Source organism: Myotis daubentonii, chromosome 13 (genome assembly GCF_963259705.1).
Source record: "Myotis daubentonii chromosome 13, mMyoDau2.1, whole genome shotgun sequence".
Taxonomy (NCBI): Eukaryota; Metazoa; Chordata; class Mammalia; order Chiroptera; family Vespertilionidae; genus Myotis; species Myotis daubentonii.
In genome coordinates, this window is record NC_081852.1 from 21,880,820 (window position 1) to 22,130,284 (window position 249,465).

Genomic DNA, 249,465 nt, shown 5'->3' on the forward strand with positions numbered 1-249,465 from the left:
GGCCTGGCCTGTGTTATCGGGAAGAAGAGGGGGTGGGTGGGGGAGGTGAAGGGAAGGGAGACTCGGGGAGAGGGGATAGCCCGGCGCAGCCCGAGATGGGAGGAGTGGCCCAGAGGTGGGGGTGTGGTGGGAGCCGAGACTGGAAGTGAGGCAGAGATGGACCCTCTGGCCTCAAGGCCTCAGGAGGTGGTCAGGGTTTTATCCCAAGGGCCACAGGAGTCCCTCTTCTGGACAGTGGGTGGGGGTACACCAGGCCTTCATCCTTCAGGACCCTGGAACCCTCCATACTGACTTGTCCCCCAATTAATTCTGGACAAACAGGGGCAATGAGGGGTGAGTGAGACACCAAGCACAAACAGTAGGTCAGGCTGGTGACTTTAGTGTGGAAACCCTAAAGCCCACCTTAAATCCGAGGCTCGGAGTCCCCAAGCGCCACCCGTCCGGTATCCTGGTGGGTATAGAGACCCCTGTGCCAGCCCCAGCCCGCCCAGACAACACAGGAGAGGGTCCCTCGATGGCAGTGCTGGCCTTCCCAGAGGCAGTGGTGAACCGAAGGCCCACCACGAGGGAGTGCGCCCATTTTTCGCAGAAACTGGAGTGTTCCCAGGCCCACCCATCCCAGGGAGCGGCCTGGGGCTGCCACAGGGACACCCAGGGAGTGAGGGAGCAGCCTTCCAGGGGCCTGGGATTGTGCTGAGGGCTGCAGGGAACGAGGGGAGGCTCCCTGGAGGAGGGGGGGAGAGGGTCTTGCACGTGGAGGGGGTGGCAGGAGGAACATTTGTCCAGGTTCCAGAACAGCAAGGTGCAGGAGGACAGGGCTGCATCTGCCTGCCCTGCCCAGCACCCACCTCAGCAGGGCCTCCGGAGCTAGGGAGGATGATGGAGTGAGTCAGGTTTCATCGTTGGGGGTGGACATGGTGGGAAGGACAGATGTGGCCAGATGGGGAAGGGGGCTGGGGAGTGTCCCTAACTGAGGCTGGGATGGCACCTTGCGGTCAGCGCCGGCTGTCTCAGTGGGAACCGGGCAGTGATGCCACGGTCGCTGCATCTGTCTGGCTCAGTGTGGCTGCTCCCCAGCAGGCGGAGCAGATCCCCAAGAAATCAGACCCTCCGTCTGGGGAGAGGGGAGGTCACCAGGGGCCAGGAGCAGTGCCCCCTGAGGAGGCAGCAGATGGTAGGCCAAGGGCAGAGGGAGGGCACCTGGCTGGGCACTCAGAGGTGACATGGAGTCTAGGGAGCACTGGCCTCAGAGCTGGGGCAGGGCTTCTGTCCCTGCTCTTCACCTCTCAGCGCCTCAGTTGCCTCATCTGCCAACTGAGTAGGTGATCCTCCATCTCCCAAACACATGGGTGGATGGGGGTGATGTGGGTGGGCACAGGGCTGTGCATGAATGCCAGGCCTCCCTGAGGGGTGACCTGAGGCTGGGGGTGGAGCCAAGCCTTACACAAGGTCCCTGCCTTCCTTCCGCAGAAGGAATCAGGAAGCGCAGGGAGCCCTCCTACTGTCTGGCCTCCTCCCGAGAATTCACAACGGCCCATTGTCCCTCCCCCGCCCAAGCCAGCCCGGCCTGACCCAAGCAAGAGCTGGTTGGGTCCCTCCTCCCCCCTGAGCTCCTGGGACCGTCCGTGGTGCTTGCTCCTAAGGAGCTCCAAGCTCTCTGGTAGCTTCTGCTGTTCTCCGTAATCAGAAGGAACATGGAGGGCCTCCTTCCCCCACTGAGCCACCAAGAGGGCACTGGGACCAGAGCTCTGCTCCGCGTCCCTTCTCCCGGGGAGCGGCAGGGAGCGCCCCAGGCCCTGCCGATTATCTGGAACAGGTGCCTAGGGGAGCCCAGAACTACAGGCCATCTCAGGACATTAGATTAATTAGCTCAGGCTACACACACGGTAGCCACAGATACAAGGCATCCTAGAATACTTGGTTAGCTCAGAATACCTGTCAGCTCAGATAACCCAGAACTCAAAGGTCAGTTCAGAACATACAAGTTAAAGCAGGTTAATTCATAATTGTTTACTTGGTACACCCAGGATAAATGGGAACAAATGTATTGGTCCAAAACAATAATTTTTCAAAACATTTTTAAATCCTCACCCAAGGATATTTTTTCCATTGATTTTCAGACGGGGGGGGGGGCGGGGCGGGTGGAGAGAGAGAGAGAGAGAGAGAGAGAGAGAGAGAGATTGGTTGCCTCCCACACAAACCCCAACCAGGCCAGGGATCGGACCTACAACCCTCAGTCCACAGGCCAACGCTCTAACCACTGAGTGAACTGGCCAGGGCTCAAATTTGTTTAAAGCAGTAGAATCCTCTTCAAATATTATTGCATCCAATGGGCTAGCCTAGCTAGTACTCTGATGCGTAGTCTTGCTAAGACCGCAACACATACAGCAGATAAGGCGGAGCTGCTGTGGTGGGAGGGGGAGGGGGGGCCCAGGCAGGGTGTGCTGATAAAGGCCCAGCACTCAGCATCCAGGAAAAGCTCATCTTTGTGGCATTTGCTGATTTCTGTGGTGTAAATACTCCGGCTGATCTCAGGCTGCCCGCCTCCAGTCACTGAACTCGGAGCTGGGAAGAGATGTGCCTAATTGACTGACTACACGAGCCAGGTGAGCCAGCTCGGCACAGAGCGGCCCGTTGGGCATCTGGGTGCTTCTGGGGAAGGCCTGGGACTCTGAGGCTCTCGTGCTGGGCGCCCAGGTCGAAGACACAGAGGTCGGCCCAAACCTGGGGCTGACTGGGCGCTTCCGGCTTCTGAAACCAGAGGGGGGCCAGGACAAGGCTTCCCATCACCGGCAGGCGGGAGGCCAGGGGAGGTCTGACCCCAAGACTTTGCCACGTGACCTGACCAAGTCCTCTCTGCCCTGGGTCTCAGCCTCCTCATCCGTATAACAGAGACCTGAGGGCTGTGACCTCCGGAAGCCAGCAAGCTCCCAGCTGTCATTTCCCACTTCCGCCCCCCCAGGCTGGGCACCTCCCCCCTGGCAAGCCCAGCACGGAGTCACTCTTCCTCAGCCGCACACCTGCCCTGGGCCAGCTGGCCTCGAGGGAGGGTGGGAGCTAGTCCCACAGGCCGCCGGCAGCTTCGTCAGAGCTGAGCGCTACATGCAGCGCAGGGCCGCCCTGCACCGGCCCCGCGGGTCATGCCGGTGCTGGAGGGAGCGACAGGAAGTGACTCCCGCAACCAAAAGCCCAGCCTGTGCTTTTATTTTTATTTTTTTATTTAAACAATTTAAATTATAAAAGACTTCGGACATTCAGAAAAGGACATTTAGCTGCCACCTGGATTTTGCAGATGCTCCTATTCAGCGGGTTTCCCCGCTGGGACATGCCACTCCCTCCTCTCCTCCGGCTCCATGCCCTCTCCCGGACCCCTCCTGCTCTCCCACTGGCCCCAGGGGCGGGTGTGACATCGCCCCTCCCAGCGGAGACTCCCGGGGGACAGGAATGGCTTCTCTGCACATCCACATTGTGCTCCTGTCACATGCTCACCTGATGTCTCACTTCCCCTATAGCCGCCTGGTAAGACACAGGCGAAGGAAGAACTATTCTCCCCATTTCACAGAAGGGGAAACTGAGGCCTAGAGGGTGAGAGCACAGCACACTGGAGACAGGTCAGCACTAGACCCAGGTCTGTCCCTGAAGTGAATGTGCTCTTCCCAGTAGTCTCGTGGCGCCCTCTCCCGCTCCCCTCCCCTTGGGGCCTGGGGGGGGGGGCGATTATTAACCACGAGGCTGTGTCCATGGGGGTAACTGGGGCTCTCCGAGGCAATCGGGCCACGCCTCAACCCCACCTTCGAGAGCTGGTTGAGAACAGCATCAGGTAAGGTACAGGGCCACTGCGAGACAGAGATGACAGAGAGTCGTCCCCAGAGGCTCAGAAAGAAGCCAAGATGTCCCCTCCGCACGCAAATGGCTAAGATAAAAAGGAAATAATAAATCCCAGTGTGGATGAGAATGTGGAGCGACCAGACTCACACATGGCTGGTGGGAGTGTAATTGGTTAGGCCCCGTGGGAGACTGTTTGGCAGTATTTGCTGAAATTAAACTCGTACCTGTGTTATGATGTAGAAATGCCACTCACAGGCCTTACCCCAAGAGAAATAAAAGCAAATGATCATTGAAGGTCATGTTCAAAAATGGTCATCGCAGCTTTATTCATAATAGTCAAACACCGAAAGCAACTCTAATGCCCATCTACTATAGAGAGGAAAAATAAGTGACTCGTCCATTCGATGAAATACTACACAGCAATGAAAAAGGAGAAATTGCTGATCTGTGCAACTCAGGGGTGCATCTCACAGGCGTGATGCTGAATGAAAAAAGGCGGCAGGAATGAGTAGATGCTGAGTGCTGCCATGTAAACGAAGCTCAGGGGCAGATGAAATTAACTTTGGGGATTAAAGTCTGACTAGCAATCACCTTGGGTGAGACTATTGACCAGAAAGGGCACAAGAGAGCCCCTGGGCTGTGGGAATTGTTCTGTGTCTGGCTTGATGAGGCACTTACACAGGTGGATACACATGCAGAAATCCATTGAGCGACACACCTAAGATCTCCGCACTTCATGCTAAGAAATCCTCTAATAAAATGGGTTTTAATCCCTCCAGACGGAGTAGGAAGGGGCAGGACAACCTCTTGGAGGCGTTTGCAACAGCTCAGGTGAGAGAGAATGAGTAAATCAGCAGAAAGCAGGTGCCAGGCGTGGGCTCCGCCAGTCACGCGGCAGGAGGCCAGGGGAAGATGTCAGCGGCGTGGGCAGGCAGGGCCGGCTTCTGGGAGGAGAAAGAGGGGCGCGGCCGGAGCAGGCAGAGACCCTGAGGCATTCCAAGGTGTCGTACCCCTGCCACCCCGTCCCAAAGCTCCAAGCAGCCTCAGGGGGTGAGCTTCTCACTGGCAGGATTCGACCAGAACCGTCAGCCCCGTGGTGGAGCCCTCCCGTGGTGGAGCCCTCCCGTGGTGGAGCCCTCTGACGGCGGGGGAAGGCCCTGCCAGGGGCTCTACAGGAGCTCTCGCCTAGAGCTATTCTGAAGGAAGCCCATTCTTCCAGTTTAACAGATGTGCAAACTGAGGCTCAAGGAGGCCCATCTGTTGCTCGGCCTGTTAACAGCCATGATCCACCAGAGGCGGATGACCATGTGTGGCAGGGACAGAGCACGGGTGGAGCTGAGGGGCAGGGTGTGCTGGGAGGAGGGGGCTTGGCAATCTGCTCCTCTCGAGGCCGCCCGGAGTCTTGGGCACACCCACATTTGGGAACGAGCAGGTTGGATGACAGTGGCAATAACTCTGAACCTGGGTGCAGGGCAGAGGGGCCTTGGGAGGTACCCAGCTTTGTCCTCAGCCCTCACTCCCCCCACCATGGCCCTCTGAGGGGAGGACTGCTGCCCAGTGCACAGATGTGGAGACGGATGCTCACGGTGGTCAGCCAGGGAATGGCAAAGGCCTCAGAGAGCAGTCCCCAAGCCCAGCCTGTCACACTCAACTCACACACCCCACAGGGGTCCTGGGCACTGGAGGGTTGGCACTGCCAGTGGATGGGCAGAGATGACCAAATACAAGTGTCTCAGAGAATGGGAGAGAGAAGAGAGGAAAGAGACTGGGCGGGGAGGGGGTAGAGGAGGGAGAGAGAGGGGAGGCAGGTGGTGCTGAAGTGGGAGACAAGCAGATGTTCCCGGCAGCTGTGAACTCACACAACAGACAACAGACGCTGCGGACAAACTTGTGGGGCAGGTCCCCACTCCCACCTGCCCCCTGCATTCCTGTGGTGCCACCTGGGTCCAGGCAGCTAGGGGTGTAAGGGGCCGGGGGGGGCGGTTGTCAGCAGAAGGCACTCCCACTCAAACTGTGTGACCTTGGGCCCCTGTTCCATCTGAGCCACCGAGGTATGTCTCCTGCACCCCCCACTCTGCAGTGCCTCCACCCCTTCCCCCAGCCTCCTGGCTCCCTGTGGGGAGTGGCCAACTCCAAGTGGGCACCTGCAACTTGGAGGCTTCGATTTCCTCCCCAAAGGACAGGGTCCAAGGCTGCCTGTGACATCTTTGTCCTCCGTTCCCGGTCCTCCCCATGGTCCTGGAGGCAAGCTTTGAGCTCTGGGGAAGAGGGGGTGACTGTGACCGACAAGGGGCTGACGTGGTGGTAGGGTGGTGGGGGCGGGGGGAAGTCAAGGAAATCCACCAACATTATCTATGGCTGGGCTCAAGCCAAGCTTTGCCACTGAAGAGCTGTGTGACCTGCGGCAGGTCACTCGGCCTCTATGAGCTGCTCATCCCTGAGGTGGGGACGAGGTGGGGGCTCTGCAGAGCTGGTGTAAGGACTGGCTGACCCTACAGGTGTGGGAATCACCCCTCCTCCCACCCCCACCCCCACCCCCAGCTCAGTGCCTAGACTCCAGGGCGTGAGAACAGCACCTCGGGCAGGAGAGGAGCCGGTGACCAACGGTGGAGCTAGAAGGGACCTTGGGCAATGCCGAGTCCCACCCTCACTCACACCCGGAAAGACCAAGGCGCAGAGGCAGCCACGCAGCCCTCAGGCCCAGGCCGGCTGCAGCCCAGGCCTCCGTGTGCCAGGGCAGTGCTCCTTGTCAAGGAGGGGGCAGGAAGGGCAGAGGTCGCCTAAAGTCACTCCGCCGCTCATGCAGACACAGCAAATGCCCGGTCCATGATGGCATCTGGAGATGCCAAGCAAGAGTGGGCAAGCCGCAAGCCCCGGAACTCTGATCCATCATTAGGGACAGACCAATAGCCTTCCCTGACCCCCAGGCGGGGCACCTGCAGGAGGAGGTGGCCCAGGTGGGATCCAGGCTGGTGGCGCCGGGCTCCCTCTGCCCGCTGTCCTCTGAGGTCCCCTCTCCCTGGCACAGGCTCCGGGCTTAATTAAGCTGACACTGCCACTTGCAATGTCACCTCCGATAGAGTCCCAGAGGGACGAGGGACGAAAGTCACGGGGACCACACGTCCTGAAGCCGGCTGCCCTGAGGTCAGGGCCTCCTGGGACTTTAATGCTGGCCAGCTGCCCTCCGAGTGCCCGCCCGGCCCTGCGGCCTCACGCTGAGGAGGGGGCACTGTTTACAGCCCCTGCTTAATTAAATCAATAAACCACCATGCAAACCTGGCTGAGGGCCCGCTGTTTGTGACGCCCCATGCGAAGGGGCCTGAATTAGCAGCTGCAGCAGGACAGGAGGAGGAGGGAGGACAGGAAAGCCAAGCTGGGAGGGCTCAGGGGCAGGGTGAGTGTCCGGCCCCGACCCTCCTCTCAGCCGCATCACGGCCACCTCTGTCGCAGCCGCTGTCGTCCTGCTCACTCCCAGGCTCCCCTTCCCATCTTCCTGCCCATGTGCCTTGAAACTGAACAAGGCGGCAGCGACGCCTGCTCCCACCTCATTAAAGCGGTGCTTACCGCTCCATCTCGGTCACTCACAGAGTCCCCCAGGCAAGGACTGGGGACTTCTAAGGCCCCAGAGCATCGGTGGCCTGGCTGGAAACTTCTGAGCCCCAGGCCAGTCCAGCCTCCATGCGGCACAGCCTCCCACACCTAGGCCTGGCTTTCCTTCCTCACAAAGTGTCCCCCTGGGGGAGGGAAAGGCACGGACTGGTCAGTGCCATGCTGGCAGGGCAGGCTCCCCGAGCAGGAGCCCTGCAGAGTCCCCTTCTTCAGGAAGGGCGGGGTCCCAAGGGCGCAGACGAGCAACCCAGCTCACCCTCTCTTCTGCACCCCCGGGGACCTGGGGACCAGGAGGCCTGTCCATTAAGGGGGCTGTGTGGTCTGGGCCAGCCCCTGGCTCTTTCGGGGCCCCGTTCTCTCCACCTGGATCACGGCGGGCTCAGAACTGAGCATCTGTAAGTGACCTACTAGCTCCGACTCTGGACCAGGGTCCATGAGGGAGAACTGCCTCCTCGTCACGCCTGGGGCCTGAGCGGAGACACCCCGCGTTCAGAGCCAGAACCCCTCCAGCCACCACCAACCCGCGGGGTGAGCCCTGAGGTCCGGCTGGGAACCCCCGTTCCTCCGTTTCCCATCTGTAAAAGGGAGATAATGACAGGAGTGGAAGCCACGTGTGGGAGGATGGTGCACTGATGAGCGCTCTCGGATCCTCAGATGAGAAAAGGGGGAGTCGCTGTGGGGGTCGGGGGGTAGAGGGCGGCAGCCCAGGGACTCCTGGGGCCAGGCTGGATGCTGGCCGGCCCCACGAGTCTAAGAGGGGCCTCAGCCACCTCAGCCCCAGGGGGGCCTTCCCAGCACTCTCTCCCTCGGACCTGAGGCAGCGCCTCCCACTGCGGGACCCCCAGCTCCCTCCCCGGTAAAGGACTCTGAGGCCGGTGGGTTCCGAGCTCCAGGGGAAGTGACAGCATTTACTCCCGGCCCCTCCATGTGACTAGGGCTCGCTGAGCCTCCTCAGGTGCCTGGTGCTGTGAGGGACGCAGAGGGAGCCCGGGCAGGAGGCTACGCTGCCAAGAGGCTCTGTCTCCCCTGGGGAGAGAAATTAGTAAAGGTTAGTGCACAGACACTAAGATAAATGGCCACATGGCCAGACGCCTCGGCAGGAAAAGCAAACATAAGCGCTTCCGTCCTCCATGCCCCAACCCTGGCAGACATCACTAATCAATCACGCAACTCCTTCCAGCTGCGCGGGATGCAGCCTCGCTGATCCTTCAATCAGGGGCTCCAGGCAGCCCCCTGCCTGACCTCAGGACTTAGCAAGCAAAATGGGGCTCCCCTGCCCCCAGAGGTCTCAGGGTCACAGCGGGCCCAGCCAAGGAGGCTTCCTGGAGGCAGAACGCTTCTCTCTGTTCTTGAAAGAAGAAAGTGGGTGGTTAGAGGGAGAGGAGAAGGTGTCCAGGTGGCAGGAACAGTGTGAGGAGAGATCGGGAGAGGAACGTCCGCGCAGCACACTCAAGGACAGCTGGGTCAGCTGCCAGGGGGGGAGACACGCGCAGGGGAGGAGGAGAAGGCAGAGAGGGTGGTGGGAGGTGGAAGGAGGAGAAGGCAGAGTGGGAGGTGGGAGGTGGGAGGAGGAGAAGGCAGGGTGGGAGGTGGGAGGTGGGAGGAGGAGAAGGCAGAGTGGGAGGTGGGAGGTGGGAGGAGGAGAAGGCAGAGTGGGAGGTGGGAGGTGGGAGGTGGGAGGGGTGCCCAAAGTCAGAGGCAAGCCCACTCCCCCCTCAGGCTGGTTGATTGGCCGGAAGCCCCTGTGCCTTCTGCACTCACTCCGCAGCCTCGGGAGGCTATGGAGGGGCCAGGGGTGAGTGAGGTGGTGCTGGCCATGCCCATCAACCTCCCAAGTGGCGAGGACATTTGCAACCTCATTAAAATGCCATGTTGCTGCCCATTCTGAGTTGCAGGGTAGTGCCTGGGATGCACCAACCATCCCTATCAGCCTGGCTTCGTGGGTTGTTTATAGCCATGTCCAGCCACTGGCCCCGGGGCAGCCCATGCCACAGAGGTGTCCTCCGTCTCTGCACCCCAGGGACCAAGTACAGGACAGTCAGCTCAGACACCAGACCTTGCCCAGGCTTCCAGAACCCAGGATGCAGGGGCACACAGGCCACGGACAGTTGCACAACCCAACTCCTTTCCTTTCCCCTGGGTTTCCTCCCTGGAAAGCATCTCTCTACTCATGTTTTCTTTCAGAGCCTATTTTAGCTCTCAGCTCTACCAGGGAGCCTACCAGGATTTACCCCCAAAACTAATCAATTGTACAGAGTGAGGGGAGACCTGTTTATAGTTCCGACCTCATGCTGACATGCTGAGGGACTCCGGGAAGCCATCCCTCTACCCAGGCCCTGGTTTCTCCACTAAGGGAGCTGGACAAGAGCGCCTCCAGGCCTCCAGCACAGAGCTCTCCCATGATTTCCTGGTGACAGAGTCTGGCTGCCTGGCTGGCCTGTGGCCACCGGTCATCTGGTGTCCATTCACCTTGTCCTGCTGCCCTCAGAGCTTAGCCCAGGTGCTGACCAGCAACCTGAGGAGGGTCAAAGTCCCAGAACCTTCGATCGCCACAGCTGGAGGAGCCTTCAAAGACCACCTGGTCCAAACCTCGCCCAGTGGAGGCCCAGAGAGGGCAGTGACTTGCCCAAAGCTGCACAGCGAGCCACCCCCGGCAGGACGCGTTCCTTAGTTGGGTCTCGCTTGGCTCCTGAGTACAAAGCTGTGCTTACTGCTCCATCTCTGTGGCTCACAGAGTCCGCGAGGCAAGGCGGGGAGGAGTGTCGCTGAACCTGACTGGGGCTAGGACAGAAGAAACGGCCCCCATCTGCCCAGAGCCTCCAATTAAGACAAAAGGAAGAGAGTTTAGTGGGAATGAGAGAGCCACAGAGAGACCTCCCCTCCAAGTCTCTCCCCACCAGCTCCACTGCCTGTCATTCCATCACAGTGATTTGGGTTAAAACTGCTCTCTTTAGAGGAAATTCCAAATTAATTTCCTAGCATCTCCTTCTTGGGGAAAGTAGGAGCGGAAATCAAGTAAGAGACTCAGAGAAACACCCTGACTTCCTTTCGGGGTGCAGAGAAAACCTCTTAAAATTCTCCCCCCACGGGCAGCCCTGTGGCCTCAGATGCCGAAAGCATCAGCCAGGCGACGACCTTCTTGGCATCGCAGCAGCGTTCTCAGGGGGGGAGCGGCCTGACCCTGGAGGCCCCCAAGCCAAAGCGGTGAAATGATGAGGGGGCATCCCAGAGAGACTCGGACACCTGGTCACTCACCCTCCTCCTCCTCCATTAGCCCCAGGCCTCTGGCCGGACGCAAATGGCCCTGCCTGCCGCCAGGGTCCCAGCATTCAGAGACGTCCTCTGGGTGCCAGCGGACATAGGCGACAGCAGCGCTGGCTCCTCACAGGGGCTGACAGCCCTGCTTGTCACGAAGCTCAAGGGTCCTCAGCGCCCCCATGGATCAGGCCACGGCCCACCCCTCAGCTGCTGGCTCTGGGCTGCAGTCCCTCAATCGGGGCCCAGGGAACCTGGCCTCCCTCCCACCCACATTTCCTCAACTCGCTCTCTGCCTCTCCCACTCTCTCTTTTCGTTGTTGTCTCATTCTCGGCAATCTCTCCCTCACGTCTCTTTCTGTGTCTCTCCTCTCCTCTCCTTCAGTCTCTAGCGGTGTGTGTGTGTGTGTGTGTGTGCTGTGCTCTTCCCCTCCTTCCCCCCACTGCCTCCTGCTCCTCTCCCCCTCTCTGCACCCCCAGCCTCCCAGCCCTGCAGAGCTTCCCACGGGGAAGTGAGCGCTGAATCCATTTCTCCAGCACAGTTGTGAGCTGATGGGACCTGTCACTGACCCCCCAGCAGAGCCCGCCCCATTGCCAGCCTCCTCCGGCTGCTTCCCCACAGGCATCTGCTGGGTGCCCAGCCCCGAGCCAGACTCCACAGCCGGGAGAGGAGGGGAGAGGAGCCCTGATGGTCCTGGAGCCACTGAGCTCCGTGCTGTCCCAGGCACTTTCCCTGTGTTATCCTGAGTCATCCTCAAATAGGAGGGGTTTTAATTTCCTCGTTTTACATGCCAGGAAACTGAGGCACCGAGAGACCACACCGGCCTGGCTGAAGTTCAAACCCAGGTCTGCCCGACTCCAAAACCCACGGGCTTTCTGATCGCCAGTTTACTGGGCCCAGAAAGCGGAGCCACTTGAGCTAATGGCGCAGCCAGGATTGGAAGCTCCAGGCCTTGAGGTGCATGTGGACAAGTTCTGAGGCAGGAGGTGCTCACTAGACCACCGCCGTGGGCACCGCCGTGGGCACCGCCATGGGCACCGCCGTGGGCACCGCCGTGGGCCACCCTGTGCTGGGCGCCAGACAGAAGTCGAAGGCGAGGGCTAGGGGAGGCCAGGAGGCAGGCTCACTGCGGTGGGGTCAGGGAGGCCTTTGCGGAGATGGCTGCCCCCAGGCAGGGTGAAGGGAGTGAGTCAAGGTTTGAGGTGGGCCTGTGAGAACCAGGGAGGGTTGGCAGAGCTGGACTGGCCAATCAGGACCAGGCTGGAAGGCCCGACAGAGGAGTCTAGGATGTGGGCTGGGGAGGAAATGCTGGGCCCCACAGTCTTTGTTCCCCTGCAGAGCTCAGCAGCCGGGGAGCCACAGCCCTTTGATTTGGTTTCAGGCCCCTGGGAGTCTCCCAGCCGGTTAAGAAGAGCCCAGGACAGCCATCACAGGCCATGGTCCTGGCCTAGCCTGCTCCAGACCTGCTGTGTGGCTACAGGCAAGGTGCTTAACCTCTCTGGGCCTCTCTGTGAAGTTAAGTGACGGAGCCTGCTAGTCTCCACAGGCCTCCTGCCCTGACATCTTGTCTGTCCACAAAGGACCAGGGCGCTCTGGGAGGTGGCGACCCAGGCAAACCGGGGGGCGCTTTGGCCAGCAGGACCCCCAGGCAGGGACCCAGACAAGCACACAGGTGCCATCAGGGAGGCTGCGCCAGGCCCAGGCTGAGGATGGCACCCAGGCTTTCCAGGAGCTTCCCCACGAACCTACCAAGTGCTGGGCCTGGAGGTGCTGCACCTCGCACCATGCACACCTGCCGTGCTCTCTGGAGGCGCTTGGCCCTTGGTCCTCTGAGAACAGCTCCGAAGGATGAAGAGGAAAGGGAGCAGGAGCAGAGGGGAGCACTGGTCTGACCCTGTGAGAGGATAGAAAGGGTAAGGGAAGGGGGAGGAGGGGGAGGGGGAGGAGGGGAAGAGGGAGGAGGAGGAGGAGGGGGAGGAGGAGGGGGAGAAGTGGGAGGAGAAGAAGGAGGAGGAGGAGGAGGGGAGGAGGAGGGGGAGGAGGGGGAGGAGGGGGTGGGCGAGGAGGGGGAGGAGTGGGGGAGGAGAAGGAAGGCTCTTCTGAGGAGGATCCCCAGACTCAGTGCAGCTCTGGGACAGTCTCGGCCAGGCTGAGGGGGAAGCCCGACAAAGGCTGCCCGTGGAAGAGTCCCACTTTGGGCAAACGAGCCTGGCTCCAGTACCCGCCCTGTGCTCAGCCATCGCCAGGGGCAGCCCGGGAAGAGGAAGGACTGGGAGCGAATGCCACGGCACGTCCTGAGGTGCAGCGGCTGGAAGCTGTCATCCAACTGTGTCCCGTGGGGCAGCTTCTCTTGATGGGAGATCTGAGGTATGGACACCATGTAACCTCTTGGTGCCAGAGTCCTTCAGGATATTGGTAGACCCGCCCCGTACACACACCCTCACACTCACACTCACACACACACACACACACACACACTCACACACACGCACGCACACACTCACGCACACACACTCACACACACACGCACACACGCACACATGCATGCACACACACACTCGCGCACACACATGCACGCACACACACACACTCACACACACACTCACACACATACACACTCACACACTCACACACACACGCACACGCACGCACGCACACACATGCACGCACACACACTCACACACACACTCACACACGCACACACACTCACACACACACACTCACATACACACACTCACATACACACACACTCACACACACACTCATACACATACACACACACACACTCACACACACTCACATACACACACACACACACACGCACGCACGCACGCACTCACACACACACCGGAACAGGCCCTCCCGCTCAGCCCCAGAATGCAGCACCCTCATCTCCCCAGGATGGGACGGCGATGCTGGCTCAGAGGCAGGTTTGCTGGAGCAGCCTGGCCTCAGAGCAGCACCCGGGCCTCCTGGGCCTGCCCTGCCTCAGGTGCCTGCTCCCACAGGTCCCAGCAGGGTCTCTGGTCACCCCAAATCACCTCCAGCTGCGGTGCACCTGCAGACGGCTTCCTACCTGAGTGGAGATGGGGGTGGGGCAGAGTTGGAGACAGGAGATGAGAGTCTGGTGCCATCACCTCAGAAAGAGGTGCAGGTGCCTGAGTTAGGGCAGGTGAGAGAAGCGGGCCAGTTTGAGAGCAACTCTGGAGGCAGAGTCAACAGGGTGTGGCGACTGCCTGACCAGGAAGAGTGGGGATGTGCAGGACAACTCCCAGGACTCTGGCCTGAGCGACAGGAATCCTGGCTCTCCACTTCCTCCCTGGACATTACTTAACCCCTCGTACCTCAGTTTCCTCATCTCTAAGACAGTGATAATACTACCCGTGTCACAGATCTGTTCTGAGGATTCAACGAGCAAGTATGTGTACACTGATTAGAAAGGTGCCTGACACCAAGTGAGCCCTCAATAAACACAAACTATTATTATCATCATTGTTGTTATGAGGAGGAAATGGACGATGAACAGATGGATAGGTAGGTGGATGAGTGGGTAGACGGCTGTTTGAATGGATAGGTGGGTGAATGGAGGAATGGATGGATGGACAAGTGGATGAATGGATGGGTGGGTGATATGTGGGTGTGTGGATTGATTGATGGACTGGTGGATGGGTGGGTGGGTGAATGATTGGGTGGGTAGGTGGATGAGTGGGTGGGTAGGTGGATGAGTGGGTGAATGAGTGGGTGGGTGGATGGATGGATGGGTGATGGGTGGGTGAATGAGTGGGTGGGTAAGTGGATGGGAGGGTGAATGAGTGGGTGGGTAGGTGGATGGGTAGGTGAATGAGTGAGTGAGTGGATGGATGGATGGATGGATGAATGGGTGGATGGAGGGATGGGTGGGTGATATGTGAGTGTGTGAAGGGTTGATAGACTGTTGAATGGATGGGTGGGTGGATGGATAAATAGAACATCAGAAATAGTTGGATCCATGGGCTCAGTGGAGAGCTTGGAATCTCCCTTCTCCTTCCATCACATGGTCTGCTTTCCTCGCTGTGACCTCTTCCTCGGCAGGCTCTCCCTGCTGAGGCCAAGACACCATGGCAGCTTCATGTTGATCCCACCACAGGAAAGACCGCCCCCCTCCTAATCCTTCACAAGCCCAGGATGGGCTTCCACTGGCCAGGCCTGGGCACACATCTCTGAAGCCAGAGGGCAGATTGGCCCCACTTAAAAATCAGGACTGAGACAAGGTGGTAGGTGGGGAGGTCGGGAGGGGGTTCAAGGAAAATGCACATATTAGTAGCTAAAGAAGGTGAAAGGGCATGGGCAGGCACCCCCACTGCTGCCTGCTTCACAGGCTCACACTAGTCGTTAGTGGGAGGCGTGGAGGGGCACCCACAAGCCTTGTCTAGAAACGGGCAGGGGACCCAGAAGACAAGAAAAGTCACTGCCAGCTGCGGCCACAGAGAGTTCACTAGATTAGCCACCAGCAGCCGAGAGACACTGCTCCTGATCTGCCACCTGGAGGAGAGGCCATTCAGACAGGAGTGGGGGGGAGGGGGGTCTATGAGAGGGCAGCAGCTAGAGAGGGAGATGGGGGCAGGGACAGAGGAGCCGGAGGCAGGGAAGGAAAGATGCCAGGACAGAAGGGTTGTGAGGAGCTGCCACACGAGCAGAACAGACTAGTGGGCCGGGCAGAAAAAAAAATGAGACTAAGGAAAAGGAGAGAAGAAAAGACGCCACTGGGCCACTTGCCCTTCCTCACCTCCCCCAATGCCAAGGTTAAAAATAGGTTGTGGGTCGCCCTGACTGGTTGGCTCAATGGGTAGAGCATCAGCCTGTGGACTGAAGGGTCCGGGTTCAATTCCGGCCAAGGGCATGTACCTTGGTTTCGGGCACATCCCCAGTAGGGAGTGTGCAGGAGGCAGCTGATCAATGTTTCTCTCGCATCGATGTTTCTAACTATCCCTCTCCCTTCCTCTCTGTGAAAATCAATAAAATATGTTTAAAAAAAATAGGTTGTGGGTGCGGGGGAGACAGAATGAGGACAGTCCTGTTGTAAAGAGAGGGGGTTAGGGAGCTGGGGTCTGGGAGGAAAGTCCCCGATGAGAATGCAGCAACAGCCCCCAGGCAGTAACCCTGGAGCTCAGGACCACCCTTCAACCCAGCCCAGGCCTCGAAGCACAATAACCCCCTGTGAGTGCTCAGCTGGCTCACGGAGCCCAGGGTCTGGGCCCCCAGACCTGTCAGGGTGGGAATCACAACCCCAGTGTACAGGTGAGGCCCAGAATCTGCAACAGGCCTACTGAGCCCTGGGTCCCACCAAGGGACCGTGAGCACGGGGAGGATGCCGAGGTATTCCAGGCTCACTATTAAAGACACAGGGCACACGGAGTGCCAGCACCCAGCATTGGAGGGCAGGAGGAAAGGGGGTGAGCAAATCAGAGGTGATCCGGCCCACATCTCATGATGCTGCACTACCTCCTGCCCGGGCAGCTCTGGTGGGGAAACTGAGGCCCGGAGAGAGCACGCTATCTGCCCACCTGTCCACGTCAGCAACGCCAAGTACGAGTAGGTGCTGAGAACCCGGAGCGCTTTCTGTTCCCAGCCCAGCCCCGCCCCGAACCGGCTGGGTGGCCAGGTAGGCCCCCCCTGGGAGCTTCAGCTCTCTCATCACCCGGTGCCCGTCCTGCCCACCTCCTGGGCACACCCGTGGAGGAACTAATTAGTGGTTGGTTTGCAGAGGCAAAGGCCCGCATTAACACACACAGGGTTATTAGCCCTCGGCGCCCGAGAGGAGGACCGGTGAGGCGCTGTGCCGGTGCTGACAGGGCCGGATTCCCTGCCCGACTTTAGGGCGTCATTCCTTTTGTGAGCAGACAGCCTGATTATTGGATGTTGTTAATAATCTCTTATGTTTATAGATGGCCTTGCTTCCAAGGATCTCAAAGCTCTTTTACATGTAGCTTCCCCCTATTGCCAGAAGTTCAATCCCACAGTGTGGAGGCGCATGGATCTCCATGCTGTTATGAGGCACAGAGAGGTAAGGCTACTTGCCCAGGGCCACACAGCAAATGGGCAATAGAGCCGGAGTCAGTATTCACAGTCTTCTTCTTTACCCACTCATGTTCTGGACACTCACTGATCTCTCGGCCTCTCTCTGGGCATCGCAGGATGCTCCTGCCTCTTACACTTGCCTGGTGTTTTCTTTCTGTCTTGACACCATTTGGTCAAGGCAGGGCGGGTTGAATTATTTCCATTGTGCCTGTGAGGACACGGAGGCTCAGAGAAATGATGGGACTGAAACCCACGCAGCAATGGGCAGGGAGAGGACTCGAACCCAGGGCTCTGTACTCCCCATCCAGTGCTCTAACTCGGGCAGCCGCTGCCCCCATCCACCCCAAGCGGAGCTGCAGAGGCTCTGGAGGAGCCCTGGGGTGGGCCTACACCTATGGGAGGAGGAAGACCCTGTCCTGTTAGTCCTTCCTGCAGGCGGTGGTCTGGGGACTGAGCGGGGAGGACTGGCTGGGGTGGCTGTCGCCCTCCCTCAGCCCATGAGTGGTACTGAAGGACAGGTGGCCAGACTGAGTGGAGAGGCCTGATTGGCAGGGCAGATAGCTCCCCTCTCGTGTCTCTATTTCCACAATTGCCATCTGAGGACGGGGTGGGCTAGGTGAGGCCTGGGCCGCCTCTGATTCTGAGGTTGCCGGGGTGTCTAAGAGCCTGAGGTCTGCCGGCAGAGTGCAGCCCACCAGAGCCCCTCTGGGATTTGGGGTGAGGGGTCGGGGGTGGGGCCTGCCTGCCCCGCCCCTTCCATGTCCAGTGGCGTACTGCAGAGGGAAGACCCAGTGGTAAGGCAGGAGACCAGGGCCCTGGCACTCTGTGCCACAGCTGGCAGCGACCCTGGGTAAGTCCCTCCCCTGTGGTCATCTGTCTCCTCGTTGACTGAATAAAGGACTGTCCTCCTGTCCTACCCTAATGTCCCTTCTGGCCCCGGGGCAGCCACAGCCGGAGCTCCGGGGGCGCAGTCCTCACAGTACAAGCTGGTGTGGGGTGTGCAGGAGTCCCATCCAGATACTGACAGACATTGATCGCCCAGCCTCCCCCACCACTGGCTACAGAGACAGCCAATGGGCCATATGCATCTTCCTTCAAAGCCCCTGGTCTCAGGCTCCAGGCCCGGGTGCCCCTGGGGAGGTTCGGATGGGGAGGGCTAGCTCCGCCCAGGCCTTAGCCCTAGACCGTGCTGGCAGCCAAATCCCTGGTTAATGAAGATGGATGGGCTGGCCTGGGAGGCAGGGGAGGCAGGGCGGGGCGGAGGGAACTGTTAAACGGGCGGGGCTGGAGGGAGAGAGTGATTAATTATTGAGAAAGATGAGGAGAGGAACCAATGCAAGGATGATTCACGGCCTCCTCTGAGAGAGCTGCCTGGGGTACACAGGGCTGCAGCCCCAGAGGGCAGCTGTATAGGGTTTGGGGTGGGCTTAGGAGGTGGGGAGCGGAAGTGGGGGGGGGGGGTAGAAGGAACAGCAGATCTGATCTCAGCCAGAAAGTCCAGAGCAGTGAGGGAATAAAGTGAGCCCATCACCAGGCCCAGCGCCCAGAGTCTGCCACTGAGTGTGCCCGTCGCGTCTCCCTGGAGCCTCGCAGCCACTCCATGAGGCAGGTGCTGCCCCTCATTCTACAGCTGGAGAAACCCCTGGGCCTGAGCCTGACTGTGGGCTCCCTGACTCCCAGGCCAGAAGCCCCCACTGCCACCCCCAGCTATAACCTGAGCCAACAGGACATCTGTGTGCTCACTCCCAGCAACGGGACCCTCCCCATGGCTGCTGCAGGAAAGGGATGCCGGGTGGGGGTGTGGTGACCAAGAGAACTGCAGCCCTCTGTCACCCATCCTGATAACAGACAGGGGGTTCTGGGGGCGGGAGGGGAGGGGAGTGAAGGATATGAGGAGTGAGATATTTTCCTAGGGGCATATTACAAGGTCAGCCAAAAGTGACTGTGTCAGCCGCAGGGTTGACTCGGTCAGCCCAGTCACAGCTGGATTCTGCATCCAACCTGAGAGATGCCCACAGTGAGGTGCTCTCTGCCTCTAAGGCCGGAACCTGCGAGTTGGGCACCCGCCTTGCTTGCTCCCACATTCATACAGAGAACGGATGGCCAGCCCACTGGAACCTGGAGGGGCCCTGCTTGCACTGGGAGGGAGGGCCGGGCCTCGAATGGTGGGGTCTGAGTTGGCGACCAGGAGAGGAAAAGTGGAGAAGGAGGAGACTTGGTTGGAATCCTTGGTGTGTTGCTGGCACAGGTTAGGAAAGGGGGCGCTGCCTACCAACACCGCCCCCACTCCCCACTCGGGGTCTACCAGGCAGCAAAGCAGGGATTGGGACAGCAGACAGCTCCCCCACCCCCACCCTCCACCCCTCACATCCGAGAGGCTCCTGTAACAAAACACCTCCTCCCCATTCTGTGGCCCAGGCTGCCCGGTGAGGAGCCAGGACTTCGGGAAGGCGCAGGCCTGAGTTTGAATCCCCGCTCTGTGATCTGTAGCTGTATCTCTCCCAGCAATTCAACCTCTGAGCCGTAGTCTCCTCGTCTGTGAACCAGAGATAAACGCCTCCTCCCAGGGCGCTTGTGAGGATGAATGAGGACAAGGTGTGTCCTGCCTGGCGCCTGGAACGCGCTGCACGCTCCTGCCCCCACAGCTTCGCCTTAGCCAAGTTCAAGTCCTGGTTGCTTTTCTCCCAGATCCTCATAAAAGTCTCCCAACTGATGCCCCTACTCCAGCCCCCGGCCCCTCCATTTCCTCCTCTATCCTCTGCCAGGGTGGCCTTCTCAAATGCCCACCTGATCCTGGGCATTCCTGGGCTTAAGAACCCGTCCGTCCCAGGGATGACATTAAAGAATGACTGAACTTTGTTCAGGTGCGATCATGGAAATGCCATTGTGTGGTTTTTTTTGTGTTTTTTTAAATATATTTTATTGATTTTAGAGATAGAGAGTTAGAAACATCAACCAGCCGCCTCCTGCACACCTCCCACTGGGGATGTGTCCACAACCAAGGTACATGCCCTTGACCGGAATCGAACCTGGGACCTTTCAGTCCGCAGGCCGACGCTCCATCCACTGAGCCAAACCGGTTTGGCCATTGTGTGTTTTTTAAAGAGTCTCTACCTTTTAGAGATACATCTTAAAATATTTATATATGAACTGATATGTGGTTTGCTTCCAAACAATCTGAGGGTGGGGGGAGGGGTCCGGCTGGTGCTGACACAGGCTTGGCAAATTGTTCACGCTGAGCTGGGTGGTGGGTCTGTGAGGGTCATTATAGAGCTCCGTGTGTGTGTGTGTGTGTGTGTGAAGTTTTCTATAGTGCTTTAAATGTGGAGGGAGCCTGGCTGACATGGCTCAGTAGTTGAGCATCAACCTATGAACCAGGAGTTCACGGTTAGATTCCCGGTCAGGGCATATGCCCGGGTTGTGGGCTCGATCTCCCGTGTGGGGCATGCAGGAGGCAGCCGGTCAATGACTCTCTCTCATCATTGATGTTTTTCTCTCTCCCCCCTCCCTCACTTCCTCTCCGAAATCAATAAAAATATATATTTTTTAAAACCTCTAAAAAATAATAAAAAATAAAATGTGAAGGGAGAATGGATGAAAAAGTGAAAAATGGGATCATTGTTGGTGGGCACGTAGGAATTCATTATCCTACATGCTTTAGTGTATATTTGAAATTTTTCTTCATAAGAAGATTTTTTATTTTCTTTTTAGAGAAATTCTGTCTGCTCTCGAGGTTTGCCAGGATGGAGCTCCGTAGCAGGACTCCGGGGCCCTCAGTGAGCTGTGCCCACAGCACCACTGCACCTCCCTGGGTCCCAGCACCTATGGCCCTGGGATCCAGGACTGCCTGACACTCCAGTAGGTGTCACCCCCATGCACCCTGTTCTGTCCCCTCGGGCTGACACGTCTCACAGCCCTACCAGCCGAGAAGACAACGTCTCATCTCGCTTTAGCTCAAGAATCACCTCCTCTGGGAAGCTGCTCTTACTTCTCCTCTGGCCTCCACCCTGACAGAACCAACCACTGCTCCTTGCAGTCCCCTCCATCCGTGTGGCCCAGGACACGGGCTGCAAGAGGCGTGGTTCATTTTAGTGCACCGAGAGCCCAGCACGAAGCCCGAAGCCCGAAGCCAGGAAATATCCACTGAGCATCACAAGGGCTCCCCTATGCAGGACTTCATCCAGCAACCTGTCCCCAAAAATGGGTTTCATTTCCTGAGTTCACTCTGCCCCCTGTTGGTAGAAAGAAGCATTGCAGGCTTGTCGGAAAGCAAAACTGGAACCCCTTCTCCACCTCAGTCCAAGTCACCCTATCTTCTCCCTCCACCCGTCAGGAAGCAGAGCTCCGAACGAGGCTCCATGAGGGACACTCGCCAAAGAAACATGCAGATCCTCCCCCGAGGATCGATGCCCCACACTGGAGATCGAGCTCACCATCAGCCTCTCCCAACCCCTCCAGGCCCCGCTCTGACAAGGCCCCCCAGCCAGCCCCCCAGGACTCACCTGAGAAACAGGCCACACCCTCACTCAGGCCACTTGACCTTTGCCCGGGCCCCCTCTCTGCAGGGAGTGCTCACAGGCCCCCACGCGCACACCCTGTCTCTGCCTGGCCCACGACCCCTAGTGAATCTTCAACGCGCACGCCAACCATCCCCTCCACGTGCACCCACCGTCATCTGAGCATCACTCGGTGTCACTGCCGCAGCCTGACCAGGAGCCTCTGCGATAGCACGTGTCGCCCTCACGACGGCATGACAATTACAATAAAAACAGACGGAGCCACGTTTAAACGGAGCCAGAGCTGCCATCCCAGAGGAGCTGCCTTGCACAGCTCCAGCCTTTCTAATGCGAACGCAGGGCAGCATGGGGCTGGGCCCAAGCCAACACTGTGTCCCAAACTGTCTGCAGGGATGACAAGAAAACAGATATCATGATAACCAGGTGACTACCAAACGCAACCCAAAAAACCTCCTTTCTAATTAGCGTCACTCTGTTAGCTGTTCTGCACCAACTGCTACTGGTGTGGTCGCTCCCCTCCCCTTGCTCGTACATGCCGCTTGCCTTTAGCTCCTAATCGGACCACTGTGTGGGCTTCTGCCTGGATCCGTGGTTCCCAAATAGCTTTTTAAAATAAAATCTCCACTAAGTGCTTGTTGCCTCTTACTGTGAGTGCCTTTCATGTCCAGGTTCACAGTCTCCTCCCCCAGATTAGAGGGTCCCTGAGAGAAGACGCTGATCTCGGGGTGGCAGAGCCCCAGGAAGAACTGAACTTGTGTGTTTGGTTTCTACCTCTGTTGCCAAAAGCTCCCTTCTGTGCCCCTCTAGGAAGAAACTAGGACTTTCTATTTCTAATGGTTAGACCAGTGATGGTGAATCTTTTGAGCTCGGCATGTCAGCATTTTGAAAAACCCTAACTTAACTCTGGTGCCGTGTCACATATAGAAATTTTTTGATCTTTGCAACCATAGTAAAACAAAGACTTATACTTTTGATATTTATTTGATATATTTAAATGCCATTTAACAAAGAAAAATCAACCCAAAAAATGAGTTCACGTGTCACCTCTGACACGCGTGTCACAGGTTCACCATCACTGGTGTAGGCCTTTGCTGTCCAATAGGGCAGCCACTAGTCACCTGTGGCCCTCAGACAGTTGACCGTGTCTCACCTGGCCCTCACCCATCAGCAGGGACTTCTGTGCAGCCCAGCCGGCGTGCCTCCGTGATTAAGCATCGACCTATGAACCAGGAGGTCAGAGTTCAATTCCCAGTCAGGGCACATGCCTGGTTTCGGGCTCCATCCCGAGTGTGCGAAGGAGGCAGCCAATCAGTGATTCTCTCTCATCACTGATGTTTCCCTCTCTCTCTCCTCTCTTCCTCTCTGAACATCAATTAAAAATATTTTTTTAACAAGAACTTCTGTGCAGAAGGAGTGAGCGCCCTGTGACTGGAGGCATTCAGCGTAGCCCAGGGGACACCTCGTCCTGAAAACCAGCGGCCCCTCCTCGTGTGCCCGGGACCCTAGGTGGCTCCTACACTGCCTTCCAGGCTTCACTTCACTCAGCGGCATCTAGGAAGTGACTGTCTGAGCCAGGCGCCGCGCTGAGGCCCAGGGGTGTGACGGTGACAGCTGTCCATGGGGGACAAAATCACTGCCACTGTCACCACCCCCTCCCCCCATTGAAAACCACTTCTCTCGCTGTTCTAATAGGTGGTCTGGATCCCTTGTGGGTGGGGTTTGTGTTGGGGGTGGAGGAGGGGAGCAGCCACCTTGGAGTAGGGTCTGTGGCAGGGGTCCTCAAACTTTTTAAATGGGGGGCCAGTTCACTGTCCCTCAGACCGTTGGAGGGCCGGACTATAGTTTAAAAAAAAACTATGAACAACTTCCTATGCACACTGCACATATCTTATTTTGAAGTAAAAAACCAAAACGGGAACAAATACAGTATTTGTCTTTGCATGTGGCCCGCGGGCCGTAGTCTGAGGACCCCTGGTCTGTGGCCTTGGAAGGGGCTGGAGGTAGCTGGTTTCAGGGTTTCACCGCTGGCTCTGCGGCTTCGAGCCCCTGGAGAACAGCTGAGGGGGCCCCGGAGGAGCAGCCTCGGTTGCCAGGGGCAGGGGTTCTGCTTCGGGGCCCCTCAGAGAGGGCTGGTGGCTGGAGCATAAGCATCGGCCGCAGAACGCAGCCCAGGACCCAACAAGGTAACATAAGGACAGCAGCCGAATGGGAGCAGGCTCCTGGCGCACCCAGAGGGGAGGCCGGTGCCAGCCCCCGGGGTTCGGAACTGCTAGGGAGGGGGCTGGAGCAGGAACCCCTGAGGATATATTGCCCTTCCAGCCACTGGGGGGAGGGCCTCTACCACATTCTTATTCAGGTGGAGACTATTTTAAATGACTACTTGATCCCAAAGGTGTGAAGCAGTCATACCTGTAACTGTCCTCTCACTATCTCCTTCCTGCCTCCTGGCACGTGGCCTGTAGAAACCCAACTGGAGGGAGGGCGGGGAGGGAAGTTGCCCTTGATTATCACTCCCTGGAGGAGACAGCCTGTGAGAACAGACACAGGACCCAGAACTAAGAACCCGCAGAGCCTTAGAACTGGAAGGGATCTAAGAACTTTCAGTCAAAAGCTCTGCCCCACGCAGCAGTCCCCGCGGCAGCCCTAGCCGGGTCGGGGCATTCAATTCGTGCCACGCGGGTGTGTGGGGCTCTCTGTGCTTGAGGGGGCCTGTCCCCCGTGGCACAGGCACGGCTGGTTCAAAGCTCTGCTCATCCACGGAAAACATTAGACCTAAACAGAGAGTTCACCAGCATGACTGGAGACAAGATAGCACCAGAATCCACACCCCTCCCATACACCCCGAAATAGCCCATTAGAAATGTGATGGGGGAAACATTCCATGCACAATGGCCACGCCGGACGATAAAATACCCAAGAATCAACTTAATGAGAAATGTCCAGACCGTACAGAGGAACACAATAAAACTGTACTGAAGGACATAAAGAAGGCCCGAGTAAATGGGGTGATACATCATGCTTGAGGCTGGGAAGGCTCCATAATATGAAGATGTCAATTCTCCCCAAATTAAATCTATAAATTCAATGCATTCCCAATCAGAATCCCAAAGAGATTTTTATAGAACTTGACAAGCTGATTTCGAAGCTCATCTGAAAGAGTAAACAAGCAAGAATGGCCGAGAACATTTTGAAAAAGAAGAAAAATGAGATGAGACTTGACCTACCAGATATCAAAACACACTGTAAAGCCAGAGTAATTAAAACAGGGTGGGATTGACTGATCAAAGGGACAGAACAAAGCACCCAGGAACCAAGCCACGAGGATTATGGGAACTTGGCCTCATACAGAAGCAGCTCAAATCGGTGGGGGACAGAAGGACCAGCCAAGGTAATAAAACAGTAGTATGAGATGACCGTCTACTAGCCACTTGGAAAACAAGTCATTGCTGTTATAGCGCATATGCTGTCCAAAAGTAAATTCCAGAGAGATTGGTAATCTGAACACTTTTTACCAACTGTCAACATATTAGAAGGCAATCGAGACCAATATTTGTTCCTCTTCGGGTGAGGAAGTCCTTTCTAAGCAAGACATAAAATCCAGAAACCATAAAGGAAAAGTGCCGGGGTCCAACCCCAGCAGGTCCAGGGGTTCCCAAAGGTGTGGACGGAGTCGGCGAAGAAGGAATGACACAGAGGCAGCGTTCAGTTGATCATCATAGCCGGGTTCTCTTGTCAGGGTCTCCAGCCAGGTTCAGTCACCAGGTTCTAGTCAGGTTCTCTTGCCAATTTCTGTAGTCAGGTTCAGTCCAGGATCTTTTGCCATGTTCTCTCCAGCGAAGTTCTTCTGTCTCTAGAGAACGTTCTGTGTAGGTTCTGTGCCTAGGCTCTGTCTCTCTTGGTCCTGTCTTCCAAGCCCTGTGTTCTAAGTTCTGTGTCTTTCTGTCTCCTGAGTTCTGTCTCTTTCTGTCTTGTTACAACTGTATTTATACCAGTTGATTCAATCCTGTCAATCTCTATTCCAAAGGTTAGGGCGTTTCTTATCTCCATTCCAGGGAGTAAAGATTATGTAGCTTAAGCATGATTGTTCATAGTTAAAGTGATTAATTACCCGCCTGGCACTTAGTTGAGGGGTTTTATTCCCTCCCTAACTTCAGGGGGAAATCCCTACCTGGGGAAACAACCTTTCTCGGAGAGGTGACCTTGGTTAAAACACAGCGCCAAGAAGGTGAGCAAACATATTAAGAACCGTATGCCATATATGCCAGGTCCCTTGAAACAGCAAGCATGGACTGGCTCCCGGCAGAAAAGGCAGGCAGATCTACCTGAAAATTTCAATATTTCTCTATGTCACTCAGCTAAAAAGCAAATGAGCTTCGAAGAAAATATCCACAACATATATAGTAAGTGAAGGGCTATTGTCTTACAAATCAACAAGAAAAAGACCACCTTGAGTTAAGAAAAATAAGACAGCAGGCAGGTTAGTGGGGGAAGAGGAAAGCCAGAACGTGTGCAGTAAGCAGGCTGTCGCTGAGGGCAACGCGCTGATCCCACGGGGACCCCGAGACACTGCCCGACACTCCAGAATCACTCTGTCGGGGGCGAGGAAGCAGACCTTTACCTCTGAGCTGGCCTCACTGGTGGAGTGTGAGCTACTGGCCCCCTTTCACCTCCAGTGTCTGGAACAGAGCGTGTTCTCTGGGCAGACAATCCTCAGGCAGAGGGAGGCCCCTGTGGGACATGAGACTGTGTGCGGGTGACCTGCAGCGTGGGGTTGAGAGGACACCGGTGGCAATGCAGACACTCGACATGGGACATCTCATCTAGTCGTTACGAAAACCCTTCAAGGCAGCTATTATCCCATTTTACAGATGAGAACACAGAGGCTCAAAAAGAATAAGTAAGTTGCTCAAGATTCCACAATTAGGCAAGTGGAGGAGCCAGACTTCAGAGCAGCTGACACCACCCCCCTTCCTATGGTGGCCTCTGTGTGGTGACTTTGGTGGGTGCAGAGTAAGGTACAGAAGGTGGTTTTTACCTTAATCGCCCAGTCATTTTATCCCTGCTCTTATTGTTGTTGTTATTATTATTAGTATTTATTCTTTTGGTAATTTTTTAAAGGTGGGGATTTTGTTTGTTTTGTTTTTTATTTTTTAGATCCTTAACTTAGGATCTGGCAAAAAAAAAAAAAAAGTACTACATAAATGTCGGAGTCTCAGAGCTGTCAGTGCAGACAGTACTTGAACACAGTTTATATGTTGTGCAGAAGCCAGCTCAGCTTCCAAACACCAGCACGCAAACACAGATTTAGGAAACCTCTGCTGAGGGAGTATTAGGTGCAGAGGAGAGTACCAGCCACATGGGGGCTCAGAGGTGCCACTTTTCATCCTTCAGAATCAAGGGAAAGAGGGGAGATGACGTGCTGAGGAAGGAGACACACAAAGGGTGGTCAGGACCCGGGTGGGGTTGGCCGGAAAGGCTCCTGGCCAAGCAGTAGGTTAAGCCCCTGTCTTCACTCCAACTTCCCCTCTGCCACACCCTCATGTAGGTTGTGCTCCAGTAAATTGTTGGGCGTGTTTGGGGATCAGGCTATGGGCGAATTGAGGTGGGAGACACTTAATTTGGATTTAGAGGGATACATGCACGGGATTCTCAGTCACATCCATGTCTAGGTTAGTCATTACTAGCCATTCTGGTGCTAGACATGCATTCCAGAAACACTCCCGCCTCCGCTGTGCCCACCCACCCAGCATGTGACATAGAGGCGCCGGCCAGAAGCTGTAAGTGGCATCGCGGGCCAGAAGCGTGTGGGTAACGGACGAGACACAGGCTCACTGTGCACAGAGCCAGCGTCTCTCTGGGCAATTCTTCCCATCATCAGTGTGTAATTTTTGTAAGCACACAATTTCATTTTTTAACAGTTTTCTGAGAAGCGTGTGAGTGTGGCTTCTGTCGTGCAGCATCACGTGTCTGAGGTTTGCCGTGCTGCTGCTGGGTCAGCCGGCTGCTCCTTTGCATTGCTGACTGGTACTCCAGTGTCTGAATGGACCGCCTTTGTTCATTCATTCAGCTGCGGGGGGGCATTTAGGTTCTTTCCAGATTCGCTGCCATGCACATTTGCATAGAGGTTTCTGATCTTTCTCCTGGACTGGGATTGCTGGATCACACGCTAAGTGTACGCGTAACTGCATTGGAAATTGCCCGATTGTTTTCCGAAGGCGCTGAACCATTTTGTTTTCCACCAGCGATGAGGGGAGTTCCAGTGACCCCACATGCTCGTCAGCACGGCTCTGTCAGGTGGCCTTTTCCAGTCCTTCCAGGCTCTCCCCTTCTCCTGTGGTAGACGGGCTGCTACTGTTGCAGCTGAGAGCTCAGTTGGAGCTGGTGCAGGGGTGGGCTCTCTGTGGTCCCCAGTGCGGGAGCTTTTGCAGTGTTCCCGCCCATCCTATGCCCATCCCCACCCCTTGGTAGCCAGACTGCCTGCCTGTGATCTGTGGCAGCCCTTAGCGGGAGCTCCTGCTCCTCCCCGCGATAGCGACCTCTAAAGGTATTGGTATAGGATCCCGACCTGAACTGCTCTCTGCACCTCCCCCAGGCAGAGGGATTCTTTCCCTCCTACCGAAAAGAAGCCACAATGAGCCTTTACCTAGCCCGGAAGTGACAGGGTTGCTGGCCCGCTCCTAGTGGCTCAAGGCTTCTGCGCCTTTTGGGCAGGGGTCTGGAGAGGAGGACGGGGTCTGGCACTTTCCCCACAGCAGCAGCTGACCCATCCCCTCCTGCCCCTACTGGGCTGAGGGCGTCTCACTCCCACCTCCTGCCCTTCCCCACTCTCCCCTGAGCACCATAAATACAAGCTCTTAGTGTGTGCACACTCTCCCAGCCACTCCACTGGCAGGAGGCACAGGCCTGGCTTGCAACAATGTGTTAAGGTTATAGCTGACTTGCTGACTTCTTACCCTCTCTTCACGAGGCCTCGGCCACGGGTCCTCCCCCTCCCTCCCCAGCCCTGGCACAGGTGAGCCAGTCCGCATCCTCTCCTCCTTCCAATGCAGGCTACTCCGTTGCCAAGTGACCTCCGTGCCTTGGCAAGCTGAAGAAAAGCGATGACTCTGGAGTATATCCAGGCTTTTCTCCTTGTTAGTGTGGGAGCGACACTCCGCAGCTTTCTGCATCCTGGGCGGCGGTAGAACCCTCTCACTGCGTTTCAAAATTGCCTCCTGCCTCATACTCCACACCGGTCGCCAGCTGATGCTGCGTTTTAGGTTGCTCACTTCCAGGTGCCAATTTTTGTTCGGGAATCTATTTGTCCTGTCAGCTATGGCTGCATAACACACTGTGGCATCCTGATAAGAACGAACCACTGTTTCTCATGGTCCCATGCGCTGCCAGTCTCTGCTGGGCAGCGTTGCCTGGGAAGCCCCCGTCCCTCCACAGGCAGACGCTTAGCAGAAGCCGTGAGGTGACGTCCACTTTTACTGGAGCCGAACACTGCATTCTAACGGGGACCTTTCACATCGGGTCCTAAATTTATCTAACTACAAGGTTAGAAGAAACGCAAGAACATTTTGTTGTAAAAGGGGTGGGAGGAGACTTATCAGATAAGTCTTTAAAAGCACTAAGTTATAGAGGGAACGGAGAAATCTCCTTACACCGACATGTAAGATTTCTGCCCACAGAGGCCCACATAGAAGAAGTTAGTACACGGATGGCTGAATGGAAGGAGATAGCTGCAATATCTAAAACGGACAAGCAGTTAATGTCTAGCTATAAACTCCTGCAAATCAACTAAAAAAAAAAAAGGAGCACTATAAATTCTAAAAATTTTGCAAAGGATATTAACAAGCAATGTATAAACATTATGTCCCAAATGTTAAGAAGCAATATGAAGAGGTGCTCAGAATCATTAGTAATTAGAAAAATGCAAAGTAAAACAGTGAGCTATCGTTTTATACCTATGAACTTGGCAAAGATGAAAGAGCTAGATAACGCCAAGGGTGAGTAGGTATGTGTGAGGAACGCAGGGGAAAAGGAACCCTCACACACTGCAGTGGGATGAGGACTGGTGCAGCCATCTGGACTGCATCTGGAACTGGCTATGGGTACATACATACCCCTGGGGGAATTGCTGGGTTTACAGGATATGCATGTACACACATTGTCTAAGAAACTTCCCACAGGCCTGAGAGCTGTCAAGTTGAGAGAGATGTTCCCTGCAGGATCACTTTGTTGTTTGGCTGTGCGTGTGTGTGTGTGTGTGTGTGTGTGTGTGTGTGTGTGGCGGCATAGAGGCAGGGAGCTGGAAGCAATCTGAGTGTCCATCACTGGTAGAACGATAAATCATGGTGGATTCTCACCACAGAAACCCAAGTAGCAGTTAGAAACTACAGATTAACTATGCATATAGCAACATAGATGAAGAGTAATTGCTCACTAACTATTCTGCTTTGAATTATCCACTATTCTATTCTGTCCACTAACTATTCTGGAATGAGATATGGCATAACAGTACAATTTACAAAAAAAATACAGAGAGGTGAAACAACAAGATGCTTTTTTTGGGAAGAACATGTACAAACAAAAATATATATTACCCCATTAGAAAGGTCACTATTGTGAGGACATAAGTAAAAGTGGAGTATAGGGATGAAGGTTAATTTAGAAAAATGTTTTTCATATTAAAGGATGTATGTTACCTGACTTCCAGCTTTATAAAGCTACAGTCGTCAAGACAGTGTGGTGTTGGCATCCAGATGGACATATAGATCAATGGGACCGAAGAGAAACTCCCCAAACAAACTCACACATACACGGCCCATTGATTTTTAAAAACAAGTGTACAAAGGTGTGCCGTGCCAGCACGGCCATGGATGAACCTGGGGGGAACCTGGGGGGGGGCGGTGGTGAAGGATTAGAAAAGACAGACAAGAGAATAAAGCTGTGGCTAGTGGACGCTGCCCTCTCTGATGGAGAAACAGCACCACAACCTGCAAGCCAAGTCTTTATTTTCTAGCCAGATTCCACGAGGCAAAGTAAGGGTGTGGTCAAGATGTTTACAACGTTCTCACGGGCTTTGAATCTGCTCAATTACATGCACCTGATCAAGCTTTGTTTACCTGCTGCACCTCCCGCAGCCCATATCACTCAGCCACGTGGGACCACAGGTTCGGACCATAAGGTCAAGCTTACAGCGATAGCCTTTGGCTGTAATTGTGCTGGGAGGCCTTTGCCCTTTAAGCTGGGACTTGCACGTGGCTTTGCCACGAGAGGATTGTGCCCTCTCATTAGTCTAAGGCTCGAACCTGTCCAAACGCTGTAGCCGCTCTCCACACAAAGGCAATTCAGTGGAGAAGGGAACAATTCAATACCCATATGCATAAAGTTAATTTGGATCCATAACTCAGAGCATATGAAAAATTAACTAAAAACGGATCACAGGCCTAAATGTAAAACAAACAAACAAAAAACTATAAAACATAAGAGAAAACATAAAAGAAAATCTTTTGTGACCGTGGGTCAGGCAAAGATTTCTTAGTTGCAACACTAAAATATCAGTCTATAAAAGAAACATTTGACATATTGAGTTTCATCAAAATTAAGAGCATCTGCTCTTTGAAAGACACTGTGAGAATGAAGAGAAAATACTTGCAAATGATATACCTGCTAAAGTGCTTGTATCCAAAATAACTCTCAAAACCCAGTAAGAAAACAAACACTAAATTTTTTAAATGGTCAGAAAACTTGAATAGGTAAAGAAGCACATGAAAAGACGTTGGATATCATCAGTCATTACGGAAACTCAAATTAAAACTATAATGAGCCCTAACCGGTTTGGCTCAGTGGATAGAGCGTCAGCCTGTGGACTAAAAGGTCCCAGGTTCGATTCTGGTACCTTGGTTGCGGGCACATCCCCAGTAGGAGGTGTGCAGGAAGCAGCTGATCGATGCTTCTCTCTCATCGATGTTTCTAACTCTCTATCCCTCTCCCTCCCTCTCTGTAAAAAAATCAATAAAATATATATATTTAAAAAACTACAATGAGATACCACTACACACCAGTGAGAATGGCTAGAATTAAAACGACTGACCATGTCAAGCGCTGGTGCATCTGCGGGGCCAGGGACCCGGAGCTCTCACCAATCCACGGTGGGCGTGTGTGATGGTGCCACCACTGCGGCAGTTTCCTAAGAAGTTATAAACATCCATCTACCATGTGGCCTAGCCATTCACTCCTCGGTACTGACCCAAGAAAAATGAAGGCACCTATCTATGCAAGGACTTGTAATCTGAAGTTCACAGCAGCTCAACAACTGGAAACAACCCAAATGTCCATCCACGAGTGAATGGATAACCACGTGGTGACATATCCAAGACAATGTAACACTATAAAATAAACGTTACTTAGCCATCAGAGACAGGAACTGTGGACACCCCTGCACGGGTGAACCTCAAACAGTCTTTGTACTGAGTGAGAGAAACCAGGCACAAAGGGGTAATACTGTATGATTTCCACTGACACCGAATTCTAGAAAATGGGGTGTAATCCACAGGGAGGGGAAGCAGATCAGTGGTTCTCTGAAGAGGGAAGAGGAAGGACACTTTTAGGGACGATGGATATGTTCATGATCTTCATCGTGATGATGGTTGCATGGAAGCGAACATACGTCAAAACGCATCCAATTTTACACTTTAAATGTGTGCAATTTACTGTAGATCAAAACCTACATAAGGAGTGTTTACAAAGGCAATCTCCCGCCCAGCGTAAGGGGCACAGCTGGCTGAGGGGCAGCGCAGGATTCGAACGCGTCAGCCTGCCGTGGAGCCCGCTTACGTAACCCCTGAGCTCCAGTCCACAGCACCGGTGCACCCAGGAAAATGCTGGAAGCGGCAGAGACCGCTCGCGCCGGTTGCGGCCGGACAGAGTTAATGATTACGGGTGGCGGCCCCGCCCCGTCTGCACTCCCCGCCCCGGGGCGGCCCCAGCCCGGCCCCGCCCGCCCGACGGCCGCCGGTGCACCCCGTGCGGCGCTCGCCCTCTCCGCCGCCACCTGCTGCTCGCCCGCGCCCCCGCTGCGCCCCGACATGGTGAGGGGGGAGTCGCGCGCCGCCGCGATGGGGGCAGCCCCGTTAGGAACGGGCGTGCGTTAGGGTCCGAGAAGAGGAAGGGGGCCTTAGGGTCCGCCCCCCCCCCCCCCCCGCTCCCCCGCAGCCGACTGCGCTGGCTGGGCGGGGGAGGGTGGGTGGGAAAGGTGGGGAGGTTTCCTCTGAGCCCCTCGCAGGTTAGCACGCGCCTGGTTCGGAGAGGGGGGGGGAGGTCTGTCGCGCTCCCCGTCGCGCTCCCACCCCTGGTGGTGCCCCTGTGGAGGCTGAGGCCACGAGAGGGCGGTGGTAGGTCCAGGGAACAGGCAGGCTGGCCCGGGGCTCCCAGGCCTGTGCCCCCTGGGCACCACAATAGTTCGGGCGGGGCTTAGCGACCTCCCTGGGTACAGGTGGGGCGGTGGGACCAGGGCCTGGGTGGGGACGGACAGCATACGCAGCCGCCGTTATGGTCCCCGAGGGTGGTATTGGAGGTGGGGATGGGCTGTGTCTGTATGTGGGAGTGTGGAGAGGGAGATTGGATTCGTGAGTTCCTCTGCGCCCTGTTTACTGCCCTTCTGGCTTGCACTTCTGGCCACCGGGGCTGGCGAAGCCCGCTGGGCGCCCTGTGCTGCCCTGGCCTCGGAGCCAGCCCCTGGTGCCTAGTTTGAGGCCTGCCCCGCAGTGCACACACCATGGCTCAGGATCATCTGTCCTCCGGGCTGAGCTTGCCCCCAGGAGGGTCTCGGGTGTGCTTCAGCACCGCCTCCCGGCTCCCACCTCAGCTGGAGAGGAGCCTCTAGACCCCGGAAGCTGTATAAACAGCCCATTTCTGGCCCCAAAGCATTAGGAGCAGTCCAGACCCCAGTGACACCTGAGAGGCACTGTGAAGGCTATGGCTGGAGGGGGAGCTGGTGAGTGAGCCACACGGAGGCCCCAGGAGCGGGCATGGGTAATCCAGTAACCCCTGGGCACACTCCCCCAGAGGCCTGGCCAGGACTGGCCTGATTTGGGATTTACTAAGTAAACACCGCCCCTTCCCCCCTCTGACCCCAGATTAGAGGGGCTTGTCAGCTCAGCCTCGGCTGTGAGTCCTGGGGGTTCCAGAGGACTCTAAAGAGAAGGGGGGCCCTCCGGGGACTCACTAGTACCCACCGCTCCTTTCAGAGCCAAAGAACCAAACAGTGAGCTCTGATGCCCTGGGTGACGTCTGGTCATCCGGTTGCCTGGAAACGTGGAGCAGGCTTCTCAGCCAGAGAAAGGCCAGCTCCGGAACGGAGCTCTGTGATGCCAATCTCTGCTGCCTTCCCTGGCTCTGCGGCCCAGAGGGGAGACAGACCCCGGCTGAGCATCCAGAGAGAGCACGTGATTTCAGGAGGGGGAAAAAGATGGACTTAGCCGGAGCGCTTTTCCAATTCTGCCCAAACCCAAGGCCCATCATGAGCCTACTTCTCCCAGGAAGTTTCCTTTTAAAAATGCAGATGGCACTCCTTTAATTAACAGTGGTTCTCAACCTTCTGGCCCTTTAAATACAGTTCCTCATGTTGTGACCCAACCCTAAAATTATTTTCGTTGCTACTTCATAACTGTAATGTTGCTACTGTTATGAATCGTCATGTCAATATCTGATATGCAGGATGGTCTTAGGCGACCCCTGTGAAAGGGTCGTTCAACCGCCAAAGGGGTCGCGACCCACAGGTTGAGAACCGCTGCTTTAATAACAACGGTGCGTACTGAAGTGTCCCATTGGCCCTTGCTGATGTGACGTGGACGTGCTTGTCCCCTTTCACCCGTGAAGCCCAGGGAGATGAGTGCCACGGGCCACCTGGCTGGAGAAAGGAACTGGGCTGGAACCACCCCTGCACGCTCCCTCCACCCATGTGGCCTGCGGGCTGCCTCACGAACACTGCTTTCCCCTCCCTCACGTTGTCTCCCCAGACCTTGGTGCGTTTTCTACTTAGCGCTGCATGGTTGCGGTCCTTGGGGGATCGATTTCAGGAGCCTCATTCTGGGACCCCCCTAAGCTCCTAGACCTGGATCCTCCACAGGATAGAACTGACTTGCTTCCTTCCGTTCTCGGAAGGTTCCGCTCATGGCCTGAATTGTGCCAATCCGGGCTGCCCAGAGGGCCCTTTGCACAATATACAGATGGGGCACTAGGTTTGCCAATTGCCTTTGGCCAAGTTATTTCAACTTTTAACCGAGCTCTGTGGCTCAGGCTTCCCAGCCTGACAGGAAAGAAGGTCGGGGAAGGAAGTCTGAGAACCTGTGGCCTGGCCGCTGGGAACCAGAGGCGGCTGGGAGCGCCATGGAGGACGCACTGGGTGGTGGTCAGTGCTCGTCTACTGCACTGTGGCTCAGAGCCGCCTGAAATGTCTTTAGTGCTGGGCCCTTTGCCGGCCGCAGGGACAGAGGCACCGACCCACTTGAGAAGGATGCCTAGGCTCTCACCGACTCGGGGAAGTGCCGTGGTCTTCCCCTTCCAGGCCTCAGTCTCCTCTTCACTGCACCTGGCAGCGGGTGCCCGTAGGGGCATGGAGGCAGGTCCGTAATTGGAAAAGGAAGGTTGTATGGTTGGGTGCTCATTTTCTGTAAGGTTATGTGGTAATACACACACGTCTAGGCTAGGTTTTGCTCTTACTCCCTCATTAGTGTAAGAGACTTACTTTGGGGGGGTGGGGAACATTACTTAGTTTGATGTGATTGACCTCATACTTTAGGATTTTCTCTCTTTTTTTTTTTTTTTTGTAATCCTCATTCAAGGATATTTTTCCATTGATTTTTAGAGAGTGGAGGGGGACGGAGAGAGAGGGAGAAACATTGATGTGAGAGAGACATATTGACTGGCTGCCTGCACGTACCTCAACTAGGACCTGGGATCAAGCCTGCAACCCAGGACATGCCCTTGACCGGGAATTGAACCCACAACACTTGGGTGTGCTGGCCAGGACAGGGTTTTCTGTCCTTTTTCGTGGAGTGTAAATCTAAGAACCTATCAGTGCCTGCACCAGGGCCCCACCCCCAGGGCAGGGTGCCACCCTCCCCACTCCATGTCTATTGCTTTAGACCAGCTGCCCTTTGTCACCTGGGTCCAGAGCTGCCAGTGGAAGCTGGCTCAGTTCCCTCAAAGGTCTGGGCCCTCTCCTTTGTCTTGTACAAAGACATGCCCTTGGGCCTCTGGGTTTTCCTCTCCTAGGCTGGCAAAGCACACAGGCTCAGTGCTGAGGAGAGGGACCAGCTGCTGCCAAACCTGAGGGCCGTGGGGTGGAACGAGGTGGAAGGCCGAGATGCCATCTTCAAGCAGTTCCATTTCAAAGACTTCAACCGGGTATGGCCCAGCGGGGGGACAGTTTTCTGAGTCTGGGGCTCATGGGGTCACACTTGTTCTCTTCCTTGAAGTCTTAGACCAGTGGTTCTCAACCTTCTGGCCCTTTAAATACAGCTCCTCATGTTGTGACCCAACCATAAAGTTATTTTCGTTGCTACTTCATAACTGTAATGTTGCTCCTGTTATGAATCGTCATGTAAATATCTGATATGCAGGATGGTCTTAGGCCACCCCTGTGAAAGGGTCATTCGACCGCCAAAGGGGTTGCAACCCACAGGTTGAGAACCGCTGTCCTAGACGCTCAGACACTACACTAATGCAGGTTACTCAGACAGTGTCACCCTTGGGGATGGGAGAGGGCAGACCTGGCTTTGGACTCTCCACACCTCGAACTCACATCTGAAGATATTTTAGACAAAAGATTGGCCAAGACTCACCACCTCTGCCGTGTTTCCACCTTGGTGGTGGTCTTCCTTCCTACTGCAGGGAGACCCCCTCGAGCTCCTGCCTCAGAACCAGTGGCAAGATGCTGGGGATGGTGAAAGCGCGAGGGGGTCTCCTCCTAGGAAGCCTGTCAGCCCTCCTGCATCGAGGCCTAACACTGGCCACGGAAGGGTGCCCAGCAGCCTCTCGCGCAAAACACTAACCTGGGTCTCACTCCACTAACAGGCCTTTGGCTTCATGACAAGGGTGGCCCTGCAGGCTGAGAAGCTGGACCACCATCCTGAATGGTTTAACGTGTACAACAAGGTGAGTGATGTGTGCCTGTTGTGCTTGGCGAGTTCAAGTTCTGAGAACTCCACCTCCCTTGGACTTCCCTATGGGCCTCCTCACCCAGACTGTCCACTCCTCCTGCTCCATTCATCTCTACAAATGTTTAAAATGCACGTTAAAACACTGTTCAAGTAGACACCAAGAAGATAAAACCCAAGGAAGGAAAGGCTGTGGGAGTCCGACATAGCCACTGTTCGTAGCTCTACGTGGCCTAAATCTTTCTGAAGGAATGGAAGAATGAAGTAATAAAATTGAACTAATAGCCATGCACAGCAAACAGATCAGATATTCTGCTGAATGAACTGAAACAGTCATTAAATGCCTGCCATGGGCCAGGCGCTATCCTGGATTCTGAAAACATTAAGGCTAGAAGACATGGATAGCGTTTAGTGGGAATTGGAGTCCTTTAGTTTTTTTGTTTTGTCTTTAATCCTCACCCAAGGACATGCTCATTGATTTTACAGAGAGGGGATGGGAGAGAGAAACATCTGTGTGGGAGATAAACATAGATCAGTTGCCTTCCTGTATGCGCCGGGCAGGGGAGTGAACCTGAAACCTAGGTATGTGCCCTGACCGGGAATCAAACCCGTAACCTTTTGGTGATGCTGCTCCAACCAACTGAGCCACACTGGGCAGGGCTCATCTTTAGTTTTTAGGTAACTCTCAATGTGTGGAGATTCCATTTTTAACCTAAAGCTGAAGTTGCCATTTTTTTTGGAGGTGGAATAGAAGACAGTCCTGCACTGCTGTTACAGAAACCAGTGCTGTCGGGACAGCAGCCCCCAGGGGAAACCCCGTAGTGACTGGCTGCCACAGGCAGACCTCAGAGATGTGGGTTCCGGTCCAGACCACCACCACAAAGCGAGTCACAGATTTGTTTCAGTGTGTGTAAGAGTTATGTTTACACTCTATTGTCCTCTATTAAGTGTGCAATGGCATTATGTCTAAAAAAGCCAATGTTCATACCTTAATTTAAAAATACTTTATTGTTAACAAGTGCTATCACCTGAGCCTTTAGCGCAGTGGTTCTCAACCTTCCTCATGCCGCGACCCTTTAATACAGTTCTTCATGTTGTGGTGACCCCCAACCATAAAATTATTTTCGTTGCTACTTCATAACTGTAATTTTGCTACTGTTATGAATCGTAATGTAAATATCTGATTGGCAGGATGGTCTTAGGCGACCCCTGTGAAAGGGTCATTCAACCCCCCCAAAGGGGTCGTGACCCGCAGGTTGAGAACCACTGCTTTAGCGAGTCGTGGCCTCTTTGCTGGAGGGACAAACTCTCTCAACTTGTAGAAACGCAGCCCAGGGAAGCGCAGTGAAGCGGGTATGCCTGTATTCCGGAGCTCGGTGTGGCTGAGCCAGCAGCTAGTGACTCCTGCTCTTCGGTGAAGTCCGTGGAATCAGCTGGTCCCAATCTCTGGCTCTGTTTCAGGTCCACATCACCCTGAGCACCCATGAGTGTGCAGGCCTGTCGGAACGGGACATAAACCTGGCCAGCTTCATCGAACAAGTAGCCGCGTCCATGACCTAGACCCTGCCTTGCCTCGTTGAATTCTTCAGGGAAAGGGGTGACTGATCTGGAAATCCAGAGAGAACAGGGGAGCCCCCCAAGTGCTGCTGTAGTCAAAATTGCTATGTCCACCTTGCTGCCTCCATTTCGGGGCGAGTCCTTGCTGTGGGGAGAGATGCCAGTGTCACTGCCAACACCAGGAACTTGGACTGTTTTCCCCCACACTGTGCTCTTCATCTTGGGGCCCTATAGACGGTGCCCTCGTTTGAATAAGATCTTCCCATTCCTTACAACTCTCCAGCAACAGAAATGATTTTCTTTCCAGTCCGTATCTTGCTCCCTTTCTAATTCATTTCCCAAGAAGCTGTGGTAGGAGCTGTGTCTAAGACAGACAGAATCTTAGAAACCAGAACCTTAATGCCAGCCCCCTCCTATGTGATAGAAACGCATGCTTTTATGCCTCAAATAAAACTTGTTTCACTTGGCCGCAGGCTAGAACCTTCTCTTCGACAGGTCAATCCAGATTGCAGTCAAAAGGCATTTAAAGCACTTCCTGGGTACCACCCTGCCTTCAAGGAGTTCAGTATCCTCCAGGGGAAGCAAACAGGGACACAGGTAACTGCTACTGCGCAGATAAATGAAGGCAGCACTGGTGCAGGGGTAGGAACTGCACGGAGAACAGGACAGGACTAACAAGGTGACTCTGGAGCTTCATGAGTTGTGCCTCAGACCTGAATCCGACTCCTGAGGCAGAGGTGGCATCGTGAACGAAGATGAAGGTGAGCAGGACACTGTACACACGCACGCTGAGGCCTACGCCTAAAAAGGCAGCCTGGGCCACGCTGTCTTGGCCTACAACCTCAGGTGAGGTTTCTAATCCTGACGGCTTTCACACTTTCCTAGAAACTCAGCCACAGTCTCAAGGCTTGTCTGCTTTTTACTCTAAGGGCGACGACAAAAGCCACGACTTAGAAGATGGCAAGCTGTTTGCCACCTGAGAGTTAAGAAGCCGATTCGCGGATTGGTCCCCCAACCCAGTAAGCAACGCTAGGGCAAAACACTCACTGACGTGCTGGACAGAAGGGGGTGCTGAGCGGTGTCGTCCACGGGGTGTGCATGCCACCCGGCTGTCATTTCATGTTTGCCATTATGCAAGAGTTCTCACCTATGACATCTAACCTGAGGCGGCCTGGGTGCTAAGCTGACTTACAGATACCAGGGTCACTTGGAGCAGGCATCTAGCAATGTCACAACCCAGTCACCCTGGAGGAGTTGGCCCTGCAACAGGCCAGAAGAGGCAGAGACTGGTGGTCGAGAAATCAGCATATTGTTGGCAAGAGGGACAAGCAGGCCCCCCTTCCCAGCCTATGCTAATAAGGATTATCATTGCCTACATTAATAACAAATTCTCAGCAAAGCCTAGTGTCAAAACCAACAAGGTACAGACAGTGGTCCCTCATCTGCTCTTCTGACGTAAATTTTTCTAAGTGCACTTTGACCTGATGACTATGGGTTAGGGGACCGCAGCCACGTCACACTGTGTTATGCCAGCTTCTTGCCTCTGCTTACGGCATGAATCAAGGGCTGAAAACACCAAATCAGAGGACACTACAGTTGTATGAAGCACTTTTATGTGGGACAATGACACAACACTTTTTTAAAAAAATGTTTATTCTAAAATTATTCAAGCAATTGAAATTATAGGGAATGGAGTTAAAGAGAAGTGATAATAAAGAAAGCACAAGAAAAACTAAAGCAATTAAAACTCCAAATCAAGAAAAGGCCCTCAAACATCTGACTTTTACCACACCCAGGCTATCAATTTAGGCCTCCGCCATTACTTTTGTCACTACTGGGTTGAGCTATAAGTGGCTCATTGCTACCAAGAGCCCATACAGAAGGCAGAGAGGCTCACAGCTGCAAGGAGCAGGTGTACGCACCCGACACCATTTCTTAGATGGGCCACATCTCCTATCAAAGCATATGCTGGCCCCTCTTTCTCTAGGGTTTACCCCAAAGCAAGCAGGTGCTCAGAGAACTGAGTCATCTGGCATAAAACTACAGCAAAGACCACATTGCTCGACTTGATTCTGGCAAAGTCTGAATGGGCTGAAAGCCAGGTGAAAAGTGTGGTTACCTGAACGAGTCTTTGGAACCTGAATAGCCCTTCAAAAAGGCTTCTCGCTTCTTAGTCATAATGGAACAAGACACTCAGCAGTTGTGGGTGCAACGATAATTGGAGAGGTTGCATCAGTTCCCAAACCAAATGCAAGGTGTGAAGTCCGCGTCCATTGGTTAGATGGAGCTCACTGCCCAGCCGGCTGGACACTAGCCCAGATGCTTCAATCTATCGTTAAGGTATACGTAAGAAGTGGATGACAAAGATGACGGCATAAAGCAGGACCCTAACCCGGGGAACTAAAGACCTGAGTTCCAGACCTCCTTAAAGCAGGTGTGGCCATCACTCCCGGTGGAGCCATGGAAGTGCTGGGAACTAGGCTGACGTGCTGCTCACCCACTCATGTCTATTTGCCCTAATATCAGTGTCACAGACAACCACTTCACCACAAGGGGGCGATCTCTCACCAGCTGCGGGTTCAAGAGCTGCCAGCATCCCATCTGGGATGATGTGCAGACACCTAATAAATGAATGCAACCATCCACAACAATCAAGATTTGGAACATTTAATTATTTAATTGCTTTTTAAGAGATTATTGCTGCAATTAGGAAGAGGACGTTGAGGGAACGAGGAGGTTAAAGACAAAAGATTTAAAGGAGGCAAGTACCATTTTCCAAGTATAAAACTGGCAATATGAAGTGACACGGCAGTATAGTCACATGTCTACTGACTTCTAATGCAGAAACAAGACAGTACGGTTTTTGCAGAGGCCAGTGGACATTTGCTAACAACATGATATTGTTAAGACATTCTGCCCACCTCTGCCAGACGGGGTGCTACTACAAGCAGATACACACAGAATGGAAAGCCCACAAATGTTAACTCAAACTAAGGCTCGTAAACATAAATTAAAGTGGCTACAGTAGGTCCCTTTGAAAAATAGTCCCACGACCTTCACCCCAGCCCCACCCCTGCAGCAATGTTATCACAGCACAGGGGGCGGTGCTGGGGGGACAGTGGAGGAGGAGAACACTCTGTAGGGCGCATGCTTCTCCATTTTAGCAGCCGACAAACCACAGTGGTGCCTGCTGGGTGGGGCTGGGTCCCTGGACTTCCTCCAACATAATGAATGCACTGGAGACACAAAAGACAATTCACCACAGCTCCGACCACTTCTCCTCTCTCAGGAGATGCCCACCAGTTCAGCAACTGTAACACACGCGTGCACACACACACACCCCAACCACTCTTGGAACCCACAATGCACAGGATGACTGACACACACACACACCCTGCAGCGACATGGCCAGTCACAGTTTTGTGTAGAAAGTACAGTGCAGAAGAACATTTTAGACAAAAGTGGTGAGGAGCTGGGGGAAATGGTCATGTTGGCTCCTGGCCAGCATACCCAGCAAGGGGGGCGAGAGGATACCAGCCTGAAGTGGCTGAATCTTCAGGAGTCCCTGAGAAGGGGAACGGACAGAGGAGTTTCTCCCAACCCAAACAAAACCTCAAAGACTGATCCCACCCCTGGGCCTGGGTCAGGAATAGCCACCACTGCTCCCCGCTGAGGAAAAGGCACACATACAGTATGTCGTCACTAGGGTAGGACAGTGGCTCAGGTGAGATCCAGGCAGGCCCCATGCAGGGCAGAAAAGGTAGAAAGTGGGCACAGAGTTTGGCCCTGTCCCTGCACCATTCTGAGCAACTAGTCTTAAGAAATCACAAGCCCTAGGCTACAACCGACACCATCTTGTTTCCCTATTCCAAAACGTTCTCTCATCCTCGCCAGGGCTGAGAAGTGTCCAGTACCTGAGGCTGATCTGCCATAGTACCTTTGGGAGCTGAATGAGAGGAAGGAGGCTGGAAGAACACACCAATGAACGAAACATTTTCCCTTGCCTTGGGGACTCACTCATACCCTCCTTGTACCAACTAGGATAAATCAAGGCAACTTGTGAAGGTGCTGTGAGCAAACATATTCTCATACATGATGGCTTAAAGCAGTGAGGGAGGGGAGGACTACAATGAACTTTGGTGACATATTTGAATTTGCGTGCTCATCCTACCCTGATACTCAGAGAGGCAGCAATAGGCCAGGAGGTCCTAGATTCTCTGGGAATTACAGTCCCTTCCTAGTTCCAGAATAAACCAGTGGGGGCACAATTTCAAATACGAATCTCCAAAGAGGGTGGAAACCAAATATCAAAGGGGACTACACACTAGCAGAGGACCATGTACCACTCGACACGCCGCCTTGGCAGACTGACCACTGCTGCAGAGTAACAAGGGCCTGGTCAGCCTGTGTCTTGGGAGAAGAAAACAGGCTGCAGTAAAAGTAACTCTGAGAGACAAGTGACCCACTCAGAGAGCAGGGCTGAAGAGCCTCCTGCTCAGAGTTACCGAACACCCACCCGGGAAAACTGTCACACGAATGCTTCCTATTTGACTAAAACAATCTGCTTGAGATGACAAAGAAAACCTTTTTCTACCTCAAACTGCCCCAGCTTCCCTAAGGAATCAGGACAGGCCAGAGCTGCCACCCCATGATTAAGTGAAGGTAAAAGCTAGAAAGATTAGAGAAGGAAATGGTTAAAACAATTCCTGGGGTGATGTTTAGAACAAGGGCAAAATAATTACGTCATGGAATCCTTCGGGGCTTTCACATTAAAAACCACAAAAGGATGATGAAAGGAGGAACTCGAATCCTGAGGATCAAGCTGTCTTGTGTCTGTCTCGTTGTGCTCTATGGAGCAAGACCAGATGTTGAATCTCCGTGGGGCCTGTTCCACACCCCAGAACCTTCTGAAGGCCAGAAGCCCTCGGGCTCAGCGGGGCTTTGGAGAGCCATTCATCTGGCTGCCCTGAGGTACAGTGTCTGTGCTGAAAAGGCTGTCCAGGAACATCGAGGACAATTCTGCTACCTGGTTCCTGTCGACAGTGGTCTGGGCCATGCCATAGATCGCACCCTGCAAATCCAGTCACAGAATTGTTAATGATGAGGGATCCAGAATGGCTGTGCTCCTCCCCCCCATACTTGCCTTGCATGTGTCCTCCTCTCCCCAACTCCATCCCCACCCCAGGCTCCATTCTATCAGAGGGACAGCCAGCTCGCTAAGTTTTCCCAGCTACTTGCCAGTCATCTGCCTTTCTGCCCAAAGGAACTATCCTGTGGGATTTTATGTAGAAAATTCAAGAGATAATTGGTTTATTGCCTCTCCTGTGTCAAATTTTTCTTTTCAAATGGACACTGCCACCACCTGCCTTTGCATATAGCACTTACAAATTTACAGGATGCTTTATACTCAGTCTGTCCATTTCCTGGGAATGGACAAGGCAGAAATCATCAGCCACAATGAAATAAGGAAACAGGTTTGTGGATAAGAGGCAGAGGCAGGTACAGACTCGAGGTCACCTGGTTCTTTCAACCCCCTCCCCGTAACACCTAAACTTCAACAGAGAAGATAAAACCCCAAGTGCTCCTACCATTCCTGTGGCCTTTCCTTTAGGGTTCTTCATGATTTGAGTGACAGACTCTCGGACGTCCTTTAGGAACTGTACGGCTACTCGCTTCCGGGTGTGTACTAACGTGACGCAGAAATGAATACTATGAGAGAAGAGAGACAAAGAGAGATGCACCTTAGAAAAAAAAATTTTGAAGTTGTAAAATAAAGCAGCCCCCAGTACAGGCATTTATTGGTTGCTCCTTCACGTTACTTGTGACAAGTGTAGTCGTCCACACTGTCCCCAGGGCTGGGAATCAGGGCTCCCAAGTCCATGGCTTGTCAAGCACGGGCTGGCAGGAGGGCGTCTCGGCCTCATCAAGAACCTTCCTGACAGAATGGATACAGCGGCTGTGCTACCCCACCCCTCTCCTCAAAATCTATCCATCACTAGTCCTTCAGCCATGTGGCCTTTATCTTAGATGATAAGCCCTCCTGGGGACAGGGCCATCGGCTGGGTCTTGAAGGATGTCAGGGCAGAGAAGCAGCTCTAACGCCCCTGGAGGGCGTCTGTGGGGCAGAGGGATTGTGAAGAGGAAAAGGCAGTCAAATGGGGCTGGCAATGGTGCGAACGTGATCGGATCAGGGTACGTGGGGGACACCGAAGAGCCCTATTCTGCTGGGGGGGAGTGCTGACTTAAAGACAGCGTGGACGGTGAGGCTAGGAAAGCAGCAGGCCTGAAGGATCAGGAGCTCTGGGAGGTTGTGAGCTAAGGATTACTCAGGTACAAGTCGGTTTATAAGAGCAACATGAAGACCGTGTACAAGACGGATCTGAGAGTACAGAGAGAGTGGGGGTGGGAATCTTATGACAGACCCCTGATCTCAAGAGGCTGCCACCTAACTTTGCCAGCGTTTAAAGATAATGGTCCTGTTTTGATACTGAGATACTCCAGGTGTCTGGACAGAAATCCTAGATCCTACTGTTGCCACTAGTGCTGGGCCCTAGCAGCCCATCTCTGTATTTTCAGATCACCCTGCTACCCAAGTTCTTCAAAAGTCACAAAGCAAAGGAAGAAAAAGGGGCTTCTTTAAGTTTACCTGGACGGGAACTGCAGCTGGTTCAAGTTCCACCCCTTAGCAGTCATCAGATTAAACAGTCGGTAGATGTCAAAATCATGGGAGCCCAGAGCAATGACCGACAACTGAGGATCCCCAAAAACAAAGATGCCTTTGATATTTTCCAGTCTTAAAGCAAACAAGAAAAGGAACAGAAAGAAAATTCAGCCACATACGGTCATCTGGTCATCTTTCATCACCCAATGTTTCCCTTACAGCCTAACCTTTTGGGCTTTAGTTTTCTCATCCTGTAAAATAAGGTATCTAGACTGAGATCAGTAATTCCTAAGCATTACAAATAGTCAAAGGCCCAAACCATATCTAGACCCAATGAATCAGAATCATTGGCTCCTGTCTGCCCAACTCCCAAATTATGATATCACCCCCAGGGACAGCTGAGGAATAAGACATTTTTTCAAAACACTGAAAAAACAATTTCTCCATCCCTCAATTTTAAAAACATATGTAGTCGCTAAAGCAAGAACTAGTACAGTTCTCAACAGATAGGGATTATCAGAATCATATGTGGGCCTTTTTTCAAATGAAACATGTCCACTGGCCGCTTTTATTCACCCTCAAGATTCTGAAAAAAACCTCCCCAATCCTGGTGACACAGAGAGACAGGCAGTATGTGAACAGATATGCTCAACAGAGCACACAGCTTAGTTCTAGCCTTAGCTTAACCCAAGATGCCATCGCCGCCCCCTTCCCCATTCCTTCTCCAGTTCTTTTTTATTCCAGTGATTCTCCAAGTGGGATTCCTAGACCAGCAGCATCAGCATCCACTGGGAACTTCCTAGAAATGCAAATGCTCAGGCCATTCCAGATCTAGTGAGTTAGAACTCTAGGAGCAGGGCCCAGGAATCTGCACTTTAATAAGCCCTCCAGGTGATTAGGATGCATCCTCAAATTTCAGAACCACTGTCTTGTCTCAGTCATTAAACTGTCCCTCAGTACTTGGTAAGAGCTGCCAGTGGTTAAGACATCCTTGGAAACAAGATGGCCTAGATCAGTGTTTCTCAACCTTCTGGCCCTTTAAATACAGTTCCTCATGTTGTGACCCCCAACCATCAAATTATTTTCGTTGCTACTTCATAACTGTAATTTTTCTACTGTTATGAATCGTAATGTAAATATCTGATATGCAGGATGGTCTTAGGCGACCCCTGTGAAAGGGTCGTTCGACCACCAAAGGGGTCGCGACCCACAGGTTGAGAACCGCTGGCCTAGATGAAGCGCTAACCTGACATTCCAAGTCACAGCAGAGCAAGGGAGCCCTATCCTCCCAGGCCAACACCACACTCCTAAGCTGCTGTCCTAAGCCCTTGGTCTCTCAGGAGACAACGAATGGGCTGGGGCTACAGGTGCTTGGCCGGGCAGATGCCTTGAGCACACTAGCAGACAAAGCAAGAGACAAGGAGAATCCCAATCTTCCACATACTCTGACTTGAGGAAGCGAGACGTTTTGATGATCTGTTTGGTAGCTTCAACATAGCCGCTCTCACCGAAGTGCATCAAGGCAGCCCAGCAGGCTGCACTAATGCCACCAGGCCGTGAGCCCGCGACGGTTGGGGAAGCGTAGATGCCACCCTGCCAGTCTGGATCAACGAAGAACTGATAGCTCCTGTACTTCTTGTCACTGTATAACACCACGGAAGAGCCTTTGGGGGCATAGCCATACTGGGGGGAGAAGCAGACAGGTGATTGTACAGTTCTATTCAGCAGACCTGCCCTGGCACGCTGATCATGGAAAATTTTCCCTCACATTCTCTATGATGCTTCTCACTCACATTAAAAACTCAAACTTACAATGTTAACAGGTAGAGAGAACTGAAGGGATGGAGCTGAAACTCTATTTTAGGGATGAAGAATCCAAGGCCCAGGAGGAACAGTGCCTTGTCCTGCTAATCAGTTTAATTCCCCTTTCCCACCCAGCACGTGGTTTTCCTTATTTAAAACATTATTCCAGCCCTAGCCGGTTTGGCTCAGTGGATAGAGCATCGGCCTGCAAGCTGAAAGGTCCCAGATTCAACTCCGGTCAAGGGCACATGCTCAGGTTGTGGGCTCAATCCCCAGTGTGGGGCTTGCAGGAGGCAGCCAACCAATGATTCTCTCTCATCATTGATGTTTCTCTCTCTCTCTCTCCCTCTTCCTTCCTCTCTGAAATCAATAAAAATATATTTTAAAAAAAATAAATAAATCATTATTCCAGGGCAGTATGTCAGGATGAAAGCAAAGATAAAGAGCCACTGGAAGCCAGGAATCCAAGTCACTCAGGTCAACTACAATCACGACCTCACTCCCTTCTCATCCTTGTTCACTTACTAGTACACTTCCTTTCTACTAAGAGCTTCAGAATCTAGAAGCTATTTCATCCAGTTTTACAATAAACTGATCTAGATTTTGTCTCAGTCCATGAGGGGGGGGAGGAATGGACATTTCAAACATTCCTGAGCACGTTAAGTTCTTCCCTTTTTCCAAAGGACTTTCCATCAGCATACTCCTGTCACAGGTGCAGGAACCCAGCAGCATGGGAGCTGCAGCATTTACATACCTCCCTCAGGAAGCCCAATTAAACCTCCCTCCATCCTCCCCTCAGATCGCCTCAAGGCTCAGGGAACTCTTTTTTTTTTTTAAATATATTTTTATTGATTTCAGAGAGGAAGGGAGAGGAAGAGAGAGATAGAAACAAATGATGAGAGGGAATCATTGATTGGCTGCCACAGGTACGTTGGACCAAGCCTGCAACCCAGGCATGTGCCCTTGACCAGAATTGAACCTGGGACCCTTCAGTTCGTAAGCCGATGCTCTATCCACTGAGCCACACCAGCTAGGGTGGGAACTAACTCTTAAGAGGGCCACTACACTAACATGTCCCAGTTATAGAAATTCTCTCAGCCATAAGACCCAAAGATAATGGGTTCCTTTCCACTATTGCTTGTCATCTCTATCACTGTACCTTGTCACCTGAATCAGCTGCCCTGGTGAAAGCAAAGAGCCAGATTTCATTTTACATTTTGGGAAAAGATAATGCTTTAACCAATTTATTTTGTTGATAACAGTCAAAATAATCAGCTGTCTCCTCTGACTGACATTTGGTCCCTTCCGTAGCTCACCTTATGGGTATCCGCTGAAATGCTGGTCACACCTTTCACCCGGAAATCAAATGGTTGCTCCAGTGGGTATCCTGCTTTCTCCATAAAGACGATGAGAAAGCCGCCCAGACAAGCGTCTACATGAAGAGGTATTTTGTATTTGACAGCCAGCTAGTTCCAAAAAACAAAGACCATAAGAGAATTTCATTTACAGCCCTGTAACAAAAACTTTGCAAGACATGGGTGGAAAAGTGGGCTGTAACTATAAGGCCATTATGTACTACTAGAGGCCTGGTGCATGAAATTCATGCACTTGGGAGAGGGGGGATCCCCCTCAGCTTGTGCCCTCTCGCAGTCCAGGAGCCATCAGTCGGACATCCTTAGCACTGCTGTGGAGGTGGGAGAGGCTCCTGCCACCGCCGCTGTGCTTGCCAGCCATGAGACCAGCTTCTGGCTGAGCGGTGCTCCCCCTGTGGGAGTGCACTGGCCACCAGGGGGCAGCTCCTCCATTGAGCATCTGCTCCCTGGTGGCCAGTGCGCATCACAGCGACCGGTTATTCTGCTGTTTGGTCGATTTGCATATTAGCCTTTTATTATATAGGATATCTTCCATGTTTTAAAAAGCTGGCTACTTTTTGACATTCCCAATAAAAAGAGTTCATCTTTCAAATGTATTTAGCCTTCAAAATAATTCATCTGAAATGTGGTGTTTATTTTATATTTAAATATGCAGGGCCTCAAATTCACTGCAAAATCATGCAGAAAATGAGCACCACTCTGATTCTGGGTGCCTCTGGAGTGGGTCCGAGGTCCTGCTTGCTGACTTCCCAGCAGGGAAGGAGGGAGGGTGTGCTATGGAGCAGCAGATCGAATACCACCCTTTGGTAGGCATGCTCCTAAATGCAGATCATTTCCTGATCTGAATTGAAATGTTAGTCCTACCTCCAAATATCCCATTTAAACAAAGGCTTCTTCCTTCTATTCTCCTCCCCCACAGCAGAAGCCAGTAACCTTCAGAGGCTCCAAACAGAGCTGCAGAGTTTACCACAGAGCTGATGAGAGCTACTCACCACCCATGTGCTAAAATCTAAATTCAAAATCGCTTCTATTTGCCAAATACTGTACCATGAGATTCTATTTTAAAATCTCAGTTTCACTGCCTAGTGGTCCCTTTTTCTCACATACCTTGGCCACTTCAGGAACAGGATCGATCACACCATGAGGGAACTGTGGGGTAGAACAGACGAGCATGGCAGTGTTCCTGGAGATGGCTCTTCTCATTGCCTAGGAGTTACACGTGGGAAGGAAAATGAGCATCCACATCTCAGTTACTCTCCTATTGCCCTAACAAGATTAATCTAGTCTATGAACTTCAGTTCCACTACTGGCCCCTCCTTCACCTCTCCAACCTGGGAGAAGCCTGCTGCCCACCATGGCAGCAGAATACAAACAAGGCTAGATGGGTCCACTGGGAGAAGAGAGCACAATACAAAAACAGCAAAATCCTTGTGAGGGAAAAAGAATATTGGGCTAAGCGGTAAAAGCCAACTAGCACTGAAACCTGGTGTAAACTACTTCACTCCACCCACTCCGTTTCCTCATCTATGCACTGCAATAATACTAACAGCTTCTACGACCTCCCTGGGCTGCCCCAGGCTCCAATGAAATTCCGATAGCACTCTGAATACTGGAAAGTTCTATACAAATGCAAGGCATAAAATTAATCAAGAAAGGAATATTATTCAGCCTTAAAAAGAAAAGAAATCCTGCCATTTTTGACCACATGGGTGAACCTGGAGGACACTACGCTAGAGTAGAAAGGTGGTTGCCAGGGGTTGGGAGTGGAGGAATGGGGAGATGCTGGTCAAGGGGTACCAAGTTTCATGCACCCCTATCTTCATAGCAGCACAATTCACCAGAGCTAAGATCTGGAAACAGCCTTAGTGCCCATCTGTAGATGAATGGATTAGAAAACTGTGGTACATCTACACGATGGAATACTATGCTGCTGTAAAAAAAAAAAAAAAAAAGGAACTCTTACCATTTGCAATGGCATGGATGGAACTGGAGAGCATTATGCTAAGTGAAATAAGCCAGTCAATGAAGGAAAAATACCACATGATCTCACTCATTCATGGATAATAGAGACCATTATAAACTTTTGAACAAAAATAGATACAGAGGCAGAGCTGCCTCAAACAGATTGTCAAACTGCAGCGGGAAGGCCGGGGAGGGTTGGGGGGCAGGAGGGAGAGGGGTAAGAGATCAACCGAAGGACTTGTATGCATGCATATAAGCATAACCAATGGACATAAGACACTGGGGGGTAGGGGAGGCCAGGGGATTGTCAAGGGCGGGGGGAAAAAAAAAAAGGACACATATGTAATACCCTTTGTAATACTTTAAGCAATAAAATAAAATAAAAAGGGGGTACCAAGTTTCAATTACGCAAATACATTCTGGAGATAAAATGTATTGCCATGTGACTACTAAACAAGTTTTGTTAATACTGCATTGTATATTTAAAATTTAATTAGAGATCTACAGGGCAGTCTTAAGTATTTCAACCATGGGAAAAAAAAAGAAAAGAAAAATGTTAACTGTGTGAGGTGATGAAAATGTTAAACGCTTGATTGTGTTGACTACTTCACAATGTATACTGACATCAAAACATTAAGTTGCACTCCTTAAATATATACAATTTTTAATTTGTCAATTAATTATACATTAATGCCTCAATAAAGATGAGGGAAATAATGCTAATGCTAATAAACTGGAATAGTTTACTTATGGAAAAAATCATTACTTTATACTGGCAATGGTGCTCACTCAGGCCAATCAAAACCACAGTGACACCCTGACTGGTTTTGTACATCCTGTACACCAAAAGGTTCGATTCCCAGTCAGGGCATATCTCTCTCTTTCTCTTTCTCTCTCCTCTCTCTCCCCCCTCTCTTAGGGCATCTCTCTCTCTCTCAGGGCATCTCTCTCTCTCTCTCTCCCCCTCCCTCCCTCCCTCAAGTCAATAAAAACATATCCTCCAGTTAGGATCTTTTTAAAAATTATAAAAAAACCATACAAACCACAGTGAGAGTCTTAGAGCAAGTTAGGACATGCTTATTTCACAAACAGAAGAGAAGGTGGCGGTGCTGAAGCAAACCCGGGTCTTTAAAGTTAGGAACAAACGGATGAATCTGTGCAAAGACTGACGCTGCACTCAGTCAGCACTGCCAGTGGAAGATTTTGCAACTCTGGCCACTACAATCAAAGACATTTTGAGCCTGTCTGCATGTGACACTGGAAAAAAACAGTCAACTGGGTACACTTCCTGCTTCTCACAGCCCAGGGCAGACAATGGCCCTTCAGAGGAACTCACCCGAACATCCACCTCCATCATTTTGTTCAGTGGAACCCGTATAATCTTCATCCCAAAATAATGGGCTGCCTTGTCAAACGCAGCATGGGCACTCTGGGGGGCCACACTAAGAGACAGGGAAGAAGAGAATAAGGAAATGAGGTTCAAAAGAACATAGCTGCAGCTAATCTAAAACATCAGGAATAAACTTCTGATTACTTTTCCTCAAAAATTTTAAAGTGTTTGTATTTACTTTTTAAGCACAAAAAGAGATATTCTAAGGAACCTTCTCCCTACTATTTAGGAAATCATTTTGGCAACAGGAAAAACTTGGAAGTAATCCTACATCGAAGGATCCAAAATATATACTAGGGCTGACAGGTAAGAGAACGGGAAATTTGGATCAAATTAACATAAAGTGGTTGCCTATCCAAAGACAGGCACATCAGAGGAGAGCAAGCTTCCTGACACGGTACAGGTTGAGGCAGGAAATGTAAGCTTGTTTGGCAGGGCTGTTAAAGCAGCAGCCAAGCATCAGATCAAAGGTCCCCTCCATCTTAGAAAGACCACGATTCCTATACGAAACTATAATCCCCATCTGCACTGCACACTTGGAAGTAGCATTTCAAATAGTATTAAAAAAGGAAACTGAGTCATAGTTAAGTATTTGCTTTCAGACTTCCCTCAATGGTTCCACGCTTACAATTAACCTGTTCCCTTTAATGGAGAAAAAGCTCTCTTACTAAGTACCAAGCACCAAAGATTTAGCTTGAAGAAAGATGGTAGCCTGATTTATTCTCTTAGGCTAAGTAGGAAAAGTAGGAATTGCAGCATGAGATCATGCGCAACCAAGTCCTAGTCACTGACACTTGTGGGAAAAACATTAACCCAAATAATGTATAAACACACTGTACAAGGAGAGGGTCTACAGAAAAAAAAATGCAACCAAATAGCGAAACTATGGGGTGGGCCCTAGCCAGTTTGTCTCGGTGGATAGAGTGTCGGCCTGCGGACTAAAGGGCCCCAAGTTTGATTCTGGTCAGGGGCACGTGCACAGGTTGCAGGCTCAATCCACGGTAGGGGGTGTGCAGGAAGCAGCTAATCAATGATTCTCTCTCATCATTGATATTTCTCTCTCTCTCTCTCCCTTGCTATCTGAAATCAATACAAATATATTGCAAAAAAAACCCCACCAAAAATCTATGGGGTGGCAATATGGGTAAACCTCAAAAAGATTAAAGAATTTTCTATCCCATAAAACTACCCTTAGCTTGAAATTTTTTTTCTTTAAATATATTTTTATTAATTTCAGAGAGGAAGGGAGAGAGATAGAAACATCAATGATGAGAGAGACTCATCGATTGGCTGCCTCCTGCACGCCCCCTACTGGGGAATGAGCCTGCAACCCAGACATGTGCCCTGACCAGGAATCCAACAGGTGACTTCCTGGTTCCTGGGTCAATGCTCACCCATTGACCTACATCAGCCAAGCTAGCTTGAAATTTTCTTAGGGGAATCCCAAAGCAGCCTGTAATATAACTTTCATTGAACTAATATAAACAGAGAGCGTTCCTCAGGCTCCAAATAATTTATAATAAATATCACAGAATTCATAGATGTAGTCTTGTCACTTAGAAAAAGGATCTCATTTTTGCTTGCAGTATATGTACCATTTATAAAAGAGAGGTGGGGGTCAGGGTGTGGGGGGGGGGGTGATTTTGAAAATTAACTGGCTAATCCACTTAGGATTTTGGTGAATGTGAAGAGAGGAGAGTCAAGGACACAGGACAGGAGGAAAGAGGACTAGAATTGCCAAAGGAAGAGAAGACGCCGAAAGCAGTCATGGTGCTTCAGGCAGCAGCATTCCAGACAAATCTCAGCAGGGGGTCGGGAGAACGACACAGCCCCACATACATACATTTCTGGAGTTCTGATCCCGTTCTCTAAGGCCAGGTCCCGATAAGCTTTGCAGGCCATCAGTATGCTTTCTGTACCCCCAGAGGTCACCTGTGAAAAAGGAGAGATGTCATTTGTGGAGGGAAGTTAGGGGTAGTTATCAGCCTGCCCTGATGTTGATGCTGGTTGGTACAGAAAGAGGTAAGGTCTTGTGTGCCACAGGGCAGACACTGTTACATCTTCCAGAAGGGAAACTTGGCTTCGCTTGCTAAGCCCACGCTGGGTTCAGGAGAAGAGTAAAAACACTAACAATGAGCAGAAGCTCCATGCTGTCTGGACAACTTGCACATCTGCCCAGACCCGTGCACAATCCATTTCCACATTAATTCCTCCAACTGCAGATAGGATAATGCATTTTACACCATTCAAAAGGATCAGGATTGACTTTGATTTACATTTTCAATGCCCACTGAGAACGTGAAATTGTGAAGTTACAATTCTAGTAAACTATGCAATATATTAGAAGACAAAGAACAGATAATTAGGCATTCCAAAGTGAACTTCTGGTTTTTGACAAGTTTGGGGGGAAAAAAGAAGCCTCTACCTAGTTTGTTATCTGAAATCAAAACAAAAATCCTAATGTTTCTAAATGAAATAAAATGTTTTCCTGAAGCAAGGTCTAGCAACTCTGATACAGGCAACAAAAAGACTCAGCGGTCATTTCAGTCATCCTATTGACCCCAGGGGACTACAATCTCATAAAGGTGAGGGCCAGTCTGTTCATGACAATATTCCTAGCACCAAGCCTCGTAGCAGACACCTAACAGACCCTCAATTAACATTTCTTAATGCCTGGGCTGACTCTCAGTAAGCCATGACTAACACAGGCATATCATACCCACCTGGCTATCTTTTGATAACATCTAAGAATGAATAATTTTAAAACAAGCCGAAAAAGAAAACCATAGCACTGAGCTAGGTGGATATTTTCTTAAATTTACCATTTCCAAAGACTCATAGGATCTTATATAGCTTTTTCATTACACAGGTGAGCTGATGAGAGACTAAAGTGATGCACCCACTGTCATCCATTAGCATCTGTTGATAAGAAGTAAAACTTCCTACGTTTTTGTATTTAGTGTAGCTAAGTATGAGACAGAACGAGAGAGGGTGATTACTGAAACTTCCTAAAATAATATCCATATATAGGACAAATAGCATTGGATAACAAATCCCAGTAGTCAGGAGTTATATGGAAGGTTAGCTGAGAAAAGTTGAATCATTTTTGATTCAGGAAGTCTTCATGAAACATGTGACCATCATCCACAAAGTAATGCACTGAACGTGGGCATAGCACACTTGTGTGTAGTCTCTGCACTTCAATGCTGGAGAAGACAAAAGTGCTTACAGCTGAGGTCAGCTCTGCAAATCAGCAGCATGTCCTGTGCTCCAGCACAAAACCTCAGCATGTCACATGAGAAGTCAAACCAGCTGTGAAGCAAGTCGGAAAAGCACCAGCAAAGTCAGTCTCCAGGGAGTCCATCTCTTACTAAGGTCAAGTAATGACATAAGCAAAAATATTTCCAAACCCTAGTTACTCACTTCACATGTCCTATATTTAGTTCAACAGTTAATCAAATCAACATTGATATTTGTTAAGCAAATATCAGTGTATTTTTTACTATTAAAGCTGGGATACCTCAATTCTACTTCTAATTCTTATTTCTGATCCCCAAACTCTGTGTTTAGAGATTCTCCCATTTCCCTCCTCCCCCTGCACCCAAAGGGAAATGAAAATTTAGTTGTGAAGTAAGAGGCTTCAATCACTACTTGTTACGTTAGTCAACTTCTTTTAACATTTATAGTAATTCTCACTCTAACAAATGAAATGTGTGTCAAAAACAAGAGCAGGACATGAACTGTTTGGAAATTTTTCTTTTAGGTGATGTTTGGTCATACTGACATTTGCATAAGCCAGTTTCCTTGGCAACCTAATTTCTTTTGGTATATAGTCCCCTCTCATCCATTTTGAGGCGAATGAAGTTAATAAAAGGGAAAAGTTGAAGGCTAAAGAACAAGAAGTGTAATACCTTAAATGGGAATAGTCTAAAGACAGCCCAACCCTTAGGCTTTGTCTTCATGTTCCCCACCTCTGAACTTTCTTCACTGAAAGCAGCTCCCCAAGAGAGAGACAGGGACATGTACAGAGATAGAGACAGACTGAGAAGCTGAATGATCCCAGAGATTTCAGTCTAAAGTCTAAGCTTTAGGAGAGATTGGAGACCTTAGACTCCATCCTTCTCCTGAGCCCTGACACATCCACTAAAGGAGACTGTAACAGGAGAGACATGGCCTAGTTGTACCTATGCAAAAACAAAGTACAAATACCCTAGTGCTGGACTTTCGGAAGACTTAAACTACTTCACGGACTTCCTCCCAATACCTGGAAGACTAAAGAAAAACAGTAGTAACAACGTGTAGTAAGAACCAAAGGAGGAACGAGATATATCTGATGCAATAAACTTCAAATACTGGCAATGAAAGGAAGAAACAAGTTTCCAATCCATAGCAGAGAGCAAAACACAATACATATTCCCTCTTCTAAGCCCTGGAAGTTATCCAGGCAACTCAGCAAAATCCTGACCATTCTCATTAATACTCCCAAATCTTCGGAGAAGCAACTGGAAGGGGTTTCCTTATCTTCTCTCCTGCTCTTCAGATCAGAGTGGTAGACACGGCAGCTAGGGAGAAAGAGCAAAATGCGGAGAGAACATCTGGACTGATTCCTTAAAGTGGAGACTGCAGAAATACAAGATGGGTTAAAGAAATAATCAAAGCCCAACGGGTATTATTCCCTTCCAACCAGGCAGAGTGAACTCCGGTATAGTTAACTTTTAACAAACTATCAGAAGATGAGACCTAGATATATTGAAATACAGGTGTAACAAAGCTTTAGCTGAATCCTGCCTCAACCAAATGCTCTCAGACAAGAAATCACCCACCACGCATCAGAACAAATAGAATGTCCAGAGAGAGTCACCTAAGCATGAGCCAAGATGAAAGAAAATGGCATGGCAATGATGCAAACATACCAGGAAAAAAATAGCGCGCAAAATAAAGCCAACTCCGACGGTAACCACCTAAGGAGCAGAAGGACATTCCTCATAACCGTCGCTCACTACAAGACAACATCATCAGACCATGAATTCCAGAAAAAAGTTGCAAAGCTGGACACTGAAACAACAAAGTGAGACTGCAAACTTTAAAAAAACACAGTACCAACCAGCACCGATACAGAACTAGGAGCAGAAAGGAACAGAATAAACACGGCTGAGAATAACAAGTCTGACTTAGAGGAAAGGCTTAAGATAGGGTTAGTGAACCCAGATAAGTACGACAGAGACTGAAAGATCAATGTCCCTCCACACTTGGAGAACTATGTCCATGTGGCAGCCGCAACCAAAAAGCGTCCAGAGAAGAATGACAAGGCTGGGTGGCATCTGTTTGGAAATCGTATTCCCTAAGGAACAGCTGAGTAACCTAGGAAAAACAGGGAAGAGACTCAGGGGTAGAGAGGCTTTCAAGTACACAAAGGTCTCTCACGTGGAAAAAAACACACAAAACAGTCATGGAACTTCTATCTCCAGCAATACAGATCATATACCTTGGGCAACGCTCCTACCTGAAACTAAAAAACCTGGTAAGCCCTAACCAGTTTGACTCAGTGGTTAGGCCCCTGGACTAAAGGGTCAGGGGTTTGATTCTGGTCAAGGTCAGATACCTCGTTTGCAGGCTCAATCCCCCAGCCTGCTCAGGGCGCATGCGGGAGGCAATCAATCGATGTGTCTCACATCAATGTTTCCCTCTTTGTCTCTCCCCCTCCCTCCCACTCTCTCTAAAAAAATCAATGGAAAAAATATCCCCAGGTGAGGATTCATTTTTTTAAAAACCTGATAAAACATTACTTTTTTAAAATATCTGCCACTGAGCTAACGTAAAGGAGTATCTGAAACTGCAAATAAAACAAAATCAAGAATCCTACAAAATAAGTAAGTACCAAAGCTGGCTTTAACTCTGAGGGTGGCTGCCAATCCCAAGAGTCCTTAAACTCCCACGCCCATTCAAGAACAGAAGATAAATTTAGGACCTGCCCAAAGTAAGGAGGCTAATGGGAGATGGCTGAAAAAAAATGGAATTACACCTACAATCTGAGGGTACAAGAAAAAAATCCCACTGGTACAGAAGAGGACATCAAGAAAAATTGCTGTTGCTCAGGTAAAGAAAAATAAGGATTTCTAAACCATGTATGAAAAGGCAGCTTTTATGTGAGTTTGTGGTCTGAACTCAACTACCTCTGTAGTGCAAAACTATAAGCTATGCACTGGACTAAAATTGGTTCCAATGTGGTAGTACTTCCCAGCAACTGACAGAAGTAATTACAAACCTTTTCTGGAAGAACTTAACTTAAATCTAGGCCTTAAAGTTAAGTTCCCAGGAAAATGAGTGGTTTATAGTAAAAAAAAATAAATAAAAAACACAACTATAAGGATGCAAGACAACACGAGTGAAACCAGCAGAAACAGAAAGATAAGGCCATGAACAATGGAATTGTCAGAAAAGAATCCTATATAATAAAAGGGTAATATGCAAATTGACAGAATGGTGGAACGACCAGTCGCTATGACACACACTGACCACCAGGGGACAGGCGTTCACAGGTGTTGCCCCCTGGTAGTCAGTGCACTCCCACAGAGGGGGGGCCACTCAGCCACAAGCTGGGCTGATGGCTGGCGAACACAGTGGCAATGGTGTCAGCCGAACTGGGCTGAGAAGACCCTCTACCCCTAAGTGCATGAGTGTCATGCACCAGGCTTCTAGTATAAAATAATTACGTGCAACATATTTAAATAAACTATAAGCCAAGGGACAATAAAGAACCACCAAACAGATTTAAAAAACAAAAGAAGAGCTCAGCCCACGTGGCTCAGCTGGTTGAACGCTGTCCTGTGCACCAAAGGGTTGCTGGTTCAATTCCTGGTTAGGGCATCATCCCTGGTCGGGGCATGTACTAAAGGCAACAGATCAAAATCAATCTCTCTCCCCCCCCCCACCTCCTGCCCCCTTCCTCCTCTGGTGAGGATTGAATGAATGAATGAACAAACCAAATAGAATTCTCAAGAATGAAAAATACAGTAAACAAAATTTAAAAACCCAATATAAGACTAAAATGTAATTATACACAACTAATAAGGGAATTAATAAAATCCCTGTACTGATCATACAGCTCCAACAATTATCAGCTCATTGCCAGTCTTTTCATCTACCCCAACTGCCCCAGGTATTGTTGCTATTGAGAGTATCAGTTGTTCTAATAGTTACACCTTTACAGGTAGTTTTGTGTTTTTTTTTTCCTGGCTGCTTTAAACCCTTCATGTTTCTTAACTTAGCTTTTGTACTTTCTATTTATTTGTCTCTCTGGATTCTTTTTCCAATTGTTTTAAAATCTTTCTTGTTCCACAAATTTTACTTAGAAACCATGTAAGTATTTTACAGAGTTATAAATGAACCAGGGTTCCTTGCACAAATGGCTGACCCCGGGTCTAGAGCAGAAATGTACAAGATGAACATGGAATAATAAAAATATTTGTCAAAAAAAGGGGGGAAGAATGGAAGCTTTACTTGTAAAAGACTACGTGAGTCATGCAAAAGGACCCAGGAGCCGAAATTAGAAAGCTCCCACTGGCCAAAAATGGAGCGATTTGGGCATCAATTTGAGTAGCAACTAGAATGGACTGAAACATAATTTCCTTATCCACCCTACTGTTGACAGACATCTGATTTATTTCCAGTTTTTAGCTACCATGAGCAATGCTTTTATGAATATACATCTATCCTAATACACACACGTCTTTCTAGGATATATCCTGAGTTGGAGAATTTCAGGGTCTTAGGACTTCTATCTTCACCTTTACTGGGTAAGGTCAATCTGTTTTGTGCTTGTTTAACCTTTGGTCTCTTAAAAGACATCGTCTCATGGCACAGGAGAACACTACATACTGTAAGTATATTGTCATCTACCCTCTATGTCACACCGTTCATCAAAATGCCATACGAGAACCCGTTATTGGTCCAGTTTGTAACTATTTTGGAATTATTTTTGGGAAATGAATGCCATGAATACCAGTTCTGTTACCTACTGAATATCTGAACATGTTGATTTACCATGGTGCCAACATAATAGTAAAACAATACAGCTTACTGGAAAAACACAAAAAGTAACTATTAAAAGTTATTGTTTTTGGATGGGCCCTTCGATAATTACATTTGCAGACTTTATAATGATTACAAAAGTATCTGATAGGGTGAGCACCTCTAGGTTACCACTGCAGCACACTGGGTTAAATCTAACTCTATGCTGCATAAACTGAGATTTCATTTTTTCTAGGAAGACAGTATCAGTTTGTAGTAACAAATCTAAACAGAAGTTTATCTATCACAGTTTAGGAAAACTAACAAATGTTTACTGAAAAGAATAGTTGAAACATGTGTGTCTTAAATATAAATGATACCATCTTCCTGTATTCCTAAACCAACTAAATGATATTCGATTTATAGCAAAATCAGAAAGTAAACTTCCAGCTCAATTAAAATGAGAAAGTATAAAAATAAGTCACTACGACATGGTTCAACAAATTATATATGTAAATGGATAGGAAGGTGGGTGGATGGAAGAAAGGGAGGAAAGGAAAGAAGGAAGCAGAGAGCAGATAGGGCAAAATATATTTAGCGAATCCAGGGTGTTCTTTAAACTATTCTGGCAACTTTATGTAAATGTAAAGTTTTTCAAAGTAAAAAATTGAAGAGAAAGATTATCTAGAAGAATATATGCCAAAATGTTGATACTCTATGAATTACAAAACTACAAGCAGTATTTTTATTTTTATTTTTTTAATATATTTTTATTGATTTCAGAGAGGAAGGAAGAGGGAGAGAGAGATAGAAACATCAATGATGAGAGAGAATCATTGACTGGCTGCCTTCTGCACGCCCCCTACTGGGGATCAATCCCGCAACCCAAGCATGTGCCCTTGACTGGAATCAAACCGGGGACCCTTCAGTCCACAGGCCAATGCTCTATCCACTGAGCCAAACTGGCTAGGGCTACAAACAGTATTTTTAAATTGCTGTTAATCTGGATCTTTCTACAATAATCACATATCATTTATGTAATAAAAAAAGAAAAATGTTCTAATTTAAGCTAAAAAAAACACTGGATGCCACCTGCATATACTTACACATCCACAGGAATCCGGTCCCCCATTGAAAAGGGAACAAGCTATCCTCACAATCTCTGCTTCTATCTTCCGGAGGCCTGGGAAGATATCTGGATGCAGGGGATTACTCCATGCAAAATCTCCATAAGCCTGCAAAGGAAAGCAAGCAGATATGAAGCAAGACAATTAAACTGTACAGAACAATCATACACTAAACCAAAATTTCTAGGTATTAGGCACAACATTAGACACTGGAAAATGGTAGACTATGTCCCCCAACCTAAAGAAGATCAAAATACAGTGGAGGAGACACACATGCAAATAAATTATTTTACAATGTGGTAGGAGAGGAAGTATAAATGTGGTTAAAAGCACAGACTACAACACCAAGCAGCCTCAGTTTGAAGGTTAAGCTTTGCCTGTCACTTCTAGCTGTGTAATCTCGGGACAAATAACCTCTGAGGCTCAGTTTTCTCATATGCTAAAAGGGTAATTAAGGTGCTGATCTGATAGGGTTCTGGCGATAAGCAAATAACATAACACATTGCAAAGCACTTAGTCGAGTGTCTGGCACAAAGCAGCCATTGTTCTAAGTGCAATGCCAGATGTGCTTGCACGGGAAGGCAAGGGGCCTTAAAGAGGGAATAATGACCATCCTGAGTGGTCTGGAGGTGTCTGCTGAGTGGAACCTTGAGAGAAATAGGAATTCACATTTACAACAGGTGGAGTGAAGGAGAGAAAAGCAAACAACCTAAGAGCAAGGTGTACTCTGTAAAAAGAAAAGGCACCAGGTAGTGTTTACATGGGAAAGTAGTAGGAGTGTTTGCCAAAAGTAGGTGGGAGCTGGCTCATGAAGGGACTTGGTATTTTCTGCCTCATAAGCAGCTTGTATTTTATCCTGTAGATGACAGGAAGCCACGGAAGGATTTTTAAACATGGAAATAAGGTTGGAGCATTATGTCAAGATACAGCTGAGCAAAACCTATACTTAGTACGGTATAAGCCGTCTGATCATAATAATCAAACACAAAGATCTCAGAGACCATCAGTCAATGCCGATTTTATATGGCAAAGTGGGATTTCAAAATTAAATCTGACTAGAAATGGAAGACGCTAAAGACAATTCTAAAGTCAATAAAAAATGAGAAGTATTTTCATTATAAGTGAAGCCACACTCATCCTCAGATCATCTGATTTGAGAGTCAGGTAGTATCGGAAATTATAACCAAGTTTCTCTCCCATGTCTCTTCTTATCAAACAAAATGTGTCTTAATATTAATCTCAAACTCTGGGAATACCTTTCCTGTTAATCTGCCTTCTACACAGGGTGTCAATAAAGCCTGCAAACATAAACAATATTTTACTTTATTACAGACTGAAGATGTCTTTGACAATATTATATGTGTTCACCTGTTTGGGTGAAGAGAAACTTTCTACACTTTAATTACAAAGTAGACAGCAATGAGGTACTATAAACTGGCACAGACCACCGCACTCCCCTCGAGTCCCGGGCATCACCTTCACGAGGAGCTCGGTGAGCTTCTCCTCCCCACTGTACACCGCTCCGGAGGCTCGCCCTTCCTGCCACATGACGTCTGCAGAGAAAGTTAACATCACTGGGTCAGTAAGCAGAAACTTTTAGGACAGGTAGGGTCTAAAAAGAAGAAATGCAAAGAAAGTCCTTTGAGTACAAAAGAAAAAAAAATTTTGGGTGGAAATCCAAAGGTGTCTTTATATTACATCAAGAAAGAAAAAATCCATTACAGCTACCACAGCAAAATAAAGGTCATCAATAAGTATCAACATATGAAAAAGATACCCACAGCACCTAGTACAGCCGTGGGCAAACTACGGCCCGCGGGTCGGATCCAGCCGGTTTGAAATGAATAAAACTAAAAAAAAAAGACCGTACCCTTTTATGTAATGATGTTTACTTTGAATTTATATTAGTTCACACAAACACTCCATCCATGCTTTTGTTCCGGCCCTCCGGTCCAGTTTAAGAACCCATTGTGGCCCTCGAGTCAAAAAGTTTGCCCACCCCTGAGTACAATAAAGTCCAATAAATATGCTGTCCTCTTCCCCAACTGCCTTCTCGCAGCAGAAACTTTTCCCTCCATCTATATATCATTCTATGTTCTCTGCAGGGCTCAGCTTGACCTTGTCAGCAATGCTTCCTTCTTCCTTCCCGCCCTTCCGATCTAGTCCTAGGAAGTGTGGGGACTGTTATGAGCAGAGGTGGCAGAGAAAAAGTGAAACTGCAGTACACAGTCAGGAGGGTTGGAGTCAGGGAATTGAATCCATGGCCACACAAGCCACAATGAGACAGCTTAGCCTCAGGGCCCCTCCTTCAGACAGAGTCTGGAAACCCACCCAGAATTAGCCACCTGCTTCCAGCAACATCTGCTGCTCCATCCAGGATCAGAACAGTCAACACGGGTAAAGCTCACCGGAAAGATTCCTGACCAGAATACAAGGCCCACCTTTCCATCTCCTGCCTGAGGTTCCACATCACACACTCTACATTATACCAACAAATGTGTGAATGTGGGTGTCTGGGTCCTTTTGCTACAATATGGCTGTGCCTGTTGAAAGTGAGTAGTGAGAAAGCTATTACAAAAACACACTACTTAAATACTGCAGTCATGGGCTTCACAAAACAAAGATCTTCAGCTCCAACAAGAGGGCAGAGGACTGAGTAGTGAATATCCAGACTAACCCCTCAATCTCACCAACCTGCCAAACTCGGCTTTGCTGCCAGCTTGACTTCCCTCTTTCCATAGAGGACCCTGCTCTGTACCAGGTGTATGTTCAGGCCAGAGGCCACCAGACTTTCAAAATTAGGATACCTGGTTTCATTTCCTGTTCATTTACTGCTGCTACAGAGTATACTAGTGGATGGTGACTTAAAAATGGAAGGGAAGGCAGCAGCCAGACCTTATCATCACAGAAACCCTTAATATACAGGTCTCAGAGTGCTAATTCCTACTTTATATCATCTATAAATCCTGGACTGTACCTAATTTTGTACCAGCCAATGTCAAAAGCTCAACATATTGCATTTAACATTTTTAAATGTATTTTTTATTTTTAAAATAGATTTTTATTGATTTCGGAGAGGAAGGGAGAGGGAGAGAGAGATAGAAACATTAATGATGAGAGAGAATCATTGATCGGCTGCCTTCTGCATGCCCCTTACTGGGGATCAAGCCCGTAAAGCTTGTGCCCTTGACTAGAATCAAACCCGGGACCTTTCAGTCCACAGGCCAACACACTCTATCCACTGAGCCATACCAGCTAGGCCTAAAATGTATTTTTTAAATGCAACATGGTATCCTGGGCTGGGTCCTAGAACATAAAAAAGGACATTAGTGGGAAAACTGGTGAAATCAGAAGAGAATTTGTAGTTCAGTTAATAGAACTGTACCAATGTTAATTTTTAGTTTTGACGAATGTTATTTTAAATGTTAAAATCAGGAAAAGCTGGATAAGGGATAGATGGGAAATCTCTGTATTATCTTTGCAAATTTTCTATAAATTATCCCAAACTAAAAAGCCTACTTTAAAAAAGTATTCATAATATGACTTTAATGTGTAACAAACATGCATTTGTGTTAATAATTAACATTTATTGAGCACTTACTATATACCAGGTATTATCCATTTACATGTATAATCTTATTCAATATCTATAATCATCCTTTCAAATAAGTATTCCCATTCCCATTGCAGAGAGACAGAAGTTGAAGCATAGAGAAATTAAGTAAGTCACTCATTTTTATTACACATATTATATTTTCAAAGAACAAATGTATCTGTTTTTCTCAGGCTTACAAAAGGAAACGGAACCAAGTTCCACTGTCTGAGATTTGTTTGTTTTATGGATGAAGATGAATCTAAATATAAATTTTAAAATATGAAAGTCAACGTTTGAGACAGGCCCTTCTGAGCATTTACATATCTGGATGAACCTTTCTTTTCTTCTCTTGCACACGTGAGAAAGAGGGTGAGACGGAGTGTGTGTCTGAGAGAGAGGGTGAGGCTGGATGTGTGTGTCTGAGAGAGAGGGGGTGAGGCCGAGTGTGTGTCTGAGAGAGAGAGAGGGTGAGGCTGGATGTGTGTGTGTGTGTGTGTGTGTGTGTGTGTGTGTGTGTGTGTGTGAGAGAGAGAGAGAGAGAGAGAGAGAGAGAGAGAGAGAGAGAGATAGAGAGATAGCAGGATGAATTGTTCTTAACTTCACAAACATTAACTGAAGTAGGTGGCATGCATGTGCAGAGAGTCATACCCATAGAGCTGTACTCCTTGAGCTTCTCCAGAACTTCAGACGAGCTCAGACCTTGAGAGGGCAGAACCTTCACATACTCCTTGTCCACTTTCAGAAATGACATGTTCTTGATAATATCATCCTTGACCTTGTTCAACTCATCTTGGATCTCCAAAGGTAAGAAAGACAAAGTTAACAAGGAGGTGGAAGAATACAGTATAGAGAAGAACCAGTTGTGACACTAAGTCAACTGCCAAAGGCTGGGCACCACACAAATACTACAGAAAAAGGAGGGTATTTTTTTCTTAAAGAGAGATGATGACAGTTTGTGCAACTACTTTCTCGCATGTGAAACAGTTTCTTAGAAATCTGAAAAGTTGACTTTTTCTCTGAAGGTCAAAGATGCACTCGCGCCCCCCCCCCCCCCCATGTCAACATCACCACTGCTTTACTTGGTTTGCATTTGCTAATGTCAGCACTTCTTTGAGGGCAACATGTGGACCTTGTTCCTGCCCTGACAGCAGCTAGTGTGTCCGCTAAAGAAACAAAGGTAGAGCCACGAACAGTCACCAGAAAACGGGCCAAGCAGCAGTAAAATGGACTCTGGTGCTTGTCCAAGTGATGAACTCCTTCAAAAGACAGGTACAGAGCACAGGAGGCTTCTGGAGGCCCTGCACACCTCCCCCCACGTAAGCTCAAGCCACCCTGGGAAGTGCCAGGAAGACAGCATTCTATCCCCTCAGGCTGGCCACAGCTTGTAACCAAAGTGCTCACTCAAAATGAATAACTTGTCTCTGAGCCTCAAAATCTGCTTCTAAAATATGAAAGGTGATTCATTATATAGTTTCTAAGCCCCTTCCAATTCTGTTAGTTCATAAATCTAAGAATAGGTTCTGAAACCCTAGCACTGTCTCAAAATCTGAAATTGAAAGAGAAAAAACATGAAGAAAAATAAGGGCAGGAAAAATATAGGGACTGAAAAGGGGAAATGCTATTATCCTTAATGAGCCAGTCCATCCATTATATCTTCCCTTTTCCCTGACCCCTTATTCTATAAGGACCAAAGCAGATTTAATTTGGGGGCTTAATGTAATTTGAAGTAAAATAAAAGCCTATGTATCTACTCTCATGCCCCATCTCCACCCCAGTTATTACTTCTACTTCCCCACAGGAAATGAACTTGATAATACATAGTTGGGAGTGTTTATATAGTGCTCTGAATGGATTTCAGTTAAAGGCTAAAGATAACTGACATCATTGCTGGTCTGGCCAGAAAAGGGAATTGAAAGCCAAAAATAAAAGAAAGATTGATGAGAAGCTGAGGTGAAGGGCAGGATACTGGAGGAGATGAAGACATCAAGAACTCATTTGCTTCCTTAAAGCTGGCAATGGGGCCTGCCCTGTTTATCTTCATCTGTGATAAAAAGGAAGGGTACAGAGGTGACTGTTTTATCCTCAGTAAGGGTGAGGGCAGAGAAAATACAGTAAAGGGAACATACTAGACTATGGATAGGTACAAAGAGCAAGAGAATAGCTCTGTTATCAAAGTTTCTAAACCTGGGATCAGCAAACTACAACCCAAATCTGGCCTACGCCTATTTTTGTAAAGAAAGCTCCCTGGAATACGGCCAGGTTCATTCCTCTACCTATGATCCTGTTGCTGCATTCCCTCTGCAAGGGCAGAGTTGAGGAGCTGTGACACAGTATGGCCTACAAAGCCTAAAATGTTTCATATCCAGCCTTTACAGAGTTTGCCAATCTTGATCTCAACCACATAAGCACTCAGCCCCCACATAAATAACTACAATCAGCCCAGCAAATATTGCTCCAGAGCATCATGTCACTTCTGTCACATTTTCTACTTTCAAATTCTTGACAGACATCTCCTTTCTCCTTTAGTCACATATGTTGCAGAAAAGGTTAAGGTTTCTCGATCTTGGAGATTCTGACATGTTGAGCCATAATCCTCTGCTGCGTGCAGGGGTGGTCCTGTGCATTGTATGTAGGAATTTTAAGCAGCATCCCTGGCCACTACCCACTAAATGCCAGCAGCATTCCTCTCCAGCTGTGATAACCAGAAATGTCTCCGAACATTATCAAATGTTCCTTGGAGGTGGAGGACACAAACACACCGCCCCCTTGAGAATACCAGGTTCAGTCAATAAAAGGAAAGAGGGATGGCGATGGGGGTGGGTAGGGGAGGAAGATTTATACAAATCCCACTTACCTTGCGACCAATAATAGGCATCTTCCTGATGAGCTTAAAGCATTTCTTTTTAAACCTTGACCATAAACCTAAAAGAAACAAATGGTTCTATTATCCATGGATACAACATGCTAGTCATAGTGCACGAACTATTCGGGTATGTCCTCTGCAACCCCATTTGCCCTCAGGTCACAAAGGTAGAGTTTCTTTCCATAAAAAAAAAACAAACAACTTTTAATTTAAGTAAGTTATATTACATGGTTTAAAAAGTAAAAAATAAATAAATCTATGCACACAGAGTTAAAAGTTAAAAGTTTCTCATCTACCCCCAGACCTCATCCTACCCCCACGAAAACACTGCTACTAGTTTCTAAAATACCCTTCTAGAATTTCTTTATGCATATACAAGCAAGAATATAGATCTATTATTATTTGTCTCTATTTTTACACAAAAGGTAGCAAGCATATTCTAGCACTGTACCAGAACTTCTTCTACTTAGAAATATTTTCTTCTAGCCTGTGTTGCTCAGTGGTTGAGCATCAACCTATGAATCAGGAGGTCAGGACACATCTCCAGTCAGGGCACATCCATAGTAGGGGGCGTGTAGGAGGCAGTCAATCAATGATTTTCTCTTTCATCATTGATGTTTCTCTCTTTCCCTCTACCTTCCTCTCTGAAATCAATAAAAATATTTTTTCTTAAAAGATTGGTGCTACCTCACCCATTTTTTATAGCTGTAGAGTATTTCATTATATGTATTGCCATAATTTACTTAACCTGCCCCTTCCTGATGGACACTTAGGTTGTTTTTAGTATTTGCTATTACAAACCATGCTAAAATAAACTTTATAACACATACCGTACTCCATACATACAAGAATACCTAGAGGATAAATTCCCAGAAACAGGACTGCTTGGTCAAATGACATATGTATTCCAGAATTTTCTACCTTCTCAAGGTTTACAGAGGTCCAACATTTCTCTTCCCTCTCTGAAAACAAATGACCAATGCTTGCTTTTTTTCAGGATCTAGACTCGTCTCTCATTCAACATATATCCTAACAACATTTTCTGGACCTAAAAAGACCTTCAATATCATTATATCACTCAGACTCCATTATGTTGGCCAGTACATAAGGCAAATACAGAATTCTGATCCTGTTAATGACAATAATTATAAATACATGGCATTGAAACAGACTATTCTACCTTTAATGAATTCACATTCACTATATCTAATTGACTCTGACAACAAGATTTTGAGGTTGGCACAGGAGGTACTACATACTATCCAAAGGCAACAATGGGTGAAGGCATTAATAACTTGCTCAAGGCCACAGATCAAATCGGTGATGGAGCAGGGATTTAAGTGAAGTCTTTGTTTTTCTAGTCCGAGACTCCCAGGACTCTATGCTGCTTCAAATGCACAACAGAAATGTTCAGTTACCCCAAATGTGTATAAGGAATCTATACTGAGCTTTCGTACAGGGCATGAACTGAACATGAACTTTTACTGCACTGCTAGGAGATCTGGGCATTCCAACTTCTCTGGCCACAAGGAGTGTGCTCTCAACAACAGAATGTGTGTGTTCCTTCTTTCAGTCATTATATAAAGTCTTGCATCTTGCTGTTTTTGCTTAGGTTGCATCCCTGTCTTTCCACCTCACTCTATGGTTAACTATAAATGACTGGGACAAAAGCCAGTAGTTAAGACACAGACTGAATAAGAAGACAAAAGGACTAAAACCTCTTACCTGTAGTTACTTTTTTGTTTACATTTTGAAGTATTTCCTTTCAGTCCCATGTTCTACACATTGCAATATGTAACTGAGATCTTATTGTATATACAATATTGTACACTCTTCTCACTTAAAGCATTTTCTACATTAATAAAAATAGTCCATCAAATGAGTATAACTTAGAATTGGACATTTAAACTGACTATAGTTGACCCTTGAACAACATAGGTTTGAACTGAATGGGTCCGCTTATATGCAGATATTTTAAAATAAATATACAGCACTCTGAATCCCCAGATTTCCAATCTGCTGTGAATCACAAACAGTACTTTTGATCGCAGTTGGGAAATCTGCAGCTAAGGAGGACTAACTACATGCATTGTTCTAGGCCAGTGATGGCGAACCTTTTGAGCTCAGCGTGTCAGCATTTCAAAAAACCCTAACTTAACTCTGGTGCCGTATCACATATAGAAATTTTTTGATATTTGCAACCATAGTAAAACAAAGATTTATATTTTTGATATTTATTTTATATACTTAAATGCCATTTAACTAAGAAAAATCAACCAAAAAAATGAGTTCACGTGTCACCTCTGACACGCGTGACATAGGTTCGCCATCACCGTTCTAGGCCATCTATAATAATGAAAGCGTAATATGCAAATTGGCCAAACGGCCAAACAGTGGAACGACCGTCCGGACGACCTTCCAGACAAAGCTGGGGCTGCAAAGGCCAAGGCAGCGGGGCTGTGAGGGCCAAGACCCTTGCACGAATTTTGTGCATCGGGCCTCTAGTTTTATATAAGGGACCTGAGCATCCACTAATTCTGGTATCCGTGGGGAGTCCTGGGACCAATTGCCTGAAGATAGCGAGGGACTGTAGTTAAGTTTTGGGGGAATCAAAAGTTATACATGGGCCCTAGCTGGTGTGCTCAATGGTTAGAGTGCTGGCCTGCTCATTGAAGGGTCTCAGGTTTGATTTCTGATCAAGGGCATGTATCTGGGTTGCAGATTTGATCCTAGAGGCAACTAATCTAAGTGTCTCTCTCTCTCTGTCTTTCGCCCCCTCCCACTCATCCCTCCCTCCCTTCTACTCTCTCTAAAAAGCAATGGAAATAATATCCTCAGGTGCGGATTAACAAAAAATAAATGTTACACGTGGATTTTCGACTGTGCAGGGGCCAGTTCCCCTAATCCCATGTTGTTCAAGTGTCAACTGTACCTCTAGCCATGTTAAAGCTGTAAAGATTCAGAACCACTTTCTTATTTCATAAATGAAGTAGTAATTAATGAGGTGGAAAGAGGTCCACAAATTAGCAAACTGATTCAGGTGTCCAAAAGTATAGTAATGTGACTGGATAGGGAAGAAAGAATAGACTAATTTGGTGAAAGGCGAAATAAAATGGTACAGGGTACAAAGAACAGAATACAGGATCAGAGATGGAGACATTAAAATGAGAAGACCATGTGGTCACGATCTAAAAAGATGATCTTGAAAGTAAAAGTCCCCAGAAGTACAGAAAGAAAAGTAATTAGAATACGTTAAGGTAATAAAATAGAAAATGTCAATGTAAGAAAATCAATGCATGGCTCTTCACAGTTTACAAATTCCTTCCACACAAATTATGCCACTCAATCCTCATATTATCCTATGATTAGGTAAGGCAGGTATTTTTATGCTCAATTTATTGTGAGGAAACAGGCTACGAGAACTTAAGGGTGTTGTCAGGGCTAGAAACTGGGAGAGTTGATCACACCCTCCTACCGCATAACTGATTTCTGTTGATGAACTACTGACAATCAGTTAAAGGCAGCATCAAGTGATAAGAATTTGAGAAGATAATGACACAGCATAAAGAAGGAAGAGAGAACACCTTAGAGAGCTGCTACCCCTTGCCCATCCTCACACCGGTTCCTGCTGCTGCTTGTTCTTATCTACCCTGGCATCCATTCTGTGTTCTAGAATTACCCTTTCCCTCAGAAAAGTATTCAGAGTTTCAGTATTAGCAAAGTTTATCACTAGTCCAGACTTTAGACTCCTCTAGGGCAATATACTAAAAATAACTTGATTGTTCAGTGATATGTAGAATACTTCTCTACATGAGCAAGTTTCTGAAAAAAACATGGCATTGCTATCAAAATGATCTCCAATGTCTGGAGGGAAGACAAATATTTTTATATGTCTAAAATTCAAGTTGGAAGTTACAAAACAAGAAGTGTGCTGTGTGTATATATATGCATAAAACTATGAAACTGCCAACATTCAACTATTTTTGACCTACAGAAACTACATTTCGTATGGATACGTAATATAGACACAAACAGTGGTTAGATCTAGGTAGCAAAATTTTAATTTTCTTATGATGGCTTACCTATGTCTGATTTTCTACAATGAACATATACTTCTGTAATAATAAAAAATAGGTTATTAAAAATAAAACTGAAATGGCTTGAATTGAGCTCACAAAGATCTAGGTGCACCCTGCTACTATGAATTTCCTCATGGAATGCTTCGGGGCCAGCACATTCTTTTTGGAACACTAAAGGCAGTAAGTATCAGGACCTAGGATGCTCTGCTTCTACCAGTTAAGCAAAATGTACATGAGCACTGTGGGCTGCAGAACTGGAAATAGAAGTAAACACCTAAAGCTAATACTAATTATAGCAAAGGAATACAAATCTCTAACCTTGTCTGTTTTTACAAATGCACTACCTTAAAAGGAAAAGTATATAGAATAGTGGCTATCAGGAGCTGGGGAGAGGAGGGTATAGGGAAGCAATTGTTTAATGGGGACAGAGTTTCCGTTTAGGATGATGAAAAAGCTCTAAAGAGGGATGGTAGTGATGGGTGCACAACATTGTGAATGTAATACCCCTGAAATGTACATTTTTAAAATGGGGAAAATGGGAAATGTTATCTTATGTATGTATATCTTATGATCTATATACTAGAGGCCCGGTGCACAAAATTCGTGCACGGGAGTGGGGGAGGAGGAGATCCCTCAGCCTGGCCTGTACCCTCTCCAATCCGGGATCCCTTGGGGTCAGGATCAGGCCTAAACCGGCAGTCGGACATCCCTCTCGCAATCCGGGACCACTGGCTCCTAACCGCTCACCTGCCTGCCTGCCTGATCACCCCTAACTGCTCTCCCCTGCTGGCCTGATCACCCTTAATCACCTGTGCCTTGGCCCCTGCTATCATGGCTTTGTTTGGAAGGACAATCGGAAGATCTCCATTCAACCCGGTCTAATTAGCATATTACCCTTTATTAGTATAGATATAAAAGCCTAAGCGACTGGCCAACCAGCTGACCGGCCAGTAGCTATGATGCACAATGACCACCAGGGGGCAGACACTCAACACAGGAACTGCAGAGCAACAGCAACTTTGCAGAGTGCCCTCTCGAACTCCAGGACCCCTTGGAGGATGTCGGACTGCCAGTATCGGCCCGATCCCCACAAGCCAGGCCGAGGGACCCCACTGGTGCATGAACACATGCACTGGGCCTCTAGTAATAAAATAAAAGAACCCTGGCAAATTGCTCGGTGGTTAGAGCACTAGCCCTTGGACCAAAGTGTTGCTGGTTCAATTCCAGGTCAAGGGCATGAACCTCATCGTAAGCTTGATCCTGGCCCCGGTCAGGGAATATGCAAGAGGCAACCAATTGATGTTTCTCTCACACATTGATGTTTCTTTCTCTGTCTCTCCCCCTCACTTCCACTGTCTCTGAAAATCAATGGGAAAAATATATTTGGGTGAGGATTAAAAAAAAAAGAAAGAAAGATGGGAGGGAGGGAGGGAGGGAGGGAGGGAGGGAGGGAGGAAGGAAGGAAGGAAGGAAGGAAGGAAGGAAGGAAGGAAGGAAGGAAGGAAGGATTTATTGCTACTCCTGAAAGTCCTATGGAATAGGCCACTTCACCTGGAAGGACAAGCTGGTGGGTACCACTGAATCAAAGGCTTCCTGGGTTCATGGATTAGTAGGATTAATATCATTAAAATGTACATACGACCCAAAGCAATCTATACTTTGATGCAATCCTTACCAAAATACCAATGACATATTTCACAGATCTAGAACAATACTCCAAAAATGTATATGGAACCAAAAAAGACCCCAAATAGCTGCAGCAATCTTGAGAAACAAGAACAAAGTTGGAGGAATCATAATACCAGATTTGAAGTTATACTACAAAGCCACCATAATCAAAACAGCCTAGTACTAGCACAAGAATAGGCACAAAGATCAATGAAACAGAACAGAGAACCCAGAAATTGACTTAAGCCATATGCTCAATTAATATTTGACAGAGGAGGCAAGAGCATACAATGGAGTAAAGGCAGTCTCTTCAATAAATGGTGCTGGGATAATTGGACAGGTACTTGCAAAAAAAATGAAACTAGACCACCAACTTACACCATACACAATAATAAACTCAAAATGGATAAAAAACTAAATGGAAGTCATAAAACCATAAAACTCGTAGAAGAAACCGTAGACAGCAAAATATCAGACATCTCAAGGAGAATTTTCACCAATATATCACCTAGGACAAGAAAAACAAAGGGGAAAAAAACAAATGGGATTATATCAAACTAAAAAGCTTCTGCACAGCAAAAGAAACCAGCATCAAAATGAAAAGGGAACCCATTGTATGGGAGAACATATTTGCCAATAATACATCTGATAAGGGTTTAATTTCCAAAATATATAAAGTACTCATACAACTCCACAAAAGGAAGACAACCCAATTAAAAAATGGGCAGAAGACCTGAATAGACGTTTCTCTAAAGAGGACAGACATGCAGATGGCCAAGAGACATATGAAAAAATGCTCAGTCACTAATCATTAGAGAGATGCAAATTAAAACAACAATGAGGTGCCACCTCACACCTGCCAGAATGACTATCATCAGTAAATCAACAAACAACAAGTACTGGCTAGGATGCGAAGAAAAAGGAACCCTAGCACACTGTTGGTGGGAATGCAGGCTGGTACAACCACAATGGAAAACAGTGTGGAGTTTCCTCAAAAAATTAAAAATGGAACTGCCATTTGACCCAGTGATACCACTGCTAGGAATATATCCCAAGAAACCAGAAACACTAATCAGAAATAATATATGCACCCCTATGTTCACAGCAGCGTTATTTACAATAGCTAAGATTTGGAAACAGCCCAAGTGCCCATCAGTAGATGATTTAAAAACTGTGGTACATTCACACCATGGAATATTATGCAACTGTAAAAAATAAGGATCTCTTACCTTTTGAGACAGCACAGAGGGACCTGGAGAGTATTATACTTAAGCAAAATAAGCCAGTCAGAGAAAGACAAGTATCACATGATCTCAGTTATATGTGAAATCTAATGAACAAAATAAACTGATGAACAGAAAAGATCCAGACATTGAAACATACAACAGACTGACATATTTCAAAGGGTGTAGGGGAGGCAGGGGGAAAGCAGGAAGAGATGAACCAATGAACTTATATGCATATATACATAGCCCAGGGACAGACAACAGTGTGGGGAAGGCCTGGGTGGAGGGGGCTCATGGGGGTAAAAAGGGGAACGTCTGTAACACTTTCAACAATAAAGATAAACTTTAAAAAAAAACAAAAGGTTCCCAGAAAGGAATGAGCCTGAGCAAAAAGACAAGGACTGTGTCCATTTCCAAACCACAGAGCAGACACAGCCTGGGACTAGCACAAGTACAGGCACTAACAGGGTTAGTCTATCTACGTTTTCAGAGTTTGAGAAAAGCCTGCAGACTCGGAACAGAAACTGAGGACTGGGTGTTTAAAGCTGGAGTGAACTAATTTTACTATGCAATGTTACAGAATGGCTCAATGGCTATTTGCATGATAGAAATAAAACAGAATCTAGCTTCTAATTTGATTTTCCTGGGGGGAGAGAAAGAAAAGCAGAAAAAATAATTAAAGAGCTCCTTCAAACAAATGTGATCAGGGAAAAAGACAGTTGTTGAAATTTTAGACATATGAGAAATGACAAGCAAATTCCTTCAATGTTAATGGTTTCTTATCCCAAGGAAGTAAACTGGGATACCCTAATAAGGTAGGAAAGGGATTCAGGAGTGCTACAGAACACCCACCACCACTCCTACCATCTACTTCCCAAGCACAAAGTTCAGGGGAAAATAATTAACAAGGAGGAAATATGTAATCAGGTTGGGGATTTTTTTTGGGGGGGGGGGGTGGGTGGGGAGGGTAAGCAGGACCTTAGGAAGGATGTAGGATTTACAAACTGATGGCTAAAAGACCTCTCATCTTCTACACTCTAGAGAAGTTGCTTCCTCTTCCCCATATCAATTAGCTCCCTGAGGCACTACCCAGGAAGCTCAAAGTGCACTGTCTCCTGATATCAGAAGGTCAAGTCCAAGAGACAGGGCCCTCTATCACTTATTTAGATATCCCCAGAGCCTAGCACAGTGCCTGGTACACAGCAGACACTGAAATGATCATTGTATGGGTGCTGTTTCAATTTCACCTAATCTTGAACGGATGGCCTAAAATTAAAGCAATGATTCCTACTTTGGGAGGTCCAGGTGGCACAATTACGTTCTAGACTAGAAACTAAAACTGACGAAGATTTAAGCCGCACTCAGATATCTGTGATCCTTACAATGACTAATTTCTTACGAGTTTTTATGTAAGTTGCAAATCCAGAAAAATCAACATACTAGTAAGCAGTAATAGTTACACAAGATTCCTATTATAATAAGACTTTGCCAATCAGAAGACAATGTCCCACTTCCCATTAAATTTTAAAAACCGGAACAAAACTAAAGGCAAGGAATCAGTCATCATCACTATGAGTTTCAAAGCTAGTGAACCTCCACTGTTTCTTTACAGAGAGGACAGTATACTTACTCTCCGGTTGGAAGACAAACTCATATACCCAGACTATCAGCAGGGTCCACACGACACTCCATGCAATTAGCTGCCAGGGCTCATATTTGGTGCAATGACCATTTACGTAATTCTTGGCCTTTGTGGAATATACTTCCAAAATCTCGAAGTAGGGCTCAAAGGCCTTCTAGAAATACAAGAGAAAAAAAGAAATATTACATTCAGAGAGAGAAAGGAAAAGTCTGTTCCGAGTTTTTCTTCAACACTCATCTTTCAAGGGCAAGGACATTCATAATCTGGCCCTACCCCAGCAATAATCTTATCACCCCAAGCTCCTGCTCCTTTCACTCCAGTGAACACTGCCCCTCTCTAAGTCCTGTGGACTTTGACAAGATTTCTGATCTTCTATCTATTCTGTAAAATAAAAGGATAAGCTAGATCATCATTTCAGCTCTAAAGCTTCAGCATGACTACAGTATTCACTGTCCCACTCAACTCAAACATTCATTCTCAATATGGATGTCTTTCTCCTCTTCTCGACTTTATCTGAATTTCTCCCACCTTCTGTCCAGGATTTGGCAGACTGTTGCTGTAAAAGGCCAGAATAAGTACTGTGGGCATCGCAGGCCAAGAAGTGTCTGTTACAGCAATGCAGCTCTGCTGTTGTAGCACAAATGCAGTCAGACAGTGGGTACACAAAAGAACGTGGCTGTGTTCCAACAATATTTAATTACAGATGCTAAACTCTGAATTTCATACCATTACACACAGCACCAGATATTCTCTTTATAAAAACAATTTTTGAAATGTAAAATATCATTCTTAGCTCATAGGCTGTACAAAAATGGATAGCAGTTCTGATTTGGCCCACAGACCATAGACTACAATCTCTGCTCTAAGGCCCTATTTGACTAAAAACTCTGGGGGCCAGGGACATATCTTAACACTATGTGCATCACTCACAAATAAGAAAAAAGTCCTCTCATCTGAAATTTACCAGAATATCCTATTCATGAGAATACACCTCTCTCTTTAAATTTTCAAGTACCCATTTGTGCCTCTACACCAGGAGTGGGAACGTCAATTATTTAGTCTGGCCCTGCCAAGGCATTAGGGGTGAGTTAATTAAATGTTTGACCAAGTATAGCAGGGTAATTTTTAAGTTGATAATTTGTATGGCCTGCAAATGATGTTATAAATATCCAAGTGGCCCTTGGCAGAATAAAGGTTCCCCATCCCAGCTCTACACAGAGCTTATCACAAATCACCTTGCAGTCTACTCATCTGTTTCTTATCTCCCTGACTACATGGTTAGTCCTTGAAGACAGGTCTTAGTCATATTTACAAGCCCCTGTGTGCCCTATACAAAGCAAGTTAATCTGATAGTTTGTTATTCATTCACTTACTCAACATTTATTAAGCATCTCCAATGTTTAAGGCATTAAGCTGGGGGAGCATTTAGATAAGTATCACAGGTGCCTGCCCTTACTGAGCTTATACTCTAATGGGAGAGGTATGTGTGTGTGAGTGTGCATGCCTACACATCCACGCATACACAAGTGCACACATATATAAACAAATAATTAAAACTCTTCAGCATAGCCCAGCTGGTGTGGCTCAGTGGTTGAGCATCAACTGATTCCCATTCAGGGCATATGCCCAGGTTGTGAGCTCGATCCCCAAGTGTGGCAGCCAATCTATGATTCTCTGTCATCACTGATGTCTCTATCTCTCTCTCCCTCTCTCTCTCCTCCTCCCCCTCTCCCTTCCTCTCTGAAATCAATAAAAAATAAATTTAAAAAAAAACTCTTCACCATAAACACTATAAAAAGAATGCAAGTGAGGTGCTAAGAGAGACCATTGAGGAAGGCCTATTTAACTCTACCTAAGAGGAGATAAGGAAGATATGACAGAAGATAAAATCTAACCAGGTTAAAAAGGTAAAAGAATGATCCAAGAAAATTACCCAGGCAAAAAACATAAAAAAAAATTAAAAAAAATAAAGCCATAGGAGGAAGAGAGAAAAGTAGCTGCAAATGCATAAAAGAAATCTGGGAATAGCAAAAAGTTTATGTGTTAGGAGGGTAAACTAGATGAGGGCAGGGATCCTATCTGTCTTACCAGGTACTAAATCCCCAGCATATAGAGACTGCCCAGCACACAATTTGTACTGAATAAAAACTAGGACAGTGGATGACAGTAAATGAGTAAATATGTCAATTAGAGCACTGAGGCAGAAACACACTAAGTCCAGATTACCAATGATCCTTTAAAAAAAAAAAGGGCATGGAAAGTGGGAGTATAAATCGATAGGCACTTTCTGTAACGTGAGTTGCCAGTGTCAACTGTCAACATTCATTCATTTTGACCCAGAAATCCCACTTTTTGGCATCATGCACGTGTTTATGGACACTCACTTCAGTATTCTCTGTAACAAAGGGGAAAATGTAAATAACAAAAATGTTCATTCACAAAGGAATGGCTAAATAAACTATAATAAACACTTTTTTTAATCCTCACCTGAGGCTGTATTTTTTACTGAGTTTAGAGAGAGAGGAAGAGGGCGAGAGACAGGAGAGACAGAGAGAAAGAGAAAAAAAAAATCAATGTAAGAGAAACATTGATCAGTTGCCTCCCGTATGCATCCCAATGGGGGATCAAACCCACAACCTAGGTATACACCCTGACCAGGAATCAAACCCGCAACCTCTGGTGTAGGGATGATGCTCCAACCAACTAAGCCACCTGACCAGGACTGTACACATTTTAACGCAGCATTAAAAAGAAGATAGATCTGAATGAACTACATGGAAAAATTTCCAGAATATAATGTTGAGTAAAAATAAAGCAAACTGTAAAACAACAAAAACAAAAATAAATGTCATGTGTTGTTAATCAGAAAAGTAATTTTTAAAAAAAGATAAGTGACTGAGAGCTAAAAAGAAGGAGGACAGAGATTAGAAATGAAAATTTTAGTTTAAAGGGATTATTGAAACAGTCCAGGAGAAAAATAAACTGGGCTTGACCTTAAACAGTAAAACACTGGGGACAAAAAGCAGTTTGGATTTGAAAAACATTTTTGGTAGTGAAGCAAACAGGGTTTTATAACTTATTAGACATAGAAAGTATGGAGTGGAAAGGGTACAAATAACTCCAAGTTCAAGTTTGAGAAACTGAGTAAAAGAACAAGAGGGGAAGTAGAAGAAGGTAGCAGTGATTTTGAGAAAAAGATAATGATATTTCCTGTTGAACATCTACCAATGTTCTATCTAATAGGTGCATGAAAGCTTAGAAGGAGACAGTGCTCAACAAATGTTTGTTGAAAACATTTATACCCTTAGCAATTAGGCTGCGGCATAAGGTCATTAACTTTAGGCAAGTACTGGGTTCCCTAGAGGGCTATCCATGGAAACATGGCTTATCTACAACCTCCTCTTAAGTTCTTGGTGACCATTCCCCAGAGCCCATTGTTGCTATCAACAACCTCAAATCTGCACACCAGTGGCAGTGGCAGTCAAGACCTGAGGAAAGACCAGAGGAGTCCATCATCATCAAACATGTCATAATTTCCATCATTATAAAGAATCTTGTGGTGAAAGCTGTGATCAAACCAAACGGTTTAATAGTGTGGATGAATGGGATGATGGAACAACAATCATTCAGATCAGATTTTCCTCTGGTGATATAGTTCCTAATTTACCCAGAAAACAGAGGTTATTGCCAATGTCAAAAGATGACTGTAGATATTATCACTCTTCACAGCACTGAACAATAAAGCAATATAACTAATATTAGGGAGAGGTCAAAGAATCAGCAAATGCAAACTAATTTAATTTTTAAGCCTATTAAGATATGAAGGCATTCCTTGGTAAAATCTATAAAATTATACTTGGCAAGAATATATATATATATATATATATATATATATATATATATATATATATATATATATATATATATGTAATTGCTACAAGAATATAATGGGAGTCCTTGAATTCAAAGTCTTTAACAGGAGATATAGTTCTAATTTATCTTACTCCAAAGACAGAATGATATTGTACTTAGATGGATCCTAGCAAGCTTTTTGAGCATGAACTAGTTGGTCACAGAAATTACATCTCCTGGCCTCATTCCAAGATCCTTCTTGGTTACTACAAACAACCTAGGCTCAGTCCCCAATGAATTGAAGCACATAGCGCTGACATGTCATTGCATTATGGGGCTCTGTGGGGTAATGTATGCTCTCTCCTTGGAGAAAAAGAATGAGGCAGTTCCTTGGGGCCTTGCAAACAGCACAAACCCCAGGATGGGTCCTGATGCAATACTCCAGCCATTTGGGAGGCAACAACCTAAATGCTGAAGGGACCTTTGGAGATTGAACAGAGACCCCAACCTGAAACAACATGCCTAACCTTATATAAACAGGCTCTATCAGAGCACAGACTAGGAACCCAGGCCTGCTGACTTACTACTCAGTACTCTTCCAAGTCTTTATTTTCAGTGTTCATAGGCAAAGAACACATTATGATCCAGTGCCACTCTAAGAGTTTTCTTTGCACAATGTATGTTCTCGTGTAACTCCTAGCAAATCATTTCACCAATCTGTGTCTCCAATTCTTTATCTAGAAGGAACACAAAATAATCATCTCAAAATAAATTGTATCTGTGTATGTATCTGTGAGTGTGTATGGATGTGTTATCTCCAGCCCTTGCTTAACAGGACAGTAGTTTGGGTAAAATTTCCCCACATAAGGCATTCCTTCCTTTCATACTTTGTTATAAAATTGGAAATATATTCCTCTAGAGAGAAAAAAATACTTTGCTCAATGGAAATATATAAAATGACAGTAAAAAATACCATCAATCTTTTGAAAGTATATTATTAAAGTATATCAATTAAAGGAAATAAATTGATAAACCTTAGTAGTATGAAGATTCAAAATGTTAACTACTTTTAAGAAGCTATTGTCAAATAATGAAGACTAAACTACCAGCCTTTCTCTTCTTGTTCTAATGATTTAGGTGGTGCCTTAAAATACATCAAAATAGTATTCAATAATCCTAATCATTATTAGACAGCTGCTAGAATTTATGGGAGTTTAATATCCTGCTATTCCCAAACATAATGAACCCCTTAAGCGCTCAAATCACTTCAAAGCAGCAAGACACTTTCATGAATGTAACACAATAGTGGAAGTCTGCAAATCTGGGGTGTGTTACTTGTGAGACCCATGAGTTTCAAACTTTTCCAACACGGTCCCACAGAAACACATTTTACAACACAATCTAGTACACATAGCAACAAAAAGATATAAAACCAAACCAATAATTTCCAAACACCTAATACCTAACACCTTATTACTTGTGATGCACTCACATCTCTATTTCTTCCTTCTTTTTTTAAATGCTTGACCCCACTAAATTGATTTTATATTCCTCTAAATAAATCATGACCTTCAGGTTTGAAATTAGTGCCCTAGAGTAATTTTACTCCTGGCTTCCTTAAATTTGGAATGTGGTTGCATAAGGCAGTGAAGAGAATGAACACTAACATGATTCTCAATACTTTTTATACTTGTAATTTATTCTCTTAACATTTTTGTGAGGCCAGGATTATGATGTGATGAAGTAACTAAGTCAATGGGGATTCAGAATTCTTCAGTCATGAGTTAATTTCCTATCGATAGTCACCATTATCCCCAATAATGTTAATTAATCTCTTTCAGACCCTAAATCACCCCAAGAGAACAAGATTCTATATGCAAACTTCCCATACTGGCACTACCCGCACCCCTTTTCTCCCAAGAAAACTTCTTTGAGAACTAGTACTATACTTGACCAACTGCCAGTTAGATGGTGATTTTTCCCCATTCAATTTCTTAATTACCAATTTATACCAGAAGAAACATTCTACAAATGAGAATCATTAAAATATATCTCCTAGTCGACACTGATGGTGCTTCTTTCCTGGGAGCTAATACAAATCGTAGCAATCCTTACTCAAGAGGAGCTAACCATCTGCATTTGTCTTATTTAAGGACAATGGCATCTCCACTCAGGCAGCCCCTAGAACTGCCTACCACACCATCCTATGAGACCAGCCCCACAATGATGCCACTGCTACAGAGATGCCTACTGCGTAAGGGTTTCCATTTATTCAACAATTATTCCTGAGTGCCCACCACCTACATGGCACTATTTTACAGGGATGAGAGTTCACCAGTTTGTTTCACTTAAAATTTTCTCTTCCCTTTAAAACTCAAAGATTAGGTGGCCACCTGATTACAGAGGGAAAAGAACTAATTAAGAAAGAGAAGGCCTTGCCCTAGCCAGTTTGGTTCAGTGGATAGAGTGTCGGCCTGAGGACTGGAGGGTCCCAGGTTCGATTCTAGCCAAGGGCACATGCCTGGATTGTGGGCTCGATCCCCAGTAGGGGGCATGCAGGAGGTAGCCGATCAATGATTCTCTCTCATCATTGATGTTTCTATCTCTCTCTCCCTCTTCCTTCCTCTCTGAAATCAATAAATATATTTTTTAAAAAAGAAAAGAAAAAGAAGGCCAAAGGTCCGAGACAAACATATAGGAAAGGGTGAAGCACTTAAAAGCATTACTTATTAATAGAGGATACATGGTAATATTTATACAACTTAAAATTTTTAAACATCTTTTATATTATCTTATTTGTACTTTATAACCTCATGAGGTTCTTAGGTTAAGAATGAAAAATTTCACTTTATGGGTGGGGAAAGAAGTTAAGAAAGGTTAAGTGACTTGCTCTATGGCAAACCGAGTAGTAAATAGCAGAGTCAGAGCTAAAACCCAGGACTTCACACTTCTGGAACCATTGCTCAGGACTTTAAAACATTATAAACACCAAAACCTAACTGGAGGAATACAGCCTAAAAGAAGAGTACCAAAGAGCTGTAAAGCCAAGCAGAGGAACCAACAAGACATTTCAATGTACTTTCTCCTTCTTGTTCCTCTCACATTAAAAAATCAAGCTAACGCCCTGGCTGGTTTGGCTCACTGGATGGAGCCTGGGGACTGAAGGGTCCCAGGTTCAATTCCGGTCAGGGGCATGTACCTTGGTTGCGGGCACATCCCCAGTGGGGGGTGTGCAGGAAGCAGCTGATCGATGCTTCTCTCGCATTGATGTCTCTAACTCTCTATCCCTCTCCCTTCCTCACTGTAAAAAATCAATAAAATATATTTTTTAAAAAAATCAAGCTAAACTTTAAAGAAAAACATTTCCGCTGTCATGATCTACTCTACTGATAATTCCCGAACTGCCACAGAGACCCAGATTGCTTGCCAAAGAAAAGGCAGTAATTTTCTCAGCTGAGTATTACACAGAACAAAGTCTTCTAATGATGTCTGGTCAAAACTAAAGTGCACACAAATTAGTTTCCTTTGGCTCTAATAACAACTTGTACCTTTCAAACTTCCTGCTTTGTCCAAATACAGACTGCTGACCACAACACAGACCAGGCTTCCAAGTGTCACTCACTAGAGGAAAAATTCAAAACAGTAATGCCTAATAATACCACTGTAGTATCATTGTAAATCAGGATTCAGGGAACGCTACTTCCTTACAAAAGGTTCGTCTTCTTACATAGCACAACATCTTCTCTGCATTTGTAAGATGCCAAATATCCGTATGCCACAATTCAGGTTATTTCTCAGGAGTCACTCAGGGCCAAACTGCATGAGCCAAATGAGTTAGTCTGTCCTAGAAGGAACGCACTCTACCCTGGTGTGGGAGAATAACCAAATGATTATTTTAATATCTGAACTCTCTTATGGTACCAGGTCTGATAAGAATATAAACAAGAAGGAGGACCTAATTTTTTTATCTCCTACACCATCTAGAATAGCATCTTCAACATGGTAGGAACTCAACATTTATTCAACTAAAGTGAAATATTGCATAAACTTATGACAATTTGTTTCCTAAGATCTAGGAAGATCCTGCCACCTCCTCTCCCACATTTCTCCCAGTGGTGGTGGCTTGACCAAGAAAAGAATGGCTGGTTATTTGTAACCACACTCTGCACACACTGGCACCCTTCTAATGAGCACACAAGACACATCATGTCATAGGCCATCAGAGTTAAATTAAAAGGGAGGTTAAAGATCTGTTCATGACCCACTCTCCATCCTTCACAGATGAAGACACAGAGGCCCAAAGGTGTCTCACAGCCAGGACTCAAACCTTCTGGCTCAAAATACATTGTTTTTTCCCACTACATTTTTCCACAGCCCAGGTTTCCAGAGCCAAACTATCAGTGGCACAAACTATCAGAAAACCAACAGGTTCAAAATAGACAGTTCTCATAGTTACATCATCTAGTTTATTCCAGGAACTAAATTAAGAGCCACAGCTTTACTACTCTCCCAGCTAAGACAGACAACACTGCCAAGTGATCTGAACACTGTCCTACAAACAGTGAGTGCTTTTGGCGTGTGGACAGCTATCAATGATTTTCTCAAAACTCCTCTTCTCTCAGCTAGAGACTTACACTATTACCTACTTCCAAAAAAAAAAAAAAAAAAAAAAGACTGAAAAGAGTCAGTTTGAAAAGTACTTCAGGAGAGTTGTCTTCAAAATCATAAAATGTTGCTGTTTGAAGGCCGCTTAGAGACCACCTAACCCAATCCTTTTCAAGGGTGAAGAAATTGAGGCTCAAAGACTAATACTAAAGTGTGCCTTCCCTCGGGTCAAACTACATGCAGAGGCCCCATCAGAATCTAACTTCCTGGTCAATACTCTTTCCACTAGTGAAGAACATCAAAACCAGTGAAGTGCATCAAAATCATCCAACGAGCTTTTCTGAGAATACCCCACCCGATGGTTCAGTAAGTACCGAGTGGAGCCCAGAAAAAAATGTATTTTGTAAAACCTCCCCCATATGATTCTGATAGGCACTCTTGGTTAAAAACAGTTTCTCTACATTATAACTTGTCCCTTCTCTTCCCATCCCCTTCTTTTACAAAATAATTACCCAATAGTTAACATATTACTGAGACCCAATCACCAAACTTAGACAGGGGGTACAAAGACATCACCATGCTTTCCTGGAACTGTTAAAGCCAGGTCCCAGCCTCATGAATCAACGAGATCAACTCATTCATTGTTCCTGGCTAATATTTATTCTTTGGCCAGATACTAATGAAAATCAAAATCTTCCACCCTGCAATGCTGCAGAGAAGAAAGGATTTGTTTTCCTCCTTCCTCCACTTTCTTAACCTCTAACACACTGCACAATTCAACCCTCAACAGCTTTTCCAGAAGAGCCAGAAATCCAAACTTTAAAGCAGGAGTGGGCTGTTGAGAAAAAGAAAAACCTGTCTTACCCAGTTCATCCACTACCTAATGTCTTAAGATCAAACGCTAATTTAAAGACTGGGACTGGGTGAGGGAGTGAAGTGAAAATACAGAAGATATCCAAAGAGTTAATTATTTATTCTTTACTTCTGCCCTAAAACCACAGATTTCATATCACATCCTAAAGAACTTCAAAGTACAAAGTAAACAGGTAAGAAAATACTACCGTCTTTAGAGCCCCAAAAGGCATTAAAGTTCATCAGCAAAAATAGATCACAAGCCCAAATGGAAAACTCCCCTGAGTCACTGAAGAAGTTAAGAATTGAGAAGCAAAACCAGACAGCCTTCCAACCAACCACTAGTGACTGTGACAGAAATGTCCCAATCAGCATGTCTTAGGAGGTAAAGAGTAAACCATAAACTTCCCCCAAAATTCCACAACGTAAGTCAAGAGACCTAGTATCATGCTGCGGTAAAAAAAAAGGAACTCTTGCCTTTTGCAACAGCATGGATGGAACTGGAGAGCATTATGCTAAGTGAAATAAGCCAGTCAGAGAAAGATAAATACCACATGATCTCACTCATTTGTGGATTACAGAGAACAACATAGACTGATGAAAAGGGACAGACCCAAAGACTGAGAAACAGCGATCAGGCTATCAATCCCCAGAAGGAAAGTAGGGGAGGGCGGGGGTAAGGGGAAGAGATCAACCGAAGGACTTGTATACATGTATATAAGCCAAACCAATGGACATGGACAACAGGGGGATGGGAGCATGAGTTTGTGTGTGGGGGGGAGGTTGGGGGTTAATGGGGGGGATGAGGACACATTTGTAATACCTTAACTAAAAAAAAAAAAAAAAAAAAAAAAAGATCTAGTATCTGAGAAGTTCCTCTCAAAAAGCTTAACGGCCCATGTGCTCCCCTTAAGTCATGTCTCAAGCCAAAGACAGACATGCTCAGCACTATTCCACAAGCGTGTGTAAGTCTAATTGCTCCGTACTTGGCCCTGGAGTGCTCAGGCAAAGCTCAATACCGTCACTGAGATACAATCTTGTCTTCCGAAAGGAAACAGACATGCAATATGGTCTAGTCATTAGGGTGCACTCATGGAAAATCAAAGCTTCTGAGCTCATAAAAGCTGATAGCCCTAAACACTGCCAAATGGTCATTTAAAATGTTGTATTTATTTACTTGTGGTGAGGACAGGGGACCAACTGAAGACAGATGCTGACTTTTTCAACTAATGATTTTGAGCACCTTCTCAAATACATCAAGACAGACACTACAGGGAGCTTCAACTAGTAGAGAAGACTGAAATGTATAAAACTAAGTTCAGTAAGGAGAGGAGCAGGCTAGTGGTTGTAGAGGTAAGAGCAATTATGGGTTTTCTTGGTAAATACTTTCTCAGCATAAGGCAAGTAGGTAAGATGTGGGGGGAGAGTACATGAAAACCTGAACATACAATGCTGCTATGAATTTGCCATGAATTCCCCATCTCTTCCAATAAGTAGCTAAATGACTTATCACAAATATGCACAGAAGTTACCTTTCAAAGTACAAAAGGAGCCCATTATCCTCTGAGGACTAGAAATGAGAACTCCTTGGATAATAAGCAAGGTCTAGTGGAAATAATCCCATATTCTTCACACATAAAGGAAGTCTTGTCTTCCCTAAGCTATCACAATGGGAGAAGTAGTCATGAGCTTTTCCCTTCCCAAATTTATCTCAATAGGATTATCTACTTTTGTCACTGAGTTAGGATACCTAGACTTCCCAAATGATAAGTATTTATAGAAATCTATTCAATAGTCATACTGCTGAGATGAGAAATACTGAATATATGCTGAAAAGTGTAATTGGAGATTTCTAACATGTAATCCTGTTCAAAAGAATAAACTTCAGACCTATCCCTGGGTCTCTGACTCTTTGGGAAGACTGCTTTCAAAATCTAGTCAAAAAAGGAGCTACTTTTTAAAACTGAAGTAAGACTAAATTTAAAATTATCATTTGGAAGAGTTTCCGACTTTCTGATAACCTATTGAAAGTGCAGGAGAAAATGTGTACTTCCAATAGAAAATTAGTCATTGGCCAGGACATCCCTCTAGGTTATCTGATTATGATTACAATGGAAGTTACTTTATAATGTAGATAAATCGATAATGTAGATAAATATAATGTAAATGATTGAAAGCAATGCAAACTAGCCCTGGCCAGTTTGGTTCAGTGGATAGAACATCGGCCTGCGGACCAAAGGGTCCCAGGTTCGATTCCAGTCAAGGGCACGTACCTTGGTTGCAGGATCCTCCCCGGCCAGAGCCCTGGTCGGGACCCATGCAGGAGGCAACCAATAGATGTGTTTCTCTCACATAGATGTTTCTCTCTGTCTTTCCCTCTCTCTTCTACTCTCCCTAAAATTCAATGGAAATATATCCACGGGTGAGGATTAACAACAAAAAATAAGAAAGCAATGCAAACAAATCTTCAGCTATAAACAGGCAATCTGCCATGTCTGGTAAAGGTTCAAATGACTTCTCTCTCCACTATGGAAGAAACTAATTTTGCCTCCATTTCATATTCATTTTAATATTCTTGATCTATAAATATGTCTGTTTTCCTTTGAACCAATTATAACATCTGCCTGAATTCTTCATTCTAAGTAAAATATTTAATGTGTATTCATTTTCTATCTGTATGAGTGTAATGATTTTATCATTTTTTTTAAATTCTCAGTCCCCTAGACTCCCCCACCCCCCCCCAAAAAATGCTAGGGAACATAAAATCTTGCAAATAATTATAAAGGGTTCAAGACATCCTGAAGGCCAGTCATTTGGGTTCATATTTCCCATAATAACCCCTTCTTTAAAATGAATCTTAGAAGTAGCCTTAAGATGACAAACTATCCTATTATATTAAGATGAGACCCCCTATGTTCCCTGTGAGAACAAAACAGAAACATGACTGGATATAGCCAGTATTTAAAATTCTCCAGGAAAAGCCTTATCCTATCTAATAAAAGAGAAAAATGGTAATTGGCGTACGACGATACCCTTTTCATTGGCTAATCAGGGCTATATGCAAATTAACTGCCAACTATGATTGGCAGTTAACTGCCAACTATGATTGGCAGTTAACTGCCAACTATGATTGGCAGTTAACTGCCAACAAGATGGTGGCTAATTTGCATATGTAGGCACAATGCAGGGAGGCGAAAGGGAAAGCAGGAAGAAGCCCCCTGCCACTGACAGTGATCAGAAACCCAGGGGGCAGCTAAGAGCTGGGGGGCAGGGCAAAGGCGGCCCTGGGGCCACCTTTGCCCTGCCCCCCAGCCATGATCAGAGAATCAGGCGCCTTTGCCGCCCTGGCCAGTGATAGCAGGAAGTAGGGGTGGAGCCAGCGATGGGAGCTGGGCACGGTCGAAGCTGGCAGTCCCGGGAGCTAGGGGTCCCTTGCCTGGGCCTAAAGCGAAGCCCACGATCGCGGGGCCGCTGCAGCTGCGGGTCCCCGCTGCCCGGGCCGGACGCCTCAGCCAGACGCGTTAGGCCTGGGCAGGGGCGGAGCCTGCAACCACGGGGAGCTGGGGGTCCCCTGCCCAGGCCTGACACCTCTGCCGGAGGCCTCAGGCATGGTCAAGGGGCCGATCCGGTGATTGGTGATCGGAGGGTGATGAGGGTCAACTCCTCTGGCCGAGGCATCAGGCCTGGGCGGGGGGCTGAGCCGGGGATTGGGGGGATATGATGGTCCCCTTGCCCAGGCCTGAAGCCTGGGTCAGAGGCGTCAGGCTTGGGCGGGGGGTGGAGCAACGATCAGAGGGAGATTGGGGTCCCCTGCCCAGGCATGATTCCTGGGCCAGAGGCCTCAGGCCTGAGCGGGGGCCAGAGCCAGTGATCAGGGGGAGATGGGGGTCCCCTGTCCAAGCCTGACACCTCTGGCGGAGGCGTCAGGCCTGGGCAAGGGGCCAATCAGGCGATCGGAGGGTGATGGGGGTCTACGCCTCTGGCCGAGGCATCAGGCCTGGACAAGGGGCCAATCCTTCGATTGGAGGGTGATGGGGGTCAACGCCTGAGGGCTCCCAGTATGTGAGAGGGGGCAGGCTGGGCTGAGGGACACTCCCCCCGCCCCCCCCCCCCCACACACACACACACCCAGTGCACGAATTTCGTGCACCGGGCCCCTAGTAACTACAATAAAAAGAAATGAAGTTATGATCATGCTACAACATGGATGAACCTTGAAAACATTATTAATTGGAAAAAGCCAATCACAAAAATGACATATTCTATGACTCCACATATATGAAACATTCTGAATAAGGAAATCTATAGACAAAAAAAAATCATTTGATGTGTGCCTAGGGCTAAGGGATTAGAAGGACATAAGTGACTGCTAATAAGTACAGCATATCTTCTGAAAACTTTTTAAATTTGATTGTGGTGACAGTTGTACAACTCCGTGGATATACTAAAAACCACTGAATTTTATATTTTTAAAAAGAAAGCATTATGATGCAGCAATTCGATTATGGTCACCAAATACCAACTAAGACCAACCACCTAGGATTTTGTATGGATTCACAGGCTTAAAAAAAGGGGGGAGAGAGGGCTCCTTTCTGAAAAAAGTTTCCAAATGGGCCAACGACAGCAGAAACTGCAAGTCCAGAAACAGAAAGTAACGTTTTGGACTTCAAATAAAAGCAACCAAAAGTATCTGATAATAGTTTAGAAATGTATAGAGCAATTATATATAACCTAGACAAAGAGAATCATTACTGTTAAAAGTATGTATTTTAAAGATTCTATATACTGAATTACTAAGCGCAAAAATTGTGAAACTTTTAAAAAACACGATTTTTCCTTTGGCAATTCATAAACACATACTCCAGCTACTACCCATACTCCAGCTATATGAAAACGACAGCCATCTGAATACTGTCCTGAGTCAACACCCCATCACTACTCATGTGGACTCTTTGAGCCGTGTTAATGGTGTTCTACAGGCATTTGGGGTGTCCTAGGAAGTCTGGACTAGTAATCTAAGTCTTCAGCTCTAATTTTACCTCTCACTTAGAAGCTGTGTGACCTTTGGTACATTAATAAATGTCTATGCAACTAGATTTTGCTCATCTGCAAAAATAGATGCTGTTGCTATAACTCAATGAAAAGTTCACAAGAAAGAAAAAAAGGTACCACAATCAACTGATAGGGTCGTTGTGAATATTAAATGAGGTAAAGGTAATAATAACTGCAGATAAGAAACACTAAATATTTAATGAATCTGAATTCTCTGATGAGCATTTCCTTTCCTCTTCAGTAAGCAGTAAGGGAAATAACCTTCACAGTGTCCCAAAGTCACAAAGGTAGGGCTGGTAGACGTTTTCAACAGTTTGATTTATGCCTATGTTGTATTTTCTTACATATGATGGTAATGAAATGCACGTTAATAGTGAACTACTCCTGAGTTTTGTAAGACAGATGTTAAGCCAACTCTTTGCCTTCACCAATGTAACTCAGTCATAAGGTTGCAAGTGACCCTTTGCCTATCTACAAAACAGGATTATATACTTACCTACTTACGTTTACAGATCAGAAACCTGATTTCAGTCATCCAGTAGATTGCTGTTCACTGCTATAGCCATGACTCTTGGGAAAGATTTTAAAATCCTAAGATTGGCAACAAGAGCTGGAGATTTCTAACATGTAATCCTAGGTTTTCTTCCATCCTTGCTACAACACAGCTAGACAAGGAGGTCTACCATGGCATTCTCGTATTTGTCTGAGATTCCTTCCTAGTACAGAGTCCTTCCTAAACAGAATTTTGTATTTGTCCTAAAGACTTGGTACCGTTAAAACTGAAAGTCAAGATAGGACTGATGTATTCCTTTGGGGAAAAGCCTCCAGAAAACAAGGTCTCCCCGATACTGAGTGCAGAATATAAACACACCAGAATAGCTACTTAGGTTCCAAAGAGCTCCAGAGGACTATGATTTTGGTCTCGGAATTAACTGCTATAAATGGTGTTTTACAAATCTAAACTCTGCCCTTAACAGAGCCCTTTTAATACTCAAAAAGAACCAGGGCTGCTTTGTTTCCATCAAATGTTTATTAATACTTATAGACTACATTAACGAGAATGCAGAAGGCTTTTACTCTCTAAGAAAATTACAGGGGGGGAAAGGGCATTTCACCTTTTAAAAGTGCCTATACTACTTCAGGAAAGAATTCTCAATGCTCTCTCTAATGTTTAGTGTGCAGAAATTTAAGATTTGTTGCCCAAATCTCAATCCAAAATGTATATATTAAGAAAATCACGTAAGAATGTAAACTGGCACAACCACTGTGGAAACCTACTGGGCAGTATACCTATGACCCAGAAATCTATTTATGTTTACCAAAAGACATGTTCAAGAATGCATCAGCATGGCCCTGGCCAGTGTTGCTCAGTGGTAAGAGTATCGGCCTGCACAGTGAAGGGTCACAGTTTGTTTCCTGGTCAAGGGCATGTACTTGGGTTGCAGATTCTTTCCCTGGCCCCTTTGGGACAGCTGTGGGAAACAACCAATGTCTCTCTCACATCAATGTTTCTCTCTCTCTCTCTGTCTGTCTCTCTCTCGCCCCCTTCCACTCTCTCTAAAAAAATCAATAAGAAAAATATCCTTGGGTGAGGATTAACATACATACATACATACATACATACATATGCATCAGTGTCACTCATAATAGTCAAACACTAGAAACATCAATGTTCATGAACTATAGAAAAAAATTAAGATATTTTATATACTGTTAAACTACATTGCAATAATTTTTAAAACTATTGCTACATAAGAGCATGGCTGAATCTCACACACAAAATGTTAAGCAAAAAGGACATTCACAAAAATATACCTATTGTACGTTTCCACTTATGAAAAGTTCACAAATCAGCAAAACTAACCATAGTGAGGATGATAACCTTTGGTGGGTTATCAACTGAGCGGGCTATGAGGAGCTTGCTGGGATGCTGGATATTTTTCAGTCTTGATCTGGGCAGTGAGAACAGTGTATCCATGTGCAAAAATTGACTGATCTGTACAATTAAGATTTGTGCCCTTTACTATATGAAAGTTATGCCTCAAAAAAGAAAATGCTACACTCTTTTTTAAATTAAAAATGATTTATTCAATTCATGGGATAGTAAGACACATACATAACAGTTCATCTGAATAGGCTAGAACTGTCCTGCAGTTTCTGCCTGTACAAAAAGGCAAGTCATTCATTCATCAACATTTACAGTTTGCCTATTTCAGGACAAAAAGCTCATGAAGTTATATTACATTAAGTCAAAAAGCATCAAAAAACACTTGGTAGGTAAGATGTAGCAATTTCAAACCTGTATGAAGCTAGTAACAAAATCACAAAATATATACAATAAAATTTCGTAGAACTACAAGAAGTAGATAAATAATTGATAAGGCATAAGACTTGAAGAGGACCCACAAACCCAGAAATCCAAATAGTTAATAAATATTTAAAAGGACACATTAATAATCAGGGAAATGCATATGGGAATCAATCAGATTTCATTCCTACCAAATTGGCAAATATGCAAAGTCCTATAAATATCAGGTTTGTCAAGCTGTATAGGAATAAGAACTCCAATATGCTATTGCTAGGACTATAAGTTGTATCAAACTCTTTAGAAAAGTTTGGCATTATCTAGTGAAGTTAAGGATATACATTTCTTACAATCCAATAATTCCACTCCTAGGATTAATCCCAGAAAAGCTCTGTGATCACTTGCCATATACAAAAAAGCTCATAATGGCAATGTTCAAAAAAGCCCCAAATTGGAACAATCGCGATATCTATCATCAGTGAAATGGAGAAATAAACTGTAGTAGTCATACAGTAAAATATTGTACAGCAATGAAAATGAATGAACTAAACTACATGCAACAACATATCTGTATCTCACAAATACTGAACACAGGAAAATCAAGCATACATACAAGTACATTTATATCAAGTTGAAAAATAAAACTAAACTTAAGATTGCATACATAGGCAGTAACACATGTAAAGAAGAAAAAAGGAAAACAAACAAACAAAAAACAGCAAGGGAGTAATTATCCCCAAAATCAGGAAAGTAGTTATCCCTAGAGGGGAAGGAAGGATAGAGCATGTGGGATTGGGGGTAAATATTCTAGTTTTTAACTTGGGTGGTAGAGAGATTATTATTTCCTTTATTATTCTTTAAAATGTAGATATGTGCTTCATACACTTTCTGTATGTATAATGAATTTCACATGAAAACGTTTTAGTTAAAAGTGGGACAAGGCCTTCTTTCCTCTTCCTGCTGAATGAAGCAGAAACCTGATAGCCTGAGCTTAAAGCAGCTAGCCTGGCCAGGAGGGGATGCATTATAAGTGACAGAATTTCCTCAAAGACCTAGGAACGGCCATATCCACCAGGAACTGACTACTCTGGATTTCTCTTACTTCAGAGAAAAATATTTCTACTTTTTAAAGATCTCTATTACTTTAGATTTTTCTTTTCTATACAGCCAAACTAAGACATTCAGTGATCTGCATAAATAAAAACTTTCCAACAATTAAAGCTGTCCCACAATGGAGAACTCCCTGAGAAAGTATTCTGCACCCACTCCTGGCAGGGCCCTGGGGAGGGGAGTCCGACACAGTAAGAGAAGCCGGACTGCAGGATTCCTAAAGGTCTGTCAAGCAATTACGATTCTAAGGCTACTGCTGGAACAAGCAGCTCTGGGCTTGCCAAAGCTGTGGCAACACTTTGCCTCCGAATCTGCCTTCTGTTATCAGTGAGAGCATTCCTTTTCTATAATATTCCAGACTCTGCTCAGACACTGCCTTCTAGCTGTGCCTTTCGGAGCTAATGTGGCCTTGTTTCTAGCATGCGGGGCAGCCTCCCTTCTCTGCCAGATGCTCCGCCCAACCTGCTCCAGCTCCGCTATGCATGTGCCTTACAGGGCTGCCCTGTGTGAATTCAATCACCCAGGTTCCCTTATTCTCTGGTTTCCAGTGAGTTTGACCAATGAGAGTCTCTGGCAGGAGTTCAGAGGGTGGGAAATGAAAGAGTTTGAGGTATTTATTCCTCTTAATTCCCTCCTGCTGGGCCATTGGTTGGCAGTGGCTACATTCCTACAGGTTCCCTTCTCCTTCAGCTAAGCTCTCTCAAGGTTTCAGAAACTACTCCCCTTCCTGGCTCCTTCAGCCCTAAGAGTAATAATGGCTCTTACCCTGAGTTGTTTCATCATCCCTGTTGGGCTTCTTTAACCCTGCCCAGCTCTGTAAATAGTCCCTTCATCTCCTCAATCACACTGTGGGAGTGTGCCAAGAGATAACTGATATACCCAACGAACTACTTTCCGCCTTCCCAGAGGGCTCCTATTGCCCCTTAACAAATAGCATGGTTTCTCTCTCAGTAATTGGGCTCTGTATGTTTCCATACATGAACTGATTCACTACAAATCAATTCCCTATGGAAATTTCTTAATCCCAGGCTGACTCTCAATTCTGCCACCAATGTGTACAAACTTTATGTAATATTAGATTGGACAAAGACTAATTAAGAAGGTAAATGTTACTAAAAATTCCTGACACACAGACTGCAAAGCTAAGCCAAATACTGGGATTTCAGGGTTTCTCTATTTATAACTCCCCTTTCCTTTAGACTAAAGGCTGCAGAAATTATTATACTTGTTATTATAATTTTGCTTTATTTTAAACATTCAAACAATGTCAAATACAGTGCTCATCCTACTGGCCACTCAAATTATCAACAAAATTTTAAATCTCATACCAGTCCCAATGGATCTCCCCTTTCTTCTAGACAATCCTACAAATAAGACACTGGATTAAAATGAGCTTTTTGTGTCGATCTTTCAATTTATTGCTTAAATCCCAATTGAGATTCAGAAAGAAAGCATCCCTGAAAAAGATCCAAGGGTTAAAGATAAAGCTCTAAGATCTGGAAAGATTCTATTTTTGAACCTGAAAAACAAAACTAAGACAGGCTTACAGTTTTGTAAAAAAGTGCTGCTGCCCTGGCCAGGTTGCTCAGTTGGTTGGAAGGCTGTCCCATATACCAGAGGGTTGTGGGTTCAATTCCCCATTGGATGTTTCTCTCTCATGTCAATGCTTCTCTCTCTCCTCTCTCGCCCTCTCTCTCCCCCCTCCCTCCCTCCCTCCCTCCCTCCCTCCTCCCCTCTTTTCTCCCTCCCTTCCTCTCTCTCTAAAAAAATCAATAAACATATCCTCAGATGAGGATAAAATAAATAAATACTTTCTTTTAAGAAAGTGCTGCAGAAATAGTGCAAAAGAAAGCATTTCTTAAGAATGTGCCTCTGGCCATGGCTCAATGGATAGAGCAGGGGTGGGCAAACTTTTTGACTCCAGGGCCACAATGGGTTCTTAAACTGGACCAGAGGGCCGGAACAAAAGCATGGATGGAGTGTTTGTGTGAACTAATATAAATTCAAAGTAAACATCATTACATAAAAGGGTACAGTCTCTTTTTTTGTTTTGTTTTATTCATTTCAAACGGGCCGGCCTGCCTGCGGGCCATAGTTTGCCCATGGCTGGGATAGAGCGTCAGCCCTCCCACAGAAGGGTCTCAGGTTCAATACCCAAAGGCACGTACCTGGGTTACAAGTTCAATCCCTGCCCCAGTCAGGGCACATGGAGGCAACCAATTGATATGTCTCTCTCACATCAATGTTTCGCTCTCCCCCCACCCCCCCCCCACACACACACACTTCCATAGCCTCTAAAAATCAATAGGGGCGGGGGGAGAACAAAGAATATTCCTCCGCTGCAGAAGACCATGCTGTACACTCTATATATTCCAAAGCAGCAGGGCTTGATCCATGGGCAAAATAACCCCAAGTAACACTATAACAGACCCATTACACACACACACACACACACACACACACACACACACACACACACACACACACAAAACCACAAAAAAACCCACTTCATTCTGCCTGGAATGACCAACATTAATGCCTAGGCTGCAAATACTGTTAAGAACCCTAGACCAGAGTTTCCGCAACCTGGGCACTACTGACATTTTAGGCCAGATAATTCTTGGTTGTGTGAAACTGTGTACATGGTAGGGTTTTTAATTGCAACCCTGACTCTAGCACTCCTCAAGTATGACAATCAAAAATGTTTCCAGACACTGCCAATGATCCATCCTGGAGGGCAAAATCACCCTGGGTTGGGAACCTCGGCCCCAGACAAACAATTTTCACTCAGACCCAGCACTACCATGGAGCAGATGGTAACCCTGATTTACCTATCTGGATGGGAAAAGAGAAAAGCCACCTAAGGAGTAGCCTGAGCTTCTTCTTAAAAGTATTTGGCAACTTGTAACCCTAGCTTAGGGAGAAGGAGAATAGGGATGAAAAGAATGGCTGCCAAAGTGAAGAAAGATTGCTAAAAATTGCCTGACTTGAATTCCCTCCGAAAGTATCACAATTCTCAGATGAATACTACTCACTCATTTAATTCTCTCTGAGACACAGGTGGAATGTAGTACAGCCCATGACATATCATATAGGAGCAAATGGAAAAAGGCAAGCAAACGACCGTAACCAAATGAGGGCTGACAAAATTAAGGACAGCCCAAGCTTCTTATCCTGGAATACAAGGTTTGACTTATACGACTCCAGTTGATCTTCAAGTTTTATTACCACAGCATACTGTCCACATATGTAGTTTTTAATCTTATCAATCCCAATGACCTCTTTTTATAACAAATATTTTATAATGCCTTTTATTATTCTAAAATGAAACTCAAAGATTACAACATTATACTTATAGGCATAACTTTTTAAATTTCAACATAATGCCTCAACCGCAATGTAAAAGAAAATAAACAGGAATATTTGTATAGAAAAACACATATTTTCAGACAAGACTATTCTAGAAGACAAAATCACGGCCAGACACATACACATTTCCAATGTGCCTGCTTGAGGGTGGGGCTTTCCCACCCTTTCTGCTCTACACAAACCCTCTCCCATCAGTCACAAAGTGCAACAATCTCTCTCCCTTACGGAGAGTATGACCCAGAGGCAGCCTTATAAAGTAAGTAAGAGGGGAGGATCTCAAGTCAGATCGACTGTGGTAAAAATGTAGCTCCACCACTTCACTGCTAATAGCCTAGCTAAGTCTGTGTTTCACCTGTAAAAGGAGGATGCCAGCCTATTTTCCAAAGGGATTTTGTGAACATTGAGTACGTAGAGTATCTATTTCTGCACATAACATGGAATGGAATACGTGCTCAATAAATATTAGCTGGTAGACTTACATAACTATTCCTGAATACATCCTGTATATTGTTTTAGCTTATGCCCATCTTATTCCCCCAGCAGAAAAGATGGATGATTGGCTACCCACTTATCAGAAATTCTAAAAAAGGAGGCACGCACAACATAAGAAGCTACATCATATGACTTCTATGATTGTTTCTAAGTTTCTACAAGGCACTGCCCTGCATTGAGGTTTACTTTTTATTACCTGGGATCCTTTCTTCCCAGTTAGAGGGCCAAGAATATGTCTTACACATCATACAAAGTAGCTAGAGAAACACCTTGAACTCAGATCCTGGCAGTTTAGTGCCCCCGTTGAAAACCCACCCTGGTTCTTTACATTTTAGCTTCAAATAGCACAGTTTAGACAAGGAAAAAATGACTTTTCCAGTGAAAGTTCCTCAACCGACATGTATGGTGTCTTAGGAAAACGATGAACCTCAAGGGCCTGTTGTTATCCATGTGAATTAATTCCTTACCCCGACAAGCAAAGCAACACCCCTAAACATTCTAGATTATCAACGGAGGAAGTGAAAAGTAATGGCAACAGCGACAGAAATACTTCAAAACAAGACAAATTCCAAAGTTAACATTCTGAGTAAAAGCACTCACTGCTCAGACTTTTAAAGAGACATATAAGCACAAAGGAAACACAGAAATTGCCAACTCTTAAAAACCATTCTCCACTGACCCTCCAAGGTGCTAACAGTGGCTATCCCTGAGCAGTGGAATCTGGGGGAGAGGGTGCTTCTTTTTGCATATTTATAATAGTTTCCATTGTTTCTAACATATTGCTTATATAATAAGCATTTAAAATCATACTGAGACTGTTTATTATCTACTGACAATCCATAAGACTTGAAGCAAGAAACTACTTTAGGTGAAATCTTCTGGATCTGTAGATAAACCAAGTATTTATCTCTCTAAAATCACCTTTGTTCCCAATCGCAAACCAGAACTTAGTTTCCCTCTCTATGTCCCGACCTTACAGGTTTTGCCACGATAGCAAGTCAGCACCAGGTATGAGAAAACCTCACTGTGTTTTTGCCCAGTGACAGCCACCACCTCTCTGGGATGGTGAGACAAAGAGAGGGAAAGGAATTGTTCCTAAATCCATGATTTTGCCCAGAGGCATCGGACTCAATGAAGTGACTTGTTAAACATTAAATGCAGACACTTTTCCTACGTAGCCGTTTGAAAGGTCTGGGTTCCCACAATTACCCCACTAAAGAGCCTCTATGGAATCATAACTGTCTCAAGAATAAAACGTCGTTTTGGTGAACACTCATGTGGCAATGCTAGTCTCCTTGTTTGGTGAGAAAACAGCACAGGAAGATCTCAGGAGAGGAAAATGCAGCCTCTTCCACAGCAGGTAAACACACACCTCAGCTCAACAAAACACTTACATTCAAACTGATTCAATTCAACAAGCAGTTGTTAAGCACTTACTACTGCAGAGCGCCATGGCAGGTGTTTATTCATTTCCATAAAAAGAAGACCTATCAGCCTTCTGAGGCATCCTAACTGTAGTCCGGGAGACCATTGCTTCTAGATTAATATATGACCGACCCAGACAAAATGCAATAGAAGTTTTAAACCTGCTCTAGTAATATGGGAAGGGAATGATTAAACTCAACTGCAAGAATTTTGAAAAAGACTCTTCATGTGCATTAAATACATACTCATCTATTGAATTCAGTTATTTATCCACTTTAATCATTAAGCCCAAACTAAAGGTGGCAGAAATGCTCAGCCACCAAAAGCAAGCGGCAGAGGTGAAATCTACCTACTCAGATCCCTTGGACTAAAAATAAAACTGAAGGGACAAGTGCCTCCGAACCAGGAGGATGTTCGGGCAACACTCACCAGCATGAGAACGTCCGCACTGGGCATCTTCCCGCTCTCAGCGCCGCTCCTCTGCAAGGGGAACCAGGTTTGTTTACTTCTACAGCTTGTAACTGTCACGCCGACCCGCCTCGATCTGCCGGAGCAGTCAAGAAATGGTTCTCTCCCTCCTTTGAGAGCTCGGGTTTCACCCCCAGCTATCACACTCCACCCCCGGCACCCCACACCAGCGAATCAGGACCTCGCGGACACTCGGCTCCGCTCCGACAGCCGGCCAGACTCCCGATCCAGCCTCCCACAGAGCAAATGCCCCCAGGTAGGGACCAGGGGCACCGCCCAGCCCGCCCCCACCGAGGCCCGGAACCCAGAAGCCCGGCCCATTCAACCGAGCCCCGCGGGGAATCGGACGCTGGAGGCAGCCCAGCCGCAGGGTCCAGCCTCCGCCGGACTCTCTTTAAGAGCCAGGCCGGCCTCGCTCGCTTCATCCCTCCCTCCCCAAAACTCTCTCTTCGCGTGCAGAGGCGCAAATCCTGCCTGCCCCCAGCCCTCCTACCCTCCCCGGGAGTGGAGTTTCAGATCCTCTCCCACCCACTCGCACACCTGCACCCACTCAGGGTCCAGACGCGGGGGGCGGTGTTTCCCCTTTCCGCCCGCCCCCGAGCCCGCCCCCATCGGCTAGCTAAGCCCCTCAGAGCCCACGGCCCTCCCTCCTCTTCCGACCCCTCCCACCCCAAGCCCCCCGAGTCTGACCCTACTCTCCTCCCCGGCCCGGACCCGCCTCCCACTCAGTCCCTCTCCCGCTACCCCCAGCCGAAGCCCACCTCCCCGAACTGGACTCTCCTCCTTCCTCCGCGCCGCGGCGGCCCCTCTCCCTGCGCAGCCCGGAACCAGCTTCCCCGCTGCTTCCCTCGGACGCGGGCGCCCGCCGGGGTCCTCTCCGCCGCGGGACCGACTCGTGAGAGGCGAAGCTCGGGCTCCCCCTGCCGCCGCCGACGCCGCCGAGATTAGAGGGCCTGCCGGCCGCCCCGCCCCTCCCCGCCCGGAAGTGGCTCCTCGGCCGCGCGTGCGCGGCCCCGCGCCGCCCCCCGCCCCGCGCGCGCGCCTCCCCGGGGACCCACGGCGCGTGCGCGGCGCCTGCTGACCCGGCCCCGGCCGCCTGGCCCGCGTGGGCAGGTGCGACCTCCCTCCCCAGCCCCCGGCCTCTCCCTCTGGCCACGTGTGGTCACTGGTAGCCCTCGGGAGAGTTGGCCTGTAGGGCGCTACAAACTGATCTAAGCAACGACCCGTCATGGGGCCCGAGAGGAGGCCTTGAATGTGCCCCTGTCTTTTACCTGAGGCCCCCCATCAAGGTCAGTGACAAAGGGGCGTGAAAACTCCCTCAGTGGAGTTACCGTCCTCGTCGCCCCCGCCCCCACGGAAGTGGAGCACGGAGACTACCTGTTGTGGAGGAGGGAGGAGTTTTGCTTTGCCCTCAAGGTTCTTCCTGCTCATCTTCTAATCAAATGCACATGAGACGTTGTAGCAAGAGGAAATGACCCAATGTAATTACATTCGGATGTGGGGAACCCCGCACGAGACCCCCAGGTACGCGAGAGGCTCAGGGACAGAAGGGGAAAAGGGGAACAGATGTGAGATTCTGAGCTAAGGTAAAGGAAGGCACCTGGCGGCTTCAGAAGGTCATGGCAGGGAGCACATGCTCAGTAATAAACAGGTCATAAAAAGTGGTTTCTGGTGATAACTCTTATCATGGGCCAGGCCCCCTAATTCAAATTCTTCCAAATATTAAAGGGGGGGGGGGAGAAGGGACATGTTTATCTTGAGCCTACGGGTCTGGGTTGCTTTTAGCTCAAAAGAATCCTCATACCACAAGCTTGTCTTGGGGTGACTCATTCTGAAACCCCCCCGCCAAGCTGTTGGGCAAAAATGCTACCAATACGACTTTATTTTTGTGAGCATTGTTGGGACCTATCTAATATTTAAGTGAAAGTGCCCATCGGGATCACAAAGGTCCCCCTTCATTTCCAAACAAAATTTAAGTTTTTCATGACTTGCCCATGTTGTCATGATAGTAATTCAGCAGAGGCAGAAGGCAGCATAGTTACATGTCACTGGTCAGTGATCTACATACTGTGTGTGTTTTTTTCCAAGAGATTTTTTAAATGATACCAAGAAGGAATCTTGAAATCTTAATAAAAATGACACTAACTAGGGCACCAATTCCATCCCCTTGCAAAATGTCCTGACACTAATTTAGGGCAACATCATCACTATTACCATTACCCTCATCAAGGATGAAATTCCTTGTTACCACAGTTTCCCTTCCCTGCACATCCCCTCAGTCCTTTCCAGTTTCCCAGCCAGAATGGTTAAAACCCCCAAGGAGTCAAGCAGTTTATCTCTGGGCTTCCTCCCTCCCACCCCCACACCATCAGGCATCTATCATCCAGAGCCCCCGAGTCAGGCTCTGACATTCCATGTTCTTATTCCTCTTGCTGCAGTTCCTCCATAGACACGCATTCTCCGTGTTGAAGGGTCAGAAAATGTTCTGGGGCCTCCTGCCAGTGCTTACTCATCAGGAGTTGCTTTGAGATTCCAGGCATGCCCCCCCCCCCCCAACACCATCTCTCACCCCTCTGCCTTACTCCTTTTTCAGGCCCTGGGACCTGCTCTCCCTAGTCTCCTTCCTGGCTGCTACCTCCCACCCTCTAATCTAGACTCTCGGTGCCAGCTGACTGCAGGACAGGGTCCGCCTGATTCCTCCCTGCCCCCTGCAGCGCGGCTTCCCTGCTCCTCACACTTGGTAGGCGGTCTGTTGATTCTTTCCAGATGAACAAACCAAGTCAACCATATTGACTAATCCTTGCTGTTATGGACGGAATGTTTGTTTCCCTCAAAAATTAATATGTTGAGGCCCTAAACCCCCAATGTGATAGTGGGGCCTTTGGGAAATAATTAGAGTTAGATGAGGTTATGAAGATAGTGCTCCCATAAAGGAATTATTGTCCTTACAAATAAAAGGAAGAGACAAGGGAGTTTTCTCTCTATCTCTCTATCTCACCCCTCCCCCCCCACACACACACATATGAGGTCATGTGAACACACACTGAAATGATTGCCCCTTTCAAGCTAGGAAGGGGGCCCTTACCAAAACCAAATCTTCCAGCACCTCAATCTTGGATTGATCAGCCTGCAGAATTGTGATAAATAATTGTCTGTTGTTTAAGCCACTCAGTCTATGGTATTTTATTATAGCAGCCCAAGCTGACTAAGACACTTATTTTGCCCAGAACTATGCTAGGCACCTTTACATCTAAGTCCCTATATATGTCCTAACCTGCCCAGATCAGGTGACTCTCATCATCACTCAACATGTAAACAAGGCACTAAGGCCCAGAAAAGGTAAATGATCATCCCAAAGACACACAGTAGGAAGGGCAGAATTTGGATGGAAAAATAAGAATTCATATTTCATTCAGAGGACCTAAAATGTGCTTGTTGGTTAATTAGAATCAAAGAATGTTAAAAACAGAGGGGCCTTCACCTATTTGCCAGCTCAGCCATGTAGTATAGGCATAAAGAAACTGTGGCCCAGAAGGTAACATGACTGCTGACAGCTCTTGGCAGAGGCCATGTATGTATGCATGCATACATGTGTGCACACGTGTGTGCTATCAGGGCACTCTGCTCCTCAAGCCCACACTCCCTCTGATGGCAGAATCACATCAGGGGTTATAAGAGAAGCAGCCAGAACAAGGGACTCATAAGGGCTGAGGGGGAAACCTTCAGCCTTCGCAGGGGAATCACATTGTACCAAAATGGAAGAAAGTCCCCACTGACTATGTCTTACATGTCCTAGCTGTATTGGTGAGCCCTTGGCAGAAAGCAAGAGAGAAGAGAGCAAAAGGGATATAAATAAAAGAGAATTATAATTCAGAGAGAAGAGGAATGTGAAAAAGCAAGAAGTGTTGACTAAAGAGGGGGCACATGTCAGACCTCCTTCCTCTCTCACCTCCGGCACTCACACTGGGGGGGTTTCAGGAGGCCTATGAAGAAGGGGCTTAGCTGGCTGAAGGGAGGCAGAGATGGGGCTGCCTGGGGCTTCATACAGAATGTCATTTCCCAGTGAGCAGCCTGGCATCACCTAGGAGCTTGTTAGAAATGCAGGGTCTCAGAGCCCCACTCCAGACCTACTGAGTCTGAATCGCATTTTAACAAGATCCCCAGATGCTATATATGCACGTTAAAGTCTGACAAGTACTTCCCTGGACACCCTGCTTGCAGGGAAAGCGCTGTGTTTTTATGAAGATTGCATGTTTATTTGAGATGATTTAAGTCGGCTGATGAGGAAAAAGCATGGGGGGTGAGGAGGAGAAATAATGCCCCCCAAGTTGGCCTTTGGTGTCATCATGGTGTCTTTCAGGATAAAAGATTGGGAGGGGTTGGAAATGCCTGTGGGAACCAGTGAGGGACTGAAATCCCTGTTGAAGACAGAAGGCTTAGGGGTGGAGGGGACTGTGGAAGATGGTCTGGGATTTCCCCCCACATGGTTTCTTTAATTTAGCCTGAAAGTTCTCAGAGCAGTACTTGTATCTACCAATTGGTCAAACAATTCATGTCAGCAATTCTGGTTCTGCTTAAAATGGCAGTTCTCGGGGACCTAGTTAGTGACATCTCCCCCCCCCCCATGCATGAGCACATACGCCCCCACTCTCAAAAGCCAGAACGCACTACCCATGCTTCCATTCCTGTCCCTGACATCCTGCACTCCACTGAGAACCTGTGTGGAAGTTCAGCTGAAGACAGGGCTGTGGGCAGATCTCAGTGGTTAGCAGCTTCTCAATCCCTCCTAGAAAGGAATGGCCCACGGGAACGCCCCCTTCAGGACTCACGGAGCCTAGAATGCCCTGCCCAAAGGGTCAGGAAACCAGCCGACAGAAGCAGGCTGGGTTGATCACAATAGACGGCCACCTGGGAAAAGAGAAGCTAAGGGCCAGCCAGATGTGGGAGCACCCACAGCAAGGAGCGTGTGCCCTGAGGTTGGCACTTGGGATGGAACAGAAAGGTGCAAGTGAGTCACAGAGGTGCATGTCCCAGGTGCCAACTCAGCCAAAAGTCAGAAAGCCCAAGACCTCAGGGGATCAAGGGTTATTCCCCAAGGAAGCCCCACCTTTCCCAAGGAAGCCCCCCTGTTGCTATCCAGGCTGTACAATCACTCCTAGCAAAGATCAAAAGCAGAGCCACGACTTATCAAAAACTAAATAAATACAAAGGTTTGGGGGCAGCAGGAAACTCACTAGGGCCTGCAATGCCAAAGCTGCTTTGAAGGCAGGTAAACAGGCTTCCACCCTGAGAACACCGTGTAACCTCAGGCAAGTAGTTTAATTCTCAGAGCCTGGGCTTCCTCTGTTGTGAAATAAGTGCTAACAGCATTTACCCTCGGACCTTGGCGGCAATTGCAGGATATGGATACGTGTACGCAACACAGGTCCTGACCCACAACAGGCATTCAAGAACTCCCACTCTAGCCCCTTCCTCACATGTCTACGGTGAGTTCAGATAAGACACCAAGCTGGGCTCTGTGACCTGCTCACCCAAGCCCAGCCTTCTCACCTTGTTGCTCTAGGTCTGGTTTCATTTTCTCATCGGGATCTGATTCTGACAACTTGATTCATCCTTCCAGCCCGTCCCCTTCTCCAACGAAGGCACCCTAAGGCCTTTTTGAGGCCTGAGAGCTACAGGTCTACTGGTTTTCTGCAAGGTTTGGTGTTTGTAGATCAATAAAGTCCCAAACCAATTAGACTCAACACTCCATTATGGCAGTTACAAAATATATTTCTTATAAATAGGGAATGTACTACTTACACATATAATTCTTTACAAGGTAATAGAATGTCTAACTTTAAAAGTGAAAGCCAGGATAATAAAATCATACATGAAGTTGGAAAATGTATGAAGTTACAATGGATAAGAAAACTACTTCTTGTATGTAAGCTGAAATCGAGTTTTCAGCTCATGTAACTATGAACTGACCTTTCACCTACATGCGTGTTCTGGCAGGATGTTCAGAAGACAGGCAGGATTCAGGACAATTCTTCATTGTGAGGGCCTGTCCTTGTGATGTCTGCATTACAAGGCATCTAGCCTGCATCACTGAATGCCAAAGGAGCTACCCCCTTCATTTTCACAACTAAAACTTGGTACTTTTTCAGGATGCCTCCTAGGGAGCTGAACTGCCCCACTGAGACCTGCTCTTGTGGACTGATGATAGGAATGCACTCGAGCACAAGACTCATTTACTACCCATAGCTGAATATCTCTCAAGCCAGAAGGGACGTAAACATCATCCAAGCCCATGCTTCCCATTTAGCACTGAGCATCAGAATCTCCAAGGACCTGTTCCAAGTCCACGTGTCAGGGCTCTCCTGCAGACCTAATGAATGAGGAATGGAACCCACACATCTGTATTTGGAGCACCCCAAGATAAAAGCTGCTAAATTCCATATCCATTCTCATTGAGTTCTATGCTTTAGTCCCACATAGTATAGACGGAACCAGGAATTCCTGACATTCCAGCCCCAGAAGCCCAGGCCCAGAAAATATAGTGAAACCTATGGGTTCATGTGCTCAGTGGCTTTGGATGCACTCTTTACCCTCTCTAAGTTTCAATTTCCTCACCTCAAAATTGGGTAGAGAGGGGAAGCTGCTCTCCAGCTCTATCAATTTAGAATTCTCTGTGCCCGCCTTGGGTTGTACCTCCCAGAAGCCTCTGCTTGGACACTCCACCTTTCTGTCCACAGGTTCCCAGGAAGGGCCCTCAATCATGTGATTATTTGGTTGGAGAAAGTGTCACCCCTGGTTCTGTTTGGAAGATGAGTCATGTTGCTAGAATGCCCTGGGAGGTCAGGCCCCCTGGCTCCCTCTCCCACTAGTGTTGACACAGATGGGATGCAATAAGGAGGCACAGCATAATGTAAGTCCTGAGTAAACAGAGGACCAAGGTGGTAATTATAAACATTGGCCCATGGCTACGCCTTGTCTGGCCCTGAAGAACTGGTTTCCAGGGCTGACACCCAGAGGGGCTGAGCATTGGGCAGCTGAGCACACCTGTATCCTGAGCTCAGAGGTCACGGTGGGAGGAGAAGGCATCCATCTCTACAAGGGGATGAATACCTTTTATGTCCTTAAAATGTAACTAAAGGAATTTTCTCTAGAAGGTTTTGAAAGAACCAACCCCATGCCCACAGAGCTTGACCTAGGCAGAGGAATCAAGGACAGTGGGAGAGCACAGGATGGGCTCAGGAGTTAACCAGGAAGAGAGGGGCAAGAAGAGTGTTTGGACTGAGGGAACTGTCTATGCCAGGGCCCGCAGGAAGGCCAGTGCGGCCTGGAAGATGAAAGTAAGGGGGAGGGGAGGGAGAAGCTGGTGTGCTGATCAGTAGAGACAAATGTGTAGGCCAGCTGTGCAAATGCACATGCCTTCAGGGGCCCAGGCAAGTAAAGTGACTGTTATCATTTGGGAATGTAAGCCTCAGGCTCATTCATCCATCCATCCATTCAGCTATTAAATGCTAGGTTGCAATATCCTGGGAGGGGGATGTGTCATTGTGCAAACAAGATGCCTGATCTCATACAACTTACATTCTAGTGGAAGGAGACAGACAAATAAACATGTTAAGTAAACTATATGGAAAGTTAGAAGGTACCAAGGGCAATAGAAGAAGAAGCAGCAAAGTTGAGTATGAGAAAGTGTGGGGCCTTGGGCGGAATGTCTTAGGTGCTGCAATTTTAAATAGAATTTAAATGATAGGGTAGGCTCCACATTTTCAATTTTCCAAACAAAGTCCAAAATCCAGACTATTTGGTAAAAGTCTCTCAATTTTGAAATTGTGATGGAGCCTGCCAGAGTGAGGGATTATTTTCATTCTCTTCGCTGGGACTACTTTAGCTCTTTATGTTAAACAATGGGAATAGTTTGGGCACCCCAAGAGGCAGAGCCCAGTGAAAGGGTTTGTCCTTGCCCCGTAGACAAAACCTCCAGATATTAACAACACTTACAGCCACCTGCAGAGAGCTCTCTCTTTCATATGCCCAAGCCGGTCAGAATTCCTATTTTCTGCAGGCAGACACAGAGGTACTACCCACAGTCCTGCTTGCCCAAGCTCTGTTGGGAAGACAAGGCTATTGCTTCAGAGAGGAACAAAGCTCTCCCTGGATCAGAAATGACGCAAAAGGCTGACACCCAGTCATACCTGATCTCCTCTGGGCACTGGGAATCAGAGGCAACATGCAATGATCGCTCTTTATTCTTAATTTGCAATAGGAAACAGCAAACCAGCATAATTTCTGACAAAAAGAGCCAAAAAATGTATAATCATGTTTTTCATGTGGCAGTCTGCATAATTTGCCTTGTGACTCTGATGTAACTTGCTGAATCACCCCCCTCTTTGTTAATTCCATCTTTTTTTCCATCAAGATGGGGGATGGGAATCTCTACTTGTATAATATTTGTCAAGAGATCTTAAAGGTCATAAAGGGGAATCTGACTAAGGTACTCCCAGAACTTTGGGCAACTCATTCAGTTGTTTTGAACTTTTATTTTTTCGTTGAAATGTGCCATATTTATGGACAAGTCTACCGATCAGAGTGGGCTTGATGAATATTCACAGAGTGAACATTAGTGGTCAGCACCCAAAAATCCGAATCACAGGTTCACTTGTGTGTTTTTTAATTAATTTTTTATTGGTGTTTTTTTTCCAAGAGAGATCTATTTGTTGTCCCACTTATTTACACGTTCAGTGGTTGCTTCTTGTATGTGCCCTGTCTGGGAATTGAACCCGCAACTTTGGTGTATAAGGAAGATGCTCTAACCCAACTGAACTACCGGGCCAGGGCTCAATTGCTTTTTAAATAAATGCAACTGAGAGCTGGATGCAGATGATAAGCCTCCTGTCTGAGACCTCAGGGCCTTGTAGAAATACAGTACTTTGATCTTTATCCAAAGAACAGCAAGAAGCTATTGCAGTCTTTTTTTATCCAGGAGCCACTATCACATTTGTGCTTTAAAACAATCCCTCTGTATAATGGCTTGGAGAAGATCCAAATGGGCAGAGTAGTTACAAGGCTTTTACTTTCATCTAGGCAAAGAATTAAGATAGTTCTAGGATAGAATAATGGCATAAATTTAGGAGATGAACTCTTGGAAATTGAGATAACAGGTTAAAACAAGATTCCCAGAGCCACCCTGTGCCTTGGCTCCCAGGCTCCCAGGTATGCCTTCAAACTAGGAGCCTCAGGGGAGAAGTCACATTTGTAGCTCAAGGCAAACTCACCCACATCTAGTGTGCTATACCTTTAACTTGTTACAATAGGATTGTGGTACCTCTCCCATAACCATGGGATTCTTTCTGACTTGATTTCCCCCCCCAAGTAGAGTTGGTTGCATTTCTAATCAATAGGTGGTTGCATGTGTACTGATGCTATTTCTATCTACCCTCCTGTTAGGGGTTGAATTGTGTCCCCCAGCAATTCATATGTTGAAATGCTAACCCCCAGGACCTCAGAATGTGCCCTTATTTGGAAATGGGGTCACTGAAGATATAATTAGTTAAGATGAGGTCATAGGGTAGACTCCTAACCCAATATATCTAGTGTGTTTTAAAAAGGAGAAATTTGGACACAGACACACACAGAGAGAGGGGATGCCACACAAGAGCCAAGGCAGAGATTGAGGTGATGCTTTTACAGTCAAAGAATATCAAAGATGGCCAGAACCACCAGCTAGGGGTGTGGCATGGACAGAATCTCCCTCTGAGGCCTCAAAGGATCCAGTCCTGCCAGCACCTTGATCTCAGACTTCTCGTCTCCAAAACTGTGAGACAATACATTTCTGTTGTGCAAGCCACTCAATTTATGGTACTTTGTTACAACAGCCCTAGAAAACGAATACACCTAGATCCCCAAACCAGCCCCAAACTTCAGTAGGTTATGAGGGAGGAATGGGAAGGGCAGGGTGACATGACCATTCCTGAGCAGCCTCGTGTCCCCTCTGAGCATTCAAATGTCAAAGTAGTAGTTGGGGTGGGAGCGCCTCCAGAAGTCATGGGGCCCACTGCCAACTGGCTTCCTGGTGGGCGAAAACGGCCTGAGGCTCGTCCTTGTGGATCTGTTTGAGGGGACTGCTCCATTCAGTTTTGCGGTAAAAACCAACATCTGCCACTTCGGGACAGATGTTCCAGGGGGCACTGAAGAGGAACCACTCACTCAGACGTCTTTTAAATGCTCACTCTTACTGCCCACTTTCCACGTAACTTAAGTATCTCAAATCTTTAAACCATTTCCACTGGCTGCCCATTCAAACATCTAACTCAACACTCCATCATCTTAGAGTCAATTAAACTCATTTCATTTGAATATTCCTATAAGTCCCTTCAATTCATAAGTCATTCCAGTCCTATTAAGCAAGTTGTTTATTGCTAGTATAGGCCTACACCTGACCCCAGTTATCCCCCTCCAGGGAAGCCTTACAAAATTTCTAGTTGGGAATAGAAAGTCCCAAGGGGATTGCTTGATGTTGTCTCAGGACACAATCTCACAATCATAAACATGTCAAATTAAGGCCTAGTGGCAGACAATCCTATATAATAAAGAGCTAATATGCAAATGGTCATCATGCTGTAACGGCTCAGACACTCAACACTGGGGAGAGAGGAATGGGGACCAGCCAGGCACAAATGAGCTCACTAGAGAGGAATGGGGTCCAACCAGGCTGTGGCCCCGGAAGAGGGAAAAGCTGCATGCTCCACAGTCCTGGGCACCAGCAGCTGGGGCTGCATCCTGGGAGAGGGACAAGCCGCCCACCCCACAGTCCCAGGCACCTGCGACTGTGGCCCAGGCAAAGCCACCTGCCCATTGTCCCCTGCAGCTACGGCTGGCCTGCCCAGGCAAAGCCGGCCCGGGTCCTGGGTGCCTGTGGCCGGTCAGAGGGAGGGAAGCCTGGGTCCCAGGTGCCTGCGACTGGCTGGAGGAGGGAATCCTGGGTCCCAGTTGCAGGGCAAGGCAGAGGTGGTTAGGGGCAATCAGGCCTGCAGTGGAGCAGTTAGGGGCAATCAGGCCAGTAGGCGAGCAGTTAGGGGCACTCAGGCAGGCAGGCAAGCAGTTGGGAGCCAGTAGTCCCGAATTACAAGAGGCAGTCAGACATCTCCTGAGGGGTCCCAGATTGGAAAGGGTGCAGGCGGGGCTGAGGGATACCCCCTCTCCTGTGCACAAATTTTGTGCACCGGGCCTCTAGTTAGTTATATAATATAGGGCACACATGAAAAAGGATCTGCAGATTGTCTGGGCTGTACCACAGGCTATGTGGAGAGTACTTACCTGGTAAGTCTTACATAAATGATAACCTATAGCACCAATCACCTATCAATAGAGGTACCGATCTATGAATTAGGTTATTTATGGAGAAGATGACCTCAAAAGGAAGACACCATACAAAGCCCAGTTACCTGCTCTTCTTGAACTTGGCTCACGGGCCTCTTATGATCAGTGATCATATCATTTATTATTCAACCTGGGACACTTTTTTTTTTCTCTTTCTTTTTTTTAAGAGCAAGGGAAAGGGTGAGAGAGACAGAAACATCCATGATGAGGGAGAATCATTCATGGGCTATCTCCTGCATGCCCCTTACTGGGGATAGAGCCCACAAACCGGGCATGTGCCCTGACAGGGAATCAAAAACTGTGACCTCCTGGTTCATGGGGTGACCTCCTGGTTCATGGGTTGACACTCAAACACTGAGCCACAACGGTCGGGCTGGAACACTTTTGAGACTGAGGATATAATCAGTTTTCTGGGACAAGAGGCATAAATGGAACTGTTTTGGTCTCCCTAGCCATATGGAACTATTTAAGTTCCCATAACATGCCATGGGCTGTTATGTTCCAAGACTTGTGTATATCCTTTTCCTTCTTGCACCATCCTCTCCTACCTGGTATATTTAGAACACATTATATAGCCCACTGCTTTATGGATCCTTTCCCAAGACTCCTAGATGGGCTAGGGGTCTCCTTTCCATGTGTCTCCACTGTCCCTAGCACTGATGACATTCTAGCTCCCCACAAGACCAGTAACCTCTTGAGGATGGATATTATATTTTTTTAATCTTTGTATTCATGTTATACTCAACAAGTATGTATCTAATCAATTAGTTTGTGACTAGCTTGGAGAAGAGGTGGGTGTGAGAACTAACTTCAAGTGTCTAAAGGGTTGTCATCACAAAGAGGGCCTAGGCTACCTTATGTAGAACAAGAAGACTCATTGTAAGCCTTAAGAAGCTATATTTCAGCTCCATATTAAGAAGAACTTCCTAACCAACAAGACTATACAGAAAACAGGCAGCAGAGAGCTTTGTCACTAGAGCGGTCTTATTGACTAGTATACACTTGGTAAGAATTTGAGGCAAGGATGCAGGCATGTAGTGGGGTGAGTGGCCTGGATAACAACCTAAGACTCTGTGATTCATTCATTCATTCATTCAATGAGTATTTATTAGGCATCAGACATTACACCAGGTGCTCCATGAATTAGCACAAAACAGACACGCCCATGTAACCACCATGCAGAGCAAGGCCTTATGCTTGGTAGTGAATGAGACAGATGCAGCCTCTGACCTCTGGGAGCATACAGGCTTGCAGAAGAGATTCGTGTAATTGTAGGAATTATTGGGTATTAAAGAGAACGTGAGAGGGGAACTTGGGTGGGGGTTGGAAAAGAGACATTTAAGTTGAAAAGGCCTGACTGTAGGAAGCTTGTTTGGTTCCATGACCTTAGACCTTCTGGAAAGCTCAGGCTTCTTTTCTCTTATCTGATGCCTGCTCTTCCAGTTGGACAACCTGCTTAGACCAGTCTATACCTGCCAGCTCCAGAGCTGTGAGTCTTTCTCAGGTGACAGGTAACCAGGTACCTTTGACCATCCTAGGGGTGACCACATGGGGTCTTTAGTCACACCCCTTTCTTTCTTCCCCTCTTCTCTGCAAGACCATCAGAAGACGAGTCACACAGACTTTGGGACAATAGAAGGACAAGCAATGCCATGGTAGGTGTACTCAGGAGTTTGGCAGAGACTCAAACTCTCAGAGTGCCAACCCTTATCAAAGCACCCAACAATACTGGCCACAATTCAGAACTCCAGGCATGAAGTACAAAAGACAGCAGATGAACCAAGGGGCATGTGACCACAGGATTTCTTCCTTTACACTGATGGCAAATAGCACCAGGATAATACAGAGACCATTCAAGAAATGTTTGCTCAATATTGATAAACAATATATATATATACCTTGCATTGAACCTCCACGATGGGCCAGGCACTGTGCTAGATGATTACATATGCATTATCATATTTAATCCTCGAACAGCCAGCCCCTGCCTCTCTCCACCTTCATCTGCCACAAGGAGAGCAGAATTATTATTCCTATTTTACAGATGAGAAAACTGACACTTAGAAGTTATAATAACTTACCTAGGGTCATATATCTAAAGACTGGCAGGCCTGTGTGTCTTCAGAGCCTGTGCTCTGGCCTCTATTCTGGAACCTTTCATGGGATTAAATGAAATCGCAACAAAGCCAAGTGGTAAAAATTAGCTACCCTCTCTGAACACCAAAGGTAGGTGAGGAAGCCCTCAGCATTCAGCAGGAGAGGAATGTAAAACTTGAGTTCAAAGCTTAGGCAAAGTCAAAGGAAAAACAATTGAGGAAAAAACTTTGTATTACTCATATTATAAAAGGATAACCTAGTATATAATTCATATGCCCACATAAGAAGGACTAACAAGCAAATAGAAAAATGAACAAAAGATATGGACAGAGATCATAAGAAATATATACAAACAGCCGTTAAATATATGAGAAGATGTTCAACCTCACTCACTAAAGAAATGCAAATTAAAGCTAGACAAAGGTCACATTTATCTCCTGTAGACCTTGGAGGTTGAATCAATCACCTATGGCCAATGGTTTCACCCATCATCTATGTCATGAAGCCTCCATAAAAGCCCAGCAGGACGGGGTTTGGAGCGCCCCCAGGTGTATTTAACATGACAGCTATTAGGAGACGATAGTATTGGTGAATGCTCCCACGTGCTGGGCGAGGGGTGCCCCTCGGTGCCACAGGGACCAGCTCCTGCGCTCAGGACCTTTCTGGACCTTGCCCTGTGTACCTCCTCATCTGACTGTTCATCTGCATCTTTAATGATAGCCTTGATAATAACCTGGCAAACACAAGCAACTGTCTCCCTGAACCTTGTGAGCCATTCTAGCAAATTATCAGACCCAAGGAAGTGATCATGGGAACCCAGTTTATAACTGGTCAGTGAGAAGTACAGGTCAACAACCTGAACGTACAACTGGTGTATGAAATGGGGGCCGTCTAATGGGATTGGGTCCTTCACCCGAGGGGTCTAACGCTATCTCCAGGTAGTATCAGAATAGCGTTAAACTTGAAGAACACCCAGCTGGTGTCTGCTGAGATGGAGAATTGCTGGGTGTGGGAAAAACTCCTATATATTTGGTGTCAGAAGTGTTGAGAGTGGCGGAGAAAATGAGTTTTCTCCTGACAAAGCGTTAGATATTAGGCTGTATTTAAAACGACAGTTATTAAGAGACTGTAGCTTTAGTTGGATGGTAAACAAAGAGCATTGCGAAAGCAGAGAGTCCAGAAACAGGCCCATGGTTAGAGGGATGCCTGAATTTTGATAGGGATGATACTGCAGAGAAACAGGTTATGAACCATGTTTTTAATAATGGTATTGGATCAAAAGGATATTTTTATGAAGAATAATATTACTCTTGACCGCTGTCTTACACCGTACACTAAAATAATCAAACCCAGATTGATATCTAAATGTAAGAGGTAAAACAATAAGTCTTCTAGAAAATAATACAAGAGAGAACCTTGGGTGGGCAAAGATCTTTGAAACAGGCCACAAACACCACTAATCTTTAAGGATGAGATTAATAAGTGGGGCTATGTAGAAGTTAGGAATTTCTCTCTGTGGTAGACAGCTAGATATGAGCAGAGCAAGGGCAATGGGCCAGGTATGGACCAGGGCGCCTAGAAAATGTCAAAACTGGGAAAAGAAGGGTCTCGCCCCCAGGGTAACCTTTCCTCCCTAGCATATCCCTTAGTCATGTGAGTTAGACCTCCTGACCTTTCATATGGCTGGTCATGCTGTTGGGACCCTTCCCTGACTGATTTCCTTCCTGGCTTGTTGCTAGTCATGTGGGTTAGACGCCCTAAGCTGGACGAACAAGAGGATGAGAGAATAGCCCTTAAGCATTAAGCCCCAGGACAATGACATTCTGACCAGCATCATATACATCAAGGCCTCTGTTGTGTTTCAGCTCCAGGCTCAGAAAAGCAGCAAAACCAGACAAGCAACCATGGCTGACATCAGGACCAGCTGCATTGACTAATGACCCCCTGCCCTGGTACTGACCAATCAGTAGAGACCACAACCCTAGAAGGACACACCTGGAAAGCTGATGAATATTCTAATGGATTCTGCCCTGAGACCTCCAGATGAACTCCCTCATGACTGAGGACCAGCGTGGCTCTCTCTAGGGAGCACACCAGCGCCTTTCCCCAGCCTCTTCCCCAAGGTGCATTTTCTTGGCCTCTCTCTTTCTCCTAAGCCCATTTCTTCTACCACTCACTTCTTTTTACCTGTGTGACTTTCTAAATAAACTTTATAGTTTGAGTCTTGGCTCTGAATTCTTTCTTAACCAGAACTCAAGTACTGAGGTTGCTGAACCGAGGGCCGGTCTGACCCCACCCGTCTAACATTTGGTGCTGTTCTTAGGCTCTCAACATCATCTCCATCAAAAGACTACATTTGGAGACAGAAGAGCAAGCCCCAGAGGGGAGAATACTAGTATATTAGCAACACATACCACTAAGGATTTCTCCGATCGCCAGTCCCCTCATGTGTAGGGTTAAATGAGACAATAGAGCACAGTGCCTGGCGAGCAGGGCTCCATAAAATTTTATATTGCTCCTCTTATAACCGAGGCAGCAGGCAGGAGGACTGTACTGCAAACCATTTCCAGGCAGACAGAATCTTGCTCCTGTTTTTGACACGCCACGAAGAAAGATGTCAGAAGGTTTTCCTCAACAATCCTCACAAACCAGTGTTGAGGGCAGTCCCTAAAGTATCCCCTTTGTCCTTCCAGCTGCAATCACATGCAGGTCGGGGTCCAGTTCTAAATAATACCATCGAAGGTTTAGGAGGTGCAACGGGAAGGGTGAGATTGGCTTTTACTCTCAGCTGTGTCAGCTCGCCGTGGGGGCTCCCCAAGTGAGTGCAAAGCCACAGGGAGGGGCTGGTCAGGAGGGAAGAAAGCCCTCTCTGCTTTCAGACATGTCATTCATCATAACTGTCAGCAGGAGGCCCAGAGCATAGAAGAGGGGCTTTCAGGGTGGGTTCAAAGGCTCACCTCCTTCCTGCTGAGGCAGCCCAGGTAAAGCCAGAGCTTAAATGGGGAACGTTCTGACCTGTGTGGATGGAGAAGCCTTTAGGGCAAGGCCAAGATCAGAGGCCACTCCCCGATGTGGTATGAATCCCCACCCCTCAGCAGAAGGACTTGGGTTTGCCTCTGGCTGTCCTTCCTTTTATTCCCCTCCAGCAACCAGCAGCCACTGAAGGAGGAAGACAGCGAGTCTAGAAGCATCCCGGCTGCTAACATGAGGCCAGGGGGAGTGAGGATAAAGACCCTGGAGTAGGCCCTCCCCCATCAGTTTTAAGGGCCAGAGGCTTCACCGCTAGGACAGCATCAAGCACTTTGTGCAGACCTTTCTGTGATTTACGAACCTGCTTGCACCCTCGCAGCCTCATCTCACCACAGCCCTGTGGACTGAGCACTGTCCTTACCCCCAGTTTACAGCTGTCCACGCTGAGCTCAGAGAACTGCTTACTTCCCCAAAGCAGCCTCAGGCTACACACCTATCCCCCCTTATAGTCCTGCCTCCCTCAACATACCAACCATAAAGATACCATGAATTACCATTTGTTAGCATCTCTTATGTGCCAAGCATATAGGTGCATCACTCCCATTACCTCATTTGTCCAGAAGGACCCCAGAACTAGGGGAGAGTACCCCATTTTAAAGGCCCAGAGAAGGTAATAACAATAAGAGAGCCGACGTGGTGCCAGGCACTGTTCTAAACACTCTAAGGTACAATCAATCACTCAATCTTCCCAACCATCCTGTGAGAATAAGCGGAAGTATCGCCTGCATTTCAGAGATACAGAAATTGAGGCTCAGAGATGTCAAGTCCATTGGCTGAGGCCACACAGCTAGGAAAGAACAGAACTGGGATTTGAACCAAGCATTCTTACCACTGACCCGCGTCTGGGAGTACAGGCCACTTACCCAAGTGACACATCTAGTCAGAATTTATTTGAGACCTGCCCCACTGAACACCCAGGATCTTTCACCCAGCGATTCCACCTCAGAGGGGTTAGACGCAGTGGTTCTCAACCTTCTGGCCCTTTAAATGCAGTTCCTCATGTTGTGACCCAACCCTAAAATTATGTTCGTTGCTACTTCATAACTGTAATGTTGCTCCTGTTATGAATCGTCATGTAAATATCTGATATGCAGGATGGTCTTAGGCGACCCCTGTGAAAGGGTCGTTCGACCGCCAAAGGGGTCGCGACCCACAGGCTGAGAACCGCTGGGTTAGAGGGATACTCTGGGTCAAGTCTCTCCATCTAAGGGACAGCTTTCCGCTCACCAATCCCTAGAAACGGGATGCAGAGAGGCAGAGCCCTCCACGGTGGCATCGGGCCGGTCAGACTGACAAAGCTGGGACCCAGTCTGACCGACTGTCTTTGCCAGTTCCTCCCTCTCTGCCTGCTGGGCGCTGGCTGAAACCGGCCCCTGCCTCGCACTCTCTTTTTTGGTCCCCATTGAAAGCACTGAATGGGAGGTGGAGAGGGAGCTTGGAGGGAGAATGGGTCTTCAGTGGGTAGGAGGAGCTAGCTGGGTGGGGGTGAGGAGAGGGGTCCTGGGGAGTGGTTCTGGAGTTGTGGGGAAAGGGTAACCTAGCAACCACTGGCTTATGCAGTCACAAAGCAGGCAGTCTTGTCAACAGAACCCCAAGCCTTCCCTTTGTCCTCTTGCTCCCTCCTGTTGGGGCACAGGGGCTTCTCTCCCTCATGCTATAGTGAGTGTTTGCCTTGGTGAGTCCAGGGATCTTTCCAGGGGAGGAAATGGACATGAGCGGTCTGGGGCCCAGGGGAGGGCCCAGAGGGGCTGAGATGGGGAAAGGAAGTTCTGACCTAGGTTTGAAGTGAGCGTTCAGACTCCTTGTGCCTGGCTGGCTGGGGGCCCGGCGGGGAGGGACGTGGCGGGGAAAAGACAGGTGGGACCTCTTTACAGCAGCTGGGGGGTGTGACCCTTTAGGATCTTATAAAACCAGTTTAATGGATCACGCCTAACACTTACAAGAAGCAAACAAGTAGGATGAAACTATCAGTGAGCATCCTATGTAGCAGGGTAAGGATTGCTTTGGTTTCACATACACACAAGCATGTGCACATGTATGTGAATGGAGGCATGATGTAAAAATTAAGTTTCCTTGCCATGGTCACAGTCAGGAGCATTTGAAAGTTTCTGTTTTAACGACTACCTTTGCCTGTTGGCGGGTGTGTTGGGGGTTTCCAAATGCCCTGTTCTCCAGCCTGCAGCCTCTAAGTGCTCTGGAGTGCAGCCCCCATGCCCCCCATCCCCCGCCCCCATGTCCAAATGTCCAAAACTTCCTTCAGAGGAAGCTCTGCCAACTGTCTTTCTTTTTCTGTTGTTGTTCTGGGTTATTTTGTGTTTCGTGTGTTTTTTGTTTTGTTTTTATTTGTTTTGTTTCTGTGGGGTGTGGTGGTGTTGTTGTTTAATAGTTTTGTTGATTTCAGAGAGAGGAAGGAAAAGGGAGAGAGAGATAGAAACACCAATGATGAGATTCATTGCTAGGCTGCCTCCTGCACGCCCTCTATTGGGGTGTCAGCCTGCAACCTGGGCATGTGCCCTGACCAGGAGTCAAACTGTGACCTCCCGGTTCACAGGTCGATGCTCAACCAGAATCACACTGGCCTGGCTGTTTGTTTTTCTGTAGAGAAAAGATCAGGAGTTTTTGAGTCAGGTTGTCTGGTTTCTTGCCACCTGACCTCAAAGTCTCTTCCCTTCCCTGATCTCAGGCAATACTACATCCTCCTCCATCTGAACTTGATGAAAGGCTGGCCCTTGAGGGGTCTCTGGGGTCCCTTGCAGGTTCTGTAATTATGGGGGTTAATTCTCAAAATGCACTAACTCTAATCCTGACACCTGAACCCCCCAACATTTTGGGTATATGAATATGTGTATACATTTGGGTCCATAGATTTAGATCAATTACCATTCTTGGCTTTGACACCTATCATCTTTCATCCACATCAATTAGTTTATTTAATAATATAATGGACACTCGTAAGTGTACCTCCCAAACCAATAACGAGAATATCATCACTAGCACATCTTATGTGCTCTTCTCCCAACTCTCCCCTCCCCACCTGCTCTCAGAAATAGCCACTAGCTGAATTTTGTGTTTACCATTTCCTTGCTTGTCTTTTCTTGTTTCATCACATATTTATGATACTTTTACTTGCTTCTGAATTTTATTTTTTATAAGGATCTCAGGCCATATGGTCTTTTGCCATTTGCTTTCCTCATCTTAGCGTTATAGTTGCAAGACTCATCTATGTAGCAGTGGTTCATCCATTTCAATTACAATGTAATGCTCATTGTCAGAATGTACCACAGCTTACTGATGCACTCTTCTGCCATTGGACATTTGGATTGTCCCCAGTTTTTACCAATCTGAACCATGTTAGTTTGACTATACTTACATATAGCCCCCGTTATACATCTGCAAGAGTTGCTGTTGGGTATATACCTGGAAGAGGAATTGCTGGATGATATAGCATGCAAACATTCAATTTCGCAAGATATTGCCAATGCTTTTCTCCCAAAGTGTCTGTTCCAGTTGATTTCCCACTGCCAGTCTATAAGATGTTCTGATACATATTCAACATGGATCTTTGTTCTGTTAGAACCCGTACAATGGCTGCGGAGGTGAAGACCCAACCCACTGAACCACCCCGGGCGAGGTGAGGCCCCCAATGCCTACCCTGCTGACCAAGGAGGTGGTAGGGACAAAGGGGGCCTCAGGGGAACTCAACAGACTGGGAGTCCAAGAAAGGCAGTCCTTCCTCCCCTCCCACTGCCATCAACTAGGCCCTGATTGGCTTCTCAGGCCTGAGGTACCACAGGTCGCAGGCGGGCACCCTCTCTGGATGGGGAGAGGATGTGATGGCAGGGGCCAGGGGCACTGAGCACAGAAATTCCAGGGATTTTCAGGTGGTGACTTCCTGTTAGTTGGGGTTTGGGGAGGCCAGCTAACTATGACTTTCAGAGAAGGTTTGCTTTATTTCTTTAAGTCCCAGATCTCTTAGAGGCGGCCGGAGGATGGAACGGGAAACTCAGGGGCCTGGTCAGCAAATTCCTCAGAGGGTCCAGAACAGCTTGCTTAGCATATCCAGAGTCCATCTGTACCAGAGAGGGACTCCCTCCAGCCAGGGTCACCGGGAGAAGGGAAAGCCAGGCACCAAGGACCAGCCCATCGTTGGATCCTTGCTGGACCGACTTCGACATCATCCTCCAGGGGCAAAAGCACAGCATCCTTGAGAGGGAAGGGGTGCAGGGTGGAGAACAGAGAACCTGAGACAGCTTGTCTCCAGTGAAGCGAAGCAAGAGCTTGAAGCTTCCCTGCAGCGTCGCAGCTCTGAGAGCCGCAGCGTCAGCTGGGCGTCTCCTGGGAGTGCCCCAGGGGGCAAGGACTTGCTGGTGTAATCTGGCCTTGGGGACAGCTTTGGCCCGCATGCTGTGTCTGGGCCAAAACTGCCCCGATGGCATGGGGGAGGGTGACAGCCTGTAGCTGGCTTCTCTTGGGCAGCCAACAGTTTGGCTTGGGGAGAGGCCCTTGCTGGGGCCAGCCCTCTGGCTCTGGAGGTGTATATAATGTGTCTTTGCTCCAATCCAGGCATTTGGATGGCTGGTGGGTCTATAGCTTCTCTTTCTGGCTGTAGAGATGGTCTGTGAAAGAAAGCTGGGGTCCCGGGGAATTCTACCTGAGTTTTCTCAGATGGATTCCAGCTCCCTACTAAGGCCCCTGAGGAAGACAGAAGCCTTCCCGGGACTGGATTGTCCCGATCGGGAGGAGACCCTGGGGGAGGCCCAACTTGGAGGCCGGCGGGTGGCAGAGAAACCCTGGAAACCACATTTCAGAGTATCTCAGGAATGGACTCTGAAAAGCCCCACGCTGGGGCAGGCACTGCTGCCAGGAGGCCTCATTAGCTTCTCCTTGACCTTCTTCTTCAGTCCAAAGGCTGAGCCAAAGGCTGAGAAGTCAGAGCACAAGCCAAGAAGCCACGGGGTCGAAGGGCCCCAGAAAGAACCTGTGGTCCCAGGGATCGTGGATTTCAAGGTGGTCCGAGAGGAACTGAGGAATCCCAAGCCCGAATCCCCTAACACCTACCACTTCGGCCGCCTCAGCCACAACTCCTTCTTCTCCCGGCATCACCCCCACCCCCATCGTGTGACCCACATCAAAGGTAGGGCTGGGGTCGGCCAGGGCCTGGTGGGCAGTGGAGGAGGGGTGCTCTTAAAACCTGGAAAGGGAGGACCCAGCCTCTATTTCTAGGGTGAGGCCCAGAGAGGAAGGGGACTTAGCCAGGCTACTTGCAAGCACTTGACCAAGCCAAGAGTTGCCTTGGGGGGCAGGCTCCAGGGGCAGACTACATGTCCCCACAGGGTTTCCCTTGCTGCGGGTCCTCCCGCCTCACAAACCAGAGAAAGGGATGAATGTTTTGCCTCTGAGCTGCACTCGGCTCACAAACACAGGCCATTTCATCCTCAGGTATCTACTGAGTGTGAACTGTGCCCGAGTCAGGCACTTTTTTGGACCCTGGGAATATGACAATGACCAAGACAGGGAGCTGACTCTCTGGTGGGGAAGAATAGGAAATAGATGAGGTGTCAGAGCGTGGGAAGTGCCAAGGCTACAGAGGGAAGACATGACCAAGAAACATGACTTTTAAGCAAAGAACTAAAAGAAGAGAGAGCATGAATCAATCATGTGGATGTGGGGGGATGGAGGGAGGACCAAGGGAACAGCAAGTACAAAGGCCCAGCAGCAAGGAGGCCCATGTGGCTGGAGCCAAGTAAGGAGAGAAGGGAGATGCAGCAGAGAGGCAGTGAGGGCCCAGGCCACTGCAGTCGTCACTAAGCCATCTAACTGAGTCGGCTGAGAACCACCGAGAAGCTGAGAGCAAACACGTGTCAGGCGTGATCTACCGGCCTCTGTGGGGATGGTGGCTTGGACCAGGGAGGTAGAGGTGGAGGAGTTAGTGGTCCGGCTCCAGAGATATGCAGAAGGTAAAGCCAACAGGATTTGCTGATTGATTAGAAATAGTGTGAGAGGAAGAGGGGGATCAATGTTGACTCCTGGGTTTTTGGCTTGAGGAACTGGAAAACTGGGGCGAAAAGACTTCAGAGGGGACCAGTGGAGGAGAGGAGACGAGTCAAGAGTTTGGTCTAGGACGGAGAGATGCAAAATGCGAGATCCTTTTAGACATCCAGGTGGAGGCACGGGGGGGGGGGGGGGTTGGGAATTGGGTCTGGAGTTCAGGGGAGAAACAAACAGGAGAGCAATTCAGGTACGGATGGTGTTTGAAGCGGCGCCTTGATGGCTCATCCAGGAGACTGTGTAGATACAAGCGATGAGAACCTGGGGACGGGGTCCCAGGGACCCCAAGGCTAAGAGGCTGTGAGGAGGAGTTCGCAGCAGAGGGAATGAGGAGTGGCTGGTGAGCCAGGATGAGCCAGGACGGTGAGGGGTCCAAAAGGAAATTGTTTGGGGAAGGAGGCAGTGAGCAACCATTCTTCCCCATTCAGGCTGGTTCTCAGAGCGTAACTGTCCAGTAGTAACAGTATCACACAGACCTTAGGCCGAAGGGTCCTCCTGTGTAAACCGCCTGCCACTGCCTCCAGGCTACCCGGCACTCGTCCCCGCACAAGCTGACAGATGGCGAGATGTTTCATCCAGGGAGTTTAGCTAAATCTCACTCCCCGTGGTTTGAGCCCAGGTCCCTCTCCACACCCAGGGGTCCCTCTTGAGGCTGCTTACCTCTCTCTGCTCACACCTGCAGTCATTGCTGTCATCGAAAGCCCACAGGACCTCAGGATGAGGGTGGCAGGAAGCCCAACTTGCTGCGTGACCCTGAGCGCATCCCTTCGCTGTCCATTCTAAGTGCCCCGGGGGTAACGTCTAGGTGGCTGCAGAGTCTCTCCGTGCTCTAACGATCCACGGGCTCTGGTTACTGGAAGTGCTCTACCTGCCCAGCCTCCTGGAGCTACTGGGGTCCACGCACCCACCCCTTCCCGCGGCCTCTGTCCCTTCACAGATCTCACCGGGAAGCCCGTCTGTGTCGTCAAGGACAGGTTCTCTCTGACCTCCTTGCCTCAAACTGCGCTCTTCTCCCCCTCTCTGATGGGGATGCCTGCCCTCTTTGTCCCCATTGGAGACCCACACTCCAATCGGGATCCCCGGCTTAAGCCAGGTGGGTGCTGGGGCCACAGACCTCTACCTTGGGGCTACACCCCTCCCCAAGGGCTGCCCCGCTTGGGTGGGTGCCTGAGAAGGAAGTGGGATCTGGTCAGGTACCCCGTTTTCCCCCCTCATTTCCTCCAGCTTTGGCATCTGCATTATTCGCCAACCCCAAGATCTCAGCAATGTGCCCCTGCTTGGATTTGAGGTGTTTGAGGAGTAACCACAGCAGAGGACAAGCAGATTTGGGCCAGTCGTGTGACTTCAGGCCGGAGAGGAATGATACTGGAAATTATTAGTACTTGTACTCAGGCACCAGCCATCAGAACAGGCAGCCATACACAGCACCACGGCTCGCTCTGAGGCCTCTGCTCCGCGGGCTGTGGGCTGTGCCCTTTCTGTTAGGGGTGCGGGGCAGGGGCTGGGACAGCCTGCAGGGCAGAGGTTTGTTTGGAAGGCTTGCTTGGTGCTCTATACCGCCCTCTCCAGGAGCAGTTCCATATTTTAGTAACTGGCACTGCATAGCAACTGAATCTCAATCTTGGCTTCAGTTTCCTAAAAGAGGCAAAGCTAGATTAAACCACTTGCATTTTGGCACAAATAACCAAATACGGTCCAGTGTCTCCCATAAAATCATAGGCTAGGACATTCAGGGCCCCCTCCACACCCACCCTCCCACCCACCAATGGTGTGATGCCTAATCCTTCCCGGAGGGCACCATCTCCCCTCCCCTTTAAGATGCAGATGGAAGGCTGGGAGGAAAGGAGGCTCTTCCACCCACAGCATCCCCAACACCTGGTGCCACGGGGAGGGCGAGGAGGAGGGGCCCAGACAGCAGTTGCCAGGATCTTGTCCCCTCCCCGCAGAGGCCTGGAAGAAGGAGTTGAAGGAACTGGCTTCCCAGGTGGTCGTCTTCAGCAAGGAGACTGAGCCGAAGAACAAAGAGGTGGGTGCAGAGCAAAGGAGCTACCTGGGAAGAGATGAAATGGAACCATCTCTTTGTACGAAAATCGTTCCCAAGTCTGACCGCACTGACCAGCCGGAGAGCAAGTGCTCATTGAGATGCTGCTGTCCGCACTGAGGAGGAGGAGGAGCCAACAAGTACCAACCCAAGGGCCGGCCGCAGTGAGGGCTCCACGGATCAGAGAACATACCCAAGAGGAGAAATCCAAGAAGGGTTCTCAGTCCAGAGGTGGACAGGGGAGGCATCCTAGGGGAGGCACGCAGCTCAGAAGCCAGGAACAAGGACCCCTCTAGAGAGCGAGGAGCTAAGTGCAGGGCCTAGTGGGCAGCGGCGGAGGAGAAGGTGGGAAGGGGCCGAACTTAGTGTAAGTGTCTAATCTCATAAGGAATGGAGAGTCACTGACGGTTTTCAGACAGTATTGGGGTGGCCTCGTGGGAACTATTTGCTGACCAGTAAAGACAAGTGGGGGGCAGCTTGAAGGTCGTAGGAATTGGTCCTAGGACAGGCCTGGCCCTTTGTGAATGAGTCTCATTCCGCGCTTGTGCTGGGCAGCAGAATTCTCATCCCTGCTCTGCAGCTACGTCACTGCAGCTCTTGGGGCAGCGGTCTGGGCCTCAGGTTTCTCTTCTTTAAAAGGGGAAGCAGGATGCTGCCAGTCTTAATTGAAGTTGCAGGGTCTAGAGGCCCCAGGCCTTGTGCCCATTGGCCTGGCTTAGGAGGGTTTCCCGGGGCTAAGAGAGAATGCCAAGCTGTGTGAGACAGACCTGGGGGCAACTGAGCTAGGAATTAAGGTAGGTGTGTGTGTGTTGGGGGGCGGGGGGCGGTGAGGGGCTTGGCATAGAATACTGTTTTCAAATCTCTGATGAGCTTGGGGGAGGGATAGCAAGGAGGACTTGCCCAGGACCATGGTGAGTGAAGAGGGGATGGGGGTGTAGGTAGGAGGCCAGCATTCAATGAAGTTCCAGGAGGAAGAGCTTTGGCTGTATGGAAGGGCCCCCTGCTGGGGAAAGGGGTCTAGGACAGTGTGGGGCTGGCCTGGTCCACATCCTGGGTCCCTGCAATGCTGTGATGCTGAGGTTCCAGGAGAGGAGGTGATGGGCGCCCTGGAGATGTGAGCCAGCTTCCTTCTCTTCTCTTCTCTTCTCTTCTCTTCTCTTCTCTTCTCTTCTCTTCTCTTCTCTTCTCTTCTCTTCTCTTCTCTTCTCCTCTCCTCTCCTCTCCTCTCCTCTCCTCTCCTCTCCTCTCCTCTCCTCTTCTCTTCCCTCTGTCTCCTATCTATCTATCTATCTATCTATCTATCTATCTATCTATCATCTATTCTCTCTCTCTCCCCTCCCCCCTTCACCTCCCGAGTCTCTGACCACTTTTCTTCCAGGAGGGGGTGCCTCAGCGGGAGCAGGGTGCCAAGTACTCTGCAGAGACTGGGAGGCTCATCCCTGCTTCCATCCGAGCCCTTAGCAGCCGCCACTCCCACCAGGGCCAAGGGAACCACCCTTCAAGCAGAGATGGCATCCAGGCCTTCGTCCTGCAGGATCAGGAGCTGCTGGTGAGACCCTGGGAAGGCGAGGGGCTGGGCAGGCCGTGGCCTGGGCAGGCCGGGGGATGGGGCCTCAGAGCAGCCCTATCTGAGGGCAGAGAACAGGGCGGTATACCCCCAGGCTTCCAGATCCCGGCTAGGACTCTCACAAGCTGCTGGAAAGTGGGGCCTCTCCCGGGGATACTTGCACCTGAGACCGTAAGATTCAGAAACCACAGCCCTGGGAGTCAGGGGCCTGGATTCTAATCCCTCAGGCTTCCAGGTTTCTGTGTAAGCCCTTTCCTCTTTGTTAAGTCCTTTCCCCTCAAGGGGCCTTGGTTCCATGATCCAGTCAGACTGGGAGCATAAACATGTCACCACTGAAGTCTGTTCCAGCTTTGGCACTGGCGAGTTCCTGAAGGGAGCTGCAGTGGTAGGATGAGATGCATGGAGCGGAAGGTCCCACCTAGTGTGTCCTCAGACTGCACCCCGGGGTGGGTACCCTGCAGCCTGCAAGGCCGGTGCCAGCCTCGTCTCCCCTGAGAGGATCTGCTCTGTGCTGGGACAAGGCACGAAGCCCCCACCTCCACATTCGAGTTTCCCATCAAGGTCTGAGACGAGGCCACGATGGTTCCAGGGGGTTAAGGCATTGAAAGTCTCTGTTAAGCCCTAGCTGGTTTGGTTCAGTGGATAGAGAATAGGCCTGCGGACCGAAGGGTCCCGGGTTCAGTTCCAGTCAAGGGCATGTACCTCGGTTGCAGGCTCCTCCTCAACCCAGGCCCTGGTAGGGGCTCATGCAGGAGGCAACCAATCGATGTGTTTCTCATTGATGTTTCTCTCTGTCTTTCCCTCTCTCTTCCACTCTCTCTAAAAACCAATGGAAAAAATATCCTCGGGTGAGGATTAAAAAAAGAAAGTAAGTCCCTGTTAAAATGCACACACGTTCTCCAGGAAAGGCCAGACAATGAGCCAGCTTCTTGACACCATTCCTGTGACCAGTGCTTTCAAAACAGTCCAGTGAGGTGAACAGAGCAGACAGGGCCCGGGATCCCCCATTCCACAGATGGGGAGGCTGAGGCCCTTCCAGGTGCCACTCGGTGGCCCAGGTCCCCAGAGAGCGAGCAGCGTAGCTGGGACTAGAACACAGTACTTTCTCCACCGTAGGGCGGCCTCACCTTGCCTGGAAGTAGGTTCTCGGGTTCCTTGGGGAGGGTGCAAAGGGAAGGTAAGTTGGAAGTGGTGAATTGAGAAGGACCCTGGGGCAGAGTGGGGCTGGGGTCACCGTATGGGGTGGGGGCCTGGGGGCAAGGGTGGACACCCTAGCAGGCACAGGCCTGGGGAGAGGTGAGCCCACGTTCCCCTCTGACCACCACTGGTTCAGGTGGGCTCTCCTGAAAGAGGGAACCCCACTTTCCTAGGACGCCAGGTGCTCCACCCCCCATCGCAGCCTCAACCTCCAGCCAGCCGTAGCCCCAGCGGCCACCAGCACCCCTGCCTAGAGAGCCCCCGTAGCGCATTCGAGAGAGAGCTGGATCTTTTCCACACGATCCTTGCCTGGAGAGCGCAGAGGAAGAAGGGCCCTGACGCAGCAAAGGTGGCCGCGGCTGAGGACGGGGCTGCGAGCAAAGCGGGGAAGGAGCTCCAAACGGTGCAGTTTGCAGAGCCCGCCGGCCCCAGCCCTCGGGCCGCCCACTGGGAGCAGCCCGCCTCTTTGCTAGCGTCTCCAGACTCTGAATTTGGGAACTTCAGGGTGGGGAGGCTCGTGGGGACCCTGAAATCCCCCCACCAAGGACTCGGGCATTTGGGACTCGGTGCGTCTCTGAGGAGCTGAGTGTGCAGCTCTGACTTGGCCTTCCCAGGGAGGGACTCCGGGGTACAACCCCCCACGCAGGGCTCGGAGATGAGGGCCCACAGCTCTGACTCCGAGGGTTAGTGCTGCCTCAGTCTCCCTGCTGGGTGGCCCCTCTCGCATAGCTCAGCCTCCTTACCTGCTCAGTGAGGAGGCGGAGAGCCTTCCTCCAGGGCCCTTGGGAGAGCAAGCCCTCTGTAGCCAGCGAATCCCACGCAGAGTGGGGGGGAGGGGGGGGCGGGCGGGGCCAGGACCATTGCGAGGACCAGTTCAGCCAAGCACGTGGCCCTGGGAGCCCACTTCAGGGCAGGCACCCGTGCTGCTGGCTGGAAGGTGCCGTCCACACACTGACCCAGGCCTGTCCTCCTGCCCACAGATCTTGGAGCTCCTTTGTCAGATCCTGCAAACAGATTCGTTGAGTGCTATCCAGTTCTGGCTCCTCTATGCTCCTCCCAAGGGTGAGGCACAGCCCCAGGCCCAGGGCCGCCGCTGAGTGGAGGCTGCTGAGGGCCCGGCCCTCTGCTTCTGCAGGACTCAGAGGTCGCTCGGCGCCCACCCTGCCTTCCGCCAGAGCCTTTCTCCTTTCTGGGGCCGAGCTAACTTTTCCCAGCGGGGCTCCCTCCGCCCACTCCTCAGCAGGGTTCCATGACCCTGCTCCTCACAGGGGACCCCTCCCCCACGCTGACTGCACCCAGGAGGGAGAGTCCAAAGCCCAGACTGAGCAGACAGAGCCCCCTTCACCCACCACTGTGGGAAATGCACACACACACACACACACACATGCAGATACACGCACATAAGAACACACATGGACATAAGAATGGACATGTATGTATGCACTGGGACAGGGAGGAGAGGGTATGTCTAAAAGGGAGGGTGAGGAGTGATGAGAGCCAGAGATTGGAGGCAGCTTCCTGATGGGTAGAGTAAGGGGAGGAGAGGGCCAGGTCCCCTATAGGGTTCCCAGAGTGGGCCAAGGGGTGTTGTGGGCAGGTGGGCCAAGGCCACGGTACACACGAGGGAGGTTGGAGGGGCTGGGCACGCAGCACACACAGGGTCCAGGGAGAAGCAGGACCTGCCCATGGGGCCCTGTGGGCAGAATATGAGATGGTTGAGAAGCTGCCTTGGGCCGGGGTGGGCAGAAGAGCCGGAGGCCCTGCTCCCTGCAGGTCCCATCTGGCGACAGGATGGGGGCTGGGTCATGCCCCTGAGGACCCTGCTCCCTGTGCTTACAGAAAAAGCGCTGGCGCTGGGGCTCCTGCAGACGGCAGTGGCTCAGCTCCTTCCCCAGGGTCTGGTCTCCATCCCAACCGAAAAACTTCTAAACCAGCTCCAGGATGTCCAAGAACCATCTCAGGAGAGGCAACAGCCAACCTACAGGTGGGCTTCACCCCGCACCTGTCCCTCTGTGCCCAGAACTGCTCCCTCATGGTCAGCACCTGTCCTTCCAGGTGAGGCTAGTGGGGTGCGGGGAAGGGAGCCTGGCACTGGCCGGAGCCGGCTGACAGCCTGTCCTGGAGGAAGAGGTCAGCCCCCGCCACGGGACCCTCCAGTCCCTTTGGCTGCTCAGAGGCCCACTCTGCCAGACCAGACTCAGCCGCCAGCCGTAGGGTGCCTGAGGGGGTGACCTGTGTCAGCTGCAGCCAGACAGGGCTGGCGGAGCCCAGCTAGCCCCCCAGGAGCTCTTTGGGAGGACACGGTAGAGAAGGGATGCTAACACAGGCCGGCGGCAGTGCCTTTATGTCGGTATTAAGCACCCTGGGTGGCTGGAGAGAAAGAGATTAATTCCAAGGTGGGGAAAGGGAGGGTAAAGAAAGGCCTCACAAAGCAGGTGCGTAGGACCTGACACGTCAGCACTGGAACCTGCAGGATTGAGCACCCATTCTATCTCCCCGACGTCGCTGGTGCTCTGCACAACCACCCATGGAGGCCCTGTGACCTCCAGAGGAAACTGAGGCTCAGAAAGAATTGAATGACCCATAGACACCTGGCCGGTCGGCAGAAGAGCTGGGACCAGGCTTGGGCTCGCCGACCTGATATGCCCAGCAGTGCTCAGATCCACAGAAGTGTGTGTTACAAGTGAAAATTCCTAGAGAGTCTGACACACAGGTGGGGTGGGAGGGGAGTGAGGGCACACAGGGGCTGTGTGTGTGTGTAACATCATCCAAGCACTCCTGATAGAACTTGGAGAGCACTGCTGGCTGAAGAGGATTTGAACAGGCCAAGGAGAGGGTAGGAAGTGTCCGGAATGGAAGTGATGTGCACACTTTCGGGGAGGCTGAGTTCTGGGGTGGTTGGAGCGTGGCGGGCTTGTGCTCGCTTAGGTCTGTTACAGGTGTGGGTGCTCGCTTTGGCCCTGCACGTGGTTTCTTTTCTGCTCGGGGGGCGGGGGAGGCCCAGGAGAAAGGCAGGCTTCACTGTGACCTTGGTCAAGACACCTCCCATCTCTGAACCTGTTTTACCCCTCAAAAGCCCCTCTCCCAGAGCGTAGGTGCGTAAAAAGGCTTGCTGAAGTGTAAAGTCGATACAAGATAATACGAGAGCATTATTCATGCTTGTAAACACTTCATTAGGGAAGCAGGCTCTCGTCTCCTCCATTCCCAGGGGAAGGCTTCCTGTCTGTGAGGCCAAGAAGGGGCCGGGGGGTGGGGTGGGGGGCTGTAGTGACCTTCCTCACAGCTCCCGGGGCAGGAGGGCCTTGGCTCCCTGTGGCACTGCAGGCGATGGAGTCACAGTTGTCAGGGTCTGGCTTGGGTAGTGCTTGCTGGTTCTCAGGGCGGATTGGCTGCTCCTCTTCCGGGAGCACCTTCCTCACCTCCTCGCCCACCTGCTGCTCTGCTATGGTGCGGTCCATCCTGACCGTCCCGGACCTCCTTTCCTTTGTGTTGGTTATAGCCAATCCCCAAAGAAGTCAAAGACACCGCCTCTTCCCAAAAGCGAAAAACCAGGTAAGATTCCGTGCGGCAGATCCCTGCAGGCTCACCGAGGCACACCCTCGCTGGATTCCTTGGGGGATGTAAGGCTCCTGGGAGATAGGTCTCTGCCCAAGGAAGCTGCTCATTTCATCCATCCATTCATTCAACAGAAACTCATTTAGTGCCTATGTGCCAGGCTCTAGGGATCACTGGGAATCTTGGGGGCAGGGGTGGGGGGTTGGGGGAGATGAGGGAGGAGGCTGTGACAGTCACTCTGGTGCCTGAGACCAAGGCAGGGGAGGAGAGCGGGGGTGGGAGGGGAGAAAAGGCAGGTATCTCCATGTACTATATTCTCCCCCACTAGCCTGCAAAGGGTCCTGAGTGGCTGGCAGGGGGGTGGGGGTCTGCATAGAGTAGGCACTTCATTGATATTTGTTACCTGGATGTAGTGAGGCTCTGAGCTCCTCGTCGCCGCAGAGCCCAGAGCAGAAGCTGGGTTGACTGGCCCTCTTGCATCTCCCTCTGCTCTCGCACATCTGCCCGGGGCTTGGTGGGGAGAGGGGCCCCCCAAGTTTCCTGGGCAGCTCCCAGGTAGGGCCTGGTCCCTCCCCTCCTCTCCGCCGGCTGTGTCTCCCCTTCGCTGTGTCTCCCCTTCTCGCAGAGTACATCGGAAAAGCACAGGTTCTCCAGGTGCATCCCAGCCAGAGCACAGAAGAGAAAGTGGCAGAGCCGAAGACGGAGTGCTGAGGAGCGGGCGCCGCCTCACCCACCTGGCTCCAGAGCCGCCTCACCCACCTGGCTCCAGAGCCAGCTTTGCCCACCCTGCTCCAGAGCCAGCCCTGCGCTCCAGCTCGTGCCTGCCTCAGCTGCCTCAACAGCGATACGTCCTTTCCTTTCACGTAGAGCCCATTAAAGCACCACCCTCCCTTTAAGAGGACAGTTCCACTCTCCTCTCAGCAGCACGTCTGTGCTTGGGGCGCTTATTCCTGGAGGAGTGAGCTGCAGGGAACCATCCCACTCCCTTGGAGAATGCCCGGGTGCCAGCGTGGGGCTCACCCCGTTCTTTCGCGTCCCAGGAACTGAAGGGCAGGTAGTGGCTAAGACGGCCTGAGAAAAAGGCTCTGCCTCTCCCTGAACCAAGACACACAAGGCTCTGATAGATGGGAGCGGAGGTCAGGCATCCGCAGGCCTCCTTCAAACCATCAGCGATACCAGTTATTGCATTCCTCCCAGGCACTGAGGCAGGGGCGTCAGTAAGAGTTAATGAACACTGTGAACTGAGCCAAGAGTCAGGCAGCTTTGGGTAGAGATAAATGACACAGATTTACCCCAGGGTCTTAGGGTTCGCAAACTGGAAACACAACTAGGCAATTCCCAGCGTGTTCCACAGGAGAACGAAAAGCTGGGGGTTCTTAATAGTAAAAAGCACATCCAGGTCTGCACTCTTGGCCCCCGGCTTGGTCCACCATGGTGGCTGTCTGAGGTCTGGTGGTCTGGACAATGGCACAGTTTCTTCTTGAGGTAATTCAAAGGGTTAATGGAAGGTTTGATGCCCGGCCAGGCATTAACGCACAACGCACTGGTGCCCATCCAGGTATTGACGCAGGAATGGAAAGTTCAAAACTTTAAGTTCCCAGAGTCAGTCAGAACAAGAGTAATGGTTTCCTCCCGCCTTAATTTTAATAATTTAGCAGCTTGACTGTAACAACTCCATTTTATTTCTTCACTCTACTCCTCAAACACTATGTGAATTGTTCTACATGCTTTCTATAGAGTACTATATTTATTCTCCCCAAAGCTCCATGAGGTAGTGGGTTAATATCATAACTCCCATTTGATAGATGAATAAACTGAAGCTCAGGTGAAATAAGTTGTCCACAGCCACATAGTAAGTGGCAGAGCCCAGCTCCAAACACAACGTGTCTGGTTTTAGAATCCCCACTATACTCCACTGCCTTACAAACGGAAACCCTCACCAAAAGTTGTGGTTGCATATGGGTTAGCAAAATGGTGGTTGGCAAGGTCAAGGGGGAAAGGGACATTATTATATAAAGGTGACTCAGATGCACCCAGGGTGCCCCTGTCTTTTAAGATCTAGAGAAGATGGCCTTGACTCTCTAGGAAGTCCAGTGTCATCCTTGAGATTTCTGCCAATTCCATGAAGGGTGAAGGGGAGGCGGCACTGAGGATTTACCATGTCAAGGTCATTGTGGCTGTCAGCTCCTACTTCTACTGAGTTCAGTCCATGGATTGTGGCTCCATTCCACAGCACTGCTCCACCTCACTCAATTCGGATGGATTAAGTCCCTGAGGGTTTTCCCAAATACTCCATTCACAGAAAACTTTTTTTTTTTTTTAAATAATCCTTACCTGAGGAGTGAGGTTATTTTTTCCATTGATTCTTCAGAGAGTGTGGGAGGGAAAGGGGGAGGGGGAAGTAGAGAAAGAAACATTGAAATGAGAGAGAGAGAGACATTGATTGGTTGCCTCCCACGCACACTTAACTGGGAATTAAACCCAAAACTCTTTGGTGCACGGCCAATGCTCTAACCACTTGACAACCCGGCCAGAGCAGGCTCATTGTAGGTTTTTTTTTTAAGTCCCGGTGTCCTTTTTAAAATATATTTTTACTGATTTCAGAGAGAAAGGGAAAGGGAGAGAGAGAAACATCAATGATGAGAATCACTGATCAGCTGCCTCCTGCACACCCTGCTATTGGTGATCAAGCCCACAACCTGGGCATATACCCTGACCGGGAATGGAACCATGACCTCCTGGTTTATGGGTCTATGCTCAACCACTGGGCGACACCAGCTGGGCTCATTGTGGTTTTAATGTGCCTTTCCCAGGTGGCATCTGGTATTTAACACCTTTTCATGTGCTTATTGGCCATTGGTGTATCTGCTTTAAAGAAATGTCTACTCAAATATAATTTTGCTGTAAAAACAAAATCCCTGTTTTGTACGAGGACTCTCGATCCTGTCTGGACCTTAGTTCTACAGGGAATGCCCTGCAAGAAAAGCCCGCCACCCATGCTGGTCTGAGGATCTCACATTTTTGTTTGCTTCCGTGTAGTCCAGCATTTGTTCATTCTATCCACCTAAGCCTTTGTTCGCCATCAGAGATTATTCATATAAACTGATTTTTGCCTACACACTTTGTTCCTGCCAGCTGGGAGAGGGAAAGGTGCATACTAGCAATTTGCCCATCTCCCTCTGAGATGATCTGTATCCCTAATGGGAGACAAATATCAAGTGTTACAATGCCCATTCGGGCACTGCCAAGCACACAGTCCCCTTTCCACCCAATTGGCGGGGGGGGGGGGGGGGGAGAAACCTGTGGGTTTTCTAGGCTTCTCTTTGCCCAACTGCTCTCATTGTGCTATTTTCAGGGAGCAAAGCACTTGCTCATTCCTGGAGCCTTCCTTCGGCTTGGCCTCAGGTGTGGCGTCTCTACGTGAATCTCCCAGAAGCATGTGGTTTGGTTGAGACCCTGCCTAGGTTTCTACATTAGTGCCCCATTCCTGGCTACTTTCATTTCCTCTGGGCCACTGAATTAAGCCAAAGGAAATAAAAATGACAACAACGATGCTGTAATAGTAACTGTGTTTTACTTTTGGCTGACTTGCTTGTGAAGGAGTAAAAACCTGAAGAGGATACAAGCACGAAAATCAACTCAGACTAGAAGACCCACAGCGCCCTGCCATTTCCCAGGCAGGCTGGGGGGCAGACCCCACGCCGCTGCAAGGTTACAGGAACTTGTGTTTTCCTCCAGGTGCTGCAGCCGTTGTGCAATGCCACAGTCACCCCCTATTTGAGTAACGGCCGCCTTCTTACCAAGGAGACCCCCAGAGCCCTGTGACTTTTTGGTTTATTCCTGGCCATACCCAATTGCTAAAGCACCCTGCCTCCTGACAGTACCTGCCCCCAGTTAATCCTCGTTTCCCCCAATCCTGCCTCAGAAAGTCACCAATCCAGGACTGATATCTTCAGGGGGAATCCAAACCTCAGAAAAGACACCCTCCTCCCCCTGTGCAGTGTCACTCCATGCTGCCTCGACGCCCCAAGTCAGTCAGTTTGATTTTGTTGAAACAGGCTTGTCCTCCGGGTCTCTGGCTGTTTAGCCGTTGGAGCTGGTATTATTACACTGATGCAGCCCAGCTCTGTTTTTTTCCATTTGGCTCAGCTTTTGTTTCCCATCAGAGATAATTAACCCAGGTAATGATTGCTTAGGTGTTTCCTTCCTGCCAGCAGGAAAGGGGAGGAAAAGTGCTATTAGCAGCTCTCCCAGGTCTGTCTACCTCAGTGGTTCTCAGAAATCAGTTGCCCAGAAATCAGGATTTTAAAAAGATTTCCAGGTGATTCTAATGTGCAGCCAAGGTTGAGAACCACTGGTCTACCTCCTGGTTGTTTTTTTAATCCTCATGGAGGCTATGTTTTTATTGATTTTAGAGGGGGAGGGGGGAGAGGGGGAGAGGGGGAGGAGAAGGAGAAATACTGATGTGAGAGAGGAAACATCGACTAGTTGTCTCGCGTACACTCCCCAACCAGGATCGACTGAGGATCAACCCCACAGCCTAGGTATGTGCCTTTACTGGGAATTGAACCTGCAATCCTGCGAGGCATGGGACTACAGCAACCAACTGAACCACACCGTCCAGGGCTGTCCACTTCTTCTAAAATAGGGTGGGCACCCCAACATAGCTGCCCAGGCAGGAAGGCGGGCAATTGTCCAGTCCCAATCATGGACAGCACTTGGGTGAAGGGCTAATGAGCAGGGTGCACCTCCCAGGGCCTCTCCCCAAATCCCTGTCACAGAACAGCCGTGGTGGCACTTGGCCTGCCCCCAGCGAGCTGTCTGTCCCGGGGAAGTCCCTCCTCTCTTTAGGCATCCAGTCAGCCCTCAGCTCACTTGGGCCCCTTCTTACTTGGACAGTCTGTGATTCTAAGTTCAAACTATAGAATTAAGTGGGTATCTCGGTAATAAAAGTCACTAACATTTGTTCAAGGCCTTTGGTGTCCCTGGCACTATGCTTAGCATTTAATATATATGACCCCATTTAGTTCTCATAATGAGATTAAATATTACCATTCTCCCCCCTCCCTTTTTTAGGTGAAGAAACGAGGCAAAGGGAGGTTAATTAACTTGTCATAGCTAGTAAGGGGCAACCGGGCATGTAGTCAGCATAGCATCCTGCTTTGCTAGGTATCATGAAGAGATCAAAAAGAAACTGAGGCACAGAGAAGACATGATCCCCTCAGTCACACAGCCAGACCCTCTTTGGCCCCTCTTTCTAAAGCTGCTAACAGCACTCCCTCCAAACCGGTCTAGCCAGGGCAAAGGGAAGGCTCTCCTCACAGGCTCCTAGCCCTTTAAAGTAACCTGACCTGGAGCTGCACACCCCAGAACTGAAGAGACAGGGGGAGGGGGAGGAGCCCCAAGCAAAGCTGCTGTGCTGGTGGCTCTGGGAAGTCCAGACCAGCCCACCTGGGGCCAGCTCAGCAGACCAGAGGCAGCATGTGGCTCAAGGACAAAACGGTTGACAAGTTTCATTTGAGCTTTGGAGTATTTATTCTTTGTTAACACCTAAAACTCAGGAGTTGAGATTTCTCTGAAAACATCAGAAGCTATGGAAACTCTGGATCCTGTTCCGCCTGGCATAAGCTCTCATTCACTATATTCCCCACCCTCATTTACAAGATTTGCCTGGAGTGGGGGCATCCTGCTCTGGACACACATGCCGTCCATGTGTGGCACGTCCCAGCTCATTCATGTCCACCGCGTCAGCTCTCTAGCTCTCCCTGCCCCTTAACCTCCACATCCCCATAACAATGGCCCCCTGAGACCATTTGGCCCTTGGCTGGAACAACAGCCCAATGAGCACTGCATTCAATCATCTATTTTATAGTAGAAGCTGAGCCCTCAAGAGGGAAAGGTTTTGCCCACACTCACGGATCAGGGCAAGTTCTGTGTGAAGTATATTTTATTGCATCCTAAATTACAGGATGTTAGCAGTGGGGAATCCAATTCCGTTCACTACAAAAGGTGTTGATTGACAGCTTAGTTTTACCTAGTGGCCAGGACTACTGTGCCCCGACCACGTTCTAATTCTGCAGCTACTTGGCAGAGTGGAAGGATAGACTTGGTGGCTTTAGAGCCAGGCGCAGCCACTCCCTGTGTCACCTTCTGCAGTTACTTCATTACCCTGAACCTCGGCTTCTGCTTTTCTATGAGAACTAGAGGCCCAGTGCACAAAATTCATGCATGGTTAGGGTCCCTACGCTGCTGGCCAGGGCCTTGCTTCCCCCAGCTGCTGGCCAGGGCCTGCCTTCATTCCATGCCACCCCCTGGTGGTCAGCGCACGTCATAGCGAGCAGTCCAACTCCCGGTTGGTTGAACTCCCAAGGGGACAATTTGCATATTAGCCTTTTATTAGATAGGTTTCTTCCCAGCCAGAGCACTAGATTAACCAGTAAGTAGATTATCTGGGCTCTGATTTCAATACTAAGAACCTCAAGCCCTTTTCTGTTTGCAAACACTGTCACTTACTGGGTACCAGCAGGTGGCCTGCACACAGAATTCCAGGCATGTGTTTTGTCAACTGCATGATCTCCCTCAGCTGCTTATGGAGACTGTCTGTGCTTGGCTAGATGTGTGACTTAGGCAAGTGACTCAACCTCTCTGAGCCTCAGTTTCCTCATGGGGTTGTTGTAAGGATTTAGGGAGATATCAGGTGAAGGGCATAGCACAGTGCCTGGCCTTATAGTATGTGTTCAATAAATGTTAGCAATATAGCCCCCTAAACTCAGGTTCCCATTTCTAGAAAGTAATCTGGAATGAAAGCCACATTGCGATCACCATACCTCTTTCTTGACAACTCTTTATACGAGACAAGCTGACACTTACCGATGGGTCCCATGATTACTTCCCATGTTCCCATACCATCTTCACAACTGCCCCATCAAGAGAGCAGGTCAGAGATGGCTTTCTCCATCCTGCAGCTGGTAGGTCAAGTGAAGCACTAATGGTCAGACATGAAGACACAGGGTTGGGCTGTAACCTGGATCTTTTGCCTCCAAGACCAATGTTCTACCCCCTACACCCTGCTGACTAATAAACGAGATGGTCGGCTGAGGTGAGATGATTCGGAAGGCCCCTCAAGTATCCTAGGCTCTTGGGGACACCGTTATGAATGCCAATTCTTGCTATGCAGACAGCAAATTCAAAACGTCTGGCAATGTTGTTTGGATGCCCAAGACTTCTTCTGAAAGTGTTTTTTGAGAAGATGAAAACCAAAATTTTAGAGTTGGCGGTCGTACTATTATCCCATTGGAGAGACTGGAGTCTGGACAATTTATGGAAGGCAATAGGAAATATATATATCAAGTGCCTTCAAGATGTGGATTTGGTACATCTTTCACTCTAATTCACTTCTGGAAAGCTGTCTTAAGAAAAATCAGGTAAAAATGAAAAGATTTACTTCATATCATTTATGATATCAAAATTTAGAAACAACCTAAATTTTCAGTCAGTCCTAAGGAATGTGGTTTAATAAATGGTCATTTAGCCATACAAGGGGTACTATGTGCCCTTAAAAATGAAGGTTTAGCCCCAGGTGGTTTTGCTCAGTGGATAGAGCACTGGCCTGCCGACTGAAGGGTCCCGGGTTCCATTCCCATCAAGGGCACATGCCCAGGTTGCAGGCTCAACCCCCAGTAGGGGGCATGCAGGAGGCAGCCAATCAATGATTCCCTCTCATCATTGATGTTTCTATCTTTCTCTCCTCCTCCTTTCCTCTCTGAATCAATAAAAAAAAAAAAAATGTATTTTTTTTTAAATGAAGTTTTAGCTGGACAGATTTCAGGATGGAATGCTGCTGCCCGGGCAGGGGGGAGGGGAACAGAAGCAATGTGCTCAAACTGCTGTTAGAGCCGGGGGTGCTGAGGTTCTCAGAGGCCCACTCTGCCCACACTACCAACCATGGCAAGGACTACACAGCACCAAGGGCATATGTCCACCTGGGTCATCCACCTCTTTGTGGTCTACCTCCTGGGTAGCTGGTCCCACAGAATTCCCTGCCTGAACAATTCTGAGTGCAATTCTAGGGCCTGTGCTAGCATCTCCCTAGGTCAGTCCCCCCAAGGTGTGCCTGAGTTACCGTGTATGCACTTCTAGGCCCAAGGGATAGCTGTTTAAAAGAGGTAGCTTCTAAGGGGAGGAGGGTTTTTGCAGGGAGATATAAATGGAGCTTGAAGTTGAGGGCTAGAATGCTCCCACAGGCATGTGAGGTCCCTGGAGGGGTTCTCTGTGTCCTTGTCGTGGGCCACACAAGGGAGGGGCCTGTGAGAAACAAACCCATACACTCAGTGATGGATTAGCAATGTCTGACACCGCAGGGGGTTAGCTGTGGATTGGTTCTTTTAAGTTGTACAGCACGTGTTTCATGTCAGCCTGCCCTGCCCAATAAGATGCATCACACTCCTACCATCTGTCCAGCATCCACGTTCCATTCGGACTTGTGGGAAGCTGGCATGGCCATGGCATACTCAGCCCCAGGGCGCCGTATGTGCCATGCCAGCTCAGCCTGGCTCAGTGACCCTGAGTGGGGGCGATGAAAGGCTTAGAAAAGACAGACAAGAGAATGAAAGCTGGGTCTCAGTGGGACGCTGCCCCTCTGATGGACAGCGCCAGTGCCCACAAGCCCTGTCTTTATTTTATAGCAGATGCCACGAGGCAAAGTAGGGGCGTGGTCAAGTTGTTTACATCATTCTCGTGGGTTTCAATCCTACTCAACTACATGCACCTGAACTCTATCACTCAGGCACGTGGGGCCACGTGTTTGGACCACAGGTTCAAGCTCACAACCATAGCTGTTGGCTATAATTGTGCTGGGAGGGCCCTGCCCTCCAAGCTGGACTTGCACGTGGCCACGAGAGGACTGTGCCCTCTCGTTAGTCCGAGGCTTGAACCTGTCCGAACACTGCAGCCACGCCCCACAAGACTTTTGCAGGGAAAGAATGTTCACCACCTTCCAAGTGCGGACAGCCTTGCTCCTTGGACTGTTCTTCGCCATGCAGATCCCAAAACTACCTCCCCGGCACGTCTACCCTTTGGACCAAATTCTGGATGTCGACTTTCCCCAGGCCACACAGCGACTTGGCAGTGCAACCTGAGTGGGCCCCCAGCCCTGTTCTTCTCTCTCCACCCTGAGTGATGCTCAGAGGAGCCCCAGGGCCAGTGAGGCCAAGGCAGGGAGGCTGCGGGTCAAGTCTTCTTGTGCCTCTAGCATCTCGCCATCCAGCCCCCACCCCCAATCGTCTCGCCACAGCCCAGCCCCTGTCCTCCAAAACACAGAGAAAACACACAACACGACATTTTGGGGTCCAGAACAAACCACCAAGGACAATGTTAATAAATACATAACAATTCAAAGATCTGGATCTCAAAAGCAGAGTTCACAGCCCTTTCCCAGGCAGGCGGGGTCCCAGGAATGGTTCAGTGTGTGCCCAGCATCAGGAGGGGCAGGCAGCATGTGGAGGGCTCTCCGCCCCAGGCACTCCCAGGCCGGCCCACTGCTCCTATCTCGCTGGCCTGGCTCAGAACAGCCCTCACCTGGAAGGAAGAGCTAGCAAGCACCTCTACAGCTGCTGAAGGGTCTGGGAGACCCTTGCACCACTTGGGGTGAGGCCCCTGGGAGGGACCCTTGGGGATTCAGGTGGCTTCCAGAGAGCCAGAGGGTCAAGGGAAGTTACCTGCCCTTGGACGTAAGGGGGTAGGGGCAGCTGAGGCACCACAGTGCTGTCGGTCAGCGTCTCCTCCCCACCCCAGCAGGGGGCAGAGGCTCATATCCCGCCCGGGGTGGCCCCTGTCATTTCCAGAGCCCGGCTATGAGTGGACTCTGGTCCTCAGCTCTGAAGCCTGACCTACCCCCACCCCCCGTCCCCCATCAGCACCACAAACCTCTGGCCCAGCTGGAGCCAGGTGGGAGAAGAGGACCCCTACCTCCAGCAGGAGTGGTCTTTGGCAAAGGGCAATGATTGACGGGGCACAGCCTGAGAACACACGTCCCCCTCTGTGTCCCCTTCCAGGTCGTCTCCCTTCACGCCCTGGAGTGATGTGATGACCTAGTTGCCGTTCCTGGTCTAGCCATGGCTCTAGCACCAGTTGGGAAATCCCTGGATGAGGAAGACACTTTCTAGAGTGTCCAGAGCCCCCTTGGGTGAGCCGGAGTGAGGCTGGGAGGCCCACCTGTAGACTGGAGGTCCCAGAAGCAGCAGAAAGTGCCGCCTACCGAGGCAGAGGTGGCCACCAACACTGGTGGCGAGCTGACCGCCCCTTGGCCTTGGCTGGAAGAGCTGCACGGAGCTCTTGCTACAAAAGCCTGGGCCAGAGATGAACTCGCCTCCCACCTGCCCCAGCCCGGCAGCCGGAGCCCCCCAACCGCCCTCACCCCCAGCTCCTTTCCTCTCTGACTGCCCCAGGCCCCGCCCTCAACTTCCCTGGCCCTGCTGTGCCCCTCTGTGCAGAGGGGCCAGGTAGACAGGGCCTGCACAGGGGTCCCACAGGTTCTGTGAAGACAGGCAGCTGGACGGATCCAGTGTGGGACCCAGTGGCTGTGAGGACAGGGCGTCAGCTGGCCCTCAGTCCTGGCAGGAGAGACAGACAGGAGCCCCTGAGAGGTTCGACTCAGTCACCAGGGCTGCTTGCTGAGGTATCTCAGGTTACGGTTTTCCCTGATTTTTTTTCTTCCTCGCACACCCATTTCACAGGTGAAAAGTATCACAGCCCGAAACTAGAACAAGAAGGCAAATAATTTAAAAGGAAGTTTGTGCTTGCCCCTGGCCTGCTGGGTGTCCTCTGAGCTGGAGGTCTTGGGCCCACAGAGTGTAAACTTGACTGGCGGCGGGATGGGCAGGACGGGGCTCATGTCACCGGGGAGGTGGCTGGAAGGCCGGTGCCCGGATGCTTCAGGTCTTCCCTGAGTTGCCCTTTCTCTTCAGAGGCTGGCAGAGGTGGGCCAGGGGTCCAGCCCCAAGGCTGCCCCCGGGTAGCGTTAGGGGAAGTACTCCGCAATGCTCCAGGACTCAGTTTTTGGGGAGCAAAGCCGAGGCGCTGGGTCACCGGGGGGCTTGTACCCAGAGGTCCTGGGAGCTGTGTGGGTCGGCCATGCGGATGGTTGTCTGAGCCCGTTGGCCCCACAGTGGGCTCCACAGCATCTGGAGGGGTCTTGGCTCCCGGCGAGGGGCTCCCAGGCGTGGAGAAGGGTGGTGGTGAGGTCAGGCCGGGGTCCAGGCTGGCAGCAGGGCCTGAGGCCTTCTTGGTGCAGGACTCACAGCACAGCCGGTGGTAGCCGGGGATGGAGCAGTAGCGCTCGTGCACCTCCATCTGACAGAGGCTCGACCTGTCCCCCATGCAGGGCTCTGCTGCACACACAGAACAAGGACCGATGCCGGGAGGACATCTGTCAGCCGCTGACACCAGGACAACCCCCGGCCTCCCCCTCAGCCCGCCAGCGGCAGGCCCTTCTCCTGCTCTGGCTGGACGCACTATAAAGCTTTTCCCCAGATGGAGACACGGGCCACCTGACAGAGACAGGACCGAGTAACAGCCCTCATTATGTGGCAGAGGGGCTACACCCCGAGCAGTGGTTCTCAAAGCAGGCCCCCAACCTGCAGCGTCAGCATCACCGACGCTTGTTGGAAATCCACATTCTCAGGCCTCACCCAGGCCTCCCGAATCAGAAACTCTGGGGTGGGGCCCAGCTCTGTGTTTTTTGTTTGTTTGTTTTTAAATATGTTTTTATTGATTTCAGAGAAAGGAAGGGAGAGAGAGAGAAACATCAATGATGAGAGAGAATCATTGATCAGCTGCCTCCTGCACGCCCACACTGGGGATCAAGCCTACAACCCGGGCATGTGCCCTTCACTAGAATCGAACTCGTGACCCTTCAGTCCACGGGCTGACGCTCTATCTACTGAGCCAAACCAGCGAGGGCCCAGCTCTGTGTTTTAACAAGACCTTCAGGGTGATGCCAATACATGGGAAACTCTGAGAACCACGGCCCTACATCATGAGTTGTCAGGTTTGACTGCCAACTGGATTCACCTAGGAGCTTTACAAATAGCCACTGCCGAGCTCCCACACCCAGAGAGGCAGGTGGGGTGGGTGTGACCCGGGCACTGGGTGACTCTAACGTGTAGCAGACCTTGGGAAACTTGCTCTGGGTGGAAGTGGGAACCCGTGCCTCCTCCCAACCAACCCAAAGGAGTCTGGTCCACTCCACCAGGACCAGGCGAATACCCAGGTAAGTCACCTTGTGACACGCTGATCAAACACTAACCCTCCACCAGTAAATGTGGAATCAAGCAGATCTAGGTTCCAATCAAGGCTCCCCCACTTTAAAAGCTGTGAGGCCTTGGGCAAGTCAATTTCTCCACCACCACCCTCTCTTTCATCACCTGTAAAATGAGGGTAACGCTGGCATTTACCAATGAATAATAACACGATGAATAACATTTATAAAATTCCTGGCATACAGGAGCGCTCACTGTACTAGTCTCTTTTGCTTTGTTTCTGCGCCAACAGAGGTTGAAGGAATGAGTCTGGTGGCCTCTAGATGGCACCAGAATTCTAGGACCGGAATCAGAGCCCCATCCTTTGCTCTTGGGAGGAAAAGGGAGGAAACCCAGGCCCTTGCACCGCCTGAGCCTCCGCACAGGGGAGAGAAGCCACAGAGTTAGAGCCAGAAAACTCTCCGAGGACATCTAGTCAGACTGCTTTGTTTACAGGTGAGGTCACTAGCAGTTAGGATCTGTGGTCTTTCTGCTACTCATTTTCTTAACCCAGATCTACAATTACTTACCCTTGGGAAAGAGAGGAGGACTACAGAAGGGCACACAGAACGTTGATCCTGGTACATAGCAGGTGCTTAGTCAATTATTGATGGATGGGTGGGTGAGGAGATAGGTGGGTGCATGGATGGGTACATGGATGAATGGATGGATGGGTGGGTGGGTGGATGCATGTGTGGGAGAAAGAACTGATCATGAGGCAGAGAGAAGCTACTATTTTGGTTGTTGTTAGCTGACAGCTGGACAGGGGTGCAGGCATTATCTCATTTAATTCTCTCAACAGCCGTAGGACGGCAGCTCAGATCTACAACTGCTTATCCAAAAATCTTGAAACAATACATGGCTCATAATTCAGAACTTCTGAGGTTAGAAAAATAATATTCACTGTTTCATATTGTATAACATTCCCAGTGGAGATTGGGACATCATCTTATAACCAAATATGGCAATGTTTTTATAGCAGAATAACGGATCTCTTGTTAGTTCAGGTCACATTTTGCTGCCAAATGAATCTGCACCAAATTCAGGGAAACATGTGCAGCTTTCAGCATTTTAGAATTGCAGATAAGGGATCATGGACCAGGACAAGCATTATCCCCACCTCACAGCTGAGGAATCTGAGGCTTCTAGAGGCTAAGGTCACATGCACAGACTGGAAGCTGGGTCTGCTCCACCACATGGAGCAGTGACCACTGGAAGGGTGGGGGAGGCGTGGGGCCCAGAAGTACACTTACTTGATGTTATCTTGTTAACAGGATGTAGGGACCCAGATTGTGGGGTCACAAGTGCCTGGACGCCAGGCCTCACGGTAGAGTTCTGGAGGTTTCCTGTGAGCAGGGAGAAGCACCTCTAATGTTGGGGATTTCTAGGGGGCCAGGATAGAGGCTGGGCTGGGAATCGGGTCTAGAGGAGCTGGGCCTGCCTGGCCTCTCCCCCGCCCCACCCACCATCCTCTCCGGCTCACCTCTGCAGGCAGGCAGGCTGCAGGCCTGGATGGTGTCCGGCTTGTCCCCCTCGCACTGTCCGAGACTGTTGGCATTGGTCCGGCACACCACCTGCCGCTGCTGGATGCCCTCTCCGCAGGTGGCAGAGCACTGCCAGGAGACAGGCAGGGCCAGGCCACAGTGGTCGGGGAGGGGCAGGTGGAGAGACAGAGGGAGGGGGCAGTGAGCTCCAATCCAGCCAATGCCCAGGACAGAAAGCGTACAAACGAAGGTGCCAAGTCCCCACTTGGTCAGCGGGATGAACAAGGACAGCACGCCAGTTGTCACATACGCCTGTCCTGGGTGGCAGGCAGCCACTGAGCTCAGAACCCCAGGAACCCTTCCACCATCTGAACGGTTAAACCTGGCTCAGGACCCCATTCCGGCAATGCTGCCTGTGTCCACTCTGCCTGGTCTGTGTCCGGGTTCTTAAATGTTTTGTGTAGCATCCTGGCAAACTCCCCTGTTTGACACACCGGCCCCTGGGACCTGGGGCAGGATGGTTTACTTAATGATATCTTGGTAACAGGATGCAGGGTCCTGGATCATGGCATCTGCTAAACACACAGTTGGGTGACAAGGTCCCATAGACATGAATGAATCTGTGGCTCACATGACCAAAACCCAGCGTGCAGAGGCATGCTCAAAAGTGTCTTCTTCCCCAAGAGGACAAGGCGTGGGCCAAAGGAGACACAACCACATGCGAGGGCTGCCATACACAGCACCTCCCTTACGCTTCTTCCGCTGACAAATGAGGGGGCGGGGGGGGCTCCAGGAAAAGCAAGACTGCCCAGCGTGAAACTAGACTGGGAAGGCTGGGTTCAGGCACCGAGCACAGCCGCTCCTGGTGGGGTGGGGAAGAGTTTGCAGAGGTCCGCTTCTCAGACTGGGCCTGGGACAACCGGAGGGAGACACCGTGCCACAGGCCGCACAGAACCATGACACAAGGTGGCTCATCCTCCCGGGGTGAATAATTACCAACAGTTGCTCTCAAGTGCTTGCCAAAACTTATAAGGGGCAACTATCTCCCACCATCTGTCACTTCTCTGTTAGATTTACCTATGGGGTCTTTTGTGGGACCAGCAATCTTTCCGTTTTATACTAAACCAGATAAATCTATGTATTACGGAGAACAGAAAATCTTCGTGAGTTGTGTGGGTATTCTTGGTTATTTCAAAACACTCTTTGTGATGCAATATTTCAAGCGTACAGAGAAGTCTGAAGAAGTTGGTCATAAAAACCTATTCAAGTACCACCACCAGCTCTGAAACATCAGCATTCCGGCCTATTTTCTAACAGTGTGTTGTGCCTTTTTAAACTTTAAGTAAATTGGAAGGCTTTTCTTCTTCATACTTCAGTGCTTTTTCTCACACTTATTTTTCTGAGGTTTATGTTGATGTGTACCGTTCAAGCTTGTTTGTTTTTCTTGCTATGTGGTATGCATTGTATGACCAGACCGTGATTCTCTTTCCCAATCTCCAATAGATAAACACTTAGGATATTCCCTAATTTTCTGCTGTTACAATAACCCTCACCGTGCTTGTCTCCTTGATCAAATGAGTTTTTTTAAATTGTGGTCAAATATACATCACATAAAATTTACCATTTTGACTATTTTTAAGTAGATAGTTCTGTGGCATTAAGTACATTCCTATTGTTGGGCAACCCTCACCACCGTCCATCTCCAGGACTCTCTTTTCATCCTTCCACGCTGACACTCTGTCCCAGTGAACCACTAACTCCCGAGCCCTCCCTCCCCCAGCTCCAGAAACCACCAGTCTACCTTCTGTCTTTATGAATTTGACTATTCTAGGTACCTCGTCTAAGTGGGATCATGTGTCATTTTGTGGCTGGTTTACTTCACTTAGCACAATGTCTTCAAGGTTTGTATCAAATGAATTTCTAAGAGAGAACCCAAGACATCAAGAAAAGATCCTATAGCCACTTCCAGGGCCCAGCCAAGAACGCCTGGACTACCCCACAGCCTTCTTACTGTTGCCCTTTCCTACCCCGCCTCCCAACAGTGAACTTTCTACCGAGTTGCCAGCGTGAGCCTTTAAACCGGAAATCAGAGCTCGTAACACCCACATAAAAACTCGGTAGTTTCCACTGCTCTGAGGATGCGGTGCAGCTTTTAAAGCTTCATAAAGCCCCGACCACCTTCCCAGTGTCCTCCGGCAGCCCCCGGCCCTCTCATGAAGCCCCAGTCCCACTGTCCTTTCAGGATCTGGCATGTGGAAAGGTTGTTCCTGCCTCAGGGGCCTTCTGTGGCTCATCTCTCCGGCCTCAGCTCAAAGGTCACCTCCTCAGTGAGGGCCCCCGGGTACGTTAATCCATTCACGTCCCACACAGATCCAACTGCACCCTGTACATGCTTCTGTCATGAGTTTACTTGTCCCTGCTGTCTCCGTCTCTAGACCATGAGCTTTAGGAGCACAAGGATCAGATCTGGCTGGCTAATGCGGGTTCCTGCCTTCCTAGCTGAGTGTGCCTGGCAGGTAGCTGGCACTTAGCAAACATTTCTTAAATGCAAGAATGTGCTTCAGTTTGCTCATATGTAACAAGCGGATAACAGCCCATGTCTCCTAGTGCTGCATGAAGGTCAAAGCAAATAGTGAACGAATTTAGAGGCCTCGCCCAGAGCCATGGCCCAGGGTACATGGGAGTTGTTCCACTCAGTTTTCAGAAAAACCAAGTCATGTAAGGGGGGGGAAAGGCATCCAGAAACTCTGCCCCTCAGGGAGCACCAGATCTTTCAATAGTTCTGCATCTAGTGCCACCTCCTCCCTGACTCCCCAGAGAAGGTGCCCCATTGGCCAGCCCCTCCACCCTCTGAGGACAACTCACCTGGGACCAGGCTCCCGTCCGCCACTGGGCTGGGCAAGGCACTCGGAGGCAGGGCCGCCGGGCCTCCGGCCGGTCCCCGAGGCAGGCTTTGGCTGGCATGGCCTTGTGGGTACCGTTGGAGAGGGGCAGCAGGCACTGCACTGCTCGAGTCTGCACCCCCAGCTTCCCACAGCTCCGGCTGCAGGTGCTCCACTCCTCCATCACCCACCTGGAGACAGACAGGGCAGAAGGTGGAGGGGAGGTGGGGCCATGGGGACATTTCCTCCCAAGGTCGCTTCAACCCACTGAACTGCTGCAGACAGGAGCCAGAGAGTGGGTTTGGGCTTCAGAATGCTTGGGGGCCAAGGCCACTGTCCATCTGGCTCTGCAGATGCCAGGCTGTGTGGCCTCAAGGAGGTCACTTAATCGCTCCGCTGACTCCTCATCTGAAAAGTGGGTATGATGCATATTTAAATCCTGGCACCCTGCATATCCTTGAGCAAGCTTTTAACCCGTCTAAGCCTCAGTTACCCCATCTTTACATCAAGAGCACAAAACAGCTGCGACAGTCACAGCTTGTACAGTAGGACACTCTCCCATGGAACTCTTCAGACAATTAAAGGACTTGATCTATGCAAAGCACCTGGCAGGGCGCATGGCATCCAGTAGGCATGTAATAAATGCAGGCACCATTACTACCACCGTTAGCGCCTGCAGAGCTTCGGTGCTGATCAGCTAAGCTGGTGGTAAACCAGGCTCTTTCAGTCAACCCCTTCCTTTAAAAAACAAAAAGCCCCAAAACTTCACTGGGCCATTTTACAGACAAGCCGGGTGGGTGACCTGTTGGCCATGCAGGGCCTAGTGGGGAAGGTGGCCTGAATACCAGTGTATAGCAGCACATACAGGGAAGCGGGAGGGCTGAGGGGCTGGGGATCCCAGCCGGGGCCGAGGACAGGGCGGCTGTGGCGGCTTCTAGCGCTGGTCACCAGCTGCAGCCCAGCCCTGGAGCTCCCCTAGCCCGAGGGAGCAGGAGCTGCTGTGAATCAGCGGGGCCAGCGGGCACCTGCCCCCAACCATGGAGGACTCCTGGGAGGGCAGGAGAGTGGATTTGGCTCTCTGTGGTTTCCTATGGCCAGCTACCCTCAACCCTGCCTGGAGGCCTGACCTTGAACCCTCCATAAGTCACAGCTCTTTCCTCTCCCCAGTCACCTCCAAATAACCTCAAGAATATGACCCTGTGCTCAAAAGAGCCTGTATCCTCAGGCCAGGGAACCCCAACCAGGGCCCAGGGTGCATGGCCCAGATGACCAAGCTGAGCTGGTGGACAGCGCCCTGCCTGGGGCTTGCAGCCTGGCAGCACTGAAACTGCTTCACCTGCATGGACCTCCCAGGCCATTGCAGAAAGCTGTGCCCCCAAATCGGGCCTCAGTTTCCCCACCTGTAAAAGAATGCTGGAAGTGACAGAACAAAGGAAGCATCTTCCTTCTGGTAGTGAAAGTTAATCCAAGGACCCAGAGGGGACAGATGGATGGGAGGGCAGCGCTGGCCATGGGCAGAGCCTGGCATGGGCTGCTCTCTGCTCAGGGAGTCCTGCCTAGGGGCTGAGTCTCCAGGCTACCAGCTGGAGGAAGCAGGCTCCACAGCTCCTCCTCAAGGCCAGGGCTGAGAGGTCTGCCACACCCCAGGCTGGCGGGCATGGGATCCGGCTCCTCCCCCCTCCCGGGCACTCACTCAGGCTGGGGGCACTGGTGCTGGTTGCAGCGCCTACGGATGGGTTTGGGCCTCTTCTTGTGGTCGCACAGGTGCCGCTGTACCATGTGATGGTCTCGTCGGCGCCGACAGCCATATTTGGTGAACTGGATACCTGTGGTTGAGGGGGGAGGGCAGGCTGACAAAGGGCTGGTTGGGCAAGGCCCCCACTGCCTTGCCTGGGGCCTCGGGGACAGTGAGCTCTGGAAAGCCTGGAGGGACAATCCCACCTCCGGTTGGGCCTTTGCACTCCCTCCTGCCCAGGTCACTTTCCAAGGAACCCTTCCCTGACCAGCCTGTCTCTATCCCAGGTGAACTGTGGGTGGGGACACGGCGGCCTCTCTGCACAGGCGCCCTGCCCTGCATACTGCCCTAGCACCCCAGCCCCAGCCCGGAGATCCTACCAGACGGGCTTCCACACCCTGGAGATCTTCAAGGAGAAACTGAGTCATGAACTGGGGACACCGCAGGTAGAGACAAGGTCAGCCCTCTGGCCACTCCCGCTCATCTCCTTCTGAGAGGCCCAGGGCCGCACCCCCAAGGCAGCTGACGGTTGGGGCAGCCGGGCCCAGGGGCAGTACCTCCTCCGCAGGCCTTGGTGCAGGGGGCCCAGCTCTTGAGCGCCCACTCGTAGGTGTCCGTCTCCTCCAGGAGAACGTTGTTGCTCCCGATGAGGGGCAGCAGGTCCTCGTGGATGACGTACTTGTAGGCCAGGCTGCCGCGGGGGCCACCCTCAGCCGGGGGGAGCACCTGAGGGGAGAGGTCATCCTCAGACTCCAATCTCATGAGGTGTATCCGTTTTCCCTAACAGTTCTAGGGTTTGAGTTCCTGAATTTGGGTCTTTAATCTGCTTTGAGCTAAGTTTTGCACATGATGTCAGGTAGGGGGCCAACTTCATTCACCTGTGGATATCCAGCTGACCCAGCACCATTAGTTTAAGAGATTATTCTTTCCCCATTGAATGGTCTTGGTACCTTTGTTGAAAATAAATTGGCCTTCGATGTATGGGTGATCAATAAACACAGGGCGAACAGAAAATAGGGTGTTGGATTGAATTACTATGCTGATGTCAGTAAGCAGGCCCTGGACCCTGCCCTCCAGGGCCTCCCGGACTCGTGAGGGCAGCACCAGGAACAGAGCCTGTCCAAGCTCCCCTGCCACCCAGCCTGAGCCAACGGCACTGCGGACAGAGCGCCTCCTGGTCTCCTGGGCTAACCACCCCTGCTCCTTAAGCTCTGGCCTGTGGTCTAGGAAGAAGGGCTGGGAGAGGCCCCCGCCAGGACAGTGGCCCTGTTCCCTTCTCGGGAAGCCAGCAGTGCCAGGTGGCACCCCAGGGTCAGTTGCCAACTCACTCGCTGGCAATGCCATAGTGCATGCTAACACTGGATGGTGCCAGGACAACACAAGGGACAAACCCAGGGTTCCACGCTACGGAGAACAAACTCCCTGTGTGTGGCGTCTCTGGTCCGACCGTGAGACAACTGTTCCTTTTTCCCTCCTCACCGCCATCCTGCCAGCCTGTAAGCACAAATGAGGAGCTGGCCTGCGATGGAGGGCGCCATGGCCCTGCTCAGGCTCCCGAAGAGAGTGGGGCAGGAGGATTTCCAACGGGCCTGTGCTGGCTCAGCGGCAGGGACAGTGAGCTGGGAGGACCAGGCCGGGGGCTCACCAGGACAGCGATGGCTTCGGGCAGGGGTCCGCTCGTCTTGAGGTTTTCCTTGGCGTCCTCCACTGCGTATTCCCACTCCAGGCCCATTGCAGTGAAGGTCCTGCTAGTGGCTTCCTTGCCCTTGGGGTTGAGGATGAAGCTGCCTGTGACCTGGTTCTTCACCGCTGGCCAGGGAAAGAGGGACACACAGATTTCTGTTCCCCTCCACAGGGCCGCAAGCCAGACCTCTCCAGGGGCTTCAGACCTTGCCAGGGACCCTCGGGGCACCCTGTCTACCTGTTACTCCTTCCCACCTGAGCCTCTCGGAGCCTCTCTCCCAAACACAGAATGGGATATAACAAGAGCCTTCATGGGTTGTCATGAGGCTTAAACGAGATGCGTGTGGAAAGTGCCAGCTCAAGGCCCAGCACATGCAGACATTATGACAGCGTGAGTTCTCTTCCTGTTAAAGAGTCCAAGTCCCCCAATTCCAGGAGAGTCTAATCATTAGACTGATGAGTCTGGGCAGGGCCTTCACAGCCAAGGCTTCCACCTGTCCTGGGCTTCCCCAGAGAGTTCCTACCCTGTCAGGGACACACAGGCACACACAAGGGCACACACGCGTGCACACACACAGTCTATACATGCCGTGTGCGTCACGCATGTATACTCACACAACCTGTGCCAATGCCAAGTTCCAACGCCCGTCCCTGTCCTGGCCTCCAGCAGAGCCCCAACCCTTCAGGGAACTCACCTGATAAACACAGGCGAATGTGCATGCACAGACTGCCCCATGCTAGGGGCTTGCCCCACCTCTGCAGAAGCTACCTGGATCACTCCCCACCTACCACCTACAGAGGATCAAGATGCTAGACTTCTGGAGGTGGGGTAGGAGCGGGCCGAGGAGGCCCAAGGGGCTGCTGATATTATGGAGCCATTTGCAGGGGTGCAGCAGTAGCCCCCTTTCTGGAGTCAAGGACCCTTCTCTCCTTGCCCCCTCCCCGCCCAGGGCCTGTTCCAGCAGGATTCCCCCGGCAAGTGGGCAGAGAGATGGCGGAGGCAAAGCCCTCCAAACCTGCACTCCCCATGCAGAGTGAGGTGGCTGCCAAGGGCACGGGCCAGGAGACAGGAGACCCAGGGTCAGACTGGCCCACAGCCCACTTTGGCCTCAGTTTCCCCTTGTGCCCACTGCCTGTTTGGACTACACCTCTAGGCACCTTCCAGATCAATTACAGCTGTGCTAACGTGGATGTATTTTCCAGGGGAGACAAGTTCCCCAGGAGACCTTTAAAAATGTTTATGTTACTTTGACAATAATCTAAAAACATAAATGTCAGCATTTTTGTGACCTACAAACCTGCCAAGAGATGTTATGTTTTGTGGTTGTGTTTCTGACGAGTTGGGGCCAAGCAGTGTGACTTGGTGGCCACAATATGCAAGAGGGGCCCCGGTGACAGTGTGACCTACATGTCCTCTGCAAGGGGTCTGAACGCAGACAAGTGTGAGAGAACCATCCATTGCCCCACGTGCAGGCAGCAGCCTGCTGCCCCTCCCCGGCACAACCCTGCTCTAAACCATGCTTACGTTTTGTAAATTCAGATATAACGCACATACCATACAACCCAGCCTTTTAAAGTGTGCAATTCAGTGCTTTTTGGTGTATTTACAAGGTTGTGCAATCTAATTCCAGAACATTTTCATCATCCCCAGAGAAATCTGAGACCCAGTAGCAGTCACTCCCTCTCCCCCACCTCTCAGCCCCTGACAATCACTGACCTATTTTCTATCTCTGTGGATTTGCCTCTTTTGGAAATACTCATTTTTTGACTGCCAACTTAGTTTCAACAAAAACAGAGTAAAGCAAACAAACCAACAAAACAAATCTCTCATGACATTCATGTTTTTCATTTGGATTTTACTGATGTATTTGGAGGCCCTAACTTTCCATCTGCCTTGGCTATATAATTGTGGAACTGTTATAACTATAAAGGGTGGGCACCTAGTTTAGTGACTATGTTTGTCATTATCATGAGAATAATTTAGACGGTAGATTGCAAAAATGGCTACAAATTCCTCCTATTCCTGTCTACATGCCTCTTTGCACTGTGACTCTACCATGTTTCCATCAAGAAACAGAGACGGTCTGTTTCTACACCGTAAGCCTGGGCGTGGCCACAGGATTTGCTGGGCCAATGGGACATTGGAAAGCATGACGTGCCCTGGCTGAGTAGCTCAGTTGGTTAGAGTGTGGGCCCGATACCCTGATATACCAAGGCTGGGGATCCGATCCGTGGTCAGGGCACATACAAGAAGCAACCAATGAGCGCATATGAATGCATAAATAAGTGGAATAACAAATCAATGTTTCTCTCTCTCTTTCTCGTCCTGTCTCTAAAATAAACAAGCAAACAAACAAACAAGAAAACATGACACAAAAGCTTGCGCGCTGGGCTTGCCGCTCTCACAACGCCTGAGGACCATGTGGCAGACACCACGTCTATAACGTTGGGCTAGCCTGCTGGGGGCATGGCCCTGTCAGCCCCAGGACCCCAGCTGACAGCCAGTACCAACCAGGGCCCTACACACCCACCAGCTGAGCGCATCTGCATGAGCGAGCCCAGGCAGTGAGGTAGAAGCAGCACCCAGGTGAGCCCAGCCCAAACTGCTGAACCACAGAAAAACAAAAGAAAAAGAGGTTCTCTGCATTGTTCAAATCTGTGGACTCCTCCCTGCATTAGAACCCTCTCCTCTCCCAGCTCCCCCAAACCTTGGGAGCTCTGGGGGCCTGGCAGCCCCTCTCCCAGCACCGGGACACTCACCGATGTGGTGGGGGGCCTTCTCCAGCTTCTCGATCTGGATGTGCCTGGCACCTGCTGGGATCTGTACCAGCTTGAGAGCTCCTGCCAGAGGAGGATCCAGAAAAGCTGTGAGCACCCTGAGCCGTGGTCCCACTGCCCAGCATCCCCGTTCGTGGCCCCCCACCCCTGTAGGTACCCAGGAACCTCAGTTTCCTGATCTGTTAAACAGGCCTGGGCCCTTCCCCACAAGGTGGTGCCAGGATCACATGAGCTGCTGTAACTCAAGATGCTCTGGGACTCGAAGGGGCTCTGTGTGTGGTCGTTGCTACTATTTCCACTCTCTTGACCCTCCTCTCTCGATTTTTCCTCCCCCCGCCCATTTCTTTTCACACCTTAAGCCACAGCAGGGATTTAGATAAAGCAGGCCATGGAGATCCAGCATGGCTGCCCTGGGCCCTCATGGCCAACCCAAGGCCCGGAAACAAGCCTTTCTCGGAGCCACCAATCTTCTCCCAACAAGGAGAGGCAAGGCAAAGCTGTAACATCCCCCAAGGGCAATGAGCTTGTTCATACTAACATGTAAAGGACTACTATCTGGCCTGTTCAACAGCAAGTTTGGCAAAATTGAAGATGGAGAGGAAAGTCCAGGAACTCAAAAGTACCAGGAGTTCAAAGCAGGAGGCACCACGGGTGTTTTTAAAGTGAGGGAGCAGAGAGGGGAAGCACACTACCAGCTCAGCCTGAGCCACGCTTTCAAACTTGTCGGACTCCTCACGCCCACCAGCAGCCCCAGAGCCACAAGATGGCTGACCCGTCACCACACACTGCCTAGCAGGAAAGTGCTTCTGAGCCCCTGGCCCCAAGCACAGGTAGCAGGTCACCTGGAAAGAAGGTGACCAGCTATGGCTTCTGGTCACCAGCCCTGGGCAGCCGGGACGGTATGGAGACTGGCTTTGAGGCCCTTTCTCTCCACGTAAACTGTGACCCAGCTCTGGGAGGAAGGGCCCACCTGAGGGACAGCTCAGGCAGCCCAGGCACCGCTGGCCTCCCTCCAGCCCAGCCTGCTTACCTGACGGCTTGGAGGCCTTGCCCAGCGTCCCCTTCACAGTCCGGCAGTGGGAGTTGTCGCCGCCACAGACCCCGCACTTGTCGTCTGCCTTCATGGACCCCACTTCTTTGTCACAGCCGACGGGCTGAGGCCAGAGGTGGGGTCAGTGGGAGGAGGCTCCCATCCCCATTCACCACCCTGAGGTCAGCAGCCTGTGCCCCCCACCCCCTCATCCCCAGGCCCCAGACATAAGAGAACCCATAGCCGGACAGGGCTCGGTCACAAGCTTGCATGTGACATGGGCAAGGTCTTAAAACTGGCCACTCCTCTCCTCTTGAATGGGCTAGGCCAGCGGTCGGCAAACTCATTAGTCAACAGAGCCAAATATCAACAGCACGATTGAAATTTCTTTTGAGAGCCAAATTTTTTAAACTTAAACTAAATAGGTAGGTACACTGTTATTAACTTAATTAGGGTACTCCTAAGGCTTAGGAAGAGCCACACTCAAGGGGCCAAAGAGCCACATGTGGCTCGCGAGCCGCGGTTTGCCGACCACGGGGCTAGGCAATAGCCCCTTTCTAGCATCCCAGGGTTATGTTTGAAGACTAAGGGGTGTGGGTGGGGACGCTACGGCAGTGTTAGTCTTGGTAGGGCGCAGAAGGGGCAGGCAGAGTGGGTGGTCTGGCGGGGTCACCTACCACACACTCTCCACGGGCGCAGACACTGTAGGGGTCCCGGTAGCTGCAGCGTGTTCCATCGTGGACCACCTGGTTCATGAAGACCACATCCCCTGTGTCTTCTGACCGGCAGATCAGCTCGCACTTCTGGGTGTCTGTGGGGAGAGGAGCCATGCGGAGCCCCGAGCTGGGCTCAAGCTGGAAGCTCCAGAGCCAGTTCTGGGCCATAGGGGGCACAGTGGGGCTGGGGCTCAAGTTTCCTGCTCTGTCACTCACTTATGGGCCACGTGATCTTGAGCAAATTATATCTGACCCCTTTGAGCCTGCCTCTAATGTATTTTCCTTGATCAGTAAAATGCTAATCAGATGGTTGAGAAAAATCAAGTGATAAAATAATAACAATAACAAGCCAACACGTAGTGAATGCTTGCTATGTGCCAAATACTTCCAAAACCTTTACACACTCTTGATGTACAACCTTAAATGCTTTTCGTGAATTAACTCATTTAAGACTTTCTATGCCCGAGGAAGTAGGTCCTAACATGACAGAGGAGACAACCAGGGACCAGAGAGGTTAGGAATTTGTGCCAGGCCACACAGCAAGTGGAAGAGCCAGGATCCTAGCGCAGGCAGCCTGGCTTGGGTCCTGCTCTGACCTCTACATGCATTTAACCAGCCACACATGTGGTGGTGTATCTTACATGCTTGCAAACATTACAAGGAAGCATGAAAAGCAGTAATAATGGCCTGTGTTTGGGTTTGTAAATGGAGCGGCAGTGAGGGAGGGAAGGGGCTCCTTTCTAGTTCTAACAATTAAATGTTCTATTCTCTCTCTGGGCTATTGATGTTGTAAAAAGGAGGTCCCAGAGAACATATAAACACTCCCTGTGTTTCTTAGAAAATGGGAGGTTGGGGCTTAGCTAGCTTCCTGGAATTTGTCTGAAAGTCCTGGGAAAACTCACAGTCCAGCTGCCCCATCAGCCTCCCCGCCCCTCCCCGCCCCTCCCTGCCCTGTGCTACGGTGGTTTGTTTGGATTCTGACGGGATCTGCAAGGCTTTCAAAGCGAGCCGCTCACTCAGCCACATTCTAAGGGACCATCGGGCATCTTGCCCAGCACTCAGGACTCAGAGCCACAACATCCAATACCACTTTGGATTTCACCCTCAGGAGTCAGATTCCTGGTGGGAACTGTTGGGGGGGCAGGGGGGCGGGGTGAAGGATGGGGGCTCCAATTGTCCCAAAGACCAGTATGACCCTGACCACCATGTCCCCGGGCAGGAGGGACTCAGGGCAGGAGCCAGCCTACAGTGGCAAGGAAGTGGTGAGCTCCCCAGGGCAGGAGGCAAGCAAGCAGCGGGAAGACACATGTAACAATGTTCCAGAGGGGTATGTGTCCGGCGAGCAGTGGACAGGCCCGAGGTCCCTTCCAACTGGCATTCTAGGTGGGCTGAACAGCTGAGGGTCCTTCCATTAAAACTCTGGAGCCTGGGCTACGAAGAGGCAGCCAGGGTCTGAAGAGGAAGTACTGTTCCATCAGCACTGAGGCCGAGGGCTGCTGGTGGGGTGAGCATCAGCCCATGGAGAAACATGGAGAGAATGGTGGGGAGGTGGGCTCAGCGGACTGTCAGGGTCCCTTCAGCCCGACGGCTCTAAGGCGTGGTGAATCTCAGCACTTCGCTGGCCTCCCTCTGCCCCGACAAGAGCCATCCCTGGACGTGCTCACAGCAGACAGGCACTAGCCCCGTCTTGGTCCCCTCTGCATGGGTCCCACAGCCCGTGTCTGTCCCACAGCAGCCTGGAGGGGGTCTGTATGAGGGTCCCACAGGTTCCCATCAGCCTGTCTTTCAAATCATTTTCATCCACTGCTGGAATGGTATCCGTAAACCTAAAACCACGGCATGTGATAGGATCGAGCTTCTCGGGACGTTGGTTTTGCAAAGCAAGGGGTGCCTGCACCTGTACTATGCCTACCTGTACAGTTAAGGGCATGTGGGAAAGGCACCAACCCCAACAGCCAGCACAGCTGCCAGCTCACAGCTCCTCTGGGCGAGGTGGTGTGGGGCGCGGCCACAGTGTTTGGACAGGTTCAAGCCTCCGACTAATGAGAGGGCACAGTCCTCTCCTGGCCACGTGTAAGTCCCAGCTTGGAGGGCAGAGCCCTCCCAGCACAATTATAGCCAACATCTATAGCTGTAAACTTGAACCTATGGTCCAAACACGTGGCCCCACGTGCCTGAGTGATGTGGGCTTGATAGAGTTCAGGTGCATGCAGTTGAGTAGGATTGAAACCCATGAGAATGTTGTAAACATCTTGACCACGCCCTTACTTTGCCTCGTGGAATCTGGCTATAAAATAAAGACACGGCTTGTAGGCCATGGCACTGTTGCTAGCTCTCCATCAGAGAGAACAGCATCCTACCCAGACCCAGCTTTCTTCTCTTGTCTGTCTTTTCTGAATCCTTCACCGCCCCCTCTCAGGTTCACCCTTGGCCGTGCTGGCGTGGCACAGATGGCCTTGCTCAAGACATTCTCCTTGCCTCTCCAGAAAACAGTCATGATAATATATAAACCAGGATAACTATATGAGGACGGTGGCCCCCCAGAGCTACACAACATGAAGGCCTGCACTGTCCTCTGTGGCAAGCCTGCCAACTGCAATGTCCCTTTCGGTGTCCCCACTGTCCCTCAGCCTTCACCGTTGGGCCCAGGCCTGGGGGTGGGAGGGGAGCAGGGCCCACTCACCGTCGTCAGGCTCATGGGGGACCCAGCTGTGCTTGGCGTTCTGATGGAGGTAGTAGGAGTTGCGCTTGGCACACTGCTGGGCCCGGAAGTCCTCGTAGGGCCCCGGGCACTCCTCGCTGTTGCAGACCTGGTACTGGAACATGGGCCCTGAGCACAGGCGGCCTCCGTAGGCTGGGCTAGGGCAGCACAGGGAGATGGGTGACCTCGCGGACTGGGAAGGCTGGGCAAGGCCGGGCTTCCCACATGGCAGCTCAGCCTCCTAGACTAGCTTCAAAAGGGGCTCTTCTAACTGATAAACTATAGAGGGTGCCCTACTGTGGGGGCTGCTGGGCTCAGAGCCTGCTGTCACTGGCTCCATCCTTGAAGCATGTGCCACCTATTCCACTTGGGGGAGGAGGGAAAGAGAGGTGGGAAAGAGATGGGGAAGATGGGAACGACGAACCCTCCCAACTGGGCTGGAAGAGAAATCAGTTTATTCGTCTTTGTATTATAGTCTCCCAAATGTCACACAAGGCCTGACATACAGTAGGAACTCAGTAAATGACTCGGCTATTCCTTTCCCCCCACGCCCTGACTATGCAATCTTTGGTGATTTAGTTTTGCTATGCCTCAACTCCCCCTTAGAGGAGGGGCCACCATAGCTCTTATTTTACCTGCCTCCTGGTGTGTCTGTGAGGAATAAATAAGAAAAGGTATTTTAAAGCAATCTGTACCCTCTTCTCCATTAAGTGCCAAGGATTCAGTAAGACTGTCATGTGTTTGAGCGCACGGGCTTCCGGGACTCGGCTCGGACTGCTGGGAGAATTACATGGGTCCATGCAGGAAAGTGCCCGCGTCCCGCCTGGCACAGAGCAGGCGCTCCCAGACTGGGATCGTTCTAACGGCAGCTGTCATTTATTAGTGCTTCCTCTGTGCTGGGATGTGCTGAGAGTACACATATTATTTCATTTAAGCCTCATAAAATAAAAGCAGTTCTTATTACAGAGGAGCCAATAACCGGTGGCTTTGATCAAGGGGATAATACCCATTGTGACTGGAAGGTGGTTTATCAGAGTGGGCACGACTGGGCCCCGCTCTGACTCCAGCTTCCATACCCCCCACAGGCGGAAGGTACAAGGCCGTTCCTTTTGGCGCATTTGTGTGAAAGGTCAGTACCGTCATCTGACACAGGAACAGGCTGCTCCGGGAGGTAGTGAGTTTCCCATCCCTGGGGTAAACAGCCGAGTAGGTAGGACCTGTTCTGAGGATGCTGGGGAGGGGGAGGGGGTGTTTGTTACTGAGCCACGGCGATGCTAGGACCCTGCCACCCTGCAGGCCTCATCCCATCACTCATTGAGTGAGGAGTGGGACAGGCCCTACCCTGATGAGGTTCAGACCGCTGGGTCCTGGAGCCAGCGGGCCCCATGCCGGCCCCAGCCGGCCCCCATCTCTCATCAGGCTGCTGTGAGCAGGCTGCTTCAGCATCAGGAGATGCAGTCCCTGCAGAACTGGGGCTCAGAAGTTCAAAACCATGGCAGGGGTCTCCACAGAAGGGATAATTAGGGGGAAATAGAATGCGCCCCCAGAATGCTGAAAGTTGGGTGGGGTGAGAGGGAGGACTGGATGTTAGAAAGAGGTACGTTAAGGAAAGTTAAAGGAAGTTCTGTTTCATGTGGTAGAAAACCAACTTGGGGAGTGTATTCTCCCGAGACACGATGACTAAGCAATTTAGATCAGTGTTTTCTCCAAGGTTAGCCAGGGGCGCAGGGTCACAGGAGGGCTTGTTAAACTGGCAGAGTGTTGGGCCCCCCAGGCTCCCAGGGAAAACTTCTGCACACGAGTTTGAAAATGACTGGTTCAAACCCATTCTCAGATGTCAGACCCAGTGGGAGGTGTCAGCCAGGTGGGAGCGATCTTCCCCCACCCACCATTATGGGTCCTCACCACTAGACACACAGCTCCCTGCAGAGTCCTTCTCTCTTGTGCCCGCTCCCCCTCCAAGCCCCTCGGGCCTAAGGAGAGGGGTGCCCTGGCGTGCCCGCCCCAGCTAGGCATACTCACAAGGGATTGTCACAGTTCCGGCTACGGGATCGCACTCCGCCCCCGCATGACCGCGAACATGACCCGAAGTTGCTCCAGGAGCTCCAGCCGCCATCCTGGCCGTAAGTCTGCTCTGGTGACTTCCAGATGCAGTGACCTTTGAAGCACCACTGGGACGGAGCAGAGGGCACGAGGTCACTCTGGGACCATGCCATCGAGCCTGCCACGGAGGCTGCCCAACTAGGCCCACGGCACAGCCGGTGGGCAGCACGGGTGAACCCGAGAAAGGGTCATAGGAGCACAGGCCGCGGGTGACACAGGGTCCCACCATGCCAGGAGCTGAGTGACCCTCCGCAAAAGGGCTCCCCTCTCCGAGTCTCCTCCTCAGCTGGGCCACGCAGGAAAGGTCAGCGTCCCACCGGCACAGGGCTGCCAGGGGTGCCCAGTGAGGTACCGCCTGGCACACACCGCCCTCCAGAAATGGCGAATCACACTATTAATGACGATGACAACGATGCAATTATTTGTTCACCGACCCCGGAGAAATAAAGGTCTGCTAAGGGAGAGAAGACACAGTCTTCCTGCACTGGATTATCTACAGTCGATCTTGGCTCTCCACCTCGAAATCACCAGCCAGGGGCCATAAGCAGGTGTGTTCGTGGGAGGCAGGCCCGCCCCACGGGGAGACCCATCCGGGCACCGAGTCCAAGAGGCCTGGGTTTGAGTCCCAGCTCGGCCGTGACTAGCCGTGTGTGCTTCGGCGTAACTTCACCTTGCCGAGCCCCACTCTACTCACCTGCTCAATGGGGCTGTTCTAAGGACTGAAGGCAGTGACCCCTACAAAGGCCTCAGCACAGGGCCAGGCACAAAGGACGCTCAGCCACAATGGCCTCCTTGCCTCCTCTAAAGCAAGTGGCGAGAAAGACAGCACGGCTCCCCGGTCTTCTTCAGTAGGTCACTCAGTGGTTCTCAGCCTTGGGGTCACCGGGGACTTTCCAAACCCCAGATGCCGTGGCTGTACCCCAGGCCAACGGAATCAGAGTCTCTAGGGGCAGGGGTTTCTTAAAGAAGCCATAACAAGATATGCTCTTTATATGCCATAAACTGCACTCATTTCAAGTGTGCGATTCAATAAACTTTCACAAAGTCACAGCGTTGTGCAACCGTCACCATAAACCAATTTTAGGACATTTCCATCACCCCAAGAGATAGCTCATCCCAGATGCTGTCACGCCCTGTTCTGGGGGGGGGGGGGGACTTTTAAAGCTCCCAGATGGTTCCAATTGCGGCCAAAATTGAGAACCACTGATGAACTGCTATGTGAAATAGTGACAGGAGAGGGCCTGGAACGATGGTGACATGTGGAGCAGCCATACTGTCTCCGGGATAACCGGGAGCCTGCCGGGCCTGTGCAGGCTATGGGAGGCCCCAGATGCGAGTGGGAGGAGCCTGGTGAGGGCAGAGGACAGAGGACAGGCTGCTGCGGGTGGGTGCCCAGGGGCTGGGCTCAGAGCTGAGGCTGAGTCATCATCACACCTCTCTCAATGCCGTTTCTTCCGAGCTCTCTCATGTGCTGTGACATGATTCGGTAACTTCGGAACACAGGAGGGTGGGCAGTGTGTGTGGTCAGGGGTCAGTAGGGTCCAGAGAGGTTCAGTAAATGGCCCAAGGTCACCACCCAGCGATTCCAGCAGAGCCAGCAATAGAGCAGAGGTGGGTTTCAGAACCCAGCTCAGGGCTCCCACACCTGGCCATGCAGCCCCTCTGCCAGAGGAAGCCCTGGCCCATTCCGCATGCGGAGCACACACACAGCAAGAAAATACATGAAAGGTCAGGTTTGTGGGGAGGGGGGTGGGGGGGATGTGTGTGGAAGAAACAGCCTGGGGGGACAGTAGACAGGACACCTGGAGTCCTCCTTCATCCCTTCTCTGTGTGACCTCCACAAGTTCCTTAACTTGCCTGGGCCTCACTCTCCTCATCTGTGAAATGGGAGTAAGCATTTCTGCTGGATGGGCTATGAGGTGATGCCAGATTCTGCCAACTAGAGAAGCAAAGGCTGTGGTGTGGGCTGTGAGTGTGGAGTTCATGTGAGGCCTCCATGTGCACGGGGCTCCCATCTGCCTCCCCCCCACACACACACATTCATTACACACTTGGTGAGGAGGCAGGGGCTCCCCTGGGGCCTGAGCCCAGGAAGCCACTCCTGCTGCAGGTACCTTGCCTGGCGCACACTCGGTCCCGTCCAGCGGGGGCCCCTTCTTGGTCTTGCAGAAGTACGGGTTGTCAGGGTGGCTGCACCACAGCTGCTTACAGGGCTCAAAGGTCGTGAACTGCATGGCAAAGGGTATGGGGTCACCCGGCTGGACTGGTTCCCCAGCTCTGACAAGGGGGCAAAGGGCAGCGACAGAGAGGAGGGAGTGGTGGAAGCTGGGAGGCAGGAGGAGTCTGTCCGGCCAGAGCCCCACACACTCTGAGGCCCAACCTTCCCCAGGTGCCAGCGGCCTCCAGCAACCCCTCCTCTCTCCAACAGGGTACCAAGAAGGGGCAGCCACAGCCCACACTCCCGTCTCCCTCCCACGCCTCCCTCTCGGCCTTTCTCACTGAGCAGGGATTAGGGTTTGAGACTCTAGGGAGGCTGTGCCCGATGCCCCTGAGCCGTGCGCCTTGCCACCCAGCCCAGACAAGGTTGGACGGCCACCTCCCTCCAGTCTCACCCAGTCACGCCACAGGTTGGCAACTGTGTTCTGATTGTCCAAAAAGGCCCCAACTTCCTTTTCTCTCCTGTCACCCCACCAGCCAGACAACCGTCCTCACAAATACAGCAGTTGGGCATTAAAACCCCATATCCCAGGCTGTGTGTCCACCCCCAAATCAGAGACCACATGTCCCAGTGCGGCCTGGGCAGTGGGGAAGGTGAGCATGTGCAGGGCCTCCTGGTCCTGCAGAGCCGAGGAGGGGGCTGCACTCCTGGATCGGGGGGTGAGTCACCAAGGCCTGGTCCCTCAGAAAGCCCCCCGCCCTGGGCTGTCCCCTGCTCTGAGCCTCTGCTTGGGCCTGTGAGTGATTATTCCATCTTCCCCGGGGCTAGAGCATTCTCCAGCCACTGCCCGCGCCCACCCCTACACCTGGGGCTGGGTGGGCGGGTATGCAGCAGAAGGTGGCAGGGTCTGGGTCCCGGTCGTCCTGAGTCTCCCTGATGGAACCGAACCTTTGGCCCCAGCTCCAGACGACCAGCCCGGCTGGGCAGCGGATGTTCTGTGAATGAGCAGCCCGGATCACGGAAGGACATGGTCCCGGCGACCCGGCTGGCAGAGGCCAGTGGGAACTCACCGCGGAGCAGGTGTGGTACCCGGTGCCGAAGTCAAAGCGGCACTGCTCGTCCATTGAATAGTCAGTGCCAGGCAGCTCCGGGGGCTGGGGCCAGGCGGGCGCAAAGGGGTCATCAAGGAGGCAGTCGTAGGAGCTGGCGGTGAAGACAGGAGGTTGAACCAGGCTGAAGCCGGAATCCTCAGGTTTAGGGAGCAGGCAGGCTGGCAGCAGTGCAGCCCACCGCCCTGCACTGTGTCTCATCTCACACAGGGCCTCCCATCCACCCACTGCGTCTGGGGTGCTCCAGGGCCAGGGCACCCAGGGCTGGGGTTAGCGCTCAGCTTGTAGCTATCTTACAGGCCAGTTTGCCCACGTTAGAGGATCACGCTAAGGCCAAGGTGAAGGGTTGGTTCATGGACAGTCGGAGGGCTCTCTGCACTGAGGGTGGGAAAAGCCAGCCTCCCATGCAGGATGCAGGAGGCTGGGTCCGGGCCAGCTGCCATGCGAGGTTAGCGATGGATGTCTGCCTGTCCTGTCCCACCCAAATCTACTCTGTGCCCATTCTCGGCACTGCTCTCACCAAGTCTAGCATTTGTACTGGCCTCCATGTCCCTGGAGGCCCAGACGCTGACCAGCAATGCTGTGAATGGAGTGTGCTTCCAAGTGGCATGGCATTGGGAAGGGAGATGACTTGCGGGGATGAGGTGGCAGGCCGCATGCCCCCCCATCCTGGGCCCCAAAGGGGAGGTGACGTACGGAAGGTAGCGGCTGAGCTCCAGCTTGCTGCAGCGGGACCAGTGGAAGCGGTGGAAGGCAGCCTGCACCAGGGGTGCCATGACGCTGCCCAGGCTGGTCTCATCCGCACAGCCGTTGCCCTGACCGTCATGCTCCATGCCGAGCCTAGAGGGGGGAGACAGAGGGGAGCCTCGAGTCATGCCCAGGGAGCCCACCCCCGGGGAGACGGGGAGGTGGGCCAGCAATGGGGACGCTGCCCCGACCAGGCTCCAGGCTGTGCCTCCTGGCCTCAGTTTCCCAACCAGGCAGAGGGGAGGACCATCTCTCTGGATGGAAGCTGAGGCCCCACTCTGTCCCTCAATAGGGCCAGACTCATTCTTCCCTGAAAGCCTTGCCCCTGCTGATCGCTACTCCCAGACACTCCGCCCAGGACACCCTCCCTGGCCGCCCAGCCCATGGGCCGACCTCCCACAGCAGAATCTGCCTGAACCTCCATTAACAGCTCGCCTGCCATGAGCTGCCTTCCCACCAGGCCTTGGCCTCCAAGTGCCAGGCCAGGTCTCATTCTGTTCAGTTCAACCTCATTGACTGAGCCCTCTGTGCCAGCCTCTCAAGCTTCTCCAAGACCCCACAGTACTTAGCACAGAGCTTTGCCTGTGGCATGCACCTACCGTAGTACATTTCCAAGTCTGCTCTCTACACTTAACATTTAACGCCAAAGCCCAAAGGTTCTAAATTCTTAAATACTTGCAAGTGGCTGCATGTGGCCTTGACCACTAGGCAGACACATGGTCCTCTAAGCTTGTCCTCTCCACACAGAGATGACTCTGCTCAGTGAAGAGTGAACATCGCTTACCCCCTCTCCCCGCCGCCCCCCAAAAAGGGAAGACAGACTCCTGGCTCCAGAATGTGTGGAACCATCAGCTTCCAGTGCAGGAAGGGACCGCCGAGGTGGCACTGGTGTCAGCCTCCATGTTGCAGATGAGGACACCAAGGCCCAGAGAGTAGGTACCACCTGCCCGGGGGGCAGAGCTGGCATGGAATCTGCATGGGCTTTCCGTGCTGACAGGTGGATGCAGAGGAGCACAGACTGCGGACGGCACACCCAGCCCCGAGGGCAGGCCCACCCCTCTCCTTCCCGTCCCTCGGACTGCAGGGATCAGCCTCCCTTTGTGTGGGGGCTGCTGAGTGTGACCCTGTGGGCAGACACGGCGGGGGGGCGTGATGGTGGCACGTGCATGTCACCACCCGACACATCAGATAGAGCTGACTGGCTCTCTCCCAGCATGCAGCTTCTCTGTCCTGTTCTCCACGGAGGCCCCACTCCTAGCACTGGGCCGGGCACATGGCAGCTACTCAAGAAATACAGGGTGAATGAATGAAGGAGTATGCGCTCTACAAAACCCAGGCTCAAAGAGCAAGCAAGCCCGCCACAGCTGCTTGGAACTGGTCTCAAAGGGCCTCAAGGTGTGGATGGAATGGGGGGCGGGGGGACAGGTTGAGACCACCTAGACCAGTGACGGCGAACCTTTTGAGCTCGGCGTGTCAGCATTTTGAAAAACCCCAAATTAACTCTGGTGCCCTGTCACATATAGAAATTTTTTGACATTTGCAACCATAGTAAAACAAAGACTTATATTTTTGACATTTATTTTATATATTTAAATGCCATTTAACAAAGAAAAATCAACCAAAAAAATGAGTTCGCGTGTCACCTCTGACACGCGTGTCATAGGTTCGCCTCACTGGCCTAGACGCTGACCACAGCCCATCGATGGGACACTGCCATTGACCTTCTCAAAGACAGGGCCACATCTGGTCCCCCATTCCCTGGGATTTGGGGGCTGGACCCAAGGCAGGCCCAGGATTGCTGTCTGGGCCCCTGGGCTCTGCCCCCACCTCCCACCTCTGCCTCAGGGCAGAGCCTCACTGAGGGCAGCTTCTCTGGCATCGCCCGGAACACTGGCACTGGAGCCTGATCTGGGCGAAGCCTCCCACACCCACAGACCACCTCAGAGCTCGCCGTGCTGCCCACCCCCTTGGTGCCACTTACACATGACCAGTCTCGTGGGCCACCACGAAGGCGGAAGAGAAGCCGTCCTCATGGTTAAGGGCACAGCTTCTCAGGGGGTGGCACATGCCAGTGACAGGTGCATATCCTGTGGGGAGGGCGAGAGGGCAGAGAGAAGTGATGCACAGTGAGATAAGACACGCCGAGCGGGGCCCAGCAGTCCCACTGGGCCATCCTGCCCTGGCCACTGCGGGCGGGTCCCTGGAGTAAGAAGCATCCTTGTGAAGTCCCACCTGCAGCAGAGCAGCCTGGACCCAGCTGCCCCACATCCAAGGCTTACGGCTTCTCTCTTGGCCTGCGCCCTCCCTGTACCTGTCAGCCATCCTCTAACCAGGCAGTGGGGTTCCCAGACAGGCCCAAACCTGCTCATGCCCGACTTCCACGTCCCTCCAGCCAGCCAGTCAGTTGGTCATTTAACAAATAAGCCTTCTTTTCATGTGGGGCTAGGGGTGCACTGTGTTAGATTCTATGGGGAAAACAGAGGAATCGGATCCAAACCCCCCACCCTCTCTGCCACACACCCACACATTAAGGAGCAGGTGGCTTAGCAGGCAGACCTGGGGGGAGAGGTCAGCTTAGGTGTGGCCTGCAGGGCCAGAGTTCAAGGAGCAGCGGGGGGCAAGCAGGGGGATCTGAGGAAGCGGATGGATTCCACTGAAAGGCCTGAGGGACCAGGGATGCCTCTGGTGGCAAAGAGCTGGGCCTGGAGGAAGGTGAGACAGCTCTCCATGGGTCAGGGAGAGAGCACGTGGTGGGGAGGACACAGGTGAAGGAGCAGGCACGGCTGTGCAGGCCTCGGGGCGTTGCACTGGGGCTGGGATGTCCCAGCAACTAAACAGCAATTGTGGGCAAAGCCTGTGGTGTAAGGGGCCTGCTTCCCAGCATCCCCTGGGGCTCAGTAGGGGCTGGGACACAGACATGGCTGGGGAAGGCCTCCGAGGAGGAGGCAATGGGAGAGAGTGCTCCCTGCCTGGGCCTGCAGCTACCAGACAGTAGGCCCTGTATGTAGAGCTCTGGGGTGCTCTGTTATCTGAGATGGCGTGGGGGGCCAGTGATAGAAAATGAGAATGGCGGTGGGAAGGAGGTGCCTGGGGCCTCTATTGTCCTGAAGGTCTGAGATATACTTGGGGTGCGGATACACATGTGTATAGGCCAGTGATGGCGAACCTATGACACGTGTGTCAGAGGTGACAAGCGAACTCATTTTTTTGGTTGATTTTTCTTTGTTAAATGGCATTTAAATATATAAAATAAATATCAAAAATATACATCTTTGTTTTACTATGGTTGCAAAAATCAAAAAATTTCTATATGTGACACGGCACCAGAGTTAAGTTAGGGTTTTTCAAAATGCTGACACGCCGAGCTCAAAAGGTTTGCCATCACTGGTCTAGGTGTATGTGTGTGTCTGTGTACATATGTGTAGTGTGTGTCTATGTGTCAATACGTGTGTTTATGTGTATGCATAAGTTTCTGTCTGTGTATACATGTATCTGAGCATGTATATCTGTGTTGTTTGCCTGTAGGCCTGTACATGTGTGTCCGTGTGTCTGTGTGTTTATATGTGTGTGCATGTGTATCTGTATGTGTGTGAAAGCCCACATTTGGGGCTTCAGGGATTCCGACAAGGAGCCCTTTAGCAGGGGCATGGCTGGCTGACTCACTTCTAGCATCAAACGAGGAAAAACTAGGAAGTTCTCAACTCGGAGCCCAGACATCCAGGCTGAGTCTCAGATCTGCCTCCTCCGTAAAGTAAGGACACAGGCGGCCTCTTCACAACCTGGTGCCTCAGGTTCCCCACATGGGAACTGGGGTAGTCAAAGCTCCATGTGTTCGCAGAGCGCTATAGTCACACTCCGTACAGACATTTCATGTGCCCTCGGCCCTCTCAGCAGCCCTGGAACGGAGGGAGGCCAACACTATTATTTTTCCCACTCGGCCGCGGGAGGACCCAGGGAGATGAAGTGAGCTTGGATCGCTGGGTAGAGAGGCGTGCGGCTGCGGGCAGAGCATGCACTTCCTTTCCAAGTTCCACACGAGCCCCACTAGGTGCCCATGACCTGGACGAAGACAGATGAATGCAGTGTGGGCAGACGATGGCAAGCACAGAGCCACCTGCAGGCTCAACCAGGACAGCAGGGGCCCGAGTGGGGGCCCCTTCACTTCCTCTGATCGTCAAGAAATCACTGCCAAGCTTGCCCACCTGTCCATCCAGGTCCTGTCTCTCAAGTCCCACGGACCTCTTCGCTGACGGGGAACCTGGCCCCTGACCTCCGAGGGCGGCCCCGGAGCGAGCGCAGCCCGGAGCCCCAGCCTCTGGCCTGCACTGCACACACCTGGCCCAGGCGAGCACAGTACCTTGCATACCTGAGGGCCCGAAGTCCTGCCGGGTGAGGAAGATGACGTGGTCGTGGTGCTCTGCGTGGCCAGGGTCCTGGCGCTGCTGGGAGTGGGCCCAGCGACACACCTGCTCCAGGCTGCGGGAGGGGTTCCCACGCTCAATCAGGCTCAGGGACTGCGGGCCGGAGAGTACCAACAGCAGAGCGGTGGGTCGGAGCCCCCGGACCGCGGTGAGTACCCGACACTCCCCTCCCCTGGCAGAGGGGAACCCTGAGGCCCACGGGACTGCAGTGCCTGTCCCAAGGTCACTAGCTGCCCCAAGGTCACTGACTCTGGCTGCTGCTGGCATTCCCTCCTACCTCAGGGAATGTGCATGTACCAAGCCCTGCACGGGGACACCTGTCTGCTAAGAACTGGTCACACATGACCTCTAATCCCTCAGCCAACCGGCAGGCAGGTGGGTCTGAGCGTTTCCTCTAATATATTCACTGTTATTTAATCTTCACAGAAGCCCCTGGAGGAAAATGTGTTGCTACCCCCACTTAGGGGAGAATAAGCAACTGGTCTGTGATGGCAGAGCCCAGGGCCCGCGGCCCAACCATAGCAGGACCTGCTTGGTCACTGCCCCTCTCCCAGCCCCAACTTCCCCATCAAGCCCTCAAGGGGAGGGACCTTCAGCTGGAAGGATAAAGGACTGTCCGTGTAACCTATTGGAGGGAACCTGGAGTCCCTGCTCACCATCCCCAATGCCTCTGCCACTGAAGCCTCAGGGTTCTGACTCAGGAGACAAAATGTTCCCTAGATACTGCCCCCCTCCTGACACCGTAGCTGGGATGATGCAATGGCCCCACACCCCTTCTCTCTCCAAAGCCTGCCTGCTGACAAGGGGGCTTACTTGTCGGTAGCCAACCATGATCAAGCGGACGAGGGCAATGTTGATGTGTGTCCCCAGGGACTCGTCATGGTAAATTTCATTCACCTGCAAGGAGAGACGAGTGTGCAGTTTTAGGGGACACAGAGGGTCATGAAGGGCCTACTATGAAACAGGCACTGGGCCAGGTACCTGACACACCTTATCCCATTTCACCCTCACCACGGCCTCTGGAGCAGGCGTTCTTATCCCTACTTTACAGATGAAGAAACTGAGGCAGAGAGAGGCAAAATGACTTGCCCAAGGCCAGGCAGCAAAGGAGCTGCAGAGCTGGGATTCAAATTCTAATCCAACTAGGAGCTCTCTCCTCGGAGCCAAAGTGTGAGGGGCCTGGTCCCAGCCACCCTGGTGAAGGCTCCCATCTTTCCACATCTCTGAAGAGTCTTCTGGAATGTCATCTGGGTCAGGTCGCTCATTCTCACATCCTGTGCACCTTTCCAAGTGGCACTGGAAGCATTCGTCTGCCCTGTGGTGCCTGGGCGCTCCTCCAGGCCAAACCCAGGGGGAAGCACAGTAGGACTCTGGACCGGCAGCAGCGGCATCACATGGGAGCTCATTAGAAATGCAGAGTCTCAGGCCCACTCCCAAGTCAAAGTCTGCATTTGAACACGCTCCCCCGTGCTCCTCAGGGATGGTCAAGTTTGAGGAGCACTGCATTGGATAGCTCCCTCGTCCCTTAGCCCAGGGAACTACGGGGCAATGCCTGCACAGTTGATCAAAAATCGCAGTCCTCTCCACTCCCCTGTTCTTACCACTTCTGTGTCTCCAAGCCCTTCAGCTCATGAGCAAAGTAACCGGCCTACAACCCACAGAGGAACTGCTGTCCACCAAATGGAGAGGCGCATCGAGGCCAACCTTACATGTGAGAGTCCCTTGGGGAGGGGAGAGCCGGGAGGGGGGCTGGAGGCCTGCTCCTGTGCTGACACACCCCTCCTGGGACAGCCAAGGACAGAGCCAGGCTGTGGGTGCAGGCTGCAGCAGCAGAAGTGGCAGGCATCACAGAGCCCCCGCCCACTCTCTCAGTGCCCAGAACTGGCAGCTGCCCCAACTCAGGAGCATGCAGACTTAAGAGCTGTGAGCATGAGGCTTCCACCAGGGTCTGCCTGGCATCCATGTCTGGACCCAACTGAGATTAAAGATTGCTACCCGCTGTGGGACAGCAGATCCCCCCAAATCCCCGCCACGGGGAATGATGGGAAGTCCAATGGGTGGCGGTGCTTCCTTCCACCTTCCTCTCCTCCCCACCATCGTGGAAGCAGAGTGTTCAAATGCATAAAGAGATGATGCCCTCTCAACCCACATGCTCCTGACTCATCCTAGAACCGAGGTGTAGAAAATGTGAGATCCAATCGGCCACACACACACTTTCTCCCTAACAGAATTCCAACCTAATGATTCTTCGCTGATCTGCAGAAATGATCATTGATCTGCGACAGAATGACTTTTAAACAACTTCAACATCTCAGCCCCTCCAACACTGGAACATGGTCTTCCTTCTACAAGGGGGTGGGGTCAGTGTCTCAGACCTGCCTGACATGCAGTGGTTCTCAACCTTCCTAATGCCGCGACCCTTTAATACAGCTCCTCATGTTGTGGTGACCCCCAACCATAAAATTATTTTCGTTGCTACTTCATAACTGTAATTTTGCTCCTGTTATGAATGGTAATGTAAATATCTGATTATGCAGGATGTATTTTCAGGGGTCGCGATCCACAGGTTGAGAACCGCTGCTAGTGGCATGAAGACCAAGGTGGGGTCATGGGCAACACACTCTGTACAGCCACATCTGTGCCCCACACAGACACATGTAAAGCCACCATCACCCAGAGGAGGGGGGAGAGTGGTCACTGGGATATGTTGGGGGAGGGGTACATCTGCAGGGCCTCTGGCATTTGGAAGTACCCAACACCATTTCCTTCCCGCCTTCATCTCTCTCCAAAATGGACCGGGCAAACTGCTGCCAGAATCTTGCCATGTTACTACTCTCTTCTGTCCCCACACTCAGCAGGCCAAATGCTCCATCCGGGGACAGATGGTGGCCAGTCTCCTGGGGACTTCTCTCCAAGCTCACATCAGCCGAAGAGAAAATCTTCTAAGCAGCAAGAGAGAAGGCAGGCACTCACCAAGGAGTGACCGTTGGGTGAGGACAGGTTTGCAACAGTAACACGGGAGACACTGAAGTGGCACCATCAAAACACCAAGACAAAGAAACCGTCAACCTAGAATCCTGGGCCCAGCAAACTATTTTTTAAAGAACCATGATGAAATGAAGGCATTAGCAAACTTAAAAAAACACACACAAAACACTGGATTAGTTACACAGACCCCACTAACGGATCTGTAGGACAGGAAGATGGAAAACAAATCCAGAAAAAGTGGCCTACGATACAAGAATGAATGAATAGTTTTGAGGCTGTGATAGGAGCAGGGTTCAGCAATGAGACAGTCTGGTCTTTTCTCGCACTAAATAAAGATAATAAAAATAAAGTAGCTCTGTTTTCCTCCCTTAGTCCCCCTCTAGAATAGAGGTGGGGTTGGCCCTGCCATGCCAAGTCTCCTGGCCCGGCCCGCCTCTCGGGCCCTGGCAGGCTCATCTGCACTCACCCCTGTCCGCTGTGAGTAGGGACCTCAGGGCTTAGATCCAGCTGGACTTACCCTGAGGCCTTCAGCAGGCCAAGGAGGAGGTGGGTCAGGGCTACCACGTCCAACCGGAACTACGGAAGCCGCCTGGCACACGGGCTCTACCTACAGTGCCAAGTGGGTGCTGGAGCCACAGTCAATAAATGCAGCTACCTGAGAGGCCCAGCCCCAGCCCCTGGAACACACACAGGCAGCTCCCTGACAGGCTCCAGCCTGGCTGTGCACCCAAGGCCTGGCTCTGCCAGCCTCCCAACGGCCAGAGAGGCAGCTCAGGGGGAACGGGAATTGCTTCGCATGGCAGTGGGCACAAGCGTGACGGCTCCAAGACACACCCACCGGGCAGAAAAGAACCGTGTGTCTGGTCTCCTTGCTGCCATGACACCGCCAAGCTCAAGGTGGTCTGCCAAGGCTCCCAGGTTAGGGTTCGGCATCCTATTGGCCTGGGATGCCCACTGGGTGTGCACCAGAAAAACAAGCCAACGTCAGGACTCTCTCCGTCCAAGCGGAGACACAACGAGTGAAGGAAGTGGTGGCTAGAGAGTGCTGGGGCTGAAGGGATGAGCGACATACTATTTACTGAACACGTTCTACGTGCCAGGCTTTGCTGTGCTGAGGGCTTTGCATACAATCTCCCGACACCCTTATGGAGACAGGAATGATTCCCTTCTCATAGGCCAACTAGCCGGGACTCAGAGAAGTTAAACAACTTGCCCACGGCCATAAGCTTGGAAGTGGGAGGACCAGGATTAGAACTCAGATCTCTGTGACTCAGACACTACACGCAGCTGCTCTCCAGAACCAGCTCCTGCGGCCGGCTCGCTGGGGTGGGCTTTCTCTGATCTGGGAGAGAAGATGAGGGGATTTACAACTCAGAGGAGGAAGGCAGGCCTTCAGGCACCCTGGTCACCTGAGCCCATAAGCCTGGCTCAGCTGACCATGGCATCAGTGGGCAACAGAGAGAAGCTGAGCTCCTGGGGGCCTGGGGTTTGCCAGGCAGCCCCGACGGTAGACACTCTGTCTCCATCAGCACACTTGTGCCCTTCAGTCCGAATTTCCTCATCCTTACTTCAGAAAAGGCCGCCCCCCTTGTCAAGGCGGGACTATGAAAGAGACTTTGTCTTCAAGTAATTTACAGTCTTACTGAGAAGATATGAGATGCAGAGTGAGATCTGAAGAGAAAGTTCAATGGAGGTAAGCTTGGAGCAGGCCAAAGGAGTCGGGGTTGGTGAGCCTTAAGCAGGGCAGGCTATGGAGGGGCAGGAGTGTGGCGGAGGGTGGGCGGGGGGGGGGGGAGGTTCTAAGTCAGGGATGGGAAGGAGAGAACTGCCCAGAGGCCAGGAAGCAACGGGCAAGGAGGCAGCTCAGCAGGAGACGGGTCAGAAAGAGAGGCTGGCCCTCCTGGTGTCTCAACCACATTCTCTGCACCTTCTAGAACCAACTTTCTAATGTTCTCTCCTGCATGCACCCAACTTCTGAATCACACAAAGGCTTTGCTGGGACCAGATGCCAGGGTGGAGGTAGGTTTCCACACCCAGTAACCAGGCAATGCTGTCAGCCAGGGAGTCGCTACAAGAACCCCTTCCCTGTCCTCCTGTAACCCTCAGGGCCAGGACCTTGTGGCCAAGCCCGGGGAGCAGGGAGAAGGGAAGGAGGGACTATTGGAGTGGGAGCTCTAAATCCGTTTTCCTGCCCAAAGGGAGGGTCAGACTCTGGGTGCCTGCGGCTGGAAGGGGGAGCCAGGCCCAGGCAGCTCACGGGAGGGCAGCTGGCAGCCTTCCCTCTGGACCCAGCCAAGATGGGCTTCTCCCTGGTGGGGCAGGGACAGGGGACCCAGCAGAGAACGGTCCCAGCCAATCCCACGTTTCCTCACTCCCAGGGAACGTTGTTCCCGAGGAGGCAGGGAGCAGAAGGTGCACCTATTTCGTGGCAGGCGGTTCTGGAAGGTCTCAAACAAGGAGGGGCAGGCCTGAGAAAGCAAGACCTGGGGTCCAAGACCACCCTGTGCACCAACGGGGAAGAGCGCGAGCCATCATCTCAGGGCGGGCTCAGCCCACAGCTGCCTGCAGCACCCACTGAACCCTCCCGGCAACCTGCCCAGAAGGGAGTACTATCCCTTCTTTTCTTTTTAATGAACAAACTTTTAAGTTTAGAGTAGTTTTAAATTCACGGAAAAGTGCAAGGATAATACAGAGGATTCCCACATGCACTGGTGCAGTCACCCAGTTCCCCCATTGTTACCGCCTGCCACTACTCGACTACACTGGTCACAACCTACGAACCAGGTCTGACCGTCACCACTAACTAAAGTTCATATTTTATTCCGGTGCCCCTCCCTTTCCCCTGATGTCCTTTTTTTTTTTTTTTTTTTTTTTTCTCCTTTTTGCTCTGGGATCCCCTTCAGGACACATTTAGTCATCCTATCTCCTTGGCCTGCTCCAAGCTGTTTCTTCCCTCTGACATTTCTCAGACTTCCCTGGGTTCTGATGACCGCACCGATACTGGCTAGGTCCTTCATTTGGGTAAGTCGGATGTTTTTCTCCCGGTCAGACAGGGGTCGTGGGTTTGGGGGAGGAGGAAGACAGAGGTGAAGCGCCATTCCTGTCTCTTATGTCAGGGTGCGTGCTACCGACACGACTCATCACTGACGACACTGACCTTGCTCACCTGCTGAGAGCGTTTGCCAGTTTCTTCACTGGGCGGTCACGCGCTCCCTGCCCCTTCCCTGCTGTGCTCTTTGGAGGGAAGTCACTCTGCACGGCCCACACTCCAGGACTGAGGAGCGGAAACCATCTGGAGAGCAGTCTCGTCGGTTGTGGGGAATTCTCCGCTCAGGAGTTTTGCCTCTTCTCCCCCCTCTACCTATTCATTCCGTTGTTTACGTATCCATGTGGACTCGTGGGTATTTATTTTACGCTCTGGGTACAATTCAAAGCTCCATTAATCTGTTGCTCAAATTGTCCCAGCTTTGGCCACTGGGAGCTCCTTCAGTTGGCTCCTGTGTCCCTTTAACTCACCCCCACATTTTTGGTTTGTTTTTGTTGGTTGGCTTTTTGGGTTTTGAGCACGTCCTCACTTCCTGGCCTACAAGATGCTCAGCTTGGAGATCCCCAGTTCTAGAGTCAGCCATTCCTCCAGGAGCTCCACGGAGCACGGCCCATGATCTCCATCCTCATGGCGGGAAAAGCAGCCCAACGTTATGGAGGAGCTGCCTAGGGTCACAACCACAGTCAGAGTGCCAGCCCAGCCTCTGCCGAGGTGCCTTCCCTGGGCACTCCCTGCCCTGGACAGAATGAGGGCAGCACTGCTTGAAGGCAGGGCAATGGCCCCAATGCCCTCCCCTGCCCCTTCTCAGTCCCGACCCTGGGACCAGCCCTTCTATCTCCCGGCCCTGACCCTCTGAAAACAGGCCTACGTGGTGACTGCAGTCCAGGTGCCCCACACCCAGGTACCTGAGAGTCAACATCTCGTGAGTCTAAGTCGCCCTCCTTTCCTCATTTACGACTGCAGACCAAATGACAGTGATGGTGTGTTGTCACTCCCTGTGCAAGCAGGACCCTCCTGTTACTGCTGGTGGCTTTCCAGGCCAACTGAACCCCTCCACATTACAGGCAGTGAGTCATTTAGGGACTATCCCGGGAAGGAATGCAAGTCCTCGTTGTCTGAAGACATCCACTGCCATCTTCCAGGAATATCACAAAGGCAGCCACATCAAAGCTTGCAGCATGAGTGTCCATGGCTGGGACAAAGCCCCAGAGAAGAGAGTGGAGCACTCAGCGCATCTCCATGCTCTTCATGGCACAGGGACAATACTGTGCAGAAACATACTCTGATGGCTCTAGGCTGAAAGTGACTCGGACGAGTAATATCCCGCATGTGAAGGAGTTACGGGGGTACCTTAATTCCTCATGTTGTCATATGTATGTACGCATAAGAGCAATCATTTCATTGATAAACATCAGTGTACATCAGGCAAAAAGAGCTCTTGTGGTAAGTACAAATAAATATGCAAGTGATAAGAAAACCGCATCAGCGTTCCATTGGTAGCACATTTTCTGCAAGTATACAAAATAAATAAAGCATCTGCCCTGGCCGGTGTGGCTCAGTTGGTTGGACGTTGTCCTGTGCGCCAAAAGGTTGCTGGTTCGATTCCCCATCAGGGCACATGCCTGGGTTGTGGGCTCCATCCCCAGTAGGGGGCATGCGGGGGGCAGCTGATGGGTGTCCCCCTTTCACACTGATGTTTCTCTTTCTTCCTCTCACTTCCTCTCTCTCTAAAAATCAATAAAAATATTAAAAATAAATGAAGCATCTGGCAATCAATGGGGTCTTAGGTTTTATGAAATGTGCTATGTATGTGCTCACACATATGTATGAACTCCTCTGTTTGCATGCCTAATTAGCTGTGGTACATGAAGGAGTACGCATCTATGCACACACATCTGGGTTACACATATGGGTAACTAGATGTGTGCACATGCATGTGTATGTGTGTGAACACATGTACTACATATGTGCATGCATGTTCTGTGTGTGGATGCATATCAGCAATTCCTGCTGCCTTCAGCCTGGGGCTGACCCACGCAATAGCCAGACCATGCCCTGGTTTCCCCTGGGTGGGGGCACTGACCTCACTAGGGTGCCACACTGGCAGGCCCTACCTCTGAGGCCCAGTGAGATCTTGGAGGCGGACGCTGAGGCTGCTCTCTGGGTGGTGGAAGGAGGACACTGAATCCCCTGACTCCTTTCTCAGTTGCCACAGGCTCAGCTCTCCATCCTCTCCCCACAAGTTCATGATCATGGCCCCATATTTCAAAGGGCTGGCACTTCAAGCTGCCTTCTAACTAGGACGCCTCTTTAAGGCATGGCTCTCTCCCTGGAGCATGCACGTGGCCTGGATGGTTCTCCTGGGACGCAGCCACTCGGCCCACCTCACGCCCAGGCTGCTTGTGCAGGGTGGTTCCAGAGCGCACGGGAACAGACTACCCACCCAACAGAGTGCCTTCACGAGCCCACAATGCTCAGCACTCACCCCTACGACCCTGTTCCGAAGGGCAGTGTTGGGGTCCAACCCCAACAGGTCCAGGGGTCCCCAAAGGTGTGGACGGAGTCGATGAAGAAGGAATGACACAGAGGCAGCGTTCAGGTGATCATCATAGCTGGGTTCTCTTGTCAGGGTTTCCAGCCAGGTTCTGTAGCCATGTTCTCTCGCTAGGTTCTCCAGCCAGGTTTGGTCGCCAGGTTCTGTAGCCGGGTTCTTCAGCCAGGTTCTGTCCAGGTTCTCCAACCAAGTTCTGTAGCCAGATTCTGTCCAGGATCTTTTGCCATCTTCTCTCGCTAGGTTCTGTCTCTAGGTTCTGTGTAGGTTCTGTGTCTAGGTTCTGTGTCCTGTTGTCTTGTTACATCTGTATTTATACCAGTTGATTCCAATCCTATCAATCTCTATTCCAAAGGTTAGGGCGTTTCTATCTCCATTCCAGGGAGTAAAGATTATGTAGCTTAAGCATGATTGTTCGTAGTTAAAGTGATTAATTACCCGCCTGGCACTTAGTTAAGGGGTTTTATTCCCTCCCTAACCTCAGGGGAAAATCCCTACCTGGGGAAACAACCTTTCTGAGAGTTGACCTTGGTTAAAACACATAGTGCCAAGAAGGTGAGCAAACATATTAAGAACAGTATGCCATATATGCCAGGTCCCTTGAAACAGCAAGGATGGACCAGCTCCCGGCAGGGCAGCAGCCTGGGTGCCCCAGGTCGGCCTGCCTGTGTGTACAGAGAGGCAGCATGGAGGCCTGGAAAGACCCAAGCTCTGCTGGGTAATCCCACCCCTTGCGCCCAGCTCCCCTCTTCTGGGTGTGGACCCACCAACCTTGCAAAGGCGAACAGAAGGTGAGCAAATGTCAGTGAGGGGCACCTGTCGGTCTGGAACTGCCGCCTCCCACTTCGGGAGCCGAGGCGTGGCTCCTCAGGCCACCCCGGGAACAGGACTTGGGGGTCTGACAGGATGTCCAGTGTGATGCTGGGTACGAAAGAGCTTTGCGAACCGTCAAGCAATCTTCACTCACGAGGGGAACTCATCATGATGTCTCTCCTGCCAGGACCCCAGCATGCGTCCTTCTGTGTCAGACCCTGTTCTCTGCCCGGTGGGCTTGTCAGGAAATGCAAATGCCTGTGTGTGGCCACTGAGCCAGCACCGTGGGGCGGGGTTCTCCGCCTGGCCATGGGGGACGCTTTGGCACTGGTGATTCTGCTTGGGGGTCGTGCTGTGCACTGTAGGATGTTCAGCAGCATCCCTGGCCTCCCCCTACCAGATGCTAGTAGCAGCCACCCCCTCCGCTGTGATAAGCAAAAAATATCTCTCAACGCCCCCAAATACCTCCTGGGTCGCAAAACTGACCTCGGTTAAGAACCACTGCCTTAAAGGAAGTGAATTTTTGCTTTGCTTGGGGGTCGGGGTGGGGGTCTCTGAGTGCATTAAAAGCAGTGGAGAGCTTTTTAGGGGAAAACAAAAGAAGAGAGGAATAAAAGGAGGGGAGCAGGAGGCTGTGCCCATCCAGTGAGCAGAGAGGATGAGCTGCTCTGGAGGCTCACGGGCCCCGAAAGGAAAAGGCCTGGCAAAGCGACATTCTCTGAGAGCAGGAAAGCAGCCTCTGTGAGGAATAGTTAATACGTTTATGTGCTAACAGAAGGCCACCCTCCTAGGCTGAGGCCACCAAGGTCCTGGTCTGGCAGCCATCTGCACCCAAACCTCCCAGGTCTGGAAGGGGCACCCCGCTTTTCCAGGCAGGGCTCCGAAAGAGGCCCTGCGGTGGGTCAGAGCCGGTAGGACCCTCGCAGAGGCACCAGCCAATGTCTCCTCCACAGCCAAGCCCAACCCCTTTGTAGTGTCAGCCTAGCTGGGTGGGGTGAGGAACAGGGTGGGCAGGGAGCCCACCACCCAGACAGATGGGCTGCCAAGAGGGGTCAGGCTGCAGACCGGCTCCGTGAGGACCGATGAAAGGCCTCTTTGTCTCCTCTCACCCTCCCTCTGCTCCAGCTCCAGGCCCTAAGAGGATCCCCCTGTCCTCACGTCCAAGGGAGTCCGCACCCCAGTGATTGTGCGTCACCCCCACGCAAGCAGAAGATTCCCGCCATGTGCCCCGCTGGCCGGCCCAGCCACAGGTGAAGGGTGTGAAGCTGCAGGATCCTGACTGCTGAGGGGCAGCGCTCCTCCCCGCTCCAGGCTGGGAGCCCAGGGACCTTCTTCTCCTGCTTCCCAGAGCTGCTCACCCCAAGTTCTGCTGCAGCAACAGTGGGGGGAAGCACAGACTTTGGAATCGGAGGGATCTGGGTTCCAATCCTGGCTCCGCCACCTATCAGCTGTGCAGGTTCTGAACAAGTCACTTGGCTTCTCAAGGAATGTGGCCCACATCAAGCTCACTGAGGACTCAAGGGGCCCGTCTGTGAAGCTGCCAGCCCTGTGCCTGACATGCGGAAGGTACTGGAATGAGCCGGTGCTATTTGAGGCATTCCAGGAAGCTGGAGAGTCCCTGTTCCTGGGTCTTTACATGGGCCCATCACACCTTCTGCTGGTGTCCGTCTCTCCTCCCCGCTCCAGGTGCCACCCTCAGGCTCTGTTCTCCATACATTCCCTCCACACAAGAGCCCACATGGCTGCCTGGTAGAATGTCCTGCTGTAGCTAAGTCCCTGAGATTTCCCTGCACACCCAGGACAACGTCCCATTCCTGCTTCCACAGCCCTGCCATGCCACCCCCCGCCACCACCTCACTCCTCCACCTGCTCTGCCCCACCCCAAACACCCCCTCCCCCCAAGGCTGGCTCAGCTCTCTCCCCCAGTCCGTGGGGACAGCCACCTCTTCTAAACGCCTTCAGCGCTATTTCCAATGGTTCCCGGATTATTCCATGGGACTGAGGCTTGTTTTTGCAGCCAGACCAAAGCTCCTAGAACAGGAGTCTGTCTGTCATCCTGGGCATACACTAGGCACTTACCAAATGCTAAACACAGCTGCCCTTCCATTCCAAAGCTCTCCAAAGGTCCCCTGGCCCTGAGACTGAAAGAAGCCTTAAGGAAAGTGACCCAGTACACATGGGTAAACTGAGGCACAGAGAAAGACAAGTCCATCCAGGGCCCAGCAGCATGTGAGCGAGGGATGAGGAGGGAGTATTTGCTCACCGTCTGGAGCTGCATGAATATTTATAGCACACGCCAGGTTCATGCAAAAGAAAAATGAGAAGCAGGCCAAGAGCTGCAGGGCCTCACTAATAGCGTCTGCCCCTCCCCCTGGGTTAGCACAATGGGACCATCCATCCTGGGAACCGGATCTCCTCTCTCTGATCCGCCCAGGCCAGCCCTAGCTTGGAAATCGGGATCAGAAATGGTCACAGGCAGGCACCCCCCGGGGGAGAGCAAAGGGAAACCCTTGTACTGGCTTCATGAAACCCCTAAGAGAATTAGGCTTAAACATCCCAGCCAAATGACAGCTCCGAACAATGCCCAGGATGAGCTGCTGGCCCCTGGGAGGGAGAGGCTGCCGGCAGCCCATCCGCTCATCTCCATGGGCCGGAACTCGGGCTGGCTGTCCCCTGAGCCTTTGGAAGTGAGAACGCCGCCCGCCGCTTTCCCCTGCAGCTTTCCCCACAGCAGCAGCCAGTCTGCCAGGCAGCAGCTCCCTAGCAAGGCCGCTCGGTGCCCAGGTCTCTCCCCCTGGGAGGCCCCCCTGGGAGGCCCTATCTCCACCACAGCCCTCAGGCGTCCAAGGCCTGTGCTGCTCTCACATTCAAGAAGCCAATCAGGAGCACAACCAGCTTCGAGCACCTCCGGAACCTCTGAGAAGGCACCGAGTCTCCTCCTCACCTACTTTCTGGCAGGCTGTGAGAGGAAGGAGGTGGAGCCAACACCACGGAAGCAGCAGTCCCCAAGGCAGACCCGCCTGGCACCGTCTTTGGTGAGCACGCAGTGGAGGAATGCCCTGGCCAAGACTGGGAATCACGGGTCACAGGTCAAGGGTCAGGAGTTAATTTGGCCAAGAGGGCTGGAACAGGTTACCGTAAATTTCCAGGGACATGAGGAGGGACGCCAGGAACTGGGGGGCAGCTGGTCTCCACGTCAGGAGCCTCAGAGCTTGGCAGAACTTCCCTGCTCCCACCACCATCCACATGGTGTCGTACAGCTGCAGCTGAGGCACTGAACCAGACCCCTCTGAATTAACCGCATTTCAGTCCGGGCAAGGCAGCGGAATACCCAGTTCCAAAGTACACTTTTCTCTACAGAAAGCAACGTCTCCTCGTATGATCCAGCACGTCTCTCCTGGTTTCCAAGGGAAGGCCCCGTATTCTTCTTGGGGAACAAGATCTTGTTGACTCTCCCCATCATCCTCCTAACGTCGCTGCCTCCAACCCTACACCTCAGGGTTCACCTTTTGCCAAGGCCCCAGAGATCAGCCGCTCCAACCTCCAGGTCACCTGAGCTGACCCTCTCAGAACCCTCTCTAGAGGGGCTCAGCGGAGACCGTCAGTGGGTCCGGCAGGGGCCTTGGCAAGGGCACACGGGGCCTAGAACGCACAGCACGTGGGTTTCCACCACAAGCAGAGACCAGAGGCTGGCACAGAGTCGTGGCCCCGCTAGGACACGCACACATGCAGCCCCTCATTTCCTGGGCTGCAGCTGAGCTCCCGCCCCGGCCTGCCTGGGGAATCAGGCAGAAGCACAGAGCTGGCGTACAGATTATCTTACACTGAGGTCATCTGAGATTCCACAGATGCAGAAAGATGCTTTCTCAGAAATTCCCGTATCTGACAACGCAGCAGCTTCTGGGAAACCAGCCCCCATAAATCCTTTTCCCCGGGGAACGCCATGGCCATGAGAAAGGAAGACCACGTGTACCTGCATAGACAAACATCACCACAGCTTTATTTCCCGTTAGTTCTCCTCAGAAGCGTCTGCCTTCCTAAAGAAACCCACGTGTCCCTCCCATAGGAGCCTTTCCCCCATGGTTGTGTTATTTCCCGAATACCATCTCATGTGCTATAAATGTTCCCTGTTTGCTGCCCTGTGCCCGCCGATGTGAATGAGCTGTGTGTCTGCTTTATTTTTTATCCCATCGCAGACGTTTCCCCACGTTGCTCTCTCCTGCCTCCTTCGTCTACCACCAATGGATTTCATGTAACCCCCTTTATGTCCCCTCCTTTGATTGTAATCTATAAAATTCTCCAGAGCATTTTCTCAATCCATTGAAACTGTTGTTGTCAATTGGGCACAAAGAAGCTAATAAAAATTCTTACAGGTTTGGATGTTTCTCATGCGGACTCTTCGCTGCCTGCTCTCCAGGATCAGATCCTGCTCCACCTCGCCCCACACCATCAATAGGTTCCACCCAGGCCCCCAGCCAACCCTCCAGTCCTAGCAATTGGTCCGGGAGAGCGGGAAGGATCCCTTTGCTTTTGAGGCTAGCTTTTGGGGAAGGGAGGAGAGGGGGGTGCCGGGAGCCAGTCCATCCTTGCTGTTTCAAGGGACCTGGCATATATGGCATACTGTTCTTAATATGTTTGCTCACCTTCTTGGCACTATGTGTTTTAACCAAGGTCACCTCTCTGAGAAAGGTTGTTTCCCCAGGTAGGGATTTTCCCCTGAAGTTAGGGAGGGAATAAAACCCCTTAACTAAGTACCAGGCGGGTAATTAATCACTTTAACTACGAACAATCATGCTTAAGCTACATAATCTTTACTCCCTGGAATGGAGATAAGAAACGCCCTAACCTTTGGAATAGAGATTGATAGGATTGGAATCAACTGGTATAAATACAGATGTAACAAGACAACAGGATACAGAATATAGACACAGCACCTAGACACAGAACCTAGAGACAGAAGAACTTCGCTGGAGAGAACATGGCAAAAGATCCTGGACAGAAACTGGAGACAGAACCTAGAGACAGAACCTAGCGAGAGAACATGGCAAAAGATCCTGGACAGAAACTGGCCACAGAACCTAGAGACAGAACCTAGAGACAGAACCTGGCTGAAGAACCTAGAGACAGAACCTGGCTACAGAACCTGGATAGAACATGGCAAGAGAACCTGACTAGAACCTGGTGACTGAACCTGGCTGGAGAACCTGGACAGAACCTGGCTGGAGAACTGGCTACAGAACCTGGCTGGAGACCCTGACAAGAGAACCCGGCTATGATGATCACCTGAACACTGCCTCTCTGTCATTCCTTCTTCACCGACTCCGTCCACACCTTTGGGGACCCCTGGACCTGCTGGGGTTGGACCCCAGCAGGGGGGTTCCCATCTTTGAGTTGCTTAGGACTGTCACAGCCAGAACCCAGGGTGTGTCTTGAATGAGACCGACACCCCTCCAGCTCCAGGAGCAGGATGGAGCCACAGTCAGATAGGCAGCCAGATGCCCTGCCACCCATGAAAAGGCCTCTCTACCTGGGGTCCAGTCCAGGCCAGCACCCAGAGAATAGACGTGCGTACTTCCATGAAAGCTATGCCTTGTCCACCGCATGCCTTCAGCCTCGCCTGACTCTGATTCTAGGAAACTTCTTTACAACGGAGAGCTCTGTAGATGACTAATAGCAAAGCACAATTCTCGTCTATAGACATGCAAATCCTGTCTTCCCTTCCACCGCCAGATGCCAATGTTTTCTCCATTTGCACATTCATCTCAGCATTTCTGATCTACAGATGTTTCTGTTCTTTGGGTTCTCTTTTGAACAGGTCATAACATCAGCCTGCTTCCCTCATTAATTAGTGAGTAGGGCAAAATCTTTAACACACACCTCTGTTTAGTTTATTTTAAAGATATTTTTATTTGTTTCAGAGAAGGAGAGAGAGAGAGAGAAACATCAATGATGAGAGAGAATCATTGATCAGTTGCCTCCTGCACGCCCCACACTGGGGATCGAGCCCGCAACCTGGGCGTGTGCCCTGACCGGTAATCGAACTGTGACCTCTTGGTTCATAGGATGACACTCAACCACTGAGCCATGCCGGCCAGACCATCCATCTTTATGTTATTTTTATTTTTGGGTCTTCAGGCCCAGCTTTGGACCCAGGCTCCCAGCACCAGAGGGCCTCCTTCCCCCCTCCCCTCTCCTGCTCCTCCTCCCTTTCCACCTGCTGGCTACTGGGGCCAACCTGGCTCTCCCACTAATGGGATTAATACTCAGCTGTGTGGTCAGCTGTGTGGCCTTAGGTTGGGCCAGTTATTTATAGAGCGTGGGTGGGTGGTCCAGTGCTCTGGTGAGGTGGATGTGTTCTTTGCATAGTCATCTTCTCTCTCCCTCTCTCTCCAACAGCCCACATGGTAGTCTTTGTTCTTTGAGTCCCAAACCACATGCTATGTAAGGAACAGAAGAATTAATATGCAAACTGTTGGCAGCCCCTTCCTTTCCTGGGGCTCCTGTAAGTGGAGTTGATTTTCACCCCTGCCTTTTCCCTAAAGCCGGCATTTCAGACAGAAATCTGCTGTCTTCCCTTTTTCCCATCTCAGGGGATGCTGGCCCCCGGCTTCTCTCACAGTCACCATCAGCTTCCACATTTATTGATCACCTATCAGGTGTTGGGCACTGTGCTGTGTGCTGTTGGGGTTCAAATAAGTAGAAGTCCCCACCCTCCAGAGACTTAGACAAAGAACTGCTTATACACACACGCTAAGACAAATAATATGGCTAGAAGAACAACAGAACATATTGCTTGAGTACTATGTGCCAGGCGTGTGCTAAATATACATATTTAACTTTCACACACAAACAAGAGCAGATACCAGCATCAAAATATGAAGGCTCTCAGGTGAAGTATTGTAGCTGACACAAACTGGGGTGTGCAGCCAGCCCAGAACAATTCCTCCAGTGGCCATCCTGTAGCTAGCCCCTCTCTTCCTTTGAGTAACTCTATCTCCTTCTCCAACATATAGTGATTGGTCCAAAGGTTGGTCACAGGATCCAAAGTTAGGCCAATCAGAGTCCTGCCCTCAGAATTTTTACCTGGGAACTAACTGTAGAGAAAACTTCTTTTGTCTCTGGCCTCAGAGCTATGGAGGTAGGAGTCGGCCTGATGTTGTGACACCGAAATCCATGCTCTTGTCAGAATCTGTCCCGTAGAGAAGCTAGTCAGAGACAACTAGGATGTCACAGAGAGAAGGAAACCTAAACACAGTCCATGCTCTGGACGGCATGTTCAGTGGTTAGAGCATCGGCCCTGGAACGGAAGGGCCGCAGGTTTGATTCCGGTTAAAGGCATGTACCTGGGTTGCAGGTTCTCTGCCCGGGTTGGGGTGAGTGCAGGAGGCAACCAATTTAAGTGACTCTCTCACAGCGATGTTTTTCTCTCTCTCTCTCTCCTCTCTGCCCTTTCTCCCTCCCTTACACTCCCTAAAATCAATGAAAAAAATACTCTCCACTGAGGATTAACAAAAAACAAACAAACTAACAAACAACAACAAAAAAACAGTCCAGGTAAGCCTCTAGTCCAGTGGTTCTCAACCTTCTGGCCCTTTAAATACAGTTCCTCATGTTGTGACCCTACCATAAAATTATTCTCGTTGCTACTTCATAACTGTAATATTGCTGTTATGAACCATAATGTAAATATCTGATATGCAGGATGGTCTTAGGTGACCCCTGTGAAAGGGTCGTTTCACCGCCAAATGGGTCGCGACCCACAGGTTGAGAACCACTGCTCTAGTACCAATTACACTTACAACCAGTTCCATCCTCTCCCTCCCACAGTTTGGCCCATGAGCCAATCAATTACCCAGTTTTTCTTAATCTAATTTGAGTTGGTTTTCCATCACTTGCTACCTAAAGAGTCCTCAGCAAGGCAGGTCCCTGTACAAGGTCACACAACTAACGAGGGGCTGGCTGCATGCTCTCCTAGCAGCCTCCTCACTACTGTGTGGCCAGATTATGGGTCCCAGACAGCACAGGCAATGTTGTGACCCATTATTACCCTACGGATGTCTCCTGCCTGGATTGCACAGGGCCCCAGCATGCCGAGTGCGCCTGACCCCAACGTGTCACCCCTCTACCCCAGCTGTGTAGGACCATGGTGTTGACACTTCCGCCCAACAACTGTTGAGTTCCCAGAAATGTGTTACCACTCCCTCGTGAAAGTCATATCATTATTATCACAAACCGCTTATTGAGAGCTTATGCTATTCAAGGTACTATGCTATGTGCTGTTTAATCCTCCCCAAAACCTTGCATGTAAGTACTGTCAATGCTGTTTTAAAAGTGGGGAAAGGGACACTCCAGAGGGTTGGCAACCTGCCCCCAAGGTCAAAAGACAGGAAGGGCCAAAGCCAGACAGTGTGACACCAAAGCCCATGCTGTCGGCCAATGCACTAATGTTCCTCTCTGGGCAGCACTGCGATCAGCTGCCTGTCCATCACAGCCTCCAAGAACTGTCCGCGTGAGCCTGGGTGTGAGGGGATTCTATCCTGCCCCGGCCCACGGGCATGAGCATGCAGCGAGCCAGCTTCTTCACAGGCCTCAGGTCAGAGGCCCTAACCCTAAGGCCACAGAGGCCCATACCGGGGCTGCGACCCTTGGTTTTCAAAAGAGGCCCTGCTCGAATTCTTCGGGACCACCATGTACTAGCACAGTGATGGCGAACCTATGACACGCGTGTCAGAGGTGACACACGAACTCATTTTTTGGGTTGATTTTTCTTTGTTAAATGGCATTTAAATATGTAAAATAAATGTCAAAAATATAAGTCTTTGTTTTACTATGGTTGCAAATATCAAAAAATTTCTATATGTGACACGTCACCAGAGTTAAGTTAGGGTTTTTCAACATGCTGACACGCCGAGCTCAAAAGGTTCGCCATCACTGTACTAGTATATGCATCTTCCTTCTCAGCTCTTGTGTTCAGATGAATGTTTATGAAGAGCCGTTAAGCTGAGTCACCTGCAGACTCAGAGGCGAAGGCCCCGCCCTGTTGTTTCCTGCTGATGGGGCATTTGCCCACCCACTCCACTGCTCACCTCCTCCTGCCTGGACCACACAGTGCCCGGCATGCTGAGCGGGCCCTGACCCCAAGGTGTCACCCCCTCTACCCAGCTTCATAGAGAGAACCTGGGGTCCCCCCTCCCCCAGCACCTGGCTGTGGCCGACACCGTTTCCACTTTCACCTACACCAGTCCTCATCCTTCCTAGAGCCTAGCCACAGGCACCCTCTGTCCGAATGCTCCAGGAGGCTCTCTCTTGCCAGAAGAGAAACAGTGCGGGGCCCGCCTGTGCCGCACGCACTCACCACCCTTCCCTTTCTGGTCTCTGTCATCTCTGCCCCTTTAGCTCAGAGGTGCCCACCTGAGCCCACAGGCCAAATGTGGTGTGCAGGTATGTTCTGTTTAGCATTCACAATGGTTTTTACATTTTAACATTTAAAAATTGGTAGTTTCACTTAGAAAACTGAATGTAAGTGTTCCAAACAAGATTTTCTTAAAAGCACCTAAAAACAACCGCATTTCTGACCTTCCTTGAAGCATGCCTTCCGTGGACCAGAGCACTGCACGTCTGCATGAGCGCCACCAGCAGCAGCCAAGTCGCCACCACCCACCCGGGACAGGGCAGTCCTCAATTTGCCTGTGACCCTCACTTCCCGGCCTGCCAGGCCTCTGGGAACACCCAAGGCCCACACTAGGGGCCTGGGACCACCCACCCCCATCCGATTGACAGCGCCCCGCCAGGATCCCAGCCCCGCATTGCCCATTTTCTCCAGATGAGGTAGGTGTCTCAGGCAAGTCCTGGCCACGCCTGAGCGAGGCTCCGAATGTGTCCGAGCCCAGAACCCCCTGTCCGGATGCTCAAGCTGGCCAGGGACTCGCGTGGACGGCCTGTGGACACCCAGCCCAGGCATTACAGCTGAGGCCAGGCTGCAGCCTGGGATGGATGCCAGACCAGCTCAGGTCCACTCACCATGGAACCCACTGACGAGCTAGACGAAGGAGCAAACAGAGATGCCCCGAGGCCACCCAGAGAACACCAGGCCAGAGAGGAACAGTGTGTTCAGACCAATTCTGGTGGTCCCACCCCACCCCCTGCCCAGCCCCCCAGTCCCCAGAGGCGGGGACACTCACGATGTTCATGAGGGTGAGGACGTAGTTCTGCACGTGCTCCTTGCCGTGGAAGCGCACCACGGAGTCGTCCACGGCCAGCAGCACCTCGATGCTGTAGCTGCCCGGCGTGGCATGCCGCCGCTTCCGCTCCGCTTCTCCCAGCTGGCCCCCCGCCAGGCCCAGCAGGTTGGGAAGGTCGCCCAGGCCAAAGGCTGGAACCAGGATGGGAAGAGACCAAGTCAAACCTACATCAGGGGCTGTCACTGGGACGCTGCCGTCAACCCCCGCCCCCGCCCCGTCACATGTGCCCCTGTTCCTGCTTCCATAAACCAAGGTAGCAGGAGGGTTTGTTCCATACCAGGTAATTCGTGTGCCCGAGCCCTTTTCCTGCCACAGAGCATGGCCGTCCTTGAGGCAATGAGTAGCAGGGGAGTGAAAACTAACCTGGGCCCCAGTTCCCACTTGGTCCCGTCTCACTGTGCATCCTGGCCCAACCCCTGTCCATTCACTTCTCTGGACCTCCATCTCCCCTCCTGTGACATGCGGGTGGATAATCTCCATCTCTTGCCCCAGAAGCTATAAAAAATCAAAGGCGGCCCTGGCCGGTTTGGCTCGGTGGATAGAACATTGGCCTGCGGACTGAAGGGTCCCAGGTTCGATTCCGGTCGGGGGCATGTACCTTGGTTGTGGGCACATCCCCAGTGGGAGGTGTGCAGGAGGCAGCTGGTCGATGTTTCTCTCGACTCTCTGTCTCTCTCCCTTCCTCTCTGTACAAAAAATCAATAAAATATATTTTTTAAAAAATCAAAGGCAGCAATGGGTGGAAACATCTTGATAAAGGAAAAAACTAATATTACCGTGGCTGATGCAGGACATTTCAGACACCCCTAGAGTATTCCCCAAGCCTCTCAAAACCCTCCCAATCACTGCCAGTGACCCCAAATTTCACCATCACAGCTGTGGCCTTTTTGGCTAAAAACAAAATATATAACCAGGATTTATTAACTTGTGTTAATTAATCTAGGAGTTGTCAAACTTTTCCTGTGAAGAACCAGATAGGCTTTGTGGATTATAGAGCCTCTGTCTGTGTTGCAATAAAACTTTACTGACAAAAACAAGTGGTGGCCCGCATTTGGCCCATGGGCCCTGAGGACAGGGCAACAGGAACCACAAGACTCAGTGCTACTCTCTTTTTATGTTTCCTTTGGTTGGGGAGCTAGAATACAAAAGGGAAAGAAGCACTAGACTTACGGGCCAGAAAAAAATGTGTGGCCACTGGCCTACTGGGGAAATGGAAAGAGGGAGGCCGGCCCTTGGGCTGATCGCAGCCTGGCGAGCAGGGCTCAGGCCAGCGTTGCCCTCACTTGCCCCTGAGGCCAAGGTGTTTCTCTGCAGGTCACACTGAACAACAGCTCCTGGCAGCCCGGGTGCCTGGGCCCAGTGGTGTGTTCAGCCACCCACAGACCAATTCCTGGGAGGGAGGAGGGAGGACCCCTAGGAGGGGAGGAGCAGGGCTCTCTGCACCGAGTGGGGAGAGCCAGGAGCAGTCACCCCCAACTTGTGAGCAGTGCCCGAAGGTTCACATACTGCGAGTGAAATGTGGAACTTGACCTACACGGCTCTCCCTGCCAGCTGTGTCAAAGGGAGGCTCAGAGAGGTGGCCTGCCATCTCAGGTCACACAGCAAGTTAACGGCAGAAGCGCAGAATGTAAACTCAGATCTGCCACTCTCCCATCATCACACCCTATCAGGTCCACCCGCTTTCTCTCTCGGCAAAAACAGCGAGGGGGGTTGGGGGAGGGCCTACTAACATCAGCCATAGACCCTGGCGATGCCCCAACCACACCCTCCTCTATGTATCTCTCATCCTTCAGGCCGAAGTAGGTAACCCTCAAACTGTGGAGGCCGCTGGGAAGCCCACCCAGGAAGCCTCGAGAGAATAGAAAATGATGCAGCTGCTCTGAGAAACAGTTTGGCAGTTTCCCAAAGCGTTAAACATAGAATTAGCATAGGACCCAGGAACTCTACTCCTAGGCATGTACCCAAAAGAATTGAAAACACATGCTCCATAAAAACATGTACACGAATGTTCATAGCAGCATGATCATAACAGAAAAATATGGAAACAGCCCAATTGTCTATCGACAGATGAACAAAGTAACTGTGGTGCATTCCTACAATGGAATATTACCCTGCCGCAAAAAGGAGTGAAGTATGGAGACAGGATCCAACATGGATGAAACATATATGCTAAATGAAGAAAGCCAGTCACAAAGGGCCACACACGGTAGAATTCCATTTATAGGAGATGTCCAGGACAGGCAAACCTATAGCGATAGAAGGTAGATTAGGGATTGCCAGGGCATGGGGATCGGGAAAATGGGAGTGACTGCTAATTAATGGGTAAAGGTTTATAGGGAAATTATGGAAATGTTCTGGAATTAGATAGCGGTGATGGTTGCACAACATTGTGAAAATAGTAAGAAACCACTGAATTGTACACTTTAAAATGGTTAAAATAGTGGATTTCATTTCAATAAAAAACACAGCGGCCTGAGCCCCAGCCTGGCTGGCTGCCCGGCGTCTGGCAGCCCCAGCCTCCAGCCCAGGAACGGGAACCGGGGCCACAGGAGCACATGGCCTATTGGCGTCAGGAGGGAAGGGGAGGGTGGGAAAGGGCGACAGAGCAGGAGCAGGGGTTGGGGAAGGAAAGGGGAGCGTTTGGGAGTATGGAAACATGCAGAGCACACCCTCCAAGGCCGAGGCAGGGTCCACAGGGAATCCCTGAGGGGCTGGGGTAAGGCCGGGAATTTCCTCCCAGGACTTGGAACGGTTTAGATTTCTCACCAGAGCCCTTGACAATGGGTCACTTAACTCTTCTTTGGAGCCCATCAAGGATGTGTGTGCTGGGGCGGGGTGGGGTGTGAGCGTGACGGCGGGGCGTGAGTGGGTATTAGTGTGTGTGAACGAGCGTTAGTGAATGTGTAAGCTGTGTGACTGTGAGTTGGAGGCATATGACAGGTGTGTGCCGTAGGTCAGTAAGCGAATGTGCACAGGTGAGTGTGTCAGTGTCAGGGGTGCGCGCACGTTCTCTTCAGAAAGCAGCGGCCAACGCCATGCCGAGTGCCAACAAGATTCACTGGGGCACCTCAGACCCCTCTGCTGTGGAGCAGCTGGAAAACCATGATGGATCCCTGACGCCTCCTTTCCTTCCTTGAGGGGAGTTGGACACCCTCCCCCAGAACAGAACAGCTGACGTGAGGGACACAAACATCACTGAGACTTGGTATCTGTCCCCTAGGACACTCCACCCCGGCTTATTAGGAGGAAGGGGACAGTCCCAGGAGAAATCCGGGGGCTGAGGGGTCCAGGAGAAGGACATCTGAGCTGGGCCGACTCCTGGGCAGGACAGGGACAGACAGAGATGGGAGAGGTGCTCAGTCTGGGGGAGATTCCTCCAAAGTGGCTACTGTGGCTAAGCAGGCGCTGACCAGCTGGCCCAGGCCTCTGTGTGCCAAGTATACCCAGAGATGAGGCAAACCCTTTCTTCTTCATCAAGAATGTTAAATGGAGACAGGCGCCCCAGAAACGCTGCTCCACACACTGTGCTCAGACCCACTGCTGGTCTTAAAATAACAGAGCCAGAGTCACAGGTTTCCAAGAAAGTCTTCACTGCCCCTCGTCTCTCTAAGAGCCCAGATGGGCCCAGGGCATGGCATCGCCCGCAGCCTGCAGGAGTTCCAGCGGGCGGCCTGATGACAGGGCGTCACACGGAGTCCCGGGCCTGAGCTCCAACTCCGCCTGCTCAGCGGTCTTGGCTTCCCAGCCACAGCCCATGGCAGGCGATGGGGTTGGTCCAGGACTTCCCCAGGGTCACACCCCAAAAGAGGATTTAGGGTTTTTTGATTCAAAACTGGCCTCAAATAAAATGGAGCCCAATGAGCCTTGTCACTCTTCCCAGCCATGATGGAGGGAACAGTGCCCGTCACCACCCTGCCCCTGCAATCCACCCCACACTCCGGGCCTGCAGAGCCCGCCTCCTCTTGGCTAGTCCTGGAGCTGCGGCTTCTCTTATGAGGGCCATGGAGCGCAGCTGGAGCTTCAAAGGAGGCAGTGGATGTGGGGACAACTGGCTTTCAGTCATTCCTTCACGCTGTGCTCAGCCCTCCAGGGCCCGGGCTGGGGGTGGGGGTGGAGCTCATGGCTGGATTCCACCCAGGGCCTCCTTGTGTCCTCTTGGCCAAGGCTAAGTTGGACAGTGAAGCTAGCCACGGGCCCAGGACCAGCACACATTGCATCCACTGCTTCCTTCGCTTGGCCATGGGTGCTGAGTGCTCTGCTGGTCACCAGGATGCAGGGACACCCTCACGTGTCAGTCGTCGGCCTCACAACACCAGTAGAATAAGAGCAACCCTTCATCAAGCACCTACCATGTGCCAAACTCCACGCTGGAATTTTCACACACACAGCCTCAGAGGTGAACAACGACTGCCCTAACCTGACAGGTTAGGAAATGAGGCTCAGAGGTGTTAAGCAACTTGCTTAGGGTCCCACAGTAGACAGCACTGGAGACAGGATTTAAAAATAGTCTAGTGGACACCAAGCTGACCCCGATGCCCTGACACGAGGCAGATTCCCTACAAGCACCCTCAGAACTTCCCTCCTGTGGCCCCCGGGGGTGGAGCTGAGTGTTAGGGAAAGAGCTGACTACAGCTATCCACCTACTGCATGGGCAGAGAAATAGCCTTGCCAAGCAACGCTGAACTCCTCAGAGACCTCTGCAGCCCCAAGTTCCACCGTTCCAGAGGCTCAAGTAGTTCCTCTAGCCCCCAGTGGCAGACGGTTATAACAGCCTCTCAAACCCACTAGTTACAGTAGGCGCAGCAGGTCTACGGGGCCCAGTCCCCTTTACAGATGAGAAGACGAAGGCCAGGCATTGAGTGGCTTAAGGCCTCAAGTTACCTCTAAACTGTTCACCCCAGAGGTCTGAACAGGAGCAGAGCTTGGGGCCGTGTCCACAGCCTACCTTCATTGTGAAGGTCCCCTCCAGGCTCTGCCCACGCCTGCTGGACGGCTTCCCGGCGGTACACCACGTGTGTCCTCCCGCCTGCCTCCTTCTCTTGCTGCCCCCGCTCCAGGGGCTCAATGAAGTAGTCGGTGACATCTGTGCGGATGAGGCCCGCCTGAGCAGTGGGCAAAAGGAAAGGGGGAGAGAGAAGAGGCATGAATACATGGCACAGGACAAGTGAACATTTGCAACTGCACACGTATGTGACCACATGTGTGTGACCACACGTATGCAGGCTCTTCTTCCAGGGCCTTGGGGAGCTCTGGAATCCAGCAGGCAACTAGGAAGGGTTGTAAGGAGGCTGCGCAAGGGAGCCCATGCCAATTTCACAGAAATAAGCAGACCCACTATTACTGTGTTGTGCACTCACGGGGTTCTACATAACATTTCATGTAATCAAGGGGTTCCAGTGCTTAAAGCGGGGGAACCACTGCCATGAGGGACACGCGCGCACCAGGGCACCACATTCCACCCCAAAGCACGGCCACTATCATGCGGGTTTGCCTTTACCTTCAGGCAGACAGAGAGGGAAATCCTATCGGTAAAGCCCAGTTATCTCGAAGGTGGGAGCTGGTCCCCCGTCCACTACAAAGTGCTATTATTTCAGATTTAAAGCGTGTGGTATGCAAGCCAGGGAAAGCAGCTGTTTGCTGACGATAAATGAGCCAGAACAGTGCCCCAGGAGTGCGTGCTCTGTTTTCAATCTAAGTCTGTGCCTGCATCAAAATGTTCTCTTTTAAAAATCAGGTATTGGCCTTGGAAATAAAAACATATGACCTTCGGCAAGCCAGCCAATATGCTATTAGGCTCTGATGAAGGCAGTGATCCCGGGGGCAATGAAACCTGTAACGAGATGTCTGTGAATGTATGTGTAGCTGCACAGCCCTCCCCCCACACACGTGTCAGCTCTATAAAACTGGTAAGACCAGCCCACCGCCCACAGCGCCTGGAAAATAGTAGGCAATCCTTAATAAATATATATTAGTTGAATTCCTTCACTCCTTCAACAAATATGTATTGAGCGCCTACTGCATACCAGCACTGCTTCAGACACTGGCAATACCGCTCTGAACACAACGCAGTGAATGAAGGAATTGTGTTAATGAATCTGTGGGACCGCCCTCGCCAGTTTGGCTCAGTGGATAGAGCTTTGACCCAAGGACTGAAGGGTCCTGGGTTCAATTCTGGTCAAGGGTACGTACCTCGGTTGCAGGCTCGATCCCCAGCCCTGGTCCGGGCACACACGGGAAGCAACCAATCCATGTGTCTCTCTCATATCGATGTTTCTCTCTCCATCTCTCCCCCTCCCTTGCACTCTCTCTAAAAAGCAACAGGAAAATATCCTTGGGTGAAGATTAATTAATTAAATAAGCAAGCAAACAAACAGATAAATACATCTGTGGGACCTTCCCTGTCCGAATAGGAGCGCCTCTTTTTCAAGCAGCTGAGCTCACCAGTTTCCCCACCTCAGCCTGCTTGGCGGTTGAACTGCAGGGAACGGGGCCGAGGCCTGCGGAGCACTCACCGCCGAGCCTCCCAGCAGCAGCCGATCTTTCTCATGTCCCTTCCAGCTCCATCTGTTGATCAAACTGAAAACACCACGTGGATCCAAACTAAGACGGCTGCCTCTATCTCATAAACAGACCCAACCAGGAGGCCAAACACGTTCCCCGGGGGAAAGAGCAGGACTGTACTGGAACAAGCTTGGGGCTTCCCAAGGTGACCCCGGCATGAGGCAATACTCAATTGTCTGCAAAAGTCCGGGTCTGCTTATTAAAATGTCAACATCAAACCTTGTACTGTGCGTCCTTCCTTTCATCCAGAGCACCTCTATGCTTTTACTTTTGCACCTGCGGTGTGCCAAGGGCAGGGAGAAACAGATAATAAATGAGGCCCAGCTTCTGGCTTTGAGTTGCTCATCTCCTGGAGAGAAGGGCCGCAGAGGAGCAGAGCGTGGCCACGCGTTGTGCTCGGTGCTGCAGTGGGTATACCTGAAGCACGGGCATCCCTCAGACTCTCAGGTGCAAGGGACAGACATTCAACTTGAACCCTCTTGGCCCCAAGTGCAGGGCACTGGCCCCATGACAAACCATGGCAGGGGCGGCGCTGGGAGGGAGGGACCCGATGCCCTCAGCTCCCTCTCCAGCCCGCCTCTCAGCACCTTCTGCATCAGCTTTGCTCTCCTACACAAGGCTACAGAGTCCACTCTGGCAGACACCTGCCCCTGCCACCAGAGACAAGGAGACTTCCCGTTAACCTGCAACAAGGGAGCCTGGTTGGTCCAGCCGGAGTCACATGGTCACCCTGGGACTCACAGTCCCCGCTAGACCCCCAGGGCCAGTGCAAGGGAGATGACTGCCCCTGAAGAGAGAAGCTGTTAGGGTGGCAGAAGAAGCCCACCTGAGCTGGAAAGGGCGGTCCAGGTAGGGGCCTGGGCAAGGGTGTGGAAGCATGAAGGGTGGTATGGGGACCCGGGAGGCATTCAGGATCCTGGGCAGGGGCTGAGACAGAACCTGGACAAGTGTGGCCACATCCAAGAGCCTTGGCCACGCCCATCCCTCTTTCTGTACCCCTCACTGACACTCAGGGGGATTGTTCCTGCCCCATTCAAGACCACCAAGACAGGAGACCCTCATAGCAGAAGTCAGAAGGCCTGTGTTTCATCCAGGCCAAAGTCATACAAACCCAGGCCCCTGAGCGCTGCAGCCTGTGCGGGCTCTGCCCATTGCCCCCCTGGAAGCAGCCTGGCAGTAGAATTCTCCAGGTCAGGGGGCAGAAGACCCCACTGGGCACACTGTTCTGAGACTTGGTTAACCAACTGCATGAGGAGGATTCTTCATCTGACATTCCCTGCCTCATCACCCAGTGACTCCAATGGGCCACCAGATCTCAGTGCCTCATAGGAGGGATGCAGGTTCTGGAACCATCACACAGCTTAGGGCTGGGCTCTAAGGCACTGCCTTCCAGCCCGCCCCTCCCTGCCCACAATCATGGACCACACCGGCCTTTCCAGGTCACCTGCCTGCCCAGTCTGGGGCTTCAAACCCTCAGCAAGATCCCTGATTAGGAGACCTCTAACTTTGTTCCAATGCCTCTAGTGACAGAGAGCTCCCTCCCTCAAGATATAATCTTTTTTTAATGTAAGGACACTCAATGTTTCCTTGAGCTAAAACACACTTGCTGCATTCTACCTTTTATAAAGTCTTATTATCATATAGTAACAGGACCTGCCACTTTTATTTACAAATCTTATTTCACCTTTACAACAATCCTATGAGGTTGCCACAAATACTAGACCCAGTTCATGGATGAGGAAACAGGCTCAGAATGGTTAAGTAACTTGCCCAAAGTCACCCAGCAAGTGACAGGACTAGAACAAGAGCCCAGCTCTATGTGGCTCTTAACCACTGGACTATGTTATCTCAGGCCATCCTGGGCCCTGCTTCTGCCCTTGGGGGCCACTTGGAACAAAGAAACTTTTCTTTCATAATCCATCTGCATATCCCTGGGCCTCTGCGCTGGTCTGACCTTGAAGAGCTAGCAAGATGTTCACTTCCCACCTCTGGCAAAAAAAAAAAAAAAAAAAAAAAGGCTCCAAAGGAAGTCAGGCCTCCTCCCATGATGGCGTGAGAATGAGAAAGAAATTTCAGCACAGTGCCCCCAGGAGACTGAACCCTCACCCCACACCCCACCCTCATCACACCCTCAGCACTCCTGCACCAGAGTGAAGTACCAGGATTCCTGAGCCTGGCTCCGCCCGCACGCAGCCCACAGGCCTCTCTCCGGGGGAGAGTTAAACAACCCCTACTTCCCCACCCAGTTTAACTGTTTAGGGCAGCGGTTCTCAACCTGTGGGTCTCAACCCCTTTGGGGGTCGAACGACCCTTTCACAGGGGTCACCCAAGACCGTCGGAAAACACATATATAACTACATATTGTTTTTGTGATTAATCACTATGCTTTAAGTATGTTCAATTTGTAATAATGAAATTGGGGGTCATCACAACATGAGGAGCTGTATTAAAGGGTCGTGGCATTAGGAAGGTTGAGAACCACTGGTTTAGGGCAAAGACAGTTTTAAGTGTCAAGCATCTTTGCGACTGTGGGTCCCACCCGTTTCCACCCCGGATCAAGGACAGAACTTCCCCAGCAAGTTTCCTGTCCGCTCTGTGCCTCACATCCAGTCTTGACAGGCCATTCTTGTCCAGGCCTGGGGGACCCTCCACCTCTGAGACCCTCCTCCTAGAGGGGCTGGGCCACCAGAGCAGACGGCAGGCTGGCCGGCCCTCCCACGAGGCCTTCGGTTTCCCCATCTATGCCACGAGGGGTTTGGCCCACGATCCCTCCAGCTCTGCCCTGGCCAGGAAACCAGGCCCCATGCAGGGCAGACAGACTGGCAACGGGAACTTTCCGGCTCTCTGCCCCTGTGCCACATGACTCCCGTCTCTCAATTTATGAGATGTTTATGTTTCTGAAAAGTGGCGGCTAATTTTAAAGCTCTAAAATCAAATCAGATTTCTGTGCAAGAAAAAAGGCGGGAAATAAGTTCTGGTAAGTTGGGAAAGACATGTCAGCCAATTCTGTTTTCACCCTTACGTTATTCAAGGCCTCGGGCGATTTCTCTGAATGGAAACTCTCCAATGGGCAGTCCCAACCCCCCTCAGCCAAGCTCAAGGCCTTTAATAGAACTGTTCTGCAGGGCCTTTCCTAGAAGGCGACTGGCTGATGGGGGAGACTTGTTTGGCTTTTCCAATATGACTGTGACATTGTTTGGGTTGTGAAGGGGCCACCTCCTGCTGCCTCTTCATGCAGAGGCCTCCAGGCCATGCTAATTGAGATTTTCCAGTCCTGCTTCCCCTCAGGGGAAGCCCCCAACTCCTGAGCAATTCCAGAGCAAATCACTCCTGGTGACAGAAGAGGTGGGTGCTGGCTTATGGACCCTGCAGTGGGTCATAACTGAGCAAGATCAGTTGTCACCAGTAGCTTATCATCAGGGTGAGGTCCCAAATATTTTAGCAAATGATTGAAGCCCTCGTATTTTGGAATTAGTATGTGTGTGTGCATGTGCATATAAACATGTTTATCCTAAAATTGCATGTAAACTTAGGAGGCAAGGGTACAAAGAGCCAGGGAGGTCCCGGACAGAGACCCCCGAGGCCTGGAATACATGTCCTTAGATGGTGCAAGAGCCTAAGGACAAGGGCAGCGCTCCATCTGTGCTGAGTCAAGTGCAGAGACAACAGGCCAGGACCCAGCCGGGGGTCCTGACAGGGCAAGGGGCTTGGCTCTGAGAAGACAGCTTGGCTCTGGGACGGGGGATCCTGAACCCACATGTGGCACCCTCCGTTCGCCAACCTTTGTTGACTGCCCAGAAGAAGGGAGCATTTCAAGATGGCAGTGCCAGTGGAGCCAGGTCTCCTCTTCCGTCTCCTTCCAAGACTGGCCTCTGTGGGGCCTCGCAGAAGAGAAAGAAGCAGGGCAGGCCTCCTCCAACCCCCCCCCCCTCCCACCACCTCCCAAGGAGCATGCATTCGTGGGCCTGAACTTGTTCTGGAAATTCCATCATGAGAATTTTACTGCCAGCTGTGCTTAGGTTCTAGGCTTCCAGCAAATTCAGCTTGAACCTGTTCCACCGTAGGAAATGAAAGAAAACCCTGCAAGTGGAGTCTGAGGTGACGCGCACACTGGGAGTGGAGTGAGAATCAGAAATGCCTGCCACCAGCCGGAGCTGGTTTGGCTCAGTTAGCCCAGGGACTGAAGGGTCCCAGGGTGCAGGCTGATCCCCAGTGGGGGGCGTGCAGGAGGCAGCCAATCAATTATTCTTTCTCATCATTGATTGTTTCTGTCTCTCTCTCCCTCTCCCTCCCTCCCAGCACAGTCCAGGAGAAAGCGGAGACCCGGCCATAGCCTCCACCTTGCCTCCATTTCCAGGTCTCATGTCTCTCCTCAGCCCATCCCACAGGGACTTCTAGAACCATCACTTCCCGGAAGCTGCTTTCGTCAGGGCCACCTGTGACCTCAGTGGCCAGAGCCAGCAACCAATTCTTCATCCTGGTCTCACTCAGCTCATCCAGCCACACATTTCTCCTGGGAATTTCCCCTGATCCCAAGGCTTTCAATACCAAGTACTTTCAGATAACTCCTAAATGACATCCCAGCCCTGACCCTCCCAGAATTCCATGTGGAATTGTCCAACAGTCTCCTTGACAGAGACCCTGGGCCCCCGCTGGGCACCTCAAACTCTAGAGCCAACCTCCCACTCATCCTTTGCCACCCCATCCCAGAAAATGGCACCATCCTGTTCTAGCCACTCAAGTTAGAAATCAAGAGGAGGGGTGGGCCCGGGAGTGGGGCTTTCAAATCCTTCCCCCACCTCTCCCACCACCCATCATTCTGTTGAGTCAGTTCAACTGAAAGCTGCACCCAAGGTAGCCTGCAGGCACTAGACCCTCAGATGGGTTACCCTGGGCCCATCTGTCTCAGAGTTATGAGAGAGGGGGCCAGCCCCATCCCACACACCCACCCCCCCACACACACCCTGGGACTACCACTCCTGCCAGGTGGCCCAGACCCTTTCCTCCCTCAGTACGTCTTCATGAAGCAACCACTGCAAGCTAGACATGAGGGAGTTGGGGTTGCATAAGGACATGAGAGACCAGCCTCTGCTCTCCTGACTAGGGACTTGTACCTGGAACATATAAAGAACACATGTAACTCAATAATAAAAAGACAAACAACTCAGTTTAAAAGTAGAAACAGGATCTAAGTAAACATTGCTCCAAGGAATATATACAAGTGACCAATAAGGCCTTTAAAAGGTGCTTGACATCATTTATCCGTAGGGAAATGCAAATCAAAACCACGAGACACCCCTTCGCACCCACTAGGATGGCTAGAACCAAAAGGTCCCATAATAAGTGTTGCCAAGGATGTGGGGAAAGTGGAACCCTTACACACTGCTGGTGGCAATGAAAAGTGATGCAGCCACTTTAGAAAAGAGTCTGGAAGTACCTCAAATATGAAACAGAGTTACCATATGGCCCAGCAAGTCCACTCCTTGGTATATACTCAAGAGGAATGAAAATATATGTCACACAAAAACTTTTACACAAATGTTCACTGCAGCACTGCTCACAAGAGCCCAAAAGTAGAAAACCCAAATGTCCATCACCTGATGCCTGGATAAACAAAAGGTGGTGTATCACACAATGGAATATTATTCAGCCCTAAAAAGGAGTGAAGTACTGAGATATGCTGTAATGTGGTGAATCCTGAAAACATTACAGGGAATGAAAGAAGCCAGTCACCAAAGCCACATATATATGGCTCCATTTACATGAAATGTCCAGAATAGAGGGAAATCTATAGAGACAGAAAGTAGACTAGTGGTTGCTGGGGATGGGGTAATAGATTAAAGGGGTGATAGTAAAGGGCACAGGACTTCTTTTTGAGATAGAGGAAATGTGGTAATAATTATACAACTCTGTGCATATGATAAAAATCCACTGAATCACATACTTTAAATCTGTGACTTGTGTGGCAGGTGAATTTTATCTCAATAAAGCTATGAAAAAAAGATGACACATACACAGGGAGATGCCACACATGCACCAAGGTGACACACACACATGCACTGAGACAACATACACACAGAGACAACACATGTGCAGGCAGACAACACACACACACACACACACACGCACACACACACGGTGCACAGGCGGCCCACTACCACGAAAGCATGAGTCAGCAGAGCTCGGATGAAAGCCTGAGGTTGCTGAGATTCATATAATTCAAACCTGATGTGGAAGCCCCAAGCCACAGAGCTCTGCTGGAGGCTGGGCTGCCAAGGCCTGGGCCCACGCCAGGGAACGTCTAAAAGCTGATTCACCCCAAGCTGCAGCCTTGAGAACAGGCAGGAGGAAGAGCCCTGGGAGGATGGAGCCCAGAATCGCCAGGCTTGTCCTCAACTGGCACACCCTGCCACGCCCACTCAGGCGGCCTTAGAGCTCCCAGAACAGGCCAAAGGGTTGGAAGAAACACCAGGAAGCAGAGAGCCTCCACCAACTGGAGGAAGTTATCTGGGATGACCACTTGGCCGCACTTCCTGGGGTCACGACCTCTGCAGGCCCCACACCCTGGGAGGTGCTGGGTGAAAGGCAACCGAGGTCTTGCTGGGCCCAGTCCATCTGCAGCAAGAATCCTTCTCGGGGGGAGAAGTGACGTGGGGAGTGTGGGGAGTAAATGCAGAGACACTAAAGCCAGAAGCTGGGCTCTGCGACTCTCAGACCATCTCATCTTGGCAAGTCGCTCAACGTCCCTGTGCTTCAGGATTACAACACACCTCTCTTTGGGGCGGCCCCGAGAAACACACACAGAGCACCCAGAACGGTCGCCCTGGCAGCAAGGACCAGGCACGCGCTCGACCTGCCGCATGGTTATCATGACTATGGTTCAAAGTGTGCCCGGGAGCCCAGGGGCTCATGCGGGGGTGCCAGAAGCAGCATTCTGGAACCACAGAATGCTTTGTCTCTAACTCCTGGCTCCACGGTGACCCGGCTTGGACCTGCTCAAATCCCCTGCCTGTAAGCAGTAAAGAATACCTGTGGTTGAGCATCCTTAAGGGGAGAGGTCCCCACCAACAGGATGCTGGTGCAGGGTAATGTTAAAGGTAAGAACACGCACAGATAAAAGGTCGGTGGAAACACTCAGTTGTTGGAGAGTTGTCTCTGGGGGGCAGCACTGTAGGCAATTCCTTCTCTTTAGACTTTTCTAACTTTTCTATAATCCCCCTATCCGATAAGGAAAGCCAGTCCTGCACGGAATGTCTGCCTGCTACAATGAGCAAGTCATGACTGGACAACAATTCTTCTTAAGCAAAGTTTTAAAAAGGAGACAACACCATGGGAGTCTCCTCCTGTCATCTAACCTCCTTGCAAAGTGGTGTAGAGGCTGCCTGGGCGTGAAGCCCCTGGCCTCCACCCAAGCCGGTCCTTCCCAGCTGGTGGCACAGGCCCTCTGCAAGCCTCAGTTTCCACACCTGAAGCCAATGGGTTGCTGAGAGGATGGAATAAAACAATGAAGAGGATACCCCTCCTGAGGCCTGGCCCACAGCAGGGCGGCTGACTACCTTTCCTTCCTTCTTCAACCTGCCTCTCCTGGTCCCCCATGAGGTGACCCTAACTTTTCCTCAAACCCAGGAGGCTACGCCAGTGGTCTCACCCCTGGATGCCCATTAGAACCAGCCGGGGATGTGCAGAACTACTGACGCCCAGGCTACCCCCCCAGTGGTCAGCAAACTGCGGCTTTCCAGCCACATGCGGCTCTTTGGCCCCTCGAGTGTGGCTCTTCCACAAAATACCGACTTCTGCGCATGGGCCACGAAGTTTCAATCGCACTGTACGTGCACGCCCACACGTGGTATTTTGTGGAAGAGCCACGCTCAAGGGGCCAAAGAGCCGCATGTGGCTCACGAGCCACAATTTGCCGACCACGGCCCCAGACCAACGAATCAAATCTCAGCGGTGGGGCATCGGATGTTCTCAACGCTGCCCAGGGGAGTCTAATGTGCAGCCAGGGCCCGAACCGATGGTCTAGACTCTGGAAGCTTCCAATGATGGAATGGTACTCAGAGGAAGTGACCATCCATGTTTCACAAAGACAGCAGTAGCAGCATGGAGTGCCGAACCAGAAGAGTTTGTCATGACGCAGGAAATGGGCAAGAAAGACAGAGAGGGAAGGAGAGGACAAGGGGCGCATGCCCTGACCGAGGGGCTGGGGGACGGAGTCTGGACAGGCCGGCTTCCTGCGCAGCCCTTCCGCTGTGAGCATCTCCTCAGGCTGAGTGTGACCAAGGCCCATCTGGACCACGTGTGAGCGGTGCCTTAGAGCTGACCATCCCCTCCCCTCGAGGTGGGACTCCATGAGAGTGAAGAATAATTGACTAAAACTTTCCCTGAGCAGGGTGGGGGTCTTGGAGGGGGGAAGGAGGGCTGTGGTCTGCTGGGTAGCCAAATCAACGATGTCACAGCCCCCCAGCTGGGGAGTCTCCACACCAGTACCTCTACGATGGTGATGAAGATGAAGGCGTGATTGAGTCTGTCCTCTGGCCTGCGGAAAACACAGCTGCTTGGGTCTTCAAAAGCTTGGTCAATGTCCTTAAAGGCGAGGTGCTCAGTTGTGTGACCCCACCCCAGTGGCGGCTGGCAGGCCCAGGGGCAAGGCAGGGCCTCACACTGCGGGTGTCGGCGACTCCCCTTGGGCTGCAGACCCCCACCCTGGAGCCCAACCAGAGTCCAGGGAGGACTTTGCCAGGCTGGCAACCACCCCCCGTTTCCATCCCCCGTGCCCAGGAGCCACGTGGCTCTGAGGCTTCTCCCTTTGTCACCACCACGGCCCACCAAGCTCGGGCTGGGAGCTCTGCCTGGCCCCCTGCCTGGCCTGGAGTCCTGGCAGCAGAGGCGGCAGCTTCAGGACGAAGAGACAGGAAGGAGCCCTCACGTGCCAGACGGCGGGTGGCTGCCAGGCCCCGAGCTGAGCAGCAGCCCCCTGCATTGAGGCCCTGCAGTCTGAGCCCTACGGCTCAGAAGCCAGCCAGCTGATGGTGGGACAAACGTAGGGAAAAGAGGCCGCCAGTCCCTCCCACGGCTAAGGTCACTTGTCCCAGATCCTTGATCCAGCCAGGCCTCCCCTCTGATCCCTTAGCCTGGCTCAGAGCAGGGTTGGCTTGTTTTAAACCACGTCTCCCCCACATGAGATCACGCATGTAAAATGTTTCCCACTTAGTCTGACACATGGCGGGTCTGCAGTGAGTGATAAATGAGGGGTGTGTGGGGGGGGGGGGGAAGGTTCCCTACAGAAGGAGGGTGAGCCCGGGAGGACAGAAAGTAGATGGGCCGCCCGAATTCCGTGCCAGGCCCAGCTCCACACACATCCCCTTCAGGCGCCACCACATCCTCCACACGGCGGGAGGAGTCCCCGGGGAGCTGGAAATCACCATCAAACGAGGCAGCCACTGTCCTGACTCCTGCGCAGGGCCCAGCACAGTAGCATGTTTTCCAGATTTCTTAGAACTCAGACACTTCATCAAAGCCTGTCTGTGCCGAGCCCTCAGTTACTAACAACCCGAAGCCCACGTGCCAGCCGCTCTGGCCATTCACCGGGTCCTCCACTCACTTTACGCGTTCACCCACATCTGCACGTTTACCTCTCCTAACCTCTGTCTCCAGCACTATTCATCTACTCATTCATTCATGCTTTCATTCTTCATCAGATATGCACTGAGCAGGCCCTGTTCTAGGTGCTGGGGACACAGCCAAAAATTCCGCCTCATCTCCAGGGGAGAACTAGGTAAAAATATGGCACACCACATGGCAATAGCCATGGAGAAAAACCAAGCAGAGGAGAAACCGGGGGCTGACATTTCAAATAAGCGACTCAGGGATGATGTTCTAAGAAGGGGACATCTGAGCAAAGGCCCGAGGAAGGTGAGGGGCAGGTGCTGGCAGTTCTGGGGAGGGGTGTCCCAGCAAGGAGGGCATCGGGAGCAGGGGGCGAGGAGCAGAGGAGGTCGCAGGAGGACCGGCAGGAGGAACAACTCCAGGGCCCATGGAGCTGCTCCCAGGGAGTATTAGGGGGCGGAGGGGTCTCGGTGAATAGTTGAAAGGATGCAAGCGGGGAGATCAGTTAGGGAGGCCATGCCCATCACCCGGGGAGACAGCAGGGTGGTTCGGACCACCTGGCACTTGTTATTCCCATCAAGCCTGTTTCTTTGTCTTTTGGAATCAATAGCAACAATCCCCGTGCCCGCCTCCCCCCACCCCCCACAGGTGTCCTGCTCTGAACCACGGGGGTCCACATGGCCCCAGGCCTTTGCCCCTGCTGCGAGCTCTGCCAGGATTGCCCTTCCAGCCCAGCTCAAATGCCATCCCATCATCTCTCCCTCCTCCATGCCCCCAGGAGCTCTCGGTGGGTATGTCTGTCTGTCCCTCTTGCAGACACAGCTTTAGGAGGACAAGTACTGATCCTTGCCTGTGACCACCTTTGGATCAAAACACATTCAACAAGCATCCCTGGCACCAAACCTCCAAAACACTCCCCCGGGCTATGGCTCTTCATGAGAGACCTGCTTTCCCACTAACTGGCCGCGGCTTAGGGGACCGCGCTTCACCTGGAGCCCCCCACCCAGGGACCGTGAGTTATGAGGTGACGAAGTATTAAGCACTCAGTGCACCGGGCCAGCAGCCTGCGGGGCTGTGGAACACAAGGCCTCTTTGGGCTGGAGGAGCTAATGCGGAGCGTGAGCGCTGCCAGCCTCGAGGGGCGGAAATGAACCCCTCTTGTGGGCCGGGGCGGCTGGGGGTACGGCTGTTTTCTGGAAGATCAAAGGCATAAATGTCTGGTTGGCTGAGAAGCAAAAGCCGACAAAGGGCGTCCAGCGGCCGGCCCGTGGGGAACAGGGTGTGCATTCAGCCAAGCGCGCCCCGACGTTCCCACCGTCGGAGGTTTCTCTACAAGGGGCCTGTTCAGCGACGTTGCAGAAGCAGAAGAAAACGAGACTGCGGGGTTTGTAAGGTTCCACGGCAAGCAGTGTGTACACAACCGCAGCCCACGGCCCTGCAATAGGTTGAAAACGGATAAAACATCGGCGACTCGGGGCTGAGAAAGGCCAGGTTTCTTTTGAGCTTCAGATCCCAGCTAATGGGGCTGTTGACATTGGTGTTTTCTTAGTTGGCTTCCCAGTTTTAGGAAAACAATGGCCCTCACACTGGGAGCCTCGTAAACACCTCCACCTGGGATCCAGGCCGAGGACTCCCAGGGCCCCCCCACAGGGCACCCCCTGGACCAGTCTCTTCCACACGCATGCTGTCAAGCTGTTGCCAGGCCACCGCTTCACAGCCATCACAAGGCTGATGACCTTGAGTGACTTAGTCACATTTACTCGTCTTTTCCCACTGACTTGAGAGAGGTCACCTGGGATGGGGGTGGGGGGCTGGGGGGAGCACTGGACTGGGAGTCAGGCACCAGACTCCATCGGCCCTGACAATCGCCTACTGCACGACCCTGGGCGAGTCCCTTCCATTCCCCGAGCATCCGCTTTCTGGTCTGGAAAGTGAAGAGGGGACCGAGAGACCCCCACGGCCACTTCTAGCCCAGCTGTGTGCACACAGGCCACAGTCAGGGTTACTGCGGAAATGACGCTGAGCTGGGATGCACCACCGAGGTGGTCATAGCACAAGGATTATCTGTGCTGACGAGGAGCTCCGTGGCGCTGCCTGGGGCCTGCGAGTGTTCCTGTGACTATTGTTGTCTTGGAAGGCTGAGCCAGGCCCACGTGCTGAAAACGGAATCTGGGCCTGGCAGGTGGCTGGGAAGTTCCCAGTGTAGGGTCCAGGGAATGCAGAGACCCCCTGGGCCCTCCCCGAGGCTCCCCGCCCCCCGGGCCTCTGCCACACTGACACTGGGACGCAGATGGAAGCCAAGGGCAGCCCCCCCACACTCAGCGCTCCAGCCAGGCGGAGATGCCAGGGAAGAAAAATAGAAAGTGCCCCCAGACCAGCCCTTGCTGGAATGGGAGTCTGGCTCTGCTCAGAGGAGAGGCAGTGAGGTGATGTCTGGCTTCTATTCCATATCATAAATAAGTTCTTATTCCAGCAAGACACAGCTGTAGGGAAACTGGGGAGCTGAAGCTGCAGGATCACATCACCTCGAGGACTGGAAACCCAGCCGTCCACTCAGACAGGCCCAGGGGCCTTCTGGAAGCAAGACGAGCACTGGACCGGGCGACCAGGGATCTGGAAACGACCCGCCGTGGGCTCTGCCTCACTTTCCATACTTATCTAGGCACCGTGGCAGCACTTGAAGTGCTCTTGACTCATCTTCTTTCCCGCCACCCATCCCCTCAGACGCAGCAGACTCCATCCACCAGCAAATCCACACCATTTAAAGGCAATGCTGACGCTGCTGAGCTCAGCCCTTTACACATGACAGTTCTATGAAGCGACTACTCTTCTATCCCCACTTTACAGATGAGGACATCGAGGCACAGAGAGATCTGGAAACTGTCCAAGGCCACCCAGCACGTAAAAGGCAGAGCTCGGATCTCAACCCAGGCGGCCGGTTCCAGGGGCCATGCTCTCCTCCGCTGCACACACTGCCTTACATGGGCAGCCCCTGGCCTCTGGCGAGCGGCCCTGCTGTGTTAAAAAAATAGAACACTCTGCTTAACGAACAGAGCACTTTGCTTAAAAATCCACATTTCTGATTTCTCCTTAAAACACTCAGAGGTTTTGCGCCACCAAAATGCCACTCCCTTTAGAGAGGGCATCGTCCTCTCCAGTTTGCACAATCCCACCTCCCCTGCTGGCAGCTGACCCTCTTCTCTTTCTCCTGCATTCCCTCCTCCTGGAGGCGTCTGAAGTCAAAACCTCCTGTGTCCCACGGCCCAGCCCTGTGCTCCGCACTCAGGGAAATGCGAGATGTAAGGCACAGTCTCTGATTTCTGAGAACTAAACGCCCACGATGGGGGGGTGCATCAAGCAGAGAGAAGGGGAAGGCACCATGGGGGGTGAAAACAGAATGAACAGCGTCAGAGGGCCGCAAAGCGAGGCATGAACGCTCTAGCCTGGCTGGAGTAGAGGCTGGAGATGCAGGTGGAGGTGAGGCCTACACCAACGTGGGTGGGGCCAGACACTCCCTCCCCTTCGCAGGGTTCTCAGCACAGACACGTGAGTGCAAGTGGCCTGCAGTCCAAGATATATGGAGACAGGTCAGCTAGGGGGCTCTGTGAGGGCACCATCGAAACTCCAGGCCTCACACTCCACATCCCCAGGGGCAGGGCTGGGCGGCAGGGCCGAGCAGGGCTTCCGAAGGGGCTGCCAGGACAGCCCGCTCCCTGCCCAGCCAGCAAGGAGCAGCCCCCAGAGCAAGGACAGGTGTTGGCACCAGGACACCAAGGAGCCACAGGCAGAGCTGCCGCACCAGCATGCACGAGCCACGGGAAAGGTACCTCCCCAAATGCTAACGAGACTCCTGCTCACAACCCTGTGCTCCCCAGGGCCAAGGGGCAAGGCGACGCTCCACAGGAGGCAGGGATGCCCACGCTGCACTTCCATCCCGGGGAGAGCTGGGGCGACTTGCCATTCCTTGAATCCTGTGAAGACATCCGGTTTCCTCTCCTACAGGATGCTTGTAGAGCCTACCTCTTGGCTTTAAAAACTCCTACGGATGCTTAAAGGCCCCGCCCAAATGTCCCCTCCCCTAGGAAGCCTGCCTTCCTTCTCAGGAAGCACCGGCCTTCTCAGCACCCACCTCCACGCCACCCACCGAGTGCATTATGCCTCCCTGCATTTCCACAGAACCCTGAAGTTCACTAGTGGTGTGGGCTGCCTTGTTGCACACTCTCTACTGTGCGTTGGCCTTGTCTTTAAACTGTGGGCTTCTGGAGTCCAGGGAGAGAGGGACCCACAGATTGTTAAGGGAATGCTCCACTGAGCACCTCTCAGTATCCCCGCCCGCCATCCTGGAAGGCCTCTGGGGTATTGCAGCCCAGTTGTAGAATTCACAGTCCGTGCACTGAGCAAGCTCGCTATGACCCCTTCCTCAGAGAGAGCTGCTGCTGCGAAGGAAACAGGCCTGGCCAACCGGGGCCCATAGGTGGCCTCAGACTCGCCCGAGAACACTGGTCATCCAAGTGCTGCTACAGTGCAAGGGGCTCTCACAGGAACTGTAATTACTGCATTCATTACTGTAAAGAAGTAATCAGTGCTACTGTTAATAACAATCCCCATTGTTACGGCTCCACCATGTACCAGGCCTTTCACTTTTTATAGTGTCTTATTTAGTCCTCTGAGCAACCTTGGTTGCTCTTCTCCTCTCCTTACAGATGAGGAATCTAAGCAGAGAGATTTAGAAACTTACTCAAGGCCACACAGCTAGTCTGTATCAGAGCAGGGATCCCACACTTTCACCCTAGACCAGTGGTCGGCAAACTGCGGCTCGCGAGCCACATGCGGCTCTTTGGCCCCTTGAGCGTGGCTCTTCCACAAAATACCGACTTCTGCGCATGGGCCATGAAGTTTCAATCGCACTGTACGTGCGCGCCCGCACGTGGTATTTTGTGGAAGAGCCACACTCCAGGGGCCAAAGAGCCGCATGTGGCTCGCGAGCCGCAGTTTGCCAACCACGGCCCTAGACTGTACCTCTTAATTACGACTCACAATGCCTGCCATTGGCCTTTGTATGGGCCCGGCACCTTTTATAACAGTGTAATTGAGATATAATTCACATACCATCCAGTCCACGCATTTAAAGTGTAGGTTCAATGGCTTTTAGTTATATGCATACAGAAGTGCAACCACCACCACAATCAATTTTAGAGCATTTCGTCACCCCATAAAAATACCCCCGACCTTTTTAGCTCTCAACCCCAACCCCCGCCCCCAACTCCCCCTCATTGTAATCCCATTTTTAAATTAAAGGACTGGGCTTTGAGAGCTTCTGTGACTTGTACAATATTAGACAGAGGCAGGAAGGGCTGGGACTCAGCCTCCCCTGCCCTCTCCCCACAGCCTGCCAGGGGTCTACTTGGTGCAGCCCGTTAAGAATGCACCATCTGCAGCCCTGGCCAGGTGGCTCAGCTGGTTGGATGTCGTCCTGTATAGCAAAAGGGGGCAGGTTCGTTTCTCGGTCAGGGCTCACACTTAGGTTGCAGTGGGTTCTATCCCTGGTCGGGGCACATACTGGAGGCAACCGATTGCTGTTTCTCTCACATTGATGTCTCTCTCTCTCTCTCTCTGTTCCTCTCCCTAAAAACATATCCTCAAAAAAAATCCACCATCTGCATCTGCATAGGGTGGAAAATGAAACCAGATGGTGACAGATCTTACACGTGCGGATACTTCCGCTCCAGTCCCGTGACTCACAGAGGCAGCACAGCCAAGCCCCCATCACCCCAGTGCAGGGCAGCAAGGCCCAGGACCCAGTGAGGACAAGGCCCCACAAAGAAGCAGGGACCCCACTCTGCTCACCCCATTCCTGTACCTCAGAACCCCTATAGGACCCACAAGAAGTGGCCCTCACCCCTGGCCCCCATATTCCTCCCAGGAATTCAGAGGCACAGCCACTAGCAGAGGGTCTGTTCTGCACCTGGCGCCCAGCCAGGGGTCCTGCCCACAGGCCCTCGGAGGTCGGGGGTCACGGGAGCATGGGGAGAACTGCTGCAATACCTGGTCAGGCTCCCCAGCGGAGGCTCTGAAGGGTACAGGTTGCTGCTGTCGCCTGGGCACATTCTTAACCTGGAACCCTAGCGTCTGACAGCCACCCCCACTCCCAGAAGAAACACTGCAGTAGGACTTGTCTCCCCACCTCCCTTCTCTCATTCTCCCACACATCCTCAGGCTTGTCTCAGTCAGGTGTTCTCTCTGCTGGCCAGGCGCCCCACACTTTCTTCCTTGTGTATTTATTCACTTATTTTTAATCCTCACCCGAGGATATTTTCCCATTAGCTTTTAGAGAGAGGGAACGACAGAGAGAAATACTGATGTGAGAGAAACACATCGATTGGTTGCCTCCTACACATGCCCTGACCAGGGCCAAGGACCGAGCTGGGGAGGAGCCTACAACCGAGGCATGTGCCCTTGACCGGAATCGAACCCGGGATCCTTCAGTCCGCAGTCCGACACTCTATCCACTGAGCCAAACACACTAGGGCTTTACAATGTTTAAAGTCTTGAGCCAATGCCACCTCCTCTGGGGAGTCTTCCTGGATGCCCTAACCAAAACAAATGGGTCCTCCTGCTGCCGCCTCACAGAATTTTAATTTGTTGGCTTTATATCTGGGTCCCCATTAGCCTACAAACTCACCAGGGCAGGGTCCTGGCTCCCTCAGTCCTGGACCCTCCCAGCCGTCCCCCCCCCCCCCCCAGCTGCGATACCAGGCCCTCCAGAAGAGCAGGTGGGACATAAGGTAGGGTACTCATTGCTCAGGTTCAGGCATGAACTAACCGCAGTGCACAGAATCCCCCCAGCGGCTGCCCCAGGTGCCCAGGTGCCCAATGGTGACTCTATGGATGGCAGGACAATTGGAAGGGGGGATGGTCATGGCCCCCATTGTAGGTTCCAGTTAAAAAAAAGATTGAGCCACCAGTTTAGACACAGTGCTTCTCACCAGAGCAGCTTAAGATGCCAAATGGCCGCAAGGCTGGCAAGAAGGCTTTGTTCAGACCATCTTACAACTGGCACGTTGGCTCGGCTGTGAGGGCCAAGCTCAGGACCGGTGTCTTTCCTCTCTGCCCCAACAGCCCAGCCCAGGCCTGGCACGGAGCATGCCCCAGGACCCACCAGGAAGGGAGGAGTCAACTACGGGTTTACAAGGGCCCGGCTCCACGCTCCCCCAAAAGGCCTGGCCCATCACAAAGTGCCAATGCCGGAGCAGGAAAGGGCTCTGAGGTCATCCATTTCCGCCTCTGCAATATACCGAGGAGGCAGGGGAGGCCCAGAGAAGGAAGGCAGCAAGCCCAGGGTCACCCAGCCATACCTCCCAACCCCCCACCCAAATTCCTCTCAGAAGCAGGCTGCCACATCCCTGCCCTGGCCCACCTCTCCCATTCTGCCCTCCTCACGGTCAGAACAAGGCCCACCTGCCCACAGTGTCTTCTCGGATCCCCTCCCAGCCTCATCCAGCCTCACCCACTTGCTCAACCTCTTTCCTCTGCCCAGAATGCCTGACTTACCCTTTGGACCCAACAAACTTCTACTCATCCTTCAAGGCCCAGTTCAAACGCCATCTTCTCTGACACCTCAGATAGTAATCACTCCCATTTACGAGTCCCCACCGCACTGTGTTCTGGAAAACCAACAAGGTAATGTGGATTCTACTTATGGGGTCCCCACTGCTTGGCACCCAAATTCCTTGAGAGCAGGGACCTGACTCTGGGCAAAGCAGGGTAATAAAGTATCTGCCTACCACAGTGCATACGACTGAAGGGCCTTGCAAACCGTCAAGTCCTATGCTATAGGGCCCTGTCTGCGTTATTGTCAGATCTCCTCCCCACGGCTCAGTTTCCTCATCTACCCCACGGGTGCAGTTCATGAATGCACATGACAGCACGTGTGCTGGGGTGGGATGCACACTGTGCCCAGGCCATGGGAAGGACTGGTTCCTGCTACTGTTATTATTGGTGTCACTTCCATTTCCCTTCATCTCCCCGTGGGCCTTGCTCATGGCCAGTGCTCAGTCCATATTTTGTTTGGAATGAATGACTTCGGACTTGAGATGTTGAAGAAAATGAGGTTAAAATCCAGAAACCACATGAAGACCCAGAGTTAAATCTTATCATCGAAATGCTGCTCAGCAGCCTTCTGAGTCCAAAGGTGGCTCGGCTGGGACACTGTAAACAGCCCCTTGCCCTCACGGAGCAGGTTTCTGGAATGGGCTGGCAGTGAGGAAATCTCTGCTCTGGGGCGGCCTCTGTGCTGGGTGCGGCCCGTCAGGAACCTGGACGGGGAGGCCTCTGGAGACAGTCAAGGGCACAAGCAGTGGCCTGGTGTAAACACAGGCCCAGCCTGAGGCTCAGCCCTGTGAGGTCCATTTCTACCCCTGACCACGGGCAGGGGGACCAGGCGAGCCTCAGTTCCACTGCAGTACAGGCCTCCAGAAGCCCATCACTGGACAGCCTCCGAGACCTGATCCAGCTTCTGCACATGTCACAATGAAGCCATTTCCATCTGCCAGGGAGCATCAGACCCTCTTTGGACAAACGAGAAGAGTAAAGCCCAGAGATGGAGAGTGGCCTGCCCAGGTCACACAGCTAGTGAGAACACTTATTCACAGGCCACCCAAAGTCAGCAATGTTGGCTGAGCAATGCCTGGCCCCAGGCCCACCGAGCAGCCTCCCACCCCCAACAACCAGAGCGCCGCTCGTCACTGTGCACCACAGCCCGTGGCCACGTGACCTTGCTTCACGGGTGCCGGGTCGGGGTCACGAAGGATCCCTGCATCATCTCACAGTCAGCGGCCACTTATCAATGGGCTGCTGAACGAGTTCAATGACAGGGAGTTTTCAGGGGGCTCAGGGGATGGACAGTCACTTTATTGATGGTGGTGACCATCCACGATGCCTTTGGTCCCCGGTATACATCTACGGCAGCAGTCCAACCAGAGGGGGACCCGGCCTGTCACTGCACGGCTGACAGCCTGCGTGGCCGATGACCTTAGAAGGAGTTCACAGGCCATTCAGCCACGCCGCCGGTGTGCGCCGGTGCTATCTCTTCCAAACGTCACCTTGGATTTTCAACCAAAATTTGTGGCCACAGCACAGCGCTAGCCAGCAGGCTGACTGAGGGCTCCTGCTGCACAGACTGCTGAGCCAGGGCGGCCGGCAGCCAGGGCTCCCCCTGGCATCAGGACAAGGCCTTAGCCTTCTGCCTGCAGCTGTCCTTACATCCTGGGTCTCTCAAAGCCTGCCCCACAGAACCCTCGCGTTCCAGGTGATTCTAGCACACGCTCAACTTTGAGAACCAACTGCTGCCTAGGCCAAGCCTCTCAAGGGAGGCCCTAACACCTCCCTTGGTGTTAAATGGGCAAAATCTGGTTTTTTGAAAGGCAAAAAAAATTAGTCTTTATATGTAAAGCGCAGCTATGCATACAGGTTATAAACATATATTCAGTTTATCTATGGTATTAAAATTTCATGGAAGTGGCGATTAGGAAGAATGTCTAAGAAGGCTCTTGGGGGGAGGGGGGGATGAAGGAAAGATTGAGAAGCACTGGCCTAGACAGAGGCAGCCATTTGGCAGGAAGGTCCCTCGGAAGGATGGGAAGGCGGTGAGAAGTGCCCCCAGCCCTGCCAATAAGGGAAAACCCCCTTTTCCAGCCCCCCAGAGGACTCATCCCTCTCTTAAAGCTGAAAGGCAAAGGGGCAATGGGTCCTTTCCTGGGACGCATCAGCTCATACCTGACCGAGTAGAGACCACGCGAAGAATGCCCACTGCTCTGAGGCTGCCACACGGGCTCAGGAGGGCATGGCACACTGAGGAAGGAGCAGTGAGGGGACCAAGACTCACCAGGAATTGAGGGTGAGAAAGAGAGCAGCCACTCATGGCTTCCTGGTTTGCAGTGATGCCTGGGAGGAGGGAGCAGGTCCTAAGAAAGGAACTCACAGAGCAGCGCAGGCAGAAACAACAGGCTGGCTTCAGGGACCAGAGTTAGCAGGGGACATAACAGTAGCAAAAATAGCCACTAATACCAACAGAGGCTGGAGCCAGGCAGGTGCGACCACCAACCCTGCTGCCCAGGAAGGCAGGTCATGTGATCATCATCAGCAGGTCCGCTCCATGACAGCAGGGACGGTGTCTGCCTCAGGCCCCTGTAGCCCCAGAGCCTGGACAGAGCTGGGCCTATCGGCACACGCAATAAGCATGTGCAGAATGAATAAGCCCTCACTTTACACACGGGCAAGAACTACAGGGAAGGCAAGTAACTTATCCAAAGCCTTGTGGCTAGTAAGTGGCACAGCCAAGAATCAGTCCCAGCAGAGCCGGCCTGCCTCACCCCTGTGTGTGTCTGGGCTCAGAGATCCCTGCCAGCTAAGTTGTGGCCCCGTCTGAGGATGGTGAGGGGATGAACAGGAAAAGGGATCATCCCAGCTGGGCCGCCATCCACCTGGCAGAGAATACACCTGGTGCGAGCAGGGCATGTGCGGTTTTCTTTGGAAAGCAGCACAGGCCAGACCACACAACCTGCCCACAGGAGTCCCAGGCACAGGGGAGCTAAGGAGAAAGCCGGGTCTGCCTGGCTCAGAGACTGGGGAGAGGGGCAAATGCAGCTTGAGGAAAGGCTTGTCCCTTACCAATCCATCACAGTTGCTGATGGCGACGGCTGCCCCTGGCATGCCTGTGACACTCCCGGTGTAGACGCACTCTTGCTGCAAGGGCTGCCGGAAGAGCGCCCGAAAGTCCTCCTGCCACTCCGCAGAGGCTCCGGGCACCACCAGCCGCCGGTTGGGCCGAAGGCGCAAGTGCAGTTCCTCCCCAAACACAGTGACGTTGAAGTAGAGCCGGTCAGGCTGTGGAGCGGCTCCTCTGGGGCGCAGGGGGCTGCGGGCCACCCGCAGGTGGCCAGAGCGTGAGGGTGGTGCAGGTGGCCTGTCCTCGGACGCACTCCCTGTAGAGGCTGCTGCTGGGCCAGACACCACATGGGAGAGGAAGCGTCCGCGGAAATCGGTGCTGCGGGGCACGGTCACACCGTAGTCACTGAGCCTTCCGGACAGGGGCAGCCCTGCTGGAGGCAAACAAGGAGTTACTTCAGTACAGGCTGTGCAAAGGTAAGGGAAAGCCACCTGCAACTCTGAGGGTCACCTTGAGGGGACCCCTGAGCCCAAGTTCATCCATTTCTTATCTCTTGCTTCCTGAGCCCCTGGATCTCTGCACTTGGATGAAGGGTGTTCAAGTACTTTGTGGACATAAATCGTTTCTGGGAGCCCCAGGTCCTTTTCAACTTAGCAGAAGAAAACAAATAATGCCAAGCAGAGTCCTGTCACTCTAGCAGCAAGCCTTCCAACCCTGAGCACTGCAGAAGAAAGCACTGAACCGCCCCCCCTCCCAAAGCCCCCAGGGCAAAGACGGGGTCTGCCCAAACATTCCCAAAGTGCTGAAGTCACCAGACCAGCCTGGGGTAGGGCTCTCCTCACCAAGCTCCTTGAAGGCAGCTGGCAAAACAAACACACCTAGAAACCCAGGGGATCCTGGGCACGCGTCAAGGAGAAAGGAGGAGCTGGAGAGGGAAGGGAGGGAATACAAGTTCTATATTTTTCCATGTTTAGAAAGAAAACTTTTTTAAGCAGCACAGTGGCTGCCGAGATTTTTACATGGCCCAGCCCCAAGCCGGGTAAGTATAGATCTTCAAAAATAAAAAAAAGACGCACAGGGTGACCTGCCCACTAGGACTGAATTAAGTGTGAGGTCATGGCCCCCTGCTCCAGGCTGCATGCCAGTGGCCCCGTCCTCACACAGCCCTCCCTGAGCCCAAGCCAGGCCAGGCAGGAATGACAGCTCCCTGGCTCCCAGGCCTGGTGATTCATAGATCCGGGCTTGGGAGGAATTTTCATTTCCACACAGCGCTATCTCCTGCCTCCCCAGCCCCCTTCACAGCACTGATAAAATCTGGAGAATGATGTGTCCTGAAAAATCCCCCCATGTCCGACTCTCCTCTGGTTTACCCATCACAGCACAGGAGCCCAAGACTTCACCTAGAGGGATCCATTCGGTACATGAACAGAGCTCACACACAAGCAGCCACCCTGCCTGGAAATTATGGGAGCCCCCTTTCCATGTTCAGAGCTACCAAGAGGGCACCCCACATTGCCAGGTGAGGGTGGAGTGTCTTTGGTCTGTGGGTGACTTGGTGTCTGCACAGAGCGTGAGGATGCTGGGGCGAGGGAGGGATGCGTGTTTCTGGGCAGGAGTGTTCATTGGGGTGTAGGGTAATCACCTGCCGGCCTGATTCTATGTGTGTGACAGAGATTTGCACACATGTACACACATGTGCACACATGCATACAAGCTGGAGAGAAGACATGAAAGAGGAAAACACACAGGAGAGTGTGACAGAGAGAAAAAAACCACAGCGACAGAGAGAAAGATGTACAACCCCTAAGAAGGGAATCCGTATTCCCAAATCCTCTCCTGGGTTGTCTCTCCCAAACTGGTGCCAGAGAGTTGGAGAAATCACAGGACCGGTCGGTGCACAGGGGAAGGAAAGAGAGCTTAGCCCCAGTGTGCGCACCGCCTCCGACCCGCTAGGACGCTGCGCAGCCAGCCCCTCTGGCACTGTCGGGTCACCCTGACCCGCGCGCACCCCAGACCCACGCGCCCGCCCCGCACGCACCTGGGGTCCGGCTGCCCGCGGCGGCGCAGAGCGCACAGTGCAGGGGCAGCAGGCAGGAAAGCAGCGCGCGGAGCGGAGCCATGTGGCCGCGCGGGAACGCGGGCCGGGCGGGCGCCGGAGCCCCGCGCTCCAGGGTGCGGACGCGGCTAGGGCGCGCCCTGGGCTGCTGGAGCGCCGACCGGCCGGCCTCTGCCGCCGCCGCCTCCAGCCTGGTCGCCTCCCGCCCTCCCGCTCCCGGTCCCCAGCACGGCGCCGCCGCCTGGACAGCTGGCTCCGGGCGCCCGAGGCTGCCGGCGGGAGAGCGAGGCAGCCAACGTGCCATCGCCTCCGGTGCCAACTGCCGGCCGGTTCTCCCGCGCCGTGAGGCTCCGGGACGCGCGGGAGCGGGCGAGGGGGCGGCGGGGCGGTCCGGGGGTGGGCACTCGGCGGGGCGGGGCCGGGCGCCGGTCGGACGGGGGGCGCCGCGCTCGGGGGCGGGGCGCGGAGCTGGGGAGTGCAGTAGCGTGCGGCCCCGCCGGATCGGAAGTGCCACGCGGAGCCACAGCTGCGGCTCCGAGCGCGCCGGGCGAGGGTCCCGCCAGCCGCCGGGGCTCTCCCGGAGTGGCAGCCCGTAGCTGCTTTCCCTGGCTCCTTCGCTCCCCTTGCTTAACCAGGGCGGCTCTCTAGAGCCACAGGGCAGAAGGGATTTCCGACTGCATTTGAGAGGGGAGACTGAGCAACCCCAGAGAGTGTTTCCTTAATGCCCCAGCTAATCTTCAGACCACTTGGATCTGCCTATTTTGCAGACTACGGCTCCCTCGGCCCCAAGCGCAGTAACTGGCCTGTGTCCCAGTCAAGAAGAGCAGGGCTGAGCAAGGTGAAGAGAGAGCCCTGGCTTTACGACAGCTCTGATTGAAACCCTAGCTCTGAGCCTCCATGTCCTCATCCATGAAATGGGTGTTAATTATAGCACATAGTAGGTGTTCAATAAATAACATCGATTTCCGCCCCTGGCACCTGCCACACAGCCTAAGGTGGGGGAAACAAGAGTCTGAGAGAGGAGAGTGGATGCTGGTTTTGCAGTGTTGCCAAGACCGGTCAGTAGTCAGGCAAACAGCCCAGCTCCTGCTCTGCTCCACAGTTCTGCTCCATAAATGTGTTCCGAATGATTTGCAAATGAACTATATTTCAAGCAATCCAGAGGAGGGAATAGGAGATTTTTGTTTTTTGTTTTTTGAGAACTGTGGAATAAAGAATCTTTGTGTAAAGTGTAGAAAGACCCTTAATCTTTCTGCCTTTGCGTTCAGACATTGTGCTGTAGGGCTTTCTTAAAGGGAGGTCGACTTGCAGATGGAAATTCTCTAACCTGACTTCTCTTGGGGATCCCTGGGTTCCTGAGAAAGGACTTGGGTTCCTTCCCTCTTCTCCCCACAAGAGGTGTCCCAATCTGCACCCTTGCTGGGCTCTGACTATGCTCCTGCCTTGTGGGTGGAGAGCTGGAGTCTTCATCCCCATGGCCCCAGCACCCGGCTCGGGGACTCCTCAGAGGTAGTGCTTGTGGGATGAATGAAATGACACTGAGGTTTTGGAAGGTCAGTGCACTTATGAAGCAGGTTCAGAGAGCTGAAGTGATGTATCCCAGGTCACACAGCCCATTGGTAGCAGAGCTGGGATCAGAACCCAAGAGTCTGGTGCTGAGTGGAAGAGAGGCAAGATTGGCAGTCAGGAGACTGTGCTAGGCTGGACTCTGCCAAGCACAAGCCATGGGCAAGTCGTTTTCCTTTGGGCTGCAGTAGCTCTCTGTCAAAGGGAAAATCGTGAGGAATACTGGAGTCACAGATGCAAACTCTAGAGACCTGTGGAAATGCAGAGTGTATTCTATTCCAAGCAACACCAGAGCATCCGGTTACAGCCTTCCCTCTGTATCTTTGGGAGATGGTTCCAGGACCCTCACAGACACCAAAATCACGGATGCTCAAGTCCCTTGTGTAAAATGGCGTAGCCTATGCATATAACCCATCTTTGCACACCACTTCATTCACATGGAGTCAGCCTCGTGCTCAGCACGTGGCAAATTCAGGTTTTGCTTTTGGAACTTTCTGTAATTTTCCCCCAGGTAGTTTCCATCCATCGTTGATTGAATCCTTGAATGTAAAACCTGCAGATACGGACAGCTGACTGTATTTGGAAATGGCACCACCAAACTAATCTGTATTAGGTTCGGGGAGAGCAGAGTTCCTTTTCCCCATTTTCTGTTCCTTTAAAATCTGTGAAGTCAAGAGCCAGACTGTGGCTTTGTGTGTGAAGGCTGAAGGAGCAAGCATGTGAGAGGTAGGCGTGTGTCCGTGGGAACGTGAGATGACCAGGCCTGGAACTCTCCCCACTCTGGCGCTCCATGAACCCACGGAAAGAGCTCAAGATAAAACTTCCCCCCTTCTCAGGGTCTCGGTTTTCCCAGCTGCAGAGGGGGGCCCTGTGGGGACAGAAGGGAAAAGTTATGGCATATGATTGCCAGTTCTCTCCCTGCTGCAGGCCATCTCAGAGAAGCTTGCCTGGAAAACTCAGGCCTGAGGCCCCTCCCCGGACTCCACCCCATTCCGGCCTTAGATTCGGTAAGTCAAGAGGGACAGACCACAACCGGGACCCCAGCAGCCTGACGCAGGAACAGTGGGGCTGGGGCCCTCCCTGGAGCCAGTCTTGGCAAGCAGAGAGCAAAACCTCACCCTGATTCGCTACCCCCACTCCCTTCCCTGGGCTACAATGGTTGCTTTTGTTGGCAAGTATTGTATGTCCGTGTTCTTTTCTACTGAGGAAGCCTTTGTTAGGAAGAGGGGACATAGGAACATAGCTCAGAGTCCGGGCCAGAAGGTGGGGAAATGGCCGGATGGCCGGCCCTTTTCTGGACATGAGCAGGGCCAACGCAAAGAAGCGTACTGGCATCAGCTGGCGACCCTCTTCAGTGGGCAAGTTCTGGGTCCGTTCCTCGCCTTGGGATTTTGCACGGAGGAGAATGGCTTGGGACCCAAGCCTTGGGTGTTTCTCTTGCTGACAGTCCTAGTCAACACTCGTTCAGTCCACGGCCCTGGCAGGAGAGGAACAGGTGCAGTCTGCCCTGCACACAGTCAGCAGCCAATCAGAAGGCATGACAGGTGCATGGGGAATCCTGATGAGCAGGTGAGCCGGGGAGAGAGAGCTTGCTCTGGATAAGGAAGCAGGGACACGCAGGGCTGTTGAAACTCGGAAGGAGAGAGGCTCAGGGGAAAGTTCCAGGAAGACGTGGGTCTGAGCTGAGCCCACAGGAGAGGAGAGGAGGAAGTGCTCCTGCTTGAGCACAGGCGTGGAGGTGGGAACCAAGGCCCTGAGTGAGCGCCCCCCTGCGGAGGAAGGCGGTCCTGGCCTGCAGCCCATTCTCCCTGGAGCACAAACCCCCAGTTGGAACTAGAGGTGCTCTGACACAGTCTCCAATCCATTGTTCACCCCCATTCTACACGGTAGGTAAACTGAGGTCTAGAGAGGAAAAGGGACTTCCCCTGCTCACACGGCTGGTTTAGAGTAGGGCCAGGTCTCCTGGCCTCGAAACCAAGGCCCTGCCCTCTCACCTGCAGAAGCACAGCCTCTCCCCAGTTCTCTCCCCTCCCTTGCTCTGCCTTCCAAGATGAAGAGGAGGTGGTCTGATGTTGAGACAAAATCGACCACCTCAGGGGGAGGCATAGATGCCCCCAGCGCAAGGAAGTAAGAATGTCAGCCTGAGACAGGTGTCTGTGGGAAGAGGCAGGAACCCCCGAGGGAGGGGTGCGTGGGTTGCACAGTGGCAGGCACAGTGTTGTCACAGCTCAGGGGGCCCAGCAGGTGGCTGTCTTTTGTTGAGTACCAGCTGCTATGCTAAGCACTTTACATGTTACCCTGAAATACACACCGAGGGTCCCTTCCTTATAACCCCTGGTGTGACCAGTGACCAGCTGAGCCCTGATGTGCTCTGGAGAGGAGAAAGGGAATTCCACCCTAACTCAGGGGAACCCGCCACCATCCACCCAGTTAGGAAACCAGAAAGCCAGAGCCACCCTAGTCACCTCTCTCACGAGCCATGTCAATCACTTCTAAGCCCTATGGCGTCTACTCTAAAGGACCCCCCCCCCCGCGCCCAAATATAGCTACTTCTATCTCAAATGCACACCTCGTCACACCCAGGCCACCAGAACCCCTCTGGACACTGCCATCAGTGTGTGCTAGCAGATCCCCCCCTTCTCTGGCCCCTGAAACCTTCTCTCCAAATACATCCAGAGGAGGTATCTGAAGCACACCCCAGATCAGGCAGCTGCCTCCACTATAAAACCTGCAAAGGTTCTGTTGCTCTTCGGATAAAGGCCAGACTCCCTAATTCAGCCTTGGAGGCTCCACACGGGGTAGTCCTGCCAGCCCTCCTGCAATCCTCCAGCTGGCTCCTTGAGTGCATGCTCACTTTGCCTCAGGGCCTTTGCACAGGCTCCCTCCAGCCTGGAAGCTCTACTCTACCTCTTCACCCATCAATCCCTGCCCTGAAATACACACAGAGGGTCATCCTTCCAGTCATCTCTTCCTGAAGCTGGTCCCGTCCCACCAACTAGGTCAAATCCCCCTGTTGTTGCACCATCCCGTCTCCTTCACAGCACTGGTCACTGTGATTCTGTGTGATTCACAGATCAATATCCGCTTCCCCTACTAGACCATCAGTCCACAGGCAGCAGGGACCTGGTCTGGACTTTTCTCCTCATTGTGTCCCCAGTGCCTGTCCTGTGTTTGGCACCCAGTGGGCCCTCAATCAACATTAGTTAAATTAATAATCAAAGGAAAGGGAGTTGGAGAAGGAACAGCTCATGGAAAATTTGGGGAGTTAAGTGTTTCCCAGAATCATCGTGCTAGGGGAAAACTTGAGACACACACGTTCTGATTCCACCATCAACGTGAAGGTCATCGGGCTCCTCAGGGGAGCAGGGATGGGGGAGAGGAGTTGCCTCTGTGCTCCCCCGAGCCTTGACAAGATATTAAAAACAACAAAATCAGTCCTTATAGCTGCCACCAATCAGCCAGGCGTTACATATTTACCCCAGTTTTCAAAGAAACCTTGCAAGTCGGTCTCCTTATCCCCAAGTACAGGCTCTGCGAGGTTTGGGCAATTTGGCCCAGTACTCACCGCTGGTTAATATCGGGGTCGTACTGACACCCAAGTCAGATTCCAACCCACAAGCTTCTGAGGACACGACGGGGCCTGCATGGGATTCTTCCACCCTCACCACCTTAGAGGCCACCTACTTCATTCTGTCTTCCTTTTTCACTTTTAAAAACCTTTTTGTTGCCATGGCCAGTGTTGCTAAGCAGTTAGAGCATCAGCCCGCGCACCAAAGGGTCGCAGACTCAAATCCTGTTCAAAGGTATGTACCTGGGAAGCAGGTTCCATCCCAGGCCCTGGTTGGGGCGTGGGCAGGAGGCAACCAATAAATGTCTCTCTCATATCTGTGTTTCTCTCCCTCTCTCTTCTCTGTCTCCCATCCTCTCCTTTCCACCCTTTCTGAAAAGCAATGGAAACAAAAATCCTCAGGTGGGGATTAACAAAAAAATAAAACCTTTTTGTTGTGAAAACTGTAACAGAGAAAAGTGCCCATTTTTACAAAGAGGTAAACTGAGGCCCAGAGAGCAAGGTAGCCCCTGAGGCCACCCAGTGAGATTGTTCAGGGACAGGATCACACCCCGGGACTCCTGGATCCCGGTCAGATCACCTTGGAGCCTCCCCACTCTTGGTCCCTCCGATCCAAGAACCGTGGGCCCCTTCACCATTGGTTCCCACCACAGTCCAAGGAGGAAGACAAGTTGATCTCTTCCTCCTGCAACCTGAGAGCCATAGTCCTGTCAAGAAGTTCTAGGGCAGGAGTTCTCAAATCAGGGTCCACCCGACCAGCAGAATCAGCATCCCTGGTTGTTTGTTAAATTTGCAAATTCTCGGGCCCCAGGCCTACACAATCAGAAACGCAGGGGCTGGGACCCAGCAATCTGTCCTTTAAACCCTCTGGGGGATTCTGCTGCATCTTCAAATTTAAGAGTCATTGTTCTGAACAAAGCCTTGAAAACTGGGGCCAAATTAGGACTGAGAACCAACTCACTGAGCACCCGTGACCTGCTCTGAAATAAAGGATGCCACCCTCACCTCCCGTCCGGTCTGCTAAGTCTGCGCTGGAGCTGCATCTGAACTCGGGCTGGGCAGAGCTCCAGGAGCATCCAGAGGAACCAGAGACCATGCCTGCGGCCTCCTCCACATCACCCTTCCCCTCCCCCGCCCCCAGCATTCCCTCTGCACATTTTCTGGCAAGTGTCTAATGACCGTATCTAGGAGACTGGGACGGGTTAAGTGAACCACTGTGATTTGTCATGCATTACGGAACAGCTGATACCCCTGAGACCAGCTGAAGCATGAGATCAGTTAGAAACAATGCTGTTTGTGCCCTGTGTGTTAGACACTGTGTGGCTGTGGTTACGGCGGGTGGAAGGGCTCAGGGAGCGGAGGTCTCCTTGTCCTCATAAGGAGGGATGCCAAAAAGGCCAGCTGTCCTTCGGGAACTCTGTCTCTGCCATTTCCTCCTCTGGAACTGGAGGTCTATGGTTGCAACATCAGCACCCTTCTACCCAGAGTCCAGTGCAGCCCCTGACATTGGCCCTTGGGGTCCACAGAGGTAGGCAGCAGCAGAGACCCCTCCCGTTTCCTGGAGCCCCGCGGGTGTGATAGGACTCAGAGGGACCTGTCAAGGGCCCGTATCTCACAAGCCTTTCTTCTAAGCCTGGTGTCCTCCTAGAAGCCAGGTGGCATCCTGCAGCAGGGAGGGGCCAGGCCTCCGTTCTTTTCCTTTCTCTAGACCAGTTGGGTTACATGTAACAAACAAAAAAAATTTTTTAATTAAATATGGCTTACTGTATCACCCCACAGAATATGGAATACGGAAGCAGGCCTGTTCCGGCCTGGTTAATGTGGCAGCTCAACAGAATCCTCCAGAACCCCAGTTTCATTCTCTTTCCACTCTGCCATGTGTGGTGGTTAGTCTCGTCCTCGGGCTTGTCCTTTCTTAGACACAAGAGTTGCATTAACTACCCAGCAACATGTGTTCACCAGACACAACAGTGACCAGAGGCAATGGAGGAGGGAGCTCTTTCTTGACCCCTCTTTTTGAAGGCTTTATGCCAATTTCCAAACATGCACAAAAGAAGACAGAATAGAATGAAGACCCCCATTTTCCCATAAACCAGCTTCAATCAATCTCAGCACATGGCGGTCTTGTTCCCTTTTACCGCCTCCCCTCCACACCCTGGGTTATTTTGAGGCAAATCTCAGACACCATTTCCCATTTAGTATCAGAAACTAATAGGTAAAGACTGTCTTCAGTAAAACAAAACAACATCAACAACGAAAACCATGATTCTTTGTCACAGCTCACAAAATTAACCATAAATCCCTAAAGTTATATCCAATGGTTGTTCAAACTTCCCCACCTCTCCCAAAAATATGTGTTTTGTTTTTTTAAGACGTGGGTTGTTCAAATCAGGGTCCAAACGAAGAGCACACACTGCACTGGCTGATGCGTCTCTGGAGACTCTTCTCATCTGGGCCAACTAGACCCAGGGCTGAGTCCAGCCCGAGGCCTGCTTGTCAATACACCCAGCACCTCCACCTGCTTACATAACCGTTGGTTCTTTTGTGCTCCACAGGTAGAGTGGAGAAATCCCTACAGAGCCAGTCAGACTAAAATATTTATTACTGGGTTTTTACAGAAAAGGTTTGCCGATCCTTAACAGGAACAATTCCCCCCTCTCTTTCCTCCTCTCCCTGTTTTTGGTTGAGACACCAAGACATTTGCCCTATAGAATTCCGCATGTTCTTGTGCCCCTTTTGAAGAACAAGGTAGAGGTCTCCAGAGGCCCCTGCAGCAATATGCCTTCAGGTCTCAGTGCCCAGAATGCCCGCAGCCTGTCCCTCAGCTCCTGACAAGGGCAGAGGCCCTCCTCGGAAGCTCATGGCTGCTCGTAAGAAATGAACCAAATGGGGTTTCCACCAGAAGGAGGGAGGGGAGTGAATGGTTGCTGGGTGGGAACCAAAGATGACGCCAACCTTCCAATAGGGGTCATCTCAGCAAAATGCTGGAGCTTATCACGGCTCCCTCTGCTGGCTCTAACCAGTCAGGAGCCCCCTCAAGCCCAGGACAGAGGTTCTCCCTACTCCATCTCCCAGCTCGTGGTCAACATCTCACTAATCCGTGGCGCGGCTCCTCTCCCAGCCCGTGTGGGACACCCAGCGTCAGAGGTGACCGTGGCAGACTAGCTTCTATGCTCTCACCGTCTAGTGAGGGTCCCAAACAAGAGGGCAGGCATTCCTGGGTGACCTGCTGTGTAGGTGCTTTCAAAGTCCCAGCTTCAAATAGTCATTGGACATTGTCACCCGTGTGCCCTCCAGACGAGGGAGAGGCCTGCCCCACCCAGCCATGGAGAAGGCTGCAAACCTCTACTGACCACCAGCTAAGGACCCAGCAGTGTGGGAAGCACTGTGCAGACCCACTGTGCAGACCCACTGTGCAGACCCACTGTGCAGGCCCACTGTGCAGACCCACTGTGCAGGCCCACTGTGCAAGCCCACTGTGCAGACCTACTGTGTAGACCCACTGTGCAGGCCCACTGTGCAGACCCACTGTGCAGGCCCACTGTGCAGACCCACTGTGCAGACCCACTGTGCAGACCTACTGTGCAGACCCACTGTGCAGGCCCACTGTGCAGACCCACTGTGCAGGCCCACTGTGCAGGCCCACTGTGCAGACCCACTGTGCAGGCCCACTGTGCAGGCCCACTGTGCAGACCCACTGTGCAGGCCCACTGTGCAGGCCCACTGTGCAGGCCCCAGAGAGTGTCAGCCCTCCAGCTCTGCTCTCCATTTTCAAACTTAGAACTCAGTTCAGCTGACCCAAATGGATACCGGTGTGTGATTCAAGTGGTGAAGGTGATGTGTCGTAGCATTTGCCGGGCAAGAGCAAAACCTCAGCTGGGAAGTTAGAAACACAGGGTTCCCGTCAAAACTCTGCTGCTAACCAGCTAGGTAGGCAGTCCCTTCCACCCTCGGTACCATGAGTAGGTAGTTGACATCACCTCTGCGGGGCCTCTGGCCCTGACTGTCCATGACTCAGCCCCCAGGCCTCTGCCCGGCTGTTTTCTCAGCCGGGAGTGTCTTTCCACCACGCGTCCACCCGGCAAGCGATCAGCCTTCCTTCGAATTCCTTTTCAGTGGTTACCTCCTTCATGAAACACTCCCAGACGTAGAACTACCCCCACTCTCCCACCAGCAAACCGGTCAATCACTCCCTCTTCTGCTCCACATCTGTACCTTGGAAGGAAGTCTGTGGGACAACCTGTGCTGAAATTTTTCACTGGTTTACTGACTGTGAATCCAGGTGTCATTTCACCTTCCGTTACTGTCTAGCACACAGCCTGGAGCATAGTAAGTGTTTGTGAGGGAGGAAATGGGGGACATCTTAATACTGTCAACAATTAGAAACAGAAACCACACTAAGAAAAGAGTTTGATGAGTCAACAAAAGAAGGCAGGAATTAGTTACTTGTGTTTTCTCAAGCCTGGTGCAGTATTAGCAGATCGCTATTATGGTCTGGGGGAAGATGCATACTTCTTGCTGAAACATTTCTTATCAATTTGTTAAGGGCAGGGACCATTCTCTGCTCAGGCTTTGTGTCACCCGGACTTGGCACCCAGGAGGTGCTCAATGAGCATCATTGAGGTCCCCTCCCTGCAGCCCTCCACATTGGCAAGCAGCTCTCTCCAGGGGCTAAATGATTCCTCTAAGACTTTGAACCCATTGTCATGAAGACTGTGGATTAGGGATTAGATGAGGTGAGAAATATCTGTCCTGGCACCAGACCAGAGGCTGCTGGCCAAGCTCCAGTCCGCAGAGCGAGGCTTGCAAAGAACCTGCTGGCTCCGAGAGTGCCCAAGAGGACCACCGCCATCATGGTTTATGGGTCTAGGTCAAAAAGTCCCCTTGGAATGGAAAGAACCTTCCCTCCAGCATAATGTGACATGTTTGCGGAACAAAATGTGGGTGCTGCAGGCTGCTAGTAAGGGCTGGGCTCGGTCAGCATGGCTTTCAGCCAGGGGGTCTGGGCGTTCTGAGGGATAACTTCTTCTTCCCTTAGGACCCAGTTAAAATTGACTTTACTATCTTCATTTATCTAACTCTTAGGGGTAGGTGTTGTCCCCATTTATAGATGAGATTTAAACTGAGGTTCAGAGAAGTTAGTAACCAGCCCAAGGTCACACAGCTAGAAAGTGGCAGAGTTGGGACTTGGAGTCAGCTCTTCAGACCCCAAAATCTATGCACTCCATGCTGCTGTTGGGTCTGTAAGCACGTTATTTCTCACCAAATTGTTAGCTTCGTAGTGGCTCCTCATAGGGCATGGCTCCCCAGGGTGCCTGGAACTGGGCTGGACCCACAGCCATCTCTCAGGAGACTGCAAGTCACTGATTAAGTCCTGTGCTCTGTGCGCTGTGCTCTGGATAGAGATGGTCCCTGCAGCCCCAACTCCAAGGAGAGAAAGGATATCAGCCTGCAGGGATACTCCGGCCTTGGGAACTGAATGAGGCCTGATACCCATCATCTCACCCAACAGCTGATGGCAACACCCCCAGTGGTCACCATTAGTCACCTCTCCACCACAGGGCCCTGGAGCTGCCCCGCATTTAAGCTCCATTGGCCTCCAAGATACACTTGTGGGCAAGACCTCCAAATCAATTAGCCAAGTCAGCGCTGGGACGCTAGGAGGTTTGTGGGGTGGGAACCGGATCAGAAATCTCCCCCAGGGCCCCTGACTCAGTCACCGAATGGCTCTTTGGGCCAGTGGAGCCGAGCCTTGGCAGAGGGGCACAGGGAGCCGCAGGAATGCAAGGTCATGAAGCGAGCAGAGCCCACGGAGAATTAAAGTACAGTGCGAAGTCCTAAATCCGGAAGGAGCTAAAACAGGACTCTAGATTGCACGTTGCAAGCTGCAAACCAGAGCTCCTGAGCGAGGCGCTCCCCTGAGTCCACTCCAGCTGGCCACGGAAGCGTCCTCCCACTCGGAAGTGACTGACCTCCACCAAAGGTTCCAAATAGGCCCGCACACCCGGGCAGCACCGCGGGCCGAGAGCAGCTGCGAGGAGCTCTCTGGCGGCCGCCACACCCGGTGACCTAATGCCTTTCTGAGGTCTGAGCGGCCTGGGGAGGCGGGGAGGCAAAACGCCCCATCACTCCCTGGGTTGTGGCTTTTGAAAGGTGCACCCCCATCAAAGGGCAAATGTCAGAAAGCAAAACACAAGACACAGATTGGTGTCCAGGGCTGTGTGGGCTTATGAGTCGCCTGAAGAAATGTCAGTGGCTGGGGTCCATTCTGCGCTTTGGGCTTCAAGGAGCCCTCGGCAGCCGGGGCTCAGAGTGGACCCGCCCAGAGCTGCTCTCAGCTTTGGGGGCTCCTTGGCCCTTCTCCCTCCCGGTGGGTCTGCAGCAGGGCCCAAGCCAGGTGGCCGCAGGAACTCAGGAACAACAGCCAAAGTGACAACCGAGCAGCTGGTTCCCCTCCTCCCTCCGGCCCCACAGCATCACTGACACGAAGGGACCCTTACTCCCCACCCTCCCCCACCCCTTGGGCGGGCGCATTTGTTACCACATCCACGGGGGCTCCTTATATCCCCACCAGGGCCCCCATTGGGCTGTTTCTTCCTCTTCCAGAAAGCATGTCTCCCTCAGCACCCATCCTCGTCACACAACTCAATTGTTTCGATGGGCCTGCGATGTTACCCTACTTCTAGGCTAATCCAGTTTCCTGGCAGAAGACACGAAGCTTCTGTGTCAGAGACCAAGACCTGGTTACTCGTGGCACAGCAGGCAGCATGACCTTCACCTTTCATTGACCCCCTCCCCCCAAGTCCCTCGGAGCCAAGTCAGAGGCAGGCCTGGGTGGATGCTGTGCCCACAGTGGGTTTGTGTCACAGCTGAGGAACCCTGGGTTTTGGAAATTCCAGTCTTAGAAGGGGGCTGCTAGCAGGCCTGCCTAGTCATTGCAGTGGGGAGACAGCAAGCAAACCTGCCCTCTATCCTGGAGACTGATGAAGATCTTTATCTCCCAGGGCCAGTTACTATGCAAAATCCCAGGAAACATAGTCCAGAACAGAAGCTGTCAGGAGGTATACGGAGGCCCACAGGAATGGTCTCCCAGCACACACGGTGGGAGCCATGCTGCCTGTGAGCGGAGCGGGGAGAGGCCACCTGTCTTCTGAAGCACGAGGGTGGGCAGTGAGCTAATCCTCTCCTTCCCTTGGCTGAGCCCTGACTTGCCATAAAGCATCTGGAAGCAGAATCCGAGACAGTGCAGATGAGGGCTGGTGGGGGAGCCAGGCACCTGGGCTCCAGGAGGAGGAGGAGGCCAGGGAAAGATTGGGCTCTTCCAGGACAACAAACGCCGGCTGTTATTCTGGCCGCGTCTAGTCGTATTGCTCTAAACGAGGATTACAAATCACTCAGACATCCAGGTCTGGGGGCTTTGGTAGAGTCTGTGCTCTGTAAATGAGAAATTGAGAAGTCATCCAATGATATCATGGGTGGCTATGAAAGCCCTTTGTAAACCCTACAAAGCGATGCAGGTGAGAAAGGTGACGCAGACCATGATTAAATGGCCACAAACGTGCTCCTACAAGAAAGGCTCAGAAACAGAGCATGTCGCTAGAGCTGCAGCAAAGTACGGCACGGTGACCATGTGCTGGGCTCAGCTTTCTAAGCTCCCGCCCCCAAGAGTGAGACCAGGGTGAAGGTGACCGTGACGCCGGCAGCCACCTGTCAAAGGCCCCCACTAGGCCCTTCCACATTCACAGTGCCCTGTGTGATTTGCCGGGCAGGTGGGTATTCATTCTCCTGCTTGTAGATGGAAACGGAAGCGGAGGCTCTGGCCCAGGGCCACAGAGCCAAAGCTGGAACCCATTCAGCAGCGCACCCAAGGTCCCAGAGAGGCAGGGGCCACCGCGGGGCCAGAGCCAGTGGCCTGCAGCAGCTAGAGGGCCTCTGTGCGGCTTCTCACAGATGAGATTAAGCATTGGCTGGGTGCATGACTAGGGTGACCAGTTCACCCAAGGTTTGCCCTGACTTTTCCGGTTTTAGCGTGAAAAGTCCCTGTCCTGGGAAAACTGGGATTGTTGGTCATGTGCCATGTCCAAGCCCATTGGCTCCCGCATGGGGCTTAATTCCTTCCAGGGGACTCCAGAGTACCCTCAGGTGAGCCAGTCTTAGCTCCTGCTCTTCACCCCACACTAGTTCCACTGTTGCTAAGAGACCTGCCTGTGCAGAAGGTGGAGGTGCTAGAGAGGGGGCCGGGGGTGGCTTGAGTCCACAGTAGCATGTGGAGAGGTGCTGGGCAGAGAAGGAGGCGAGATGCTGTAGAGCAGCGGTTCTCAACCTGTGGGTCGTGACCCCTTTGGCGGTCGAACGACCCTTTCACGGGGGTCGCCTAAGGCCATCCTGCATATCAGATATTTACATGACGATTCACAATGGTAGCAACATTACAGTTATGAAGTAGCAACGAAAATAATTTGATGGTTGGGTCACAACATGAGGACCTGTATTTAAAGGGCCAGAAGGTTGAGAACCACTGCGACTTGTCTCTTACACTCCCTGCTCAGGCTCAGCTCCACATGAGCTAGTGCCCCATCTCTGCAACTCCGTGGCCACCTGCCCGCTCCTCCCTGACATCCTACTCTATCTGCTGTCCCTGCCCACCGTGGTCCCCAGCCACACGGCCATGCTCCAACTGAAAGCATATCTGTCCCTTCATGCCCAGCTAGTAGCTGGCAGAGGAGCGTGAGGAAGTGACCAGCCTCCTGCACTTGGGCTCCTTCTCAGTGGACACATAGCTTCCTTCAGCCCCACGGCACCTGCACCCTCTGCCACAGCACCCTGCAGCAGGGCGCCCCCAGCGCCTGCCCCTGGTGCTCATTGCCTGGCTCGCCCTGGGCTCAGGCTGCCAGCATTACCCCATCCCTAATCCTTCTTCATAAAATAACCACTATTCTGACCTCAGTCACCATAGATGGGTTTTCCCTATTTTGAACTTCAGGTATGAAGAATCATAGTTTGTATTCTCTTATGTCTGGTTTTCTTCATTCAAATTTATGTGTGAGATCCATCCATGTTTTCTGCATTGGTTGTTCACCAATTTTTGTTGCTGTGCAGCTCCCATTGCACGAATATACCACCACTTGTTCACCTGTCTATGGCCAGTGGACCTTTGTGTTGTTCTCCTCCGTGGGGAGAATGAGCAAGGATTTCTTGGCCAAGATTCATGACTCTAGGGCTCCCTCTTCTGTTGTCCTAACCAAAGTGTCTTTAGAGTGTGGCTTGGAGGAGTCTAACTGCTTCCTCGGTTGCCCTCCCCAACGCGTAGCTGGATCTTCTCATTTCTCCTTTGAGGTTTTGTTCTAGAAGGGATATTTGGCTGGTAAGTTTCAACAGTGCATGCAGAGATTTCAATTTCATGTGCTATTAGGAAGATTAATTTGCATCGTAATTATAAAGCACTTCCCAAGGTGTCGCGCAGATAGTGAATGTTAAATATGAGATATGTATAATAATTATAATTAATCAATACCTACCCATTTGTACCCTATATACTAATCCTACCCATAACCACAGCTATTTCCTTGGTGTGGGTCCCTCCTTTTTGCCTCCATGTCTTTGCTCCTGCTGTTCCTCTCTCTGCACAACCTCGGCCACCTGCCAGTCCTTCGAGGGCATCCTATTCTGGTGACATCAGTAGGTTAACGAAACCCCAAACCACCACTCTGGACTGCTGTGGCTCCACATTGCTAAGCCGTGCATCCCCAACCTCCTGTAAGATTGTTTGCCAATAACCTAACTTTTATTTAGATCTTTTCGTCTGGGCCACACCCTTCACACACATTACCTCATTTCATCTCCACATACATACTTGGAGTTATTGGAGTGGTTGGCTGTATACAATTATTGGCCTTGTTTTATAGATGAGAAGACTGAGGCTGAAAGAGGTCAGATACTTATCCGAGGTTAATTGTTAATTGTGATGGAGCTGGGATTTCAGCCTGGCTTCCAAGGCTGTAAACGTCATCATAGAGCTAAAACGTCTGTGGATCGTAGTCCCGTGAAGGATAGAATCCTGTCTTGTGTGCTTTTGTCACCCTCTCTGTAACGATCAAGACCTAGCAGCACCTGGCACATAACAGGTGTTCAGTAAAGACTTCACCGATGAGGCCCATAATGGGTGAGTGTGCCCAGTGCATTGTGCTGGTCAAGGGCACGGGGCTGTGGGGTTTGGGGAAGACACTTTTCTAGCCGAAAGGCAGGTGTTCGGGTTTCAGACGCTGCTCAATTTCTTCCAAAGAGTCATTAGTCAGACTCTTACTCAGAACTTCTTTTTTTTTTTTTCCGTTCATGTTTGAGCTCAGTGAGACATGTTTTCACACGTCCTTGGCCACTAGTAACCCATCAAAAACTCCTGGACATGACCAAGCATGGCCCTCAGGACACTCACAAAACCCACACCAGTTTTTTAAACTCTATAATCTGAGGCCACCGTTCTCACAGAGAACGCTCAGACCTACTATTCTTTAATAGAAATATCCAAAAATTAAAAACGCACTGATGAGTTAGAAATACAATTTTTCCAGATGTTGGAATTTTGCTTGGATGTAAATTCACTCACTAGGCAGCTGTATGTGAGCTGGGCTTCTAAGAAAATGCTGGCCTCCAGCCAGAAAACCTAGGGTTGGTCCCTGCTCCGCCACTTGTTAGCTGTGTAATGTTGGGCAAGAACTTCTTGCCGGGTCTCTTTTTTTTATCATTAAAAACATAATTTTAAAAATAATTCTGGTTTTATCACAATGTTGTTAGGCATAGATGAAATAATGTGTGTAAAGGTCTTTGTAAAAGTAAAGTCTATGCTATATAATATCAAGATGGTGAGCCACGGGAGTCCATGGGGAAGGCTGGGCTGCCAGTTTTCAACAGCGATGATGGGACATTGGAGCAGATGAGTGAGCCACGAAGGCAGCCTGGTGAAAGTGGAGAATGGGGCCGAAAACGAAGAGGCAATGAAAGACTGTGACGTCAGAAAGAGAAATACAGGAAGGACAGGAGAGAGTGAGGAGCCCGATGTCCTTCTGGTCCCTGTAAGTACCAGCGTTCCGGGGGAGTCCCACCGTAAGCTATTCATATAGCAACCCTCAGTATTTTAAATGATAAAAAAGCAAGAGATTCTACTGCTACTACTCATTTCTATGATATGCATATTAGCAATCTAGATTCCTATTTTATTAATCAATAGAGATTACTGTAGGGTAAACCCAAATCAAGGTGTTAGCCCTAGCCGGTTTGGCTCAGTGGATAGAACGTAGACTGAAGGGTCCCAGGCTCGATTTCTGTCAAGGGCATGTACCTCAGTTGCAGGCTCAATCCTGGGCCCTGGTCTGGGTGCATGTGGGACTCTCTCTCTCTCTCTCTCTTCCCCTCCTCTTCCACTCTCTTTAAAAATCAATGGAAAAATATCCTTGGGTGAAAATTAATTTTAAAAAGTTCTAAACAATTTTAAAGGGTGTTACAAATTTCCTCTTAATGCTACCTTAGTTGGGTGGATCCCATATAAAAATATTGTCAGTGTGGATTTGTAACTACCATAACCTTGTTCATCACTATCATCTACCATGGCTTAGATCTCTTTATTAAAACTGGAAAAAAATTTCCCCTTCATCTAATGGTGTGTGAATTAACTGGTGGTTACTATACTTATCAGAGTCTTTTGAATCTTTTGGAATAAAATAGAAAGAATAGGATAGTCTAGTCTGCTAGGCAATAAATAAATATTTCATTCAATATTTACTGAATAAATATTTACTGAATGAATAATATTTATGAAGTCAAATATTATAGAATAATTATCCTTAAATTTCCCCCTGCTGCAAAATACCTAGAGAGCCTGCATCAAGAAGCACAGATGAAATTGAAAATAAGTAAGAGACATTCCAAGGTGCCAAAAACCAAAGAGGTAAGAATGAGAGAGAAAAGCAGACAGACCAGCCTTGGGTGACCTGAGGGCATGTGCCTCTACAGCCTAAGTTATAATAACCACAGGGGTAAAAAGCAATGATGTCTTGGGGTGGGGGCAGAGGTAGGGGAATTGAAGCTGAGATCATCCCACATAAAACCTAAATAAATTCTCAGAGGGCTAATAATATCAATGAAAGGGTAGACTAGAAAGAGGATCTATTTACTGGGAAAGGGAGTTAAGCACGACACTTGTTTGTCTCAGTCTCAAATCTGAGTGGAAGGACTGAGTGTCTTCTAAAACATCGTAACCACAGACTGACCTTCCCGACATTTGAGGTTCAAATGTACGCTGCTGCTGTGGGCCAGAATATGCCAAGCCAACATAGAAACAAAAATAGACGGTGGGTAAAACTGGGAGATGCCGCACAAAAGCAAATGCAAACCTGCTTCGGAGAAGTGTTCTCAAGCCAGGCTTCGCAGGAGTCCCACAGGTAAAGAGCCCCTCAGCATGAGCTCACAGTCTAAACTGACAAGCAAAGCAGCAAGGATGCAAGCTGATATCACAAGATAAAGAATTAGATGTGCCAAAGCTTCAGAGATTAGCTAGATGTGAAATTTTAAAAGAGTATGTTTGAATGTTTTTAAAAAATGTTTAAGGAATAGAAAACATAATTCTGAAATTTGAAACAATAGGAAACAGAGCACATAAATAAAAAATAAATCACTAAAAGTAAAAATTAACAAAAATCTGGAAGACCCACACTCTGTAGGTAAGACAGGGAAACTAGGCCCACTCACGCACTCATGGTAAAAGTGGAAACTGATGCCACCCCTATGGGCGGCATGTATATACACATACACACATATTAGCATGTACACATGTGCATCCTATATATGTATATCTGTAATGTATGTACACATGTGTTATGTGTGTGTATATGTAATTTTTAACAAAAGGGAGCATGCATAAAATTCTGATCCAACAAATGAGTTATGTACTAAGTTGATTGCAACATTGTGAGAGCAAAAAAATTTTTAAATAACTCAAATGTCCATAAATAAGAGGCTGGTCAAATAAATTATTTCTCACCCATATAATGAAGTGCCATGCAACCATTTAAAATAATAAAAGAATGAGGAAACTTTCTATGTGCTGGTATGGAAATATCTTCCAATTATACTTTTTTATAACAAAACCAAAATACAAAGCAAGATGTATAACATGATTACTTTTGTGTGAAAAAGGGAGCAAATAAGCAAACAGTTATACTAGTATTTGCTAACGTTTGTGCGAAAATACCTCTGAGAAGACACCAAAGAACCCAAAAAGGAGAAAGGGGGCACCTGTGGTGGTAAGTTGGTGGGGGGCAGATGGGGAATGGGGCAGGAGCAAGAAGATCACTGTATATCTTCTTATATTGTTTTGATTTTTGTATCCTGGTCAATATATTGCCTAATTGAAAAATTTAGTGGGTGGATTAAATAGTAGACTAAACACAGCTAAAGCAAGAATTAGTGAATTACAACAAAGAACTGGATAAAATAATGGGAACTCAGTACAGAGAGAAAAAGCAGCAAATATTTCTCATTCACATTCCAGAAGGCCAAGAGAGAGAATGAGGGAGACAGGATACATGAAGGGCTAAGGGCCAAGCTGTTTTCCGGGATGGTGAAAAATGCTAATCCTCAGATTCAGGAAGAACAAATCCCAAACAGGATAAATGAAAAGCAACGTGACCTCCAGAGACATCCGGAGACACCTGGAGTGTCACAAACCTAAGATTAGGAGTCATTGCTCTGAACAAAGAAGACTATTACGGTGGCCCAGACATCTTAGAGGAACTCAAAAATGCTGACACCTCCACACCAGTGCAAGCCCAAGCTGGCTCTTCCAAATCCTACATCTCAACGAAACTCCGTCCTCTTGTTTTTAAAAGTATGCAAATAAGTTTTGCTACCTGCATTTAAAATATGTTTTTGCTCTAAGTTATGATATAAAGTTATATACTTAAGCTTTTAAGACAAACCATGGCCAAAACTTCACCACTGCAGCAGAGTCAGGTCACACAATCTGGGAATAGTCTGTGGGAAAACGTAACACTGGAAATTCAGGAAGGCAGTTCCATTGGAAATGGAGAAAATCATCACTGATTGTGCAAACAATTGATTGCTTAGAAGGGTAGCCTTCAAACAATACTAATACCAAGACTAATACGTGCTGTGTGCATGGGAAAATATTGGTTCAATGGAACAGTTGACACTGAAGTACTTTATTTGGGTCATTTCATTTCAGTTGTGGTTGAATCTATCATAGTTTTTAGCAAATAAAAGCTTAAAAGAAGCAATTCATTTCTGTCTTCATAGTTAGTAGGAAATTTTCAGAAAATCAAAAATGAAAAGATCTTAACAGTCCCTCCCCTCAAAAGAAGACAAATTCTCTATAAAGGAATGACCACAATAGAAGCTAGAAACAGAGAGCTAACTTCAAAGTTATTTTAAGAGGTGTCAACCAGCAATAACTCCAGAGTGTCAACCAGCTAAAATTATGGTTGAAAAACAAGGGTGACGTAAAGACATTCCAGGCAAACAGAAACTGCTCCCAGAGACACCCATTGAAAGTACTTCTAATGGGTGTACTTTAAGAAAAAAAAAAAAGGAAATTATCCCCAAAAGGAACTCAGAGATGAAAGGATAATGAGCAAAGAAATTGGGAAGCACATGGGTAAATATGAAATCATAGTACCCAATGACTAGTTTAGTAGAGGAAAAGAAAGATAGAACTAAAATACTGGATAAAAATAACCTCAGAAGGAGAAAGGGTGATGTTAGTTAATAGCATTCTAAGTATCCCTGGAAAAGAGAACAATACTAAACAACTTTAGACCTTGCAAAGAAGGAATGTTAGCCTTTTTATGGATAATCACTAAAGAATCAGAAAGATTTTAAGACCTAAACCATTAGAGAGAGAAAAAAATGTAATTTCTTAAAAGCTCAGTAGAAATAAACTTCAATAGAGCAGTGATCACAATAAATGTGAATGGACTTAATGCACAGTTATATAGGCAGATTGGGTGACAGAACAAAATCTAACTAATTATGTTTAACAGAGGCCCGCCTAAAACATAAAAACACAGGGAGTTTGAAAGTAAGATAGAAGATCTCCAAGACGAATACTAGTTGGTACACTTAAAAATTATTAAGATGGTAAATTTTATGCTATGTGTATTTTATCACAGTTAAAAATAACAATAAGAGAGAGAAAGTTGGGATAGCTCTATAAATATGGACAAAATTGCACTATTTGGGATTAAAGGGGTTACTACATAAAGAGTTCAATTCACCCGGGAAACAATGTTAAACTTGTTTAATAAAATAGCCTCAAAACATAAAGTAAAAGTTGACAGAACTCTAGCTGTAGGGAAAAATGTATAGATCTTAAACAATCTATCCTCACAGTGAGAGATTTCAACATGATTCTCTCAGTAATTAATATATCAAAAGACCATAGATTTGAACATTGAACCCTGTACCCAAAATTTAGCAAATTATAAAGTAAAAGAATATTTTAAATTATAGAATAAAATTTTTCTGCTCAGGTACACAGAAACACTTACAAAACTGAATATTTAGTAGACCATAGAGAAAATGTCAACATACATCAAAGAATGGTTGTCATATAGACAATATGTTCTGGCTACAATGTAACTATGTTAAAAATCAATACCCAAAAGTATTTAAAACACCATTTTTGTAGAAATACAAAAAACATACTTAAAAAAAAACTCACAAGTCAATGAAAAATCATAAGGAAATTTATGATTTCCACTTCTGGGTATCTATACAAAGAAAACAAAAATATTAACTTGAAAAGATAATCACCCCCATGTTAATTACAACATTATTTATAACTAGAGGCTGGATGCACGAAATCCAAGAGTAGGCCTTCCTTCCCCTGGCTGCCGGCACCAGCTTCCCTCCGGCACCCAGGAACCAGGCTTCCCTCCCAGCCCCGGCTCCGTCCAGAAGGACGGCTGGTCTAATTAGCATATTATGCTTTTATTATTATAGATAACAGAGATATCAAAACAACCTAAGTGTCCCTCAATGGGTGAATGAATAAAGAAAATGTGATACACACACACACACACACACACACACACAATGGAATATTACACATGGAATATTATTCAGCCATTCAAAAAGAAAATTTTGCCCTTTGTGAAAACATGGATGGACCTTGAGGGCATTGTACTAAGTGAGATAAGTCAGATAAAGACAGACACATGTGGAATCTTAAAAAGAAAACAAACAAGCTCATAGATGTAAAAACAGATTGGGGCAGGGAGTGGGTGAAATGGGTGAAGGTGCAAACATCCAGCTATAAAAAAAATAAGTCACGGGGTGTAATATACAGCATGGTGTCTAAGGTTAATAATACTGTATTGTATATTTGAAAGTTCTAAGAGAGTAAATCTTAAAAGTTCTTGTCACAAGAAACAAAAGATTCTATAACTATGTATGGTGATAGATGTTAACTAGACTTATGATAATGATCATTTCACAATATAAACAAATATGAAATTGTTATGTCGTACACAAACTAATGTTCTGTGTTAATCATACATCAATTTAAAAAAAGACTGAAAATTCATGAGCTAAAGATTCAACTCAAGAAGTTAGACAAAGAACAATAGAGGAAGCTCAAGAATATAGGGAAAAGGAGGAAATAAAAACCTAAGAATGAGATTAATAAAATGGAAAATATAATAACTATATGGCTCCGGGTGGGTACTAGAGTGATTGGGGATCACTCTGTAAGTCCTATAAATGCTTAACCACAATGCTGTACATCTGAAATTAATAAATATTGAATGTCAAGTGTAGTCAAATAATTTTTTAAATAAAAAAATAAGTAAAATAGAAAATGATGCAGTAGGGAGGATCAATAAAGCCAGGAGCATGTACTTCAAGAAAATTAATAAAATATACAAAAATCTTTAGTAACACATCTAGACAAAAGAGAAAAGCCATAATTTTAAATATCGGTAATTAAAAAGGGGATATCACTACAACCTCAGAAAGATTTTTTTTTTTTAAAGAGAACTGTTGCAAATTTCACACCCACATGTGTGAAACTCTAGGACAAGTTCCTAGAAAAATGTAATTTGCCAAAAACTAGTACCAGATAAAAACAAAAACAGAAAATCCGAATAGATCTGTAACTACTAAAGACATGAACTCAGTAGTTAAAAATCTACTCAACTACAAAAACTGAGTGCCAACCCTCTAAAAACTCTGCCACAAAATGGAGAAAGAGGAAAACTCTTCCACTCATTTTATGAAACTAACGGTGAAAATTCGAGCATAACTCTGGGTAAGACATTTGGAGGGTGAGGAAGAAGGACCCCAAAGTTTCACAAATCTGTGAAGAAGAGGGAACGAAGAATGATCGCAGGATGAAGGGAACACCACCTGTGGCTGCCTTTGGGATCCTAAAATATGCACAATAACTACATGTAAACACTTGTTTTGTTGCAGGACCTTGTTGATTACAGTTCACCTCTGTTGTTTACGTAGTAGGTATGGAGAGTGTAAGTAGATGCAACCATGATCAATATCTTTCTGATGCATTCTGTGTAGGATAACCACAGAGCTTTTCTGTCAAGAGTAAATATTTTGTAATCTTAAAATGTATATACATTTACCATATTCACACGCAAAATAATTAAGTTGGACCCCTTTCCAGACACAAAAATAAAGTTCAAGTGGATCATAGACCTAAATGTAAGAGGTAAAACTATAAGACTCTTCGAAGAAATTACAGGAGTAAATCTTCATGACCTAGGATTAGGTAAAGACTTCTTGGATATGCTATTAAAAGTAAAAGCAACAAAATCAAAATAAAAAATAGATAAATTGGACTTTACCAAAATTAAAAACTTTTGTACTTCAAAGGATACCATCAAGAGAGTCAAAATAACTCACAGAATAGGAAAAAAATGCTTGCAAACCTATATCTGATAAGGGCCTAGAATCTAAAATATATAAAGAATTATTACAAATCAACAATTAAAAGACAACCCAATTCAAAAACGGGCAAAGGACTTGAGTAGACGTTTCTCCAAAGAATATAGACAAATGACCAATAAACAAATGAAAAGATGCTCAACATCATTAGCCGTTGGGGAACTCCAAATCAAAACCATTTCCGGTACACCAGAAAGGCAATAATCCAGAAGCGAGGTAATGTCAAGGATGTGGGGAAATTGGATCCCTCACACACTGCTGGTACGAACTTAAAATGCTACAGCCACATACTAAAGCAGTTCCTAAAAACGTGACCCTGTGACCCAGCAATTCCACTCCTATGTTATACCTAAGAGAAATGAAAATATATGTCCACCCAAAACTTGCACACACATGTTCATAGCAGCATTGTTTTTAGTAGCCATGAAAATGGCGGAACTGATAAGAGAATAAACAAAGTGGTACATTCATACAACCGAACGTTATTCAGTCATGAAAAGGAATAGAATACTGAAAAAAAAATGCTACAGCGTGGATGTACCTTGGGAATATTATGTCAAGTAAGCCAGACACAGAAGTTCACATCTCATATGATTCGATTACCATCAAATGTCCAAAACAGGCAACCCATGGAGACAGAAGGTAGCTGAGTGTCGGGGGAAATGAGCAGCGACGGCTCATGGGTATGGGGTTTCTTCAGTGAGTGATGAAAATGTTCTAAAATGTGTTGTAGTGGCGGGTGCACAACTGTTAATAATAAACCATCGAGATAGTAGCTGGCAATTGAACTTGCGTCTCTGAGGAAAAACTGTGCTTAAAGCACATTTCAAGTGCTAAGTTTCAACTGTTACACAGGCCCAAGCCAGTAGCTGTCAAACCCAGTGTGACCACTGCTCTTTCCTGGACTGCCCCACCGGAATTTCCTGGCCTGAGCTACTTCACACAGCGCTCGAACCCACCAAGTGCACTTCTCAGCATTGAGAATCTAAGGATTCTTAGAAATCCTGAAGCCCTCCCTTTGGTTATCATAGATGAGGAAACTCGCTTAGAAAGGGGTTAGAACTCACTGGAGACACTCAGCAAGTTCTCAGCAAAGCCGAGACCAGACCTGTTCCCGCTACCTCACCTTCACTTCCTACAGGGTTTCCAGGCCCCTCAGCCTGATCTTCTGAGCACAGTCAGAACTACACTCCTCACAGCCTGGGCATCCAAGTCAGGCCCTGGCAGAAGCTAGAAGGGTCAGGAGGCTGCAATTTCTGGGAGAGGGAAGGGGACAGCTCAGGGAGGAGATGGGTCAAGTCCCAGAAGGCAATGTGAGCCCCTCTTCCCGTAAGAGCAGGGGGACGCAAGGGAAGACATGAACTCAGGGTATGAGCCATTGCATGGTGTCACACGTGGTCTGGGTCTGCGGCTATCTGTCCCCATCACCGATGCGGTTGGAGGGCGAAGTTAAGAGAACAGTTTCCCACTTACCCAGCTGTCCCCGTTTCAGATCAGTGTGATTTTGCCCCCAGAAGTCGCCCTGTGAGTCAATCAACCCGTGGAAACTTTACCCACCGTGACCTCAAGGAAGACGAAAACTGAAGAAGACCCCTGGGCCTCGGTCCCACCCAAATGTCTCTCCCCAGCGGGGTCCCGGAGCCCTGTGGCTGCAGCCACGGGCCAGGGCTGAGAAGGAGGCTGGGACACTGGGGCCGCTGATTCTCACAGTGATTCTCACAGGGAGGAGACCCTGTCCTCGGGTATGTGTTTGGGGCTCAGAGTCTGGGCTGTGCTGAGAGATAGGTGTGGGCAGGAAGTGGGCGAGGAGGTTTGAACAATGTTTATTCCCCCCATACACACACACACACACACACACACACCCCACTCAGGGAGGACGGGGTGGTCACACATGAACACTGGCTGAGGGCCAGGCACTGTCCTAAGCACTTCACATGCAGTAACTCCCCAAACTTGTACAACCTCTGCCGTCTACACTGTTGTTATTCTCACTTTTAGTTGAGGAAACAGGCACAGAAGCTAAAGGAACTTGCCAGGCCACACAGCTAGGACACAGGGGGCTCCCCAGGCTGGGAGTGCCTGCTCTGTAGCGCCCCCCAGGGCTCACGCCTGCGCTGCTGTGGGGAGAGGCAGGGGAGTCCCCTGCGGGCCGTTCACTAACACCAGAGCGGAAGGTGGACGTCCTCAGGTCCCTGTGTTCACTCCACAGAGGCCTCGCTGTGGCCCCAGGCCCCACGCCCCAGGCTGCTCTGCTTGGAGACTGAGCCTCTGGCCTTCACAGTTTGCTTCCTGAGGGCTGTCAGCAGCGCCGGATGAGGAGGTGAGGACAGGGTGGGTGCTGGGGGGCGGGGGGTGGAGCGAGGGAGAGGTGTGACCACAGTTGGGGGGGCGGGCGGGCAGGAAGCAGAAGTGATGTGGAAGGTGGCCCGGTGATGAGCTGCAGGGTGAGCCTGCCGGGAGGGCTGACACCACGTCAGGAGCTTCCCCTGACCGGAGAGGTGTCTGTGTGGGAGCATCTCAATGCAGGACTCCAGGTACGGAGGGAGCCGCGCCCGGAGGCTGGGAGGCCGGGTGGGGCCGGGGCCTGGAGTGGGGCTGCCCCTTTGGAGGAAGAGCCTCATGTGGCAGGAAGTGCTGTGACTTGGACGACAAGAGACTTGGGTCCCAGACGGCGCTGGTCACGGGCCCCCTGGGCAGCCTCGCGCGGACGCGGGCCCCGGTTCCTCGTCTGTAACATTAAGAGGTGGGGTACGTAGCTCTGAGACCCCTTCACATGTGGACAGCGAAAGCTTCTAAGAAAGCTGGAAACAAGCTTCCTGGGAGACACTAGGATGGGGGCCACGAGGGAGCTGAGCTCCTTGGGCAGAGGGGATGAGCTGCGCTGGCCTCCGGAATGGGACAACCCTCAGGCCTTTGTTACTACCCTGGGGGCTGCCGTGTTGCCTGGACCCCCACCATGCAAGTCACTCCTCTGGGCCAGGCACAGAGGGAATGCAGGGGAAGCCCTGCTCTCCACAGTCCCGGTGACTCAGAGAGACTGCCCCCCAGCCCCCACCCCCTACCCCCACCCGCAGGTGCTGGAGGGGAGCGGCCCCCCAGGAGTTCATGTGCATAGAGGTAGAGAGAGATTCCAGATCCTAAGCAGGCCCAGGTGAGACTCCAGGGCCACCTCCAAATGAGGAAGAGCCTTCTAGCTTATCGCTGTCCGATCGTGGGCAAAAGGTAGCTCGTAGAACTCCACGGAGCATGGTGGGGATGCACAAGCCTGAGTGTCAGGGAGCCTGGAGGGCAGACGAACAGCCCCTCCCGCCCAGCATCTAAGGGCCTACACCTATGGAGAGCTTTTATTCTAGAATGTGGGCTGATGTTCTCCCATGAGGCTCAGGGAGAGGGCCCCAAAGGGGGAATGAGGAATAACGCTGATGCACAACCTCATTTCTTCCCCATTTCCATGAAAGGCTTAGTGGGGAACAGAGAGAATGAGAGAGGCGGAATGGGGAATGCATGGCACTTCTCCAAAATCCAGTCTTTTCCAGAGTCCCCAGGTCCCTTCCCAAATCTGCGACAGCTCCGCTCTGCCCCCTCCTGTGCACACAGAGCCCCCCACCAGCAGCCACCGTGAGGACAGAGCCATCCATCTGGACCCCAAAGGCCTTAAATAGTGGGAACCTAGCAAGGGGCTGCTCTGGCCGTGGGCCTGGGCAAGTCCCTTCTCCGCGCGAGGCCCATCTGTACCATGTGGTGACCAGGTTTGTAAAGGCCATTCCGGCTCTGGCATTTGATGACTTGAGAGATACCTCATTACCTCCCCATTCCATGTGTCCTGATCATCCGGCTGAGGGAGGGGGTCAGCCATTCTCCTTACCTCTGCCCCTAGCTTCCCGGAGTTCAGACAACCTCTGTCTCCACAGCTCCATGGCCACCCGTGTGCTCCTCTTGGGCATCCTGCTCCTGCTGCTGCCCACGCCTGCCCCTGCCCCCTGCTACACTGCTGCGAGATCCGAGTGCCGGAGTGTTCTCAAGGCGGTGCCTGGCTCAGAGCTGGTGGGAGAGGGCGTGGATGTGACCAGTCTCAAGCGCTCAGGCTCCTTCCCGGTGGATACGGAGAGCTTCCTACGGCCCGATGGCACCTGCACCCTCTGCCGCAACACTCTAAAAGGGGGTGCCCGCCAGCGCCTGCCACTGGCGCTCACCCACTGGCGGGCCCAGGGCACAGGCTGCCAGCACCATCTGGTCAGGGCCAAGGCCAGCTCCACAGAGACCGTGGCCAAGGATGCCGCTTCCAACATCCGCAATGACTGGCGGGTGGGGCTGGACGTAAACCCCAAGCCCAGCACCAGTGCTCGTGTGACTGTGGCCGGCTCACACTCCAAAGAGGCCAATTTTGCGGCTGAGAAAACCCACCAGGACCAGTACAGCTTCAGCACCGACACAATGGAGTGTCGCTTCTATAGGTGAGTGCTGGGGGTGATGACAGAGGGGCTTGAAAAAGTTCTGGGGGATTCTGGGTGGTCTGGGAGCCCTGGCATGGCACAGTGGGGACTGAAGGCTGCTGCCACCAGGAGGAAGCCACAGCCCAGGTCCTCACTCACCAGCTGGTCCAGCGCCCGGTGGCCCTGACCTGGAAGAGCCCAGGGAGGGGACAGTGGAGAGGAAGCAGGCAAGGCTGGGCTGAGAGCCCCAACAAAGTGCCTTCAGGCCTACTGAGTGCCCAAGCCCTCTTTCCTGGGCATTGCCAGCCTTCTGCGGGCAGGAGACCTGGCTGGGTCCCTCCCGTCACTGAGCCTCCTTCATCCATTCAGACACTATTCATGCCCGCTTTGCCACGCTCCGTGCTGGGAATTAGGGCTACGGCGCTGAGCAAGAGCTGAGCACCAGCCCTCCGGGATGTAGGTCCCACACCTGAGAAACGCATGATCTCAATGGGCAACCCCAAGTCACGTGCCCTGATCCCTCACACTGGAAGGCCACCTTTCCCCACAGTGAGTCAGGGCACCCCCCGCCTACATGGCTAGAGTCGTCAGCAACCCAGGCATACGGGCCCAAACCACGGGACAGACAAGGGCCACAGGACTAGGGTCCAAAGCTAGAGGAATACCCTCCCTGCAGTATCATCACTTGTATCCTTAGAAAATAAAAAGGAAAGAAAAACTTTATTTTGAAAAGGAAACGTGAAAATGCCTGGACAAAGTAGCAGGGCCATTGAGGAGGCATAGACAGAGTGGGTTTCCTGGGTTCGGGTCCCAGTTCTGCCATTTATAGGTGACCCTGGGCATCTGAGGGAGTTACGGAATGCAGGACAGACTACCCACGGCTGGGCCCACCTGATGTCTTTCCCTCCCCGCCCCAGTGTTCACCTGGTGCACTCTCCGCCACTCCACCCCGAGTTCAAGAGGGCCGTCAGGGACCTGCCCCCCCACTTCAATGCCTCCACCGAGCCCTACTACAGAAGGCTCATCTCCAACTACGGTACCCACTTCATCCGCTCCATGGAGCTGGGCGGCAAGATCTTTGCTCTCACCGCCCTGCGCACCTGCGAGCTGGCCCTGGGAGGGCTCACGGCCAACGAGGTGGGGGAATGCCTGGCCGTGGAGGCCGAGGTCAGCATAGGCAGCTGCGCCAGCTCCTCATCGGAATTCAAGGCCTGTGAGGAGAAGAAGAAGCAGCACAAGATGACAGCCTCCTTCCACGAGGCCTACCAGGAACGCTATTCCAAAGTGGTAGGCGGCCACCACTCCGCCATGGCTGACCTGCTGTTCGGGAAACACGCTGCACCTGAGCAGTTCTCAGCCTGGGTGAAGTCCCTGGTGGACAGACCCGGCCTGGTGGACTACAACCTGGAGCCGCTGCACATGCTTCTGAAGGAGCCGGACCCACGGCAGGAGGCGCTGAGGCAGGCTGTGAGCAAGTATGTGATGGACCGTGCACGCTGGAAGGACTGCAGCCGGCCCTGCCCCCTGGGCCAGCAGAAGAGCCCCCATGACCCCTGCCGGTGCGTGTGCCACGGCTCAGCGGTCACCAACCAGGACTGCTGTCCCCGGCAGAGGGGCCTGGCCCACTTAGAGGTGATGAACTTCAAGGCGACAGGTCTGTGGGGAGACATATTTACCTCCACGGACGCCTACCTGAAGGTCTTCTTTGGGGGCCAGGAGCTGAGGACAGGCACGGTGTGGAACGATAACAACCCCAAGTGGATGACACGGCTGGACTTTGGGGATGTGGTCCTGGTCTCAGGGGGGCCCCTGAGGGTGCAGGTCTGGGACCAGGACAGTGGCTGGGACGATGATCTCCTTGGCACCTGTGACCGGACTCCGCAGTCCGGCCCACAGAAGGTGACGTGTAACCTGAATCACGGTCACCTGGAGTTCTTCTACCGCGCCACATGCTTGCCTCACCTGACAGGGGGATCTTGCCTGCAGTACGCCCCCCAGGGGCTTCTGGGGGAGCCTCCAGGAAACCGAAGCGGAGCAGTGTGGTGACCACGGGGGCCTGAGAGGCCTGCTTGCCCGGACTGAAGGGGTTCTCTCAGAGGGAGCCGGGGCCTATCTGTCTTCATATCCCCATTACACAGAGAGAAAATGGGCGTTCCCCTTCCCCCCACCTTTTTCTCAGTGAGGTGGCTGGATTTATAGGCAGCCCTGAGTCTCCCCGTCCAAACTGCCTTGGCTCTCCAATATTCCGGAGCCCAGGAAGTGAGCTGCTGCTGGGCGCCATGGCCGCCAGTCGCTACACAGGCCATGCTGAGGCCCAGAGCTGGGCAGAGGGCCAGGAGGCCACTCCCACCAGGCTGCTTGGAGTCACCTAAGAGCTTCCCTTTCTAACATGGTGATTTTTCATCATTTTAGATCTCGCCCTTCTCTCCCAGCAGCTCGGTTTTCTGTCTTCTTTGCCCACCAAACTTTGCCTCTCAGACAGACCAGGGGCTCTCTTGACCTGTCTCATTGTACACAACCCGCCAAAGAACCAATAAATGCGACATGACGACACCTGTAACGGTGGTGGCTGTGACAGAGGAGGGGATGGGGACAAACACAGCCCTGGAGGTAAACTGCTGCTCTAGCAACCCTAACGACGGGACAGGTGGCTCACCCAGCGGCAGGCAGGGAATAGAGAAGAACTTGCTTTCCACTTTTGTTGGAAATGTGGGGACCCAACATATTTTACTTTCCTCATAACTCTCTGATTTGAGAAACAGCAGCATAAACTTGGTGACACATGGCAACGGACACGCAGCTCCCAGCTGTGAGGCAATAGGGAGTGTGTGTGGGCGGGGGGGGGGGGGGCTATGGTGAACTGAAGGGCACAGGTCTTACCTGGGGGTGGGGAGGCTGCAGCTGGGTGAAGCCTCCCCACCCAGCTGCAGCCTCCCCACCCCCAGATAAGACCTGGCAGATACTCGCAGGCAGGAATGTGAGCCCAGTGCTGCCAGGTCTTCTAGATCCTTACAGTAACCAGAAATCCCAATTTGACTTCTAATTGCTGACAAGTCGTTTCACCTTATAAAAAAAAAACTGATGTGGGGAAACATGGGACCAGCCAAAGAGAACAAGGATGAGGGCCATCACTGATCTGGAGCAGTCAGTTTGGAAACTCGGACTTCCTCAGGACCCACTGCAGGCTGCACAGCTCTCCCCTGTCCCACAGTCTCAGAGGAGGGGCCCAGGGCTCCAAGCAGGTGGTGTGGGAGGGCTACCTGGTCAGCGTGCAGGAAACGCAGAGCCTTGGGGTCTGATCTAAAATGAAAGGTCTAGGTTTCCTGTGCCTGGGACCCTAGGAACAGGCCCGCAGGCTGTGCAGGGCCGTGGTCAGGGCTCGGAGCTGCCGGCACAGGCCTCCTGGTTCTCTCTGAAACCCCCTGTAAATTAAGCCCGTGGAGGCTTGTATGGACCCCTAGGCTCAAAAGTCCCAAAGTGAGAGGACGATAGTACGCCGAGCCTGGATCCTCAAGTGGGACAGGAGGGACGGGTGAGCGCTACAGGCCAGTTTAAAACCACCGTTCTTAACACGTTTCCGTTCACAGCCACGCACGCAAACAAGAGCAGGAGAGAAATCTTGAAACTTCACGCTGGCTGCTGCACTACCCGAAAATAAACACGGTGGGGAAGCAGGGCCAGGGCAGGCTGAGGGAGCGGCCCCGCTGAGCCACGGGGGTCTTGGTCAAGTACCCACGTGGTCGGTGCCCTCCGACCAGCCCCTCTGCTCCCTGGGCCGTGGTTTCCCCAACCCTTCGCAGGGCACCGTGAGCCTTTCTAGGTCAGTGCTCTGAAAGGGCTCCTGAGCGGTTATCTGGTTAACCCTCCTGGTTTACCTGGAGGGAGAGTGAGGCCAGGAGCAGAAGGGACGTAGCTGTGGGTACCGACGTCCGTGGCCAGGTGTCTTCGTGTCCTGGCACTCCGTCCAGCACAGCTTTGGAGAGAACGACAGGGCCCAGAGAGGCTGGCTGGTGGGGGAACGCCAGGAGAGGACCGAGGCCGGGGAGGGCCTGCAGGAGACGAGGGAGAGCCTTGGGGAGGTGCAGGGGCCCCTTGTGGCTTTGAGAGTCCTCTCCAGTGTTCTTCGTTCCCCCACATCTGTCACCAAGGCCAGCCATCTCTGCATCCTGACATTGTCCCCTTCTGCCCATCACCACCGCTTCTCCAGCCCAGGCTACCACCATCTCTTCCTGTGGCCTCTGCACTGATCTCCAGGCTCCTGTCTTCCCTGCCTGCCTCATCATCCCATATCCACAGAGGTGCCCACACACTGCCCGTGTCCCCTGGGGCTCCCCTCCAAGCCAGCCCCTGCATCTCTCTCTGAAGGCGCATACTGCAGCCCACTCTGTCTGCCCCATTGGAAGACCACGACTTTGGGGAAGTGTCCATGCCCTGCCTGGCCCAGAACAGTGCTCAGTGGCCACGGAGGTGGCCTATACGTACCCCAGCTCCCTCTCCTGAAGGAGAATAACTCTGAAGGAAGAGTCTGTGCTGGCTCCCAGAGTTCCCAGCAGGATTGAGCTCCAGTACCCACAGAGATGATTTGCTTGGCCACACACTCTCTTGGCTGACTCCATTCCCCATCTCAATTCCCCACTCCCCTACTGGTATTTCCTGGAATCGCCTCCCACATAAACTACCCAGTCCCTGTCTCAGGGTCTGCCCCTGGGGAACCCAGCTAAGCAGCACATCTTACCACACCACTGCCTGGCTTAAGCCCTTCATTGGTTCCTTGTGGCTCTTGGGATGAAACTCACACCTCCTATGTGACACACATGCCGACCCCACTCTCCACGCTGTTCTCCCCTCGCTAAGCCCTGCCTCCCTGAGTGTATGGGTTCCTCTGTGGGCCATGCTGCCTCCTCTTTCTGGAACTTGTCTCCTCTGTCCTAAGTCCTCCTCAGCCTTCAGGCTTCAAATGTGACTTCCTCCAGGAAGCCTCCTCTGACTGCCAGGTCTAGGCCACAGCCCCTACTACTCTGCTCCTATAGTTCCCATTCTTTCCCCAGGGCCAAAGGCCACTTCTATCTTATTCAATTAGTCTAGCATCTGGCATAGGTTTGATACTTGGAAAATATTGGGTGGATGATTAGAAGGGAGAAAGAAAGAAAGAAAGAAAGAAAGAAAGAAAGAAAGAAAGAAAGAAAGAAAGAAAGAAAGCCACTAAGGAACCTTCTAGCCACTGCTCAAACTCTCCCAGAGTCAGAGAGCTCGGTGCCTCTGGAGGCAGCTCTTCTACATGTGGAGGAAATGAGCCATCGTGTTACACTGCCTCCTTGTGACGTACAGCCCTGGTGGTGGTGAGGGATTCCGTGTATATAAATCTCTGGCCCCACCTCAGACTTGGTTGGGCAGAAGAACCACTGGGCTGACTCCAGTGCAGGCTGCCACAGAGGGGACACCCAGAAGGCATCACAGAGGGGACACACACTGCCTGGGTAGAGGTGGCGTGGGGCTGGGCCGGCCCTGCTCTCCATTACTGGCCACAGAAATGAGAACCTCCCGCGGGGCTGAGGGAAGCCTCTTCGGTGTTACCCACCGACCTCTCATTTCTCTGTGGACTCAGTTCAGGCCAGTCAGCTGTTTCTCTGGCCACAGCTGGTGCTCACTTGGCCTGGGAAGGTTGTGACCCAGCAGGGCCAGGCCCACCACCTTCACCTGCTCGTGGATGCTGCTCCCCCTCCCGCCCCTGCTGCCCGGTGAGGTCC

The 249,465-nt window shown here is 50.8% G+C and overlaps 5 protein-coding genes across 9 annotated transcripts; 3 read left to right on the forward strand and 2 right to left on the reverse strand.

Moving 5' to 3' along the window:
* Positions 1-32,109: 32,109 nt before the first annotated feature.
* On the forward strand, positions 32,110-38,440 carry PCBD1 (pterin-4 alpha-carbinolamine dehydratase 1). The gene is made up of 4 exons (XM_059662467.1): positions 32,110-32,345; positions 35,533-35,664; positions 36,334-36,414; positions 37,878-38,440. Exons 1-4 carry the CDS (start codon positions 32,136-32,138, stop codon positions 37,974-37,976), a joined length of 522 nt encoding a protein of 173 aa, XP_059518450.1. The 5' UTR covers positions 32,110-32,135; the 3' UTR covers positions 37,977-38,440.
* A 2,184-nt stretch (positions 38,441-40,624) lies between these two features.
* Positions 40,625-99,846, reverse strand: SGPL1 (sphingosine-1-phosphate lyase 1). The gene is made up of 15 exons (XM_059662465.1): positions 99,664-99,846; positions 98,864-98,914; positions 75,361-75,526; positions 66,749-66,816; positions 64,543-64,690; positions 61,776-61,852; positions 60,279-60,407; positions 53,006-53,094; positions 51,109-51,214; positions 48,918-49,016; positions 47,754-47,903; positions 46,079-46,317; positions 44,620-44,766; positions 43,562-43,682; positions 40,625-43,044 (listed from the first exon to the last, which is right to left on the reverse strand). Exons 2-15 carry the CDS (start codon positions 98,888-98,890, stop codon positions 42,904-42,906), a joined length of 1,707 nt encoding a protein of 568 aa, XP_059518448.1. The 5' UTR covers positions 98,891-98,914; positions 99,664-99,846; the 3' UTR covers positions 40,625-42,903.
* A 26-nt stretch (positions 99,847-99,872) lies between these two features.
* TBATA (thymus, brain and testes associated) lies at positions 99,873-132,690 on the forward strand. The gene is made up of 10 exons (XM_059662466.1): positions 99,873-100,426; positions 118,977-119,033; positions 120,304-120,536; positions 122,388-122,543; positions 123,397-123,476; positions 124,870-125,040; positions 127,236-127,317; positions 128,095-128,239; positions 129,755-129,807; positions 130,436-132,690. The coding sequence occupies exons 1-10, from the start codon at positions 100,374-100,376 to the stop codon at positions 130,519-130,521; spliced, it is 1,116 nt and encodes a 371-aa protein (XP_059518449.1). The 5' UTR covers positions 99,873-100,373; the 3' UTR covers positions 130,522-132,690.
* A 6,466-nt stretch (positions 132,691-139,156) lies between these two features.
* ADAMTS14 (ADAM metallopeptidase with thrombospondin type 1 motif 14) lies at positions 139,157-216,549 on the reverse strand. 5 transcript variants are annotated; one of them, XM_059662474.1, is made up of 22 exons: positions 216,164-216,549; positions 214,128-214,555; positions 192,238-192,394; positions 187,233-187,423; positions 168,467-168,550; positions 167,599-167,746; positions 165,214-165,319; positions 163,182-163,325; positions 162,447-162,579; positions 161,333-161,446; positions 159,138-159,286; positions 157,098-157,273; positions 154,376-154,509; positions 153,699-153,822; positions 152,651-152,731; positions 149,853-150,016; positions 148,765-148,933; positions 148,166-148,298; positions 146,456-146,663; positions 143,590-143,719; positions 143,360-143,452; positions 139,157-141,197 (listed from the first exon to the last, which is right to left on the reverse strand). In XM_059662474.1, exons 1-22 carry the CDS (start codon positions 216,483-216,485, stop codon positions 140,698-140,700), a joined length of 3,888 nt encoding a protein of 1,295 aa, XP_059518457.1. In that variant the 5' UTR covers positions 216,486-216,549; the 3' UTR covers positions 139,157-140,697. The 5 variants fall into 5 exon arrangements, with proteins under 5 accessions (XP_059518457.1, XP_059518452.1, XP_059518456.1 ...); XM_059662469.1 differs by having other exon boundaries at positions 167,590-167,746; XM_059662473.1 differs by having other exon boundaries at positions 214,128-214,558.
* Positions 216,550-241,699: 25,150 nt separating this feature from the next.
* PRF1 (perforin 1) lies at positions 241,700-246,537 on the forward strand. The gene is made up of 3 exons (XM_059662475.1): positions 241,700-241,819; positions 243,197-243,739; positions 244,636-246,537. Exons 1-3 carry the CDS (start codon positions 241,806-241,808, stop codon positions 245,762-245,764), a joined length of 1,686 nt encoding a protein of 561 aa, XP_059518458.1. The 5' UTR covers positions 241,700-241,805; the 3' UTR covers positions 245,765-246,537.
* Positions 246,538-249,465: the final 2,928 nt, after the last annotated feature.

What these genes read in the sequence shown, in the direction of transcription:
- PCBD1 (XM_059662467.1), top strand. Translation starts at nt 32,136, where the DNA reads ATGCTGGAAGCGGCAGAGACCGCTCGCGCCGGTTGCGGCCGGACAGAG. An exon ending in CCCCGCTGCGCCCCGACATG is followed by an intron (nt 32,346 to 35,532) that starts GTGAGGGGGGAG and finishes TTCCTCTCCTAG; the next exon opens with GCTGGCAAAGCACACAGGCT. An exon ending in ATTTCAAAGACTTCAACCGG is followed by an intron (nt 35,665 to 36,333) that starts GTATGGCCCAGC and finishes CTCCACTAACAG; the next exon opens with GCCTTTGGCTTCATGACAAG.
- SGPL1 (XM_059662465.1), bottom strand. Translation starts at nt 98,890, where the DNA reads ATGCCCAGTGCGGACGTTCTCATGCTG. An exon ending in GGGATCAGAACTCCAGAAAT is followed by an intron (nt 51,215 to 53,005) that starts GTATGTATGTGG and finishes CCTGTCTCTTAG; the next exon opens with TGTGGCCCCCCAGAGTGCCC. An exon ending in TCTCGCTTCCTCAAGTCAGA is followed by an intron (nt 44,767 to 46,078) that starts GTATGTGGAAGA and finishes GTTTGCTTTAAG; the next exon opens with ACTGGAAAATATCAAAGGCA.
- TBATA (XM_059662466.1), top strand. Translation starts at nt 100,374, where the DNA reads ATGACCCAATGTAATTACATTCGGATGTGGGGAACCCCGCACGAGACC. An exon ending in ACCCCGCACGAGACCCCCAG is followed by an intron (nt 100,427 to 118,976) that starts GTACGCGAGAGG and finishes TTGTTCTGTTAG; the next exon opens with AACCCGTACAATGGCTGCGG. An exon ending in CTGAGCCGAAGAACAAAGAG is followed by an intron (nt 123,477 to 124,869) that starts GTGGGTGCAGAG and finishes CTTTTCTTCCAG; the next exon opens with GAGGGGGTGCCTCAGCGGGA.
- ADAMTS14 (XM_059662468.1), bottom strand. Translation starts at nt 216,485, where the DNA reads ATGGCACGTTGGCTGCCTCGCTCTCCCGCCGGCAGCCTCGGGCGCCCG. An exon ending in CAAGGCCTCCAAGCCGTCAG is followed by an intron (nt 152,732 to 153,698) that starts GTAAGCAGGCTG and finishes CTCCTCTGGCAG; the next exon opens with GAGCTCTCAAGCTGGTACAG. An exon ending in GAAGGCCCCCCACCACATCG is followed by an intron (nt 150,017 to 152,650) that starts GTGAGTGTCCCG and finishes TTCCCTGGCCAG; the next exon opens with CGGTGAAGAACCAGGTCACA.
- PRF1 (XM_059662475.1), top strand. An exon ending in ATGGAGTGTCGCTTCTATAG is followed by an intron (nt 243,740 to 244,635) that starts GTGAGTGCTGGG and finishes TCCCCGCCCCAG; the next exon opens with TGTTCACCTGGTGCACTCTC.